The 288,358-nt window shown below is 44.3% G+C and overlaps 3 protein-coding genes and 1 long non-coding RNA gene across 4 annotated transcripts; 3 read left to right on the top strand and 1 right to left on the bottom strand.

The window, feature by feature from the left end:
- The first annotated feature begins 62,685 nt into the window (after positions 1–62,685).
- RLF (RLF zinc finger) lies at positions 62,686–149,020 on the top strand. Its single transcript, XM_068268951.1, has 8 exons — positions 62,686–62,937; positions 114,441–114,595; positions 123,726–123,807; positions 124,613–124,748; positions 125,280–125,482; positions 126,715–126,851; positions 139,213–139,354; positions 144,341–149,020. The coding sequence occupies exons 1-8, from the start codon at positions 62,767–62,769 to the stop codon at positions 148,418–148,420; spliced, it is 5,106 nt and encodes a 1,701-aa protein (XP_068125052.1). The 5' UTR covers positions 62,686–62,766; the 3' UTR covers positions 148,421–149,020.
- On the bottom strand, positions 139,935–184,281 carry LOC137546460 (uncharacterized). The gene is made up of 3 exons (XR_011026261.1): positions 183,806–184,281; positions 143,946–144,156; positions 139,935–140,160 (listed from the first exon to the last, which is right to left on the bottom strand). It is a non-coding gene; the product is annotated as an uncharacterized lncRNA (long non-coding RNA).
- MTFR1L (mitochondrial fission regulator 1 like) lies at positions 183,935–228,535 on the top strand. Its single transcript, XM_068268952.1, has 6 exons — positions 183,935–184,184; positions 212,988–213,092; positions 215,289–215,398; positions 216,575–216,780; positions 218,884–219,187; positions 224,451–228,535. The coding sequence occupies exons 1-6, from the start codon at positions 184,086–184,088 to the stop codon at positions 224,560–224,562; spliced, it is 936 nt and encodes a 311-aa protein (XP_068125053.1). The 5' UTR covers positions 183,935–184,085; the 3' UTR covers positions 224,563–228,535.
- Positions 228,536–262,818: 34,283 nt separating this feature from the next.
- LOC137544996 (piggyBac transposable element-derived protein 4-like) lies at positions 262,819–264,702 on the top strand. The gene has a single exon (XM_068266109.1). The coding sequence runs from the start codon at positions 262,819–262,821 to the stop codon at positions 264,700–264,702; it is 1,884 nt and encodes a 627-aa protein (XP_068122210.1).
- Positions 264,703–288,358: the final 23,656 nt, after the last annotated feature.

Genomic DNA, 288,358 nt, shown 5'->3' with positions numbered 1-288,358 from the left:
ATCAATTGGGCTACGGGTCAGCTAACGAGCTGGTCTGCCCATTGCTATCATCATTGTCTAGCGAAAGTAACCTTTGGTAAAACCAAGATTCACATGGAGGGATTGCCAGATCAGTATTCAGAATTTGCAGACGTGTTCTGTCCCAAGTCAGCAGATAAACTTCCTCCACACCGTCCCTTTGATTGCCCCATTGATCTTAGGTCGGGTTGTATGCCCCCTAGAGGTCATCTCTATAATTTATCTGGGCCAGAGAAGTTGGCCATGCAGGAGTACATCCGAGAAAACTTAGCTAAAGGTTTTATTCGCCCTTCTCGATCCCCGGCAGGGGCAGGGTTCTTTTTTGTGAAAAAGAAAGATGGAGGCCTACGGCCATGCATTGATTATCGGGGTCTAAATAAAATTACAGTAAAAAATCGCTATCCTTTGCCTTTAATAGACGATTTATTTACTCAAGTCACCAATGCTAAGATTTTCTCAAAACTGGATTTGAGGGGTGCTTACAACCTTGTGCGGATCAGGGACGGTGATGAATGGAAGACGGCCTTTAACACTCCCGACGGGCACTACGAGTACCTAGTGATGCCCTTCGGGTTGTGTAATGCCCCGGCCGTCTTTCAAGAGCTGATTAACGAAGTCTTTAGAGAGGTGTTGGGTAAATTCGTCTTAGTATACCTAGACGACATACTAATCTTTTCGTCCAACCTCTCAGAGCACAGAAATCATGTTAAGTTTGTGTTACGAAAGTTGAGACAAAACATGCTGTACGCTAAGTGACCTCTGATGCCTTTCTGGGGTACATAATTTCAACCTCTGGCCTCTCTATGGACCCAGGAAAGGTTTCAGCTGTTTTGGAGTGGCCTCAACCTGTGGGATTGAAGGCTCTCCAGAGGTTCCTGGAGTTCGCTAACTACTATAGGAGGTTCATAAAGGGGTACTCCACAGTGATTTCTCCTCTCACCAGTGTCACTAAGAAAGGGGCAGATGCTCACCACTGGTCCCCTGAGGCCCATGCTGCTTTCTCCACGCTAAAGAAATTGTTCTGTACTGCACCCAATTTGAGACATGTCAACACCACCTTCCCCTTTATCGTGGAGGTAGATGCCTCAGAAGTAGGGGTAGGGGCTGTGCTGTCTCAGCGTTCCGGGTTTCAAGGAAAGTTACACCCCTGTGCCTATTTTTCACGTAGGTTTTCACCCGCAGAGAAGAACTACGATATAGGCAATAGGGAACTTCTAGCCATTAAGTTGGCCTTTGAGGAATGGCGACATTGGCTAGAGGGTGCAGAACACACCATTACTGTCTATACTGATCACAAGAATTTGGAGTACATTGAGGGTGCTAAGAGACTTAGCCCCCGACAGGCCCGGTGGTCATTGTTTTTCTCAAGATTCAGATTTGTAATCACGTATACCCCTGGTAGTAAGAACATCAAAGCTGATGCTTTGTCCATTTGAATTATGTATAGACAGCGCTCCGCAGATAAAAAAATGACACTTCACTCCCATAGGAGTTGCACTCACCCCGCCTGTATGACCACTGCGAGATTGGTCAAAGATCGCTCAATGGTGTCCAATTCGCTCCTGCAGGGTGGCAGTATACCAAAATTTCTTCCTCCTGCGTTTTCCCAGACTCCGCTATTCCTAGATATAGTTGGCTCCAGTTTCTACCCAGATATTGCTCCTATATGCATTTGGCTCAAGAAGAGAGGAACAGACCTCACATAGCGTAATTCCGTAGGGTAAAAGAAATCTTTATTTTAAAATTGCACTTACAGACTGGTGCAGGATATCAGCGCTCAGAGTTTAACGGGCTCCCCCCCGTGCCTCTCTGGATAGGCCCGTCGGTTGAGCCAAATGCATATAGGAGCAATATCTGGGTAGAAACTGGAGCCAACTATATCTAGGAATAGCGGAGTCTGGGAAGAAATTCTGGTATACTGCCACCCTGCAGGAGCGAATTGGACACCATTGAGCGATCTTTGACCAATCTCGCAGTGGTCATACAGGCGGGGTGAGTGCAACTCCTATGGGAGTGAAGTGTTATTTTTTATCTGCGGAGCGCTGTCTATACATAATTCAAGTTTAAAGGGGACCCACCAAGGTCCATATAGAGCGCAGACGACATATAAGGCTGTGGCCTGATCTACATATGTTTCGTGTATGAACTGGTGGACTATATAAAATATTAAATATTAGGACCACATGTTATAGGGACTCATTGATACATCTTAGCGCTGGTCTTTATAATTGCATGATGCTTTGTCCAGATGCTTTGAACCCGAGACAGCACAGCCCTCAGACCCAGAAACCATTCTTCCTCAGAAAGTGGTTCTAGCCGCCTCTGAGACCTGGAGGGACTGGACAAAAACGTTGAGTCCGTTCCAACAGGATGTACCTGAGGGAAAGCCTGAAGGGGTCATGTTTGTACCATTACCTTTTCGTTTACAAATACTGCAGTTGTTCCATTCCCACAAGAATGCTGGGCATCCTGGGGCCACCAGAACTCAGGACCTCGTTGCGAGATGTGCCTGGTGGCCGTCATTGGCAACTGACTGCAAGGAATATGTAAGAGAATGTGCAGTGTGTGCTAGGAGCAAACCCTCCCGTCAGGCAGCTGTTGGGACATTGCAATCATTGCCAGTCCCGAGTGAACCATGAACCCATCTGTCCATGGATTTTGTGGGTGAACTCCCCAGGTCTGAGGGCATGACGGTCATTTGGGTGGTAGTCGATCGTTTTAGCAAGATGGTCCATTTTGTCCCCTTGAAAGGACTCCCCTCGGCTCAGGAATTGGCTGAGCTCTTCAACAACATATTTTCCGTCTGCATGGTATTCCGGAAAATATAGTGTCAGATCGGGGAGTCCAATTTGTTTCAAAATTTTGGAGGGCATTCTGCCATCAGTTAGACATGGAGCTATCTTTCTCATCAGGCTACCACCCACAGACCAATGGCCAGACCGAGAGAACCAATCAGTCTCTGGAACAGTTTCTGAGATGTTATGTGGCAGACGTTCAAACTGACTGGGTCAAATTCCTGCCATTTGCAGAATTTGCACACAACAACTTGAAGAGCTCCTCCTCAGGTTTTTCTCCATTCCAGGTGGTAACAGGAAGGTCACCTAAGTTCACCCCATTACCAGTGGCTGACACCCCGTTTCCAGCCCTGGAAGATTGGCAGAGGTCCTTGAAGCAGATTTGGGGAATGGTAGAACAAAATCTGAGGAGGGCTTTTCAGAGTCAGAAGAAATAAGCTGATAAGAGACGTTCCATAGAATGGGAATTCCTTCCAGGAGACTTGGTTTGGGTGTCCACACGACATTTGGCTCTGAAGCAACTGTCTCCCAAGTTAGGTCCCAGATTTGTGGGTCCGTTTCCTGTGATCAGGAAAATCAATGATGTCACTTGTGCCATCGATCTCCCTACCAGCATGCGAGGTGTGAGATCGTTCCATGTGTCCTTGCTCAAGCCGGCAGTGCACATGGATTCCGCTCCCCCCCCCCCCCCCTGTGTTGATTGATGACCAACCTGAATATGAAATTGAGAAGATTCTAGACTCCCGGCTTGTGCAGAACTCCGTGCAGTATTTAGTGCATTGGAAAGGGTATGGCATTGAGGAGAGAACTTACATCCTGAGAAGCCTGGCAGGAGATGTCCGGAGTCCACTCCTCGGGGGGGGTACTGTGAGAGATTGCGGAAAAGCCGCCACGAGTGCTACTGAGCAGGCAGCTGATTCCGTGTCCAGTGCGGCGGTTTGCACGCGGAAGCGTGTGTCTGGCGGCAGAGCGGGAGGCGGAAAAGCCGCCACATGCAACAACAGTCAGGCGGCTAATTCCGCGTTCAGCGCGGCGGTTTGCACGCAGCAGCGTGCAGCTGGTGTGGCTGAGCCTGTTAGTTCACACAGGTTTAGAGCTATGCACGGGCGCGCCAGAAGTCAGGACCTTTATGCCAGCAGGAGATGTGTCAGCTGATCAGGATGAGTGGTTCGGGCGGGGCGACAGAGTCCTGCAACTATATAAACTACTTGCTTGTCAGTTGTTGGTTGTCTGCCGTTGCGATCACTACGTGGAAGCACTCAGACCTTTAGTCAGATCCTACAGTGTGTTAGAACCAGGTGGACCTGGGAATTCACACTTAGCCAGTTTACTAGTACTGTTAATCTGTGTATTTATTCAGACTAGTTCCAGGGTGCTGAGACCAAGGACCTCGCACTCAGACTAGGCGTTGTTTGATATCTGTTATGACTTATTGCTTTTCTGACTACTCCTCTGTCTTCTGATTCGGTACCTCGCATATCTGATATACCGTTGCCAGACCCTGCTTGCCTTGGATACCGAATCAGCCTTCTGTCTTTGTACTTTATCTGTCAGTGTGTTACCGATCAGGCGTGCCCGACCTCGAGAGCTATCTCTCCCCTTAAGAGATAGTCTCTAGACCAGATAGTGACATCCACCATCGGGTGTCACTCACTCCCTGGTCCTTCCTACCTCCAGCCTGACTCCTTCCCTTGGAGAGCCTCAGGCTGCTGAAAGGTTCCTGTGCCTTCCCGAGCAGTATTCCAGCACTGTTGGTGCATTGCTCAAAGTATTACTGTTACACCAAACACTCACATACCTATAGGTGTCCAGAGGTTAGCAATATATCTGTATTATCGGTGATGCTGCAGATCATCAATAATCAGGTATATATCTGCATTTTTGGTGATACTGCAGATCACCAATAATCAGATTCTCTCTGCGTGCTGACACCAATTGTTACATCTACCACCCAAAGAAAGCCTAATTGTTGACGAAAAAAAAAACAAGATAAAGATCATTTTGTTGTGATAAGTAGTGATAACGTTATTGGTGAATGAATGGGTGGAGCCCTAAAATGTGAAAATTGCTAAGGTCCATAAGGGGAAAACCCCCTAAGGCTGCTTTCACAGTGGGACGTTACAGGCAGCCTGTAACGCACCCCCACCGCACAGCAATGAAAATCAATGGGCTGTTCACAGTGCCCACGTTGCGTTACACATTAACGCTTCACGTCAAGACAACGTACTGCATGCAGTACTTATACGTGGCTAAGCCGCATTAGACTGTTTGCACATGCTCAGTGCGGGTGTTTTTTTTTATTTTAGGGGCGGAGAGGAGGCGGGGAGAGGCCGCTACGTAGCCAGGCACATGGCTACTTGGCATTCACTGCACTTGCAGTGTTTACTCTTTGGAGCGGCCGCTGATTGGCTGGCGGGACCACGTGATGCGGAGAGCTCCGCTCACGTGGTCTCCGCAGCGCCTCCGACAGAGTAGGCGCACCAAGAGCTGCTTGTAACGCGGCTCTTGGTAGCGTCCTGCTCCAACACCACCAGGCGTTGCGTTAGGGGCACGTTATGTGCCCTATAACGTCCCCTAAACGCAACGTCCTGGTGTGTAAGTAGCCTTAGTGGTGAACTGGTTAAGACCAGCCAGCAGCTGCCAGTAACTGGCTAGCAGGCATGCTGTAAAATTGACAGGCAAAGTAGACAGACAATAGGTGGAGCAACCCCGTCCTTTGTACTCACTCTATTGAATGCGATATACTGCCGGCTGGGTGTGACATCACTGTAATCAGCAGTCCCATTAGCGTGCTTCTCTCTCCTATTCCCCACTCGTGTGCTCCCACTGTTCTCTCCTGCCCCTCCACATGTGTGCTCCCTGCCTCTCTCTTTACAGTCCCCTCCTATTGCTGGCTGTGCTGCACTGAGCTGACTGCAGCGGAGGGAGCCAGTGGCACATGGGGACAGGGAGAGGTGGAGAAGACGAGCATCCTGCATTCTGGGACTGCTCGGTAACTCATCGAAAGACTCTCACCTGCAGGAAAAAAATGGTGGGTTAAAAAAAAAGTCTATACTGCATGCTGTATTTCTTTGGCCAGAAACTGATTACAGACAAGTACTTTGTGAATGGAGCCCATTGCGTTGTAACGGACACTGTAACGTGGTGCAAATCAATGTCTATGAACAGATCACACTTCATCAGTTGTGATGTAACAAATTCCGTTATTATAACACATAACATGCAGTGTGTTGCTGGAATTGCATATGTTAGGCCTCTTGCACACTGCACGCGATTCCGATTCAGATTCCGCTTTTTAATCAGTTTTTACATCAGATTCAGATTCCGATTTGCAGTGTGCAGGGAGCAAACTGCAAATCTGAATCTGAATCGGATGTAAAAACTGATTAAAAAGCGGAATCTGAATCTGAATCTGAAACGCGTGCAGTGTGCAAGAGGCCTTAACACGATTAGTTAATAATGGTGCACATTGGTCAGTTCCTCCTTTGTGTGCTACCACCAATGTTGTTTTGGTTTCTTTATGTGCACGTTATACAACATAATGAAAAATACAACATGATGAAAAACCCCAGTGTGAAACTAGCCTTAATCATAACAGATTAGAGATAGTAACCGGAGGCAGAGCTGGGACGAGGTCCTCCAGCACCCAAGGCTGAGACACCAAAGTGCGCCCATCCATCCCTCCCACCCCAGCCATCACACACTGATTGCTATTAGACTAAGAGGGCCACAGGGCCCACAACCCCCCAACACCTTAGTCTCTAGTTATCTGGCTTGCAGTCACTGCCACGTATACCCTTTTCTTATTTCTCTTTGCTTCAAACACAATTAGGATTGACAGCTGAGTGAGTTGTGCGCCCCCTCCTACACAGCGCCCTGAGGCTGGAGCCTCTCTCGCCTCTGCTTCGGCCTGGTCCTGACTGGAGAGCCCAAGCTGAACCATGGCACAATCAGCTAGCAGCACATGTAAGGGCTCATTTTTATGGGCAGTTGGACTGTGTGCTCAGCTAGCAGTTAACAGGCAGCAGTGAGCAGTTACCATGCAGCAGTGAGCAGTTACCAGGCAGCAGCAAGCAGTTACCATGCAGCAGCAAGCAGTTACCATGCAGCAGTGAGCAGTTACCAGGCAGCAGCAAGCAGTTACCATGCAGCAGTGAGCAGTTGCTAGGCAGCAGCAAGCAGTTGTGAGAATTTGAGAGGCATTTCACTGCCTATCCACTGCTTATGGAAATGAGGCCTAGGGCCTCTTTTCCACGGACAGTTGATAGGCAGTGAAATGCCTCACAAACTCACAACTGCCTGCTGCTACCTGGAAACTGTTTGCTGCTGTCTGATAACTGCTCAATGCTGCCTGGTAACTTCTTGCTGAGCACACAGTTCAACTGTCCATGGAAAAGAGGCCTAAGTGATGTTATGCCGCTAGATAACACAACAACCAAACCCCAACTGGTCCCTATTGTTAACATTCAGGCAGGGGTCACACTTGAGGGAATCAAATGCAGTTTCCTTTGTGCAGAATTGTACCAGACGTGGCAGCCCATGTTAATCAATGTATGGTTCCTTCCTACATGCAGGATAAAACCACTTTTTTGCACACCCCATGCAATTTTTATTGCCGACAGTCAACTGCTGTCAGCTGACGCGTGCGGAAAAAGCATATTAGAAACAAAATATCAGTTTTCTGCAGACCCAAATGTGATCCCTCCCTCATCTTTTAGGCCTCTTTTCCACAGACTGTTGATAGGCAGTGAAATGCCTCTCAAACTCTCACAACTGCTTACTGCTGCCTGGTAACTGCTCACTGCTGCCTGGTATCTCCTCACTACTGCCTGGTAACTGGTAGAGATGGCACGAACCTCTGATTTTAGGTTCGTGAACCTGTAACGCAAACATCCGCAAAAGTTTGCGTTTGCGCGATCCATGCAAACCGCAATAGACTTCAATGGGCAGGCAAACTTTGAAAACTACAAACACAGTTTCTGGCCACAAAAGTAATGGAAAAGATGTTTCAAGGGGTCTAACACCTGGAGGGGGGCATGGTGGAGTGGGATACATGCCAAAAGTCCTGGGGAAAATTACGGATTTGACGCAGAGCAGGGTTTTAAGGGCAGAAATCACATTGCATTGCTAAATTGGAGGCATAAAGTGCTTTAAAACATCTTGCGTGTGAATACATCAATCGGGTAGTGTAATTAGTGTACTGCTTCACACTGACAGACCAAACTCACTGTATAACGCACCGCAAACAGCTGTTTGTGTAGTGATGGCCGTGCTGGACTGGTGCGTACCATGGCGAGAGTGCAGGTGATGGCAGTTTTCAAGCCCATATGGTCGCCAGGCTGAGGTAGCTCAATGATAGAACAACAGTGACTGTCCAGCTGATCGAATTTGGTCTGTCCACAATGAAGTAACGACCTTATTATCTTGGGTCAGGTGTACCCCCCAACACACTCATATAGCCGGTCATTGCTTCATTGTGATACGCAAGCCCCTTAACCACGGCAAGGTAACAATCACGTAGGGGAAATGACACATATACGTGCCTTTTGTTTTGTTGTTGCAGCTGCAGTGCAGCCAGAAAAATTAGGCAGGCATGTACACGCACCAGAAAAATGATTATTGTTGTTGTTAGCGGCTGCTGCTAGCTGCTTTGTACTCAGACCAGGCATCCGTGGTCAGATGGACCCTACACCCAATACTGTGTGCCAGAGATGACAGCACTTGCCTTTCAACATCACGGTAAAGTTTGGGTATCGCCTTTTTTAAGAAATAATTGCTTTTGTGTGCTGCTTTTCCTCAAGTGGTCATTCCATTGCAGTTTGTGCGTTTTCATCATGTGCCTTCGTAAGGCAGTTGTCCCTACGTGGGTCTTGGTCTTTCCACGACTCAATTTTCGGTGGCAGAGAGTACAGATGGCATCGCTCTCATCTGAGGCAGACACACAAAAACATTTCCACACCGCTAAGCCCTGGGATGATGGCACTTTGGTGGCTGCCGACTGAGTGTTAAGTGGGGTGCCAGAATAAGAGCAGGAGGAGGAAGATATGTCATGGTTCCGTGCGGAAGCTGAGGAAGATGAGGTGTTCTGTGTTAAATAGTCAACTACGTCCTGACAATCTTGGGGGTTGATGGCACGTTCCTTCTGAACACTGTACTTTGGTCCAGGGCCGCATGAAATCACGACAGCACAACCTCAAACAGACCTGCCAGGTGGCCTGCCTCTGCCTGTTGTTTTGTCCATATTGGGGGGATGAAGTGAAAAGTATGCACTGACTTGACAATGTGCAGTCACACAGATGCAGTGAAAGGTATGCACTGACTGGTATATAAAACAGAGTGCTGTCACACAGATGCAGTGAAAGGTATGCACTGACTGCTGTATAATGATGAGAAGAATAAACTTGAAATCCTATAACGAGAATCTGTTAAGGAGTGCAAGCCATCCATTCAAGTGAAAGGTATGCACTGACTGGTATAGTACAATGTGCAATCACACAGGTGCAGTGAAAAGGTATGCAGTGACTGCTGGTATAACAATGTGCAGTCACACAGGTGCAGTGAAAATGGATGCACTGACTGCTGGTATATAAAACAGCGTGCTGTCACACAGGTGCAGTGAAAGGTATGCAGTGACTGCTGGTATAACAATGTGCAGTCACAAAGGTGCAGTGAAAAGGTATGCAGTGACTGCTGGTATAACAATGTGCAGTCACACAGGTGCAGTGAAAAGGTATGCAGTGACTGCTGGTATAACAATGTGCAGTGAAAAGGTATGCAGTGACTTCTGGTATAACAATGTGCAGTCACACAGGTGCAGTGAAAAGGTATGCAGTGACTGGTATATAAAACAGCGTGCGGTCACACAGATGCAGTTGAAGGTATGCAGTGACTGGTATATAAAACAGTGTGCAGTCACACAGATGCAGTGAAAGGTATGCCGTGACTGGTATTATAATACAATGTGTAGCAGTCACACAGGTGCATTGAAAAGGTAGGCACTGGATGTGCTGGGCCTGGCACAGTATAGCAATTAGCAAGGGCCAGCTGCGACAGACAGGGCTGTATATGCAGTGTCAGTGGGCCACACGAAAAAAAACACATCACAAGAACATTAGCTCTCAAAAGAGTTTTTTTGGGGTGCTTTTTATCAACAAATATCAGCAAGGAGCAAGCTAACAGAACTCCTAACTAACGCTTTCCCTATCTCTCCAATGTCTCTCCCTTCTCTCACTAATATCAGCAACAGACAGAGTGAGAAATTGGCTGACGCTGCTGCCTTTTATAAGGGGGGAGGGGGGGTCCAGGAGCCTGATTGGCTGCCATGTGTCTGCTGACTGTGATGTAGAGGGTCAAAGTTTAGCCCAGTGATGTAGTAAAGGGGGCGGATCGAACTCGCATAAAGTTCACGTTTCGACGCAAACGATCCACCTTGTTCGTGCGAACAAGTTTGCATTCAAACCGTTCGGGCCATCTCTAGTAACTGGTTGCTTCAACAGTCCATGGAAAAGAGGCCTTAGCCTTGCTGAATACCAGGCATGAGCTTAAATTCGGCTAAGGATGATCCGGACAGTAGCTATCCGGATTCACCCAGTAATGCCGTGCGGAGGAGCGAGGGGGGTCAGTCTCACCTGTCTGACGTCTTCTGGTATGTCCCTCGGCGCCTCCCATGATGCGCTCCACTCGGCGGTCACGTGACTACAAACACTTCCTCCTTCAACCCGGAAGGAGTAAGTATTTGTAGTCACATGACCGCCGAGTGGAGCGCATCGTGGGAGGCGCCGAGGGACATACCAGAAGACGTCAGACAGGTGAGATTGACACCCCCTCTCCCCCTCGCACAGCATTACTGGGTGAATCCGGATAGCTACTATCCAGATCACCCATAGCCAAATTTAAGCTCATGCCTGCTGAATACATACCTGAGCTTGAGTGATTGAATAAATGATGGAGATGTGCAGTGCACGGCAGGAAAAAGTACAGTGGTTTTCACGTCAAACATTCAGTTGTGTTATGTATAGATGAGCTCCTATTATATTAACCACCTTAGCGGTATGGACGAGCTCAGCTCGTCCATTACCGCCAGAGGGTGCCGCTCAGGCCCTGCTGGGCCGATTTACATGAAATAAAGAGCAGCACACGCAGCCGGCACTTTGCCAGCCGCGTGTGCTGCCCGATCGCCGCCGCTCTGCGGCGATCCGCCGCGAGCAGCGGCGAAAGAGGGTCCCCCCAGCCGCCTGAGCCCTGCGCAGCCGGAACAAATAGTTCCGGCCAGCGCTAAGGGCTGGATCGGAGGCGGCAGACGTCAGGACGTCGGCTGACGTCCATGACGTCACTCCGCTCGTCGCTATGGCGACGATCTAAGCAAAACAAGGAAGGCCGCTCATTGCGGCCTTCCTTGTTTATTCCGGGCGCCGGAGGCGATCAGAAGAACGCCTCCGGAGCGCCATCTAGTGGGCTTTCATGCAGCCAACTTTCAGTTGGCTGCATGAAATATTTTTTTTTTTATTTAAAAAAAACCCTCATGCAGCTGCCCTGGCGATCTTAATAGAACGCCAGGGTGGTTAAAGGAAACCGGTAGTGAAAGAAATACATAGGCTGCAATGATGCTGTCCCCTTTTATTAAAGAGAACCGGAGGTGGGATTTAATTATGCTAGTGGGGCACAGAGGCTGGTTGTGCACACTAACACCAGCCTCTGTTCCCCCATGGTGTGCCTCCTGGACCCCCCTGCGCGCAGCTATACCCCCCGCAGTGCTAGCGACACACAGCGTGTCGCCAGCTCAATGTTTACCTTTGCGCTGTCTGTCAGCGCCGCTCCCCCGCCTCCTCCGTATCAGCGCTACCCGCCCGTGTCCCTTCCCTCCCGCTGATTGGAGGGAAGTGACGAGGGAGGGTAGCGCCGATATGGAGGAGGCGGGGGAGCGGCGCTGACAGACAGCGCATAGGTAAACATTGAGCTGGCGACACGCTGTGTGTCGCCAGCACTGCGGGGGGTATAGCGGTGCGCAGGGGGGTCCTGGAGGCCCATGGGGCAACAGAGGCTGGTGTTAGTGTGCACAACCAGCCTCTGTGCCCCACTAGCATAATTAAATCCCACCTCGGGTTCTCTTTAATGGCATGGCTGCATGTTTTGCATTTATTGGCTTCTGAGTTATAAGCTACTCAGAGTAGCAGTCACAGGGATTGATTCAACAATAAGCTGCTGTGCCCTGCACACATATTACCAGTGCCCATTAAAGGGAACCCAAGGTGAGAGGTATATGGTGGCTGCCATATTTAAAGCATACCCGAGGTGACATGTGACATGATGAGATAGACATGGGTATATACAGTGCCTAGCACACAATAACTATGCTATGTTCCTTTTTTTCTTTCTCTGCATAAAAGAGTTAAATATCAGGTATGTAAGTGGCTTACTCAGTCCTGACAGGAAGTAACTACAGTGTGATTCTCACTGATAAGAAATTCCAACTATTACACACTTTCCTAGCTGAAATGGCTAATGAGAGCAGGAAAGAGATAACCAGGGCCAATAATTCATAGATTTTAGCTCTGGCATACTTCAATGAATGTGTCATTGAGCAAAAACAATAAAACAGTTGAAACTTAAAAAGTAGATTTAAACATAAAACAAAACTGTGGAATATATTAAAAAGTCATTTTTAGGAGAAAGAAGATAGATACAATTGTTTATTTCATTAGTTTATTTTTGCCTTGGGTGTCCTTTAAACAATACCAGTTGTCTGGCATCAGTAGTTGTCTGAGTCACAAACCTAAAACATGCAAGTAGCTAATCCAGTCAGACTTGAGTCAGAGCACCTGATCTCATTCAGGGCCTATGGCTAAAAGCATTAGGGACACAGGATAAGGGGGACAGCCAGGCAACTTGCCTTGTTTAAAGAGGAGCTGTTAGGTATAGGGTCTCAGAGAAAAAAAACACATATATTAGTAGCTAAATATTGGCTGCACTTACATTACATATGCATTTCACTGTCCACGTTTGGATTTCACAGAATTTTTATATAGTATTTGCAGAGATTGATGCTCCTGACAGCTCATGGCAGGTTCCATGTTTGACTGTCTTGTATGAAGCCAATTGTGATGTAATATCCTCCCTTACCCTGCTTCCTGATGATTCGACTCACAAAAAAGATCCGGATCAAAGATCCGAATCATTTGTGATCCGGACAACACTACTGTGCAGTGAATATTAATTAGCCATGTGGCTAGGAACAATAGCGGACTCCTGCAGTATACTCTAACGCAACATGTGCACTGTGAACAGCACATTGATTTTTCAGTGCTGTGAGTTAGGCTGCAAGTTACAAGCTGCTGTAACATGAGCCTGTAACTTCCCACTGTGAAAGCAGCCTTAGGGTGGGATAGGGAAATGAAGGGGAGGACCAAGGGAGTGCAGTAGAGAGAAGAAGCAGCCCCAGAATGCTTTGCAGTATCTGTTATGCGGCCTGCCGTCCTCCTTAGGCGCTTGGGAATAAAGAGGATTGCTATTCAGCAAACATCAAAGTAAAGCTCAACACACACCATACAATCTTGGTTGTACAGATTTACCAAATCTATGTAGTATAAGGGCCAACAGTCAGATTGAAAATACCTTGAATGATTGATTGGATAAGCTCTTATACTACATGAAAGTGGTAAGATTGAACAACTAAGATTGTATGGTGTGTGTTGAGCCTAAGATAGATTTTTAACTTCAGTATTGCCTTTTTGGCTTCCTTCTCAACTGTTTAACACAGGAGAATAGAGGTTTAAATTAGCTTTTGCAGCCTGACAGTTACTCTTTAAAAGGAACTAAATATGGCAGCTTCCATATCACTCTCTCCTTGGGTCTCCTTTATGGTGCCCATACATGATAACATTTTTTCATTTTTTTCGATTAGATAATTTTGTTCGATTATTCCGTTAGATCGAATATAAAGATTTTTCCAACATGTCTGATTGGATTTTTATTGAAAAAAACGGGATAAACAATTCTATTTTTATGACCAAAAAAAGATTCTTTAAAATATTATTTGGAAATAAAGGTGTATTTTTTCTATGTTTTTTTTTCACTAACATGAGGGACTGCCCACATGCACACGCGGGAGCGCGAATGAGCACGTACACGCGCACAGCGGCAGCAGCACTGTTTGACTTATAAAAACGTCCTGGAGCCTTTAAGAGGCTCTAGCAGGACATTTCTATAAGTCTGCTTGTCATTAAGTGGTTAAATACACACCCCTAATAACTATTGAAAGGGTTTGTTATGTGGTTTCAGTTGGGTATATCTGGCCTGGTAATAATTTTTGCATCTTTGATTTATTTTGAGAAACCGCATCATTTCTGTATATAAACTATCAATTTGTAAGGGCTCATTTTCACGGGAAGTGTCTAGAAGAAAAACAGACTGGCACTAGATACCGGCCAAAGCCGTTGCTGGGTCACCAGATTGAGTATTTCATACCCAATTGTGCACTCAGAGGCAATCAGAGCATATACTTGAGAAAAGACAGATGAGGCACTAATAGTTGCAACAAGAAATACCTTTTAATCCACGGTTATGGGTCACAGCAGGGTACACAGTGGGGGCGAGGGAGGCCTGACAGCTGTTTCGCTTTGCACAAAAGCTTCCTCAGAGGTCAATAGAATGAACAACTTGACCCAAATAAAGTCCTGAAATAAATGGTTTCACTTACCAACTTGTACGCGGTCCGCAACGCCCACACAATGTAGCCGTGGCGTTCGGCGTGTAGGCTCCGCCCGTCGGAAGTGACGTACGCATTGCTCCAGCCAATCGGTAAGCAGCGAGTCTCCCCGCATCTAGCGTGTCGTCACTTCCTGGATTCGGCGTACCTGTCTACCCGTCCGACGGCTGTAGTTGGTAATAGGTTGCTATGGTGATCATAAACCAAGCACCGTAACTTTACAAGGGGACACAATCGTCTACAAGAAATGGACATTAATTGAGTACATTAAACTTGCTGGATAAGAAAAAAGGAAAATACATATATAACAAAAGGAAAAAGGGAGATTATGAGGCAAAGTGGACTAGTCTAATCAGTACTTTGTTAGAAAGCAATGGAGTTCACTCCTTTCGTTCAGCCCAAGAGGGCGACATGCTCCAGTTTCAGAAATCAATTTTGCTTCATATTGGAGCAGCATTTGTTCATGATTACCCCCTCTGTGAGGGGTAGGAATCTGCTTTAAACCCATGAATCGCAGAGAGTCTGCACCTCCATTGTGACAGTCACGCATATGCATAATAAATCTGCCTGCGCCAACCCCTGTCACAATGGAATTTACATGCTCTTGAAAACGAGTGCAGATCATGTGAGTTGTTTGCCCTATATAAAAGCGGTTACACGAGCAGATTATCGCATACACAGTGTTTTTAGATCGGCAATGCAAGAACTGTTTGAAATCGACGATTTTTGCACCCATTCTTGAGCTTTTTCCAGTCCTGAATTGGCCACAGTGGTTGCAATTTCCGCATCTAAAATTCCCAATCGGGAATATGCGTGACTGTCACAATGGAGGTGCAGACTCTCTGCGATTCATGGGTTTAAAGCAGATTCCTACCCCTCACAGAGGGGGTAATCATGAACAAATCGTGCTCCAATATGAAGCAAAATTGATTTCTGAAACTGGAGCATGTCGCCCTCTTGGGCTGAACGAAAGGAATGAACTCCATTGCTTTCTAACAAAGTACTGATTAGACTAGTCCACTTTGCCTCATAATCTCCCTTTTTCCTTTTGTTATTTCCTTTTTTATTATCCAGCAAGTTTAATGTACTCAACTAATTTCCATTTCTTGTAGACGGTTGTGTCCCCTTGTAAAGTTACGGTGCTTGGTTTATGATCACCATAGCAACCTATTACCAACTACAGCCGGCGGACGGGTAGACAGTGACGCTGAATCCAGGAAGTGACAACACACTAGATGCGGGGAGACTCGCTGTTCACCGATTGGATGGAGCAATGCGTGTGTCACTTCCGATGGGCGGAGCCTACACGCCAAACGCCGCGGCTACGTTGTGTGGGCGTTGCGGACCGCGTACAAGGCGGTAAGTGAAACCATTTATTTCCGAACTTTACTTAATGTAACTACGTAATTCTATTGGCCTCTGAGGAAGCTTTAGTGCAAAGCAAAACAGCTGTCAGGCCTCCCTCACCCTCACTGTGTACCCTGCTGTGACCTATCACCGTGGATTAAAAGGTATTTCTTATTGCAATAATTAGTGCCTGATCTGTCTTTTCTCAAGTATATGCTCATTTCCACGGGCAGTTGAACTGTGGGCTCTCAGGAATCAGTTAGCAGGTGGCAGTGAACAGATACCAGGCAACATTAAGCAGGTGTGAGAGTTTGAGAGGCATTTCACTGCCTATCAACTGCCCGTGGAAAAGGGGCTTTAGTGGTGCATGAAAAACTAATTACCATATTTTTCGGAATATAAGACACTTTTTCTTCCCAAAAATTTGGGGACCCCCAGCACGTGTGCCAGGGGTCATGGATGACTCCCGGCGCACCTGCGCGGCTAGTGCACAGGAACAGGGTGTATGGAGATGGCGGCCCAGTGAACCCTGGCGGCGTGTATGAAGGCAGCCCAGCGGACCCCCGCGGTTCTGCACAGCGGTAGGCGGCCAGTGCCTCTGCCTACCGCTGTCACTGAAGAGAGAAGCATGCTTTGGGACCCAGGAGGTAGTGAGGATGCAGAAGAGGATCGCTGACAGAGCCAGGGGGCGGGGATCTCGGCAGCAGGATCAAGTAATGTATGAAAGTTTATTGTAGTGTAGTGTAGTTAATTAGATTGTAGTTTAGTGCAGTGTAGTGTAGTTTAGTTTAAGTGTAGTGTAGTGTATTGCTGTGTAGCTTAGTTGGTGGGCAGCAGGGATCAGTGTAGTTTAGTGTAGTGTAATGTAACTGGTGGGGCAACAAGGCTAATGCTACGTACACACTTGCGATAACGATCGTTTACAAAGAACGATAGTTACCAGACGACGTTGGAATGCAACGATGGGATGCAACGGTCATCATACACATTTTAACGATCGTTCTCGCAGAAAAGAACTATCAGAGGGAAATGTTGCGTACATATTTATATAAAATTTAAAAAAAACAACAATCAAAATGGGTGCTAGAATAGATAAGAATGTATGATAGTTAACTTGAAAATAAAGTTTGTTTGAAATTTGTAATGTAACAATCTTTACGGGCCGCGCTACACAGGAAGTATGGAAGCTGGGCAGAATCCAACGCAGGCGCCTTGGCCCTTGTAACGATCGTTTGCGGCAGATAACTGTACACACTATAGTTTTGTAACGATTGTCGTTCAATATGCCGATATCGTTCGTTCGTCATCGTACTCAATGATCGTTTGGTAAAGTTCGTTCCCCGATTGTCGGCAGACCAATCGTTAAGCTGCTGTTTCAAACAACCATAGTCGCAAGTGTGTAAGTAGCATTAGTGTAGTGTAACTGGACAGTGTAGTGTAGATAGAGTTGCTTAGAAACAGTTTTGTTGGTTAAAGATCCATAAGATGCCCCTGCTGTATAGACACACCTAGGTTTAGTGCTCACCGCTGCCTGGCAACTGCTATGATCTTTCATTTCACAAGATTGGGGGGAGGGGAGGCATAAAAGTACATTGCCTGTGGCACCAAAATGGTCAGAAACTGCCCTGATTAATAGCACCAGAGATTTGCTGAATAAACCTGTTTGTTCCTCATTTTAAACACCTGGTCTAATCCACTGACTGGCAGCAAAGTTTGCCATCTCTATCTGACATTTTTTGTTAGAGAGACTGTGGAATCACTGTGTTTTATATGCACATAAGAACAAAGTAAACATGCAGAAGTAATTATTTTTATTTTCACAATATATAACCAATCTGAAAACAAGAGTGGAATTTACCTTTGAATTTAAGTCAGTATTATTTGGCATTTTTCATATTGCATTCATTCACTTTAGGAATTATTACAGGATACCCGAAGTGACATGATGAGATAGACATGTGTATGTGCAGTGCCTAGCAAACAAGTAACTATGCTGTGTTCCTTGTTTTCTTTCTCTGCCTGAAAGAGTTAAATATCATGTATATAAGTGGCTGACTCAGTCCTGACTCAGACAGGAAGTGACTACAGTGTGACCCTCACTAATAAGAAATTCCCCTTTTTACTTCTTTCTTGCTCTCAGAAGCCATTTTCTGCTAGGAAAGTGTTTTATAGTTGGAATTTCTTATAAGTCCCCAGTCTCCCTCCCCCCCCAGCGCTTACCTGCGTGCTTTGATTTTGTATCAATCGGTTTTGTACGCACTTTTGCAGAGCGATTCCGTTTATTCCCTTCCTGACGTCAGTTAGGAAGTGAACTCTTTCACCCGGAAATAAATAAATATAATGTATTTATTCATGAAAGCGCTGGGGAAATCGCTATACAAAGCACTTTTTCAAGCACTTTTGCGATTTCCCTATACCTTCCATTGAGCAAAAACGCTCAGAAAATGGTACAGGCACGCTTTTCTGAGCAGATCAGAAACTTACCGCTCAGATGTGAACAGTGAAATCTGTAGGCTGCCAATGCTGACTCCCTTGAAAACATTTAGGACGGTCAACAAGATGCAAGTAATTTTGGGTTGATGCAGGTGTTTGTATGTAAGTTCATGCAGCTTGAAGATGGACCAATCAAATTTGATTTGACCTTGTCTGGATTTTTTGTCTGGATTTTCCAGCTGCATAAATTTGCATACAAAATTGGCATAATCCTCCATCAATTATTTGTATTCCATTGAGGCAGGGGTCACACTTGTCGGCTTTTGTGCGCGTTTTCTGCACAGAAAAACTGTTTTCAACTGAGAACTCATGTTAATCAATGAGATAGGTCACACTTGAATGTAGTTTTCGCACGCAGAAAAAAAACTGACATCTTGCGCAATTTGTCAGTTTTCTCTATAAATTACATTAGCTGTTGTAAGGTAGAGGTCACACTTGTCTTTCAGTTTTCTGAAAAGTGTAGAAACTGAAAGACAAGTGTGACCCCTGCCTGACCCTCTAGTGAAAAATTTTTTTTGTCAGTTTGCCATGTTTACTTTTTGGCATTAACAGTTTCTCAGTGGCTGACCTGGAAAAAGCCTGCAGCCAGTATATTTCTGCTAGTGAATTGCTCCTCCCAGGCATAGCTCCTCCCCTTAGTAGCAGCTCTTGTAGTTTATACATTGATTATCACTCAAAGGCAGATTTGGTTTGTAGTGAATGATTCCTTGTATTCCAGTGGATGGAATGACATCAAACCTTTACCATAATTTGAGACAGCCTGCTGACATCTGGCAGCTGAAATCTTCTTTGTAAAATCCTTGCATTAGCTCTGGATGATGCCCCCCCTAAAATGAAGCATGTTAATTCAGTGCTGAAGGACTGGGCACTTGTACTTGGCTATACCAGCATATCTGCAGGGAAAGTAAAGCAATGTACACTCATGCAATAACATTTGTTGAAATGGCTGATAACGACTGTTCTAATCCCTGGCAACCGATTGAAGGTGGTCTGAAGATCGTTGTTCCTCCACCCCACCATAGCAAACAGAACACATCGCTAGCCTCAAGGCTAGGAATGTGTCCATACAACATTTCATAATTGTCGCTCGAGGGATCGTTTATCAATCTCCGACACGAGCAAAAATTCTAGCATGTGTGTACATAGCTTTTGGACTGGAGCCTAGTCTCTGAAGCCAAACTAGACAACAAAAGGTAAGCTTCAGTCAGTGTATTTGTGTGTAAACATTAGCCTGAAGGTACATACACACGTCGGATTTTCGCAAATGACCGTTTGAACGTCAAATCGTGTGTCAACATGTGTACGGTGTGTCGTTCAGCTGATAAGACTGAACTTGAGCGATCCGCTTGGTGGATCGTTTGCACAAATCCGACGTGTGTATGAGCCTTTAAATGTCTATATTGAATTGCTAAGGTTAATTTACACAAAAGATTTGTGTAACCCTGTAGTGAGAGCGATATGGAGACTGCAGTATTTGTTTTCTGAAAGTATCAAGACAGCCATGCAGTATATGTATTTTTTACCCGAGGTGAACCTTGGGTTAAAAAAGACATACTTACCTAAGAAGAGGGAAGCCTCTGGATCCTATAGAAGCTTCCCACACCATCCTCCAGTCTCCCTTTGTTGAGCAGGGACCCCCAGACGTATTCTAACAAAGGCTTGTTGGAATGAAGATTGGGGCCTCGCTCCTCTTCAGCCGCATCTGCGCACTAGTGCCTGACAAGGAGCGCTGCCTGGATCTTCTGGAGGGTCGCAGCAGCAGTGGTAAGGAGTACATGGGATACCTCTGCAGCATAGATCCCCAACCCTGTGCTCAAGGCCCACCAACAGTACATGGTTTGCAGGAAACCACAAACGTGCACAGGTGAGGTAATTAGTGTCTCAGCAGAGCTGATTGTCTACCTCTGTGGATTTCCACATAACATGCACTGTTGGTGGGCCTTGAGGACAGAGTTGGGGAACACTGCCTACAGTATCCAGTCTTCCCTTTTCTTTGGTAATTTTTTTTTTATTTGTGTGTTTTTTTACCTGAGGCTCACCTTGGGTTCCCTTTAAACAGAAATTAATATTGCCGCCATATCAGCCTAATTAGTCATTTTAATGTAAAAGGTCATAATTAGGCAAATAACTGGATATAAAAGCCTTTAGTACTGGCAAAATAATGTTTTGGGTAACAATCCCTTTTTCTCTCTCAGTTGCTCCTCTTTTAGGCCTGAAGTACAGATCCTCAAAGATGGTGCTGACCCCTGGATAACTTCCGGGTCAGTGTTCTGTGGCTAAAACTATATGGAGCTTGTGTATGAAGGATATAATGAACTGAGCATGTGCAGTTCGAGCACTCGCACATGCTTTGTAAAGTACTGCTTGTGCACAGAGCTGATGTGTGCCCAAGAGTGCAGCTGCCTGAGGCAGGTCATGGGTGGGAAAAGTGAGGAATGGGTGTAGAAGGACAAGGCAAACAGCCTCTTACTCGCAATCCATAGTCGACTCACATCCCATTGAACATTTGAGGAATGCATTGCGGGGACTAAGAAAGGACAATGCTTTGTGGTATGTGTCACTTAAGGTCACATGCCTATATGTTTAGTTGGCAAAGTACAAAAAGAGAAATAAATTATATCACATTGAAGATGTCTATGTTCCAGCCTGTGTGAGCTGTCTGATGCACCCCCTTATCCAGCCTCCACTGCCTGAGATTATACTAGATGTATAGCATTGTATATTGGGCAATGCAATACGTTGAGTCTTGATCAGGGGCGGCGCAGGGGGGTGCTATTGGGTGCTGAAGCACCCGCTAAATTTGTCCAAGCACCCTATTAGCACCCCCTAAAAAACAGGTGCTAATTTAATTTTTTTTTTTATTTTGTTGTTTTTTATTTTGTTGTAGCAGCAGCTGGCGCTGCTCTGTTGCTTTAATTTGAGCCGGCCCAGCCCTGCCTTTCAGTTACTATCCCCTGTATCCCTGTAGCCCAGCCCCATCTCCATGGCACTCACGCGCTGTCCTTGCTGTGTGCGGCCGACGTCAGACGTTCCGTGCGCAGAGCACCCTGACGTGACGTCACTCGGCCAGGCAGCATAAAACTGCGCACACCGCATGTGTTGGCGTGGTGAGTGTGGAGACGAGAGCTGAGACGAGAGCTGAGATGAGAGAAGCTGGTTGGAGGATTGTTGTTGTGAGTCACTCTGTCCCTCCCTGTTCAGCGCGGGCATCGGGCGGGAGGGGGGGGGTTGGGTCCCGCCCGGGGTCTGGGGACTGGACTGGGCCCTGGGGTCTTTGCCTGCCTGCCTGCCTGCCGCCCGGCTGCCGCTACATACTATATTTATATAGCAGTAACATCTTATCAAGAACTTTACAGAGTACATAGTGAGGTTCTCGAAAGAGCTCACAATCTAATCCGACCATACTCTTATATCCTACCATATCATTATGTATTTATATAGCACTGGAATATACTCCAGCACTTTACCACGCCCCTCTTTTGATGGCCACGCCCTATTTTGTTGGCCACGCCCCCCAAAAAAATCGGCGGCGCAAAACTTCGCCCCCCTGCAAAATTATCCAGCACCTGCAGCGCACCCCCCAAAAAAATTTCCTGGAGCCGCCACTGGGCTTGATGACTACATATAATTGGTGGGAACTTTTTACATATTTGCCTGGATTGGTGAATCAAGGAGCTTAGACAAGTTTCCTCACTAGACTCGTCCCAGCAAGCATGGCGTATTGCAAAATGTAGTAACATAGGCGGCAATTAGAAGGTCCGACCTAATGCAAAATAACTAGGCACACTTGATAAATGACAGCCTACTATATGGATATCAATGGTCATGAAAACATACATTCACATGCAATGTACAGTACATATAGAACATAAATGTATATTTAAAAGGTCAGTTAAAACATTAAGGCCCACCCCTGATCCAGGTCCTTATAGCAGCCCTGGATAAATTACTTCCTGTGTGTTATTGTTTTACACTATGGGCCTGATTTACTAAGCCTCTTCTGATTTACTAAGAAAGACCTCTCCATTTGGGCATCCACAGGAGGTGGCAAGGGGCGGTGCTTGCCTCGCCCTAAAAGATACGGCAGCTGGCAGAGTTTGCTGCTGTCTGAAGTGTGGTTTGAGATTGAAAGTCTAGCTGCCTGTCACCTCATTGTGCTCCTGCAGTGGCTGCTCTCTATTGCCTCTACCGCTGGAGTTGGAATAATGCTGTGTAAGGCAAAAGATGCCAATTGGATGACAGCTTTGTGTCACCTGCCCTGACTGCCCTGACTATGCGTAATCCTGAACTGCGCCATCACTGCCGCCATACTGAGTTACTGCCATTTCAGGACAGGAGAACAGACGATTCGAGGGGTCGTCTACCACCGCCTGCCTGGATCCGGAGGAGGACAACTACTTTAACACTGTTAGGGTTGGTGCACACCAAGAGCGGTTCTTAGTGTTTTTTTTAAAACTCTTGCGGAGGGAAAACCTCTTGGCTAATGAAAGTGAATGGGCTTGTGCACACCAGAGCGGTTCGTTTTTTTTCTCCAAATGCAAACTCGAGTCCTGCAGCATTTTTGTGATTATCTGAGGTGTTTCTGCCTCAATATAAGGAATAGGAAAGTGGAAAATCGCTCTGAAAAACACTAAATCAGAGCGATTTTCCAAGTGTTTTTGTTACAGAAGCTGTTCAGTAAAAGCTTTACTGTCACAAAATATAAAATCTGCTACACAAAAATGCTCCAAAAACGCTTGGCATGTTTTGAAAATCTCTCTAAACATGCCTAGAATCGCTCTGAAAAACATACCTAGGGCTTTATCCTTATCCAGAGTCTTCCTGGTCCTTCACAGTCATTCCATGCTGCTCGATTCCTCCACTGTCTCCCTCTAAATGCTGCATGTGTGGCCCAATGTTGCGCGCCTCCTGTAGTTGGGAGTATTCTCGTTTGCTCAGTAAGTGAAAATTGCCACTGCGCATGCGCAGAATGCTCCTGGTCATGGGAGCATGACTAAGGAGTGGCTCAAGACTCCTCTACTGTAGTTTACGGAGGGGAACACAGGGAAACAACGCAGTGCAGAATGATGGCCAGGGACCAGGAGGACTTCAGGGGGCTGGGAAAAGCCCCCTCAGGTAAGTAACTGGCTACTTTTACAGTTCACTTAACATTCCCTTTAATCCTACCTGATTATGGTTTATTGATACTAATCCATCTAATCTGAGTCCCTTTCAGTGTTGTGGACATGATTTAGGCCTCTTTTCCACAAACTGTTAATAAACAGTGAAATGCCTCTTGAGCTCTCACAACTGCTCACTGCTGCCTGGTAACTGCTTTCTGAGCACACAGCTCAACAGTTCATGGAAAAGAGTCCTTACTGATTTACCAAGACATCTTCACACGGCTCCAAGCATCTCCAGTGGGGATTGTCAGGAACCGGCACGCCTGCGTATACGGTTCCCGACTGCGGGTTTGACCAGATCAATCAGGGAGCAGCCTTATTTAAGCTACCAACAAGGCTGGGACCCCTCAAACGCTCCTTACTGCCACCACTAGCTGTTGCTAGACACGTCCCCTCAGCGTCGAGTGCTCAACACGCAATCTGCGTTTTCGTATTTGGGTCAGCTTTGCGCTTTAGGCCGAATACGAGAACGCCACGCACCCACACACAGTTGCAATCTTACAATGTAGTGAAGCAAAACCACTAACAATTGTTCCGAACGATACTGTTAGACTTCCCACTCGGCTGTCGAGCGCAGAAGTGCCCCATAAACACAATGCAATTACAATCTCATACGGTAGTGTCGCTCAATCATACAATCAGGCATGAAATTATACACGGTTACACTTCAGTCTCTTCTAGGCTATGAGTGTTAGTTTAGTACAGTAGAAGTCAAGCTTATTAAATAACGATTTAATAATACAATCAATATATATATGTGACAGCGTTCCTCTTCAAAACCTACAAACAGAACACAGATAAAAATTGCACATAGTGCATTACTGTTTTTCCAGATCATAAAATTCACATGCGCCCAGAAACGTGCAGAAGTGATAACAATGTGCTCCACTCGTGATGAATAGCAACCCTCTCACAGCAGCAGCTCACCAGATTGACACCACCTCACAATCCAGGTGGGTCTAGCGCTGAGCCTAGAGCGGCCAACTTCAAATACCAGCCTCCACAATGCGTATATCCACAGCAGGATCAAATCCTCTTTAATATGCAGATCCACTTGTAAAAATACATAAAAACATACATAGCGTGATACAGTACGAATAGTCAGCAAGGCCTGCGCAGTGTCAGCGCACTCACGTGATTATGAAGATATCAGGCATCTCGGGCCTCATAGCCCAACAGTATCTAGCTCCTGTTAGCGGTGCCGGCGTCCCGATCCTCCGCTCCCTGTAGCTGCTATTTCCTCGGTGTGCGCGCTTCTTCCCTGTTGCCCAGTGACGTCAGTGCTCCTGGTCACGCCCTACGCGTTTCGTCCAATGGACTCATCAGGGGCTGACGTCACAGGGGCACCAACGTCTCTTATACCATGGGCTCCTCCCCGTGCGGGCAACGTGACTTACGTCCTCTCTTGATTCTACGCGTTATAGTGCGCCTACGTCATCAGATCTATCCTGGAGCGCAGCCTTAATGGCGCATTATGATGCCCCAGTCTATTACTATGATCTCTATGCTGCCATCTTGTGGTCAAACCACTCACTTCATGATTTGTTTACTTATTTGGTCTCCTTGCTGCTTTTGTTTACTCCCATATTTAAACTTTATTGTGTAAAGGACTAATGGGTTAAAAAGTATAAAAATCTATAAAAATTATATAAAAATCAATATAAAAAATAAAATCAAAAATAGGAATAAACCTAAAAATATTATGGTCTGTCAATCAATTAGCTTCATCAAAATGACTTATCTCCATAGAGTTTGATTACTCAGGGGGGTGCTTAGTAATTGCCACTCCCCTGTCATAAGAAGATACTCTTGGGCTATGATCCCTTGCCAGATTTGTCTGCCCTTCAGAAAGACATTAAAGAGGATTTGATCCTGCTGTGGATATACGCATTGTGGAGGCTGGTATTTGAAGTTGGCCGCTCTAAGGCTCAGCGCTAGACCCACCTGGATTGTGAGGTGGTGTCAATCTGGTGAGCTGCTGGTGTGAGGGGGTTGCTGTTCATCACGAGTGGAGCACATTGTTATCACTTCTGCACGTTTCTGGGCGCATGTGAATTTTATGATCTGGAAAAACAGTAATGCACTATGTGCAATTTTTATCTGTGTTCTGTTTGTAGGTTTTGAAGAGGAGCGCTGTCACATATATATATATATATATATATATATATATATATATATATATATATATATATATATATACATATATATATTGATTGACATTGAGGCTTTGTGGTAGCGAACACTCAGAAAAAGACTGTCCATTCATTTATTTATTTATTTATTTATTGATTTACCCATGTATCTAATTAAGTGATCCAAAAAGCAAATATCACTGTGGTATATCTATTGTTTGCTAATTGTGGTTGGCGCAGTTTGCGTTTAAAGAGATTTAATATTCCAGGAAAAAAAATGGAAGACTGCAGAAAATAATATATACAGAAGATGTACAAAAAACAAAGTAAAAAAGTTACAAAGTAAAAGTTACAAGATAAAAGTTACAAGATACACACAAGGATATTAGCATGAAAATAAAAATGGGATCTAACGTTACCGCGTAGGTTAGAACGTGGTTTGACGGGAGAACGCCGTTCCGATTCGCTCGGGATCCCTCTAGCTATGCGCTACCTCCAAGAGAGGATCCTTTCTAGGCATCTGGCCCTGCTTTTTATACTGTGAGATACGCCCGGAGGCTGCAATTTCCTTGGGGAGGGGAGGAACTAGTTTTAAAAGTGTATTTCACAGCAGATCAAAGGTGGGGACTTGACTGTTCTTGGCATAATAAGCCATTTCCTGGCCAGAGGCTAACGCAATTTCCCCGTTTGTGACATCACGGTCTGCCGAGCCACTTGTCACATCTGGGCTAGCTTTGACATGCGAAATTCAAGGCTTTTCCTGTCACACCGGCAGAGTTCAAAGCAATTCAGACCCCAGGTAAAATTGTATCAAAAGGACTTCAAACCACTTCACCCACTTCCAGGTAGGCTGTCCTCTGACTTCAAACATTCCTGTGTTAGCTTCCACTGTCCAGTCTGGATGGTATTTTGGCTTGTTGACATATGCACAAAGTTCAAAGCATGGCAACAAAAGACAAGAGGGGCTCGTTATTTAATTACCTCTTTCCCAATTAGGAGCAGACAATGGCCATTGAATGCAGAGTCAATTTACATTATATAAGGAACTCCAGGAAGCTGCCAGCCTTCAAAGCCCGACTGGCTAGCAGACAATCCCATATGATACAGTAGTACACAGCAGACATAAAAATGGGAAAATGAAAATATATTACTGTGTTATCCTTAATATCATAACTAGCTGCTATATTCCTGACACGCCCCCTCTTCCAGATGGCGCTGGCAGATGATTCTAACGAATCGTCCTGCCAAAGCCTACACTGACGGCCTGGCCGGGTGGGGTAACCCTTTAGCATCCCCAGGAGGGTTCCCCACCTGTCAGTTAGCTCCAAGCTACACGACTGGAAAGCTAGGTCAGGTTGCTGCAATGTGTCGTTGCCCTTGGCAACCTGACATAACCAACCAGGGGAATGAGGGTCAGTGACGACCGTGAATTCGCGACCATAGAGACAGTGCTGCAGCTGGGGACGGGTTCTGACCGTCACTACCCGCACTTTCTCTATAGTGGCAGGAGCTATCTCTCAGTCCCTTTGGGGAACGATTATCTGCCGGTCTGCCTCCTCCACTTTGGACAGCTCAGAGGGAATAACTTCCCAGAACCCTCTCAGCCCGCCCCTCCCAGCTGGTGACCTGCTGGCCAGACCCCTGAGCTGTTCCAGGCTGCTGTCAAATCGAACAGCCCCAGACAGCTCAGTGCTGCCTGTCACACATTCCAGGAAGGCTGCAGACGGAGAGGCTCCTGGGCCCTCAGGGCCAGGTTCCGAAGTGGATGTTGCTGACCCAGCAACATTTGTCACTTCAGTGGATAGTCCCTGTGCTGTAGACTCGCTAGTGCTGTGGGTTACCACGGCAGCTGAGGGAGCGCCCACATTACATATATCATAAACCACATCACCTTTTGGTCTTAAAAACATCTGCAGGGGAAAGATCTGGCCTGGTGCCGTCTGCCCCTTCAGTGGGCAGTTCATTGGCTACAGGCCAGCGAACACTGCTGGTTACTCCTGCAGCCGACGGAGTGTCCACAGGACACACAGCATTATGTAGCACAACACATGCTACCACCACACAAACCGCAAACGTGCTTGCCTCCTCTGGGTGCTGGGTGAAACAGGTTTAGCAATCTGTTCTCCCCTCCAGCTGGATGGAGTAGTCCTCCGGGACTCGGGTGCTCTATGGGCCGTGTAGGAATCGTCCATTTCCGCAGCCTCATCCACTGTCTTTGGTTCTCGATCCAGCACAAACAGCCGGACATCAACAGGACAAGTGTGGAGGAACTGGTCCTTTATCATCAGTTCCTGCAGGGCATCCAAGGTTTCAACTGACAGTCCTTTTAGCCACTGTTGGAAGGTAGTGCGCAGGTTGCACGCATGATCCAGGTAACTGTCATTAGGACCTCGCTGCACTGTCCTGAAACGTTTGCGGTACACCTCTGGCGTGAGGTGGTATCGCGCAATGATGGCTTTCTTAATTGCCTCAAAGTCTGTTTCTTCCTCCTGGGGGAGACTCACAAACGCCTCCAGGGCCTTGCCTTTCAGCCCTGGTGTGAGGTATCTTGCCCACTGCTCACGGGGCACCCCATACTGCCGACAAGTCCTTTCAAACCCCTGTAGGAAAGTGTCTATGTCAGAGTCCTTGTCCATAGCACGGAACTTATCCAGGGGGCTTCTGTGGACTCGCTCACCTTCGCATTCTGCGGGTCCAGCAGACCGGTTCTGCTGCTGAAGTTTAGCCAGCTCCAGCTGGTGTTGCCGTTCAGCTCTCCCCTCCTCTGCCCGGAGTCTTTCACTCTCGGCCTGGTGTCTTTCACTCTCGGCCTGGCGTCGCCGTTCAGCTCTCCCCTCCTCTGCCTGTCGGTGCAGTAGGATCAGCTTTAGGTGCAGTTCAGGATCAGCCGAGTTCAGTAGCTGTAGATCAGCTTCCAGAGATGGCATCTCCCTGCTCGGTGGATCGTCCAGGACATCGTCTCCACTCGCATTCTGTGGCGGGAGTGATTCCTCCACTGGCGTGTTGTGAGCTGCATCCGCTGGCGTTGTAGCATGGGCTTGCTCTGCCTCATACTCCTCGAGGGCACGAACTAACTGCTCCTTAGTCTGGCCGCTCGCTGTCACAATGCCCTTGTGTTCACACAGGTTGAGTAGTATCTCTTTGCTTTGCCTTGCATAGCTGGATGCTTTCTGAGCCATCGTGTTGCAAAAGAAAAAGAAAAAAGGGGGAAGGGAAAGCAAAATACCAAGTGTGTATCTTTGAGAAAAAAAAAAGTATATAGATTCTGCACTGAGTAGACTTCTGTAGGCTAGTCGCTTCTAGCAAGCTTTCAGCATTTAGTACTCAGAATAGCGAGCTAAACTGTGTACTAATGTACTAAACAATCCCACCACTGCCACCAATTATGTCAGGAACTTGCCCGCGGCACGCCTGCGTATACAGTTCCCGACTGCGGGTTTGACCAGATCAATCGGGGAGCAGCCTTATTTAAGCTACCAACAAGGCTGGGACCCCTCAAACGCTCCTTACTGCCACCACTAGCCGTTGCTAGAAACGTCCACTCGGCGTTGAGTGCTCAACACGCAATCTGCGTTTTCGTATTTGGGTTAGCTTGGCGCTTTAGGCCGAATACGAGAACGCCACGCGCACACACACACAGTTGCAATCTTACACTGTAGTGAAGAAAAACCACTAACAGTCGTTCCGAATGATACTGTTAGACTTCCCACTCGGCTGTCGAGTGCAGAGTGCCCCATACACACAATGCAATTACAATCTCATACGGTAGTGTCGCTCAATCATACAATCAGGCATGAATTTATACACGGTTACACTTCAGTCTCTTCTAGGCTATGAGTGTTAGTTTAGTACAGCAAAAGTCAAGCTTATTAAATAACGATTTAATATTCCAGGGGAAAAAATGGAACAATGCAGAAAATAATATATACAGAAGATGTACAAAAAACAAAGTAAAAAGTTACAAAGTAAAAGTTACAAGATAAAAGTTACAAGATACACACAAGGATATTTGCATGAAAATAAAAATGGGATATAACGTTACCGCGGAGGTTAGAATGTGGTTTGGCGGGAGAACGCCATTCCGATTTGCTCGGGATCCCTCTAGCTATGCGCTACCTCCAAGAGAAGATCCTTTCTAGGCATCTAGCCCTGCTTTTTATACTGTGAGATACGCCCGGAGGCTGCAACTTCCTTGGGGAGGGGAGGAACTAGTTTTAAAAGTGTCTTTCACAGCAGATCAAAGGTGGGGACTTGACTGCTCAGTATCAGTATCAGTTTTTTTTATTTCGCCAAGTACGGCAAGAGCCATACTCGGAATTGTTTGTGGTACACATGGCATAGACAGAGTATAGACATACAACACATACAGTTGAAATACAGTAGTCAGATAGTCTGATAGAGATGCTGGTAATGGCCCCGAGTCACCAGCTGACCGACCTGGCAATTAGAACTGCAGGCCGGACTGGGGAAGGTCAGAGTTCAGTGACCGAACAGCTTGGGGGAAGAAGGTGTTCTTCCGCCTGGTGGTTTTGGATGGTATAGCCCTATTTCAGCGGCCCAACGGGAGGAGCTTGAAGTAGTGGCTGCCAGGGTGAGAGGGGTCACGGGAGATCATGGTGGCCCTCTTCCTCAACCTAGCAGAGTGGAGGAGATCAAGAGGAGGAAGAGGAGACCCGATGATTCTCTCTGCATCTGCTATAACCCTCTGCAGTTTGTGTTTATCACTGGCCGCTGCACCCGTGTACCAGACAATGACTGAGGAGCAGAGGATGGATTCTATGGTTGCAGTATAGAAGCTGGCCCGCAGCTCCCGTGGCATGCCAAATCTCTTCAGTTGGCGCAGGAAGAACAACCTCTGCTGGGATTTCTTTTGAATTTTGGTGGTGTTTTGCCCCCATTTCAGGTTGTTGGTGAGAGTAGTGTCGAGGAACCGAACCGATGTCATCGTAGAGACTTCTGTTCCCCCAATGAGGACAGGTGGGAAGGGGGGAGGGTTCCTACTGAAGTCTACGACTAGTTCAACAGTCTTTGCTGTGTTGAGAACTAGGTTGTTTTCCCTGCACCAGTTGCATATTCTCTCGACCTCGCTACGGTACTCATGCTCCCCGTTGCTACCAATTAGGCCAATAATAGTGGTGTCGTCTGCAAATTTGATGACCTTCACAGAGGCAGCGGATGAGATGCAGTTGTTGGTATAAAGGGAGAACAGTAGAGGTGACAGAACACAGCCTTGTGGAGCCCCAGTATTGGTGGTTTGAACGCTGGAGTAGTAGTTGCCAAACTTCACCTGTTGCGCTCTATTTGTCAGGAAGTCATAATAAGCCATTTCCTGGCCAGAGGCTAACGCAATTTCCCCGTTTGTGACATCACGGTCTGCCGAGCCACTTGTCACATCTGGGCTAGCTTTGACATGCGAAATTCAAGGCTTTTCCTGTCACACCTGGCAGACTTCAAAGCAATTCAGACCCCAGGTAAAATTGTATCAAAAGGACTTCAAACCACTTCACCCACTTCCAGGTAGGCTGTCCTCTGACTTCAAACATTCCTGTGTTAGCTTCCACTGTCCAGTCTGGATGGTATTTTGGCTTGTTGACATATGCACAAAGTTCAAAGCACGGCAACAAAAGACAAGAGGGGCTCGTTATTTAATTACCTCTTTCCCAATTAGGAGCAGACAATGGCCATTGAATGCAGAGTCAATTTACATTATATAAGGAACTCCAGGAAGTTGCCAGCCTTCAAAGCCAGACTGGCTAGCAGACAATCCCATATGATACAGTAGTACACAGCAGACATAAAAATGGGAAAATTAAAATATATTACTGTGTTATCCTTAATATCATAACTAGCTGCTATATGTAACGGCCGGTGGGGATGCCGCCGCGGCGGAGAGCGTAGGTGACGCCGTTTCCACGTGTCGCCCAGCGGAGGTCCCCGCCTCGCTCTCGCATGTGGGTCATTCGGCCGCAAACAGGGCACGCATTACGCGTGCGCGCGCCCGGCGGCGGGACCTTTTATGCAGCTAGACGGGGAGTCAGCTGACTTGCTGGTCAGCTGACTCCAACTAGCTGTTGGATTGGCTGGGCGGCTGGGTGGAGCTGCTGATGCGCTCCCAGCATATAAGGAGCTAGTGTTCAGTTGCTCCTTGGCTGCTGTCGTGAATACTTAGGTGTAAACGCTCAGACCTTAGCTCAGTCCCTAGGTGTTGATACCAAGGACGTCACACCTCAGTTAGGATTGTATTGTATATTTATCTGTGTTTTGACTCTGGCTATCCCTGACTACTCTCTTCTCTTACCGATCTTGTACCTCTGCCTATCTGATTCAAAGTTGCCGACCCTGCCTGTTTACCGACTCTGAATCAGCCTTCCGTTCCTGTACTGTTGCCGTCTCTCTGTTGCCGAACCTCTGCTTGTCTGACCTTTCTCCCTCCAGTGGAACGTCTCCCACTGGTGGGCTATCTCTGAGGCTTGCCTCTCCGAAACACCTGCCCTAGCAGACGATTACTGCCAGGGGCCGAGATTCCTCTCTCTGCCTGGCTTGAGGATCTCACACACGGCGTTCCCATTCAGAGGTAACCACACCTCTGAGGAATTACCGTGTGGTGGATATTTCCACATACGTGTGAATTATTACTGTCTCATTGTCAATTGCTGTATTAGGCGTCCAGAGGTTAGTTGCACTTGTATTACTGGTGATTCTGCAGATCATCAATAATCGGGTGACATCTGTATTGTTGGCGATACTGCAGATCACCAATAATCGGATTCTCTCTGGTTGCTGACACCGATCCTTACAGAGCAGCAGACCACCATTATGGATGCATTACGCAGTCAGGTCGAGACTCTAACCACCTTGGTTAATAAACTCATTGAGGTGGTTAATTCGCAACAGACCCAGATCACCCAACTTTCTGGATCTGTGCAAGTCTTGCAAACGACTGTTGCCACAATACAATCCCCTCCGGTCACAGATCTCCGTATATCAGTTCCCGAAAAGTTTTCAGGGCAAAGATCTGACTTTCAGAACTTCCGCAACCGGGTCTTGTCTTATTTTGAGTTAAGACCAAACTTATCAGGTTCCGAGCAGCAAAGGGTGACTTTTATTAAGACCTTACTATCCGGGGACTCGCAAACCTGGGCATACGGTCTTCCACCCGAAGATGCGGCTTTGACTTCAGTTGAGGAATTTTTCAAGGCAATGGCTATAATTTATGATGATCCGGATGCTTCGATCACTGCTGAGAGGAAGCTCAAAACTCTCAAGCAGGGTCGAGATACAGTTGAGGTTTATGCGGCAGAGTTTAGAAAATGGGCTGTGTCATCTAGGTGGGGGTCCTACGCCTTGCTAGACTGCTTTCTTTCAGGCCTATCAGACGCAGTTTCTGAGTTAATGTTAGGACATCCTGAACCGAAGTCCATCGAGGACGCTATTTCGTTGGCGGTGCGAGCGGACCGCCGGTTACGTTTTCAGCGTCAATCAAGAGGAAGGAATGCAGTAAGGGCACTCTCTTATGCGACCTCCTCGCTTACCCCACCTACTGATGAACCGATGTAAATCGGACATTCTCGGTTGACACGGGCCGAGAAGGAACGTAGAAGGGCGGAGAGACTTTGTTTATATTGCGCTGAGGATGGTCACATTGCTCAAAATTGCCCCAAGAAGTTGGGAAACGCTGCCGTCTAGGTGTAGTTAGAGGTAATACCCTAGACAAGCAGAGGATACCTCTAAATCAGAATAATCGGTTACTCCTCCCGTGTTCCATTTCTTGGGGGAATTTGACCACTTGCACCCAGGCCTTCATAGACTCAGGGTCCGCTGCCAACTTTATAGACTATGAGTTTGTGAAGGGCTTGGGAATTCCCATACATCCTTTGGATCGACAAATAGTGGTTACCGCAATTGATGATTCCCCATTACAGTACAAACAACCTCTCTCTCAGACTCCGATGTTGTCCTGCACTATAGGTATTTTACACAAAGAAAAGTTACAATTTCTTGTTCTGCGCTTGACAACCTCCACCATTGTCCTCGGAATGCCCTGGCTGCAACTCCACTCCCCGCAGATAGACTGGGCATCTGGCCAGTTGCTCAGTTGGTCACCTTTTTGTCATTGCCATTGTCTAGAGAAAATCGCTATCTGTGCCACCAAGTTAGAGGTAAAAGGGGTCCCGATACATTACGCTGAGTTCTCTGACGTATTCTGTCCTAAGTCAGCGGACAAACTCCCACCACATCAAAGTTTTGACTGTCCCATAGACTTAAGATCAGGTTGTATGCCCCCTAGAGGACATCTCTATAATTTGTCAGGACCAGAGAAACTAGCCATGCAGGAATACATTAAAGAAAATCTGGCAAAGGGTTTTATCCGTCCTTCCCGTTCCCCGGCTGGGGCCGGATTCTTTTTTGTACAAAAGAAAGACGGTGGTCTCAGACCGTGTATTGATTACAGAGGTCTAAACAAGATCACCGTAAAGAATCGCTACCCTTTGCCTCTGATAGATCTTTTCACTCAAATAACCAATGCCAGTATTTTTTCAAAATTAGACTTGCGTGGGGCATACAACCTGATCCGCATCAGGGACGGTGACGAGTGGAAGACGGCCTTCAACACGCCCGACGGGCATTATGAGTACCTAGTTATGCCCTTCGGGTTGTGTAATGCCCTGGCCGTCTTCCAGGAGTTAATAAACGAGGTCTTCAGGGAAGTACTGGGAAAGTTTGTCTTAGTTTATCTTGATGATATATTGATTTTCTATCCAAACCTGAAAGAGCACCGTAGGCATGTCAAGTTTGTTCTAGAGAAGTTAAGACAGAATTAATTGTATGCCAAAACAGAGAAGTGTCTCTTTGAGGTCACTCAAGTTCCTTTCCTGGGTTATATTATTTCGACTGCAGGTCTCTCTATGGACCCAGAAAAGGTCTCGGCTGTCTTGGAGTGGCCTCAACCGGTGGGCTTGAAGGCACTTCAGAGATTTTTCGGTTTTGCCAACTACTACCGGAGATTCATCAAAGGATTTTCTTCGGTAGTAGCCCCTCTTACCAGTCTTGCCAAGAAAGGGGCTGACCCATACTATTGGTCATTGGAGGCCCAGGCAGCCTTCAATACCCTGAAAAAATCATTTTGTTCTGCGCCCATACTGAGACATGTCGATGTCACTCTCCCCTTCATGGTAGAGGTAGATGCCTCAGAAATCGGGGTGGGGGCTATGTTGTCTAAGTGCTCGGGTCTGCAGGGCAAGACACATCCTTGTGCCTATTTCTCACGCAGGTTTTCCCCTGCTGAGAGAAACTACGATGTGGGCAACAGGGAACTCCTGGCCATCAAGCTAGCCTTCCAGGAATGGCGTCATTGGCTTGAAGGTGCAGAACACACCATTACTGTATATACCGACCATAAGAACTTGGAGTACATTGAGGGGGCCAAGAGGCTTACTCCTCGACAGGCCCGCTGGTCTTTATTCTTTTCACGTTTCAGATTTGTCATCACTTACACTCCAGGTTCTAAGAACGTCAAAGCAGACGCTCTCTCCAGATGTTTCGAGCCTGAGACAGCCCAGCCCGCACTTCCCGAGAGTATTTTACCTCATAAGGTGGTACTAGCGGCCATCGAAACCTGGGAGGATTGGGCAACCACATTAGCCACTCACCAGCTAGATATCCCGGAAGGGAAACCAGAAGGGGTCCTCTTTGTTCCACTGCCGTTCTGTTTACAGATCATGCAGCTGTTCCATGCCCATAAGAACGCAGGTCACCCTGGGGTCACCCGCACTCTGGATTTACTCACGAGGTGTGTGTGGTGGCCTTCGTTGGCCTCTGATTGTAAAGAGTTTGTCAGAGAATGTGTGGTGTGTGCCAGGAGCAAACCTTCTCGCCAGGCGTCAGTGGGTACCCTACAATCCTTCCCTATGCCAAGTGAACCATGGACCCACCTGTCCATGGATTTTGTCGGCGAGCTCCCCAGGTCCGAAGGTATGACTGTTATATGGGTGATCGTAGACAGGTTCAGCAAGATGGCCCATTTTGTTCCTCTTAAGGGACTTCCTTCAGCTCAAGAGTTAGCAGATCTATTCATACAACACATCTTCCGGTTACACGGAATTCTGGATGATGTGGTGTCGGATAGAGGAGTCCAATTTGTATCAAAGTTTTGGAGGGCCTTTTGCCGCAGTTTGGGTATGAACCTGTCCTTTTCATCTGGGTATCACCCACAGACAAACGGGCAGACCGAAAGGGTTAATCAGGAACTGGAACAATTCCTTAGATGCTATGTGGCAGATGCGCAAACTGAATGGGTTAAGTTTTTACCCTTTGCGGACATGGAAACACAAGAACCTGAAAAGCTCTTCAACGGGCTTGTCCCCTTTTCAGGTTGTGTCAGGAAGGTCTCCTAAAGTTTCCCCATTGCCGGTATGTTCCTCGCCCTTCCCAGCCCTGGAAGATTGGCAGAAGGTTTTGAGGGAACTTTGGGGACAAGTGAAGAAAAATTTAGGAGTAGCCTTTCAGAATCAGAAGAAACAGGCCGACAAGAGACGGTCTGTTGAGTGGCACTTTGCTCCGGGAGACATGGTGTGGGTGTCGACGAGACATTTGGCACTCAGACAACCGTCCACCAAGCTGGGTCCGAGATTCATAGGGCCTTATCCGGTGGCCAAGAAGATTAATGTCTCTTATGTGATCGGTATCCCAGCCAGCATGAGAAGTGGGAGATCATTCCATGTCTCTTTATTGAAGCCAGCAGTGTATGTGGATTCCTCTCCCCCCCCCCCCCCCCCCAGTGGTAGTAGAGGGCCAGACAGAGTATGAAGTTGGGAACATTTTGGACTCCCGGCTGGTACAGAACTCTGTGCAGTATCTGGTCCATTGGAAGGGGTATGGTGTGAAGAACAGATCTTGGGTGCCAGAGGATCGCATGCATGCGGAGAAATTAAGGAAGAAGTTTCATCAGTTACATCCTGAGAAACCATGTAGGAGGTGTCCGGAGTCCACTCCTCAAGGGGGGGGGGGGGGGGGGTACTGTAACGGCCGGCGGGGATGGCACCGCGGCGGTGACGCCGTCTCCACGTGTCGCCCGGCGGAGGTCCCCGCCTCGCTCTCGCATGTGGGTCATTCGGCCGCAAACAGGGCACGCATTACGCGTGCGCGCACCCGGCAGCAGGACCTTTATGCAGCTAGACGGGGAGTCAGCTGACTTGCTGGTCAGCTGACTCTAACTAGCTGTTGGATTGACTGGGTGGCTGGGTGGCGCTGCTGATTCGCTCCCAGCATATAAGGAGCTAGTGTTCAGTTGCTCCTTGTCTGCTGTCGTGAATACTTAGGTGTAAACGCTCAGACCTTAGCTCAGTCCCTGGGTGTTGACACCAAGGACGTCACACCTCAGTTAGGATTGTACTGTATATTTATCTGTGTTTTGACTCTGGCTATCCCTGACTACTCTCTTCTCTTACCGATTTTGTACCTCTGCCTATCTGATTCAAAGTTGCTGACCCTGCCTGTTTACCGACTCTGAATCAGCCTTCCGTTCCTGTACTGTTGCTGTCTCTCTGTTGCCGAACCTCTGCTTGTCTGACCTTTCTCCCTCCAGTGGAACGTCTCCCACTGGTGGGCTATCTCTGAGGCTTGCCTCTCCGAGACGCCTGCCCTAGCAGACGATTACTGCCAGGGGCCGAGATTCCTCTCTCTGCCTGGCTTGAGGATCTCACACACGGGGTTCCCATTCAGAGGTAACCACACCTCTGAGGAATTACCGTGTGGTGGATATTTCCACATACGTGTGAATTATTACTGTCTCATTGTCAATTGCTGTATTAGGCGTCCAGAGGTTAGTTGCACTTGTATTATTGGTGATTCTGCAGATCATCAATAATCGGGTGACATCTGTATTGTTGGCGATACTGCAGATCACCAATAATCGGATTCTCTCTGGTTGCTGACACCGATCCTTACACTATATTCCTGACAGGGATATCATGTGGGATTATGCAATCATGGAGTTGTCAATTACCAGGCTTATATTACATAATAATCAGGTAGCTGAGAGGTTTATAAATTGGTGATTGGGGTGGTTCATGAAATGCAAAGTTTTGAGATCATGCAGGGTTATGCAAATTCTATATACAAATTTATGGAACTTGAAATCGGACCAATCCGACTTCACCTAGGTGGGATATAACGCCAAACGATTGGCATCTCCTTGATCATCCATATTAGTGATGTGAGTGTAGCTACATGTTGCATCGAACGCAGAAGGCTCTCTCTTTTTTTTATTATTTCAGCAAATCCAATTCATCTCTTGTTTAAACTGTAGTATTATTGGATTGTTTTACAATATGAACGCTGGCAAGCCAGATTTAATGTGATCCTTTACTGGGTCAGTGTAACCCCATAAAGAAGACAAGCAGTAGTTAGTTAAACAAGGTGGCGGGAGGGGCAGGATCTGGTTTTGGTATTGTTTGTAACCTGGCTTTGAAGACCAGCCTGGGTTAAGGAAAACCTGGTTAATATTAGTGCTATTTGGTAACGCTTTGCCTATTCCTCTTAAATGTGAAATACTGAAATAGTATAATTTCACGTTTTCTAAAAAAAAAAAAAATCACTGTTAATATATATCAGTGCTGCAGAAGACTTTTTGCAATTTTATGTTTTAAATATTATTTTTATTTGGCATACAAACAGCTGTGCATTTTCACAACTGACCGTAGCTCAAAATTCACTTCTGTGGAGGCATGGAATGTTTACTTTTAGGAGCACTGACTGCCTAGAAACTCACTACTCCGTGAGTCATTAATAGTGCAGATCAGAGTCGTCCTGAGCAAAGCAGCTCAACTCGGTTCACACTATCGGCGTAGCTAAAGCTGACAAACTGCCAAGCTATAGCCCGTGGTAGCATACCAGTAATTCTGGTGCCGAAAATGGCCAGACACCAAATTGTGTGTGTGTGTTCGAGTTGCTATGACTAGGGTGGTGAGCTGTCATTCGGGTTGCCCTTTACCCAATGAAGTTATAATATGTACGTCCTCTAAGACAGTGTTGCACTTCTGCATCGATTTAATGATAGGAGGAAAAAATGGGTGCAATCTGAATCTGACTGTACCATTAATATTTGCAATATATGGAGTTGAACTGAAGAAACTGCTTATTTCTCGACTTTCTCGACAAAAGTTGTAAAGTCCTAGTAAGGCTCCTGTCAATCCAAATATCATTTTACAAAGAAAACAAAAACATTAATGGAGTAATAATGAAACATGGATGTGTCTCCCTCATAGTTAATAACTCCTAACCCTAGATGGTAGTGTAAAAGTTTCAAGCAATAATTTGTAAAATCAAGAGGCTGTCCTGTAATACTTTGAAGGGAAACCTAGAGTAAAAAAAAAAAAAAAAAAAAAAAAAAGACCCATTTACTTACCTGGGACTTCTTCCAGCCCCCCTGAAGTCTTCCTGGTTCCTTGGCATCATCCCGCACTCCACTGTTCTTCCCGGTGACCCCCTCCAATGCTGGATGCACGGCCCCGTGCCACGTTGCCGGGAACACTCTGCGCTTGCGCAAAAAGCAAAAACTGCTACAATGCATGTGCAAAATGCTCCTGGCTGTGGGAGTGGCCAGCCGACTCGTCAGTCAGCCGGATTATGAAGGGGGACAACAGAGGAATGGCTGAGCGCGGGATTACAGCAAGGGACCAGGAAGACTTTCTGGGGGCTGGAAGAAGCCCCAGGTAAGTAATTGGGCACATTATTTTTACTATAGGTTCACTTTTAGCCTTGTACACACATCCAATCTTGATCGGCCAAATGTACCACTACCATGTAGAGCTTAACCTCCAGAGCGGTATGCCCAACACTGTGTCGGGCATGCCGCTCAAGAGGTTCTGGTAGCCTCAGGAGTCCACCAGGAGAAATCCAGCTGATCCAGCTGCTTATAAATTACCCAGCCTGGTTCCAGCGATCGCCGCAGCCTCCCCACACAGCTCTGGTCTACTCTATGGGGAGGATCGGGACTGCGCATGGCGTCATGATAAACATGTATGATCCTCCCAATAGAGAATACCGGAGCTGTGCGGGGAGGCTGCAGAGATTGCTGGAGACAGACTGGGTAATGCATAAGCAGGGCAATCGGGGAATGGTGACCAACTATACTAGCTAGCCTAGTGCTAGCTAACATGTTTGCCAGACATTAAATATAATAGATTTCTCCTGGGGGATTCCAGAGGCTACCAAAACCTCTTGAGCGGCGTGACGCTCAGGAACTTGAGGGACACCTGAACTGAGAGACATATGAAGCATGCCATATTTATTTTATTAGAAACAATATCAGTTGCCTGGCAGTCCTGCTAGTCTCTTTGGCTGCAGTAATGTCTGAATCACATACTTGAAACAAGCATGCAGCTAATCCAGTCAGACTTCCATCAGAAACACTTAGGCATTGTTTACATCTAAAGTCGTAAAAGCAAGCGCAATCGTTTTGCGATTTTGTGCTGCGTTCTTTTTGTTCCCCTCCTGGCGCTCCACTGCGTGCTGCTTTTTTGGTAAAATCAATTTTCTAAGCACTTTTTTCCAGAGCGGTTTTTAAATTCACTCCCTGACGCAAGTCAGGAAGTGAACTCTTTGACCCGGAAAACAATAAATACACAAAGGGCTTGATTCACTAAAGGGTGCTTAGTGTTAGCACGCCAGTGAAAAGCCCCTTAGCAAGTGCAAAGTGCCTTTGCGTGGTTGCGTGCGCAAAGTTTAAGTGCTGTGCGGTGCGTGCAAAATGTCGCATCATCCGCGTGCAAAATAGCCTGAAGCGATTTTGCACGCAGACAGTGCAACGTTTTGGCTGCACCGGATAGCGCGCGATCAGTAAAAGCTTTGCCCGTGCAAACTACTTAGCACCCTAGTTTTCACGTGCAAAGCTTTTAGGCGTGCTAACTGTGTTTAGTGAATCAAGCTCAATATATTTATTCTTAAAAACGTAAACACAATCGCTGCACAAAGCAATTTTTGTGAGCGTTTGTGTTTTTCCTATACATTTCATTGAGGCAAAATCGCCTCAAAAATGGTACAGAGTGGATCAGAAACAAACCACTCAGATGTGAACTCTCTCATAGGGAGTCATTGCACAAGTGTTTTTAGGGCGATTTTGAAAATCGCCTGCGCTTGAAAAAAGGGCAAAAACACCCCTAGTGTGAACAAGCTCTTAGGGGTTGTTCACATTATCATGATTTTTTTTTAAGCATGATTTCCTAGCAGAGTGTTCACATGTGCGTGAGTGTTCACACAAATTGCAAACTCACTACATGTACCATTTCTGAGTGTTTTTCTCAGTGCAAGGTACAGGGAAATCGCAAAGCGCTTGAAAAAGCGCTTTGTATAGCGATTTCTTGAGCGCGTTTAAGAATACATTGTATTTATTATTTTCCGGTTTCAAGAGTTCACTTCCTGACTGACATCAGGAAGTGAAAATCACAATCGCTCAGCAAAAGCACTTAGAAAAGCAATTGTGATTGCGCTAGCGATTTGTAATATCAACAAGGCCTAATCTGCATGCTTGTTTATGGTCTATGGATGTCTATCCATAGACTCAGCAGGACATCCAGGTAATATGTATTGTTTAAATGGAAATACATTTGTCAGCCTCCATATCCCTCTCAGTTCAGGTGTACTTTAACTACACTAATCTGTCCAAATTATTTCAAATCTGTTGGACCTCATATTTCATGGAAATGGTAAACTAAAGGTTGGCTGTGTGTACCATTTTTGTTGCCATAAACCTTGAACAAGCATGCAGATCAGGTGCTCTGACTGATGTCTGACTAGATTAGCCACATGCTTGTTTCAGGTGTGGGATTCAGACACTACTGCAGCCAAAGAGATCAGCAGGACTGTCGGGCAACTGATATTGTTTAAAGAGACACTGTAACAAAAAAAACCCTCTGGAGGATACTTACCTCGGGAGGGGGAAGCCTCAGGGTCCCAATCAGGCTTCCCCATTCTCTACAGCTTGGGGGAATCCCCCCCTCCCTGAAACCCCCAAAAATCCTGGGGGTTTCAGGGAGGGGGGAAAGTGGTGCGCCTGTGCGGCCAATATTTACCTACCATGATCCAGCGCAGTCAGGCAGGTAAGCGGAAATAGCCAAGCCCAGTCGTATCCGCTTTACTGCGCAGCAGCGATATGAGCCTGGGCAGTAGTGTGGATACGATCGGGCTTGGCTATTCACGATAAGTAAATATCTACCTCGCCACTGTTCGGTGGGTCGCAGCGCTGGATTGCCAGGACAGAGGAGGATGGGGGAAGCCTCGTTAGGATCTAGAGGCTTCCCTCTCCCGAGGTAAGTATCCTCCAGAGGGATTTTTTTTAGATACAGGTTTTCCTTAAAGGGAACCCGAGGTGAGAGGGATATGGAGGCTGATATATTTATATCCTCGTGTTGCCTGGCATCTCTGTTCATGGCATAAGTAGTGTATGAGTCAAAACCCTGGAACAAGCATATGGCTAATCCAGTAAAACATGAGTCCTAGTACTGGATCTGCTGCATGCTTGTTTAGGGTCTATGGCTAAATGTATTAGAGACACAGGATCAGGAGGAGTGCCAGGCAACTGGTATTGTTTAAAAGAATATAAATATGGCAGCCACTCTATGCCTCTCATTTCAGGTACCCTTTTCTTTGTAAAACACATGAATCGAAAAAAGAGTTTTAAGGTGCGTACGCACGCCTGATTTTTTTCAACCAACGGGACGTCAGACCCGCCCGCAGGGCGCCGTTCTGACGACCGTTTCCCCGTGTGTACAGTCTGTTGGCAGGTTGATAAGGATAGTTTTGAACTTTTGACCGATCAGCCGAGCAGATCAGTCAAAACCAGCCTTAATAACTGTCGTCAGAACGTCCGCCCCGCAGGTGGGTCTGACGACCTGTCATTTGAAGAGATCAGGCGTGTGTACACGGCTTTAGTCTGAAGATGGTTCTAATTAGAGATAACACTGGAGTCATATTTTGCTCAACACAAAGCCGAATTAACCTGGGCTGACCAGTTAATTTGCATGGTCCTAATCAGATTGCCAAGTATGATGATTATTTGATGATACATTCATTAAGTTGATGGGTATTAATAACTTTGTGAATCTGATTAGCACAGTGCAAAGATCCAGTTCAGCTCAGGGAAGTTTTGGCTAATTGTAGAGAAAAGAAACCTTAAAAAGTCAGAATTCAGATAAAATCTCTAGTTCACGCTCTGAGATATTTTGTTGGTGAAGGTGAATAGAGGACAGCATTACTCATGCAGTTTCCATATCTGAGGCATCCACTGCAAATAAATTCTCTTTTGGAAATGTCAAATGACCCAGGGAAGCATTTAGAAAAAGCAGCTGCCAGGGTAGCTGGTGTTCCCCAGCTTGCTAACAATTCTCTTTCCAGCATAGAACCATCAGCTGATCCCATCTAACTCCTGCTAAGAGAGCAACTCAGCAAAGTCCCATCATCTTACTGCCCAGTTCCTCCTTGCTCATTGGGTAGCAATGCGCTCAACCCTTCTCAAAACCTTGACAGTCTGTCTATAAAAGCTATGTGTACTTCTCAGCACAAAACAAACCGCACGGAACTACCAAACAAATATATCTAGCAGTTGAACAGGATTGGTTGGATAGAAATACAGAGAAGAGAAAATAAGGAATATCTGAAAGGTTCAAAATAATGTCCAATAAGTGGTAATTTATAAGTATTGCGTTTTGGCCAGTGTCCTGCTAGCCTGTCGGTGGATGGAATTCGACAATAGATGATAGACAAAGAACCCAAGACTAATGCTGCAAATACACGGGTCGATCCGGCGGCCGATTAGCCGCTGGATCGACTCCCGCCGTGTCCCCGCGCGTCCTGCGGATCGATTACTGCTCGTCCCCGCCGGCGCTCCTTATCAGCTGCTCGATTTCCCCGCCATTGTCCGCCGGCGGGGATCGAGTGGGCGGGGGTCGAGCAGCGTGATCAGACCAGCTGAATATTATCAGCTGGCCGGATCAGCTGGTCGATACACGGTAAAGAAATGTACCGTGTATCCCCAGCATTAGTTGGTTAGCTGGATTCTACTCACTCTGCAGCTGGGATTGGCTATGAAAAGCAAAGTCCAGCCTCGCTACAATGGGAGTTGCGAGCAGCCCCCCATCCAGGAGGGAAATCTGGCAGAATAACTGGTACGCTGATTTCTCAATGCCCATAAGTCATCTCAATAAATAGATTGCATATTTACATTCAGTAAAGCAACATGAATCTACACAGATTAAACATGAGTAATTAGACTAAAAAGTCTGACTGAGAACCTGTAATCCTCAGTGTCTGGATGTCATATGTATCCATTTGGATACTTCCCAGAATGGGCGTCAGACTGGTCTTAAAGAGTAACTGTTAGGCATTATATATTAAATCAATTTTCTATTTTAGGATGTTACATAGATAAAAAGGATGCTAATAAGGCAATGCAAATAGTTAAAAACATTATTACTTTTTTTTTCCCTAAGAGGTTTTTCTCTCCCCATGCCCCTAGGCCGCACGGCCGCAGAACAGAAATGACAGGCAGGCTGAATCAGCCTGATTGGCTAAAGCCTCTGTCACTCACCTCTCTGCGCTACGATTGGCCGCCTGCTCTCCCCTTGTCTGCGGTGGTTGTAGCCGCTGTAAGAGCGCACAGAGGGGGGCCAGAGGCTATCTCCTGTCACTGTCCTCTGCCCCCCTCCTCCAGTGGCATCTCCGCTCCCCCCCTCTGCCCTTCTGCCGCCCGCCGCCGCCGCATTCTCCTTCTTCCCCGCACAGAACTCTGGGGAAGGATAGAGGCGGCGCACACAGACTCCAGGAACAACACCAGGAATAATGGTTCCAGGTGCTGCAGTTCCCCCCCTATACTCTCTGCGCTGCTGCCGGTGGTAGTGCAGAGAATAGATGGGAACAGCAGCGCTTGGATCCATTATTAGGTGAGTCTGTGCCAGCTGCATTTATCCTTCCCGCTGTGCTGAGAATAAGTGCGGGGAGGAGGGGGATGCGGGGGGGGGGGGGGGGGGTAAGAATCTACCCGGAGGAAGCAAGATGGCCCCTGCCATCAAGAGAATGCACTACAAAAAACAATTTAAAATTAAATGAAAGGAAAACGAGTACACAGCAAAACATCTGTTATGTAAGTAGAGGAAGTATTTATCTACTTACATATGTGTTTTCTTTGGGGCGCATATTATCACGCGGGCGCGGGTACAGACAGGACCTTTATGCTAGGAGGAGGCTCGTCAGCTGACCGGCTGGTCAGCTGACCTCAGAGGAGACTCACGGCGCCCCGGATTGGCTGTGAGCAGGGGGCGTGCCATTGAGGTCTCCTCTGCTTTTTAAGCCTACGGGCTTCAGTCTGGCGCTGTCTGCTGTCGTGAATACCTCGTGTGTTAGCGCTCAGACCTTAGACTAGATCCCAGGTGTTGAAACCAAGGACTTCACACCTAGTCTAGGATACTGTATATTGTATTGATTATCTGTATATGATTCTGGCTATACTCTGACCTTGCATCTGCTCACTGATTCTGTACTTCTGCCTATCTGACTTGTTGCTGAACCTCTGCCTGATTACCCATTATCCTCCTGCCTCATGATTCTGTACTGATACTGCTCTCTCTGTTGCCGAACTTTGCCTGTCTGACCACTCTGTCCTCACCAGTGGGCCTAGCCCTTGAGGGATTCTTAGTATAGGAACACCTGCTCCTCAGGTGTCCACTAGGCTGCAGTACAGTCTTAATCACCTGCTCCTCAGGTGATCATTAGTTGCAGTATTGTTTGTAACACCTGCTCCTCAGGTGTCCACTAGGCTGCAGTACAGTCTTAATCACCTGCTCCTCAGGTGATCATTAGTTGCAGTATTGTTTGTAACACCTGCTCCTCAGGTGTCCTCTAGGTTGCAGTACAGTCTTAATCACCTGCTCCTCAGGTGATCCCTAGGTTGCAGTACAGTCTGAATCACCCGCTCCTCGGGAGATTCTATCTCCACAGTATCTGCATCTCCAGCTTGCTGGAGCTTGTACTCTTGTACGTACTGATAGGACCTCACCAGCCCCTCTGGTGAGGTCTCGCCAAACTATTAGTTACTGTTCTCTATTACAGTTACAGTATCTGATAGTACGTAGCCATCCCCTCTGGAAGGTTTGACCATACTTATCAGTGCTCTCACAGCTAGTGCCCACCAGCACCTATGGAGAGGCCTAGCCTTATTGGTTCTGAGGCTCATCAGCTCCACTGATGAGCACTCGTTATTTATTCATTATTCCCACCAGCTCCACTGGTGAGGTGTTGCTTAGTGACTGATAGTACCTTCCTAGCTCCTCTGGAAGTTTTAGCCAAACTATTCGAGTCACTTGTATTACCTTTCCAGCTTCTCTGGAAAGGTCTAGCGTAGCTTCTCTCGCTACCTGTTTAACTAGTTCCTTGCCAGCTCCTCTGGTAAGGACTAGTCAGTCTATTTCTGTATTTCTCCTAGTTAGACCTTCCAGCCCCTCTGGAAAAGGTCTGTGTTATTCTCTGTCAGATTGCTACTGGTCTCTTGCCAGCTCCCCTGGCGGAGACCAGCAATACTATTTCCTGTACTCTCACTGTTCGTACCTTTCCGGTCCTCTCTGGAAAGGTCTAGCCAAACTATACAGTCAGTGTACTGATAGTACCTTACCAGCTCCTCTTGTAAGGTCTTGCAAAACTATTAAAGTTACGGTTGCACCAAGCACTACACTCATAGCATCCTGGTAGCTATACTGGTATTATTGGTGGTTCTGCAGATCACCATATAATCAGGTATAGCGTCTGCATTGTTGGTGATTCTGCAGATCACCATATGATCAGACATCTGAGTTGCTACACCCAACTATTATAGTCTGACATGCTAATAGAACAACTGTGTGGGGAAAGACAGATAAGGATCAGAGATGATCTGCTTTGAAACTCCTGGCAAGAGTTTTGACATGGAGAATTGTGAAGATATAGGAAGTCCTGGAGACAGTGTTCTTGGGACAAGGCCAGTTTTATTAAGCATTGTCAAAATTGATGGCTGGCCAGTCAGCAGGGTTGCTGGAAAGCCCAGGAAGCCTTTTTAATAAGAGCTAATTAACTCTGCCCTAGCTTACTCTTGTGGGTTTTTTTTTTTGTTTTTTGTTTTTTTAAGTTGGCCAATAAATGGTATCATCCTGACTCAAAACTCCTTGCTCTGGCTGCTGTCTGTGAAAAGGTTTAAAGAGAAGGATTGAACTTCATCCCAATCAGTAGCTGATACCCCCTTATCCGTCAGAAATCTTTTCCTAATCTCAAACGCATCATTAGGGGGCTCTGTATGGCTGATATTGTGGTGAAACCCTCCCACAGTGTGATGTCAGCACCAGGGTGCTGACATCACACTGTGAGAGCCTTGTTGCATTGTGGGAAACAGCTGTTTCCAACTGCAAAAAAATGCATAACATCTTTCCACAGACATCTCCGCCAGCAGTAAAGATGTTGCCATGTAATAAACATCATAATGTAAAAAAGCGAGAGGAAAGATTTTACAATAGGCAAACATTGACTAAATTATTGTAAAAATTAAGCACTTTTTTCATGGTTCTTTTAACTGCAGATCCTCTTTAACCCTTTGCCAGGCTGTGACATTGTTATTGAGGTACGAAAAATGTCAAATGCATCACAAACCTTTATTAGTTTGATTTTTTTTTTCTATATACTGTACATTTATCCACATGGGCACTTGAGGCATGTGTGCTGTTGTTACATTTATCAAATGAGTTAAAGCTTTTCTCCCTGTTTGAGGGTGAAGTATGTTTACACTTTACATATGGTTAGACTTTAAAAAAAAATGTTAACTATTGTGCAAGGCTTGATCAATTTTTGATTTGAGGCTGGTTTCACAGTGGGACGTTACAGGCGCACGTTAGAGCAGCCTGTAACGCACCCCCACCGCACAGCAATGATAAATCAATGGGCTGTTCACAGTGCCCACGTTGCGTTACACACTAACGCTTCACGTCAAGACAACGTACTGCATGCAGTACTTTATACGTGGCTAAGCCACGTTAGACTGTGTGCACATGCTCAGTACGGGTGTTTTTTTTTATTTTAGGGGCGGAGAGGAGGCGGGGAGAGGCCGCTACATATCCAGGCACATGGCTACTTATTATTCACTGCACTTGCAGTGTTTACATCCTGGAGCGGCCGCTGATTGGCTGGCGGGACCACATGATGTGGAGAGCTCCGCTCACGTGGTCTCTGCAACGCCTCCGACAGAGCAGGCACACCCAGAGCTGCTTGTAACGCGGCTCTTGGCAGCGTCCTGCTCCAACACCACCAGGCGTTGCGTTAGGGGCACGTTATGTGCCCTATAACGTCCCCTAAACGCAACGTCCTGGTGTGGAAGAGGCCTTAGTCTGCTTTAATGCAAGACACATTTGTAAAAAACTTTATGTGCCTAGAAGGCACCTAGTTCCCCCATAGTTCCTTTTCCCTGGATTCCATTCTATCCATTCTAGCTCTGAATATCCAAAGTACACAACAATAGATTCTCAGGGAGATCTTCAACCCATCTAAAAAGTATATTGTATCCCTCAGGTTAGTTTTCTGAATTTAGTGCATTTTTTTTTCGGTGCGTTTTTGTATGCATTTTCATTTTTTTTTCCCCAATATTTTCCCTTTATCAATAGAGAAAAATAGAGTATCGTATTTAAAAAAAAAAAAAAAGCATAAAATGCAGTCCTAAGCTATTCAATTGAGATACATTGTGTGCGTATTTACACGCATTTCTGAGAATTATGCAGCAGTTTGAAAAACACACATTTTTTAACCTGTGGCCCATAAACTTTCATTATGGGCAAAAACGATAGCAATTCTGCCTAGTGTGCCACAAGCCTCAGGCAAGTTGAGATCAGATGCTCCAGTTCTTGTAGAAATTAATCTATGTATTTAGCCGCAGGGTGAAATAACGATCCTACCCCTAATACTGTAGGCCCACCTAGCTGACTGGCCAGATATCATCTATCCAACTCTGAGAAAAAATATAAGTATGCAACATGAGGATGTGCTTTAGTTAAAAAGTCTGAAACCCTTTCACAAACTGTCTATGATCAGTGCTTCCAAGATTCGTTCTCAATTCTATTGTTGAATAACAATACCTCATAATATCCAGTCACACTCAATTGTCTATTGACCTCTTATATTGACTAAGCTCTTGTATAGCAGTGGCATTCCTTTTGTTCTCTCTGGATATCAATATAGACTTACTCAATGTCAGTAGTGCTAGTAGCTTGTGTTTTTAGATACATTATCCTGACACTAGTATTAATTGTAAATGCTTCTGGAAAATTACTACTATTGATAATTACTTTTTTGTTGTTGCACATTTTGAATAGGATATTCAGGGGAAAGGCTGCATAGGTTTTTAATCATGGTGGGTATGTTCAAAAAATGAATGTCTATTATAGTTAGTATGTTGCTCCTTTGCCCCTGATACCGTTTAGTTTCCTGTGTGCTATTCTGCTGGGTGTGATTATTTTGGATCGCCTTTGTGAACAATCTTAACCTGACCTTGTATTGATAGCAACCTGGACCAACACCTGCTCGTGTATCCTGATCTGCCCTTGTCTATTGTGAACTTGTGACCTGCCGTGTATGACTTTGGCCGGTAAAGGACTGTCTCCTGCTTAATGTTTGGTACCATCTTATTTACTAATATTACGGTTGCTGACTTAGACTGCCTGACCACTCTTCTGCCCGGCCTGGTGGTAACAGAGGATGACACACAGTCATCCCACAGCTGAGACGGAACACTGCACATAGGGAGAAGACTGGGGAGGAGATTGGGAGAAAGGGACTGAAGGAAGGCAAATCCGCTAGTCCACACAGTCGAGCTGCACTCAGCCAATATGATCCGGCAGGCTAAATCTCTATGCACTGGGGAGGGTCAGGGGCCACTAGACACAAGCTATATTTTCTAAAGAGGTGGCCCCAAACAGCTGTATTGAATAAGAACAATCTAATCCTGGGAATACACGTTACATTTTTTGCAGAGAATCGTTCCGATAGATGCCTTCGATGATAAAATTCCGATATGTCCGATTCTCAGCTCGATTCAGTTCCGCTCAATTTCTCATAGAAGTGTACGGAAAAAAGCTAAGAAAAATGAGCAGAAGATAAGAGAATTGAGCAGAGAATCGAATGGCTAATAGATCGTGCTCAGAATCGAACGCAAAAAAACGTAACGTGTATTCCCAGCATAAGGTGCATATGAGGCTTTAGATTACAGGTGAACTTATTCAGGGTAGATAGTCTATGTAATTCCTTGATATCTGTAATTAAAGTGGATCCGAGATGAACTTTTACTCCTTGCATAATTGTGTTCCTTACATATAGTTTATAGGGCATTCCTCAAGCCAAATACTTGTTTTGTTTCGTTTTAATACTCTAATTTCCTATAAACTAATCAAGCCACACCCACAGCTTCTCCAGAGTGCCTTGGCGCTTGCAAGGGATTGTGGGATTTCAGTCTGGGCAGGTGAAAAAGGTGTTACTAGCTATAGATTTCAGAGGCATAGTTTTCACAATCTGAGAGCTGCAGTGCAGATACAGATCAGTTGCCTGTGTAATGGAGGAGATAAGAGTGGAGTTTTCACAGAATATGCAGATTAGCATGCCTAGATACAGATAAGCTTGCCTGTGTGTGTAAAGGTGCCCATACACTCGTCAGATTGGCAGCAGATAGATAAGAAATGCATCTGATGATCTATCTGATGCGTTTTTAGAACATTTTTTACCAGGATAGAATTCCAATAGATTTCAGTTTGAAATCTATTGAAATTCGATCTGATGGCATTTTTTTGCCATCAGATTTCCATTAAGGCCAATGCAAACTGATAAGCAATCTCTTCAGATCGACCTAAATTTTCCACCCTGCAAGTTCGATGGAAATCCATCGAAATCGGCCATCGATCGGTCGATTGGCCAACCGATTTGCAAACGATCGATCGATCGATCGATTGGGATCGATCGGTCGGCCAGAAAATCGGCTGAGTGTATGGGCTGCTTAATTGTGTAATAGTGACAAGCAGAAAACATGTCTGCTCCCATTGTATCACAGGAAAAAATATTAATATACTGTTGAAGCGGTTTGAAGATTTGCTGTGTAAACTATCTAAACTTTAGATAAGATATATAGACAAGTCACTTGTTATATTTAGTTTTTCATCTCGGATCCGCTTTAAGAGGCTAATGTTCTGGAGTGGGTTCTCTAATACTGTAGGTGTGGCCACTTGTATATGTGCACACATGACTAATGCCTAGTACACCCCATACAATTTTCTGTTAGATTTTTCTGTTTAGATTTTCTATTTTCTGTAGAGACTGGTCATTATCTCTGGTGCATTGTCTTCTGGCTATCTCCTGCTAACAATGCCTAAATTGCTAGGCAGATAGAGGGTTAAATAGATAATTTTCAACATGTTGTAAATTATCTATCTGGCAGGTAAATTTTACAGAAAATCTTACAGAAAATTGTATGGTGTGTACCTAGCATAAGGATGATAGAGGTAGAGACAAAGGCATCGATTCACTATGATCCTGCTAGAGATAAAGCAAGAGAAAACTTAGCACCACACATTGATCTTGTCTTATTAAAGGGAACCTAAACTGAGATGGATATGGATTTTTCCTTTTAAAATATCAGTTGCCTGACTCTCCTGCTGATCCTGTGTCTCTAATACTTTTAGGGCTCGTTTCCACTATCGCGAATGCGCATGCGTCCAACGCATGCGGATTCGCACATGTAATGCAAGTGGATGGGCCTGTTTCCACTGTAGCGTTGTTGAGGTGCGTTTTTTTCAGCGTTAAAAAACCGCACAAAAGAGCCAACGAATTCGCCTGCGAGTGGAATGCATGCGAATCGCCGCTAATGTATTTAATAGGGAATTCGCATGCGGCTATGGTATGCGAATTTTCATGCGAATTCGCATAGGTATCAATGTAACTTCAAACAGGCAGTGACATGGTTAAATTCGCATATACCCTCACCTATGCGAATTCGCATGCGAATTCGCGGCAAAAAACGCGAAAAAAAACGCATCCGCATGCTATTTCATCAGCGGTGGAATCCAGGCGATTCTGCACCGCAATAGTGGAAACGAGCCCTTAGCCACAGCCCCTGAACGAGCATGCAGATCAGGTGCTCTGACTGAAGTCAGACTGGATTAGCTGCATGCTGATTCAAGCACTACTGTAATGAAAGAGATCAGCAGGACTGCCAGGCAACTAGTATGGTTTAAAAGGAAACATCCATATCCCTCTCAGTTTATGTTTCCTTTAAGGTGTAGAGATAAGTTTTCACAGTAAAGGTGGCCATACACTTAAAGATTTGCAGCAGATTCGACCATCAGATAGATTTCTGGCAGATGCCTGTCAAGTCCAATCTGACAGGAATCTATCTGATGTGTGCCACACTAGGAACAGATTTCCAATAGATTTCAGAATTAAATCTATTGGAAATCGATTGAAAATTAATCTAAATGCATTATTGCACCATTAGATCCAATGCAACTCTATGGGCCAGCAGCAGATCGACCTAGATTTTCCATCCTGGCAGATCAAATTGATCCAAATTGACCGAAATCGATCGAAAATCGATCGACTTGCTGATTTGAAAGAATCGATTTCTGATCGATCGATTCTATAGAATCGATTGATGGTTGAAATTGAGCAGTGTATGGGCCCCTTAAGAGTTATCTTATCACTTCAGTCCTCAAGTTACAGTCTCTGTAGTTACATGCAGTTAATTAACAGCCTGTATTTAACTTTATAATTCTGGAGTTATTTTAAGGATTGAAGAGTTAACTTTAGAGATCTCACCTTAACTTAAAGACAGAAGAGTTAACTTTAAGCCCAATCTACACGATACGATTATTTGTGTGATTCGATTACGATTCTACTTACGATCATATTAAATCCGACATATCCGATCGGGATTCGATTAAATTCGATTGCAAAACAATGGCAAATCGAATTGAATCGAATCCCGATCGGACTTGTTGGATTTAATCGGATCGAATAGAATCGCACAAAGAATCGTATCGTGTAGATGGGGCTTTAGGTTTGCCTGAGGTAAAATGTTTCCTGAATACTACATGCCTTATCACCATGGTGGTAACTCTAGAAACGTTATTAAAGACAGGAGATAAGCTTAGTGAATTGAGGCCATAATCCCGGCACCAGATGAGTTGCGAAACACACATCAATTTATTTCATCCCACCGCAAACAGATACAGGCAGAAAAATGTCAGTCCTATGCTGGGCATACACGGCTCGATTTTGCCGCTCGATCGATTCCACTCTTGATTCCACAGGCAATTCTCTTATCTTCCGCTCGTTTTTCTTATCTTTTTCCATTGTGTTCAATGCAGAATAAAGCGGGGAGATCGGACATGTTGGAAATTATCTATCGAGCCATCTAAATGGCTCAGAATCGAGCCGTGTATTCCCAGCATTAGACTGCCATTTTTCTGCCTGTTTTTGTTTGCGGGTGGATGAAATTATTTGATGTGTGTTTTGCAACTCATCTGGTGCCTGGATTTTGTCTCTACCTCTATGCTTAGATTATCTGTTTGGTCTGGAGGCACACTGAGTCACCCCTCAATAACCCCCCGGAGGTTGTCAGTTCAAAAGCATCTAGTGCCGATCTCCTTTTGAGCTCTATATATTCAATAAGTAAGGATGAGCAGGGGAACGTGAAATGCAGTTACTCCTGAGGCGAAACTGAACCTGACTGTTGGTGCACGTGAAGTATACAGGAAGAGGGGTTGATTTTCCTATGTCACCGAACTCCATCCACCCGAGACTTCCTCCTCTTTCGCTGTGAAGCAGGAAGTCTTCAGAGGATGGAGGAGGACAGTGTGGGTGATTTGTAACATCTAGTGCATGTGTATGATGGCTCTGGCACCTGATCTTTTGTCCCCGCAATGGAGCCTGGGGTACCAAGGAACAGGGATGAATTGTGGAGGGGCGCTGGATTTTCCAGCACCATGTGAGACATGTAGCTACTAGCTATGCTGGGTCATCACCAGCCATAGTCCAAGCTATGTCTCACCCGCAAATTAATCAGTCCTGCACAACACATACTAGATTCCATTGAGAATAGTTTGAACAACACATCCAAGCACTAAATGACTGAGAATGAGTGAGAAATGTGTTGTTTCTAACTCAATCAGAAGTGATTTCTTATGCCATCCAACAATTTTTGACCAATGACAGAGGGCCCAAAAATCCGGATTTGGGTGGGACAGTTCTGGATCCCGTCCCCTTGTCCCACCCCTCTTTACGAAGTCCAGTTTTTGAAAACTTATGTTGCAGCTGCTCTCTTAACTTGGTAGACACAGGCCTACTAACCACTCTGCGGGCTGCAGGAGAGTGGCAGAGCCAAGTCTGCCGCCACTGTCACTGTTGCCTGTTTTCCCGACTACCCGAAGCTCTGTACAGTGTAGTTTTCGAGCATTCAATCAGAGGCTGGATGGCTCTACAGTGTACACACAGCAGGTGGCAGCAGTGAGTATGGTTGTAGGATGCTCTGCACTTCTGCTGTTGCCCATAGATGTCGGTGGCTCTACAGTGGTGATCTGAGGTTGGAAGGAGGTCAGCCTTGTTGAGAGTGGGGGAAACACGAGAGAAGAGAGGCTGGATAAGAGAGGCTGCAGAAGAGGCAGTGAGAGTTAGATGGAAGTAGCACTAAGGGCCCACTTGGAAGCGCAAACCGCCGGCGCTTACCGCCGGCGTTTTGCGTGAGTGTTTTTTCAGGGGAAAAATCACTGAACACTGCGGCAATTTTCCCGCGATTGTGTTTAGCGCTTCTATAGGACTGAAACGCGATCACTGGCAAATCGCCTGAAAATGGCGCAGGCGACGCGTTTGCGTTTCGCGATTGTGGGCAATTTGCGGCGATTAGCGCAAATCGCCCAAGTAAGAAAGGGCCCATAGGGTTTTATTCCACTAGCGCTTTTAAAAAGAGCTAGCGTTTGAGTGTTTTTGCCGAAATCGCGGCAAAACACTTTTGTGTGAAGGGGCCCTAACTATACATTACCACCCACTGCAGCTAAGCAATCACTGTAATTATGCACCAACTGCAACCTGGCATCTACTACTTGTTGCCCACTATCTTCCACTTGTTAACACTATGTCTCACTACTTGTCACCCACTGCCAGCCTATCAATACCCACCTGCTGATAGAATCTACTGATTCCTATTACCCATCATTAGAGTCTAACTTTCATTACAGATCACTATCCACCCACCACAAGATTCTGAATATCACTATCTGCCTGCCACTAACGAATCTAACAACTTGCTACTAAAATCTACCAAAATCCACTCTCTCGTTCTGAGAAGGATAATGCCTTTTATGTAGGATTTGAGCCTTTGACCTGGGTTCGAAACCTGACTCAAGCCAGTACATAAAACTGTAAGTAGTCTTTAAAGTTTACCAGAGATCACATTATCTAAAGAATCGATACTTATCCAAGGCTTCCTCCAGCCCCATAAACACATGTGAGTCCCACGCCATCCTCCTACAGTTTGCTGTTCAGCCGCGATCAGCCCCTGTAACAGGCTCAATCGGGTCCAGTCTGGGTCTTCTGCGCATGCGCAGACCTCCCATGCATGCACAGTAGCCCCAGACTGCGAATGAATAAGTTACCGGGGCTGATCGCGGCTGAATGGCAGACTGTAGGAGGACGGCATGGGACTTGCATGTGTTTATGGGGCTTAAGGAAGCCTCAGGTCAGTATTGATTCTTTAGATAGTGTAATCTCTGGTTTCCTTTAAAGAGAAACTCCAACCAAGAATTGAACTTTATCCCAATCAGTAGCTGATACACCCTTTTACATGAGAAATAGAATGATTTTCACAAACAGACCATCAGGGGGCGCTGTGTGACTAATTTTGTGCTGAAACCCCTCCCACAAGAGGCTCTGAATACCGCGGTACTCTGGGCAAACTGCCACAATGTAACAATGTTCACAGACAGGAAATGGCTGTTTAAAGCTGTCTGTAACAGCCAGAGCAGCTAGAAACAGCTACATAACTTGCCCACAGTAACAATGTCACCATGTAATACATGTCAGAATGTGAGTCTGGGAGAGGAAAGATTTTGCAATGAGCAAACACTGACTAAATCATTTATATATAATTATGGTAAAAAATGAAGCACTTTTTTTACTACATTATTTTCACTGGAGTTCCTCTTTAAGCGAGGCTACCTAATGATCCTGGTCACCCGTGGAGCATGCCCTAAATGGCTGCAGCCTTGAAGTGCTTTGAGTCTGCCAGAAGAAAAGCGTGATATAAATGTTGTCTTGTCTGTTTTGGAACCGAATCCCTCTTTCAGGACTGATGCACAGATCTCTATAGGTATAAGTTTCGCTCTATTATAAAGTGCTTATGTGACTGATAGCTCAGTCTCATCAGAGACAGATACATGATAATTTAGCAGATCCCCGATCTGAAACCCAGTGGATTCAATCATCCATCTGCAACCCAGTGGATTCAATCATCAAGTACATGCCCAATCGACAAAGCAACCAATTTTGGCCCCAAAATTGGTCGCATAGTCGATCGCACATGTTGCAAGATGTTGCCTGATCGGGTGCGCGGCGGGAACGGCATGCAATTTTGCGACGATCGCAACAAAACCCCCGTCGCTGTGCTTTGTGCATGTAATACATTACCTTTCCAATGCCTCCGCTTGTCCCTGCAGGCTCCGGGTGTCTTGTGCTGTGCATACACACGCGCCCCATGTGGTTTCCAAGTAAGGGGCGCGCATATGACGTCCGACGTCATACATATGGCCACATTACTAGGCAACCACATGGCGTGTGTGTATGGCGAGTGGAGTGCGCTCGGAGCCTGCAGGGACTAGCGGAGGCAGCAGAAAGGTAATGTATACATAGCACCTGAGCACCGGGGGACATTTTCATTAGAGGGGACAGCGGTCGATTCCCAAGAGATTTCATGCTAAAATTAATTGGGAAGTGCCCTGCAGTGTAAGGGCGGCTGACTGATCTCTCTGTTATCAGATTTGATTAGAGAGAGATTTGTCTCTTGGTCAAATCTGCCCATACATCGCTAGATGTATGGCTACCTTAACACAATGGTGTACATTTTAGTATGTTTGGCTACCTCACTCTAGTTTGTCATTATATTTACATACAAAATAGCAAAGACCCATATAAACAATGCATTCTAGATTAAGGGGCCCATACACTTACCGATTTTCCCGCTAATATACAGCCGATTAGATCACTGAGATTTTGCTCGATCGCCGGCGGGTCGGGAGTGCGTCGATAGCGTTGTTTGAATGCCCGACGACCAACGCAATACAGCGGCAATACATTACCTGCTCCAGCCGGCGCGAGTCCCCGCTCTCTCTTCTCTGCTGAAATCCAGGTTCTGGCTGGCTACTTCCTGTCCCGGCAGGAAGTTTAAACAGTAGAGCGCCCTCTACTGTTTAAACTTCTCTGGACAGGAAGCAGCTAGCCGATCCGAAACCCGGAGCCGATCGCGGAGAATAAGACAGCGGTGACAGGGGATACGCGGCAGCCGGATCAGGTAATGTATAGCAGGCGGGGGGCAGCAGCAGCTTCACAGATTGTAATCGGTTTCATGCTGAAATCGATTACAATCTGTTTGCAGTAAAGGCAGCCATACGATCCCTCTCTGATCAGATTCGAGAGAGGGATCTATCTGTTGGTCTATCTGATGGCAAATCGACCAGTGTATGGCCTCCTTTACATAAGTTGTCACAAGATCAATACGTATCTTCTTTAACAGATAGCAAACATTTAACAGACTTGATCAACAATAGTGAATTACACTGGGGTGCTTTTCACAATGCACACTTGTTCTGTGAAGGACAAGAAATTACTATTGTCTCTTAAGGTGAAACATTTGTTCTTTAATTATATAGCAGGTAATATAAATAATAGAAAAAGACTGGTCCCTAATGAATCAATATTAAATAATAAAAATAATGTCTATTATTCACAGTGACTCTAAACTTTATTTCACTCATCTAAATTAATGTATAGCTTATTTTGTCTTTTACTTATAAATTATTCATGGTATTAATGACTAAAGACTAATACATTGCTCATAGTATTGAATTTATGTTGAACCTCCTACTACATGGAGGTGGTAAAATTGAAAGTCTGTACCAGGCTTAACCATCTCTGCCGCCCGGACGTGAAGCTCACGTCCGGGCTGCTGCTCTGCTGCGGTGGCGCGTTCCCGCACGCGATCGCTGGAGCGCCCCTGTGCTGTCCCCCGGTAGCCCTGGGATCAGTGAACAGGAACATGGTTCACGATCACCGATCCGTGTCCCCAGCAGAAAAACCGAAGCGCTCTTACAAGAGGCTTTAGTCTTTCTGAACGTAAAATCTTCCACGTTCCCCTTGTGCTTCCGGTTAGCGAGAAGAACAAGGAGGGGAAAAAACTCAAGGTGGCCATCTTGTGGCCAAATAGTAAAACTACATCTACATATTTTTTACATTACAATTTACACATATAATAAAATTAAAAATTAACTGTTTATTTCCCACACCAAAATATTACCCAAATAAAGTTTTTAATGGAAAAAAAAATTACAATAAAAAAAAAGACATAAATAGTTACCTAAGGGTCTAAACTTTTTAAATATGTATTTAAAGGGGGTATACTATGAACATTTTTTAAATTATAAGCTTGTAAATAGTGATGGACGCAAAACGGAAAAAAATGCACCTTTACTTCCATATAAAATATTGGCGCCATACATTGTGATAGGGACAAAATGTAAATGGTGTCATAACCGAGAGAAACGGGTAAATAAATACATAGGTTTTAATTATGGTTGCGTGGATTATTTTAAAGCTACTATGGCCGAAAACTGAGAAATAATAATTTTTTTCCAATTTTTTTCTTATTAATCCTGTTAAAATGCATTTATAAAAAAATAATTCTTAGCAAAATGTACCACCCAAAGAAAGCCTAATTAGTGGCGGAAAAAACAAGATATAGATCAATAAATTGCGATAAGTAGTGATAAAATTATTAGCGAATGAATGGGAGGTGAAAATTGCTCTGATGCATAAGGTGAAAAATCCCCGCGGGCTAAAAATGGTTAATGCCAGGTACATACAATAAGATTTTCTAGCAGATTTCCTGCCAGATCGATTATTTCCAACATGTCTGATCTTATTTATAATTCACTTCTATGGAAAATCCATTGGAAATCAGATTGGACGTGTTGGAAATAATTGATCTGGCAGGAAATCTACATGAATATTTCATCATGTGTACTAGGCATTTCAGGGTGTGTCGATAGCGTGGCTGAAGTTGTGTTCAGGGAGGTGTCCCTCTATCATATCTCAGAAAGTTGGGGGGTATGACCAATGGGCGTAAATGATGCATTGTGTGCAGAAGCCCTGAAGATGTGCTTGGGCAGTTAGAACTGGTTTACAATGGTGTAAGCAAATACGTAAGAGATAAAAAAGAGAGATGCCTATAAAACACACCCTTACCCATAACCCTTGCATACCATGGGAATTCATGAACTAAGTTTGCTTCACAATGCATAACATCTAGTCCATTCTAACATCTCTAGTTTTCTTTCATATTAACATATTAAAATTATATCATTATAAGGGATGGAGATAAACACGTTTAGTAGTAAATTTCATAACATATTTTTTCATGGACCTGTACATTAGTACTAAAAGATAGACAAATGAGAAAGAAAGAGAAATAAACAAAAGGATTCCTCCACAAACAGAGAGAGACATGCAAAAACTGCGCCAGGATATTTGGGCGCAGGGTGAAGTTGAAAAACTTCACCATGCTCCTGCAAAAGTCCAGGCCGGTGTTAATTACTATTCCCTCTCCAGGAAGCCAAGGACTCAGGGGGTAAGATAAAATTCAGCCGCCAGCTATATCCGAAGTAAGCTGGTTTTTAAAGGACAACTGTAGCAAGAGGGCTACAGAGGCTGTAGTATTTATTGCCTTTTAAACAATACCAGTTGCCTGGCAGCCTACCCGATCTATTTGGCAGCAGTAGTGTCTGAATAGAACCAGAAACAAGCATGCAGCTAATCTGACAATGATGTCAGAAACACCTGATCCTTTTTTTTTTTGTTTTTGTTTGAACAAGCCTGCCTGAGCTGCGGTATGCTTGATTCAGGGTCTAGGGCTTAAAATATTAGAAGCAGAAGATTGGCAGGATAACCAGGCAATTGGTATTGCTTAACCACTTTGTCCTCCTTGACGACATGCGCTCTCCCGCATTTTTTGCGAGCGTGCACGCGTGCTCCCGGCCGTGGATTTGTTAGCCCAGGAATCAATGAATCGGGCTATGGTGCCCGATCACTGATTCCTCTCCCCCGCAGAAAAAGCGACAGCTTCTCTCGGAGGCTTAGCTTTTTCTGACTCCTATGTCCCTCTAAGCGTACATTGTACGCTTAGAGTGACGTCATGTAAACAAACTCAAGGTTGTCATCTTGTGGCCAAAAAGTAAAACTACATCTAAAAGTAAAAAAAAATTAAAATGCACATATATTTCCCCAAATAAAACACTATTTACATCCCACCCTCCCAAAAATACCCACATAAAATGTTTAATAAAAAAAAAAAAATTCTAATAAAAAAAACCCACAAATATTTACCTAAGGGTTTAAACGTTTTAAATATATATGTAAAGATGAAATATTTCTATATATTTTTTTTTTTTATATAAGCTTGTAAATAGTAATTAATGCAAAACGGAAAAAATTATCTTTTATTTCCAAATAAAATATTGTCACCATACATTGTGATGGGGACATAATTTAAACAGTGAAATAACCGGGACAAATGGGCAAATACAATACGTGGGTTTTAATTATGGAGGCATGTATTATTTTAAAACTATAATGGCCGAAAACTGAGAAATAATATTTTTTTTCCGTTTTTTCTTATTCTTACTGTTAAAATGCATTTACAGTAAGGTAGCTCTTAGCAAAATGTACCACCCAAAGAAAGCCTAATTGGTGGCGGAAAAAACAAGCTATAGATCAGTTCATTGTGATAAAGTTATAGGCTAATGAATGGGAGGTGAACATTGCTCGGAGGCATAAAGTGAAAAAGACTGAGGGCTTAAGTGGTTAAAAGGAAATAAACATGGCAGCCTTCATAGCACTCTTGCTACAGTTGTCATTTAAAGCAGTTTGGGCTCCGTCTTTTGACGGTGCTCAAATTACTGCTGCACATTACGACCTAAAGTGGCGCATGGTGTGCTAACATTTTCCTTCAGTTTCGAGTTAAAGGGAACCTGAAGCAAGAAGTATATGGAGGCTACCATATTTATTTCCTTTTAGGCTGCATTTCCACTTGTGCGGTGCGAATCGCCGCTGTAAAAATTTGCATGCGGATGCGAATTTCGCATGCGGGTCTATATGAATTTCCATGCGAATTTGCATGGATGATGATGTATGCGAATTTAACCATGGCAGTGCTGGTGTGCTTTTCCATTGTTTCTATGCGAATTTGCATGAAAATTCGCATACCAAAACCTCATGCAAATTTCCTATTAAATACATTGTATGCGATTCGCATAACGGTATGCGAATTCTGATGGCTCTGCCATGCGAATTTTTTCTGCACAGAAAAACGCAAAGGAATCCTGACAAGTGGAAACAGTCCCATTCACTTGTATTGCTATGCGAATTTGCATGCAAAAAACGCATGCGAATTTGCGATATTGGAAATGGGCCCTTAATCAATACCAATTGCTTGCCAGCTCTGCTGATCTCTTTGGCTGTAGCAGAGTCTGAATTACACACCTAAAACAAACATGGAGCTAATCTTGTCAGACTTGACAAAACTGCCTGAAACGCCTGATCTGCTGCATACTTGTTCAGGGTCTATGGCAGTTTTAGAGACAGAGGCTCAGCAGGACAGCCAGGCAACTGGTATTGGAAATAAATATGGCAGCCTCCATACACTTCTTGCTTCTGGTAACCTGAAATAATTAAAAAAAAGAAAGTGTTTCACTTATCTGGGGCTTCTGCCAGCCCCCTGCACCCGTCCTGTGCCAGTGCTGTATTGGAACAATTCTCCAGTCCCGAAGATTCGTTACCAGTGGTGTAGCAATAGGGGTTGCAGAGGTAGCGACCGCATCGGGCCCTTGGGTCAGAGGGGCCCTGAGGGGCTCTCCCTCAAGCACAGTATTAGCTCTCTATTGGCCCTGTGTTGGTAATAATCACTTCTATAGATACTTTAAGTAGTAGTGATCATTAACAAACTGTTTCCCATCCCCTACTTCCACCTCTGACACTGTAATTGCCATTGGCAGGTTTTGGTGCGACATATCAATTGTTATGTATAGTGCTTTGGAGGCCCTGTGTACAACTTGCACCGGGGCCCATAGCTCCTTAGCTACGCCACTGTTCGTTACTGACAACTTGCAAGTCGATTGTCACCGCGTCTGCGCGGCCCTGGCTGCGTGCGTCTTCGTGTACGCTCCTGGGAGCGTCCTGCACAGGCGCAGTACGAGAACTGTGCCTGCGCAGGATGCTGCTGGGGAATGCGAACGAGGATGCGTGCGGCCAGGGCCGTGTAGGCGCAGTGGCCATCGACTTGCAAGTCAGCAGTAATAAAACTTAACCACGTGGAGGACTGGAGGGTAGTTCCAAGCTATCCACGCAAAAAGACAGTTTTAAGCTATACAAGTATGACTTTTATTTATTTTTTTTATACAAAGCAGGAAGGATAGCTATATCTCAAGCAATATTCATGCATGTTCTTCCTAAAAATCTAAGATTTCCTATAGCAGTAGAGGCTGGCTGATCTCCTAAAACGCTCCGCACAAGCACTGGTCTGAACACAGCTCATTCAGCATACTCAGCAGGATCTGCCGTAATCACATGCTCGCGGGAAGGGATGTCAACAAACAAAATGGCCACTATGGAAGGGGCAGGTCATGAGACGTGAGCCGAAGGGGCGGGTTTTACGTTGGTCTCCCTGGTGATGACGTTGCCCGACCGACGCCGTGTCACGTGACCGTAGAGTGAGTGTGCGAGAGAGTGTTGCCTACGCGCGGCAAAGGCGAGAGAAGATGGCGGACGGGAAGGGAGAGTCCCGAGCGGGGCTAGGCAACGGGGACGTCCTGCCTCCAGCTCCCTCTGCCCGCTGCCTGGCGGAGACTCTCCGGGCGCTGGAGGACAGCCTGAAGGAGGAAGAGGTGACGGTGGCTACCTCCTCCGCTTACTGCAGCCGTTTCTGTGAGGTGAGCGGGGACGGAGGCTGCAGGAGGGAGGGGGACCGTGCTCCGGTGTCTGAGGGGGGCGCTTGCATTGCTATTGTGCCGGGCGCTGCTCTTGTATTTGGATGTGTGACAGTGAGTGATGGGGGCGGGGTAGGTGGGAGGTTCACAGGCATCTCTCAGTCCCTTTGCCTCAATTCATTCACACCCGATGTAATCCGCTTCACGGGCCCGCTCTGTGCTCAGCGGAATGGCGGAGGGATGAGTGCTCCGTCCCGCAGCGCACAGCGGTCAGGCGCAGGGGACTGTGTCTGCAGTAAACAAGGAAATGGCCTTATCTATGGCTACAGCACTGTGTGTACGTGTGCTGCAGGCCTGGCTCTTCTCAGTCCCACCAGGGGGCTGTAGTGTGACGGCTGTCAGTAAGGGCTAGGGTATGGAGAGCAGGGACTGCAGCAAGGCTGCACATAGCAGGGCCTGGAACACTCTGTGTCACTGCACTGCTAGGATAGATGGCGAGCCTTCTCTGATTAATACTTGTTATGATTATATGCAATGTTTTATATTATGTAAACAAATACTCTATTGACCTAAATATTACGTTTTAATACCGCATAATTTTGACTAAAGTTGAACTGTTGTCCCTGCCCCTTCCTTATTAAGTTCTGAGGGGGGTTGGTTTCTATATCCTCTGAACACACTGACACGCTTCCAGTGTACACGGCTTTCTAGCATAGCAAAAGGTTAAACTTGCAGCATTGGCTATCTGGGCATAGGCCAGTTCATCATTGCAGACCTTTGATCATCTGTGTGGAAATGCAGGGAAGGTTTTTAGATTAGATATGTGCTCAGCTTGTGCCTAGCAGAAATGTCAGGACATCAAGGCCTTGATGCCAGATATTTTTTGTTTGTGACAGCAGAATGTAATGACTAATTTTATTATCATAGATGTTGTAAAAGGGATTACGTTTTCACAGCAGAACCCCCCCTCCCCCAAACCTTTAACATTTTATTCAGTGTTTTTATGTTTAATTACATTTGCTTAAACCTCTAGAAAGATTGTGATACTTAAACATTGTACTTAGGTCAAGTGTATTTGTTTACATTATATAAAATTGCAAAGAATCAGAACAAACTTTAATTAGACAAGTCCTATTGGAGAAAAGTGCTTTACGTGTGTTGGTGTAGTATTATATTGTATGATATTGTATTGAGGCAGGGCTTATAATTTTTTTTAAATCATATTGTGTGACTTATAATTTTGCAATGCACATATTACATTGCACTTGAATCAATTTAGATAATGGATATTTTTTAAATCCTCTGGCTTGCTGATTTTGTGAAACTTCTTTCTTGTGCCACTGTTACATGATGTCTGCAGGCTAATGAATTTTAAAGGGGTACTCCAGAACCGATTTTGTGCGCAATTGTCCTTTAGATTGTAAGCCTTTGGCCAGGGTCCTCCTCCTTTTGTGTCCAAGCTGATCATGCACCTCCGTTACTGTGAACCCATGCTTGGCCTCTTGAGTGAACCTAACTTGCTTAATCTCCTTGCTCCCCTCCAGTGACTGACTAAGCATTACCTTGTACTCATACTATGCTGCATGATCAGATTTTTCTTGTATTCAGGTATTGCCATTTTGCTGTATGTCACCCCTAAATATTGTATGTATCCCTATTTATTGTCCAGCGCTGCGTAATATGTTGGTGCTTTATAAATACAATAAATAATAATAATAAATGTCTGCCTGAGAGAACTTCAGTCTTTATTTCATCCAAACTCTCAGGGCTGTGGAGTCGGAGTCGGGCAATTTTGGGTGCCTGGAGTCGGGGAAAAAATGCACTGACTCCGACTCCTAATGAATTCGTAACTGTAATTAAAATAGAAAATATGATAAAATGTTCTACTTCTCAGATAATAGTCATTAAAAATAATGTATATATACAGTATATATACAGTAATAGCTGTGCTTAGTCCACAAAAATGAAATATACCAATCAAAATGAGTTACTTGTGCTGCTTCAATAAAGCAGTCCCCGTATTTTTAAGGTCAGATATACATATGATTGTGACTGTATATATGATATGTACACAGGAATCTTATATATACTAAATAACATCTATGCTGTAAGAATAAAGCCTGATGTGTAGCTGTGTCACTAATAGAGATGGTCAATGAGATGGAAATAATTCTGCATTGATGCTGATTTATGCAAATGTACGCACTCTCTTTGCTGATGAAATCAAATAATTTGATATGTTGTAAAAATTTGGTTTGGTGACTACAAATTAAAGGGTAACTGAGACGGATGAAAAGTAAAGTTTTATACATACCTGGGGCTTCCTCCAGCCCCCTTCAGTCCCTCGCTGTCCTCCACCACCCGGATCTTCTGCTATGAGTCCTGGTAATTCAGCCAGTCAGCGCTGTCCGGCCGCATGCCGCTCCCACAGCCAGGAACATTCTGCACCTGCGCAATAGTGCTGCACAGGTGTAGTATGCTCCTGTCGGCGGAGTGTGTGCATGCGCACTACGCCTGACTGGTTAAAGTACCTGGATTCATAGCAGAAGATCCAGGTGGTGGAGGAGGACAACGAAGGACTGATTATCCTGAAGGCGGCTGGAGGAAGCCCCAGGTATGTATAAAACTTTAATTTCATCTGTCTCAGGTTTACTTTGTTACACAGTAGTACTATACTTTACATATGCACTCCCCACAGAGCTGCAGGGAATCCACTGAGAATGCTGTGCACATTGAACACAGAGGTGTTGTCTGTTTACAATCTCCTCATTCCCCTGCACAGTACCTGCACATCATTCTTACATGTACCCACACTTCCATTGCCTAGGGCCTGATAGGTGTTCTTTGTACCTTTTTACAAGTACTCTTACCAAGGACTAGTTTTAGTCTAAAGGGAATAAATATAGTAGTCTACATATCCTTCTCACTTCAGTTGTCTTGTAAAATTCCTAAGCGTTGGCAGGTAAGAGACGAATTTCATGTTACATACTTTTAATCAACAAAATTGTAATATGCAAATTAGAGGAGTCGGAGTCGAGGAGTCAGAGTCGGTGGAATCCTAAACTGAGTCGGAGTCGGTGGATTTTTGCACCGACTCCACAGCCCTGCAAACTCTCACACCTATTCCATCAACTATGTGTGGTTTTTAAGAAGTAGCTGCAGGCGTTAATCATCTAGTCATTCACTAAGCAAAGTGTCATCATATTCCTACATTAGCGCAGACTGTCATAAATAGCCATGGTAACCTGGGAGGATTGCTGCTGCAAGATGACATAAAAAATGTATCTATAATCTTTAGACAGGTGCGAGGTAAAAAAGGATCTACTTACCTGGGTCTTCCTCCAGCACCTAGCATCCTTCCTGTCCCAAGTCGCAGCTGTGGTGTCTGGGAATCCCCTCTGTTGCAGATGCAGACCTCGCCAGGGCGACCTTTTCTGCTTCTCTGCGAGCGGCTGGTCACACTCACGTGGCCTTGAGTGCTCTGCAGAGGCGCAGAAGGCTCCAGGCCACGTGAGTGCAGATGCAGAAGATGGCGACCTGGCAATTGCATAGTCTTATTTTGGTTTTAGTTCTGGTTTGGTTTTAGTGCTGGGACATACAAGGGATATTTCAGATGCGCTTTTGGGTTCCAAAAGTGCTAGACTAATGAAAGGCAATTGGGGTGAATCCAGAGGAGCGATTGTGTTTCAATACAAAGTATAGGATTGCTACAAAATCGTTTTTCAGTCATAGTACAAGACGATTTTACTACTCAGAACACATTCTTTCTTTTTAAGTAATACCAGTTGCCAGGATATCCTGCTGATCCGCTGCCTCTAACACTTTTAGCCATAGACCCAGATGGCGAGAGACCGGATTCAAATCCTCCAATAGCCTATTAGCAGACTAGTTCCCCATCAGGTCCGCAACTCAGCGGAGAAACATGATAGGTGGGGGATTTGTAAACGCCACATTATTGGTCAGTCTGGGCTAATACTGGGGTATATAAGAAGATTAAGTTGTCTGTATTTTGTCATTCACACAGCAAAGCTTGATAAAGGGGCGGCTGCCATGAAACGTCGCATCTTATTGCTGTTATGCTGATTCATTAATAAAAGAGCTACGCTTAAATTAGATGGTGCCGGTTTCTGTGGACTTTACAATTGAGTCACTGGAGTGCAGCAGGTCACACCGAGGCACATCCACCTGGCTTTAAGAGGAGTGCTCCACTATCAATACTATAAAGGAAAAGCAGAAAATCCTATTCTAGGCAGTGGCCATCTTGCCAAGCTAATTCTGACATCATATCCTCCCTGACTATTGTTTACTCCCTCCCTTCTTTTGCTCATTGTGTATTCATTAGCTGCCCTCCTCCCAGAGTCTTCAGACACTCCCACTGAGGTGTATACTAACAACTGCACTGTCTTATCCACCAATCGCTGAGTCACCTCAGCCTTGCTTGTAAACACAAAAGATCAGAGGGTGTGTCTGATAAGCAGCTAGGTAGGGAAATAAATTGAAGAGGAGGAACATATAGATAAACAGAACTGTTTGGCCAGTGCTCCTAATGTATGTGATAACTCCAAATCATAACAGCGGAAAGAGTTTTGCAAGTTTTGAATGCAGGATTAGCATCTTTATCACTTAACCTCCCTGGCGGCAAGCCCGTGCTGAGCACCGCTTTTTTTTTTTTTTTTGCTGCACGCAGCTAGCACTTTGCTAGCTGCGTGCAGTGCCCGATCGCCGCCGATCCGCCGCTATCCGTCGCGCCGCAGCTGCCCCCCCCAGACCCCGTGCGCTGCCTGGCCAATCAGTGCCAGGCAGCGCTGTGGGGTGGATCGGTGTCCCCCTTGACGTCGATGACGTCATCCCGCCATGGCGACGGGGGAAGCCCTCCAGGAGATCCCGTTCTTTGAACGGGATATCCTGATCTCCGATCGCCGGAGGCGATCGGAGGGGCTGGGGGGATGCCGCTGAGCGGCGGCTATCATGTAGCGAGACTTTGTCTCGCTACATGAAAAAGAGAACATTTTTTTTTTAAAAAAGTATTTGCTGCCCCCTGGCGGATTTTTAGCAAACCGCCAGGAGGGTTAATACACTCAGACTAGTTGCTGTTGAAATTTAATTTTTATGGTGACAATACTGCTTTAAAGCCAGCTATGTTTGTTTTCTTGGATGCAGTGACAGAGACTATAAGATATTCATCTAAGACCCTAGCCCTAATAAATTCTTCTAGAAGAGCAGTTGGGGCGGGGGGTTCCCTAGAGGTGTAGGCCAGACCAGAAGGCGGACATATAACACAGGGAGATGGAGGTCGTTCTTTCTGTTCAACAACAGAACTCTGGCCCCTGCTCCCGAACTGGAAAATTACCTGCAGTTTTTGGCTTGGTGTAGGTTACATTACTTTGCTCCAATTGGAAGGAAACATCAGAAAGTGATAATATTCGAAAGCTAATCCAGTTTGGATGCAATATCCCCACCCCCCAGTCACCTAGTTACGGGACCTGGAAAAGACAGATGCTTTGAGGGACTCCGCCATTTCATATCAGAAGTAACTTAAAGGGGAACTTCAGCCTAAGCAAACATACTGTCATTAGGTTACATTAGTTATGTTAATTAAAATATATGGGTAATATCTCTTACCCACCCTGTCTTAAAAGAACAGGCAAATGTTTGTGATTTCATGGGGGCAGCCATCTTTTTGGTTGAAAGGAGGTGACGGAGCACGACACACAGTTCCAACCGTCCTGTGTCCTGATCACCCCTCCCAGCTGCACGCGCTAGGCTTCAAATCTAAAATTCAAAATGAAAAAAAAAAAAATTGCACCAAAACAGCAGAATGAGAACATCATCAGAAATCCCATCATGCTTTGCACAGCATCAGGGGAAAAATGCCCGGGCAGTTTTCTTCTGTGCAGCTAAAAATGAGGCTTGGGTAAGAAAAACAAAGTTCTGATGCTGTGAAACTTTTAAAAGAAACACCAAGCCTTTTCAGTGCTGCGGAGTAGATTTTTAGTACGGAGGTTCATTTTATGTTTGCAGTAGAGATTGTGGACAAAGTGTGCCATTACCAGTATCAAGCCCTCCCGTTCAGCATCTCGTTGCCACCAAAAATTTTGACGGAAATCAGAGCGTAGGTAGTTGCTTTACTGCACCTCCCATGATGAAAGGGTTCTACCAAACCTTGACAACTTTCTCTTCCTGGCAGACTCAGTCGTCCTTAACCGCTTAGTTCTATCTGGACGGATATATCCGTCGAGATAGACTGTGCAGCTCCTGCTGCCTAGCTCCCGCTGCCTGCCGTTAGCCCCCTTCCCCCCCCCCCCCCCCCCCCGATCAGTGAATGAGAATATAGTTCCCTTTCACCAATCTAAGTCCCCCGCAGAAAAAACGACTGTCTCTTATCAGAGACCGCAGATTTTCTGCAAAAAAAGTTCCTTGTCCTCTTTCTAATTTTTTGACTGCACCCACATACATTTTTTATTAAATAATTACATTACTTTACATTTAAAATTAGCTGTTTACCTCCTACACCAAAAATCACCCAAACACATTTTACAATTAACCACTTTACCCCCACGCGTACGAATTTCTCCGTCCCTTTTTCCATTCTTTCACCCCCAGGGACGGAGAAATCCGTACTCTCCGCGCTCCCGCCGCTGCCCGCGCTCCCGCTTGCTCTAGCGCGCACTCCGGCTCGTAAACATGCCGCCGGCCGCTCGCCCGGTGATCAATGAACGGGAAAATCCATTCCCGTTCGTTGATCTAAGCCCCACAATGATCCGCTGCTTCTCCGCTAAGCAGCGCGATCATTGTGAAAAAGAAAACTTTCTCAGCCTCCTAGTACTTCCTGCAAGCGTCCGGAAGGACGCTTGCAGGTTGCATTAAACAGAAAGTTACTGTTGCCATCTTGTGGCCAAATAGTAAAACTACACCCTAAAGCATTTTTTACATACAAATAAGTTTTACACAAAAAATTAACTCCTTACCTCCCACACTCCCCAATTTTTTTTATTTTTTTTTGTAATAAAAAAAATTTACAATAAAAAAAAATACATAAATAGTTACCTTAGGGACTGACCTTTTTTAAATATTTATGTCAAGAGGGTATAACACTGTTACTTTATAAACCATGGGCTTGTAATTAGGGATGGACGCAAAACTGAAAAGAATGCACCTTTATTTCCAATTAAAATATTGGCGCCAAACATTGTGATAGGGACATAATTTAAACGGTTTTATAGCCGGGACAAATGGGCAAATACATTTCATGGGTTTTAATTACAGTAGCATGCATTATTTGAAAACTATAAAGGCCGAAAACTGAAAAATAATAAAAAAAATTCCCACTTTTTTTTTCCTATTTTCCCATGAAAACACATTTAGAATAAAATAATTCTTGGCATAATGTCCCACCTAAAGAAAGCCTAATTGGTGGCGAAAAAACAAGATATAGTTCATTTCATTGTGATAAGTAATGATAAAGTTATAGGCGAATGAATGGAAGGAGCGCTGAAATGTGAAAATTGCTCTGGTGTTCAAGGGGTAAAAGCCCTCAGTTGGGAAGTGGTTAAAATAAAAAAAAAATATTTACCTAAGGGTCTAAACTTTTTAAATATACATGTTGAGAGTATATTATATATTTTTTTTAAATTATAAGCTTGTAAATCGTGATGGACACAAATTGAAAAAATGCACGTTTATTTCTAAATAAAATATCGGCGCCATAAATTGTGATAGGGACATCATTTAAACTGTGTAATAACCGGGACAAGTGGGCAAATAAAATACATGGGTTTTAATTACGGTAGCATTAAAACTATAATGGCCAAAATCTGAGAAATAATGAATTTTTTCCATTTCTTTCTTAATCTTTCTGTTAAAACGGATTTAGAAAAAAATAATTCTTAGCAAAATGTACCACCCAAAGAAAGCCTAATTAGTAGCAGAAAAAACAAGATCTAGATCAATTGTGATAAGTAGTGATAGTTATTGGCTAATGATGGGAGGTGAACGTTGCTCGGATGCATAAGGTGAACAACACTGTAGGCTGAAGTGGTGAAAGTGGGATAAAACTGACATAACATTCAATAAAATGTGTTTTCCTACTTATTACCCATACAGTTATCATAATTGCCTTTGTGCACAAGAAATATTGCCTGTTTACAAGTTCCCAAAGTGCCGTTTATCTGCTCTGAAAGCTGCCATTGCAAAAAAAACACACTCACACTCTCTCTCTCTCTCTCTCTCTCTCCTTGTAGTAAGTTTAAGGCCTCTTGCACACTGCAAGCGATTCAGATTCCACTTTTTAATCTGTTTTTACTTCCGATTCAGATTCAGATTTGCAGTTTTCTCCCTGCACACTGCAAATCGGAATCTGAATCTGATGTAAAAACAGATTAAAAATCGGAATCTGAATCTGAATCGCTTGCAGTGTGCAAGAGGCCTAAGGCTGTAAGTAATCTTTAAGGCAGGGGTCACACTTACCGGCTTTCGTACGCGTTTTCTGCACAGAAAAACTGACTTCAACTGAGAACTCATGTTAATCAATGAGCTAGGTCACACTTTAATGCAGATTTCTCATGCAGAAAAAAAAACTGACATCTTGCACAATTTGTCAGTTTTCTCTATAAATTACATTAGCTGTTGTAAGGTAGAGGTCACATTTGTCTTTCAGTTTTCTGAAAAGTGTAGAAACTGAAAGACAAGTGTGACCCCTGCCTTAGAGCAAGGAAGAAATGCTGAGTTTCAGACCACTTTAACCATTCCAGCCCCCGGGTATTTTTCACCTTATGCATCTGAGCAATTTTCACCTCCCATTCATTCGCCAATAACTTTATCACTAATTATCACAATTAATTGATCTATATCTTGTTTTTTTCCACTACCAATTAGGCTTTCTTTGGGTGGTACATTTTGCTAAGAATTATTTTTGTCTAATTTCATTTTAACAGGAATATTAAGAAACAAATTGAAATCATTCATAATTTCTCAGTTTTCGGCTATTATAGCTTTAAAATAACACATGCTACCATAATTAAAACCTATGTATTTTATTTGCCCATTTTTCCCGGTTATTACACCATTTAAATTTTGTCCCTATCACAATGTATGGCGCCAATATTTTATTTGGAAATGTGCATTTTTTCAGTTTTGCGTCCATCACTATTTACAAACATATAATTTAAAAAATGTCAGCAATATACCCTCTTCACATGCATATTAAAGCAGTAGGATTAGCCATACCATGCCAGGAAAAAAACTATAGGTAGATAAATACTTGATCTACTTACATAACACATGTATTGTACTGTCCACGTTTTGATTTCAGTGAATTTTATATAGTAAATGAGAATTCTGTTACTGATGGGAACCATGTCTTTTCCTCACAGTTTAGACTAAATCCTAATGTCATTTCTGCCCTTTACTTTTTTTTTTCTTTTTCTCCAATCGCTGAGTCACCTCAGCCTTGCTTGTAAACACAAGTGAGCAGAGGATCGTGTTTCAGCTAGGCAGGGAAATAAATGGAAGAGGAGGAATATATTATAGATAAAAAGAACCCACAGCATGCAACTGGTTGGCAATGACTACTAAAGGGCCATTTCTCCTTAAAGAGAACCAGAGATGAAGCAACCTCATGTATTTTACCTTATAAATCAGTGGGAACATGACAGTAAACACCTAATCTGCTCTTTGTTACATTGTTCTCTGTTTAATTTGCCTGTTATCACCTCTAAGATAAGAATCCCGACTAAGCAGTCGGTCTGGCTTTGCTACAGAATAATTATAGCTGAGACTGTGTTCTTTGCTGTCTTCAAGTCCAAGCCTGCCCCCTGCTGGCTTTGCTCAGGAATCATTATAGCTGAGTCATTATAGCAAAGCCAGAATCAATGCTCAGTCCGGGATTCTTATCTCAGCTAGATAACAGACACTTTTAGCAGTGAGGATGGAACAGAGAGCATGGTAAATGTTTTCTCTAATGTTCCCACTGATTTCTATGGTAAAATACACAAGGGTGCTTCGTCTCTGGTTCACTTTAAGTATGTGATACTTCCAAATCATAACCGCAGAAAAAGTTTTGAAAGTGTTTTTTCGAATGCAGGATTATCAGCTTTATCACTTAATACACTCAGACCAGTTACTGTTGAAATTTGATTTTTATGGTGACAATCCCTCTTTAAAAAAGTCCAGACCCTTAGGTAACTATTTGTTTGTTTTTTTAATTGTAATTTTTTTTCCATTAACCACTTCACAACTGAGGGGTTTTACCCCTTCAGCATCCGAGCAATTTTCTCCTTTCAGCGCTTCTTCCATTCAATCGCCTATAACTTTATCATTACTTATCACAATAAAATGATCTATATTTTTTTTTCCACCACCAATTAGGCTTTCTTTAGGTGGGACACTATGCCAAGAATTATTTTATTCGAAATGTGTTTTAATGGGAAAATAGGAAAACATTTGGAAAACAAACATTATTTTTCAGTTTTCCGCCATTATAGTTTTTAAATAATGCATGCTACTATAATTAAAATCCATGTAACTTATATGCCCATTTGTCCCAGTTATTACACCGTTTAAATTATGTCCCTACCACAATGTTTGGCGCCAATATTTTATTTACAAATAAAGGTGTATTTATTTCAGTTTTGCGTCTATCCCTAATTACAAGCCCATAATTTATAAAGTAACAGTGTTATACTCTCTTGATATAAATATTTAAAGATTTCAGTCCCTAAGGTAACTATTTATTTTTTTTTAATTTTTTGTAATTTATTTTAACCACTTAAGCCCTGAGTGTATTTTTACCTTATGGACCAGAGCAATTTTCACATTTCAGCGCTCCTCCCAATCATTTGCCAATAACATTACCACTACTTATCACAACAAAATGTGTATCTTGTTTTTTCTGCCACTAATTAGGCTTTCTTTGGGTGGTACCTTTTGCTAAGAATTATTTTTTTCTAATGCATTTTAATGGGAATATTAAGAAAAAAATTTAAAAAAATTATTTCTCAGTTTTCAGCCATTACAGTTTTAAAATACATGCTTCCATAATTAAAACCCACGTATTTTATTTGTCCTGGTTATTACACTATTTAAATTATCTTGCTATCACAATGTATGGCGACAATATTTTATTTGGAAATAAAGGTGCAGGTTTTCATTTTTGTGTCTGTCACTATTTACAAGCCCATAATTTAAAAAAATAACAGTAATATACCCTCCTGACATACATGTAAAAAAAAGTTCAGTCCCTAAGGTATTTGTCGTTTTTTTTTTTTTTTTTTACTTTATTTTTTAATTTTTTTTTTCTAAATGCAAAAGTTTTATTTGGGCATTTATGGGAGAGAGTGGGAGGTAAGGGGTTAATTTTAAATTATGTGCAGGTCTCTTTATTAAAGTAAATTATTGTAAGTGTAATTTTACTTTTTGGCCACAAGATGTCCTCAGTTATTAGCTTCCTGCGCATGCTTTTAGTACACAAACAGGAACTAATGCGTGTAAGTTACAGTGTTTACAAATGACCGCAGGCATCTAATTGATGTGCGATCATGGACACGGGGAACTAGAAAAATGAATGGGAACTGCATTCCCATTCATTGATCTCCGGGCTAACATGTAGCAGTAAGAACTAGTGCGTGAGCACGTGAGAGCACGCACAGCGGCGATTGTAGCAGAGTTGCGAATATCTACTCCCCTGAGGCTCAGATGAAGTGTTTTAGGGGAGTAGATATACTGTACTGTTAACATTAAGTGGTTAATATTACAATAAAAAATATTGGTAACAATTGGGGAGTGTGGGAGTTAATGAGTTAAAATTAATAGTAAAAATGTGTATGTGAAAAATGTTCTTGGGTGTAGTATTACTTTTTGGCCACAAGATGGCCACATTTTTATTGCAGGCGTCCTACAAGCGTCAGGACGCTTGCAGGAAGGGAGGCTGGGAAACTGAGTTTTTTTCACAATGGTCGCGCTGCTTCTCATAGAAGCATGCCGATCATTGCCGGGGCAGAGATCAACGAACGGGAATGGATTTTCCCGTTCATTGATCTCCGGGCGAGCGGGAGGCGGCGTGCATGATCGCGGGAGTGTGCGAGCGGGAGCGCGGACAGCGGCGGAAGGGGGGGGGGGGTGCGTATATCTACGCTCCGGGCGGGGAACTGAAGTCCAAAGGAGCGTAGATATACTGTACCCGGGCGGCGAAGTGGTTAAAAGTTTTATTTGGGTAATTTTTGGTGTGGGAGGTAAACAGTTAATTTTAAATTTAAAAATGGCTGTAGATGTAGTGTTACTATTTGGCCACGAGATGGCCACAGTGAGTTTTTTTTTTTTTTTTTTTTAGCCCTGGAAGCGAAGTGCTTAACCTGCTGAGCGGTCTGGACGAGCTCAGCTCGTCCAACACCGCCAGAGGCTGCCGCTCAGGCCCTGCTGGGCCGATTTTTGTCAAATAAAAAGCAGCACACGCAGCCGGCACTTTGCCAGCCGCGTGTGCTGCCTGATCGCCGCCACTCTGCGGCGATTCGCCGCGAGCAGCGGCGAAAGAGGGCCCCCCTAGCCGCCTGAGCCCTGCGCAGCCGGAACAAAAAGTTCCGGCCAGCGCTAAGGGCTGGATCGGAGGCGGCTGACGTCAGGACGTCGGCTGACGTCGATGACGTCACTCCGCTCGTCGCTATGGCGACGATATAAGCAAAACAAGGAAGGCCGCTCATTGCGGCCTTCCTTGTTTATTCTGGGCGCCGGAGGCGATCGGAAGATCGCCTCCGGAGCGCCCTCTAGTGGGCTTTCATGCAGCCAACTTTCAGTTGGCTGCATGAAATAGTTTTTTTTTATTTAAAAAAAACCCTCCCGCAGCCACCCTGGCGATTTAATCAGAACGCCAGGGTGGTTAACCACTTGCCGACCGCCTACTTCATATTGGCGGCGGCAAAGTGGCAGCCCCAGGACCACGTAACGCAGATTGGCGTCAGGTCCTGGGGCACTCTCTGGCCGGGGATCGCGCGCTGGGATGCGCGCGCATCCACCGGCAATAGGCTCCGCCCACCCGCGACGTCAACCCGCCGGCCAATCGGAAGCGCCGGCGGGTTGTTAACCCTGCGATCGCCGCTACAAAGTGTATAATACACTTTGTAATGTATACAAAGTGTATTATACAGGCTGCCTCCTGCCCTGGTGGTCCCAGTGTCCGAGGGACCACCAGGGCAGGCTGCAGCCACCCTAGTCTGCACCCAAACACACTGATCTGCCCCCCCCCTGATCGCCCACAGTACCCCTCAGACCCCCCCCTGCCCACCCCCCCAGACCACCATTTGCACACAATCACCCCCCTAATCACCAATCAATCACTCCCTGTCACTATCTGTCAACGCTATTTTTTTTTTTAGTCCCTAAACTGCCCCCTGCTCCCTCCTGATCACCCTCCCCCCCCTGTGTACTGTATGCATCTATCCCCCCTGATCACCTGTCAATCACCTGTCAATCACCCGTCAATCACCCCCTGTCGCTGCCACCCATCAATCAGCCCCTAACCTGCCCCTTGCGGGCAATCTGATCTGCAGCCACCCACACCAGTAGATCGCCCGCAGATCCGACATCAGATCACCTCCCAAATCCATCGTTTACATCTATTCTCTCCTCTAAACACCCACTAATTACCCATCAATCACCCCCTATCACCACCTGTCACTGTTACCCATCAGATTAGACCCTTGCGGGCACCCAATCGCCCGCCCACACGCTCAGATTGCCCTCAAACCCCCCCTTATCGATTCGCCAGTGCATTATTTACATCCGTTCTTCCCTGTAATAACCCACTGATCACCTGTCAATCACCCCCTGTCACTGCCACCCATCAATCACCCCCTGTCACTGCCACCCATCAATCAGCCCCTAACCTGCCCCTTGCGGGCAATCTGATCACCCACCCACACCAATAGATCGCCCGCAGATCCGACATCAGATCACCTCCCAAGCTCAGTGTTTACATCTATTCTCTCCTCTAAACACCCACTAATTACCCATCAATCACCCCCTATCACCACCTGTCACTGTTACCCATCAGATTAGACCCTAATCTGCCCCTTGCGGGCACCCAATCACCCGCCCACACGCTCAGATTGCCCTCAGACCCCCCCCCCCCCTTATCAATTCGCCAGTGCAATATCTGTTATTCCCTGTAATAACCCACTGATCACCTGTCAATCACCCATCAATCACCCCCTGTCACTGCCACCCATCAATCACCCCCTGTCACTGCCACCCATCAATCAGCCCCTAACCTGCCCCTTGCGGGCAATCTGATCACCCACCCACACCAATAGATCGCCCGCAGATCCGACATCAGATCACCTCCCAAGTGCAGTGTTACTGGATCTGATCATTTCTAATAGACCAGATAATGTATCAAATGTGCAGGTTCAAGAACATTTGGGAAATAGTGATCACAACATGATAACGTTTGAGCTGGTGACTGATAGGCCAAGGGGCAGCGGGACCACTAAAACTATGAACTTTAGAAAAGCAAAGTTCACTCAAATTAGGCAGGCACTAAGTTTGGTGAACTGGGATAATGTACTACAAGGGGAAGACACTGAAGGGAAATGGCAAGCTTTTAAACTTATACTCAATCAATACTGTAGTATGTATATCCCATATGGAAACAAAATGTCTAGGAATAAAAAAAGGCCTCTATGGATGAATAGAAAGGTTAAAGATAAAATGAAGAGGAAAAAGAATGCCTATAAGGTCTTAAAACAGGAGGGGACCGAGGCTGCACTAAGCAATTATAAGGAGTGCAATAAAAATTGTAAAAAAGAAATTAGGCAGGCAAAGATTGAAGCTGAAAAACAAATCGCTAAGGATATCAAATCTAACCCAAAAAAGTTTTACAAGTACATTAACTCTAAAAAAAGAAAGGTTGACTGTATAGGACTCCTAAAGGATGAGGATGGGAACTCAATGGTGGATGACCAAGGTAAGGCAGAGTTATTAAATGCTTTCTTTGCTTCTGTCTTCACAAAAGAAACAGCACTGTTGAAAACTACAGAGGCGGAAGAGTCTCAATCTTCTAACTGTAATATTAAATACTTAACGCAGGAAGAAGTGAAGGCAAGACTAAATAAATTAAAAATAGACAAGGCACCTGGCCCGGATGGCATGCATCCTCGGGTCCTAAGGGAATTAAGTTCAGTTATAGATAAACCCCTTTATCTTATCTTTTGTGACTCTCTTGCAACTGGCAGAGTCCCAGTGGATTGGCGTACAGCCCACGTTTTCCCATTATTTAAGAAGGGCAAAAAATCTGATCCAGGAAATTATAGACCTGTAAGTTTAACATCAGTTGTATGCAAACTATTTGAGGGGTTACTAAGAGATACTATACATGACTTCATAGTAGAAAATAATCTTATTTCTCAGCATCAACATGGGTTTACTAAAGACAGGTCCTGTTTGACTAACATGCTCAGCTTTTATGAGGTAGTGAATGCTAATATGGATATTGGGAATGCTGTAGATGTGATATACTTGGACTTTGCAAAGGCCTTCGACACTGTTCCCCACAAAAGTCTGGTGCAAAAGTTGAGGATGCAAGGACTGGGGAAGAGTCTGTGTTCATGGATAGGGAACTGGCTAATGGACAGAAAACAAAGAGTTGTGGTCAATGGATCATACTCAAAATGGGAGACTGTTAGCAGTGGGGTCCCACAGGGGTCTGTTCTGGGTCCAGTGCTCTTCAATTTATTTATTAATGACCTAGTAGATGCAGTAGTGAGCAATGTTGCTATTTTTGCAGATGATACAAAATTGTGCAGAATCATTAACTCTCAGGAAGATAGTGTCATATTGCAACAGGATCTGGATAGGATGGCTATATGGGCACATACATGGCAGATGAAATTCAATGTTGACAAATGTAAGGTCATGCATTTTGGACGTACTAATGGTCTAGCACCATACAAAATAAATGGGATACAGTTGGGGACATCAAACTTGGAGAAGGACTTAGGAGTACTCATTGACAACAAGTTAAATAATCGTACTCAATGCCAAGCAGCTGCAGCTAAAGCTAACAAAATTTTGGGATGCATTAAAAGGGAAATAAAAACTCGAGATGCTAGCATAATATTGCCCCTGTTTAACTCTCTAGTAAGGCCACATCTGGAATATGGAATTCAGTTCTGGGCACCACATTACAAAAAAGATATTGCAGTTTTAGAGCAGGTGCAGAGACGAGCAACAAAATTGATGCGTGGGATGGAAGGTCTCACTTATCAAGAAAGGTTAGATAAACTGGGTTTATTTAGTCTAGAGAAAAGACGCCTTAGAGGGGATCTAATTAACATGTATAAATACATCAGAGGGCAATATAATACCTTGGCGGATGAGCTTTTTGTCCCTAGGCCTTCTCAAAGGACTAGAGGACATGATCTGCGCATGGAGGAAAAACGTTTTAGCCATTTATTTAGGAAAGGGTTCTTTACAGTAAGAGTGATTAAGATGTGGAATGCATTGCCACAGGAAGTCGTTATGGCAAACTCTATACCTGCATTTAAAGGGGGCTTAGATGCTTTCCTTGCGTTGAAAGACATCCATGGCTACAATTACTAGGTAATGCCTAATGATGTTGATCCAGGGATTTTATCTGATTGCCATCTGGAGTCGGGAAGGAATTTTTCCCTTTAGGGGCTAATTGGACCATGCCTTGTAAGGGTTTTTTCGCCTTCCTCTGGATCAACAGGGATATGTGAGGGAGCAGGCTGGTGTTGTACTTTATACTGGTTGAACTCGATGGACGTATGTCTTTTTTCAACCAAAATAACTATGTAACTATGTAACATCTCTTCTCTCCTCTAAACACCCACTAATTACCCATCAATCACCCCCTATCACCACCTGTCACTGTTACCCATCAGATTAGACCCTAATCTGCCCCTTGCGGGCACCCAATCACCCGCCCACACCTCAGAACGCCCTCAGACCCCAGCCCTGATCACCTCGCTAGTGCATTGCTTGCATCTATTCCCCCCTCTAATCACACCTTGAGACACCCATCAATCACCTCCTGTCACCCCCTAACACACCTACCCATCAGATCAGGCCCTAATTTGCCCCGTGTGGGCTCCTGATCACTCGGCCAAACCCTCAGATCCCCCTCAGACCCCCTTCCGATCACCTCCCCAGTGCATTGATTGCATCTATTTTCCCCTCTAACCGCCCCCTGAGACACCCATCAATCACCTCCTGTCACCCCCCTAGCACTCCTATCCATCAGATCAGGCCCAATACATCCTGTCATCTAAGAGGCCACCCTGCTTATGACCGTTTCCACAAAATTTGCCCTCTCATAGACCACCTGTCATCAAAATTTGCAGATGCTTATACCCCTGAACAGTCATTTTGAGAAATTTGGTTTCCAGACTACTCACAGTTTTGGGCCCGTAAAATGCCAGGGCAGTATAGGAACCCCACAAGTGACCCCATTTTAGAAAGAAGACACCCCAAGGTATTCTGTTAGGTGTATGATGAGTTCATAGAAGATTTTATTTTTTGTCAAAAGTTAGCGGAAATTGGATTTTTATTGTTTTTTTCACAAAGTGTCATTTTTCACTAACTTGTGACAAAAAATAAAATCTTCTATGAACTCACCATACCCCTAACGGAATACCTTGGGGTGTCGTCTTTCTAAAATGGGGTCACTTGTGGGGTTCCTATACTGCCCTGGCATTTTAGGGGCCCTAAACCGTGGGGAGTAGTCTAGAAAACAAATGCCTCAAAATGACCTGTGAATAGGACGTTGGGCCCCTTAGCGCACCTAGGCTGCAAAAAAGTGTCACACATGTAGTATCGCCATACTCAGGAGAAGTAGTATAATGTGTTTTGTGGTGTATTTTTACACATACCCATGCTGGGTGGGAGAAATCTCTCTGTAAATGGACAATTGTGTGTAAAAAAAATCAAACAATTGTCATTTACAGAGATATTTCTCCCACCCAGCATGGTTATATGTAAAAATACACCACAAAACACATTATACTACTTCTTCTGAGTACGGCGATACCACATGTGTGACACTTTTTTGCAGCCTAACTGTGCTAAGGGGCCCAAAGTCCAATGAGTACCTTTAGGATTTCACAGGTCATTTTGAGACATTTGGGTTCAAGACGACTACTCACGGTTTAGGGCCCCTAAAATGCCAGGGCAGTATTGGAACCCCACAAATGACCCCATTCTAGAAAGAAGACACCCCAAGGTATTCCGTTAGGAGTATGGTGAGTTCATGGAAGATTTTATTTTTTGTCACAAGTTAGCGGAAATTGATATGTATTGGTTTTTTTTTCACAAAGTGTCATTTTCCGCTAACTTGTGACAAAAAAAAAAATCTTCTATGAACTCACCATACCCCTAACGGAATACCTTGGGGTGTCTTCATTCTAAATGACCCCATTTTAGAAAGAAGACACCCCAAGGTATTCCGTTAGGAGTATGGTGAGTTCATAGAAGATTTTATTTTTGTCACAAGTTAGCAGAAAATGACACTTTGTGAAAAAAAACAATTAAAATCAATTTCCGCTAACTTGTGACAAAAAAAAAAAATCTTCTATGAACTCACCATCCTCCTAATGGAATACCTTGGGGTGTCTTCTTTCTAAAATGGGGTAATTTGTGGGATTCCTATACTGTCCTGGCATTTTAGGGGCCCTAAACCGTGAGGAGCAGTCTTGAAACGAAATTTCTCAAAATGACCTGTGAAATCCTAAAGGTACTCATTGGACTTTGGGCCCCTTAGCGCAGTTAGGGTGCAAAAAAGTGCCACACATGTGGTATCGCCGTACTCAGGAGAAGTAGTATAATGTGTTTTGGGGTGTATTTTTCCACATACCCATGCTGAGTGGGAGAAATATCTCTATAAATTGACAATTGTGTGTTAAAAAAAGAAAACAATTGTCATTTATGGAGATATTTCTCCCACCCAGCATGGGTATGTGTAAAAATACACCCCAAAACACATTATACTACTTCTCCTGAGTACGGCAATACCACATGTGTGGTACTTTTTTGCAGCCTAACTGCGCTAAGGGGCCCAAAGTCCAATGAGCATCTTTAGGCTTTACAGGGGTGCTTACAATTAGGCACCCCCCAAAATGCCAGGACAGTGAACACACCCCACAAATGACCCCATTTTGGAAAGTAGACACTTCAAGGTATTCAGAGAGTAGCATAGTGAGTCCGTGGTAGATTTCATTTTTTTTTGTCGCAAGTTAGAAGAAATGGAAACTTTTTTTTGTTTGTTTTTTTTGTTACAAAGTGCCATTTTCTGCTAACTTGTGACAAAAAATAAAATTTTCTATGAACTCACCATGCCTCTCACTGAATACTTTGGGATGTCTTCTTTCCAAAATGGGGTCATTTGGGGGGGATTTGTACTATCCTGGAATTTTAGCCCCTCATGAAACCTGACAGGTGCGCAGAAAAGTCAGAGATGCTTGAAAATGGGAAAATTCACTTTTGGCACCATAGTTTGTAAACGCTATAACTTTTACCCAATCCAATAAATATACACTGAATGGGTTTTTTTTTATCAAAGACATGTAGCAGAATAACTTTCGCGCTCAAATGTATAGGAAATTTTACTTTTATTTGAAAAATGTCAGCACAGAAAGTTAAAAAAGTCATTTTTTTGACAAAATTCATGTCTTTTTTGATGAATATAATAAAAACTAAAACTCGCAGCAGCAATCAAATAGCACCGAAAGAAAGCTGTATTAGTGACAAGAAAAGGAGGTAGAATTCATTTAGGTGGTAGGTTGTATGACTGAGCAATAAACCGTGAAAGCTGCAGTGGTCCGAATGGAAAAAAAGGCTCTGGTCCTTAAGGGGTTTTATGACTGCAGTCCTTAAGTGGTTAAGGACAGCAATTTTTTTATTTTTATTTTTTTTTTGTCAGAAAGACCGTGGCCTCTGATAAGCAGTCGGTTTCCCTGTCGGGGACTTAGATCAATCCCATTCATTGATCTCTGGGCTACCGAGGATGGCACGGGGGGGCGTGCACGGGAGCACGCAGAAGCACAGCAGCAGCAGCCTTAACCACCTTAGCGGTATGGACGAGCTCAGCTCGTCCATTACCGCCAGAGGGTGCCGCTCAGGCCCTGCTGGGCCGATTTACATGAAATAAAGAGCAGCACACGCAGCCGGCACTTTGCCAGCCGCGTGTGCTGCCCGATCGCCGCCGCTCTGCGGCGATCCGCCGCGAGCAGCGGCGAAAGAGGGTCCCCCCAGCCGCCTGAGCCCTGCGCAGCCGGAACAAATAGTTCCGGCCAGCGCTAAGGGCTGGATCGGAGGCGGCAGACGTCAGGACGTCGGCTGACGTCCATGACGTCACTCCGCTCGTCGCTATGGCGACGATCTAAGCAAAACAAGGAAGGCCGCTCATTGCGGCCTTCCTTGTTTATTCCGGGCGCCGGAGGCGATCAGAAGAACGCCTCCGGAGCGCCATCTAGTGGGCTTTCATGCAGCCAACTGAAAGTTGGCTGCATGAAATATTTTTTTTTTTATTTAAAAAAAACCCTCATGCAGCTGCCCTGGCGATCTTAATAGAACGCCAGGGTGGTTAAATGTTTAAAGATTAACTGTCGGGCATAAAATCAAAAATCTTTTCTTTTTTTTTTATCTTAACAAGTAATACGGATGCTAACCAGGCAATCCAAAAGTTAAAAATAACTTTTCTTCTCTATAAAAGATCATTCTCTAGTTTCCCTGGCTATTATTTGGTACATTTTCCACACAAAGTAAGGTGCAGGGCATGCTGGGTTTTCTTTTTTACTTTCCCCTCAGACATAACTAATGCAGCCTGATTGGCTCTTTCCATTCTTCCCTCCCACACCTCTGTTCCTCTCTGATTGGCCAATATTTCTCAATGGATTTTTCCATTGCTCTGTTCCTCTTATTGGCCAATATTTCTCAATGCACTTTCTATTGCAGAGCTTGGTGGGAGTGTCTGGGAGAGTAAAGCTGGCCATACACTGGCCCGATTTGCGCCCGTTTCGACAGCAGATTCGATCACTGGGATCGAATCTGCTGCCAATCGTTCACGCTACACGCCGAATTTCGATCCATTTCATCCGATCGCGCCATGCGGAAAATAACCGTCGATCGCCCGCGGGTAAAGAGCGCATCGCTAGCGGCGTTCGAGTGCCCGACGACCGACGCAATAGAGCCCGCATACATTACCTGCTCCGCCGGCGCGACTCCAGTCTCCCGGTCACTGCTGCTCTGTCTGCGCTCTGGTCTCCAGGTCCGGCATGCCTCACTTCTTCTAGCCCGGCAGGAAGTTTAAACAGTAGAGCGCCCTCTACTGTTTAAACTTCCTGCCGGGCTAGAAGAAGTGAGGCATGCCGGACCTGGAGACCAGAGCGCAGACAGAGCAGCGGTGACCGGGGGACTGGAGTCGCGCCGGCGGAGCAGGTAATGTATGCGGGCGGGCGGGGGCAGCAGCACCACCACAACAGATTGTGAATGGTTTCAGGCTGAAATCGGTTCACAATCTGTTTGCTGTAAAGGTAGCCATACGATCCCTCTCTGATCAGATTCGATCAGAGAGGAATCTATCTGTTGGTCGAATCTGATGGCAAATCGACCAGTGTATGGCCACCTTAAGGGAGGAAATGTCAGGATTGGCTTCAAGATGACCACAGCCAAAATGGAAAATCCTAGGAAGGATTTTTCTCTTTACTATGGAAAAATCACAAAAAACAAAATGTGGACAGTGCAGTACATATGTAAGTAGAGCTAGTATTTATCTACTTATATATGTGTTTTTTTTCTGATAGTATGGCTGACAGCTCTACTTTTTTAGGCTGCTTACACAGTGGGACGTTACAGGCGCACGTTAGAGCAGCCTGTAACTCAGCCCAACTCACAGTAATGAAAAATCAGTGGGCTGTTCAGTGCCCACGTTGCGTTACAGTGTAACGCTGGACGTTCAATGAAAGTGCAGCATGCTGTGCGTTATGTGGTTTAGCCGCGTTAGACTGTTTGCACATGCTCAGTAAGGGGAGAGTCCGCTATTGTTCCTAGCCACATGGCTAATTAATATTCACTGCACTGTAGTGTTGTCCAGATCATGAACAATTTGGATTTTTGATCCGGATCTTTTTTGTGAGTCTAATCATCCGGATCATCACAATGAACGATTCGGTTCACAGTGGATGTCTGGAAGAAACAGGAACTGCAGCTTCTGTGCACAAGCACAATCTTCCTGCTGCATCTCTCTCTTCCCCATTAGCACCCTCAATGCTAATAAATTGTGCCTTCATTCTCCTGCACCTCTCACTCTGCTGCACCCCTGCTTCCTGCTTCCCTAGTAAAATTATTCAAAGATTTGGTTCAAAGATGCGGATCTTTTCATTGATCCGAATCACAGGGCTGTGGAGTCGGAGTCGTGGAGTCGGGCAATTTTGGGTGCCTGGAGTCAGTCGGGAAAAAATGCACCGACTCCGACTCCTAATGAATTTGTAACTGTAATTAAAATAGAAAATATGATAAAATGTTCTATTTCTCAGATAATAGTCATTAAAAATAATGTATATATACAGTAATAGCTGTGCTTAGTCCACAAAAATGAAATAAACCAATCAAAATTAGTTACTTGTGCTGCTTCAATAAAGCAGTCCCCGTATTTTTAAGGTCAGATATACAGATCTGATTGTGACTGTATATATGATGTGTACAGGAATCTCTTATATATACTAAATAACATCTATGCTGTAAGAATAAAGCCTGATGTGTAGCTGTGTCACTAATAGATGGTCAATGAGATGGAAATAATTCTGCATTGATGCTGATTTATGCAAATGTATGCACTCCCTTTGCTGATGAAATCAAATTTGATATGTTGTTAAAATTTGGTTTGGTGACTACAAATTAAAGGGTACCTGAGACGGATGAAAAATAAAGTTTTATACATACCTGGGGCTTCCTCCAGCCCCCTTCAGTCCCTCGCTGTCCTCCACCACCGGATCTTCTGCTATGAGTCCTGGTAATTCAGCCAGTCAGCGCTGTCCGGCCGCATGCCGCTCCCACAGCCAGGAACATTCTGCATCTGCGCAATAGTGCTGCATAGGTGTAGTATGCTCCTGGCGGCGGAGTGTGTGCATGCGCACTACGCCCGACTGGCTCAAGTACCTGGACTCATAGCAGAAGATCCAGGTGGTGGAGGACGACAACGAGGGACTGATTATCCTGAAGGCGGCTGGAGGAAGCCCCAGGTCTGTATAAAACTTTAATTTCATCTGTCTCAGGTTTACTTTGTTACACAGTAGTACTATACTCTACATATGCACTCCCCACAGAGCTGCAGGGAATCCACTGAGAATGCTGTGCACATTGAACACAGAGGTGTTGTCTGACACCCATAAACCTTGTTCAGATTGTGCATGAAGAATGTGTAATAGAGGAAGAATCTCCTCATTCCCCTGCACAGTACCTGCACATCATTCTTACATGTACCCACACTTACATTGCCTAGGGCCTGATAGATGTTCTTTGTTCCGGTTTGTACCTTTTACAAGTACTCTTACCAAGGACTAGTTTTAGTCTAAAGGGAATAAATATAGTAGTCTACATATCCTTCTCACTTCAGTTGTCTTGTAAAATTCCTAAGCGTTGGCAGTTAAGAGACGAATTTCATGTTACATACTTTTAATCAACAAAATTGTAATATGCAAATTAGAGGAGGAGGAGTCGAGGAGTCGGTGGAATCCTAAACTGAGGAGTCGGAGTCGGTGGATTTTTGGACCGACTCCACAGCCCTGCCGAAGCATCCGAATCATTAAAAAGATCCGGACTTCCCAGGATAGCACCAAGAGCCTCATAACGTGGCTCAATCTGACGTCCAACTTCAACACCACCATGCGTTGCGTTAGGGGTACGTTATGCGACCTTAACGTCCCCTAAAACGCAACGTCTTGGTGTGAAAGAGGCCTTAAAGTAACTGGGAATCGTAAAATTAAAAAAATAACCTAATACTTACTTAAGAAGAGGGAAGGCTCTGGGTCATATAGAGCCTTACCTCTCCTCTCCCAGTCCCCTCGTTGTAGCAGCAGCTCCTCTGTTTGAAACCCTAGCCGCGGTGGACTTCGCAAGTCTCCGGGAGCCGAGTCCTGCCGAAAACAGGCGCACGCGCAATATGGAGTAGCCTATCTTTGGGAGCACTCGGACTCCCATCAACTTCCGAAGCCTCCCTTCGGTGGTGGAGCGAGCAGTATTTGACCAAATTGGTCGAATACTGCTACGGGTGAGCCAGCGCCGGAACAGGGAGCGGCGCTGGCTCAGGGCAGCACGGTGGCGTAGTGGTTAGCTCTCTCGCCTTGCAGCGCTGGGTCCCTGGTTCGAGTCCCAGCCAGGGCACTATCTGCAAAGAGTTTGTATGTTCTCTCCGTGTCTGCGTGGGTTTCCTCCGGGCACTCCGGTTTCCTCCCACATTCCAAAAACATACGGATAAGTTAATTGGCTCCCCCTAAAAATTGGCCCTAGACTACAGTACTTACACTACATAATATAGACATATGGCAATGGTAGGGATTAGATTGTGAGCTCCTTTGAGGGACAGTTAGTGACAAGATAGATAGATAGATATATATATATATATATATATATATATATATATATATATATATATATATATATATATATATATATATATATATATATATATATATATATATATATATACACTGTACAGCGCTGCGTAATATGTCGGCGCTATATAAATACTAAATAATAATAATAGTAGAGGGAGGGCTCTGTAGGACCTAGAGTCTTTCCTCTCCTTAGGTAAGTATCTGTATTATTATTTTTGTTTTGTTTTTTACATCGATTCCCATTCACTTTAAGGAGGGACCTACATTTTTCACTTCAATCTGTCGATTAGGGTGGCTCATAACCAGAGAGCAGTCCCAACTAATTACACATTAGCGACAGGTGTTCTTGGGACTTTGGTATACACAATGAGAAAGGGTCATTTTGCTAAAGAAGAGAAACTAAACCACAAAATTCAAGGGGTATCAGGCAGCGCACATGGTTTCTCTGTGGAAGACAATGTGCTTGATTCACAAAGCGGTGCTAACTGTTAGCACGCCTGTGAAAACCCCTTTAGCACACCTAAAAGAGCTTTTTGCACGCTAATTTGCGTGCAAAACTTAACGCGCGCACTGCACAGAGCGCTCCACGCGAAGTGCACATTAAAGCCTATGGGACTTAGCGCGTGGTACTTAGCGCGCGATCTTATTGAGAAAACCGGTGCTAACCTACTTAGCACCCTGGTTAGCGCGCCTAAAGACTTTAGACGTGCTAAGTAGGTTAGCACCGGATAGTGAATCAAGCCCAATGTCTCTACTAGGGATGTCAATGAGATGCAAATAATTTTGAGTTTGATGCAGCATTATGCAAATTTATGCAGCTTGAAATGGACCAAATTCTACCTTAGCAAGATTTGGTTAATTTTAAAGCTGCATAAATTTGCATAATGCTGTATCAATCAAATCTTGCTAAGGTAGAATTTGGTCAATTTCAAGCAGCATACATTTGCATGCAGAATTAGCATAATCTGGCATCAACTCAAAACTATTTGCATATTATTGACCACCCCTAGTCTCTACAAATGCCCACTACCTTCCTGTCAGTAGAGTGTGCACAGGTGCACTTCCAGGAGCTGCAAGCTTGGTTCCTGTAAAATTGGGACATGAGGAAGTCCTCAGACACTAATCTATCCCGCAGTACAGGTTATTCAGTCATTTGTGATGGTTGATCCTCACCGGTTGGCTCTAGGTAGACCCTGGTAATAGAGCTTTTTAACCAAGGTCTATACGGATGCCTGGGGCGCTCATTACTTAAGTCAGGTTCAAGGCAGATTGCATCCAGTGATTAAGCAGAGGTCGTCAAATTTAAGAGAATTAATGGTGTTAAAGCTAGTTCTACAGGGACTCTGAGTATGTGGTTTCCGCAGAAGTTTTAATCTTCTCTAACATGGTCACAGTGTTTTTCTATATTAAAAAAAAACAGTGGGTATCAGAGTGCAGGATCTCAAAGATCTTGATTTGGAAATTATGTCCTGGGCTGAAATGATTTTGATATCTTTGACAGCAGTTCCACATCAGGAGGTCAGAAACGCATGGGCAGGCTGACTCCGCAGTGGCTCCATGATAGCAGTGGCAGCTCAACCGGGAGGTGTTTCAGAAGATCATAACTAATTTGGGGATAACTGATTATTAGATCTGTTTGCAACTCCCAACAATACAAAGCTGAAAGATTTCTGTTCCCTTCATCCTACCTCTTCAGTAGACCGGTTGGATGCCCTGACAGTGATGTGGCTGGAGGGACGTCTTTATGTGTTCCCACCATTCAACCTAATCCGTGTGTCCTGAAGAAGATGGGAGACCTCACAGGCAGAAGTAGTCTTTATGGTGGCTGAGGAGGGCCTGGTTTCCCTTCCTTCAGGTGCTAGTACTGAAGGGTCCTTGGCACCTGTGCAACAGATCAGACTTTTTACTTTAGGGAACCTTCACACACCCCAATCTTCACATGTTGAAGTTAAAGGAGCTATGAGGTGAGAATAATCTATTCAGAAGATAAAGAGCCTCATCCACAGCAACTACAAAAAAAATGTAAACTATCATTGAGAAAGCAAACTTGTATCGGAATGTGTAGTATGGATAATGAATAGAACATTAGTAGTAAAGAAGTCTTATATTTTTATTTTCAGTTATATAGCTTTTTTTTTGTTTTTCTTTTTTTATAACATTGCATCATACTGTCACAGCTGCAGTTTTAAAACCACACTGTCTTTAGGATCTTACCATTCACTGTTGAGATCATCCCCTGAAACTCAGTAGTTATCAGCCATCCAGTTCTTGGGACCTGAGCACACTTGTGTGTGTTTGTTCTGATTTCAGCAAAAGTGCCACATAATGGTACAGAAATGTGCAAGTGAGCTCCGGCCCATATATGTAGTTGTAAAGATCTGTACACCATAGGTGTCAGCGTGACATCTGAAGTCTGAGGTAAGCCCATGACAGCTGTAGTTTTGTTAAAGCGGTATTGTCACCATAAAAATCAAATTTCAACAGCAACTGGTCTGAGTGTATTAAGTGATAAAGATGCTAATCCTGCATTCAAAACTTTTTTTGCTGTTCTGGTTTGGAGCTATCACATACTTTAGGAGCACTGGCCCTAGTGCCAAACAGTGCCAAAAAGTTGAATGCTGGGAGTTCTTTTTATCTATAATATATTCCTCATCTTCCTATTATTTCCCTGCCTAGCTGATCACTTGTGTTTACAAGCAAGGCTGAGGTGACTCAGTGATTGGATGTGTAAATAAAAAAAAGGCTCTGGGAGGAGGGGAGCTAATTAATACACAATGAGCAAGAGAAAGGAGGGGGGGAAGAGTCAGGGAGGATATGATCTCAGCATTAGCTTGGCAAGATGGCCACTGCCTAGACTAGGATTTTCTGCTTTTCCTTTGTAAAATTCACAGGAATCATTACGTGGATAGCACAATACATCTGTTATGTAAATAGTAGTATTTATCTACTTATATATGTGTTTATTTCTAGGTTAGCATGGGTGTCGCTTGTTCTTTAAGTCACACCTGAACTGATCTCAAAAGCTGCAAATCACATACACTGTATTCTTAATTACAAACACGATTCCACCTAGGTCCCACACATGGCCAAGGATAAGTGCTCGTGCAAGAGCATTTGTCTGCAGTGACCATCAGAAAGGAGGACACGCTGGACCAAGGGAACAAACAAGCAAACAAGTATAAGTGGTTTGCCACTTTTTAAATAAGTTCACATATGCATTAAAGGTGCAATACGTTTATTTTTGTGAAACCAGGGAAGACAAAGAATTTGCGTGGTTATTTATTTTATTTTACGTCAACAAAACACTAGTGAAAGCTTATTTAAGACAATTACTGCACAGTTTGCAGCAGAAACTGAGCATTTTGTAGTTGGTCCTACTTCACCAATTTTGATGTGGTGCTTTTATTTTAGATTGGATTCACACCTAGATGAGTTGCATTGCGTTACCTTTGCATCCCATTGAAACTAGCTTCCGCAACAAAGTCTGGTGTGGTGCCTCGGATTTTGTGACTTTAGATGCTAACAACCTCAATCATATAGATTTTTTTTTTTTTATCATACCTTTATATACTTGAGTATAAGCCTAATTTTTCAACCTCCATATCCCTCTCATGTCAGGTTCTCTCTAGAGAAAAACATATAAGCCTGTTTCTGCTTTCCTAGTCTGGGGGGCTGTAGTTGGGGGACCAGCTGAATCTGGTAGCAGGCAAAAGTGTGACCAGGCTTATCCAAGTGTATAGGTCTACTGATCTTGGCTTCCAATGCTGCCACCAGTTCACTTGGCATGGAAGTAGTATGATGCTGTGCTCCTCAGTTGTGTGAAAACAGTGGTTGGAGAGGAAAGTTCCTCTTTGCTTAAAGGACATCTGAACTAAGCGGGAAATGGAGGCTGCCTCCCCCGTGTGCCCTGTGTGCTTTGCTTCCCTCACATGTTTAGCTCCCAAGCTCTAACATGCTCCTGCCCGCCTCCGTGTGTGTTGTTTCTGTACTGCTGCCCTCTCCCCCTGCGTGCCTGCGATGCCCCTCTTAATTGCCCTGAGTCGCACAAACACGTATACCAACCGCAACGCTGCAGTGGTAATACTTGCATTGGGTTACACTTAAACCGTGCGTTGCTGATCGCTGGTGAACATCCCAGAAAAAGCGATGCAGTGTAGTCTTCATCCCTTGGCTGTCTCGTGAGCATCCTATGGTCATTTCCCAAAGCAGACACTGCATTAATGTTGGGATTGAATACACAGCAATGTCATTACAGTGGTGTGTTTGACTGCTTTAGTGCTAGCATGATTAGGCTAAACGTTCTGTATCACAGAGCGTGGACAAGTTTTTGTGTGAGATATTTCATCACTGCTAAATGCTAACTGAACAAGAGAGGCAGCTAAGATTTTCTGTCCCTAATCTCTTCAGTTTAATCTCTGTCAGTGGGGAGAAGCTGAAGGGACCTGCTAGACAGCAAGCCCTGGTTTTTCATCAAGACACGAGCCACGTAAAGATGGTAGATTTCTGTTAACTGAGGCAATTGTTCTTGATCATATTTGTTGAAAATGTAGCATCAGTACAGGTGTTGTTCATATCAACTGTTTAGTGATCCAGAATAGTCCATATCTGAAGTATGTCAGACACTTGCTATACAGTAGTACAGTGGTTCCTTCTCATTTTTCTCTGTCAAAAAGAGGAACAAAGCTGCTTGGCTGTTTCTGACCAGCTGTTTCTAAAACTCTGAAGAAATGACTACCAACGGTTATTTAAATATCGTTAGAGACTTATATATCCTCAGCAACATTTAGGTGCTGCTTCCATACTCTAGTAGAGATCAGTTTATGGCATTGTGACATTTCTAGCACCAGGGATTGGCAGGCACCTACACTGTGTTTTTGTGTTTTGTTTTTTTTGTTTTTTTTTCCTGTAGTTTAGCTTGCTTGATTAAAAAGCCTATTTTGCTGCAGAGTTATAGTGGAGCAAGGACTGTATATTATTTTATTTTTTTATTTATGCATAAACGTTTGACCTGAGCCCAGCCAGTGGTTTTTGCTTTTTTTGTATAAAAAGTAATAAATGCCTGCTACTGTTATATGTAAAGTTAAGTTCCTGAATTGTGGTTCATTTTAAATTGGTCTGCACCTTTACTCAAACTGTTGTGTAAGGGTAGGTCCACACTGGTCCGCTTGCAAATCGGATCCATTTGAAACAGATCTGTTTTTCTAAACTTTTTTTTAATTCTCCCCGTTTTTTCTAAAAATGCATTTTTGCAGCATACGTTTCCAGTTTGTGGAAACGTATGCCCAGTCATTGTGGGGGGCATGCTGGAAGGGGTATAAGCCAGGACAGGGGTGACAGTGGGTGACGGGGAGGGGGTTTGTCCCCCTCCCTCACCTGGGCCCCCACTCCCCCTTCCAGCTACTTGCGCGAAAGTTGTTTTACTGTATGTAGGCAGCGAGCGCGGAAGCTTACCTTATCTCCTTGCGTTCCACTGCTCGCTGCTTGACTTCCTGCAATGCCACCCTCTATACTTCGGAGGGCGGCATTGCAGGAAATTCCGCGGCGAGCGGAGGAAGTAAAGAAGGTAAGCTACCCCGCTTGCTGCCTACATTACGTTTTAACAACTTTTTCGCAAATAACTGGAGGTGGAGCAGGGACGGGGACCCAGGTGAAGGCAGGGGGATGACCCCGCCGACCGCTGATTCTCCTCCCCCCCCCCCCCCCCCCCCCCTCATCCTGGCTGCCACCCCCTCCAGCATGGCGGCTGTGATGACCATTACGAAAGTCGTGCGTACTCGCCAACGACTTTCATAATGGTCCAGCCCCATTACTGTCAGTCCTGTGTAGATGTTCCACAGATGTCTCTCCCCTCTCTTCTGAATGAAAGCAAACCCCTCACCCACCTTCTCCCATGTCCTGCATTAGGTACAGAGAGGAATGTCACACGTGGCTGGACCTCCTGAGGAGACCATTTGCTGCCTACAGCTCATCCCCAAAAAGCAGGTAGAACCAGCATAGATTATGGATTTCCCTTCTGGTCTGAGTCTGGGGGCTGCGACCTTGCTGACCAGGAGGTAACTCCGCCTTAACCCCACCTAGTTTGGAGGTAATCCAGCCCCAATTCTAAGATTGTATAAATCTGGGGCCAGCATTGCCCGCCTCGTCTTTCACCATTCCATCTGCTAAAGAAGAGCTTCTAGCATGCGTTCCTACAGAAGAACCAACGCATGCATTGTTCCAAGGACTCTTACCGTTAATGCCTAATTTAAACCAGACTCCTTTCTTCACTTTCTAAATGGACTGCTCAGCCATAACTAAAGTAAGATCCTTCTAATTCAGCCTTTCTCAACCTTTCTACCCTGGAGGAACCCTGCAAATAACTTTTTGATCTCAAGGAACCCCTGCAAACAATGTTTTGATCTCGAGGAACCCCTGCATTTATTTTGCAGGAGGCATGGTCTTTAAAAGTATGTGTGGCTGTTTATTTCACTACCCCCTATTACACTGCCCCTCATTATACTGTCTTAGTGCTTATTGTTACAGTACCACCTATTATAGTGTGCTCTATATACTTACGCCACGATTGGGGAAAATGCCAAGGAACCCCTGCAGAGTACTCAGGGAACCCTGGTTGAGAAAGCCTGTTCTAATTTTATCCCTTTTTTTTTTAGCTATATGTCTGTGTTAATCTGTATAAATGTATGATGCAACTTTATTATTAAAACGTTTTAAAATCGTTATGGTTATGACCTGTTCTGAATATAAACAAACGTATCTATTCTCCTGAAACCGCTACCTTGTGTTTAATAGAAGTGTACATTTATAACCTGTATGCGCGGACATGGCTCAGATATTCAGATCTGACCCAGATTCCTGCATACTGCAAAGTGTTAACGGAGCGTTCTTGAAGTAGTAGCATAATTACTGTAGCGGGCTGTGTAACCCACTTGGTGGCAGATATTTGAATTGTATGTGTGTGGTGAATACCTCCGCTAGTCGGTTCATCAACCTGCGAAGTCGGTTACGCTTCGTGATGAGCAAAATGACAGTGTGAGAGGATTTCTGACTCCGATCGATTGACCCGATCGCAGACTGGTCCTTGTGCTTTGTGACAGCGGCCCCCTCCCCACCCACAGCTGGGACACAGAAAAGGGATCCGTTTCTGTGTCCAAAGCTGCCTGTGCAGAGGGGGATCCGTTTCTCCATGTGCGGTCCGTGAAAATCCTGCAAATCCGGACCATCCATTCAGGTTTTCAACACTGATCCCCCTGAATGCAGACGGATCTGTTTTTAATTTGAGTGAAGAGGGCTGCTATTTTTAACGTTGGTATCCTTGGCTACGTTTTGAAAAAACTGAGCCACGGATACATTTTTTAAAATAAGTGTGACCTTACTCTAACTGTGGACTGGAAGCAACATTTTGTGTACTGTTGTTGTACTTCATTCACAGGAAAGTGGACACATAGAAGACCGGGAGGAAAGTAAGGTGGCATGATTTATTCATGTGCTGGGGTTCTACTTGCTGTAAAGTAACATTTTAGTAGTTGGAGAATAATAATGAAGCGCATATGCAAGGATAACAAGGAAAATTGGAGGACCGTTCACTACTCTTACCCATTGATTGGTGCCAACAAAAAAGGAAGTGTATGGAAATATCACCACATTGTAGCAAATTTTAGTTTCTTATTCTGCCCTATTTTAAAACTACAAAAATCATTTTGGGTTTAGTTGGGCTTTGAACTTCCATTTATGTTGGTCACTTTAAAGGACACATCTCAGGACTTTTAAAATAAAAAAATTCCATTTACCTGGGGCTTCCTCCAGCCCCTGCCAGCCGTCCTGTGCCCTCGCTGCAACTCCGCTCCATGCTGGTGGTCTGGAGTCCCCTCTGGCGCAAGATGCCGACTGACTCTTGATGGAATTCTTTTTTTCAGCCATCTAAATTGCCAAAAGCTTACGTTCATGGTGTCACCTGGTATAATGTGATCATTTATGTCTGTAACAATCTTTTTCTTAGCAATTGATCTTTAACCTCATTAACAGTAGCATGGGCCACATATGTGGCTACATTTTTATGATCTACATTGGGATGCGAAAGTTTGGGCAACCTTGTTAAGCGTCATGATTTTCCTGTGTAAATCGTTGGTTGTTAGGATCAAAAATGTCAGTTAAATAGATCATATAGGAGACGCACACAGTGATATTTGAGAAGTGAAATGAAGTTTATTGGATTTACAGAAAGTGCGCAATAATTGTTTAAACAAAATCAGGCAGGTGCATAAATTTGGGCACCACAAAAAAGAAATGAAATCAACATTTAGTAGGTCCTCCTTTTGCAGAAATTGCCGCCTCTAAACGCTTCCTGTAGGTTCCAATGAGTCTGGATTCTGGTTAAAGGTATTTTGGACCATTTTTCTTTACAAAACATCTCTAGTTCATTCAGGTTTGATAGCTTCCGAGCATGGACAGCTCTCTTTAAAGGGGCACTAAGGTTAAATAACTGATTATAATCTAATTTAATATAAAATATGTGCAAGTGTAGCAATGTTTAACACCTATATTGTGGCAGAATAAAAGTCTATTTCAATATTACATTACCCTTAAGGGGCCCATACACCACGATTTCCCTGCCGAAATACGTCCGTTTCGATCACAGTGATCGAAACGGCCGTGAAATCGCAGCGCACACCGCTGACAGAATGATGGATTTCCGTCCAAAATCCATCGTTCCCATCGATCCATCCGTGCGGAAGATTTTTCTCGGGTTGAGAGCGGGTCGGGAGTGCGTCGATAGCGGCGTTCGAACGACCGACGCAATACAGCGGAGATACATTACCTGCTCCGCCGGAGCGAGTCCCGCTGTCACCTCCCGGCTCCCAGCTGGCATCTTCTCCACATCACTGCATCCGGCATAACTTCCTGTGTCACTGCAGTGACAGCGGAAGTACAAATAGAGGGCGCTGTATTTGAACTTCCGCTGTCACTGGAGTGACAAAGTTATACGCGGATGCCGATAGGAGAAGATGCCAGCCGGGAGCTGATGCGAAGAAGATGCTGGGACCAGGGGGAGAAGAAGACAGCTGGGACCAGGGGACTCGCGCCGGCCGGAACAGGTAATGTATGCAAAGGGGGGGGGGGCGGCGGCAGCTCCACAGATTGTGATCGGTTTCAGGCTGAAATCGATTCACAATCTGTTTGCAGTAAGGTGGCCATACGACCCCTCTCTGATCAGATTTGATCAGAGAGGGATCTATCTTTTGGTCGAATCTGATGGCAAATCGACCAGTGTATGGCCACCTTTAGTTAGAGATAATTCACGTCGGCAGAGGAAATTATCTGACTCCAAATCAGAACAAACCATTGTGCAGTAGGAGGCAGCTTATCAGCTGTTTGAGCTGCTGTTTTAATCCCCCCTTTGATATTTTGTGAGAGGATTCCTCAAACTCCTACAACGGCTCACTCGAGCAGTTTTACTACTCCTCTCAGCCGCCGTATGTCTCAGGACATTGACGTACGGCTCTGATGAAAAGAATGCAGGCAGAGAGCTGGTCTCCACAGCAACGGACAACAATATGTGTCCGTTCCTGAGCCAGCTGGGATGCCTCAGCCAGGAGCATTTTTTCATCAGAGCCGTACGTCAATGTCCTGAGACGTACGGCGTCTTAGAGGAGTAGTAAACCTGCACGAGTGAGCCGTTATACGAGTTGGAGGAATCCTCTCACAAAATATCAAAGGGGCATTAAAACAGCAGCTCAAACAGCTGATAAACTGCCTCCTACTGCACAATGATTTGGCGTCAGATCATTTCCTCTGCCGACGCAACTCATCTCTAACTAAGGGTAATGTAATATTTAAATAGACTTTTATTCTGCCACAATATCTGTGTTAAACATTGCTACACTTGCACATATTTTATATTAAATGATAATATAACCAGTTATTTAACCATAGTGCCCCTTTAACTCACACCAAAGATTTTCAATGATATTCAGGTCTGGGGACTGATATGGCCATTCCACAACGTTGTACTTGTTCCTTTGCATGAATGCCTTAGTGGATTTTGAGCAGTGTTTAGGGTCGTTGTCTTGTTGAAAGATTCAGCCCTGGCGCATTCTCAGCTTTGTCACTGATTCCTGGACATTGGTCTCCAGAATCATGTACTCAATTTTGACACCATTGTGTGTACATTATTCCTGACTATGGTGTACCATTGTATCTGATTAGACTTATGCTGTACTATTGTTGCATAAGAGCTTGTGATTTGTTTGATACATAGTTTAATATAAACATCTTGCATTTATTCAATTGCTGGTGTGCGAGTCATTCAGTTTTTCTAGTAGCGTGTAGGCTGTTTAGCCTGATTTACAGACTGCGCACCCACTAGATGAGGATTGTTCTATACATTTGCTGTAGGTGTGCAGACCTTTTTATTTAGAGGACCTTCTAGGCTCTCATTGGCCTCTCTACAGTTACTTGTCGTGCTGAAACTCTCAGAATGAACCCTCTTTCAGACGAGAGGCAGAACTGTGCGCTTGCCAAGTACAGTGGGATGCGGACGTTTGGGCAATCTTGTTAAATGTCATGATTTTCCTGTATAAATCTCTGGTTGTTACGATAAAAAATATCAGTTAAATATATCATATAGGAGACACACACACACACAGTGATTATTTGAGAAGTGAAATGAAGTTTATTGGACTTACAGAAAGTGTGCAATCATTGTTTAAATACAATTAAGGTAGCCATACCATGGTCGATTTGCCATTAGATCGACCAGCTGACAGATCCCTATCTGATCGAATCTGATCAGAGAGGGATCGTATGGCTGCCTTTACTGCAAACAGATTGTGAATCGGTTTCAGGCTGAAACCGATCACAATCTGTTGAGCTGCTCCTGCCGCCTGTCCCCTCCCCCCCGTATACATTACCTGAAGCTGGGTCCTCTTCTCCGCTCTGCACCGCATCCCTGCGTATACTGTGTCACTCCGTGACCAGGAAGTTCAAATAGAGCGCCTTCTATATGAACTTCCTGGTCACTGGAGTGACACAGGAAGTTCATGTACGCTGGGATGGAAGCAGGAACAGAGCGGTGCAGCGCGGAGAAGATGCCCGGGAGCCAGCGTCAGGTAATGTATATGTATACTTGATCGGATAGGCCTCCACTAACGACGCGCTCCCTACCCGCGGGCGATCGAGGGTAATTTCCCGCACAGCGCGATCGACGGACCGATCCGGTTTCGGGAGGAAATCGGATCGGCGGGTGCGTTTAGCGCTAACGATTGGCAGCAGATTCGATCCCAGTGATCGAATCTGCTGTCGAAACGGGCGCAAATCGGGCCAGTGTATGGCCAGCTTTAGGCAGGTGCATACATTTGGGCACCACAAAAAAATGAAACAAATATTTAGTAGAGCCTCCTTTTGCAGAAATTACAGCCTTTAAATGCTTCCTGTAGGTTTCAATGAGAGTCTGGATTCTGGTTGAAGGTATTTTGGACCATTCCTCTTTACAAAACATCTCTAGTTCAGGTTTGATGACTTCCGAGCATGGACAACTCTCTTTAACTCAAACCACAGATTTTCAATTATATTCAGGTCTGAGGACTGAGATCGGAACAGTGCTTTTCAGCGCTGCTAGATTTGGGCGCAGCCGGCGCCTCCATAGACTACAATAGGAATCACTCCTATTGCAGCGCTCAGTGAGTAACGTCAGAGCCGTCAGCAGACGGAGCCGAGGTTGCTTAAAAACATAATAATTCGGCCTCCAGCAATCGCTGGAAGCCGAATTATTTCATCCCCCCACTATCCATGTCGGCCTGGAGAGGGAATAGTAATTAAATCGGCCCGGACTTGTGCAGAAGCAGGATCAGCCGTATAACAGCTGGATCCTGCGCCCAAGTCTACCGGCGCCGATGTCAAATGTACTCACTGAGATGGCCATTCCAGAACGTTGTACTTGTTCCTCTGCATGAATGCCTTAGTGGATTTTGAGCAGTGTTTAGGGTCTTTGTCTATTTGAAAGATCCAGCCCCAGCGCAGCTTCAGCTTTGTCACTGATTCTTCAACATTAGTCTGGTCTCCAGAATCTGCTGATACTGAGTGGAATCCATGCGTCCCTCAACTTTGACAAGATTCCCAGTCCCTGCACTGGCCACACAGCCTCACAGCATGATGGAACCACCACATTTTACTATAAGTAGCAGGTGTTTTCTTGAAGTGCTGTGTTCTTTTTCCTCCATGCATAACACCCCTTGTTATAACCAAATAACTCAATTTTAGTTTCATCGGTCCACAGCACCTTATTATTCCAAAATGAAGCTGGCTTGTCTAAATGTGCTTTAGCATACCTCAAGCAGCTCTGTTTTTGATATGGGCTGAGAAAAGGCTTCCTCTACATCTCTCGCATACAGTATATCCTTGTGTAAAGTGCGCCCAATGGTTGCACAGTGCCTCCATCTGCAGTAAGATGATGTTGTTGGTCTTTGGTGCTGGTCTGTGGGTTGACTTTGACTGTTCTCACCATTTGTTGCTTCTGTCTGTCCGAGATTTTTCTTGGTCCGCCACTTCGAGCCTTAACTTGGACTAAGCCTGTGATCTTCCATTTCCTCAATATGTTCCTAACTGTGGAAACAGACAGCTGAAATCTCTAAGACAGCTTTCTGTATCCTTCCCTTATACCATGATGGTGAACAATCTTTGTCTTCAGGTCATTTGAGAGTTGTTTTGAGACCCCATGTTGCTACTCTTCAGAGAAAATTAAGAGGAGGGAAACTTACAATTGGCCCCCTTAAAGGGAAGGTTCAGGGACTATGAAAAAAAAAAAAAAAAATGTCAAAGCTATAGACCAATATCACTGCTAAATGTGGACCTCAAGCTTTATGCGAAAATGTTAGCCAACCGTCTGGCCCCGCTTTTAAACGGAATTGTCCACCCTGATCAGGTGGGATTTATCCCGGGGAGAGAGGCAAGGGATAACACCATCCGCACCATAGACATCCTTCAATGGGTAAGGTCCCGATCCACCCCAACACTGCTACTATCCACGGACGCTGAGAAAGCGTTTGATAGGGTGGATTGAGACTTCATTGAATCTACGCTGGGTCATCTGGGTCTCGGGACTAAAATGCTTAAAGAGAAACTCCAACCAAGAATTGAACTTTATCCCAATCAGTAGCTGATACCCCCTTTTACATACGAAATAGAATGATTTTCACAAACAGACCATCAGGGGGCGCTGTGTGACTGATTTTGTGCTGAAACCACTCCCACTAGAGGCTCTGAATACCGCGGTACTCCTGGCAAACTGCCACAATGTAACAATGTTCACAGACAGGAAATGGCTGTTTAGAGCTGTCTAACAGCCAGAACAGCTAGAAACAGCTACATAACATGCCCACAGTAACAATGTCACCATGCAATACATGTCAGAATGTGAATCTGGGAGAGGAAAGATTTTACAATGAGCAAACACTGACTAAATCATTTATACATAATTATGGTAAAAATGAAGCACTTTTTTTATTACATTATTTTCAGTGGAGTTCCTCTTTAAGAGGGTGTTGGCCCTCTACTCTTGCCCATATGCTAGAGTGAAAGCAAATGGGGTGCTGTCAGAGACGTTCACTATCTATAACGGAACTAGACAGGGTTGCCCGCTATCCCCTTTGATTTTCGCCCTTTCATTGGAACCATTCCTCTGCATGATCCGCAATAATCCTGATATTAAAGGCGTCTTTTTCCTATCCTCAACACATAAAGTAGCTGCTTACGCAGATGACCTCCTATTTTATCTCACTAACCCACATATCTCCCTACCAAATCTATTAGCTGAGTTCAAACGATATGGACTACTATCTAACATGTCCATTAATTACGATAAAAGTGAAGCTCTGGGGGTCTTAATACCCAAAGATCTGAAGTCGACACTGCAGTCCAATTTCCCTTTTAAATGGCCTATCAAAGCATTGAAATATCTAGGCGTTCAGATTACCCCAAACCCAGGAGATCTGTTCTCAGCCAACTTTAAACCCCTCCCATGAACGCATTAAACAAGACCTCCTCCTATGCAACAAACCACAATTCTCCTGGTTCGGCAGATCCAATATTATTAAAATGACAATCATGCCCCGCCTATTATATTTATTTCAGACACTCCCAATATTCATTCCTGTCCATTATTTCAAAGCAGTCACACAAACATTCTCTAAATTCATATGGAATGGCCGTAAACCCAGACTTAAATACTCCCTACAGACAGCCCCTAAGGATCTAGGGGGTATGGCGGTCCCAAACCCACGCCTTTATCATGCAGCTGCTATCATGATCAGAATTATAGACTGGCACAGACACTCTAGCTTTAAAAGATGGGTAGACATGGAAAACGAGATAATGAACGGACGTCTCTTGCACACTCCCTGGTTTGCCCCTTCATTTAAGGTGGGGAAACCAGAAGCATCACTGATCTCCCATACTCTCAAAACACTGAAATTCAGGCAGGACTCTATTTCGCCCTGGCCCTCGCCTCTACTCCCCATTCTTGATAACCCGGGTTTCCCCCTGGCCTCCCTTCCGCTAGTTACCCCCTCTGGCGCACACGCCCCAATCTACGAGCTCAGAACTTTTTTACTGAGGGAGAATGGACCTCCTTACAACAGCTTAAACAAGACCTTAGCTCCCCAAATCTGGATCACTGGTCCTGGCTCCAATTCAGACACTACATTCTATCTCAGGGCCCCAAAGCTAAATATATTAGACCTTTGACGGTTTTTGAACAAACTTGTCAAGGGGAAGGCCAAATGCGAGGCATGGTAACATTTATGTATTCACTTTTAAATAATCCTGAAGCACCCGCTTCGCCACTCAGGGAGAAATGGGAGCAGGACCTGGGCATGGTTTTCTCTGACAAACAATGGGGAAAAATCTTAGCCTTCTCTCACAAATCTTCCATCTCCTCTAAATCTCAAGAATCAGGGTATAAAATTTTCACAAGGTGGTACCTCACTCCTTCTAGATTACACCTCATGTTCCCAGGGACTTCCCCTCTCTGTTGGAGATGTGAACAAGAAACAGGGACTATGCTCCATATATTCTGGTCCTGCAGCAGGATCACGGGGTACTGGTCTGGCGTAAGGGACTTGATGCATGCAATGACAGACTTTCATCCACCTGACTCACCAGCTTTCTTCTTGTTACACCAGAACACCTGGTCTATCCGTAAATATAAAAAAACCCTTACAAGACACTTAATCAACGCTGCTAGAGCTTTGATAGCCAGAAAATGGAAATCTCCTGAACCACCCACAGTATTGGAGTGGTTGAAAGAAATAGATCAGATAAGCTATATGGAAGACCTTACCGCCACCATTCATGGAAAACATGAACAATTCTGGAAAACTTGGTTTGGCTGGTTTGAATTCAAGGAGTCTGATCGTTACCGGTCCCTTACGCAGGACCGGAATTAGCCTTGATACACGTGGAGGCTGGGTGGGGTGGCTTGGGAGCGGGATGGAGCGGGCTGGGAGCCCACCTCTGGCCTTGCAACACAATCTTGTTGCCTTGACTCCCTACCTCCTTGGCGTTCTGGGGATGAGGGCTCGCACTCGGGGTGGTCCCCTGACACATCTCACTCTTCTTCTATATCTTCTTTTCTAATTTCTCTAATACTTACCTTCTTTTCCTCCCTTTATCTTTATTCTCTTTCTACTCAAGATGCATAGGCCACAGGCTACCTATGTAAACCAAGGGATTATTTGGATCACCCTACACAATACTAGCAACTTTAGTTATTCTGAGAAAAGGCATTAGGTGCGGGATGTGCTCCCCCCCCCCCACCCCCCTCTGTGTTTCTAATATAGCGCGGCAGCTCCTGGTGTATGTTCCCACTGGGCCCAGGGCTGACGTTCGTAGGACATATCTGGGAGGAGCGCACTCACACCTGCACCTAACTGTTTACCCACTACATATATAAGTTAAAACGTACAGCTTGCCTGTATTTTCATTAGCCGCACTGGCTTGCGGCCCAAATATGTAAAATCTTCATGTTTTATTACAGTCAGGTCCTCTATAGTGCATGAGCCGGTGGTACTTCATAACCCTTTATCTATAACGTGACAGCTGATATGTTCTTATTTCCTATGTGATATTTTGTACATTGGTATTGTCATACACCTGTATTGGCTATACATGTTTATTTGTCTGTTTTGAAAACTAAATAAAAATCTTTAAATCTGAAAAAAAAAAAAAAAATCCTTATCCACTTACCTGGGGCTTCCTCCAGCCGTGGCAGGCAGGAGGTGTCCTCGGCGCCGCTCCCGGTGGCCGACCCGACCTGGCCAGGCCGGGCCTCTTCTGCGCTCCATTGTGCGTTCCACGCCGGCGCGCTGACGTCATGGGACGTCCTCCGTGGCTGTACTGCGCAGGCTGAGCCCGGAGGACGTCCCATGACGCCATAAGAAATTAGGCATTTTTTCCATTTTTTTTTCTTAATATTCCTGTGAAAATGCATTTAGAAAAAAATTATTCTTAGCAAAATGTACCACCCAAAGAAAGCCTAATTGGTGGCGGAAAACACAAGATATAGATATAATTCATTGCGATAAGTAGTGATAAAGTAATTGGCGAATGAATGGGTGGTGAAAATTGCTCTGTTGCAAAAGGTGTAAAATCCCAGCAGGCTGAAATGGTTAAAAGGAAACATCCATATCCCTCTGTTAAGGTTCCCTTTAAAGGACACCCGAGGCGAAAATAAACTAATGAAATAAACAATTTTATCTATCTTCCTTCTCCTAAAAATGACTTTTTTAAGATATTACACTTTTATTTTATGTTTAACCACTTAAGCCCACAGGGTTGAAATTTTTTTTGCATCTGAGCAACTATCACCTCCCATTCATTTGCCAATAACTTTATCACTACTACTTTATCACTACTCATCACAATGAATTGATCTATATCTTGTTTTTTCCGCCACCAATTAGGCTTTCTGTGGGTGATACATTTTGCTGAGAATTAATTTATTCTAAATCCATTTTAACAGGAATATTAAGAAAGAAATGGAAAAAAATCATTTCTCAGCTTTTGGCCATTATAGTTTAAAATTAATACATGCTACCATAATTAAAACCCATGTACTTTATTTGCCAATTTGTTCCGCTTATTACACCATTTAAATTATGTCCCTAACACAATGTATGGTACCGATATTTTATTTGGAAATAAAGGTGTATTTTTTCAATTTGCGTCCATCACTATTTAAAAGCCCATAATTTAATAAATTATATTGATAAACTCCTTTGACATGCATATTTAAAAAGTTCAGACCCTTGGGTAACTTTTTTTTTAATTTTTTTAATTGTGTTTTTTTTTTTTTTAAATTAGCTTTTATTTGGGTATTTTTTATGTGGGAGGTAAACAGCTAATTTGAAATGTTAAAACATGTATTTGTTTAATGTAAAGTGCTTTTGTGTGTAGTTTTACTATTTGGCCACAAGATGGCCACAGTCAAAAAGTCCTGGGAGCGATCGATCTCGCTCCCAGGAAGAAGAATGAAGACCAGGAACTTTTTGAGCTCAGAAAAGCCACAGCGTCTAAAGAGACGCTGTCAGCTTTTCTCGGGGGGAGGGGGGGGGGGGGGTCCGGTCAGTGAAAGGGATCTATAATCCCTTTCATTGATCGCTTGGCTAACGGCCGGCAGCGGGAGTGTGCACGGTGGGCCCTGCGGGAGCGTGCGCGACCCACGGGAGTGCGCGCAGCCTAACTGGACGAGAATTTTCGTCCAGTTAGGCCTATGCCCGGGCATACACGGCTGCAATTATCTAAGTCCTAAACGCTTGTTCAGTACCTTCAACTCTGTTCTCCATCCCCCTCCTCCTTCATCTTGCTTATCAGCTGAAGAATTTGCAACATACTTCACTGATAAAATTGACAAAATCAGAAGTGAATTCTCCCTGCAGCCCTCAAATCCCACCTCTATACCTCTCATTGACTGTTCTCTAACTGCCTTCTCTCCACTCTCTGAACACTCTTTCCTCTATAATTGCCAAAGCTAATCTAACCACCTGTTCTTTGGATCCTATTCCCTACCATTTCATTCCGCAGCTATCCTCATCTCTCTTGCCTGCACTAACAACGCTATTTAACCTGTCCCTCTCTACTGGCATCTTTCCGTCCCCACTCAAAAAAGCTGTTGTGACACCACTACTTAAAAAAACCTTCTCTAGATCCTACCACACTTGCCAACTACCGCCCAGTGTCACTTCTCCCATTTGCATCCAAACTACTTGAACGCCATGTACATGCATAATTAAGCCATTATTTATCTGCTAACTCCCCTACTTGATCAGTTCCAGTCTGGCTTTCGCTCTAACCACTCCACGGAAACAGCCCTTACCAAAGTGGCCAATGACCTTCTTACAGCCAAATTCAAAGGTCAATTTTCCATACTCCTCCTTCTTGACCTGTCATCAACATTTGATACTGTCGACCACACTTTACTCCTACAAATACTTTCAAATGTCGGAATAAAGGGCCTTGCTCTTACATGGTTATCTTCCTACCTCTCCTGGAAGGTCCTTCACAGTCTCCTACTCAGATCAGATCTCTTCTCCTTATGCTTTGTCTGTCGGGGTTCCCCAAGGCTCTGTCCTTGGTCCCCTCCTCTTTTCCATCTATATGCATGGTCTTGGTGATTTAATCAACTCATTTGGGTTTCAATACCACCTCTATGCAGACGATACACAACTGTACCTCTCTGCCCCAGACCTTAACTCCCTCCTTAAACGTGTTCCTGACTGCTTGTCTGCTATATCCTCCATGTCCTCTCGCTTCCTAAAACTTAATATGAGTAAAACAGAACTAATAATTTTTCCACCGTCTCTGTCCACCTCCCTGCCTGAAGTAACAATAAATGTTAATAACACTCCCATAACTTCAGTTCCCAAAGCTCGGTGCTTGGGGGTGATATTCGACTCATCTCTCTTTTATTCCTCATGTTCACTCCATAATCAGCTCCTGCCATCTCCAACTCAAAAACCTATCTCGCATCCGTCCCTTTCTCACTCAAGACACAACTAAAATGTTAATACATGCTCTCATAATTTCTCGTCTGGACTACTGCAACGCACTACTTTGTGGACTACCGTCTAACAAACTGGCCCCGCTCCAGTCGGTACTGAACTCAGCTGCTCGTCTCATTTATCTTTCTTCTCGATCTTCCTCTGCCGACCCTCTTTGTCAAGCTTTTCACTGGCTGCAAATTAACCAGAGGATTCAGTTCAAACTCCTAACCCTAACCTACAAAGCTCTCCACCATCTCTCTCCCCGGTACATATCCTCACTAATCTCAAGATACAAACCCAATCGCAATCTCAGATCGGCACATGATCTTCTGTTGTCCTCCTCTAGAATCAACTCCTCACATTCACGTTTACAAGACTTAGCACACGCTTCACCCCTCCTCTGGAATGCCCTCCCACAACACATCCGTCACTCGCCAACCTTTGTTACCTTTTAAACGCTCTCTAAAAACACACTTGTTCCGACAAGCATATGCGCTACCTTAGGCCACTTCCCTTTGTACTAAGACCAAATTGCACTCCTACTAGGTATCCTAAAACACAAAGCCTCTATATATTTGCTGCATACTACCCCTCCTCCTGTCCCCCCCTCCTCCCCCATTCCCTTTAGATTGTAAGCTCGCAAGGGCAGGGCTCTCTCCCCCTTTTGTGTCTTGGTAACCATTATACCTTTTTTTCATCATGTTAATTTTATCACTCATTACCAATTCTATAATTTGTATTTTGTATCATTCTTTGTATTTTGTCACTAATTATGTATCTTGTATATTGGTGTACACCATTGTCTGTATTATTATGTACCCCATGTTTGTTTCTTACTTTGTACAGCGCCACGGAATATGTTGGCGCTTTATAAATCAATAATAATAATAATTATGCGCCGGATCGAGCTGCTGGCTCAATGCCGGCGCATCCCCGCTCGTCCACGCGGATCGATCCCCGCTTGTCCCTGTGGGCGGCTGCTAATCAGCCGCTCGTTTATTCTATTGTTCTCCCCGCCGGTATCGAGCAAAGTGTCGATCCGGCGGGGTATTAGACACGTCGGATCTTATCAATCGAGCCATCAGGCTCGATTGATAATCCTCCCCAGCAGCCGTGTATGCCCAGCATTAAGGCCCGGTGCACACCAAAACCCGTTAGCAGATCCGCAAAATGCTAGCAGATTTTGAAACGCTTTTTCTTATTCCGTAGCGTTTCACCTAGCATTTTGTGGTTTTAGGAAGCGTTTTTGGTGTAGTAGATTTCATACATTGTTACAGTAAAGCTGTTACTGAACCGCTTCTGTAACAAAAATGCCTGCAAAACCGCTCTGAACTGCCGTTTTTCAGAGTGGTTTGCGTTTTTCCTATACTTTACATTGGAGGCAGAAACTCCTCCGCAATCCAAAAAATGCCTCACCCCGGGAGTATGCGTTTCAGCAAAACGCCTCCCACTCTGGTGTGAACCACCCCATTGAGATACATTGACCAAGCTGCAAAAACGCCAGCCCTAAGTGGTTAAATCTACTTTTTAAGTTTTAACTGTTTTATTGTTTTTGCTCAATGACAAATTCATTGAAGTATGCCAGAGCTAAAATCTAAGAACTATTGCACCTTTTTATCTCTTTCCTGCTCTCAGAAGCCATTTTTTGCTAGGAAAGTGGTTTATAGTTGGAATTTCTTATCAGTGAGGGTCACACTGTAGTCACTTCCTGTCTGAGTCAGGACTGAGTCAGCCACTTACATACCTGATATTTAACTCTTTCAGGTAGAGAAATAAAAAAAAGCAACACAGCATAGTTATTTGTGTGCTTGACACTGTACATACCCATGTCTATCATCAATGTCACATGTCACCTCAGGTATCCTTTAAATAGTTTGTCAGGGACGTCTGTGTGCCTGATATTGAGGTGAAACCACTTCCACAGTGTGATTTCATTGCAACAATTTCCTGTTGCATTGTAGGAGATAACTGTTGTTTCCAACTGCTAAGCAAGCAGTATTTCCCACTGTGTATGAAATAATTATATAAATATTGTTATAGTAAACACTGATATAGTAAAATCGGTCCCCAGGTCCCAACCATGCATATGTATCAATATACAATATGACTAATTCTAAAACAGGGCAAACAGGATTTAAGCCCGACGAAGGCTGCAAAGCCGAAAGCTCGCTTATTCTTATTCTTTTTTAGTTAGCCAATAAATGGTATCATCCTGATTTAAAACTTCGTACATTTTGTATGTAAATGTATGCGGCTAGAAAATGACCAATCCATTTAATCCTTGGTGGGACTTGATTGGTCCATTTTCAAACTGTATAAATTTGCATACAACACTTACATAATCTTGAATGAACATGGAACTATTTGCATCTCATTGAGCATCCCTACATCAGATGCGCTCGTATGAGGTGGGAGCACGGTTAAAAGAAACACATTCGACAAGCTCTTGTCTAATAGGTTTAGAGGGATCCAGCAGAACAGTGGCTTTAAACCTGAAGTGAGAGGGATATGGTGACTGACATATTTACTTTTAAACAATACCAGTTCCCTGGCATACTGCTGATCTTTCATGCGTAAGTAGTGTCTGAATCAGAACACCTGAAACAAGCATGCCGCAAATTCAGTCCAACTTCTGTCAAATAATCTGATCTGCTTGCTTGTTCAGGGTCTAGGGATACATTTTTTAGAGGCAGAGAATCAGCAGGCAATTCATATTGTTTTTCAACCACTTGACCTCTACAGGTGGTGGTCCCCTTGTGGACCAGAGCAATTTTCACATTTCATTGCTCCTCCCATTCATTTGCTAATGACTTTATTACTAATCTCACCAAAATGATCTATATTTTGTTTTTTTCATCACCAATTAGCTTGCCTTTTTGCTAAGAATTATTCTAAGTGCATTTTAACGGGAATACTAAGAAAAAAATTGAAACAATTCATTATTTCTCAGTTTTCAGCCATTATAGTTTTAAAATAAAACGTGCTACTGTGATAAATCCCCACACATTTTATTAGCCCATTACAATGTTTTACAACGTTTAAATTATGTCCCTAGTACAATGTATGGTGACAATATTTTATTTGGAATTTTTTTTTCCAGTTTTGGTTTTGTTCGTTTACACTATATCACTAATTTACAAGCCCCTATTTGCAAAAATAACAGCAATATACCCTTATGGCATACATATTAAAATGTTTAACCACTTCCGGATTCTCGGAGCGTATATACACGCCCCTGAATCCAGAAGTGTATACCATACGAGCGGCCGTTCCATGTCAGTTCCCGGAGGGTGTCTCCGTGAACACCCTGCGAGCCGATCGGCGGCTCGCAGGGTAAATGTAAACACACGGGGAAGATCTTCCCCGGTGTTTACATGTATACGGCGCTGCTGCGCAGCAGCGCCGTAGAGGAGATCGGCGATCCCCGGCCTCTGATTGGCCGGGGATCACCGGCATCTGATAGGCTAAAGCCTATCCCATCAGGCGCAGGACGGATTTCCGTCCTGCGCCGCTCACAGGGGGAGGGAGAGGGAGGGAAGGGGAAGGAGGCCAGGAAGCGCTGCGGAGGGGGGCTTTGAAGAGCCCCCCCCCGCAAGCGCAAGCAGCCGGCGGCGATCAGACCCCCCCAGCAGGACATCCCCCTAGTGGGGAAAAAAGGGGGGAAGTCTGATCGCCCTGGCTGCTATCTGATCTGTGCTGTGGGCTGGAGAGCCCACGCTGCACAGATCAGCATAAAAGTTCATGGTGTGGAAGTGGTTAAATGCCACTTTGTTTTTCTTTTTTTACACGAGTGTTATATTTTTTTAATGGGGGAATTATGTATTTTTATTTAATGTTTATAGGTACCTGTATGCTAACCCTGGCTTACCTACATGGGAAGGGGCACAGATCAGGTGTATTGGAAGGGAATGCTGCTAGACCATGTCTTTTGACGTTTTATCTCATCGTTAGTACTTCGGAAACTACATTTGTTAGTCGGCCCTCCCAGGGCGGTGCACTAACAACGCTGTACTGACTTGTCATCAGCCTTTGCACATGACTCTTCTTTTGCTATGAGGGGGGAGGGGGGGCGGTGACACGACAAGCACGTGTAACAGAGCAGCTTCAGGTGGTGGGAGCAGCGAGAACAATGCCATTGTGTTGTGCTTGGGCATTGCTAAAAATCCAACATGATAGCTCTTCATGCTATCGTTGGGCGGCGGATGTTGACACGCTGGTCTGACCATAACGACTCCCCCCGACATGGCAGTCGTTATGGTCTGCCATTCAGAGTTCAGACCAGTGTGTGTATGGACCTTCAGATGGATGTCTGAACCACCTGCCTAGTGTCTCGTCCAAATGTTTTTCTGCAAGTGCGCAGAAAAGCATTTTTCGACTTTCAGCGGCGATTTCCATCATCTTTCATCCCGCAGGGGGGGGGGGGCGCAGGATTGTGGTGCTAATGGATCCTGACACTACCGGACCCTGCTGCTTCCGGACAGTGGAAAAATATAGTGATCAAAATGCTGTTTGCATAAACGGCGGTACATGATGTGCAAATGGGCGTGTGAACTTGCCCTTACTTGTTGTACCACACGAGATCTTTTAGGTAAATACTGTACAGGTTTTATTTCTACATTAGTAGATATATTCATCCATATTTGAGGAGCATTTTCCTATTTGTGGTTAATGTGTTTATTTTGGAAATCTTTATTTAATGTTTTGACATAATTTTTTATTTGCAACTTTTATTGTACTCAAAATGGATACTAGACCTTTGCTTGAAAGGATTTTAGGAAGTTGCAGGCAATAATGTCATGAAAATTAATTGAACCACTTTTTGCACAGACATCCTGCAGAAATTGAACGCCAGGGAGGTTAAAGTCAAACCGAGGTGAAAATAAACTGATGAGAAAAACAATTATATTTAGCCTCCGCCTCCTCCTAAAAATGACTTTTAAAAGTATCCCATGGTGTTCTCTTATATTCAAACAATTACAAAGTAGGTTGAATGTTTTACTGTCTCTAATCAGTGACAGCATTTTTAGTGTCCCAGGCTTAAAATACGTGAACTATCGACCTTTTTATCTCTCCCCTGAGGTCAGAAGTTGGATACTGCCAGAAAAACTTTTATGACTGTAATTTGCTTATCAGTGATGCTTACTATATTCCCCAAGACAGAAGCTGTCACTTCTATGACCAGAAAATAACTATTTCAGTCAGCAAAATAAAACAAGGAAAACAGCCTGGTTATTAATATTTTGTACTGTACATTCACATGTTTATCTCATCATGTCACACGTTGACTCGGGTGCACTTTATAGGATTTATAGGATCTACAAAGCCTCTGGTGTATCCAGAAGCTTCCCACTATAAAGCTAAGTATATAATTTTATGTTTTCCACTTCAGGTACACTTTTTTTTTTAAAAAATAAGGATTAGGATATACAAACCTTTTTTGGATTGTATAACAGTGAATCCATCTGTGCCTGGAGATTTGCTAACTTGTGATTACCATGGCAATTTCATTAGATTTTCCTTTTAATCTATTGTTTGGAAGGGAGTAGAGCAAAGCAACTATTAAACAGTATTGTCCTTTTCTTATAAGGGCACTGTCTAGGTATTTTACATTCAGCTGTCCATTCAGGGTCGAGCTTGACTTTATATGCCAGATCAATGAATCCTTATCGTACTTAATGGTGATCAATTCCTTCCCTACACGGAATACTCAATAGAATTGCTTTCTATTTTTTTTTTTCCTGAATGAGTCCTTGACACTCTCGTTAGACTACTGAATGAATGCATTTAGTGTCTTTTTCTTGTTTTGTTTTCCTCTGTTGTGGTTACTTTTTTTTCCCCAAATGATGCAGCATTCTCATACAGCCTAATTAAATATTTCTCTGATCGCATAACATGATGCAATTTCCAACATGAGCACACTGAGCGTTTTTCTTTTGGGGGTAATTAACTATAGCACTGCGTTTTCGCTGCACAATGGGAGCTGCGGCCAAATTGGAAAAAAGTAAAGCTAAGCACACATTTTCCTCAGCTAAACTGTCATTTGTAACTAGAAGTCTAGTGTATATAGGTGTCTTCCAACATCGTGGCCTCTCTGTAGCAATCCACTAGAATGGACTGCTGTCTCCCAGGGTTATTTGTTCCCTCACTTCACTAGAATTTCCTGTTTTATGATGCACAGACCATATAAAGGCGCAGCGATTAAAAATAGGTGCAAGGTATTGCAGTTAGTAGAATATCTGTAATTTTCTACCATCTTCTGCTATGTATGTATAGTAGAATATCGTTAGTATTACTGATATTCTACTATTGTGTATTCCAACCTGTTCCCACACTAACTTTCTAACCTACCCCACTACTTACACCTAACACTAATTTATTTTCCCCTACCTGCCAAACGCTGTAATAACAGCGTAGGAGATGGGGCCAGTACCACCATAGGTCGTAATAGGAATTACGGCTATAGCCGCGCTCAATGAGTAATTTGGCCGCCGTCAAAAATTCCTACAAAATCACTAATTCGGCTGCCAGCAATACCTGGAAGACTAATTGCATGTTTCCCCTACTATCAATGGCGGTCTGGAGGAGGAATAGTAACTAATGTCACCGGGGCTTGTGCAGGAGCAGGGTAAGCCATTTATCGGCTTTACCCTACCCCTAAATCTCCCAATGGCAGATTCATAGGCACACCTACCTGCACCTAACTACAAGCTGCTATAAAGTGGATAAAATAGCCACTATGCCACTATTTTATTTAAGAGTTCTGTTCTTTAGTGCTTTCTTTGCTTTTTCTACAACGTTCCGCTACAGTTAGCGGAAGTTCCCTATTGCTATCTTCTTGAGCGCCCATTTTTTTGTGGCCATGATTGCATCCAAATTACTGCGTAGCATGTGGTTCTGCTCATGCATCCCTCCTCTGTCCAGTTCCCGCTCAGAAGTTTGTCTATACAGAGCTTCTTCCAAAACTGCCAAGTGAAAAAGTCCCTAAGCATGGTTTAGGTTGACAATTGCAAATGTGTATATTTTTAGTGTGTTATGACCTCAGTTTAATGACCTGCCAGAAGGTGTTTCTGTACTTGCTGTGTTCTCAAAGCTAAGCAGTTTCTTCAGGCAGTGTCTCCTATTCCTCAAGATGACTGCCATTGGGTCTGTCTGAAAAACTGTACGTTTATTTCTGTATAATAATAATAATAATAATAATAATAATAATAAAAAGCTTCATGTGCATGCTAAACAAAACTCTGTGATGTAGCCAATAACAGCCTCTGCCGAGAATCTAGCATGTGTACATCGTCCCCGATACCTCGGCCAGCAATTAGCTGAGCAGATCAATAGCTGGATGAAAGCTTTGTTCCCCCCATCTCACCTTGCCCCCCTGTAATCTCACATCCGCGCCACTACATTGGCTCTCTGCCCCACGGTTCATACACACCCTAGAATTTTAGTGTTCCGGATTACTGTGCTCATCCCAGGTGGCAATATGGCGACAGCTGTCCCACAGTGTCAAGTTTTAAAAGCAAAAAGTTGTATATAACCTCTTCTTGTTTTATTCACAGTGAGTCCATTGACACTTCATGTCAAATTCTCCATCAAAATGTTAATACCTAAGTTCAAAACCACATATGTGTAAAATGCATTATAGGTTCATGCAGGGCTGAGAAAATACCAAACACCTGACCTCTTGAGGTCTACTCTGATTGTTGTCAGTGGATATCAATTTGTCCACACCAATGTAAAGATTATTGGTGATAAGCCTGCATGCATTTTAGAACAGTCCATAATAGAAGTATGTTTTTTTTTTTTTTGCCAGTCTCGGTGGAATTAATACTATTGATGTTTTGAAATGTCATCTGCCTTTTAGGCTTTACTGCAGCACACTGAAGATAGTACTGTATCAGAAGACTTCATGCTTTGTGCAGATGTTTACGAGACAGCACTTCGATGCTTTGCAAACGCAAGAGGCAACCTTACCACTGAGTGTGAAGATGTGGTGTTACTCCTGGAAAGACTTGTATTGTAAGTAAACAAGGTTCCACAAATGTAAATTCTAGCAATATTGTAGTGCTATTTTAGATGTACTTGCTTCACTCTTTGTATTTTTTTTGTCATACGCCTCTACTTCTTCAATCTCCTTCTTCAAAATATGTATTTTAAATTGTACAATTTTTTTGTGATAGTGATCCTTTAACCACCCTGGCGTTCAATTTCCCCAGGATTTCCGTGCAAAAAGTTTCAATTAATTTCCAATAAATTTCAACCATTTTTTTTTTGCAACCAATTTTTTTTTTATATTGAATTCAATACAGGTTATTGTATTGAATTCAATAAAAAAAAGTGTTTTCTGCAAGATGTTGATGACGCTGTAACCCTGGTGTCATCAACGCCGATCAACGGGGGACATTTGATCGACGGAGAAGCAAAATCCGCCAAGGGACACGGAAGAAGACACTGGGAAAGCTATCAGAGGTACGCGACGAGGGATCACCACGCCAATGGTGAGTATAAGATCCAGATGTATAGTTAGCCAGATGTGCAGCCAGGTATAGTTAGCCAGATGTGCAGCCAGGTATAGTTAGCCAGATGTGCAGCCAGGTATAGTTAGCCAGATGTTTAGCCAGGTATATAGTGAGCCAGGTATATAGTGAGCCAGGTGTTTAGCCAGTTATATAGTGATCCAGGTGTTTAGCCAGGTTTATAGGTAGCTAGATGTTGTTCCCCCCCCCCCCCCCTCCTAGCATGCTGTGGGTAGCGATCTGTGCTACCCACAGCGTGCAGAACAAGCATCCAGCCACCCTAGGGAATCCCTAGGCAGCCAGCGGGGCAGAGAATGTGCGGAGGCTGTGCTGGTGGGCAGGGGATCCCCCTCTGTGCAGGTGGGGGGATCCCCCTTCTATTGTGACTGTGGTAGATGGGGGACCCCCCATTTCATCACCTGTCACACCTAATGTACGTGTGAGTGACCCTCCGGTCACTTACACGCACCGCCGGTCCCTGGAAAAATTTCCTGATGTCGAAGCGGTCCTTGGGCCAAAAAAGGTTGGGGACCACTGCTTTGACCTCCCTGGCGGTTCATTTCTGTCTGGAATTATGAGTCAAAAGCGGTACATTTTTTTAAAGAATTTTAGGCATCCAATTATTAAGTCTTAACTCACCAAAATATATCAGAATAAAGGCCTGGAAGACATCCTGCATATAAAAGACTGTAACACAAATTTGCTGAAAAAATTAAATTTATAAATAAACTGAAATAATAGCAAAACTGTACAAATAAGCAGCAGATTATATATACAGTATGTACATGCGGTACAGTGTATAACTAATACACCTCCTGTGTGTGGTAGATCTTAAAACATGGAACAGCACACAGGGCGACATTACAGTCCGGGCAGTAGAAACGGGTTTCTTTGCGGACTTTCTTACCCTTGCTATCCGTCTTGCTGCAGCAAACAACGCACATCCTAGTTGGTGCAGCTTTTTTTTGAGTGGGTGGAATATAGTCTGAAAAGTGGCGGCCAGTGAGGCGCTCAGGATTGACAACATATGATGCACAGCGCTCAACTTGCACATCTGCTGATGAAGTCTGGTACTTCAGACATATGCTTTTGCACATTTTCCATATAAAGTCAGAATGTGTTCCTGGTCTGTCACTGCGTTGCTTATACAAAATGAACGCATTCCACAGAGATTGTTCCAGCAGATGACGAAAACATTTTTTTGTAATATTTTTTGTTGTTTGTGGACTGCGGGGTAATACGTCATCGCCTGGTCAGCTCGGTCCACCCCACCCATTGTATGGTTGTAGTCCAGGATGACTTGCGGCTTGTCCAGAACTTTCCCTCCTCGCATTGTGGTGGTGGCAGATGATGCATCATGGACAGTGAGCGCACACACATCCTTCTTGTCACGCCAGCGGGGTGCCAACATTTTCCTTTCTGCCAAGCCACAATGTCCCCAGATTTTAGCTTTTGCTTGGCGAAGGTAGTTGGCATTTCTCGCCGGTTAGGACGAACGATGCCGTAGGCATCAGTTTTGTTCCTGATGAGTATTTCAAAAAGTTCAGGTGAACTGTAAAAATTATCTGTGATCACACAGTACCCCTTATTCAACAAGGGCTCCACCAAAGACAGCACGGATGAAATCGCCCGCCCGTAGCTGCTGAAAGGAGGGTTACATTGTGTCCCTTTCCCCGGTGTACAGTATGCTGTTCCAGATGTAGCCTCGCATAACATGTAGGACTTCACTCCAAGCCGGGCCTTCTTGGACGCGATGTACTGTATCCAGGACAGTCGGCCTTTGTACGCCATCAAGCTTTCATCCACACTTCTGTCCCTCTGGGGCACATAAGTGTTGCGGAAGTTTTCCACCACCAGCTGAAAAACCTCCCAGATCTTTTTCAGCTTTGGCGATGGGTGGGTTGACTCATCGAAGGCGGTGTTGTCTGCAAAGTGCAGGAACTTCATAATGAGTCCAAAACGGTACTCCATTACCGTGCCAAAGAAGGGGGTAGCGATTATTTTGTTTGTCGACCAGTACCTTTTCTGCAGGGGCTTCCCACCACCCACCTGCAGAATAATTAGTCCAAGGAACAGCCACAAGTCCTCCTTGGTGATAGGCTCCCACATCCTGCTCCTGGAAAAGGGCCCTCGTGGAGCAGCCATTCCTCCCTACGTCCTCCAGGACGGCCCTCCTGAGATTGTGTAGTCTCCCCTCCCAAATCGGAAACACCTGACAAGAATTAGAATAATAATTAGTATAAATCCCACCCCTCCACAATCTCCCCTCAGTTTTTTGTATGTTTCCTACACTCACCACGGAAGCACCTACGGAGTCCTGGTGGTAGGGGAGCCTGATGGCACCTACTTTGTCTAAGGATGGCCAGGCAGGAGGATTGAAAGGATGTCGTTGGAAAGCGGTACGAGTCAGCGCTGGGCGCGACCCGTCTGGTGGTTTTTTAGGCAGCCAGACCTTTTCTCCACTTGGGGGTGGGGGAGGTTGTAGGATTTCTCCCATCCCACTGCTCTCCTAGACGGCATGGCGGCTGGGTGATGCCGTCTCCTCTTCCGCATTGAAGTTCCGGAAGTTGGAGGCGGAAGTGACGCGGAGGCACGCCGCATGGCGCAGAGGCGGCGGCGTGCGCGTACATTAAAGGGGCGGTTCCGGCGTGCCAGCGGGGGTCATTTGCACGCAGTCTGGCCACGCGTTACAGCTCTATCTCCGCACAGCACAGCCGCAAGCAGGAACGCCAGATCACCCAGCACGCCAGCAAGTTTGCACTGAGTGCAGCAACACTCTGCAGGGGCCATGCAGCAGCCAACAGAGCCCTCTCCAGAGACGAAGCAGACGCCTCCGGCTGGCACTGAGGAGTCAGGTCAGCAGCCGGTAAGGTTTCTTGCATTCCTGTTTTATTATGCTACAGTGTGCTAGTCTGTTACTAGCTAAAACATTCCCTGGATTTGTTTATGTTTTCTTACAGAAGCCAGTCAAGAGCTCAGGAAAATCTAATAAGTGTACTAAATGTGGGGGCAGGCTACCTGAGGGAACTTCTAAATCTTTATGTACTGATTGTTACAATAAATCAAAGTCTCATTCTCCGAGACCCGAGAGCACTACTGTAGCATTGTTAGATTTAATGAAATCAATGAAACAGGGATTAGCTACTACATTTTCTGCATTTAGAGCAGCTCTACCTCCTTGTCCAGTCCAGATGGTCCCTCTTCCACAGGTTCCGGCAGCTTTACCAGCATCATCTACTGCCCAGCCTGTTGTAATAACTTCCCAATTACAGGTTCCACAGACTGGTTCTGTCCCTATCGATCAGAGTGTATCCTTGCCTGTACTCCCTAGTACCCAGAGGGTGGATACGGAGGTTCCCCAGAACGTTGGTATTGAGAATCCCTCACCGTTTTCGGACGTTTCTGAGGCATCAGATGAGGGAGAGCTGGCTGAGTCTGACGCTTCAGGTAATACATCAGCTACAGTTCCTAGGTATTTGTTCAATGCTGAGGACACGTCTGAGCTGCTGAAAGCAGTTTATGATTCGGAACAAATTGAACAACCCAGGCCATCCTCTACTCCACAAGATGATATTTATAGGGGACTAGAGGATCGCGGAGGTCGGGTTTTTCCTGTCCATAGAGCTGTCAGGAGTATTATTTCCGCTCAGTGGAAGGATCCGGAGGGAAGGCTTTTTATCCCTAGATCTTTTAAACGGCGTTTTCCCTTTAACATGGAGGAACATGAATCATTGTTCAAGTGTCCTCGATTAGATGCTCCTCTTTCTCAGTGTTCCAAGGATACTGATTTATCCTTTGAAGATATGGGGACCTTGAAGGACCCGATGGATAGGAAGGCAGAGGCCCTGCTTAAAAGAGCGTGGGATTCAACGTCCTTCTCTTTTAAACCGGCCATTTCCTCGGTTTGTGTAGCCCGGAACTTGGATAAGTGGGTTCGTGGGCTCCAGGAACGTCTGGAGGAGGGCACTCCACATGCTAGAATCCTAGAGAGCCTTCCGGTTATCATCAAATCTATTGCCTTCCTGGCGGACGCAGCAACTGAATCCCTCAGAGCTGCCGCCAAGACAGCGGCCTTAATTAACTCAGCACGAAGGGCCGTTTGGTTAAATACGTGGCAGGGAGATGTTACCTCCAAGCAGAAGCTATGTGGAATGGCGTTTCAGGGGGATCTTTTGTTCGGACGAGATTTGGACTCGGTTTTGGAAAGATCTTCCAATAGAGCCAGGAAATTCCCGGATAAGAATAAGAGCGGGAAGCGGTCCTTTCAGAGCAGGAAGCCCTTTCTTAGGCAGGACCAGCCGAATAGAGGGCAAAGACAAAATAAGAAATGGACCTATAATGCAGGCAGAGGCAGGCCATTCCTGTTCAATAAACCCCAGCCAGCCCCGTCCACTGCAAAGTCCGCCAAGTGACAGCCAGATCCCGGTGGGGGGGAGACTTCTCCACTTCTTTCCGGAGTGGCAGAAGATAACAAAGAACGACTTTATTCTATCTCTGATCCAGCTGGGTTACAAGATAGAATTTGTATCTCCTCCTCCCTCCCGGGTGATAGTCACTTCTATCCCCAGGGACCAGATCAAGGCAGAGGCCCTTATGGACTCGGTTTCCTCTCTTCTGCAGAAGAACGTGATTCGACCGGTTCCAGCTCAGGAACAGGGGAAGGGGTTCTATTCGCGGGTATTTTTAATCCAGAAGAAGTCAGGGAAGTTTCGAATGATATTGAATTTGAAACCCTTGAATCCCTACATTGTAGTGAAGAGGTTCAGAATGGAGAGCATTGCCTCAGTTCGCAACCTCATATCTCCAGGGGATTTTCTGGCATCAGTGGATCTGGAGGATGCTTACCTCCACGTCCCGATACACCCGCTGTTTCAGAAATATCTGAGATTTGCAGTCCGGACGGGGGAGTCGATATGCCATTTTCAATATCAGGCTCTCCCGTTCGGAATTTCGTCGGCCCCAAGAATCTTTACGAAGATTATGGCAGAGGTGATGTCCTTTTTACATCTCCACAATATAAGGGTCCTGCCTTACTTGGACGACTTCCTTTTTATGGCAGGGACCCAAGAAGCCTTGCAGAGGGAGCTAAATTTTTCACTCCAGCTCTTGAGCAGTCTGGGTTGGATAGTGAGCATGGAAAAGTCTCAATTGCACCCGGTTCAGAGCTTAATTTTTTTGGGGCTAAGTTGGGACACGACGGTCAGACGTGTCTTTCTACCCAAGCAGAAGATAGACAAGCTGAGGTCAGAGATTCAGGGAATCAGATTGGATTCTCAGGTTCCTCTTCGAAGGTTAGTATCAATCCTGGGTCTAATGTCGTCTGCCATTCCAGCAGTAGAATGGGCCCAGGCCCACTCTCGGGGCCTACAGACTTGGGTCCTAGCGAATTGGGACAGAGATCACCGGTCTTTAGACAGGAGAGTGATGTTACCCGACCAGGTTATACAGTCACTTCTCTGGTGGGATCATTTGATCAATCTAGACCAGGGTCGCAGATGGAACCAGGAGATCCCATTAAAGTTGTATACGGACGCGAGCGCCTGGGGTTGGGGTGCCCACTGTTTGGGTCACCAGGCTCAGGGACGATGGGACGAACAAATGTCTCACAAATCATCCAATTACAGAGAACTCAGGGCGATCCTTCTGGGATTACAGGCCTTGCATCCGGTAATCTCCGGCTCGGAAGTCCTTGTGTTCTCGGACAACTTTGTGTCGGTCTGTTATGTCAGGAAGCAGGGGGGCACTCGTGTTCCGGACCTGCAGGGCCTGACAGAACAGATCATGTCATGGTCAGAAGCCAACCTGGAGTCGATATCAGCGGTCCATGTTCGGGGGATCCACAACAAACAGGCAGACTCTCTGAGCAGGGGCGTAGTACAGGAGTCAGAATGGGAGCTCAATCCCGATGTTTTTCAGGAGATCACAGAAAGTTGGGGATCTCCGGTTCTCGACCTGTTTGCCAATCCAGAGAAGGCAAAAGTCAAAGATTTTTGTACCCTGGATCCTTCTGTTTCAATAAACAGAATAGATGGCCTGTCGATTCCGTGGCCAGAGGGACTGCTTTACGCTTTTCCACCGTTCAAGTTGATTCCAAGGGTTCTCAGGAAGATCCTGACAGAACATGCGGAGGTCTTACTGATCGCGCCTTGGTGGCCGAGGAGAGCTTGGTATCCTCTCCTTCAGTCCCTTGTGATCAGGGGCCCTTGGCATCTACCATGCAGACCGGACCTGCTGTTACAGAAGGGCCAGGTCCATCCGAGCCCAGAGGTCTTACATCTGACCGCATGGATCCTGAGGAGCAGATTTTGAGGCATCACGGATTTTCCAGTGATGTGGTTAAAACATTACTGGCCTGTAGGAAGCCAGCGACTAGGAGAAAGTACAACAAAGTTTGGTACACCTTCTCCGCTTGGAAACAGAGGGATGTTTCCAGGTCAGATAACATTATCTCAGTTTTGGAATTTTTACAGCACGGGGTGCAGTTAGGCTTATCTGTTAGTACTCTAAGGGCCCAGGTGTCGGCCCTTTCGGTTTTTCTTTCTAGGCGACTATCAGCCGATGTTTATGTTAAAAATTTTCTGAAGTCAGTAGAGCGTTCTCAACCGATCCCTCAGAAACTGGTTCCTCCATGGGATTTGTCATTAGTATTGGATTTTTTAACCTCAGACAGGTTTGAACCCTTGGATTCGGTCCCGTTAAAGCTCCTTACACTTAAGGTTGTTTTTTTGGTGGCCATCACTTCGGCTCGTAGAGTCGGTGATATTCAGGCATTGTCTATTAAAGATCCGTACATGGTGGTCCATACTGACAGGATTATCTTTAAGCTAGATCCGTCATACTTACCCAAGGTATCTACGTCCTTTCATAGGACTCAGGATATTGTACTGCCATCCTTTGTGGCTAATCCACAGAATGACAAGGAGAGGAGGTTGAGCTCTTTGGATGTTAGAAGGGCAGTTTTGATTTATCTGGATAGAACCAGAGAGTGGAGAACTTCCACTAGCCTTTTTGTATCATTTGGTGGTTCTAAGAGGGGAAGCCAGGTTTCCAAGATAACAGTGTCTAGATGGATTAAGCAGCTAATATCCCTAGCATACTCAGAGGCTCAGTTAAAGGTACCTGACCACATTACGGCACACTCAACAAGATCCTTATCAACGTCTTGGGCGGAGAGATCAGGAGCTTCTCTGGAGCAGATATGTCGGCCGCGACCTGGTCCAGCCACTCGACCTTTGTCAAGCACTACAGAGTGGAGCTTCTTTCAAGCCAGGATCAGGCCTTTGGCCGCAAGGTTCTTCAAGCCGTTATCCCACCCTAGAGGTAAAATTTCTCGCTAAATCTCAGGAGGGCCGTCCTGGAGGACGTAGGGAGGAAGTGCCGGCTGCTTACCTGGTAGCAGTGTTCCGGCGAGTCCTCCAGGACGGCCGCCTAAGTTCCCGACCCTATTATATCTATTAATGGTATGGTAGTGGTTGGTGGACTAGTTGTTTCTCTTCATTAAACTGAGGGGAGATTGTGGAGGGGTGGGATTTATACTAATTATTATTCTAATTCTTGTCAGGTGTTTCCGATTTGGGAGGGGAGACTACACAATCTCAGGAGGGCCGTCCTGGAGGACTCGCCGGAACACTGCTACCAGGTAAGCAGCCGGCACTTTCTTGCGCGGCGTAGCGGTTCGTCTCCACCACGATTTTAGCAATAACAGCGTCACTGAAGAACAGCTGCAGGTAGGCCAGGGGGGCAGTGATCACATTCAACCTTCAGGCCGGGCTCCCCAGTAAAAGTTAAGCGGGGGGGCGGTGGTGGGGCCTGAGTGGTGTTGACTGGGCACCAAACACATGCGTCACTAACCTCCTCCGTGTCGCTGGTGATGGAGTCGCTGTCAGAATCAGACCACAGGTTGCCAGGCGCATCACTGTCACTGGAGTCCTCCAGCGACTGCAAATCTGGATCGCTGTCCTCGAACTGCATCAGCGCTTCCGCTGTGAGACGCTTCGAGGATGACGCCATAGCAGGTGACAGGAAAAGAGCGTAGTCAAAATCCAGGCAGAGGTCGGTACACAGAAATCCAATAACAGGCAGAATCCGAAGGCAAAAAGGTAGTCAAAAAGCTGCCACCACCGCTGCTGCTCCGATCACATGGCCGCGGGGTCCCCGCAAGATTACCGGGGGTATGGGGATCCGGGCGGCCGCACAATTGTGCCAAACTTTGGGGGACAGATGCCGGAGTCCCGCTGAGCAGCGCGATCGGCGCTCGGGACTCAAGCACGCAGGGGCAGCAGTTTTTTCACTGCCCCGACCTGAGCTCGGGCTTACCTATAACATCTGATTTTTCCTACCCTGAGCTCAGGTCGGGGTTACCGCCAGGGGGGTTAAGCAACCAGAAACTACACTTATCTGGCATCAGCCAATTCCTGCTGGTGCCTGGTAATGTGGTTTTATAGTTTTCTTTTTAGATGGTGAAAAGGAGGGTTAAGCACTATTGAGCAATTTTTTTTTTCTCGTTTAACTTATTTCTTAAAATATGTTTATAAGTACTTGCCTTTTTTATGACTATTGTCCTATTAAAGCTTGTTTTTGTTGATAAATTTTCCTGACTGTTGCCATTCAGGTTTCTACCTTTTGCTTTGCAGGAGCTGTTTTGAAGTAGTACTTTCAGTGTCTGAAGATGATCTTTCAAGTGACCATGGATTGAGACTAAAAAAGTCAATAATGGTGGGTGATGTATGGGTCTCTATCTTCATACACTTAATAATTTATACTTACAAAAGAATATGGGGCAGATTTAAAAAAACATTGGTAAAATGTACATGCACAAGTTGAAGTGAGCCTCCGGACTAAAAATCTACTCAGCAGAACTGAAAAGGCTTGGTGTTTAACAGTTTCACAGCATCAGAACCTTGTTTTTCTTATTAAAGCATCATTTTTAGCTGCATTTTTAGCTGCATTTTTAGCTAAGCTCCACCCATCAAAGAAAACTGCCTGGGCTTTTTTCCCTGATGCTGTGCAAAGCATGATGGGATTTCCTATGTTCACGTTGCCTAGCAACTGGGAGGGGTGATCAGCACACTGGACAGTTGGAACTGTCTCTCATGCTCCCTGTCACCTCCTTTCAACCAAAAAGATGGCTGCCCTCATGAAATCAAACATTTGCCTGTTCTTTTAAAACAGGGTGGGTAAGAGATATTACCTATCTATTTTAATTAACATAACTAATGTAACTTAATGACAGTATGTTTGTGTAGGCTGAAGTTCCTCTTTACGTTTACCGGCAATAACACAAACTACTCAACAATCGTTGCGCACATATAAACTCGTATTATGTACACAACTTGCACGCGGCTTGTATAACGCACATTATACAAGTAACATGCTTGTTGTGTACATAGTGCCAGGAAGTCTGGGGTAAACGTATTGGCTTTCTATTTTTTATAACTTTATTCTTGGTTTCATTGTAGCATTTGGCTGCAAGATTTCAGGTACGAAATCCTTTAACACTGTGTTGTACCTTTAATTCCAGGAATCCCATGAAAAGTTGATGGGGTTTGGAAACAGCAACTTGCAGTTATTGATTGACAACCTTAATCATGGTGGAGTATGGAGAAGTCCGGTGCTTGTCAAAATCTTGTCTAAGCAGTCTGTCGAGCCTGAAGAAGGTAAAGGGGGGGAAAATGGTTAAAATGTGTAATCTGTTTTTAGTGGCATGATTGAAATTGTTAAAGTAACAAAATATGCAGGGTCTGTTTATTTTGAAATCCCCTTTACCTGGAATGGACTCCGGCGCAGCAGTGCCAGCTTCTGTTTCTGACTCATGTCTTGAAGAGCTGCTTGTAATTGCTGCAGTGGATGGCTGTGTTTGAGTGGTAAGTATGTTTTTAGGCTTGTGGAAGGAAAAGCATACATGGGAAGAGCCTATAAACTGGATAGAGGGTGTGTCTAGTCCAAGCATTCTAAGATTTTTAAGACTTAAAGTGACACTCTAATTAGAGGGATGTGGAGGCTGCCATATGAACTGCGGCAAGGAGGATTTTTTTTTTCTTTCTATAATGCCAGAGAATTTGCCCATCGAAAATGGAGATGCAGTACTCCGCTACAAAACCACAGAAAAGTGTAAATTGACTTTGATTTATTGCTGTTGTAATTTTCTGTAGTTCTTATCAGTGTCGTTTACTTTTTACCATTTGCAGTTCATAACTGGATTTTACAAGAGAGCACAAACTTTCTTCAGATGCGAATCAAATATCTAATGAAGACAAACTGCATCCAGCAAGCAATGCTGCTTTCGAAAGCCTGTTCAGAGTGTGAGGAGACTTCTAGTGATTTCTTTTTCCGACAGTCGCTTATTACATGCTTGTGCACAATGTTACCAGACGATGAAGCTTTTAAAGAGGTACTTGTGAGTTTTCTCAAGTTTTTGACATGCTTAGTTTGCATGTGGATGACCCATGCACCGCCATCTCTCACATTATCCTTATCCTTGTGAAACCTACTGATCCCAGTTACGAGTACTCCAATTTTCATCTTGCACGTGTCCGGATATTAGGAGGATAGTAACAGGTCCCGATTTGAGCAGTTGGCGAATAGATCAGATGGATCATGAAATAAAAAAAAATCACCCAAATGAGGTTGAATAGAAGCAAACCACTCTTGGGTCCTAGGATGCCTTTCATATACATGTGTAACACATGCAGTTATAAGATTGGTGACCACATAAGAAACCATTGGCGTCTACTGTAGAGAACTTTTCCGCACGTTGGCAAGTTTAGGTGTCCACCTTCTACGTCCTTTAACCACTTGAGGACCGCAGTGTTAAACCCCCCTACCGACCAGACTGTTTTTTTTTTTTTTTTTTTTTGCACTGGGCTGTGCAGGCTTTTCAGCCTCCTGCACAGCCCAGCTATGGGAACTCGACATGCCCGCCTGAGGTGTCCGATCGCTGTGGCAGCAGTTTATTTTTTTTTTTTTTCTTCAGCCTATATAGGCGGTTTCTCCCTCCTCCCCTTCCCTCCCTTCCCTCCCTTCCCTCCTCTCCTCCGTGCACTGGAATTGAACAGGACGGCGATCCATCCTGTTCCGCCTTTCATAGGCAACAGCTTATGAGAGGGCAGCAATTCCCTGTCAATCAGAGGCTGGGGTTCGCTGAACTCGTACAGCGCTGCTGCAGACTGCAGCACTGTACGCATGTAAACAAAGGGGATATCTTTCCCCTTTCGTTTACAAACAGCCTGCTAGCCGCGGTCACATGTGTGATTTGATTACAGTTAACTTTCCAATCGCTTTTCCGTAGAAGTGAACGGAAAATCATTCACAAATCAATCGAACATGTTGGAAATAATCAATTGGACAGGAAATCTGCAAGAAAATCTCATTGTGTGTACCAGACATGAGACTACTATATACCAAATTGTGAAGAAGTCTGAATACTTTCCAAATTTGCATAGATAGGAAAACTTTAAGTGGGCAAATACTGGTAAATGGTGTGAAACTATTATTTCTATTTCTCACTTTTGTTTTCATGTAGAAATCACTATTTTTTTTTAGATCTATTGAAGATGCATCCATGTTAGTTCTTTGGTTTTGAGTCTTTAAAACAAAATTTGAAATCTTTTGGTATTTCCACAGATTTCTAAGATGAGCGGACAAGATGTATTGGATGCAATATGTAACTTGGAATCTGAAGGACAAATCAACACTGCTTTTATCCTGTGTACTACATACCTTACCCAACAACTGCAGAATGAAGTAACATCCTGCTCATGGTAAGCAGTCATGATGCATGTGAATAAGTTTTGTAAATAACACTTTGCTAGGATTTGCTTTTTAAAGCTGAAGATCAAATGTTTTACACTACAACAAAGATTTACTATCTATAGGTAGACAGTAAAAAAAAAAAAAAAACGTTTTTTTTTAAATTATAGTTCCATAAATATTTGGACAGAGATTACTTTTTTCTAATTTGGTTCTATACATTACAACAATGAATTTCAATTGAAACAACTCTGATGCAGTTGGAGTGCAGACTTTTAACTATAAATCAGTGGGGTGAACAAAACGATTGCATAAAAATGTGAGGCTAATAAAGAATTTTTTTAACACAATCCCTTCATTTCGGGGGCTCAAAAGTATTTGTGGAAATTAAATAACTGGAAATAAAATCATAATTTCAAATACTTGGTTGAAAACCCTTTGCTGGCAATGACAGCCTGAAGTCTTGAAATCAAAGACCTCACCAGATGCTGGGTTTGCTTCAATGAGTTCTGGGTCACCATGAGCTTGCTGGTTAGTCTGTGCCTCTCAGTGTTACAAGCCCTACTGCATAGAGCCAAATTAATCCATGCCATGCACTGATGAGGATCAAACAATCCGAAACCGTCTGTATGCATGTTGGATTATTATGGCGCTGTACAAATTAACAAGCTGACACAACATTGCATTCCAGCGATTCTGGAGGTGTGTTTAGCTTCTAAGGGTACAATGGTTAATTTGCATATATTCAGCAGTGTTGCACTGGGAGACATCTCAAGCTCACTCCAACCTGAATTATCGCAAACATTGTGATAGGGACATAATTTAAACTGTTTTATAACCAGGACAAATTGGCAAATTTCATGGGTTTTAATTACAGTAGCATGCATTATTTAAAAACAAAGGTCGGAAAATGAAAAATATTTTTTTCCCACGTTTTTCCCTATTTTTCCATTAAAACACATTTAGAATAAAATAATTCTTGGCATAATGTCCCACCTAAAGAAAGCCTAATTGGTGGCGAAAAAAACAAGATATAGTTAATTTCATTGTGATAAGTAATGATCAAGTTATAGATGAATGAATGGAAGGAGCGCTGAAAGGTGAAAATTGCTCTGGTGCTCAAGGGGTAAAACCCCTCAGTGGTGAAGTGGTTAAAAATAGCATGGGATGGTCACCCCGTCACAACCACCAATCTCACTCGCCACAAAACCACACATACAACGGCCGTGGACTGCAGCACATTAGCAGGGACACTGCAATAGATCAAGGAAGGCTTTACTGGCAAAGTTCAAATGGCATTTAGACTTTCAATGCTCCCAAGGGGAACAATTTCGCCTCAGCAGCAGACCACATTCAAAGGTAGAGAGTTTGGTTAGTACCCTTAAGCAGTTTTAAGTCTTCATACAAGCCAAGCAATGTTAGTAGCAGCAGCACATGCTGTGAAAGTGGGCGACCTTCGCCACATCAACATCAATATATACAGGCAGAACAGACCTATACAGGCAAAAAGTGGGCATAATTGAACTGTTCGTTTAGACCCGGGTCAGAGCATGCCTTTAAATTATAAATCCATCTGGAGTCACAGCGCAGCAGGAGATTTTTCCAATTACCCCCTCTGATCGTGGGATGGATATGATCCAAGCCAACAAATTTAATCATTCTCACATTACCATTATGGTGGGATGTGATGTGTCTGGCGACAGGGGACTGTATGTCACCCTTTTCAATGGTAGATATATGTTCAGACATCCGTTCATAGTGCCCGTTTTTGTCTTGCCAATATAAAAAGCACCACATTGACATAGCAATAGGTAAACTACCAATTTGGTTTTGCAATTGACAAAGTGTGACAAGGTTAGTCCCCTGTCACTGGACAACTCAACATATTTGCCTACTTGTATAAAGCGGCAGAAGTCACACCCTCCGCATGCAAATGTCCCCACCACCGGGCAGTGTTTCTTGGGGGTTAATCCTGTAAAATGGATGCGCACCAGAGCGTCACGCAAGGACCTAGCCTTGCGAAATGTCAAACTGGGTCTTGACGGTATGTGCGGGTCGATTATTGGGTCATTCTTGAGCAGATACCAATGTCTGCTCAGAATGATTTTTAGTGCAGGACGCTGCGCACAGTAACGCGTGCAAAAACAGGATGACACGCTGATATTATCACGGCGATAATACCGTTGTTGCAGCAGGTTGCGTCTTATTACTCCGGGCACTGTTAAAGGCCCTTCGTAGATATTTATCCTTATAGCAATTTATCCTTGACAATTACGTAATTCCTGTGCCTCCTGTAAGAAGGTCTCCTCATCAGAGCAATTTCGACGTACTCTTAACTCACAGTTGAAACAAACGAGTTGTGCGCAGCATCCTGCACACCCAGTTTGCAAAGAAAATCCGCCACCGCCTTGACACCGGGGCTGTGGGCAATGCTCAAGTAGAGCGACTTGACATCAAGGGAAACCAATAAAGTCCCCGCGACTTGTATGCCATCCAAGACCCGTAGATGATGTGTAGTATCATTAATGTAAGATTGGAGACCCTGCAGGTGTTTGTCAATGTATATACTTACACATTCTGTCAATGAGCCTTTGCCCGACACGATCGGGTGGCCAGGTGGGTTCGTGAGGCATTTGTGCACTTTTGGAAGTGCATAAAAGGTTGGTAGTACAGGGTCCCCCACCTTAAGATACAGTGCCACAGTTTCATCGATTATATTTTTTCTCAGTGCTTTGTCTATGATGAAAAAGAGTTCAGGTTTGCATCGGTCAGCCCTCGATGCGGAGACCCTCGCGTAGCACTCCCCTCGGTCCAAGATGTTCAGGCACATGGCCCTATAATCCATAGTAGAAATAATGACGACATTGCCCCCTTTGTCGGAGGGCTTAATCGTCCAATCATGTCGTTTAGAAATAATGTCTAAGGCCTCACATTCATCTGTTCCCAGATTTGACATCCCCTCATCAGCCACTCTTGAGGGTGGCAATGCCCCTCTCCACGGCTCTAACAAAGCAGCGTAGGCCCATATTACTTGAAATAGGAGGAAATCGGTTCGAATGGCTAAAGAATTGTTTATTGATCATTGTATACATAGGGGCCAGTGCAAAAAGGGGCGCATCCACACTTGTAACAGCATCTTCCTCGGAATAAACATAATTATTTTCAAATATTAAAGGGAATATCCAAGCAAAATAAAAAAATGAGTTTCACTTACCTGGGGTTTCTACCAGCCCCATGCAGCCATCCTGTGCCCCCGTAGTAACTGACTGCTGCTCCAGTCCCCCGCTGGCAGCTTGCTGACCTCGGAGGTCGGAGGGACACATTGCGTACATTTTTACGCATTCCCGTTAGTGCAGAAACATTAACACATACATTTTTACACATTACTGTTTCAATGCGTAAAAATATTAAGATCTTCCAGAACGTCACGATCACTTGGTCAGAATTGACTTTATTCGCCAAGTACGACAGTTGTCGTGCCCGGAATTGGTTGTGGTACACATGGCATAGGCATTTCTTTACATGACAGACAGAACAGGAACAGACAGGTATATACAATGGGATGGGTATAGCAGCATGCATTTTAGAAACTGGGGAACAGTTCATTGAGGGCACTAGTAGCTAGAGTGTGGGGCAGTACTGCCCAGAGTGGTGAGAGATCAGGGATCAGAGCATTGGCTAGGGACTAGGCGCTGCGGACAGTTATGGAGGGAGGATGTGGAGTTCAGGTGGAGGACAGCTTGAGGGAAGAATGTGTTCCTGCGCCTGGTAGTTCTGGAATAGATGGTGTCAAAGTAAGTGATCGTGACGATGGGGCGGACACTGTACGACCACGTATGGTTGATTGAAAAAACAATTTTCTGCAGAACAAATGCAGATCAACAACAAATTCAAATCGGTTGAGTTGTTGTGGTGGGCAGAAGCCCAAACCCCGTCCCAACAGTTTCTTAACCGCCTCGGGGATGATTTCATCTGTTAGTTTAATCACCTGTAATTCATCGGTTTGATGTTGGCTGTAGGCCTCCAATGTTTCCAAAATAACAGGAGCAATGTAGCCCCGGTGGGGCGGCATTACTCTAAAAAAAAAAAAAAAAAAAAAAAAAACGCAGCAGAGGACGATGACTGTTGTGTAGGCGCACACCCAATTGCCTCCGCACCCTCCTCCATTGGCTGGGTACATTTTGATTTATTTTTCACACCTTTAGGTGCTTTCTTAGGGTATTCTTTGTCCCTGTCCTAAGAACGGGTAGGGTACCTACATCTAAATACGTTGGAATTGTTACTACTTGAGCCCGAAGTGGTCGAGATACCACTTGCTGCTGAGGAATCTGATTCCTCTGCCGTGTCCACAGGTCGTGGATTTTGTTTAGGTTGTGGTCCCTTCGGTCTTGCTGGAAAATTTGGCCGGGATTCCCACCTATAAGCCTGACCTGATTTGTAAGCTAATCATTAAATATATTTTTTTTATCTCTCAGGATGACTAGGTCTTTATTGTATTTTCTAATATGGCTGTTCAAAAACTCATTTCTGTTCTTATATAGTGTTTCTTCAGAAAAAGGGTTCAATTCCGCAGTGATTTTAACAATATCCTCCTCTATTGTGACCAGTTCGGCCTCATCAAGATCGTTCATCAAACCCAGACAGACATGGTCTAGGGCTAGCTACATGATTCCCCCCTCCCTGCGGCATCCCTCCCACCCCTCCGATCGCAGCCGGCATTCATACCCAACAGGAAATCCCGCTCTGAACGGGATTTCCTGTTAGGGCTTCCCTCGTCGCCATGGCAACGATCGGAATGACATCAGGGGGATTCCCGATCCACTCCAGAGCGCAGCCTGGCGGTGATTGGCCAGTTTGCGCTGGGGGGCCCTCTTTTGCGGCGCGTAGCGGCGGATCAGCTGCAGCAATTGAACTAAACACGCAGCTAGCAAAGTGCCAGCTGCATGTTTTAAAAAAAATTGTACAAAAAAGACCCACCGGGGGCTGAGCAATCCACCGCGGCGGTAATGGACGAGCTGAGCTCATCCATACCGCTAAGGTTGTGGGATGTGGGTGTGGGGGCACCCTCTAGGAAAAAGGCACAGGAGAAAAAAGTGGGAGCCCAATGGTGTAGTATGTCAAAACAATTGGCAATGGTAAAAAGTGAAATACTACTCACAAAGATGGGTTGCAGGAGGGCACCCGACCACAGGAAGCAGGTGGAGACAATAAACCTGACTCCACTCGGGGTGGTCACTAGGGACCTGGCTGCGGTCGCTCTCCTTGGTGAAAGAAAGGGGACAGATAACCACCGTGGTCGAGGCCATGTGTATTCTGTCTCCACCCCTCAAAAGAGTGAGGTATGGGGGTATAATTGCACAATACATATATTCAAGGCGCCCTGGTGTGGTATAAAAGCATCTAAAAGCAGTTTAAATGAGAAAATGATTTTGAGGTAGTCTACCTCAATGACGAAAAACTCTGTTAGCAAAGGTTTTCATTAATAGCACAGGCAACGCGTTTCGCGGGTCTGAGCCCGCTTCCTCAGGCCAATAAAAGTGCCAAACTATATGAAAAATCTAGCACAGGGAGCCTCTCTTTGCTAGATCTTTCATATACTTTGGCACTTTTATTGGCCTGAGGAAGCGGCTTCAGACCAGTGAAACGTGTTGCATGTGTTCAGCCCCATTTCTATGTGCGTGCGATACGTGCAATCGCCCGGGGTGCTGGATTGTTGCGGCAGGAGCTGGGCGCAAAGGTAGTGGGAGCGGGTATAATAATAACTCGCCTTCGTTCAGCCGATCCCACGCTGCTTCAATGTACTTCCTTTCCCGGCATCTGTCTCAGTAACAGCGCCCCCCTGTGATGATGTTCCGCATGTCAACACAGGGGGCGCTGTTACTGAGACAGATGCCGGGAAAGGAAGTACATTGAAGCAGCGTGAGATCAGCTATTCTGCTGAAGAAAGGTGAGTGATTATGATTATGCCGCTCCCACCACCACTGCAGCACCTACCTATCTAAGCTATACTGCACCACATACCTACCTACCTAAGCTATACTGCAGCACATACCTACCTACCTACCTAAACTATACTGCAGCACATACCTACCTACCTACCTAAACTATACTGCAGCACATACCTACCTACCTAATCTATACTGCAGCACCTACCTACCTAATCTATACTGCAGCACCTACCTACCTAATCTATACTGCAGCACCTACCTATCTAATCTATACTGCAGCACCTACCTAATCTATACTGCAGCACCTACCTACCTAACTAACCCATACTGCAGCACCTACCTATCTAATGTATACTGCAGCAGCACCTACCTACCTAATGTATACTGCAGCAGCACCTACCTACCTACCTAATGTATACTGCAGCACCTACCTACCTAATGTATACTGCAGGCACCTACCTATCTAATGTATACTGCAGGCACCTACCTATCTAACCTATACTGCAGGCACCTACCTATCTAACCTATACTGGCACCTACCTATCTAAGCTAGACTGCAGTCACCTTCCTAATAAGTTATACTGCAATCACTTACCTACCTAACCTATACAGCAGTCACTTACCTACCTAACCTATGCAGCAGACACCTACCTATCTAACCTATACTGGGGGCATCTACCTATCTAACCTATACTGCAGGCACCTAGCTAATTAACACATACTGGTGGCACCTACGTAGCTAACCTATACTGTGGGCATCTATACCTGGCTACTAATAAAAACTTTTGCTAACAGAGTTTTTCGTCATTGAGGTAAGCTACCTCAAAATCATTTTCTCATTTAAACTGCTTTTAGATGCTTTTATACCACACCAGGGCGCCTCTAATATCTGTATTATACCGCTAAGATGGTTAATAAACTCCTGGGTTGTTTGGCTGTATGTTTTGGTTCACTGTCCATCTGTATCATGACACACTGCCCAATCTATTTGACTGCATTTAGCTGTATTTGAGCGGACAGTATGTCTCTGAACCAGGGCTGTGGAGTCGGGCAATTTTGGGTGCCTGGAGTCGGGAAAAAATACTCCGACTCCTAATGAATTTGTAACTGTAATTAAAATAGAAAATATGATAAAATGTTCTATTTCTCAGATAATGGTCATTAAAATAATGTGTATATATACAGTAATAGCTGTGCTTAGTCCACAAAAATGAAATAAACCAGTCAAAATTAGTTACTTGTGCTGCTTCAATAAAGCAGTCCCCGTATTTTTAAGGTCAGATATACATATCTGATTGTGACTGTATATATGATGTGTACACAGGAATCTCTTATATATACTAAATAACATCTATGCTGTAAGAATAAAGCCTGATGTGTAGCTGTGTCACTAATAGAGATGGTCAATGAGATGGAAATAAATCTGCATTGATGCTGATTTATGCAAATGTATGCACTCCCTTTGCTGATGAAATCAAATAATGTGATATGTTATTAAAATTTGGTTTGGTGACTACAAATAAAAGGGTAACTGAGACGGATGAAAAGTAAAGTTTTATACATACCTGGGGCTTCCTCCAGCCCCCTTCAGGCTAATCAGTCCCTCACTGTCCTCCACCACCCGGATCTTCTGCTATGAGTCCTGGTAATTCAGCCAGTCAGCGCTGTCCGGCCGCATGCCGCTCCCACAGCCAGGAACATTCTGCACCTGCGCAATAGTGCTGCACAGGTGTAGTATGCTCCTGGCGGCGGAGTGTGTGCATGCGCACTACGCCTGACTGGCTCAAGTACCTGGACTCATAGCAGAAGATCCAGGTGGTGGAGGAGGACATCGAGGGACTGATTATCCTGAAGGCGGCTGGAGGAAGCCCCAGGTATGTATAAAACTTTAATTTCATCTGTCTCAGGTTTACTTTGTTACACAGTAGTACTATACTCTACATATGCACTCCCCACAGAGCTGCAGGGAATCCACTGAGAATGCTGTGCACATTGAACACAGAGGTGTTGTCTGTTTACAATCTCCTTATTCCCCTGCAGAGTACCTGCACATCATTCTTACATGTACCCACAGTTACATTGCCTAGGGCCTGATAGATGTTCTTTGTTCCGGTTTGTACCTTTTACAAGTACTCTTACCAAGGACTAGTTTTAGTCTAAAGGGAATAAATATAGTAGTCTACATATCCTTCTCACTTCAGTTGTCTTGTAAAATTCCTAAGCGTTGGCAGTTAAGAGACGAATTTCGTGTTGCATACTTTTAATCAACAAAATTGTAATATGCAAATTAGAGGAGTCGGAGTCGTGGAGTCGGAGTCATCCTAAACTGAGGAGTCTGAGTCGGTGGATTTTTGGACCGACTCCACAGCCCTGCTCTGAACGCCTCAATTCATTTGGCTGCTTCTGTCACATCCTCAAATGGTAGTGTCCCAGTGCAACTGGCGGTCATACATGTCCAAGCCATCGGCAAAACTGAACCTGAAGCATTTGCCCAGATCACTACTACTTTTTTTTTATTATTTTTTATTTAACTGGTTCCCCGCCGCCGTACAGTATATCTACGCTCCTTTGGACTTAACTTCCCCGCCCGGAGCGTAGATATATGCACCCCCCGCCGCTACCGCCGCTACCGCCGATGTCCGCTCTCCCGCTCGCACTCCCGCGATCGTGCACGCCGCTGCCCGCTCGCCCGGAGATCAATGAACGGGAAAATACATTCCCGTTCGTTGATCTCTGCCCCCGCAATGATCTGCTGCTTTCGCTAAGCAGCTCGATCATTGTAAAAAAAAAAAAAAAAATACCAGCCTCTTTGTACTTCCTCCAAGCTTCCGGAAGGAAGCTTGGAGGTCGCATTAAACTGTTGCCATCTTGTGGCCAAATAGTAAACTACACCCTAAACTATTTTTCACACACACATACATTACTTATACAAAAAAATTAACTCATTACCTCCCACACTCCCCATTTTTTTTTTTTTTGTAATTAAAAAAAAAATAAAAAATGTACAATTAAAAGAAATACATAAATAGTTACCTTAGGGACTGAACTTTTTAAATATTTATATCAGGGGGGTACAACACTGTTACTTTATAAACTATGGGCTTGTAATTAGGGATGGACGCAAAACTGAAAAAAATGCACCTTTATTTCCAAATAAAATATTGGCGCCAAACATTGTGATAGGGACATAATTTAAATGGTTTTATAACCGGGACAAAAGGGCAAATACATTTCATGGGTTTTAATTACAGTAGCATGCATTATTTAAAAACTATAATGGCCGAAAACTGAAAAATAATGTTTTTTTTCCCATATGTTTTCCTATTTTCCCATTAAAACACATTTAGAAAAAAATAATTCTTGGCATAATGTCCCACCTAAAGAAAGCCTAATTGGTGGCGAAAAAAACAAGATATAGTTAATTTCATTGCGATAAGTAATGATAAAGTTATAGGCGAATGAATGTAAGGAGCGCTGAAAGGAGAAAATTGCTCGGATGCTGAAGGGGTAAAACCCCTCAGTTGGGAAGTGGTTAAATCCAATCAGAACTTTGTAAAAAATATTAAATCCATAAGTGGCCTTTTCATCTTATATTTCTTGTGGGTTTTTTTTTTTTTTTTTTTTGTGTGTATCCAATCCTGAGTGTAGAGAAGATTGTCATTATTATTCTGTGACTGATCCTTATCCCTATTTTATATTTATGAACACTTTTTTGCGCATATGCTTCACGCATGCAATGCTTTTTGATAGTGTTTAGTACTAGTAAGTATTGCTGTAGTCTCTACTTAATGCTGCCTACACACCAGGAAATTTGATATAAGATTCCAAAAGTACAGGTGGTTTACTGAAGCAAATGTGAATTGAAAGGACACCTGAAATGAGAAGGACATGGAGGCTGCTATATCTATTTCCTTTTAAACAATGCCTGGCAGCCCTGGTGATCTCTTTGGCTGCAGTAGTGTCCGAATCACAAACCTAAAACAAGCATTTGGTAAATCCAGTCTGACTTAAAGAGGAACTGTCACGAAAATCTTAATTTAAAACGCATACAAATAAGTAGTACATTTCTTCCAGAGAAAATGAGCCATAACTTACTTTTTCTCCTATGTTGCTGTCACTTACAGTAAGTAGTAGAAATATAACATTACGGACAGGGTTTGGGTTAGTCCATCTCTTCATGGGGGATTCTCAGCATGGCCTTTATTTTTTATAAAGACATTTCCTGAAAAATATTTATACAATGATGCTGGCCAGCCTCCCTGCTCGCTGCGCACTTATTTGGCAGTTGGCTGGAGCAACTGCCATTCACTGTGCTTTTAAGCATAAAGAAAACTCAGAGAACCCCCCATGAGAAGATGGGTTAGTCCAGAACCTGTTGGTTCTGTCAGATTTCTACTACTTGCTGTAAGTGACAGCAGTATAAAAGAAAAGTAATTTATGACTCATTTTACTCTGGAAGAAACGTACTTCTTATTTGCATATTTTTACATGTATTTTACATGTTAAGACTTTTGTGACCGAGGTCCTTTAATGAGAAACCCCCGGCCAAGAACCCAATCAGTAGCTGATACCCCCTTTTACATGAGAAATCTTTTCCTTTTCACAAACAGACCATCAGGGGGTGCTGTATGACTGAGCATCTGATCTGCTTATGCTTGTTCAGAGTCTATGGCTAAAAGTATTAGAGGCACAGGGTCAGCAGGACAGCCAGGCAATCTGCAGTGTTTAAAAGGAAATAAATGTAGCCGCCTCCATATCCCTCTCAGTTTAGGTGTTCTTTAAAGGACAAACTAGGTGAGGCATTAAAACTATCTTCACTTACCTGGGTCTTTTCCCAGTCCCTACGAGTCACTCTGTCCTTCGCCGCTGCTCCGGTCCTCTCCCGTCTCCCGCTGTCAGCCTGTGAAGATCGGCGACCCCAGTGAGGTTCGGGTCTTCTCCGCATTCACGGTTGTGCGCCTGCGCTACTTGCGAACTCGCCTGCATCACCTAAAGAGTACTGCGTCTGCGCAGGCACAGTACACTTGAGGTGATGCGGGTGTGATCGCGATCAGCGCGGGCACAGAAGACCTGACCCATCCTGATGTCGCCGATCCTGGGAGATGGTAGAAGACCGGAGCTGTGGCGAGGGACAGAATGACTTGTAGGGGCTGGATGAAGCCCCAGGTAAGTAAAGATAGTTTCACCTCGTATGTCCTTTAACCACTTGAGGACCCCCCCTTTCCTCCCCCCCCCTTAAGGACCAGCGTTATTTTTTGTGATCTGTGCTGGGTGGGCTCTGCAGCCCCCAGCACAGATCAGGTTTCATGCAGAGCGATCAGATCGCCCCCCTTTTTTCCACCCTATGGGGATGGTGTGCAGGGGGGGTCTGATCGCTCTGGTGGGCAGGCTAGTTGCGGGGGGGCACCTCAAAGCCCCCCTCTGCGGCGACATTCACCCCCCTCCCTCTCCTACCTGTCCCCCCGGTGATCGGGGCTGCACAGGACGCTATCCGTCCTGTGCAGCCAGTGACGAGACGTCCCCTGTCACATGGCGGCGATCCCCGGCCGCTGATTGGCCGGGGATCGGTGATCTGCCTTACGGCGCTGCTGCGCAGCAGCGCCGTACAATGTAAACAAAGCGGATATTTTCCGCTTGTGTTTACATTTAGGAGCCCCCCGCCGTGAATTGACAGGAAGCAGCCGCTTCCTGATTAATCAGCCTGCAGCTGGCGATGCAGTACTGCGTCGCTGGTCCTGCAGCTGCCACTTTGCCGACGCACGGTATAAGCGTGCGGTCGGCAAGTGGTTAAAGCTAATGGAAACCTGTAAAAAAAACAAATACGTACCTAAGGAGAGGGAAGGCTCTGTATCTTATAGAGCCCTTCCAGTTTCTCTCACAGTACTCTCATTGCAGCACAGTCTTCAGAAGCTGATTGTCAATTACAGTATGTTCAAACTTATCACACTTGTAGATGACTGCTCTTCAGTACAGATGGGCAATGAGATGCAAATTTGTGTAAGCTGTATGTAACTTGAAATTTAATCAAATGAACTTCCTGTCAATTTTGATTGGCCAAACTCCTAGCTGTATGAGATTTGGGCGAACTATATCAGTGACCACATTTGCTTTTCACTGCAAAATGTATTTAGTAACCACCTGCACTTATTTGATATGACAATTCTCTCAGCTCAAATCGGCTTATGTATGTCCAGCAATAAGGACTGTCTGGCACTAAAAGTGTTATCAGCAACAGCAGCTAGAGATTTTGCAGCTGTTATCACATGCAGCTGCTGGTAGGTGTGCAACAGTTGTGGCTACATATAGCTGAATAGACATGAATTGTACCCAGCTACAAACTGGCTATAAATGTGATCAAACAACAAATACTTTATCTATTTAGACATTTAATTTAAATAAGTGCTACATGGGCTTTCTTTTGCAGGGAGCTGACTTTGTTTTGGAGTAAACTTCAGCGAAGAATTGATCCTTGTTTAAATACTTTTCTCGAAAGATGTAGACAATTTGGTTTGATTGCGAAGACTCGTCAGCACCTCTTCTTTCTCATTAAAGTTGTGCATACAGAGGTAAATGGAAAGTCATATTTTTCTATACAATTTGCCATTAACATAGAATATTACTGCAAAAGTTTTTTTGTTTTGTTTTTTTTTGGGGTTTTTTGGGGGGTGATCCTGTCATTAAAAATTTCCTGAAAACTGACAATATGCTTACATTTCCATTGACCCCCAATCCCCAGGATTTTTTTAAAATTAAAAATGTTTGGATAACATAGCTTTGTCTGTATACAACTTTTTCAATAAGACAGAGACTACTAAATAGCTCCTCTATGATCTGAGAAGTGTAGTACCATAAAGTCAGCTTAAAGGACAACCGAGGTGACATGAGATAGACTTTTGTATGTACAGTGCCAAGCACACAAATGAATATGCTGTGTTCCTTTTTTTTTTTTTTTTTTTTTTTTTTCCTTTCTCTACCTGAAAGCGTTAAACTTCAGGAATGCAAGTGACAGTTTCTGTACGGGTTGGGACGGGGTTGGACTATAGTGTAACCCTCACTGATGAGGCATTTCAGCCATAAAACACTTTCCTGTCAGTCAAACAACAAAAGGAGGATAAAGCCGGGCACCAATTGCTGATAAGTCACCTATTTAATTACTCCCAACACCTTCAACGATACATGCAAAATCTAGCCTTACAGCTGTTTCACGGGAGTACCCGCTTCTTCAGAGGCAGCAGATTTGATCATTACGTCTCGCTGGAGGCACAACTGCATCCTGCACCTGCATCTCCCGACCTGCCAGATCCTCATCTTGTGCCGATTTTCTTCTTTTTTACTTTTTTCTCAACAATACTCTCCTGTCAGTAAATAGCTTCTGCGAGCAGGAAAGAGATAGATAGATATATATATATATTTATATATATATATAAAAGTCAGTTGTTCATAAATTTGAGCTCTGGCATACTTCAATGTCATTGAGCAGAGACAAGGAAACAGTAAAAAATAGATTTCAATATAAAATAATACTGCAGGATATCTAAAGAACAGAGGCGCTCACTTCTGCATCTAGACCCATTGAGTTATACTCCTGTTTGCCTGATGAAGCAGGACCACACCTGCGAAACGCGTTGCACTAAGTGGAGTTGAATAAAACGTTTTTTGTATTGATATATTGTGACATAATTGAGTTCTATATTTTTGAGGGAGGTAAGTCCACCTGAACATCCCCCTCTTTTAGACGGTTTTTAAACGTTTTTATTCTACTCTGGCGCCTCTGTACACCAAGCCTTGCTGATATCTAAAGAAAAGTCATTTTTAAGCCCAATCTACTCGATATACGATTCTTTGTGCGATTCGATTAAGATTCTATTTACGATCCGATTAAATCTGACATGTCCGATCGGTATTCAATTCGAATCAGTTCAATTTGCCATTGCAAAACAATGGCGAATTGAATCGGATCCAGATCGAACATGTCGCATTTAATCGGATCGTAAATAGAATCGTAATCGAATCGCACAAAGAATCGTATCATTTAGATGGGGCGTTAGGAGGATAGATACAATTGTGTATATTATCAGTTTATTTTCACCTCGGATGTCCTTTAAGAAAAAAAAGAATACAATCAAACATGTCTATAACCAAACCAACAATGCAAATAATCAAAGGTTAAGGTGAAGGTTAGCCATGAGGGGGTGCTTAAGGTTAGCAGTGGGGGTTGGTGTTTAAAGGACACTGAAGTGAAAAGAATATGGAGGCCACCATATTTACAGTAGAATCTTGTTCTAGTAAACTGTGATATAGTAAACCTCTGGATATAGTAAACTCAGTCCTCGGGTCCCAGCAACTGCATCTGTATAAATATACAATGTGTGACCAATTCTGATATAGTAAACTTCTGATATAGTAAATCTTTCCTGGTCCCTTGGAGTTTACTATAAAGGGATTCTACTGTATTTCCTTTTAAATATTACCAGTTGCCTGGCACCTCTGCTGATCTATGTGTTTGCAGTCGTGTCTGAATAACACTAGAAACATGCATGCAGCTAATCTTGTCAAATCTGACAATATCTGATCTGCATATACTTGTTCAGGGTCAATGGCTAAAAGTCTAATGCTGGGATTACACGGTACGGTTTTTGCTTTTGATTCGGTGCACAATTTATTAGCCATTCTGCCATTTATTAGCCATTATTCTGCTTGATTCTCTTATCTTCCACTCGTTTTTTCTTATCTTTTTCCCATTGACTTCTATAAGAAATTGAGCGGAAACAAATCGAGCGAAACATCAGACATGTTGGAATTTTATCATCTAAGGCATCTTTCGGACCGATTCTTAGCAAAAAACGTACCGTGTAATCCCAGCATTAGAGGCAGAGGATCAGCAGGACAACCACTGGTATTGCTTAAAAGGAAATAAATATGGCAGCCTCCATATCCTTCTCGTTTTAGTTGTCCTTTATGGTTAGCCGTGGGATGGGGGTGGTTTAGTTTAGGCATCAGCAGAGGGAGGGAACAGTGTGAGAATAGGCAAATAGAACCAAAGAGTTCTCGCACTCCTAACGATCTGCTGGATACACGTACTTCAAAGTTCTTCACAAGAGAGGGGCGTTGGCACCAGTATACTTAAAGGGAACCTGAAGTGAGTAAAATGTATTTAAAATAAACACCTGACGTAGCTGCAAATGAATATTACATACTAACCTCAGTGTTAGCTCCGCTCAGAAGCTCACCATTTTCTTCTTACAGTGATCCCTTCCAGTTCTGACAATATTTTGTCAGAACTGAAATATACCAGTTGCTGTCAGTTATATCTCAACAGCTGTCAGTTACAACTGAATGTGCAAGGTAATGTCAATGGTTCCCTATGGCTCAAGTGGGCGATATTACAGTTTAACTGTGCTGACCAGGAAGCTGTTATGGGGTAATGGCCACTTTTAAAATGGAGGACGGAGAATTCCAGTGATCACAATGGACAAATGGGACGCAGGAGAGGAGAAAGAGATTGAGGAGTAGATTACAAAGGAGGTAAGTATGACCTGTGTATGGTTATTTTGATTTTTTTTATTTTCAGTTCAGGTTCTCTTCAAAGGGAACCTAAACCGAGGAGATGGATTTTTCTTTTTAAAATAATACCAGTTGCCGGACTCTCTTGCTGATCCTGTGCTTCTAATACTTTCAGCCCCTGAACAAGCATGCAGATCAGGTTCTCTGACTAAAGGCAGACTGGATTAGCTGCATGCTTGTTTCAGGTCTGTGATTTAGCCAGCATTGCAGCCAGAGAGATCAGCAGGACTGCCAGGCAACTGGTATTGTTTAAAAGGAAACATCCATATCCTTCTCAGTTTAGGTTCCCTTTAAAGCAGCATTTATTGCAGGTCACGTGTAAAAACAGTGATAGCAGCGTAACACATCGGTGAAACCAACAGTTTACATCACTCGTCCAGATGGCACCACACACACAGCCCTTCCTCTGACTATTGTTTTTCACCAGGCGGTGCTTGATCACGGAAGGCTCAACTCTATGGCATCCAGAAGTGTAACAATGCCGCGGAGGGGAGGGTGTGAACAAGTGGCGTCAATCCTACACGCCCCTATGTTTGCCTACTCCAATGAAGTGCTGGCTCCTCTGACCGACACAGAGTGCGTTCTAAGTGTACGCACTTCCATTTCCGGGTCATTCCAGTCGGCCAATCCCGGCTGCTTCTGACGCTCACGTCATGTGCGTGTCTGCATCGCCATGGAAACATACCCAAAGACTGTATGTGGCCTCTTCCTCCTTACAATTCAGGAGGTTAGCGTCCCTCAAACAGCCCTGGCAGTAGCTGTGTGGAGATACACATACACAGGATAGGCATACAGGCGCACAAGAACATAGCTCTATCCCGGACAATTAAACATGCATCATAAATATTAAACATTACTACAAAGTAAGTTTTTGGGAAACACTAAGCATAAGGCCATAGAGTTGAGCCTTCCGTGATCAAGCACCGCCCGGTGCGAAACAATTGTCGGAGGACGGGCTCGGTGTGTGGTGCCATCTGGACGGATGATGTAAACTGTTGGCTTCACCGATGTGTTCCGCTGCTATCACTGGTTTTACACGTGTCCTGCAATAAATGCTTCTTTAAGTATACTGGTGCCCACGCCCCTCTCTTGTGAATAACTTTGAAGTGTAAGAATAAGGTTGGCTCTCATTGCCGAAAAACTTTTTTTTTTTTTTTCAACTTCACCAGATTCCCTTCTTTCCTCAGAACCCTTTTTTGCATAGACACTGGTGACATTGAGGGGCAGTTCCAGAGGGTGTGTAGGAGCATACTGTATAAAGAGCAATTCCTCCAACATAGTAGGGTATGTTATGAAGAAATATTGTCTAGAAGTCTTGGGGTTAAATACCATTTGTAGAGAATCTTTTTTTTTTTTTTTTGTAGTTTTTACTAATACTTTTGGAAAAGGTTTTGGTTATGAGAAAGAGAAAGCTTTCTCTATCATTTTTGTAGTAAGTGAAGCTTGCAGGTCAAACTCCCAGATTTTGGTAAATTTCGGTAGGTGAGAAGGTGGTGTATTAATTAGATGTTTGTACTTGTTTTAACCATGGCAACATTACTCTGAATATGGACTGCCAAGAAACTATGAAAAATATCTCAGATATAAATGTACCTCTTGGTTTTGGGGAGGATAAACACTTTCCTCTCCTTGAGGAGTTCTATAAGCTCTTCTCTTGTGGCTGGACCACCAGACTCTGCCATGCGTTCCTGGGGAACATGACAGTCGGGACCAATGCTGCCTTCTATTCAGTCTTTCAGGGAGGAGGGTCTACATAGGTACGCTTATTGACTGGCTTGGGTTGCAGTGCTAGTTGGAGTTGTGGCTGCTAAGTGAAAGATAAAGAATTTGAGATACTTATAATGAAGAGTGAATTGCAGCGCTAAATTAATGAAGGGGAGCTAGTTATATTGCATGATGAAATCAGTGTAATAGGAAGCAGTTGCATAAAAATGTTAACTTTTTAGTTATAACTGTTTAATAGTGACCATTTTTATTTTCTCTTTTAGGCTAATGATGAAGGTGTTCCAGTGTCAATAATGCTTTGTATACGGGCACTCCAGATCACATCAAATGAAACTGAGGCAACAAAGACTTCCGTTTGTAAAACAATAGCTTGTCTTTTACCTCAAGACTTGGAGGTTAGAAGGGCTTGTCAGCTCACAGAATTCTTATTTGAGCCAACAGCTGAAGCACTGAATACATTGGAAGAACTTTATCTTCAGCCTGATCAAAAGAATGTTGAAGAATCTAGTGTTATTTCAAACTCTCTGCGTTGTGAACTACTGCTAGCCTTGAAAAGTCACTGGTTATTTGATCCTGAATTCTGGGATTGGAAGACATTGAAACGACACTGTCAAAAAATCCTTGGGATAGAAGTCTCAGACACAGAGGAGGACAACTATGGTGAGCCCTCAGGCACTGAACCTGACCTCTTAGATTCATCTTTGTCCTTCTACGATGATCACACTGACAAGGCAGAGGACTCCCAAGAATATGCTTCCAATGAGACCGAAAATGTGAAAGTGAAAAAACCTGTTGGGTCATCTGAAAGGTATAAGCGATGGCTGCAGTATAAATTCTACTGTGTAATCTGCAACAGAGAAGTAATTGAGGCAAGGATTCTCCATCATGCTAAAATGCATTGTGATGATGGAGTTTATACTTGTCCGGTATGTGTAAAAAAGTTCAGAAAGAAAGAGGTGTTTGTTCCTCATGTAATGGATCACATGAAAATGCCCATGAGACATCGACCCAAAAAGAAAGGTGAAATTCTGGAACCTCAAGAAAATATTGTAAATATTAGTGAGCCCCTTGAAGATGAAAATAATCCCAATGGCTACATCTCATTCAGAACAATAAGGGATAAACATTTACAGGATCGAGATGTTTATCCCTGTCCAGGAACAAACTGCTCAAGAGTTTTCAAACAGTTTAAATACTTAAGTATACATCTGAAAGCCGAACACCAAAACAATGATGAAAATGCAAAGCATTATTTAGACTTGAAAAACATGAGAGAGAAATGTGCTTTTTGTCGTCGGCATTTTATAACAAATTTTCACCTAAAGCAGCACATGAAAATTCATATGGGTTCTCACCCATTTATGTGTGTTTCAATAGACTGCAATGGAAAGTTTAAATCTATTAATGAACTGCTTCATCACAAACACACACACCTGGACCTTCAATACAAGTGTGAGTTAGAAGGATGCCACTTGGTTTTCAGTGACTTGGGATTACTTTATCATCATGAAGCTCAGCATTTTCGAGATGCAGCTTACTTATGCACTTTTCCACGGTGCAAAAAGTTTTATTATTGCAGGACTGAGCTGGAGGACCACATTGCCACGCATTTAGCTCATACTGGGAATACCTTTGGAAATGGGACAGAGTTGCTTAAAAACCTTAAAAGTGAGGAGAGTGGGCTGAATGATTCTTTGTTTAATTACATGCCTTCGTTTACTGATAAAACAGAGACTGCAACTGGAGATTTTTATGACGAGCAATTTAAAACCGAATCCTGTCTGTATCATGCCTCCGGTCTAGATCAAAGTGACGTTAACCTTCATATGTGCACATGCAGCAAGAGTGATTCAAGCAGTGTCATAAAGCAGGAGTACTCACAGAATTCGTGTGCTCATCAACAGGATGAAATGCCATGCAAGACATTGGAAAGTGTTTGTAGTATTGCAAATCCAGAAAAAGCTGATATAAAAATAGAAAATGATATTCCTTCTTCCAAGGCCCTTAAAGTGCCACCTAGTTTAGAAGATCCTATGCTTGAAATTTTAACTCGTTTAAAACAGCTGGATTTAAAGAACTCTGACACATGTGTTCAAGAAACAGTAGCTGGCTCTTCTAACAGCTCTGCCTCAACAGTATCACAAAATGGCAGCACCCAGAAGTCCAAGGTCCTCAGCCAGTTTCTCTCTCAGTTATCTTCCAAACCATTTTTCTGTGAGCTTAAGGGTTGCAAGTCTGCTTTTGTTACAAAAGCTGCTCTTTTATTGCATTATTGTAAAAAGCATGGATATACAAAAGATAAGGCTCTTAAACTGCACATGTTCCAAAGAAGGTATTCACCTTTTGAGTGCCATCTCTGCCAAAGACGTTTTACAAGGAGAACTCTCCTTCGCATTCATTATAAGAATGATCACCACATCGCGAAGGAGAAAGGAAGGACAAGTGTTAGGAAATTTGAAAAGAAAATAAAACCACGCCTCATACGTCCTAGACGCAAAGGTTGCTGGGAAAAACTCCTAGCGAATGAGGCCAGCGACTTTAATGACTTAACATCTCCAAGTCAGGAAGGTTTTAATTCTGAAACCTATGGAGATTCCTTGTCGTCTGAGACAGACAGTAGTAATGCTCTTGGTGCATTAATATCTGATGACTTTCAGTCTGGAGAAGGGAGAGGAAGTAGGCGCGTTGTAGAAAAAGAGAAGTTGTGCTATGTTTTAAATAAGTATCACAAGCCATTTCACTGCATTCATAAAACATGCAACGTCTCCTTTGCAAACCAGCGAGGCTTAGTTCGTCACTACCAGCTTGTACACCAATATAACAAGGAATCATTGTGCTTGGAAAAAGACAAGGAACAGAATCAAAAAGAAACTACCAAATGTAGAAAGATATTTACCTGCAAGTTTGAAGAATGTGGGAAAAGCTTCATTTGTGGTAGAGCACTGACAAAACATTACAAAGAGTTTCATGATCAGAGTGAAATTGAAGAGAAGGAATTTGATAGTTTTGAGAATGAAAACTACTTGCAGTCTGAAACTGAAGAAGACGATGAAAAATTTAGTGAAGAAAGTGAAACTGATGAGTCTGAAATTTACTGTGATGTAGAAGGTTGTCATGCTGTGTTCAGAGACCATACAAATTACTCGCGACATATTATGTTGCGTCACCGAAAATATGACTTGTATGACACACAGAGAAAGCGCAAGAAAAAAGCGGCAGAAGTAGATGAAAATTACATTGCACCTAAACGCAAAAAGGGTCTTCTCCATAAAAGGAAGGTAGCAAAGATTAAAAATAGCGATGGAAACGAAGTAGTTGGCTTTAAAACCAGGGAAGAAGCATTGCAGATGTGTGTCCAAAATGTTAGCACAACACAATTTCCCTGTATGGTTCGTGGCTGTGCATCAGTAGTTAAGTTAGAAAGTAGCATCATTCGGCATTACAAGCTAACTCATCGTCTGAATCCTATTTACGTGACTGAAAATCTTCCTGTATTAGTTTACTGTGTAAAGAACTTACAAAAGAGTAGGTTGGTATCCAGCTCACCTGAGAGAAGACTGAGAGGTGATAAAATATCAAGGTTAAGTTTACGTAGTGTCAATAATAGCACATCAAATGAGAGAGGTGACTCTTACAAGACTCCAAAAAGTGACCACAGAAGAAATGGCTCTGTGGAGAGAGACTGTTTTGTCACATCTCCACATCACAATAAAATCTCAAAAGGTAGCTTTAAGGAAACTGTTGTGAGGTCCTCTTTCTGCAGAAATGAAGAACAAACTGCTAAACCTAGTGGAAAAGAGAATGTCTCCAGTTTCAGCACTGAAGACAAAGCAGAGATTTATAAAGAAAGCCATCCACAATCCCCAGCACATTCAGATGATCGTTCTTCTACAAAAGGCAGTCAAGTAGAACAGGTAGAGACAGCAATTGAACTAACGAACTTTAAGCCAATGGGCTTTGAATCTTCTTTTCTAAAATTTCTCCAGGAAAGTAGAGTAACAGATGAAGAGGATTCAGATTCTGATGATCTTGAATGGAATTACAAACAAAAGAGCAAACAATTCCAAAATTCAGTACAGAATCGAAAGCCATTGTGTAAAGATAGAAATGTGCATGGAGTATGTTTGTCTCTGGGTAAAACTGCGTCATCAGAACCCACATTTGAAAATTTAAGGACAATGTTGGACAAAGCATTGACAGACTGTGGTGACCTTGCTTTAAAACAACTTCACCAACTTTATCAAAGGCCTGTTGTTGTTCTGGAGCGATCAGACTTTACAGCACCTCTAATAGAGTTGTTCTCTAGCAAAAAGACTGATGAACTCTGTGTGGGCATTTCATGATATAGGCCAACTCCTAGATTTTTGCCAGTATTAATTTGAAAGACTTTGATTAACACAGAAGGATTGTTCATAAGTCAAATGGGTACCATGTACAGATTTTGTGTAACTAGATGTAACAATTCATGAATGTACTTATGTGTTCACAATATCTTTTGGTTTATCTTCCCAGCAGAAAACTAAACTTGGTGCTAGGACATCAATATAACGGGGCTTCCTTTGACAAAAAGTGTGCATGATTGTCTGGGATTGTGGGATTAAAAAGATTTTCATACTTGAATGAATATGCACTTAACAGTGCGTTATGTAATATATTGTACACTACGACGTCTTATATTTTTTGAGTTCTGTTTCAATAAATGAAATACTTTCACCCATTCTGATGGAGCATTCCAACTTTTTAAAATATATTTTTTTACTGTGACTTGAGGCTTTTATTTGTCCCCTCCCCCAAAGACTTCACAATTTTTTTAAAATCCTTTCTTAAATGTAAAGTGCTTTAGAAAGGCCTACGTTTTCTGCACTAAGTGTAGGTATAGTGTCATTTTTATTTTTATATTATGTTTAAGTAGAACATTGAATTCATTTGACTTTTCTTTTGATGCACTGCAGACATTTAATAAATGTTTTCCAGATAATTCAGTTTTAAAATGTGATTATTATTTTCCCTCCCACATTTATGTGAATTTTTTTTCTTTAGTGTAAATATTTCTTGAACTGTTGTAAATTACATTTTTTTTATCCTTTTGGGATAGCTAGGCAATGTTCCTTATATATGGACACATAAATTTGCAGGACTTTTTAAATATACTAATAAAATAAAAATGGTAACAGGTTTGTTAGTTCTACCTTATGCTTGTTTGTGATAACACTGGAGAAATATGCAAATGTGTATTTTTGACTTGGTCAATGTGCTTAATGCAGTTTTGTCAGTGGCACAGAGTAGCACTAAAACTGGGATATTGAGCACAGTATGCTGCGATTTGTTAAAGCGGGATTGTCCGCCACAAAATCAAATTCTATTTACCCACTGTTCTGTGTTTATTATGCAGCCTGCAATCTGACCCAGCATTGCAAGCATTCCAATCTAATCATAAATGCTTCTGCTCTAATAAATCTTATCTCAGTCAGCCTGGCTCTATTTGGTACATTGCCAATGAGAGGGAAGCTTTCATCTCCCCTCCCACATTCCTGCTCCTCCTTGATTAGCTGAGGGCAGTTCGGTGTGATACAAGGATGAGAAGGGAAAAGCTGCTGAAATATGATCTATGTTGTGCTTGCATGTATTTACAAAGCAAGCTAGATATAACACTGCAGTTTCTAGGAGAGGGAAAAAGGAGGGGGGGGGGGTGGATGTCATTACTAGTTCAGTCAGAAGTAAACATTGAAATTACCAGGAAGAGTTTTCTCTTTATATACATATACAAGTCACTGAAATCAAAATGTGGACAGTACAACACATTTGTTATGTAAGTAGAACAAGTATTTACAGTATCTACTCAAGTGTGTGTTTGTTTTTTCTCCCTGGGATAGTATGGCTGTCGCTGCTGCTTTAAGGGCTGATTCATACTACGAGAGCTTTTTAAGTGCCAGAGATTTTAAAAGGTCTTGCTAATGCAATTCTATGGGGGATTTTACAAAAACACGTCGCTCCAGTGTGAACATACACATAGGATAACATTAGCAAGAGCTTTTAAAGTCACAAGTGCTCAAACCTCTTGTAGTGTGAACCAGCCTTAACCATTATACCTATATATTCATATAACATGCAACTTTGCTTTTACTTGGTTGCACCTTTAGTATATTTAAGGGATATGGCATCTGCCATGTTTATTTCCTCTGAAACATTACCAGTGTCCTGGCAGCCTGCTGATTATTCATACATTAATAGTGTCTGAATCACCCATCTGAAACAAGCATGTGGAACATTTAAACATCTGATCTACATGTTTGTTCAGGTCTATGATTAAAGCGGTATTGTCACCATAAAAATCAAATTTCAACAGAAACTGGTCTGAGTATATTAAGTGATAAAGATGCTAATCCTGTATTCCAAACTTCAAAAAAAATGTCTGCAGGTATGGTTTGGAGTCATCACATTAATTTTTGGTACTGGCTCTTTAAATCGCCGTCGCCAAAAAGTTCCACGCTGGGGGCTCTTTATAATGTATTCCTCCTCTCCCCCTCCTTCTAACGCCCTCCTTGTGCTGGATTGGTTGCGCTGCCTGCCTGTGAATAATAGGCACTCCGCACAGTGGAGTAAACATCACGCTCCAGATCACCCTTCTGCTTGTGGCAAGGCTGGGTGACTGGGTATGGTGCGAGCAGGGAAGAGGTGAACTGTCTGCATACAGCGACAGTGCGGGCTCATCTTGCAGCGGCCCCCCTCCTTCCAGTCTTGTGTGTGTGTGTGTGTGTGCGCTTGTGTGTGTGTGTGTGTGTGTGTGTGCTTGTGTGTGTGTGTGCGCTTGTGTGTGTGTGCGTGCGTGCGTGTGTGTGGTGCGTGCGTGCGTGCGTGTGTGTGTGTGTGTGTGTGCGTGTGCGTGTGTGTAAGGCTGCTGCAGCGAGGCCAGTCACCTTCAGAGCTCTCCTCTTATTTCCTCCTCGGGCGGGCGGCAGACAGCGCTCCTCTGCATTCCGGGAGCATCTGTCACTGGTCAGCAGCGTACTAATGGCCCATGCTCACGGGCTAGAATTGTCGCCCGTGAGTATGCGCCGTCGCACGGGCGCGCACCCCGAACTGTCGCCCGTCACTGATGTCGCCAGGCGATTGGCGCGGTCAATCGCCTGGCGGCAACTGTCGCTAGCCCGCGTGAGTACGCGGACTAGCGACAGCAACCTCCATTGAGGTATGCGGAGCTTCCGGCGGGGGGAGGAGGAACGTCGGCGACAGCTTCCGTCGCGCCGCTGGTCCCTCTTCCATCTGTGTACGCGGAGGGACCTGGCGAGGAGCTGTCGCCCACACGCTCACGTGTGCTGGTGACAGGCCGCTTTAAAGCTACATACACACGAGGCACGGATGTCTGCAGTTTCATGGAGACAAGCAACAGTTGAAAGTCTCCAGCAACGACAGTTGTATACAAGCAACGATTGTATACACGCGGCAACAACCTGTGTGCAACATAGCGGAAACTGTTGCTCCTGTCGCAGGTTCAATGAACTGTCGGACTCACAAGAGTTGCTAGAGACTAGCATACACACGACCGCACCGACTTGAGAATAGGGACGGTTGCTGCAACAGCTGTTGCCGGCGATTGAACAAGTCAATCGCCTGGAGACAGCTCTGATTAGCAACAGTTCCTTGCGCGCGCCTCATACACATGGAGGACCTGTTGCCGCAACATGCGCGCGCCATGTGTTTCCAGCAACAGTTGTAGTCCGTGTGTATACACTCAGAGCAGAGGTGGTGTGAGGAGGAGGGGGGGCTCTGGGCTCACATTCATGACTGTCTGCTAGCCAGGGGGGACTTTGCTTTCAATGGGAGGAGGAGGTGGAATACGAGTGGTGTGTGTGTGTATAATTTGGTGCCTTCCCAGGATTTATATATGCTGAGCTAAACTCTCTTATGGCCCATACTCACGGGCAGCAAAAGTTGCCTGTCGCCAGCACACGTGAGCGTGTGGGCGACTGGCCGGCGACAGCTCCTCGCCAGGTCCCTCCGCGTACACACGCGGAAGAGGGACCAGCGGCGCGACGGAAGCTGTCGCCGACGTTCCTCCTCCCCCCGCCGGAAGCTCCGCATTCTCAATGGAGGTTGCTGTCGCTAGTCCGCGTACTCACGCGGACTAGCGACAGTTGCGGCGGAGGTGCGGCGGCGACTGTCGCTAGGTGATTGAAACTTTCAATCGCCTGGCAACATCAGCGGCGGGCGACAGTTCGGGGTGCGCGCTCGTGCGACGGCCCATACTCACGGGCGACCTGTCGACAATTGGAGCCCGTGAGTATGGGCCATAACTCTAATATAAATATACTGTGGTTGCCTGAAAATACTCTCTCTCTCTATGTTGCACTTTCTAGTATAGACCTCAGTGGGAGTGTCTGAAGACTCTGGAAGGCGGTAATGAATACACAATGAGCGAGCGAGGGATAGCAAGAGTGGGGGCGGAAATGTCAGGATCAGCTTCATTCAAAGCTAAACAAGATGGCCACTGCCTAGAATAGGATTCTCTGCTTTTCCTTTATAAAATTCACAGGAATCATAACGTGGACAGTGCAATACATATGTTATGTAAGTAGAAGTAGTATGTATCTACTTATACATGTGTTTTTTATATCTAGGTTAGCATGGGTGTCACTTCTTCTTTAAAGGCAAAGGATCAGCAGGAGAGCCAGGAAATTTGCAATGTTTAAAGGGAACCTAAACTGAGAAGGATATGTTTTTTTCCTTTTAAAATACCAGTTGCCTGAATCTACTGCTGATCCTTTGCCTCTAATACTTTTAGCCACAGCCCCTGAACAAGCATGCGGATCAGGTGCTCTGACTGAAGTCAGACTGGATTAGCTGCATGCTTGTTTCAGGTGTGTGATTCAGCCACCACTGTAGGCAAAGAGATCAGGGCTGCCAGGCAACTGGTATTGTTTAAAAGGAAACATCCATACCCCTCTCAGTTTAGGTTCTCTTTAAGGGCCCATTTACACTAGAAGTGCTTTTCTGAGCGTTTTGCGATTGATTAGCATTTTTTAAAATGGCTCCCATTCACTTTCCTTAAATTCGTGGTAAAATCGCTGCGGTTATCACGTACACGATCGCGAAATCGCAATCTTTACCTGGATTTTAATGAACGTGAATTGGAGCGATTTTAAAAAAACACTCAGAAAAGAGCTTCTAGTGTGAATGGGCCTTTGGAAGTGTAAGTTATTCATTTTATTAATATAGTGTATGTACTGTATATGTGCCTGTATGTGTAATTTTACTTTTTGGCCACAAGATGGCGTTAGTGAACACAATCCCATTATAGGAAGTGTTCACAGTTTTGTTTTTTTTACATTTAACTACACTTTGGCGGCTTCCTGTTTTATGGATGGACATGGCCGCTGATCGCGGTCACGTCCATTAATTCCAGGCATTGCGATTCGGTCCTCTTCCCCAATCGCTGAACCCGGAATCCCGACGGAAACTGCGGCGGGAGCTGCACGCACACGTGTGGAGCGGCTGCGGGAACGAGCAACGTATTAAAACGTCATGTTGCTGTTAACAGGCTAAAACATGACGTTTTAATATGTCATTAAGTGGTTAAATTAACCCCTGACCTCCCTCACTCCCCAATAGTTACCAAATTAAAAAAGAAAAAATTACAAATAAAAAAACAATACTTATTAAAAAAGTTAAGTCCCTAAGGTAACTTTTTATATGTTTGTAAAGAGGGTATATTACTATTACTTTATAAATTATGGGCTTTTAATTAGGAATGGATGCAAAACTGAAAAAAATGTACCCTTATTTCCAAATAAAATATTTGTGTCATACATTGTACTAGGGAAAAATTTTAAACGTTGCAATAACCGGGTCAAATCTGCAAATAAAATGTGTGGGTTTTAATTAAGTTAGCATGTATTATTGTAAAACTATAATGGCCAAAAACTGAGAAATAATGCATTTTTTCGATTTTTTTTTTTTTTCCTTGTTAAAACACTTTTAGAAAAAAATTATTCTTAGCAAAAAGTACCCCCCAAAGAAAGCCTAATTGGTGGCGAAAAAAAACAAGCTATAGATTGTTTCGTTGTGATAAGTAGTAATTAAGTTATAGGCCAATGAATGGAAGGAGCGCTGGCCGGTGAAAATTGGTCTGGTTCTTTTTAAGGGAAAAACCCCTTTGAGGTAAAGTGGTTAAAGAGTCTGAAGCCCCCAAAAAAACTCTTTTGACTGGCCAGTCCTCTTCAGCTATAAGATCATAGTTGACAAGCCGCATCCCAGCGGCAGAACAATCTACTTATACACCCCCCCCCCCCCCCCCCCCGAATTCCCCGGGGCACAATTCAGGGCTACTTCCAGGTAGAGGCAGAGCTTTGTGCAGTAGCTCTGCCTCTGCTAGCGTCAATTCTGCCTCTCCCCGCCCTTTCAGTCTTTTCACTGAGAGGGGCGGGGAGAGGCAGAGATTGATGCGACCAGAGGCAGAGGAGCTACTGCACAAAGCTCTGCCAACCCCCGTCAGCAAAATCCACAACCTGGGAAGTTGTGGAATTTAGCCCTGGGGATTTTGGGGATATAAATATCTCGTTCTGCCGCAGGGATGTGGCATTTCAGCCATGATCTTATTGCTGAAGAGGGCTGTCCAGGCAAAAGAGGTATTTTATTTTGGCTTCAGACTCTTTAACTGTGCTGACGCAATAGTTTTGTGGTTGGCTCCATAGAGGGCATTCTAAAAGGACAACTGTAGTGAGAAGAACATGGAGGCTGCAAAATGTAGTTCCTTTTAAATAATACCAGTTGCCTGGCAGCCCTGCTGATCTATTTGAGAAGAGAACACCACCAAGAGCCCAATATAGTGTAGTATGTACTGGTAATGGAAGATTTATAGAGTAATTCAAAATGTAATACTCACAAACCAGGATTACCATTAGGCAACCACTGTCAAGGCGGTTGGGGAGATTGTCCTGACCCCACTCAGGATTAAGAAGTCGCTCTCTGTAGAAGAAGGAAGTGGGTACAACCCTCCACCTAGGGTGGACTCAATGTAGCAATAAGATAACAGAGGCGCTAAAAGGATAATATGGACTAAATGAGCTTAAAAACCAATTTGGTAATAGAGGAGGCAGTGGTGGACTTACCCCCTCCAAGCAGAACACACGACTGTAGATTTTCTGTCAAAAAAAACGTTTATTTGGTACTCCAAAATAAAATGCAATGTGTTTCGCAGGTTAAACCTGCTTCCTCAGGCAATACAGATAGGAGTATCTGTAGTATCTGCTAGTAACATCAAAGCTGAGCGCCTCTGTCAGCGCCAGAGCTGCAGCCACTACGACGCGCTCTATAGGCAGTAGCAGTGTTATGGAGACTTGCCTAAGGTCTCCTTCTGAATAGGTGCTGGCTTACTGAAGAGGCAGAGCCAAGATTCGAACCCTGGTCTCCTGTGTCAGAGGTAAAGCCCTTAACCATTACACCATCCAGCCACTGCTGGATATATACATACATACACATACACACATATACACACACATATATATATAGTCACACATGTGCCAGCTCATCACAGGATACAGGCTCTCCAATGCCAATGAAGAGGAGGGAATGCAGCAGTGATACTCTGCACTGCCTGGGGTAGCACATAAAGGACTGAGTGGGTGGGTGGTAAGGGGAGTAGAAGAAAAATGCCCTTGGCCAATACTTAGCTGAGGCAGATCACCTGCTGAGGATGCTCTGGGGCTGCTATACACACAGTATATTCTCGCTCAGCGTGGCTCTGACTGGCTGCCTCCTTAGCGTGCGGACGAAGCTTTAAACTAAAAAGCCTAGCATTACAAAAGTGCAGTCTGCCAACCTATAATTGGGCTCTATTCTCACTTGCTGAAGAAAAAATGAGGCCTTTCTTACAGACTGCAAAATGAAGCTTGCATATACCAGTAAACCCATTGCCAGTTAAACCAACAGTTGGAGTTTTAAGTAAATATGACACTTTTTTTTTTATTTGCGATATTTTTTGTTTAAAAAAAAAAAAAACTTTAAAAAAACTCAGTAATTGTGATTGATACAACTTAAATTAATCCCTATATGTTTCCAGTTAAGATAGCGTAAACCCTCATCAACCCATTTTCCATATTCTGGGGCAAGAATATGGACCTGTAAATAATCTTGGGAGAGCTCTTCACCACTGAACAGCAGCCAGTTTTCTGTTTGTTGGATCACATACTTTATGCTGCTCCATCCTAGTAAAAATCTTAGTAATGAAAAGGGGACTCTAGGCAGCAAGAAACTAGCTCCAGTTAGTCAAATACTCAGTATACATCCATGCATATAAGTGCCAGTACTCCTGCCAGATCAGTCCCATGTGATACATGCTTTTCTGCCCTGTCCTGTCCCCTTCACCTGACCTGTGCTTTGCTAATAATAATAATAATAATTCCAGTATTTGTATATCGCTTTTCTCGTGTTGGACGCAAAGCGATTGCGTGGCAGCCGATAGAGCACACTCAGTAGGAAGTAGCAGTGTTGGGGAGTCTCACCCAAGAACATTTTACTGAATAGGTGCTGGCTTACTGGGAGCTAAGATTTGAACCTGGGTCAAAACCAGAGCCCTTCACCATTACACTATTTAGCCACTTATGATGCATTTGGTGGGATGGTAGATGTTGACAGCTTGGTTGTCCTGGACCTGTCCTCGTGTATTCAATGAAGTCCAAAGATGTTTTTGCTTTTTTCATGTTTTGAATATCTCAAATGAAAATGTGATTTATTTAGAACTATGCCTGTTGGTGCAATTTTCAAGATTACTAGGTACAATAAGGACTTTAGGAAGTGTTAATGTGAAAAGCAAAGAGTGGAAGTCTCAATACCAAAAATATAGGGAAGTTTATATAAGGTATTAGGAAGTCTCAATATGAAAATCACATAGTGGAGACCTTCGGCTGCCCAAATTCCCTGGAAAGCTGCCTATTGTGGCTTTATTCTGCCTTTATTACATGTACATGATTTTACATAGTGTGTGGCCTGTTTCCCTCACTGCCTGCTTGTGACTTTGGAGCTGCAACAACCAGGTGTGTGTGTGTGTGTGTGTGTGTGTGTGTGTGTGTGTGTGTGTGTGTGTGTGTGTGTGTGCGCACACCTGCCACTTAGGCTCGGTCCACACTGCGGTGCATAATGTAAGCGTTATACATGAACGTTCCATATTTTCTGAGACCATCTTTTTCTACTAGCTTTAGAAGTAAATGCCCATCACCTGCCAGTACTAAGGGTGTTGCCATCTGTGATAAATTTCAGAAAGTAAACCTGGGAGTGGTCAGATTTTGCAATGGGCAAACACCAGCTAATTTATTAAAAAGAAATACAAAGTAATATTCATTGTTATTTTGAATATAGTTCTTTAAAGGGACACTTAAGTCAAACAAAAAAAATGAGTTTTACTCACCTGGGGCTTCCAATAGCCCCCTGCAGCTGTCCGGTGCCCTCGCCGTCTCCCTCCGATCCTCCTGGCCCCGCCGGCAGCCACTTCCTGTTTCGGTCACAGGAGCTGACAGGCTGGGGATGCGAGTGATTCTTCGCGTTCCTGGCCACAATAGCGCCATCTATGCTACTATAACATATATCATATAGCAGTATAGAGGGTGCTAATGTGTCTGCGAACGCGAAGAATCACTCGTGTCCCCAGCCTGTCAGCTCCTGTCACCGAAACAGGAAGTGGCGGCCGGCGGGGCCAGGAGGATCGGAGGGAGACGGCGAGGGCACCGGACAGCTGCAGGGGGCTATTGGAAGCCCTAGGTGAGTAAAACTCATTTTTTTTGTTTGACTTAAGTGTCCCTTTAAGGCCACAAACCGGTGACAGAAGAGGTTAATAGGCTAAGTAGAAGTTAAAACTTCACTACAGGGGAAAAAAACACGCTTTATTCTTTGCTTTGACACTTTTTTCCTATTTTTTCAACTTTTAATGAATAACTGCTGCTATTTGCAATAGCAGCAAGCATTCACGTTTTAATGGGTGCACGCACAAGTGTTGGCGGTGTAAACTTGCATATATCTATGTCCAGGAACGGTAACTTGTTAAAGGAGTACTATCGATTGAAACGACTTTTTTTTTAATACTCTATATTAGTGTACACATTACCACTAGTGCTAGGGGCACTTTATTTATTCACCCAGGTCTCTCTCTCGCTATCCCTGCTTAAAAATTCATTTCTCACACAGCTCATAGTAGTTTGGGTCACCCTGAGCTGCTTGGTTACTCTGTCACACAGCTCACAAATATATTTCACTGTGTCACTCACAGCATGCAGCAGACATGAGGAGAAACAGGCTGATCTGAGGTGGTAACAGGTAACTAAATGAGCTGGAATATTGCTGGAATATAACTAGCTATACCAGGAGTCTGTGTTTACACTCAGACTGGCTGCCTGCTTGAGGCGATTCGCTCCAGGCTGCATCCACTTTACAAGCTGCTGAGAGGGGCAGACCACTGTCTACAATTAGCATTATTAGTATCTTTATCAGTAAAGAGAAGCAAAGATAATAAACACACATTGCTAGAATCTTTAACCCCTTACCACCATATCAACAAGATTCTTTCAGCAAGGTGATAATTAAACTATAAACTGAGGAGTTGATAGCAACTCCCCTGTGCAGAGACATGGTCTAGCCCTCTGGGAGCCCTCAGTATTAGATACATTTTGTATCCAACACTGACGCCAAAACTGACGGAGGATTTTACAGCTGAGAGGAACAGCTGTGTGAGGAATCAAATTGCTCCTAGTACTTGCCCTAATGTGTGCTACAACATACAGCATTTAAAAATAAATGCATACATCGATAGTATTCCTTTAAAGTAAACCTGCTGCTTCACCAAAATAAAGAAAACCCCCAAAACTCCATACAGACTATACAAACTATATTCTATACAGTACGTATATATCCCTATGTTGTCAGGTATTTGTAAATGAGTAGCTATCATGTAATTTTAAACATTTCTCTCAAATCAAATGCTGCAATCGAAAGGCTCATACAGTCGAGCCAACAATCTGCCCAACTATATTCTAAACTTGGTCTGTTGGAAGATAGTTGGGCTTTTGTACGGCTGGCAAACAACCAGATGACCAACTGATAACAGGTTGTTTGCCAGATCCAACCGGTGGATCAACCTGCATAACTATAATGCAGGTTGAAACGTGTACAAGTCTTTTGAACAACTTTGTTGTTTTTGAATGCAGGCATGTTGAGCAATTTGTTAAAGAGGAACTGTAACGACAAAACGGCCCCTGGGGGGTACTCACCTCGGGTGGGGGAAGCCTCAGGATCCTAATGAGGCTTCCCACGCCGTCCTGCGTCCCTCGGGGGTCTCGCTGTAGCCCTCCGTACAGCGGTGAAGCAATATTTACCTTCCTGGCTCCTGCGCAGGCCCTCTGATGGCTGTCGGCGCCGAAGTAGGCGGAAATACCCGATCGCCGTCGGGTCTGCTCTACTGCGCAGGCGCAAGTTTCCGGCGCCTGCGCAGTAGAGCGGACCCGACGGAGATCGGGTATTTCCGTCTATTTCCGTGCCGAAAGTCGCCACAGCGCCCCCGCTGGAGCCAGCAAAGGTAAATATTGAACTGACAGTCGCCGGCTGTTCGGAGGGCTGCGGCGAGACCCCCGTGGGACAGAGGACGGCGTGGGAAGCCTCATTAGGATCCCGAGGCTTCCCCCACCCGAGGTGAGTACCCCCCAGGGGATGTTTTTCATGTTACAGAGTCTCTTTAAGCTTGCACGCATAGTATTTAAGTGAGTAGGTTCGTACGTACTCTTCTTGCAAACAACTTGTTGTGCGATTGGTCATTTTTACGGTTGGTTGTGCATTATGTTGGACGTGTGTATGAGCCTAAAAGTGGCCATACAGTGATATATTTGCTGCAAATCGACTATCAGATAGATTTCTGTCAGATTCCTGTCAGGTCGAATCTGACATGAATCTATCTGATATGTGCCACATACTAGGAACAGATTTCCAATAGATTTCAGAATGAAATCTATTGAAAATCGATCTAAATGCGTTATTGGACCATTAGGTCCAATGCAACTCTATGGGCCATCAGCAGATTGACCTAGATTTTCATCCTGTCCGATTTGCGACCGATTTTGATCACTTTGATCTATCGATTGGCCGTTTGATCATGCATTGATTTGCGGCAGATCAATTTGATTGAATCGATCACTGAAATCGACCACTGTATGGGCCCCTTTAAGGTAAAGGTGTTATCTTGCCCATTGTTTTATCACACTTCTTGCAGAGGTTTCAAACCTGAGTAAAGAATTAAAGACCTGTCATGCTTCAGTATTAACATGAAGGTAGCCTGAGATTGGGCACCTCATAAAATTTGCTTGTTTGCTGTCTGCTCCAATAGACCCAAGAGCTGAACTTCAGGCCTCAGTACATGTAAGTTTCCTGTCTGCAATACATGCAATTGTAAAGAACCTGCAGGAACCCTCAAGACCTTAAAAGGAACTCGAGGTGAGGGACTTATGGAGGCTGCCATATTTCCTTTTAAACAATACCAGTTGCCTGCCAGTCATGCTGATCTTTGACTGTGATAGTGTCTGAACCACACACCTAAAGCTGGCCACTAATGGTCCAATTTCTAGCGAAAAATCGTTCGAGCGATCAAATTCTGATCGGAAGTAAAATATTGTAATACATCGTTCACTACACCATCAATGAACCAATCTTTGCTTTCTATCTATCACAACCAACAAGAAAATTCAAATTTTGTTTCGACGAAAATTCATTCGGACGACATTTTTTTCACTCTGTGTCCACCAATGGAGATTTACAACCAATCCGATCAGAATTTCTGATCGCTCAAACGATTTTTCGCTAGAAATTGGACCGTTAGTGGCCACCTTCAGACAAGCATGCAGCTAATCTTGTCAAATGTATGTCAAAGATCCTGGTCTGCATGCTTGTACAGGGTCTATGGCTAAAATTATTAGAGACGGTGGATCTGGAGGACAGCCAGGCAATTTACATTGTTTAAAAGGAAAAACATATGTCTGCCTCCATTTGTCTCTCACCCCAGGTTTTCCATTAAAATGGACCTGAACTCTTGCACAGGCCAGAAGGAAAACAGAGAGAAATGCACCATGTATATTAAAGTTTAGCCTGGCTAATCCCCCCCCTCATCTGTGACGAATATCAAATTGTGACTTTTCACCTGTGTCAGATGACTGCCACGGAAGAGAAGCTAATTGGTAAACACAAGATGTTAACAATATGTCTGCTTCCTTGAAAGTAAACAAACGGCAGATTTATTGCAGGATTTGCATCAGCTGTTACAAAGAAATGTTTTTCTTCAAAGGTTATTATGCTGCTGTGTATCGTTTAGAGCAGTGAGCAAGTTCTAAGTTCAGGTCAACTTTTAGTAAGCATCTTTCTGTTCAAGGTTTTTGAGATAAGAAAGAGGAACACTTTAGGTCCCGTTTCCACTAGCACGGAAACTGGGCTGAATCTGTAGTTTCCCCGCAAGCAAACTCTGCCATAGGACACAATGGCGATTCGGCACACATTGCCATCAGTTTCCCTGCGGGAGGCTGCGAATCCCATAGCCGTGCATGGCACGGCTTATGGGATTCGTCAGCGTTCCCGCAGACCAGGAAGTGCCGCAGCTCGTCTTGCAGCCGCGCGCGGCACTAGTGGAATCGGGCTCTTAAGGTTGGGCACACACACATGCACGAAACAATTCAGAAGCAAAAGATGCAGTGTTATTATTCAGACCAATCTGGTCCTGTCTATCATCATTAAAGGGGAACTTCAGCCTAAACAAACATACTGTCATTAAGTTACATTAGTTATGTTAATTAGAATAGATAGGTAATATAATCTCTTACCCACCCTGTTTTAAAAGAACAGGGAAATGTTTGTGATTCATGGGGGCAGCCATCTTTTTGGTTGAACGGAGGTGACAGGGAGCAGGAGACACAGTTCCAACTATCCTGTGTCCTGATTACCCCTCCCAGCTGCACAGGCTAGGCTTCAAATGTCAAATTCAAAATGTAAAAAAAAAAAAAAAATTGCACCAAAACAGCAGAACGAGAGCAACAACATCAGAAATCCCATAATGCTTTGCACAGCATCAGGGGGAAAAAGCCAGGGCAGTTTTCTTCTGTGCAGCTAAAAATGAGGCTTGGATAAGAGAAACAAAGTTCTGATGCTGTGAAACTGTTAAAGAAACACCAAGCCTTTTCAGTGCTGCTGAGTCGATTTTTAGTCCGGAGGTTCACTTTAAGGCTCATACTCACCCCTCTTTATTCCTCTTTTGTGCCTCTTTCAGGATTGATGTACAGATCTAAGTAAATATTTGTATTTTTCTACTGAAAAATGTGTTAATAGACTAAATGTTATTTCTATCATTTTAATTTACCATCTAATGTTTTTCATTTTTAAATGTTAAAATGAAGGCAAACTAAAGGTGCATACACACATCAGACTATAGTCTTTGGAAACTGAAAGATCACAGACCAATCTTACCACCCTTCATGTAGTATGAGAGCCATACTCTACACAGTCTATTCTATGGAGCTGAACTCCACATCAGAAAAAAATCTTTGCAAGATGCTGCACACACAGATGCTGTACAGACACAAAAGATCAGTATCTGCAAAAGATCTGTTCCTGCCAAAAATCCATTCCTGCAAATTGCAATGATAGTCTATGAGATCTGCAGATCATCATACACACATGATTTAACTGACATTCATCTGCAGATCAGATCCACCAGGATGGATTTTCAGATCTGCGGAGGATTGCTTGATCTGCAGATGAATGTCAGTTAAATCATGTGTGTATGATGATCTGCAGATCTCATAGACTATCATTGCAATTTGCAGGAATGGATTTTTGGCAGGAACAGATCTTTTGCAGATACTGATCTTTTGTGTCTGTACAGCATCTGTGTGTGCAGCATCTTGCAAAGATTTTTTTCTGATGTGGAGTTCAGCAACATAGAAAAGACTGTGTAGAGTATGTCTCTAATACTACATGAAGGGTGGTAAGATTGGTCTGTGATCTTTCATTTTCCAGACTATAGTCTGATGTGTGTATGCACCTTTAGTTTGCCTTCATTTTAACATTTAAAATGAAAAACATTAGATGGTAAATTAAAATGATAGAAATAACATTTAGTCTATTAACACATTTTTCAGTAGAAAAATACAAATATTTACTTAGATCTGTACATCAATCCTGAAAGAGGCACAAAAAAGGAATAAAGAGGGGTGTAGGGTATTTATATCCCAAAGGAGGGACTGTCCCTCCTCAAGAGACAGTTGGGAGCTATGCATTCCTGAGACTTTTTGTAGGTAGTTTGAAAATTAAATGGCTGCATTACTTTGCTTTGGCAGCACAGACTGGCCTTGCAAAAAAAAACACTGGGAGGAGTATAGATAGGATTTGTGGAGGACAGAAGGTTGGGGGGGAAAACTGGACTTTTTGTTTTTCTTGCAGTAATCCTTTTCATGAGCTATGGAAATGTTAATTTCTGGTGTTCTGTGTTAAAAATAAACCTGCTTAGTGGACTTTTATTGCTTTGTTTCCCACAGTTCTGTAACAGGTGCCAAACAGTGATATCCAGGCACAAAACTGAAACCACACTGAACAAGCCAGTAAAGACATTAGTGCAGGAAAGAGTTTGCAGTTGCACCATTTTTTTTTTAGGCTGCTTTCACAGTAGTCCGTTAAAGTCCCACGTTACAGCAGCCTGTAACGCAGCCCAACTCGGCAATAATAAATCAATGGGCTGTTCAGTGCCCACGTTGCGTTGGAGTATAACGCAGCACGGTAAATTAAAGTGCAGCATGCTGTGCGTTATACTCGCATTTGGCTGCATTAGACTGTTTGCACATGCTCAGTAATGTTTTTTTTTTTTTTAAATGTCCCGCATGCGCAGTTTTCGTTCGATCCGCATGCGTCAAAAAGTATGCATCAAGAGACACATAACGCAGATCAATTTAACATCCAACTTCAAAGCTAACATGCGTTGCGTTAGGGGCACGTTATGCGACCATAACGTCGCATCTAATGAAACGTCTTGGTGTGAAAGAGCCCTTACTGTTAAATTCCTTGCAGATTCAGAGTGAAATCTATTGCCCCAACATATGCAATCAATTAAATGATTTTGACTTAAAACTCAGATCAGACAAAAGAGAAAATCTCAGTGGATTGGGGGCAGAGCAGGAGTGGTGGTTAATCAATAGGCCATAGTGTTGCATGATTACATCTTAACAGTGCAGTGCGATGGTTCCATTGCTTTTCAATATGTTTCTTGCTGAAATCTATTGAAAATCAAGGTGCTGTTTGTGGTAGGAGTAGATACCTCCTTGCCCGTCGGCAATGGAGAAAAGACACAGGTAAAACATGCCAGTAGACAGGTGATCTTATGCTCTGTTGCAACACTCAACACAGGCCCAGGTGTAAACAAATTAGACCTGCAGAGGTGGCTCCACAAATTTCAATAGATTTCATGCTGAAGTCTATTGGAAATCTATGTACAGTAGTGATGAGCAACGATTGAATTCGAATAGGATTTATTTGAAATTCATCCAGGTAATTGGCACACCTGAGTGGGGGAGGGTTAAACTTACCCAGGGTTGCACATTTTATATGTGCGGGGGGGGGGGGGGGGGGGGGGGCAGCGGGCTCAGGCGATTTCCTCAAGATTTCATGCTGAAATTGTGAAATCGGACGGGAATTGGCCTGTAGTGTATGGGCAGAATTGACAAGAGACAAATTTATCTCTAATCCGATATGATTAAGAGATAAATTTGTCATTGTCGAATCTGTCCATAATCTTTAGCTCTATGGGCTCCTTAACCGTCCCGCGCACCTCCCACCCCCTCAGCTGTGCTAATTACCTGGATGAATTCCGAATAAAACCTATTGAGAATTCATCTCTTGCTCATCACTAGTATACAGTACATTTGCAGTAATAGATCCTTCTCTGATTAGAGAGGGATCTATCATGGTGGCTATTGGCCAGTGTATGGGCTTACGACCGCCTACTACCTATGGGCGTTGGCAAAGTGGCACCCCCAGGACCACTTAACGCCGATCGGCGGCACCTGGGGGACTGAACAGCTGGGGATCATGCGCATCTGCCGGCATTAGGCTCTGCCCACCCGTGAGGGACCACCAGGGCAGGAGGCAGCCCCCGAGTAAACACACTGATTCTGCCCCCTGATCGCCCACAGCACCCCTCAGACCCCCCCGATCACCCCCTCACCACTGTTTGCACCCAATCACCCCCTGTCACTATCTGTCAACGCTATATTTTAGATTAGGTCCTAAACTGCCCCTGGGGGCTCCTGATCACCCCCCACACACACACACACTCAGATCCTCCCCAGACCCCCCCCCCCCCCCTCGTGTACTGTATACATCTATTCTCCCATGTAATCACCCATCAATCACCCCCTGTCACTGCTACACATCAGACCCTAACCTGCCCCTTGCGGGCACCTGATCACCCGCCCACACCCTCAGATTGCCCACAGATCCCCCCTCAGATCACCTCCCAAGTGCACTGTTTACATCTGTTTTCCCCTCTAATCACCCACTGATCACCCATCGATCACCCATCAATCACCCCCTGTCACTGCTACCCATCAGACCAGACCCTAATCTGCCCCTTGCAGGCACCCAATTACCTGCCCACACCCTCAGATTGCCCTCAGACCCCCCTGATCACCTCCCCAGTGCATTGCTTGCATCTATTCCACCCTCTAATCACACCCTGAGACACCCATCAATCACCTCCTGTCACCCCCTAGCACACCTACCCATCAGATCAGGCCCTAATTTGCCCCGTGTGGGCTCCTGATGACTCGGCCAAACCCTCAGATCCCCCTCAAACCACCTTCCGATCACCTCCCCAGTGCATTGCTTGCATCTATTCCCCCCTCTAATCACCCCCTGAGACACCCATCAATCTCCTCCTGTCACCCCCTAGCACTCCTATCCATCAGATCAGGCCCTAATCTGCCCCCTGCTGGGTTCTGATCACCCGGCCAAACCCTCACCCGCCCCACCGCAGTAACAATTTATTTTTTTCTGATCACTGCTGGTCTCTACGACTTAATTGTGGCTGAGACCAACCGTTATGCCACACAATACGCAACCGCCAATCCAAGAAGCTACCATGCCCAGCCTTTTCGGTGGAAACCACTCCACGTTTCCGAACGTAACATTCTTTGGGCCCTTCTCCTTAACATGGGTCTAGTCAAAAAGAATGTAATGCGGTCTTATTGGTCTACGCACCCAATACATCACATGCCCATGTTCTCTGCTGCCATGTCCAGGTCACTATTTGAGAACATCCTGCGCTTCCTGCACTTCAGTGCCAATACAACCTGTAATCTAAGGGGCTACCCTGCTTATGACCGGTTCCACAAAATTCGGCTCCTCATAGACAAGCTGTCATGAAAATTTGCAGATGCTTATACCCCTGAACAGTCATTTTGAGGCATTTGGTTTCCAGACTACTCCTCACGGTTTTAGGCCCCTAAAATGCCAGGGCAGTATAGGAACTCCACAAGTGACCCCATTTTAGAAAGACACCCCAAGGTATTCCGTTAGGTGTGTGGTGAGTTCATAGATTTTTTTTTTTTTTGTCGCAAGTTAGTGGAAAATGACACTTTGTGGAAAAAAAAAATCAATTTCCGCTAACTTGTGACAAAAAATAAAATCTTCTATGAACTCATCATACCCCCAACGGAATACCTTGGGGTGTTAGCTTTCTAAAATGGGGTCACTTGTGGGGTTCCTATACTGCCCTGGCATTTTAGAGGCCCTAAACCGTGAAGATGACACTGTGATAAAAAAAATTCCATTTCTGCTAACTTGTGACAAAAAAAAAAAAATTAAATCTGCCACAGACTCACCATGCCCCTCTCTGAATACTTTGGGGTGTCTACTTTCCAAAATGGGGTATTTTGTGGGGTGTGTTTACTGTCCTGGCATTTTGGGGGTTGCTAAATTGTAAGCACCTCTGTAAAGCCTAAAGGTGCTCATAGGACTTTGGGCCCCTTAGAGCACACCTAGGCTGCAAAAAAGTGTCACACGTGGTATTGCCATACTCAGGAGAAATAGTATAATGTGTTTTGAGGTGTATTTTTACACATACCCATGCTGGGTGGGAGAAATATCTCTGTAAATGGACAATTGTATGTAAAAAAAAAAAAAAATCAAAACATTGTACTTTACAGAGATATTTCTGCCACCCAGCATGGGTATATGTAAAAAATACACCTCAAAACACATTATACTATTTCTCCTGAGTATGGCAATACCACGTGTGACACTTTTTTGCAGCCTAGGTGTGCTCTAAGGGGCCCAAAGTCCTATGAGCACCTTTAGGCTTTACAGAGGTGCTTACAATTTAGCACCCCCCAAAATGCCAGGACAGTAAACACACCCCACAAATTACCCCATTTTGGAAAGTGGACACCCCAAAGTATTCAGAGAGGGGCATGGTGAGTCTGTGGCAGATTTAATTTTTTTTTTTGTCACAAGTTAGCAGAAATGGAATTTTTTTTTTATCACAGTGTCATTTTCTGCTAACTTGTGACACATAAAATCTTCTATGAACTCACCATGCCTCTTAGTGAATACTTAGGGATGTCTTCTTTCCAAAATGGGTTCATTTGGGGGGTATTTATACTTTCCTGGAATTGTAGCACCTTATGAAACATGATAGGTGCTCAGAAAGAATAATTTTTTTTTCCACAAAATTCATGTCTTTTTTGATGAATATAATAAAAACTAAAAATCACAGCAGCAATCAAATAGCACCAAAAGAAAGCTGCATTAGTGACAAGAAAAGGAGTGAAAAATCATTTAGATGGTAGGTTGTATGACCGAGCAATAAACCGTTAAAGCTGCAGTGGTCTGAATGGAAAAAAGTCAGTTTACGAAAATGAAAAACTCCTCTGTTTAAGAAACCTCAGACTCCAGGTACCTGAAATTGCTCCGACTCTTTGACTCAGACTTCACAACCCTGCTTTAAAGCTACATACACACACTAGTTTTTAGCTTGGCTGAAGCACCCGATAAAGACCACCTTTGAAAAGAACCTAGTGTGTGTGTGCGCGCATAGTGGCCTGTACTCCGTTGGCCCTCCTCACCTCGCTATACAAACAGAAGCGGTAGCAATGGTTTTGTATAGCCCTGGAACAGCACTGTTCCCCTAGGGATTGGGTCCTTATCCCTTCTGGGCAACCTTGTACTTGTGTAGACACTGCTTACAGCCTACTTATTAAAATTAAACAGACATAAAAACAAAAAGCTTTAAAAAATGTTTGAAAACTGGTCTGGTGCATCAAACTCTCCAGTGTTGGATGGTCTTACTGAAGTTTCGTACAAGTGCAAAACTTAACTTGCCAAAGGTGGACATTTGGGACCAGCATAGACAGCTGCCCTTATACATCCTTTGAAGACCCGGAATCTGGTTCAAATATTTAGCTCTAACCAAGGACTGGTGTGGTCTGAATAGCAGCTATCGTGATAATCTGTTTATTTTGAGAATTCAATAAATATGTTTTTAGGTAATGTGCAGATTTTTTCTTTTTCTCTGCATAGATGCAGTTTTGGCTTCATGGACCAGTTTCCCAGTAACACTGGAGCTATAAAATTCTAGGATTTGGGAGGCGCTCACAGAAAACAAACAGGAAGGTGGTGTAAGTGGGTGAATTCAGTAGAGAAATACTTACCACCGGAATAATACATGAGCATTAAATAGGACTTTTATTGATAGCACCAAACCATGCATTTTGTGAGTATGGGCCACTTCCTCAGGAAGGTGGAAAAATGAGCATGTGTAAGCACTTTGGCTGATAGCTGCTTACTAGAGATGATCAACAATATGCAAATTTGTCTGTTTATGCAAATTTGTATGCAAATATGTTGCTTGAGAATAGACCAATAAATTTGAACCTGGGTTTAAATTGATTGGTCCATTTTCAAACTGCATATATTTGCATAAAATTAATACATTTGCATAAACTCATAAAACATTGCATATCATTGATCACCCCTAGTGCTCGCACATGCCAAGTGTATGGTTTATAAGAAAAAGGTGAAAGTCCAAATGGTAGAGAAATGTAACTTTCACTTCATTTTTATCTTAATTTTCCCAGAACATAGCTCAGCCACCATCTTTAGTTTTATATGGAAATTGCAGAGCATTAAATTTATAAAATTTTAACCTGACTTCACAATGGATGACTGGATAGTTGGTTGATGAGGGGGTAAATTAAAGGGGCTTAGTATAGTATGATAAACATTTATAAAGCACTAATGGTCCAACTGGACCACCCATATAGGTACAGGGTAAAAGAACAATATCTCTATTATAAAAACAAACGTTAAGAACGAGATTGTCTGTGTGGGGACCCCTCAATGTATAAGGTAGGTCTATTTGAAATAATGCTCACTCCAAATTGTGATATGTGTGAGGAGGTCCTGGCTGATCCCCCACCACTCCTATATTTCACATGGAGTGGTATCAACAAATGTTCCTTACGATTTTACAGGACAAGAAACAATATGCAGCCCTCAAAAACAACCCCTTAGTTGATAATCAAAAAATCCTCCAGAGGATTCTAAAGCAGGCATTTGAATAGGGGGTTCTAGATTCCACAGATCACACACGGTTAAAACAGTCCACGGAATTCCTCATTCTCGGTCTTCTACGCACTCCCTAAAATATACAAAATGGTTACACCACCCCCAGGAAGATCTATTGTGTTGGGTCGTGGCAATCTAACTGATGCAGTAAGTCAGTATGTCGACAGTTTTGAGACCCTTCGTGGAGGCTCCCTCCTCTTAAGATGTCCTTACATGATTATAGAACGTGTAAGTGTCCTCAACCACACATCTCGCAAGTTTGGATGTTGAGTCTCTATATAGTAGCATTGACCATAAATTGGGTATCAATGCAGTGAGACATTTCCTTAAAGAGAACCAGAGATGAAGCACCCTCTTGTATTTTACCTTATAAATCAGTGGGAACATGACAGTAAACACCTAATCTGCCCTTTGTTTCATTGTTCTCTGTGTAATCTGACTGTTATCACGTCTGATAAGAATCCCCGACTGAGAAGTCAGGCTGCTCCGTCTAGCTTTGCTACAGAAAGATTATAGCTAAGTCTGTCTTCTGTGGTGTTATTTCAAGCCCAAGCCTGCCCCCTTGTGGCTATGCTATAATGACTCAGCTGTAATTATTCCCAGCAAAGCCAGATTTAATTGCTCAGTCTGGGATTCTTGTGACTGCTGTTAACAGACACTTTTAGCAGTGAGGAGGAAACAGAGAGCATGGTAAGTGTTTTCTCTAATGTTCTTACTGATATACATGGTAAAATACACAAGGGTGCTTCCTCTCTGGTTCCCTTTAACCACCCTGGCGTTCTATTAAGATCGCCAGGGCGGCTGCGGGAGGGTTTTTTTTTTATAAAAAAAAATCTGTAACATGCAGCCAACTGAAAGTTGGCTGCATGAAAGCCCACTAGAGGGCGCTCCTGACGCATACTTCTGATCGCCTCCGGCGATCAGAAGTAACAAGAAGGGCCGCGATGAGCGGCCCCCCTTGTTTTGCTTTCCTCGTCGCCATGGCGACGAGCGGAGTGACGTCAGCCGCCTCCGATCCAGCCCTTAGCGCTGGCCGGAACTGATTGGTCCGGCTGCGCAGGGCTCGGGCGGCTGGGGGGACCCTCTTTCGCCGCTGATCGCGGCGGATCGCCGCAGTGCGGCGGCGATCAGGTAGCACACGTGGCTGGCAAAGTGCCGGCTGCGTGTGCACCTTTTTATTTTAAGAAAATCGGCCCAGCAGGGCCTGAGCGGCACCCTCCGGCGCTAATGGACGAGCTGAGCTCGTCCATACCGCTAAATCAAGGAGAAAGCATACGGAAGGGCTTAATGACTTACTGGTCCAACTTCTTGAATTTATTCTGACACACAATGTCTTTCTGTTTAACAAATGCATATACCACTAGCTCAGGGGCAGCGCGATGGGGGCGGCGTGTGCCCCATCCTATGCCAACATGTTCACATATGAATCCATTCCATTACCCACATGGATCCCTCAAAGACCTAATGGTTCCTTTAAATGTGGGAAGTGCAAAGCTTGCAAGTATATGCACACGGTAAAACTTGCACAGCACCCACCAATGGGAGGAAATTTGATATCCTCTCATTTATCAACTGTGATACACCTGGTACGGTATATGTGGCATCATGGAATTGCAATCTCTGGTATATAGGCAAAACTACACGTCGTCTAAAACGTAGAATCCTGGAGCACATTGGGGACATTAAACATAAGAGAGAAACCTCAATTGCAAAACATGAATTCAGTACATGCTCATCAACGTTTTGAGATTCGCTTTTGGGGCTTACAACCTAGAAAAAATGGCATACGTGGGGGTGATCTGGATAAGAAATTTACTCTGATTGAGTCACAGTGGATTTTTAGATTGGAGACGTTGGCCCCCAAGGGCCTTACTGAGGCCTTTAATCTTGCATGTTTTCTCTAGTCAATGACAGAGTTCTTTTACTCTGTACCTATAGTGGTGGTCCAGTCGGACCGTTAGTGCATATAATTCCGTTTCCCTGGGACCTATTCAGAAAGTTCTTTGTTGATTGAACATTTATAAAGCACATTAAAAGCACTAATTTTTAGATTTCAAGGTCCACACAGTACAACTAAAGTAATCCTAAAAATGAGTCCTAATGCTAGGCTGACTGAAAAACATGGGTGTCTTCCAACAGGCACAAGCAGCCTGTTTAAACTTGTTCAGTGGTACTCAAACCAAGCATAGGAGGGGACGTAAGGGCACAGCCAATACGATTTCTTATAGTTTCTATTTTCTAGTCTAAATCCTTTAAAGGACAACTGAAATGAAAGGGATGTGGAGGTTGCCATATTTGTTTCCTTTTAAACAATACCAGTTGCCTGGCAGCCCTTTTGATATATTTCGCTGCAGTAGTGTCTAAATAACCCCAGAAACAAGCATGCAGCTAATCTTGTCGGATCTGAAAATAATGTCACAAACACCAGATCTGCTGCATGCTTGTTCAGATTTTATGGCTAAAAGTATGATGATCAGCACGGCTTCCAGGCAACTGGTATTGCTTAAAAGGAGATAAATATGGCAGCCTCCACATACCTCTCGCTTCAATTGTCCTTTAATCCCTAGTTAATTTTTAACCCTAGTCTAACCTACTAACCCATTACTAACCCCTGCAATAACTATACCTGTTTATAAACTATTAGTCAGATGCGATCGCTAGGGCGAAAATTTGGGGCCCTAATGCTCTACAGATGTATCGCTTTGCCATTGTCTAGCGATGTATCTATACAGCACTATGGCCCCAGAACTGTCACCCTAGTGAATGCATCCAATCGCCACAAATGCGCAAGCTGGGGTCTGGAACATGCTCAGCTAGTAATAAAATATGGCATATGGGATATCATTTTAACAGGGAAGGGCCAAACAATTCATTTTTTTATGTGTTTTTAAAACTATGGTATTTGTCAAGTTAAAATTAGGAAGGGTGAAGAATGAAAAAATGGGATTTCTCTGCATTTATGCTTAATTTTTCCCCATAAAATGACTATAAAAATAGTTTTGGGAGAAAAATATTACCCAAAGAAAGCTTAGATTGTACTGAAAAAAAAACAAGATATATATCACTAAGATGGCATAAGTAGTTCAAAAGTTACTGCTGCATAAATACAACACAGCTAAAGTGTCAAAAATGACAGGAATCTTAAAGGACTTACGAGGCCTGTTTGCTCAAAAAAAAAATAAAAAAAGTTAGTTACCTGTGTCAGTTTGTGAGGCACGGAGGATGCCGTCCGCGCCCTCCGTGCCGTTCCGCCGGGTCCCCGCCGCTCAGTATCCCCTCGAACGTCCCCCGACCGCACAGCCCGGGTCGGGCTCTCCAGCCTTCACAAAGATGGCCGCCAGAGCTGGCTGCGCAGTCCGCATAGCCGCGAGTGCGGCTATGCAGCTCTAAGGCCAACCCCCCGATCCACGCTACAGAAAACAGCCTGTTACGTGGATCGGGGGGTTGGCCTTAGAGCTGCGCAGCCGCACTCGCGGCTATGCGGACTGCGCAGCCGCGGCCAGCTCCGGCGGCCATCTTTGTGAAGGTTGGAGAGCCCGACCCGGGTTGTGCGGTCGGGGGACGTTCGGGGGGATACCGAGCGGCGGGGACCCGGTGGAACGGCACGGAGGGCGCGGACGGCGTCCTCCGTGCCTCACAAACTGACACAGGTATCTAACTTTTATTTTTATTTTTTTAGCAAACAGGCCTTGTAAGTCTTTTAACCTGCCTGGCGTTCTATTAAGATCGCCAGGCAGGCTGCGGGAGGGTTTTTTTTGAATAAAAAAAAAACTATTTCATGCAGCCAACTGAAAGTTGGCTGCATGAAAGCCCACTAGAGGGCGCTCCGGAGGCGTTCTTCCGATCGCCTCCGGCGCCCAGAATAAACAAGGAAGGCCGCAATGAGCGGCCTTCCTTGTTTTGCTTATATCGTCGCCATAGCGACGAGCGGAGTGACGTCATCGACGTCAGCCGACGTCCTGACGTCAGCCGCCTCCGATCCAGCCCTTAGCGCTGGCCGGAACTTTTTGTTCCGGCTACGCTGGGCTCAGGCGGCTGGGGGGACCCTCTTTCGCCGCTGCTCGCGGCGGATCGCCGCAGAGCGGCGGCGATCAGGCAGCACACGCGGCTGGCAAAGTGCCGGCTGCGTGTGCTGCACTTTATTTGAGCCAAATCGGCCCAGCAGGGCCTGAGCGGCAGGCTCCGGCGGTACTGGACGAGCTGAGCTCGTCCAGACCGCCCAGCAGGTTAAAGAAGAACTTCAGCCTAAACAAACCTACTGTCATTAAGTTACATTAGTTATGTTAATTAAAATAGATAGGTAATATAATCTCTTACCCACCCTGTTTTAAAAGAACAGGCAAATGTTTGTGATTTCATGAGGGCAGCCATCTTTTTGGATGAAAGGAGGTGACAGGGAGCTGGAGACACCGTTTCAACTGTCCTGTGTCCTAATCACCCCTCCTAGTTGTTAAGCAACGAGAACAACACCAGAAATTCCATCATGCTTTGCACAGCATCAGGGGAAAAATGCCTGGGCAGTTTTCTTTGATGGGGCGGAGCTTAGCTTCTGTGCAGCTAAAAAATTAGGCTTTGGTAAGAAAAACAAAGTTCTGAAAATGTTAAACACCAAGGGCCATATGCAATTCACGTTTTCACCTGAGTTTTCTCCTAAGAGATAATTTTTCATCTTCAATTTAAAATAACTTTCCAACACTTTCCGACTAAAAAAGTACCAGAAAGTAGATGAAAAGGTAATATCAAAATTATTTTGAGTATTTTCTTGCTTTCTGGTGGCTCAAAAGGCATTTTTATGACAGGTTTAAAAATTTCACCTAGGAGAAAACTCAGGAGAAAAAGTTAATTGCATATGGGCACAAGCCTCAAGCCTTTTCAGTGCGGCCGAGTAGATTTTTAGTCTGGAGGTTCACTTTAAGGGGTAAAAACCATGGAATGCGAGCTGGTTAACTGTGTAAGGGCACTAGATACAGCTAGTGCATCTAATACATAAAATCTGAGAGGTCAAGGCAGATTTTCATACAAAACTGTGTTGATTTGACATGGAATGACGCCTTTGCAGTTCTTGACAACATCAATATACTTAAAGGACCTTTGTCGCAAAAATTTGAAATATATGTAAACATACACAATTAAGAAGTACGTTTCTTCCAGAGTAAAATGAGCCATAAATTACTTTTCTCCTATGTTGCTGTCACTTACAGTAAGTAGTAGAAATCTGACAGAACCGACAGGTTTTGGACTAGCCCATCTCCTCATGGGAAGTTCATAGGGATCTCTTTATTTTCAAAATGCACTTAGTGAATGGCAGTTGCTCCGTCTCCAACTGCCAAAAACGTGTACGGTGAGCAGGGAGGCTGGTCAGCATCTTTGTATAAATCTTTTTCAGGGAGTGTCTTTATAAAGAATAAATGCCATGCTGAGCATCCTCTATGGATAGATGGACTAGCCCAAAACCTGTCGGTAATGTCAGATTACTACTACTTACTGTAAATGCCAGCAACATAGGAGAGAAGTAATTTATAACTCATTTTACTCAGGAAGAAATGTACTTCTTATTTGTATGTGATTTTTAATTTTAAGATTTTCACGACAGTTCCTCTTCAAGTAAAACTATACTCAGAACTTCCTCCCTGCCATAAAAAAATAGCCACAGCATGATAACCTTTAGGCCGGCTTCACACTGTAAATTGGCGTTAGCAAGATGCAGGCCCAGGATGCTATCCAGACCACAACCAGTGTATACTCTGTGGTGTTAACCAGCTGAGACTAGTAGTTTACCCCTTTACCCTCCTTCCTGAACTTGCACTTGCTAAGACTTGTGGTCCTTGTTTTGTTGTTGGAGGTGACCAGCAGGGATCATTGTCATGTCTTCAGTTGTTCCCATCACCCATACATTTTTCCTGTTTCTCTCACCGACATGAGGGTATTGAGTGGTGTGCCCTTCATTTCCTTCCGTGAACTAACAAATATAGCACTGACAAGGCAGATTGCCTGTTGATTCCAAGATAATTTTTGCTATTAACTGTTTGGGCAAATACTTTAAAGAAAGGGCACAAAACTTTAAATATCTCTGTGAGAACTGAGTGAAATCTGAAAACATGCTAGGATACATTAGAAAATGGAGGCACATGAAAGCACTGCAGAATACTCATACAGAGGAACCGTGACAGTATTTTCAGGTGAATGATATAAATCAAGGAAAACATCGAGGGAGGGGGGGAATCATAAGCCCCATGCATATTCAAACAACACCAGAAAAAAACATTTTCTACAACATTTACATTTAGTAAGAATTGTGCAAGAACACTTCAATCATAGCATAAAGATTTAAACTCCACAAAGGAAACCAGCAAGAGAATGAGACTTTTATAGAGTTCTGGAAACTAGCAGAGCACTGAGATTTCACAAAGGGACTGAATGATTTGCTAATGAGCAGATTTGGCTGTGGGTTATACAATGAGAGCATAGAAAAAAAGGTCACTGACAGATCATAACATTACTGGAACCATTGAAATTACACTAGAAAGTGAGACTGCTTTTATAAATCGCCTTTAACTACAGAACAAATGTGAATAATCAGAAATGGACGAGAAATTGGCTTTAGGCGTCCTCTATAGGAGCCACAGGAAACAGCACAAATCAGAATTCTGCTATAGAAGTACAGTTGTGCTTTAGTGTGCTGATTTTAAAGTGTACCCAAGGCAAACCCTGGGTGTGAAAACAAATACTAACCTAAGAAGAGGGAAGCTGCTGGACCCTTTAGGCTTCTCACGCTGTTATTTGGTCCCTCGTTGCCAAGTGCAGAATCCCCAAAGAACTCCAACAAGGGCTTGTTGGAGTTAAGATTGGGGGACAGTGCTCCTCTTCAGGCATGAGCGTGGCCAAACCACGCCTGGGTAAGTGCGGACGCGCCTGTGCAGTAAGCACGAGTGGCTCCTGTGCATTAAAGGACAACTGTAGTGAGAGGGATATGGAGGCTGCCTTATTTATTTTCTTTTAAGCAATACCAGTTGCCTGGCTATCCTGCTGACCTTCTGCCTCTAATACTTTTAACCATAGCCCTGAACAAGCATGCAGCAGATCAGGTGTTTCTGACATTATTGTCAGATCTGACAAGATTATCTGCATGCTTGTTTCTTGTGTTATTCCGACACTACTGGAGGCAAATAGATCAGTAAGGCTGCCAGGCAACTGGTATTGTTTAACTGTAAATAAATATGGGAGCCTCCATATCCCTCTCACTACAGTTGTCCTTTAAGCATGAGCGGTTCTGTGCTACACCACAGGTGTGGCCGTGCTCATGCGCTCGTGCCAGAAGAGGAGTGTGGCTCCAATGTTCCAGATGGTCCAGGCGAGCAGTGGCGAGGAGGACACGGGAAGGATCCAGAGGCTTCCCTCTTCATTGGTAAGTACAGTGGGATGCAAAAGTTTGGGCAACTTTGTTAATCGTCATGATTTTCCTGTATAAATCGTTGGTTGTTACGATAAAAAAATGTCAGTTAAATATATCATATAGGAGACATACACAGTGATATTTGAGAAGTGAAATGAGGTTTATTGCATTTACAGAAAGTGCACAATAATTGTTTAAATAAAATTAGGCAGGTGTATAAATGTGGGCACTGTTGGAATTTTATTGATTCCAAAACCATTAGAACTAATTATTGGAACTCAAATTGGCTTGGTAAGCTCAGTGACCCCTGACCTACATACACAGGTGAAAACAATTATGAGAACAAGTATTTAAGGGGGTCAATTGTAAGTTTCCCTCCTCCTTAAAATGTCTCTGAAGAGTAGCAACATGGGGTCTCAAAACAACTCTGAAATTACCTGAAGACAAAGATTGTTCACCATCATGGTTTAGGGGAAGGATACAGAAAGCTGTCTCAGAGATTGCAGCTGTCTGTTTCTACAGTTAGGAACATATTAAGGAAATGGAAGTCCACAGGCTCAGTTAAGTTAAGGCTCGAAGTGGCAGACTAAGAAAAATCTTGGATAAACAGAAGCAACGAATGGTGAGAACAGTCAGAGTCAACCCACAGACCAGCACCAAAGACCTACAACATCATCTTGCTGCAGATAGAGTCACTGTGCATCATTCAACCATTCGGCGCACTTTACACAAGGAGATGCTGTATGCAGAGGAAGCCTTTTCTCCGCCCACAGCACAAACAGAGCTGCTTGAGGTATGCTAAAGCACATTTGGACAAGCCAGCTTCATTTTGGAATAAGGTGCTGTGGATTGCTGAAACTAAAATTGAGTTATTATGGCATAACAAGAGGGGGTTATGCATGGAGGAAAAACAACACAGCATTTCAAGAAAAACACCTGCTACCTACAGTAAATTATAGTGTTGGTTCCATCATGCTGTGGGGCTGTGTAGCCAGTGCAGTGACTGGGAATCTTGTCAAAGTTGAGGGACGCATGGATTCCACTCAGTATCAGCAGATTCTGGAGACCAATGTCCAAGAATCAGGGACAAAGCTGAAGATGCGGCGGGGCTCGATCTTTCAACAAGACAACAACCCTAAACGCTGCTCAAAATCCACTTTGGCATTCATGCAGAGGAACAAGTACAATGTTCTGGAATAGCCATCTCTGTTCTCAGACCTGAATATAATTGAAAATATGTGGTGTGAGTTAACCTCCTTGGCGGTTATCCCGAGCTAGGGTCAGGGTGGAAAACCGCAGCTAAGAGCGGTAATCCCGAACTCTGCTCGGGGTAGCCGACTGAGGCTGTATGCAGAGCAATGCACACAGCGGGAGCATTTCTACATACCTCCCGGGGATCCCAACGTCGGCCGGCATTCTTCTTCCTCTCCTCCGGGGCTCTGCTTCCTGCTGGTGAGATCGCCGGCTGTCGTCATGACGACAGCAGGCAATTTCACTTTAGAGTTGCAGCGCCACCCGGAGGATGGAGGCCTAACTGCAGCGCTGGAGCCAGGGGGGTGAGTGAATGAAAAACTCCTGCAGATCTCCCTGGCGTTATGATTTTTTCCAAGTTTTAGGGTCTGAAAGGGTGCAAAAAAATTGCACCGCTTTTAGACCCTAAAATCCGGAAAGAATCATAACGCCAAGGGGGTTAAAGCTGAGCTGTCCATGCTCGGAAGCCATCAAACCTGAATGAACTAGAGACGTTTCGTAAAGAGGAATGGTCCAAAATACCTTCAACCAGAATCCAGGCTCTCATTGGAACCTACAGGAAGTGTTTAGAGCCTGTAATTTCTGCAAAAGGTGGATCTACTAAATACTGATTTCATTTCTTTTTTGTGGTGCCCAAATTTATGCACCTGCCTTATTTTGTTTAAACAATTATTGCACACTTTCTGTAAATCCAATAAACGCCATTTCACTTCTCAAATATCACTGTGTGTGTCTCCTATATGATATATTTAACCAACATTTTTTATCGTAACAACCAACGATTTATACAGGAAAATCATGACGATTAACAACGTTGCCCAAACTTTTGCATCCCACTGTAGGTGTTTCTGAACCTTAACTTCAGCTTGAATCCTCTTTTAAGAGAATCTCTAATAAAAAAAAAAAAGTGCCCCTGGGTGGTACTTACCTAAGTGTCTTTTTATTCCCTCACATCTTGGATTATACTCATTTATTTCCACTATCTACCTGTAATTCAACTTTATTGTGAAGAGAGGGTTAAGAAGGAAGGGAGCATCACGTGACAGCAGGGGTGAGTAGGGAGAACAATGCCCTCTGCCAGCGCTAGGTAAAATCCATCTGCCAGGCTGATTGGGGTCTGCTGTACTCACGCTAGATTCTCAGCAGAAAATTATTAGGGCCCGTTTCTACTAGTGCTGCGCGGCAGCACTTCCTGGTCTGCGGGAACGCTGACGAATCCCGTAAGACGTGCCATGCACGGCTATGGGATTCGCAGCCTCCCTCACGGAAACTGATGGCAATGTCGGCCGAATCGCTAAGGTAAGCGATTCGGCCGGCGGTACCGTTGTTTCCTATGGCAGAGTTTCCCCGCGCGATTTGCCTGCGGGTAAACTCTGCCGCTTTCCGCGCTAGCGTTACCGGTTATTACCTGCTGCCTTGGCCCATTTTAATCTTCTCCAGTGAGGTAATGGCAACCCCCCCCCCCCCCCCAACTCACACACAGCCATAGCTCCCAACTGTCCCTCTTTGGGAGCCCTGTCCCTCCTTCTTCCTCATTTATCAATGTGTTTCATTTACTAAACTTTACTCCCATCCTTTAAATAGTTATATTTCTTATTTGCAAATGTTAATATGAAGGAAAACGAACCAGGATAGAAAACACCAATGTGGTTTGAATTATAAAACAAAATATTTCTCTTATTAATTCTAAAGCGCCGCATCCCCACCACAAAACGAGCGCTTTAGACCCCCCAAATCCCGGGGCAAACATTTACGACTTGGTTGTGGATTTTGCTGCCCTGAGAGGCAGAGCTTTCTCCTGTAGCTCTGCCTCTCCTGCCGTCAATCGCCGCGTGGATCTCTGCCTCTCCCCGCGAATGACATCAGAAGAGGCAGAGCTGCAGCTGAAAGCTCTGCTCTTTCCAGGAAGCGGATTGCCCCCCGGGGATTTGGGGGTCTAAAGTGCTTGTTTTGCGGCGGGGATGCGGTGCTTTACATCTAGTGAGAGTACTAAAGCGAATTACAAGGTAATAATAGCAAATTTTATTCGCCTCAGTCTCTCTAAGTACGGTGACAAGATGTCCCGCATTAGCTGGGACGTGTCCCGCTTTTGGGGTCCCCTGTCCCAGGCAGCATTGTGTCCCGGGAAACGTCCCGCTTTTTGCTGCGGGACATCCCGGCTGCAGGACTTTGGCCACAATCGGACGAATTCTGGTAGGCGCAGCCACTAAGTTGCCTCAGTCTCGCCCCCAGCTTGCTCCACGCCCACCCTCCAATCGGCGCTGACATACGGCCGCATCAGCCTTGTCCCTTAGCGTGCTGCCGTCCACCCTGCCTGCCTGTCAGCTAGAGGAGGGTGACACTGGGTGAGGAGGGTGACAAGGACCCTAGAGTGCTGCCCTGACCACCTCGTATTCGGAGCGGCCGTCTGGCCGCATCTTGCACGCCCCCAGCCTGCTACACACCAGACGGCCACCCTCCCCCATCCAGTCCTTGTCACCCTCCTCACCTAGTGTCACCCTCCCCCACCCAGTCTTCATCACCCTCCTCACCTAGTGTCACCCTCCCCCACCCAGTCCTTGTCACCCTCCTCACCTAGTGTCACCCTCCCCCACCCAGTCCTTGTCACCCTCCTCACCTAGTGTCACCCTCCCCCACCCAGTCCTTGTTAACCTCCTCACCCAGTGTCACCCTCCCCCACCCAGTCCTTGTCACCCTCCTCACCTAGTGCCACCCTCCCCCACCCAGTCCTTGTCACCCTCCTCACCCAGTGTCACCCTCCCCCACCCAGTCCTTGTCACCCTCCTCACCCAGTCCTTGTCAACCTCCTCACCTAGTGTCACCCTCCCCCACCCAGTCCTAGTCACCCTCCCCTACCCAGTCCTTGTCACCCTCCTCACCTAGTGTCACCCTCCCCCACCCAGTCCTTGTCATCCTCCTCACCCAGTGTCACTCTCCCCCACCCAATCCTTGTCACTCTCCTACCTAGTGTCACCCTCCCCAACCCAGTCCTTGTCACCCTCCTCACCCAGTGTCACCCTCCCCCACCCAGTCTTTCTCAACCTCCTCACCCAGTGTCACCCTCCCACACCCAGTCCTTGTCACCCTCCTCACCTAGTGTCACCCTCCCCCACCCAGTCCTTGTCACCCTCCCCCACCCAGTCCTTGTCAAACTCCTCACCCAGTCCTTGTCAACCTCCTCACCCAGTGTCACCCTCCCCCACCCAGTCCTTGTCACCCTCCTCACCCAGTGTCACCCTCCCCCACCCAGTCCTTGTCACCCTCCTCACCTAGTGTCACCCTCCCTCACCCAGTCCTTGTCATCCTCCTCACCCAGTGTCACCCTCCCCCACCCAGTCCTTGTCACCCTCCTCACCCAGTCCTTGTCACCCTCCTCACCCAGTGTCACCCTCCCCGCCCAGTCCTTGTCACCCTCCTTACCTAGTGTCACCCTGACCCACCCAGTCCTTGTCACCTTCCTCACCTAGTGTCACCCTCCCCTCCCTAGTCCTTGTCACCCTCCTCACCCAGTGTCACCCTCCCCCACCCAGTCCTTGTCACCCTCCTCACCGAGTGTCACCCTCCCCCACCCAGTCCTTGTCACCCTCCCCACCCACTCCTTGTCACACTCCTCACCAAGTGTCACTCTCCCCCACACAGTCAGTGTTACCGTCCTCCCCACCCAGTGTCACCTTCCTTCTCACCGAGTGTTACCCTCCACCTCATCTAGTGTTACCCCCCCCCCCCCTTCCATCCAGTGTCATCATCCTCCCCACCCAGTGTCACCCTCTCACCCGCACCCAGGGTTACCCTCCCACTCCATTCAGCATTCATTGATGTCTGAGGTAACATTTTCTGCACTGCCTATATGTGGGGTAATTGTATGTGCATTTCACATGTGTGTGTGTGTGTGTGCGCGTGTGGGGGGAGCTTAACATTTACAGTATTTTAAAATGTGGGAGGTAATGTTTGCCTCATTTCCCCGTTTGCTGCATTTCATTTGTTGGAGGTAATGGTTGTTGCATATAATGTGTTGGAGATAATGGTTCTTGTAGTTCATTTGTGGGAGTTAATTGTTTTTGCATTTCATGTGTGAGAGGTAATGGTTGTTGCATTTCATGTGCTGGAGGTAATGATTGTTGCATTTAATGTGTCGGAGGTAATGGTTTCTACAATTACTTGATGGTCATAGTTAGCTGCATTTGCTACTTTGGGGTTTTTGCTGCAGCATTTGGCATTTTGGGGGGGGGGGGGGGGGGGGGGGGGTCACGATTACTAAATGGTATGCTAATAAATAGCATCAAAAAGTTTCTGCAGCTTTATCGTCTGCACATCCATGATTCAAATCTCCTGTTTTACCACATGATTACGGAAACTCTGCTTTCCTATGTGTTTGGGAAACGGTGTCTAATTACCGTTAGGGTCACTTTGCCTAACTGATTTGGGAAGAAATTCCGGCCCGCTGCCTTACTATTACGCCGTTACATTACAGTTTGCTCCGCCCATGTGATGTTTTGCCCGCGGCTCGCGAGGTTGGGCTCGAAAAATCTGGTCACTGTACTTTAAAGAGACTCTGAAGCGAGAATAAATCTCGCTTCAGAGCTCATAGTTAGCAGGGGCATGTTTGCCCCTGCTAAAACGCTGCTATCCCGCGGCTAAACGGGGGTCCCTTCACCCCCAAACCCACCCCCGCAAGACTTGGTCACAAAGTTGGTCGTGAAAAATCTCTACTGGAGGCAGGGCTAATGGCTGCAGCCCTGCCTCTAGTCGCGTCTATCACACGCGCATCGCCGCCTCTCCCCCGCCCCTCTCAGTGAAGGAAGACTGAGAGGGACGGGGGAGAGGCGGAGATACGCGTCTGACAGACGCGCGTGGAGCAGGGCTGCGGCGGTTAGCCCTGCCCCAATGCGGAAGCGCTCCCCCGCTGTACGGAGGGGATTTGGGGGTGAAGGGACCCCCATTAAGCCGCGGGATAGCGGCGTTTTAGCAGGGGCACACATGCCCCTGCTATCTATGAGGTCTGAAGCGAGATTTATTCTCGCTTCAGACTCTCTTTAAGTGTCCCTCTTTCTAATCTCAAAAAGTTTGGAGTTATGCACATGGCCACAGACTGTCCATGACCGCTGCCCAAAGTCCACTCGCGTGCCGCGCATGCAGGCCAGACACATCCGATGCATGGACACAGGAACTAAAATTATTATATAGGCTAATGTACTGGCAAAATAGCTTTGCGCATCCTGCAAGGCCAGAATTTTTTTTTTTTTTTTTGCCAGAGACTTCTGGATAACTGAGGCTACTACTGTAGTACTATCTAAACTAAAAGGCTGGGAACATACCTACAAGCTCAAAATTACACTGTTTATGGAATCAACAGCTATATAGAAAAGCATTAATACACTAAACATCACGTGGATGCACTGCTCGCAGTGAAAGAACACAGCAGTAAGTTCATAGCAATAACAATTTTTGGTTGGACCTGGTGTTCTTTGTGGAACGCCTCTCTGCTATTGGTTGAAACGCCGCACTCCCATCAGCTGACTATTGGTGACTAAGTGAAGAGCACTCCGCTATCTCCTTATCCTCCTCTCCTCTCATTGGCTAGGAAATACGTAGCCTCCAATTGGATGTAACGCTGTCTGTCCTTCCTGCTAGCCTCTCACTATTGTTTCCGAGCAGCCGGTGTAACTGCGCCGCTGGGAGGAGCTATACTGTCCTCCGCTGTGCTCGCATAGACGCTGTGTCCCCGTTATTCCGCTATGGCCTCCTTGGATTTAAGCGGTGATGGGACTGAGGCCTGTGGAACTCCTGGTGAGAGCTGCGAGGGGCGGAGAAACGGCAGGAGGAAGCGCTGCAAGGTGAGGAGGGGGCAGTAGCTATGCTTGTATGTAACATCGCCTTCGCCGCTTTCCATTATGTCACACTGGTCCTATGTGCTCACTGCTACCGGTACTGTTATCCCTGTCAGTCGGCCCGGTGTTGTCACGTGACGTAGATAAGAGCAGTACAGTATATGTTTCCCCATGTTTGACCAATGGGGACGCGAGGCTTTCACCCCTTGTGTCTCTGCTGGCCACTAAGGATACAATCTTTTTCATCCAAACTTACCATTTCTATGTACTATATGGTAACTGCTTAAATTATCCATTCAGTGTATTTACTCAGTGCTTTTCTAAGCGCTTTGTGATTTTAAAAGCTCTTGCTAATGTTACCCTATCTGTGTGTTCTCACTGGAGCGGTGTGATTTTGTAAAAATCCCCCATAGCATTAGCAAGAACTTTTCAAAATCACTAGCGCTAAAAAAGCTCTTGTAGTGTGAACAAGCCCTTATACTACATAGATTTGGTAAAATTGGATGGAAACGAGTGTATCCTTAGTGGTTTCTAGGCCACACACACCATACAATGTTTTTAATTATACTATTTGAGCATTTTGATCCAATCTTCCGATTTGATCGGAAGTTTTGATCACAATCTTCAAAGTACCACATACTTATTTTTGAGATTGCTGCTATTTTGGGAAAAAAGATTGTAAACATTGAAAAAAACTGGTTGGTGAGAAAAAAAGTGAATACATTTTGTTGTGTACTGAGTAGTTACATACATTTTTATTTTATTTTTTTGTGGTTGAATGCAGTTTCACAATCCATCACATACCATACAAATCTTGATAAAATTGGACTGAATTTTTCAACATGTCTATTCTCTAAAAATCGGGGAAAAAAATGGGAAATTCAATCGTATTGATATGGTGCTAAATTGGATCTTTTATTTGTATGGTGTGTGTGTGTGGCCACCTTTACATCGACCAAGTCCACAGCCTGCTGTTTACACAGATCTCCTTCACTATCTGGTCTTTGGTGGATGAAGTGATGATCCTCTTTTATTATTATTATTATTATTATTATTATTATTTTTCATTTTTATTATACACAGAGCCTTCATTTTTTTGGAGTATAAAATATGCAATAGTAGATACTTAGGGCGCAGTGAAGGAGAGTGAGCAGTGGCCACACTGGGACTCAGCTGTGGGGAGGGGGACACTGCTCCTCCCTCTCCTCGAGCCCCCCTACGGTGCTTTCTTACTCCATTGCAGAGACTTATGGCCCATACTCACGGGCTACAATTGTCGCCGCAACCACGTGGCGAGCGCGTGTTGCGGCGACAGGTCGCCCGTGAGTATGGTGCGCGCACCCTGAACCGTCGCCCGTTGTTGCTGTCGCCAGGCGATTGGCGCGGTCAATTGCCTGCCGACAGATGTCGCCGCAACTGTCGCTAGTCCGCGTGTGTATGCGGACTAACGACAGAAACCTCTATGCAGAACACGGAGCTTCCGGCGGGGGGGAGGAACGTCGGCGCCAGCTTCCGTCGCACCGCTGATCCCTCTTCCGCAGTTTGTATGCAGAGGGACCCGGCAACGAGCTGTTGCCGGTCTGTCGCGCACACGCTCCCGTGTGCTAGCGACTAGCAACAATTGTGGCCCGTTCTCCATGCAAGGTTCAAGTGCTACCGGGCTGCTCTGTCTCCTAGTTAGTGGAAGTAGTGAGCGGTGCTGGAGACAGGGAGCCCCCCTCCCCATGGCTAAGTCTCAGTTTGCTTGCTGCTCCCCCCCTCCAACACTGTGCCCCAGGCGCCCCCCCCCCCCCCCGTATCGCCTGCTCTTAGAAACGGTGCTGGTTATGCCCACACTATTCAGTCAATCACAACGTTTTTTGCTGTAAGAGAGTGCTATGATTGGAGAACTGCTTCATATGAGGTTTTCAGACTTGAGGACTGCAGTATTGAACCCCCTAAAGACCAGGCTATTTTTTGAGAAATTGGCCACTGCAGCTTTAAGGCCAAGCTGCAGGGCCACAGGACACAGTACACTAGTGATTTTTCTCCCCACCAACAGAGCTCTCTGTTGGTTGGGTTTGATCGCTCCCCAGATGATTGTTTGTTTTTGTGTATTTTGTAATAAAAGTGTTTTGTGTTTTTTATTACCAATGTATTCCCCCCTTCCCCCGCCAGCCAATCCCCGTGATCAGCTGTCATAGGCTTCAGCCTATGTATATCTCATCATGTCACCTTGGTTATCCTTTAACCACTTCCCTACCACATGTTTTTACCACTTCAAGACCAGAGCAATTTTCACATAATGCACCTCCCATTCATTCGCCAATAACTTTATGACTACTTAACACACTGAAACGATCTATATATTATTTTTTGTGGGACAAACTAGGCTTTCTTTGGGCAATACTTTTTGCTAAGAATTATTTTATTATATATGCATTTTACAGGGAAGAAGAAGAGAAAAATTGCAAAAATTTATCATTTCTTAGTTTTCAGCCATTGTAGTTTAAAAAAAAAAAAGTGCTATTGTAGGTAAAACAGTCAAATTTTTTTTGCCCATTTGTCCCGTTTATTACAACACTTAAATTGCGTCCCTAGTACAATGTATGGCGATAATATTTTATTTGGAAACAAAGGTGTATTTTTTCAGTTTAGTGGTTTTTTTTTATACTATAAACATAATTATAGGCTTTTATTTACAAAAGCAACATTAATATATCGACATAACATACATATTTAAAAAGTCCCTAAGGTAACTATGTAGGTTTTTTTTTTATGTTGTAATTTTTTTTATTTACAAGTTTTAGTTTGGTAACTATGGGTTAGGGGTGGAAGGGGTTTAACAATAGTAAATATTTAAATAGCACGGTGGCGTAGTGGGGCAGCACGGTGGCGTAGTGGTTAGCTCTCTCGCCTTGCAGCGCTGGGTCCCCGGTTCGAATCCCAGCCAGGGCACTATCTGCAAAGAGTTTGTATGTTCTCTCCGTGTCTGCGTGGGTTTCCTCCGGGCACTCCGGTTTCCTCCCACATTCCAAAAAACATACGAATAAGTTAATTGGCTCCCTCTAAAAATTGGCCCTAGACTACAGTACTTACACTACATAATATAGACATATGGCAATGGTAGGGATTAGATTGTGAGCTCCTTTGAGGGACAGTTAGTGACAAGATATATATATATATACACTGTACAGCGCTGCGTAATATGTCGGCGCTATATAAATACTAAATAATAATAATAATAATAATAAATAAATGTCTGAATGTAAGAGTGTATTATGGTATATTGGGGTGTATATGGATGTATTTTACTTTTTGGCCACAAGATGGCACTACACTTAGCTCACTGTCTGCTGTTTACAGCAGATAGGAACGAAACTGTATCAGTTTCCTTGGTGTTATGAATGAGAGATGCTCTCTCTCCCATTCATATCGGCACGGGGATCAGGGCTGAGAATGGATTATTCTCATGCCCTGAACACAGAAGAACGGGGATGCGGCGGAAACGGCGCTGGAATCGCGATTGGCGGCGGTGAGTAAACAGTGCGTATATATACGCCCCTGATCTGCTAGAGGTAAACACAGGGGCGTATATATACGTAGCAGAAATCTGGAACTGGTTAAAGGTTATTATAGCATTGCGTATGTTTTAAAACTGAGAGGAAGTTCTAGGTTCAGGTCCACTTTAAGGTGATCGGGCGGTGACACTTCATGTTGTAAGATGCTTGTGTAGGGATCAGCACTACACATGATTATATCCACCCAATAACCTTGGTTTCTGCAGTGTGTGGCACTATAGGGATTCCTTCTGGGTCCCCTAAAGTAGACTAGCTCCAAAAACAGACCCGGAATATGACCCTTTTGAAAACGAGGCTACTAAAATGCTTGGGTATGCCCTTATTATACCTTTTTTCTCTAGCTTCTTTGTTACGTTACCTGGTGTCTCCACTTACTCCCCACTAGACTGTAATCTGGCAAGGGCAGAGTCCCTCTGGCAGGACAGCCCGGTAACTGGTATTGCTTAAAAGTAAATAAATATGGCAGCCTCCATATTCCTCTCACTTCAGTTGTCTAGTAATAATAATAATTAATAATTTGGTCCAATGTAGAAGGGTGCCTGAGCTCATATTGACTGCTAAGCCTTCCCTGCCTCATTAGCGCAGTTGTGTAATCTCCTCTGTTCAAGTCCAGGAAAACCAGATTGTCAGAGCAATCGACTAGTGATTGTTCCAGAGTCTCTTCTTCAATCCACAGTGCAATGTACATCTCCACCCACCTACCACTTAGCACACATAGCTGTATGGGCTGGTGAAAAAAAAAAGTGGAGGAAGCTTTATGCCATTGCTGGCTCCTGGTGACTGCAGGCACAGTCGTTTGCCCAGAGTTTTGACATGGCAGATATATACTCTGTACAGCGCTGTGTAATATGTCAGCGCTATATAAATACTTAAAATAAATGGCAGATCACACCACTACACTAATTAAAGAGGAACATCGGTAAGGCTCTGTTCCCACTGGAGTGGATGCAAAATGGACACGGCTCCATCCATTTTGCATCCGCTCTGCGTCCGTCCACCGTCCGAAGTGGTCAACGCTCACCTGCGTCGGTCGCCACCGCTCAGTCCCGCTCTGAAAACAGCCTGGTGGCCAACAGAAGCATGGAGCTCTCCATAGGCTGTGATAGGCCAATTCTCACCAGCAACTGGGAGAATTTTCAATGGTTCACTATAAACCAATGAGAATTCTCACTGCTGTGCAGGATTCCCATTGGTCTTTTGCAGCCCAATGGGTATTCCCCTGCATCTTCCCTGCACAGAGGGAACGAGCAGCGGCGAGTGCATAACCCGGGGCAGATACAGATGCATCTGCCTGTCTGGGATTATCGCGGACTGTGGTACGCTTACTGCAACGAATCCCATGAATCCATTGCAGAGTGACAAGTGTGAACAGCTCCTATGTATAACATAGGAGCCGTTCACTGTCTGGTTAGTAATGAGCAGAGACTGGACAAAAAAATAAGTCCTTCTCCACTCTGGTGGGAACACAGCCATCTTGTTTGGGCTGTACTTTAGACATAATTTCATGAACAAGCATTGCATTTGAAAGACAGCAGAGATTCCTGGTTTTCTGTCCTTGAAGGGGCACTATTTGAGAACCTTTACAAAGACCATTTGTGATTAAAAAACAAAAGAAAACACTGTTTACAAAAAGGTGATTGAAAAAAAAAATCAAATACTGTATAAACAAAATCAAACTAGTATTTTAGCTATTTAAATGGCATAGTAAACCCTTTGAAATTGTTTAGAAACTATTTACTAAATATATCTGTCAAGGGGTACTTGAGATAATATTTACCATACCAGTGGGTACCTGGTGACCACATGCTTTCAAAAGGAGTACATAACAATAAAATATTGAGAAACTCTGTGCTAAATGTCTGTAGATGTATTACCCACTCCTTTCAGGGTTTGTCTGCATGAATGTCAGAGATGAGATCAGTGCAAGCTTTATGGCGAGCATTGGTTCTGTATGCAGCCGTGAAATGATCCTCACATCAGCAGAACAGAAACAGATATGCGGAGAAAAGTAGGACAAGATATTTTTTCTCTTCAGTGACATGTTCCCAGCACAATGTCCTTGAGGATACTGTGTGCTACTCCATAAGCACTACATGTTCTCACTAAATGACCTGATTCCAGTAATGTTGTTGTTCACTTGTAGGGCAAAACAGAGATAGCTGTATCATAGCATTGTGCTCTATTGGAGCAAACTACAGATGACATGGCATAGGATGCAATGCTGTGCTCTTTGGCTTCCACTACAGATGAGCATGCTGCTTGCTAGGATAGTTATTGTGAAGTCATCAAAGGAATTATTATACATTTACCTGACGGAAGACAGCTGGAAGGCCCAGTGCAGAGTTCATAAACCATGCTGACAGAATTGTGCCTGATTATTTTAGCTACGGTAAGGATGCTAGCTACTAGTAAGATCAGTAAGGATTCTAGCGACTGCAGAGGATGGGAAATACCATTACAAGACTGTTGATTGAAGCTAGTGTACAATCATTTTGGTCATCTAATGTCTGTATGGTGTTTTAGGCCCCCGTTCCCCAACCCTGTCCTCAAGGCCCACCAACAGTACATGTTTTGCAGAAAACCAGAAACATGCTGTCAGGATTCCCTGCCACTGCAGTGATCAGCAAGCAATGGAGCTCATCCAATTTGCATATGCATGTGTCAGGACTCTCTGTAAGGCCTGGTGCACACAGAGCGGTTTTTGAGCGTTTCGCAAACCGCTTCCGTCTTTGAAAAACGCTTGGCTAATGTATCTCAATGGGCTGGCGCACACCAGCGGTTTGAGGTTTTAGCAAACCACAAACGTGTGTCCTGCAGCACTTTGGCGGTTTGCAGAAGCGTTTGTGACTCGATGTAAAGTACAGGAAAAGCGCAAACCGCTCTGAAAAACACTAGATCAGAGCGGTTTTCCAGGCGTTTGTGTTACAGTAGCTGTTCAGTAACAGCTTTACTGTAACAATATATGAAATCTGCTACACAAAAACGCTCCAGAAAACGCTAGGCATGTTTAGAGAACTTTTCTAAACATGCCTAGAATCGCTCTGAAAATCTGCTTAAGCCTCTAGCGTTTTGAGGATCTAGCGGTTTTGGTGTGCACTGGGCCTCACTGCAGCGATGAGCTGGCAGTGAATGCGATCCAATTTGCATATGCATGGGAGTGTTCTATCACCTGCAGGGTAATTGCTCCATTAGTGGAAGCATTTAGAATCCTGAGTTCCCAACAGGCTTTGCTGTTGCATTGTATTGTCTAGCCTAGCTTTAGTGCAGCTAGACCTCAGCTTCCCTGATTGCTGACTCGTGTATCTAGTGTTCATGTCCTGAGTTCCTGTATCCTGTTTATGCCCAGAGTATCTGGATTCCTTGCTTGTATGCATGTTCCTGGTTAAACCTGTATACCTATTCCTGGATAACCTGCATGTCTTCTTCCTGATTCAACCTGCATATCTGTTCCTGGACTTGTATCCGTTTGCCAGTCACTGGGTCCTGCATCAGGGGTGAGCTTGGGGTGCCTGGCACCTGGGTGCAAGATTTTCTCTGGCGCCTATGGGAGTGGTTAAATTAACCGCGCCCAACCACATAACCACACCCATGTCCTGCCTAATCCCACCCACACCTTCCACCTCTTTACGCATGCATGTGATACCCCATTCCTACCCCTCTTCCATGGGCTTGCTCCTGGCTGGCTTTGGCTGCCTGCGAGTCTGCTAGTCTCTGGACTGACTCTGGCTGAGAGGCTCTGCCAGTGCGATGCAGTCACACACTACGTATTTATGGCTGCCTGCGGCCACCCTACTCTCGCTCGCTGTCGTCGCCTCCTCCCCCAGCCAAGTCCAAGCGTGAGGTGGGCTGCCTGTATCTTTCCCGTTGCGCCGCGCAGCCTGCCAGTGTTGCCAACCTTTCACGTTATTTTTTACTGACAAATGCCTAAAAATTTACTGACAAAAGATTATTTTTACTGACAATTTCCCCACTAAATGCACATAAGAGACAGGGTTTCACCAGTAAATGCACATAAGAGACCACTTTTCACCAGCAAATGCACATAAGAGACAGCTTTACACCAGCAAATGCACATAAGAGACAGCTTTTCACCAGTAAATATGTATATGTAGCCAGCCTTGACCCCGTTTAGGTAGTGAGTGACAGGGACCCCGTTTAGGTAGTGAGTGACAGGGACCCCCCTTCCCTCTCCCCCCTCACCTTGTAGTGTCAGACCTCAGGATCAGCGGCGACCCGACCAGTAAGAGCGGGCGCCGGATGCACCCGCTCTATATGCAGAAGTGATGTCACTTCCGCATATCAGTGCGGTGTGCTAGGTCCTAGCGCCCGCACTATTGGTCGCCGCCTGATCGAGGTCTGACGTGGCTAGAGGGAGGGAGCGAAGGCCAGAGGGGGTGGGCGGCGCCTGGGGGCAATGCACCCGCCCAGGGGTCCCATGTCCTGCATATTGATCTTGAACTTGTGTTGCAACCTGTTCCTGCATCATGTTTTGAAAACCCTGCTTTGAACATTGCATGTTCCTTTCACTGTAAGTAAACATCACTTGCATCAAATCCTGGACGTCTGCATATATTTGGGAGTAACCAACTGCACAGAGCATGGCCAAGCCTGACACATGCACAGGTAAGGTAATTTAGTGTCTCAGCAGAGCTGCTTAACCACCTCTGTGGATTTCCACAAAACATGAACTGTTGGTGGGCCTTGAGGATGGGGTTGGGGAACACTGTTTTAGGCAACAGAAGGCAGTGATTAGTTTAGTTTATTTGCCAGGCGCTTGCAGCTGGGGTAGCGCTTGTCACAGGCATGCATAATTGAGCAAGAAGCAGCCGTTTGCTAAATGTGAAAGGCACCTTTTTGCCATCTATGCCAAAAATCTACATGGGTTCTCTTCCTAATTTAGTTGATCAATTTGACCTTTTTGGTGCAGCCATTTCAATGAATTACAGTAGCAATAAAAAGTATGTGAACCCTTTTGGAATTAGTGGTGTGAAAAACTATTTGCCCCCTTCCTGATTTCTTATTCTTTTGCATGTTTGTCACACTTAAATGTTTCTGCTCATCAAAAACCGTTAACTATTAGTCAAAGATAACACAATTGAACACAAAATGCAGTTTTAAATGATGGTTTTTATTATTTACCGGTAGTGAGAAAAAACCCTCAAAACCTACATGGCCCTGTGTGCAAAAGAAATTGCCCCCTGAACCTAATAACTGGTTGGGCCACCCTTAGCAGCAATAACTGCAATTAAGCGTTTGCGGTAACTTGCAACGAGTCTTTTACAGCGCTCTGGAGGAATTTTGGCCCACTCATCTTTGCAGAATTGTTGTAATTCAGCTTTATTTGAGGGTTTTCTAGCATGAACTGCCTTCTTAAGGTCATGCCACAACATCTCAATAGGATTCAGGTCAGGACTTTGACTAGGCCACTCCAAAGTCTTCATTTTGTTTTTCTTCAGCATTCAGAGGTGGATTTGCTGGTGTGTTTTGGGTCATTGTCCTGCTGCAGCACCCAAGATCGCATCAGCTTGAGTTGACGAACAGATGGCCGGACATTCTCCTTCAGGATTTTTTGGTAGACAGTAGAATTCATGGTTTCATCTATCACAGCAAGCCTTCCAGGTCCTGAAGCAGCAAAACAACCCCAGACCATAACACTACCACCACCATATTTTACTGTTGGTATTATGTTCTTTTGCTGAAATGCTGTGTTACTTCTACGCCAGATGTAACGGGACACGCACCTTCCAAAAAGTTCAACTTGTGTCTCGTCGGTCCACAAAGTATTTTCCCAAAAGTCTTGGCAATCATTGAGATGTTTTTTAGCAAAACTGAGACGAGCCTTAGGCCCGGTTCACATTAGCGTTCCAGGTCCGGCTTCCCTGGACCCGGAACGCTCTGTACACAGCAGATGGTGAATGGATACATTGTTAATCAATGTATCCATTCACACTCGTGCGCCGTCCGGATCCGATCCGGGAACGCAGCTCCGGGACGGTCCGGCTTTTTCTCCAACATGCGCTATTTTTCAGTCCGTCACGGTGCGGCTGCGTATCCGGGCCGGATCCTGACCCGAACATGCGGCCCATGCTGTGCAATGAGAAACTGATGTTTCTCATCACACTGGCAATAGGACCGGATGCTTCCAGCCAGGGCTGTGGAGTCGGTCCAAAAATCCTCCGACTCCTCAGTTTAGGATTCCACCGACTCCGACTCCTCTAATTTGCATATTACAATTTTGTTGATTAAGGCTACTTGCACACCAAGACGTTGCGTTAGGTGCTACGTTAAGGTCGCATAACGTGCACCTAACACAACGTATGGTGCTGCAAGTGAGGACGGTAGAGTGAGCCGCGTTAGGCGGCTCGATTCCTATAATGTCTCCTAGAGTGGCGCTGATTGGCCAGCGGGACCACGTGATGCGGAGCGAGACACTCCGCATCACGTGGTCCCGCCGGCCAATCAGCGGCCGCCAGTGCAGTGAATATTAAGTAGCCATGTGCGCGGCTACTGTAGCTGGCTCTCCCCGCCTCCTCTCCGCCCCCCCACTGCGCATGTGCAAACAGTCTAACGCGGCTATAGCCGCTGTAACGCCGTAGCATGCTGCACTTTCCGGAGAACGTGCAGCGTTACATGTAACGCAACGTGGGCTGTGTGAACAGCCCACTTGTTACATTGCTGTGCGTTGGGGGAGCGTTACAGGCGCACTGATGTGCGCCTGTAACGTCTTAGTGTGTAAGCAGCCTAAAAGTATGTAACATGAAATTCGTCTCTTAACTGCCAACGCTTAGGAATTTTACAAGACAACTGAAGTGAGAAGGATATGTAGACTACTATATTTATTCCCTTTAGACTAAAACTAGTCCTTGGTAAGAGTACTTGTAAAAGGTACAAACCGGAACAAAGAACATCTGTCAGGCCCTAGGCAATGTAACTGTGGGTACATGTAAGAATGATGTGCAAGTACTCTGCAGGGGAATGAGGAGATTCTTCCTCTAGTACACATTCTTCATGCACAATCTGAACAAGGTTTATGGGTGACAGACAACACCTCTGTGTTCAATGTGCACAGCATTCTCAGTGGATTCCCTGCAGCTCTGTGGGGAGTGCATATGTAGAGATATGCACTCCCCACAGAGTATTACTGTGTAACAAAGTAAACCTGAGACAGATGAAATTAAAGTTTTATACATACCTGGGGCTTCCTCCAGCCGCCTTCAGGATAATCAGTCCCTCGTTGTCCTCCTCCACCACCTGGATCTTCTGCTATGAGTCCAGGTACTTGAGCCAGTCGGACGTAGTGCGCATGCACACACTCCGCCGCTAGGAGCATACTACACCTGTGCAGCACTATTGCGCAGGTGCAGAATGTTCCTGCCTGTGGGAGCGGCATGCGGCCGGACGTCGCTGACTGGCTGAATTACCAGGACTCATAGCAGAAGATCCGGGTGATGGAGGACAGCGAGGGACTGATTAGCCTGAAGGGGGCTGGAGGAAGCCCCAGGTATGTATAAAACTTTACTTTTCATTAGTCTCAGGTACCCTTTAATTTGTAGTCACCAAACCAAATTTTAACAACCTATCAAATTATTTTATTTCATGAGCAAAGGGAGTGCATACATTTGCATAAATCAGCATCAATGCGGAATTATTTCCATCTCGTTGACCATCTCTATTAGTGACACAGCTACATATCAGGCTTTATTCTTACAGCATAGATGTTATTTAGTATATATAAGAGATTCCTGTGTACACATCATATATACAGTCACAATCAGATATGTATATCTGACCTTAAAAATACGGGGACTGCTTTATTGAAGCAGCACAAGTAACTAATTTTGATTGGTTTATTTCATTTTTGTGGACTGGGCACAGCTATTACTGTATATATACTGTGTGTGTGTGTGTGTGTGTGTGTGTGTGTGTGTGTATATATATATATATATATATATATATATATATATATATATATATATATATATATATATATATATATATATATATATATATATATATATATATATATATATATATATATATATATATATATATATATATATATATATATATATATAAAATTTGTAATGACTATTATCTGAGAAATAGAACATTTTATCATATTTTCGATTTTAATTACAGTTACAAATTCATTAGGAGTCGGTGCATTTTTTCCCGACTCCGACTCCAGGCACCCAAAATTGCCCGACTCTGACTCCACAGCCCTGCTTCCAGCACCGGTCCTATGCCACTTGGGGGGCCCAGACTACACACCGGTATCCCCCCATGCTTGCGGTGCCTTTCTGGCACTGCAAAGTATCTAGTTCCGGCTACTTTATTGTAGCCGGAACTGATACATTCCGGATCCTCAACTTGTGCCGCCTTGTGGCCACCGCAGAGACCTGTGCGGTCTCTTTGCGGCCACCGGACCCCCGGACACTTGCGGACTCAAACCGCAAGTGTGAATGGGGCCTTAATGTTCTTTTTGCTTAAAAGTGGTTTGCGCCTTGGATATCTGCCATGCAGGCCGTTTTTGCCCAGTCTCTTTCTTATGGTGGAGTCGTGAACACTGACCTTAATTGAGGCAAGTGAGGTCTGCAGTTCTTTAGATGTTGTCCTGGGGTCTTTTGTGGCCTCTTGGATGAGTTTTCTCTGCGCTCTTGGGGTAATTTTGGTCGGCCGGCCAATCCTGGGAAGGTTCATCACTGTTCCATGTTTTTGCCATTTGTGGATAATTGCTCTCACTATGGTTTGCTGGAGTCCCAAAGCTTTAGAAATAGCTTTATAACCTTTACCAGACTGATAGATTTCAATTACAGTACTTTTGTTCTCATTTGTTCCTGAATTTCTTTGGATCTTGGCATGATGTCTAGCTTTTGAGGTGCTTTTGGTCTACTTCTCTGTGACAGCTCCTATTTAAAGTGGATCCTAGATGAACTTTTACTCCTTGAATAATTGTGTTCCTTACATATAGTTTATAGGGCATTCCTCAAGCCAAATACTTGTTTTGTTTTAATACCCTAATTTCCTATAAACTAAACAAGCCACACCCACAGCTTCTCCAGAGTGCCTTGGCTCTTGCAAGGGATTGTGGGATTTCAGTCTGGGCAGGTGAAAAAGGTGTTACTAGCTATAGATTTCAGAGGCAGAGTTTTCACAATCTGAGAGCTGCAGTGCAGATACAGATCAGTTGCCTGTGTTAAGCTAAGTACCCACGGGGGTACAATTGTAGCTGTCGCCGCACACGGGAGCGTGTGCGCGACAGTTCGGCGGCAGTTAGGCGACAGCTCGTCGCCAAATCCCTCTGCATCCACACGGCAGCAGAGGGATTAGCGATGCGGCGGAAGCTGTCGCCGAGTTTCCTCCCCCCCGCCGGAAGCTCCGTGTGGTGTGTGTGGGTAGCTGTCGCTAGCCCGCATACACATGCGGGGCTAGCAACAGTTCCGGCGAGGTTGCGGCGACGACTGTAGCCGGCGATTGAACAGGTCAATCGCCTGGCGACAGCTCCGACGGGCGACGGTTCGGGGCGCGCGCATCATACACACGGGGGAACTGTCGCCGCAACACGCGCGTGCCACGCGGTTGCGGCGACGGCCGTCCCCCGTGAGTATGGGCCTTAATGGAGGAGATAAGAGTGGAGTTTTCACAGAATATGCAGATTAGCATGCCTAGATACAGATAAGCTTGCCTGTGTGTGTAATTGTGTAATAGTGACAAGCAGAAAACATGTCTGCTCCCATTGTATCACAGGGAAAAATATTAATATACTGTTGAAGCTGTTTGAAGATAGATTTGCTGTGTAAACTATCTAAACTTTAGATAAGATATATAGACAAGTCACTTGTTATATTTAGTTTTTCATCTCGGATCCGCTTTAAGTGATTTCTTGATTGAAACAGGTGTGGCAGTAATCAGGCCTGGGGGTGACTACAGAAAGTGAACTCAGGTGTGATAAACCTCAGTTAAAAAATAACTTAAGGGGGGCAATCACTTTTTCACACAGGGCCATGTAGATTTGGAGTTTTTTTTTCTCACTAAATAATAAAAACCATCATTTAACCACTTCTGTGCCAGGGCTTTTTTTGCTGATCGGCTGTTTCCGGGGGGGGGCTCTTCAAAGCCCCCCTCCGCAGCGCTTTCTGGCCTCCTTCCCCTTCTCTCCCTCCCCCTGTGAGCAGCGCAGGACGGATTTCCGTCCTGCGCCTGATGGGATAGGCTTCAGCCTATCAGATGCCGGCGATCCCCGGCCAATCAGAGGCCGGGGATCGCCGATCTCCTCTACGGCGCTGCTGCGGCTCGCTCATACGAGCGGCCGTTTCCATGGAATCCACTTCAGGATTCAGGGGCGTACTTAAGCGTACGCAGAATCCTGAAGTGGTTAAAACTGTATTTTGTGTTCAATTATGTTACCTTTGACTAATAGTTAACGGTTTTTGATGAGCAGAAACATTTAAGTGTGACAAACATGCAAAAGAATAAGAAATCAGGAAGGGGGCAAATAGTTTCTCACACCACTGTGTATATGGATTTCTGCACAAATTGGTCATAAAATGTGATCTGATCTTCATCTACAACAGACAATTAGTCTGCTTAACCACTAAAGGACTGCAGTCTTAAAACCCCTTAAAGGATAACCGAGGTGACATTTGGCATGATGAGATTGACATGTGTATGTACAGTGCCAAGCACACAAATAACTCGGCTGTGTTCCTTTTTTTCTTTCGCTGTCTGAAAAAGTTAAAAATCAGGTATGCAAGTGACCGTTTCTGTTTGGGTCCGACTATAGACTAACCCTCACTGATAAGTAATTACAGCCATAAAATACTTTCTTGTCAGTAAATGGCTTCTGAGAGCAGGAAAGAGGATAAAAAGGGTCAATAATTCATAGATTTGAGCTCTAGCATACTTCAATGAAGGCGACATTGAGCAGAGACAATGAAACAGTAAAAACTTAAACACTAGATTTAAATATAAAATAAAACTGTGGAATATCTAAAAAAAAATCATTTTAAGGAGGAGGAGGATGGATACAATTGTTTTTTTCATCAGTTTATTTTCACCTTGGATGTCCTTTAACCACTTGAGGACTCAGCCTTTACCCCCACCTAACGGGTGGGCTCTGCAGCCCCCAGCACAGATCAGGTTGCAGGCAGAGCGATCAGATGACCCCCCTTTTTTTCCCCCCTATGGGGATGATGTGCAGGGGGGTCTGATCGCTCCTGCCTGCCTGGGTGTTGCGGGGGGGGGGCACCTCAAAGCCCCCCGCCGCGGCAAAATTCCCCCCCTCCCTCTCACCCCTGGTGATCGGGGCTGCACAGGATGCTATCAGTCCTGTTCAGCCTGTGACAGGCTGTGTTCTGTCACATGGCGGCGATCCCCGGCCGCTGAATATCCCCATTTTGAAGCATCAGACTTTTCTGAGCACCTGTCATGTTTCATGAGGTGCTAGAATTCCAGGATAGTATAAATACCCCCCAAATGACCCCATTTTGGAAAGAAGACATCCCAAAGTATTCACTAAGAGGCATGGTGAGTTCATAGATTTTATTTTTTAAGTTAGCGGAAAATGACACTTTGTGACAAAAAAAAACCCTAAAAAAAAGTTTCTATTTCTGCTAACTTGTGACAAAAAAAATAAAAATGAAATCTGCCATGGACTCACCATGCCCCTCTTTGAAAACTTTGGGGTGTCTACTTTCCAAAATGGGGTCATTTGTGGGGTGTGTTTACTGTCCTGGCATTTTGGGGGGTGCTAAATTGTAAGCACCCCTGTAAAGCCTAAAGGTGCTCATAGGACTTTGGGCCCCTTAGCGCACCTAGGCTGCAAAAAAGTGTCACACGTGGTATTGCCGTACTCAGGAGAAATTGTATAATGGTTTTTGGGGTGTATTTTTACGCATACCCATGGTATGGGATAAATATCTCTAAATGAGATTTTTTTTTTTTCACACACATTTGTCCATTTACAGATATTTCTCCCACCCAGCATGGGTATGTGTAAAAATACACCCAAAAGCACATTATACTACTTCTCCTGAGTACGGCAATGCCACATGTGACACTTTTTTGCAGCCCAGGTGCGCTAAGGGGCCCAAAGTCCAATGAGTACCTTTAGGATTTCACAGGTTATTTTGAGGCATTTGATTTCCAGACTACTCTTCACGGTTTAGGGCCCATAAAATGCCAGGGCAGTATAGGAACCCCACAAGTGACCCCATTTTTGAAAGACGACACTTCAAGGTATTCCATTAGGAGTATGATGAGTTCATAGAAGATTTTTTTTTGTCACAAGTTAGCGGAAATTGTTTTTTTTTTTTTTTTCACAGTGTCATTTTCCACTAACTTGTGACAGTAAAATCTTCTATGAACTCATCATACACCTAACGGAATACCTTGGGGTGTCTTCTCTCTAAAATGGGGTCACTTGTGGGGTTCCTATACTGCCCTGGCATTTTAGGGGCCTCAAAATGACTGTTCAGGGGTATAAGCATCTGCAAATTTTGATGACAGGTGGTCTGAGGGGTCAAATTTTGTGGAACTGGTCATAAGCAGGGTGGCCTCTTAGATGACAGGTTGTATTGGCACTGAAGTGCAGGAAGCGCAGGATGTTCTCAAATCGTGACATGGCACAAGAGAACATGGGCATGTGATGTATTGGGTGCGCAGACCAATAAGACCGCAATACATTCTTTTTGACTAGACTTGGATTGGTTTCCACTGAAAAGGCTGGGCATAGTAGCTTGTTGGATTGGTGGTTGCGTATTGTGTGGCATAACGGTTGGTCTCAGCCACAATTAAGTCATAGAGACCAGCAGTGATCAGATAAAAAAAATTCTGTCACTGCGGTGGGGTGGGTGAGGGTTTGGCCGGGTGACAGGAGGTGATTGATGGGTGTCTCGGGGTGATTAGAAGGGAGAATAGATGCAATCAATGCACTGGGTAGGTGATCGGAAGGGGATCTGAGGGTTTGGCCGAGGGGCCAGGATCAGTGGCTGCCTCCTCCCCTGGTGGTCCCTCGATCACTGGGACCACCAGGGGAGGAGGCAGCCGGTATAATACACTTTCTATACATTACAAAGTGTATTATACACTTTGTATGCGGCGATCGCAGGGTTAACAATTTGCCGGCGCTGCTAATTGGCCGGCGGGTGGGCGGAGCCTAAAGCCGGCCGCTGCGCGTGCATCTATGCACGCGATCCCCGGCTAATCAATCCCCCAGGTGCCGCCAATCGGTGTTACGCGATCCTGGGGGTGTCGGCAAGTGGTTAACTAATACCACACACAGAATTAAATGTTTCCATGTTGAACACACCATGTAAACATTCACAGTGCAGGTGGAAAAGGTATGTGGATCCCTAGACTAATGACATCTCCAAGAGCTAATTGGAGTGAGGTGTCAGCCAGCTGGGGTCCAATCCTTAAAGGGAACCTTAACTGTAAAAAAAAAAAAAAAAAGTTTTACTTACCTGGGGCATCTACCAGCCCCCTGCAGCCATCCTGTGCCCTCGCAGTCACTCATGGCTCCTCTGGTCCCCCGCTGCCAGCTAGTTACGTTTTTGCCGACTGGGAGTCGGCCGGCCGCTGTGCGTACGTTTTTACGCATTCCTGCTGGTGCAGGAAGCTATTGCAGACATCAACAAGTACATTTTTACGCGTTATGGTTGTAATGCGTAAAATTTCACGCATTACACCCGTAATGCGTAAAATTATACTTGTTAATGTCTTCAATAGCTTCCTGCATCAGCAGGGATGCATAAAAACGTACGCATGGCGGCCGGGTAAGTAATTTTTTTTTTTTTTTTTTTTTTTTTTTTACAGTTAAGGTTCCATTTAAAGGGAAACTAAACCGAGAAGGATATGGATTTTTCCTTTTAAAATAATACCAGTTGCCTGACTCTCCTGCTGATCCTGTGTCTCTAATACTTTAAGCCACAGCCCCTCAACAAGTATATGTTGATCAGGTGCTCTGACTGAAGTCAGACTGGATTAGCTGCATGCTTGTTTCAAGTCTGTGATTCAGCCACTATTGCAGCAAAAGAAATCAGCAGGACTGCCATGCAACTGGTATTGTTTAAAGGGAATCATCTGTATCTCTCTCAGTTTAGGTTCCCTTTTAAGTAAGGGCTGCCGTGGCTAGATGCTTCTGTGACAGCCAGATTATCTTGACTAGCCCTGATGAATGCTGCCCAGGAGTCGGGACCAACCACAGAAATTAAAAATACTACACCTTCACCTCCCTTAACCCCCCACCACCACCACCTTTCATGTCTCCTTAAAGGAGTTAGGCCTGGAACCCACTGAAAACCGCAAACGCAAAACGCAACCGCTAGCGTTTTGCCTGAGCGGTTTGCAAGCGGATTCATGCGCGTTTTTGGTCGTGTTTTGCAACATTGTATTTTTTTCCCCAGCGGGTGCCTAGCGTTTTGCGTTTTGCGTTTTTATCCTGATTGGTCCTGTGAATTATTTTTCATTTTGTTACAGTGTGCTGAACCGCAAAACGCTAGCAAAACCGCTCAGTTTAGGTTTTGCTGAGCGTTTCCGCTAGCGGTTCAATACTTTACATTGAAGCGCTAACGCTCCCAAAATGCTGCATGTCCTGCGTTTGCGTTTCTGAGAAACGCAAACGCTCCTGTGGAAGTTGCCCCATCCATTAACATTAGCCCAGCGTTTTGGCAAACTGCTAGCGTATCGCAGTGCTGCCAAAACGCTGCCAAAAGCGCTCCTGTGGGTTCCAGCCCTAACAGATGATTGCCAAGTGCGACTGGTGGCGCCACAGTATGGCAGCTTCGGTTCTTGGCTTCCAGACATTTTCTCCCCTTTCTCTAACCATCCACCCCCTTCCTTTCCAGAACCTGTTTACGCCTTATTTTAAAAATTGCTATTGATAGACATATCCTATTTTTTCCCAATTCCATTTGGTGAAAGTCTGTGTGTGTGTGTGTGTCTTTACTTCACTCTTGAGCAACTTGGGCTGAACTGAATCTTTGCACAGGACTAATCAGATGTAGTATTTTGCTGATTCGTGCCTGGATTGATTTATCAGAACTGCCCATCTTTGTTTGGTCATAGTTTCAAAATCTGATACAGTAGTTTCCACATTGATTCTGCTTCTTGTGGCACAAAAAAAGTTGCCTTAACCTCCTTGGCGGTAAGCCCGAGCTGAGCACGGGGTAAACCGCCGCGGAGGATTTCTCAGGCCCTAGTGGGGCGATTTGCATAATTTTTTTTTTTTTTTTTTTTATACACAGCTAGCACTTTGCTAGCTGCGTGTACAAACTGATCACCGCCACTCCGCGCCGATTTGCCACTACCCACTACCCTAAAAATAAGTGCTGCACCGCCCCCCCTGGCAATTTTTATTGTAACCGCCCCCCCTGGCGATTTTATTGTAACGCCAGGGGGGTTAAAGGACATTCCAGACTAAAAAAAAAGAAATGAAATGTAGTGCCTGCTTTTGTTAGTAATGTCCTCCGTTCTCGGGCTGTGCCCTCCGTTTGCCCCCATTCCCCGCTGGTCCGCTGCCATGCTGTCTTTCAGAGTCTCCTCCTGCCTGGGGCTCGCTAGCACTCTGAGCAGTGGACAGCGCCATCTGCCATAAGTTTCAGATCAAAGGTCATGATAAATATTTGTCAAGGCCTGAAAATACAGCATAGCAGCAGAACTGCGGCAAATGGAACGCACAGCCATGGCTAAAAGTATTAGAGGGGGATGATCAGCGGGATAGCCAGGCAACTGGTGTAGCTTGAAAGGAAATACTGTATTTTTTGGACTATAACATACACTTTCTTCCCCAAAACTTGGGGTGGAGGTGGTGGTTTGGTTTGGTGCGTCTTATGGGCCGAAGATACGGTAAAATGGATGTAGTGTGCACGGGGAGCACTTACCCATCCAGTGCTGTGCTCCTTTCCTGGGACACTGGTCGCCTCAGCTCCTTTGGGTCATCCATGTCCTCTGTACTTCCTGCCGCTGCGCTCCTCTCGCTCTGGTCATCTTCATGGAAATGGGCTCATCTTCTCCTCTTCCTGCAGCGATTGGGACACTGTGGTTGCCTCAGCTCCTCTGGGTCTTCCATGTCCTCTGTAGTTCCTGCCACCACACTCCTCTGCCCCTTGCTCCTGTCACCTTCATGGAAACAGGCTCCTCTTCCTGCAGCAATCGGGACACTGGTTGTCTCTGCTCCTTTGTGTCCTTCATGTCCTCTGTACTTCCTGCCGCCGTGCTCCTCTCCCCCTCGCTCTGGTCATCTTCATAGAAGCTGGCTCCTCTTCTCCTCTTCCTGCAGCGATCAGGACACTGGACGCCTCGGATCCTCCGATTCCATTATACTTCCAGCTTTCGTACTGCCGCATAGTGGTTTTTACTGTAACCACTGCGGCGCACGTGGTCACGCATGACATGCAGTGCAGAGGACCTAGAGGAGCTGAGGTGGCCGCAGAGTCCCGCTCGCCGCAGAAAGAGAAGAGGTGCCTGCTTACATGAAGGGGAAAGGATTGTGGTGGCAGGATCAGGTGCAGTATGGTAGTGTAGTGTAATGTTCATTGTTTGTGTAGTGTTGTGTAGCTTAGCTGGTGGGCAGCAGAGGTTAGTGTAATGTAATTTGTGGGGCCAGGAGGGATTAGTGTAGTGCAGCTGGGCAGAGTAACTTAGAGACAGTTTAGGGGAAATAGGTCGACGCACCAGGTTTACTATTTTCTTTTTCTCCGATTTTTGGCTTCTAAACCTAGGTGCATCTGGTAGTCCTGAGCATCTTCTGTTACCAAAAATACGGTAAACATGGCAGCCTTCTTACCCCTCTCGTATAGTTAGGTCACATTGTGGATCTTTTGGCTTACGTGCTTAAAGGACAACTGTAGTGAGAAGAATATGGAGGCTGCAATTTTTATTTCCTCTTAAACAATAATAGTTGCCTGGCAGCCCTGCTGATCTATTTGGCTGTAGTAGTGTCTGAATAATGCCAGAAACGAGCATGAAGCTAATCTAGTCAGATCTGACAATAATGTCAGAAACAGCTGATCTACTGCATGCTTGTTCAGGGTCTATTGCTAAAAGATAAATGCTGCATACACACATCAGACTATAGTCTTTGGAAAATGAAAGATCACAGACCAATCTTACCACCCTTCATGTAGTATGAGAGCCATACTCTACACAGTCTTTTCTATGGAGCTGAACTCCACATCAGAAAAAACTCTTTGCAAGATGCTGCACACACAGATGCTGTACAGACACAAAAGATCAGTATCTGCAAAAGATCTGTTCCTGCCAAAAATCCATTCCTGCAAATTGCAATGATAGTCTATGAGATCTGCAGATCATCATACACACATGATTTAACTGACATTCATCTGCAGATCAGATCCACCAGGATGGATTTTCAGATCTGCAGATGATTGCTTGATCTGCAGATGAATGTCAGTTAAATCATGTGTGTATGATGATCTGCAGACCTCATAGACTATCATTGCAATTTGCAGGAACGGATCTTTGGCAGGAACAGATCTTTTGCAGATACTGATCTTTTGTGTCTGTACAGCATCTGTGTGTGCAGCATCTTGCAAAGATTTCTATCTGATGTGGAGTTCAGCTCCATAGAAAAGACTGTGTAGAGTATGGCTCTTATACTACAGGAAGGGTGGTAAGATTGGTCTGTGATCTTTCAGTTTCCAAAGACTATAGTCTGATGTGTGTATGAGCCTTTAGAGAGGACAGGAAGCAACTTGTACTAAAATTTGCAAGCAGATCTGGCCCATGAAGAAGTTAATCTGTACAGCACTTTGGTTCTATCTATTGTTGATATTAACATATCATACTGGTTGTATTAAAGGAACACTATTGCGAAAATCATAACATTTTTAATACATGTAAACATATACAAATACAAAGTAAATTTCTTGCAGAGTAACATGAGACTTAAATTCCTTTTCTCATTTATTGCTGTCAATTACAATAGGTAATAGAAATCTGACAGAACCGACAGATTTTGTACTAGCCTATCTCCTCATGGGGGGGTTCTCAGGGTTTTTGTTATCTTCAAAAGCACTTAGTGAATGGCAGTTGCTCCGCCCAACTGCCCAAAAAAAAATGGGTACAGTGAGCAGGGAGGCTGGCAAGCATCTTTGTATAAATCTTTTTCCAGGGCTGTGGAGTCGGTCCAAAAATCCACCCACTCCGACTCCTCAGTTTAGGATTCCACCGACTCAGACTCCTATAATTTGCATATTACAATTTTGTTGATTAAAAGTATGTAACGTGAAATTCGTCTCTTAACTGCCAACGCTTAGGAATTTTACAAGACAACTGAAGTGAGAAGGATATGTAGACTACTATATTTATTCCCTTTAGACTAAAACTAGTCCTTGGTAAGAGTACTTGTAAAAGGTACAAACCGGAACAAAGAACATCTATCAGGCCCTAGGCAATGTAACTGTGGGTACATGTAAGAGTGATGTGCAGGTACTCTGCAGGGGAAGAAGGAGGTTCTTTATTACACATTCTTCATGCACAATCTGAACATGGATCAGGCCCTAGGCAATGTAACTGTGGGTACATGTAAGAGTGATGTGCAGGTACTCTGCAGGAGAATGAGGAGATTCTTCCTCTATTACACATTCTTCATGCACAATCTGAACAAGGTTTATGGGTGACAGACAACACCTGTGTGTTCAATGTGCACAACATTCTCAGTGGATTCCCTGCAGCTCTTTGGGGAGTGCATATGTAGAGTATAGTACTACTGTGTAACAAAGTAAACCTGAGACAGATGAAATTAAAAAAAATTTTATACATACCTGGGGCTTCCTCCAGCCCCCTTCAGGCTAATCAGTCCCTCGCTGTCCTCCTCCATCTGGATCTTCTGTTATGATACCAGGTACTTGAGCCAGTCTGGCATAGTGCGCATGCACACACCCCTCCGCCGCCGGGAGCGTACTACACCTGTGCAGCACTATTGCGCAGGTGCAGAATGTTCCTGGTTATGGGAGCGGCATGTTCCTGGACTGCGCTGACTGGCTGAATTACCAGGACTCATAGCAGAAGATTCAGATGGTGGACAGCGAGGGACTGATTGGTCTGAAGGGGGCTGGAGGAAGCCAGGTATGTATAAAACTTTTATTTTCATCCTTCTCAGGTACCCTTTAACCACTTCCCGACCGCCGTATAGACAATTGGCGGCCGGGAAGTGGACCCCGCAAGGACCGCTGTATTGACAAATGGCGGCGGTCCTTGTAGGGGCATGGGCGGCGCGATCGCGTCATTCGTGACGCGATCGGCCGCCGGGACTGGCTCCGCCCACCTCGCGCTGTAACCCGCTGGCCGGTCGGAAGCGCCGGCGGCTTACTAGCACCCGGATCGCCGCATACAAAGTGTATAATACACTTTGTAATGTTTACAAAGTGTATTATACAGGCTGCCTCCTGCCCTGGTGGTCCCAATGTCCGAGGGACCACCAGGGCAGGCTGCGGCCACCCTATGTCGCACCCAAGCACACTGATTTTACCCCCCCCCCCCTGCCCCAGATTGCCCACAGCACCCCTCAGCCCCCCCCCTGCCCACCCCCCAGACCCCTGTTTGCACCCAATCACCCCCCTAATCACCCATCAATCACTCCCTGTCACTACCTGTCAACGCTATTTTTTTTATCCCCCTGCCTCCTCCTGATCACCCCCCCCCCCACCCCTCAGATTCTCCACAGACCCCCCCCCCCCCCCCCCCCTGTGTACTGTATGCATCTATTCCCCTGATCACCTGTTTACATCTGTTCTCTACCCTAAACACCCACTAATTACCCATCAATCACCCCCTGTCACTGCTACCTATCAGATTAGACCCCTATCTGCCCCTAGGGCACTCAATCACCCGCCCACACCCTCAGAACGCCCTCAGACCCCAGCCCTGATCACCTCGCCAGTGCATTGCTTGCATCTATTCCCCCCTCCAATCACACCTTGAGACACCCATCAATCACCTCCTGTCACTCCCTAGCACACCTACCCATCAGATCAGGCCCTAATTTGCCCTGTGTGGGCTCCTGATCACTCGGCCAAACCCTCAGATCTTCTTCCGATCACCTCCCCAGTGCATCTTTTTTCCCCTCTAACCACCCCCTGAGACACCCATCAGTCACCTCCTGTCACCCCCCTAGCACTCCTATCCATCAGATCAGGCCCAATACAACCTGTCATCTAAAAGGCCACCCTGCTTATGACCGGTTCCACAAAATTCGCCCCCTCATAGACCACCTGTCATCAAAATTTGCAGATGCTTATACCCCTGAACAGTCATTTTGAGACATTTGGTTTCCAGACTACTCACGGTTTTGGGCCCGTAAAATGCCAGGGCGGTATAGGAACCTCACAAAGTGACCCCATTTTAGAAAAGACACCCCAATGTATTCTGTTAGGTGTATGACGAGTTCATAGAAGATTTTATTTTTTGTCAAAAGTTAGCGGAAATTGATTTTTATTGTTTTTTTTTTTTCACAAAGTGTCATTTTTCACTAACTTGTGACAAAAAATAAAATTTCTATGAACTCGCCATACACCTAACGGAATACCTTGGGGTGTCTTCTTTCTAAAATGGGGTCACTTGTGGGGTTCCTATACTGCCCTGGCATTTTAGGGGCCCTAAACCGTGAGGAGTAGTCTAGAAAACAAATGCCTCAAAATGACCTGTGAATAGGACGTTGGGCCCCTTAGCGCACCTAGGCTGCAAAAAAGTGTCACACGTGGTACCGCCGTACTCAGGAAAAGTAGTATAATGTGTTTTGGGGTGTATTTTTACACATACCCATGCTGGGTGGGAGAAAACTCTCTGTAAATGGACAATTGTGTGTAAAAAAAAAAAAAAAAATCAAACAATTGATGTGTGGCACTTTTTTACACCCTAAGTACGCTAAGGGGCCCAAAGTCCAATGAGTACCTTTTAGGATTTCACAGGTCATTTTTGTTTCAAGACTACTCCTCACAGTTTAGGGCCCCTAAAATGCCAAGGCAGTATAGGAACACCACTAATGACCCCATTTTTGAAAGAAGACACCCCAAGGTATTCCGTTAGGAGTATGGTGAGTTCATAGAAGATTTTATTTTTTGTCACAAGTTAGCGGAAAATGACACTTTGTGAAAAAAAACAATTAAAATCAATTTCCGCTAACTTGTGACAAAAAAAATAAAATCTTCTATGAACTCGCCATACTCCTAACGGAATACCTTGGGGTGTCTTCTTTCTAAAATGGGGTCATTAGTGGGGTTTCTATACTGCCCTGGCATTTTAGGGGCCCTAAACCTAGAGGAGTAGTCTTGAAACAAAAATGACCTGTGAAATCCTAAAGGTACTCATTGGACTTTGGGCCCCTTAGCGCAGTTAGTGTGCAAAAAAGTACCACACATGTGGTATCACCGTACTCAGGAGAAGTAGTATAATGTGTTTTGGGGTGTATTTTTACACATACCCATGCTGAGTGGGAGAAATCTCTCTGATTTTTTTTTTTTTTTTTTTTTTTTTTTTTACACACAATTGTCCATTTACAGAGAGATTTCTCCCACCCAGCATGGGTATGTGTAAAAATACACCCCAAAACACATTATACTACTTCTCCTGAGTACGGCAATACCACGTGTGGCACTTTTTTGCAGCCTAACTGCGCTAAGGGGCCCAAAGTCCAATGAGCACCTTTAGGCTTTACAGGGGTGCTTACAATTTAGCACCCCCCAAAATGTCAGGACAGTAAACAGACCCCACAAATGACCCCATTTTGGAAAGTAGACACTTAAAGGTATTCAGAGAGGAGCATAGTGAGTCCGTGGCTGATATCATTTTTTTTTTTTGTCGCAAGTTAGAAGAAATGGAAACTTTTTTTTTTTTTTTTTGTCACAAGGTGTCATTTTCCGCTTACTTGTGACAAAAAATAATATCTTCTATGAACTCACTATGCCTCTCCGTGAATACTTTGGGATGTCTTCTTTCCAAAATGGGGTCATTTGGGGGGTATTTATACTATCCTGGAATTCTAGCCCCTCATGAAACATGTCAGGTGGTCAGAAAAGGCAGAGATGCTGGAAAATGGGAAAATTCACTTTTTGCACCATAGTTTGTAAACGCTATAACTTTTACCCAAACCAATAAATATAGGCTGAATGGGTTTTTTTTTTAATCAAAAACATGTTTGTCCACATTTTTCGCGCTGCATGTATACAGAAATTTTACTTTATTTGAAAAATGTCAGCACAGAAAGTTAAACATTTTTTTGACAAAATTCATGTCTTTTTTGATGAATATAATAAAAAGTAAAAATCGCAGCAGCAATCAAATAGCACCAAAAGAAAGCTTTATTAGTGACAAGAAAAGGAGCCAAAATTCATTTAGGTGGTAGGTTGTATGAGCGAGCAATAAACCGTGAAAGCTGCAGTGGTCTGAATGGAAAAAAAGTGCCTGGTCCTTAAGGGGGGTAAAGCCCACGGTCCTCAAGTGGTTAATTCGTAGTCACCAAACCAAATTTAACAACCTATCAAATTATTTGATTTCATGAGCTAAGGGAGTGCATACATTTGCATAAACAAGCATCGGCGCAGAATTATTTCCATCTCATTGACCATCTCTATTAGTGACACGGCTACACATCAGGCTTTATTCTTACAGCATAGATGTTATTTAGTATATACAGGGAGTGCAGAATTATTAGGCAAGTGGTATTTTTGAGGAATAAATTTATTATTGAACAACCATGTTCTCAATGAACCCAAAAAACTAATATCAAAGCTGAATATTTTTGAAAGTAGTTTTTAGTTTGTTTTTAGTTTTAGCTATTTTAGGAGGATATCTGTGTGTGCAGGTGACTATTACTCTGCATAATTATTAGGCAACTTAACAAAAAACAAATCTATATCCATTTCAATTATTTATTTTTACCAGTGAAACCAATATAACATCTCAACATTCACAAATATACATTTCTGACAATCAAAAACAAAACAAAAACAAATCAGTGACCAATATAGCCACCTTTCTTTGCAAGGACACTCAAAAGCCTGCCATCCATGGATTCTGTCAGTGTTTTGATCTGTTCACCATCAACATTGCGTGCAGCAGCAACCACAGCCTCCCAGACACTGTTCAGAGAGGTGTACTGTTTTCCCTCCTTGTAAATCTCACATTTTATGATGGACCACAGGTTCTCAATGGGGTTCAGATCAGGTGAACAAGGAGGCCATGTCATTAGTTTTTCTTCTTTTATACCCTTTCTTGCCAGCCACGTTGTGGAGTACTTGGACGCGTGTGATGGAGCATTGTCCTGCATGAAAGTCATGTTTTTCTTGAAGGATGCAGACTTCTTCCTGTACCACTGCTTGAAAGTGTCTTCCAGAAACTGGCAGTAGGACTGGGAGTTGAGCTTGACTCCATCCTCAACCTGAAAAGGCCCCACAAGCTCATCTTTGATGATACCAGCCCAAACCTGTACTCCACCTCCACCTTGCTGTCATCTGAGTCGAACTGGAGCTCTCTGCCCTTTACCAATCCAGCCACAGGCCCATCCATCTGGCCCATCAAGACTCACTCTCATTTCATCAGTCCATAAAACCTTAGAAAAATCAGTCTTGAGATATTTCTTGGCCCAGTCTTGACATTTCAGCTTGTGTGTCTTGTTCAGTGGTGGTCGTCTTTCAGCCTTTCTTACCTTGGCCATGTCTTTGAGTATTGCACACCTTGTGCTTTTGGGCACTCCAGTGATGTTGCAGCTCTGAAATATGGCCAAACTGGTGGCAAGCGGCATCATGGCAGCTGCACGCTTGACTTTTCTCAGTTCATGGGCAGTTATTTTGCGCCTTGGTTTTTCCACACGCTTCTTGCGACCCTGTTGACTATTTTGAATGAAACGCTTGATTGTTCGATGATCACGCTTCAGAAGCTTTGCAATTTTAAGAGTGCTGCATCCCTTTGCAAGATATCTCACTATGTTTGACTTTTCTGAGCCTGTCAAGTCCTTCTTTTGACCCATTTTGCCAAAGGAAAGGAAGTTGCCTAATAATTATGCACACCTGATATAGGGTGTTGTCATTAGACCACACCCCTTCTCATTACAAAGATGTACATCACCTAATATGCTTAATTGGTAGTAGGCTTTCGAGCCTATACAGCTTGGAGTAAGACAACATGCATAAAGAGGATGATGTGGTCAAAATACTCATTTGCCTAATAATTCTGCACTCCCTGTATGAGATTCCTGGGTACTTATCCGTTAGCCGGGCACATCCGGCAGGTGGCGCTAATTACTATTCCCCCTCCAGGCCGACATGGATAGTTGGGAAAGCTGTAACTCTGGTGGAGTTTTGTCGCAACCTAGAGGATACGCCCGGCTAACGGATAAGTACCGATTCCTGTGTACACATCATATATACAGTCACAATCAGATGTATATACCTGACTTTAAAAATACGGGGACTGCTGTATTGAAGCAGCACAAGTAACTAATTTTGATTGGTTTATTTCATTTTTGTGGACTGAGCACAGCTATTACTGTATATATACATTATTTTTAATGACTATTATCTGAGAAATAGAACATTTTATCATATTTTCTATTTTAATTACAGTTACAAATTCATTAGGAGTCGGTGCATTTTTTCCCGACTCCGACTCCAGGCACCCAAAATTACTCCGACTCCACAGCCCTGTCTTTTTCAGAGTGTCTTTATAAAGAATAAAGGCCATACTGAGAACCCCCTATGGAGATAGGCTAGTCTAAAACCTGTCAGTTCTGTCAGATTTCTACTACCTGCTGTAAGTGACAGCAACATAGGAGAAAGGTAGTTTATTGTTAATTTTACTCTGGGAGAAATGTACTTCTAATTTTATTTGTATGTGTTTAAATGCATTTTACATTTTTTTACGATAGTGGTCCTTTAAATGTGCCTAGTTCAATTGTGGTTTATTTTGGCTTCAAGGGCCTCGTTCACACTATTCATATTGTGGTACATGCATGTTACACAGTTCATATGTAATGCTTAAAGCCCTTTTGTGCCTGACATCATGTATGCGGTTTTCCATCCAGAGTGATGCTATAGACAGTTTGTTAGAATAACACAATCCGTACCAATTCAGAGATAAGTAACCTTTCAGTTGTATGGACAGTGCAACAATGTGTTTGTGGACACTGGTATATGTTTTTTAGAATTGTTTGTGAGGAAAATTACAGAATAACATTTGAGTGTATCGATCAATATTATGTTCTTCATATGTGCCTTTTCATTATGCATTTCAGACCATTCCAGTGTGGGAGAACAAGCCGTGCGGTTCCTCTCGGAGTCTGATAAGGAAAATTGGGTCACATCTGCCTTTGAAGCCCTGTCCCAGAGCTTGCTTTGAGGTAAGTATAGATCTTCCCTCGAAATCTATTTTTTCACACCGAATGTTGCATCTACAGTAATTTGTATTAGCACAGACACTTCAACTTATGCTATATCCTTTTAAGCTGAGGTCAGTAACCTGGCAGCCCGCTGATCTAATTGGCTGCACCAGAAACAAGGATGCAGATTATCCAGTCAGATTTGACAATGTCAAACATCTGATCTGCTGCATGTTTGTTCAGGGTCTAAGGCTGCAAGTATTAGAGGCAGAAGATTAGCAGGACAGCCAGACAACTTATATTGCTTACACTTGAAATGTGGGTATGCGATGCCCCAGCAAAGCACAACACACAAAACCACTATCGTATGACTCTGCGGCAGAGTGCGCGGACAGGGTCATATACATAGCGTTGCACGCCCCTCATCCAGCAATGTACTGTGCTGTGCAGGAAGTACTTCACTGGGATTCCCGGGTTTCCCCATTGTTCTGCGAATGCTGCACCGCCGCCAACATTTTATTAAATGTATGCGTCGCCCAGTGAATATCATTACTTCTGCTGCTGCGAACATAGGCCGGTAATGCGCTGTTGACTTTGCAGCGGCTCGGCGGTGGATTGGAGTTAGTGTGCTAGGCCCCATTGCCTTGCATTGTCGTTACATTACCCTGTGGTAAAATGGTAACACAGGTTTACAATGCAACTGTAAAAGAGGTCTCAAAAGAAATATGGCAGCCTATTACTCATGCAGGAGAAGGAAATACCTGGACTGTCTGTACAGTACAGCTTCTAGGCTAGAAAATGAACTGCAGTTTGTGCTAATAGCTGGTTTTGGAAATTGATATCTGGCTGCTTATTGCAATGGAAAAATATTTTTTTATTGCATTTCATATTTTTTTTTAATGTGATAGTAGAAAGTTCACGTCAAACTAACCCTGTAGTGTGAGGCAGGTGAAAGGTTCCCTTTTTTCCCCTTTAAAACTATGCCAATTTCTTGGTGGTCCTGCTGAGCCTCTGTCGCTAATACTTTTAGCCACAGTCTCAGAATAAGTATGACAATCAGGTGCTCTGATAAGTCTGGCCATATTTGCCACATGCTTGTTTCATTTTTATGTGTAATCCAGGCACTACTGCAAACAGATCAGCAGGATGACTAGACTGGTATTCTTTAAAAGGGAATACATATGGCAGCCTCCATATTCCTCTTACGACAGTATCCCTTTAAGATAAACTTTTCTGGAGTTCGAGTTCATGTTCGGGTAGATTTGCACATGATTAATATGGAAAATTTATATATAAACTTTGCTAATGGAATATGTGTGGGTCTTTTAAATCAGAAAATGAATGTTATTAATATCTTATATAGCCTTGGCAGCATTCTTTATCAGTGAACAGATACATTCATGTGTGTATGTTGTGTTGCCCTTGAAATGCTTTGCTGATCTCATGTGTCCTTGTGGGGCTGCTGGTAAACAGAGCTACATTCTTTTATTTCAGCATTACTGACTCTTGCAAAAGTGGGGGAAACGCTTGTTGCATCTTCTGCCAGAGCTAATGTGTGTTCTAAAGACCATCATACCCTATTCAGTTTTGTCACTAGATTTGATTAAAACATACCCGAGGGGTACATGGGCCTGTGGTCAGCAGAAATATGCTTTTGATGGTTTCTTACTACATAGAGTAGCACAAAGCTGGTGGCTAATAAAGGCAGATCAGTCCTCATCTGAGTTGTGATCTAAAATTAAATAGGAACTCCAGTGAAAATAATGTAATAAAAAAGTGCTTCATTTTTACAATAATTATGTATAAATGATTTAGTTAGTGTTTGCCCATTGTAAAATCTTTTCTCTCCCTGATTTACAGTCTGACATTTATCACAAGGTAACATTTTTTACTGCTGGCAGGTGATGTCAGTGGAAGGAGATGCTGCTTGCTTTTTTGGCAGTTGGAAAAAGCTGTAAACGGCTATTTCCCACAATGCAACAAGGCTCCCACAGTGTGATGTCAGAACCATGGTCCTGACATCACACTGGGAGGGGTCTCACCACAATATCCGCCATACAGAGCCCCCTGATGATCCGTTTGTGAAAAGGAAGAGTCATTTGCGATCTACACAATGGGAATTCCTGATTTACAACATTCAATGCAATCTGCTAAAGTATGATGGTCTTTCTGCAGCATTTTATATTAATCTCATCTGTAACTTTTGCCTTTCTCTAGGCTCTTCCAAGTACTTCTGATCTATATTTCGGTGATGCACCAATGGTACCCACATTAGCTGATATTAAGTGGATTGCCTCAGATGAGGATGAAACCTATGCAAGAGTCAGGTATTTTTCCCTAGTCAATTGCATGTATGTTTGTTAATCCATATCAGTATTATAATCTAGGCTTTGCAGACTGTAGGTTGGTATGGTAGTGGGCTGAGATGAAACAATGATGGAGATGGCAAAATTTGCATACCTTATTTAATAGCTAAGGAGATAGATAGATTTTAGGCTTCACTTTACAAACAGATTTAAGTAGGGGCAGAGGCACACTCTGTATTGTAGTGCAGATATGTTGAGGGACAGGAGTCCTTCCTTCCTGTTGATTCAGGAAGGAGAAGAGCTAATAGTTATTCTTCAGTTGAATGCTTTTACAAAATTTAAATATTACCTGTATGTAAAAAACTAGAGAAGTAGGAATTATTTTTAGTTACTTATTTGGTATTTTATCTTCCACAGTGCATCATAGAGTATATGGTGTTTTTTTCCAGCTGTCACTAAGAGGGGCTCACAATCTAATCCCTACCATGGTCATATGTCCACCACAGTCTGACCAATTTTTAGGAAGCTAATTTTTATCTATCTATGTTTTGGGGATGTGTGAGGAAACTGGAGTGCCTGGGGAGCATACAAACTCCATGCAAATGGTGTCCTGGCCCAGATTCAGACTGGGGACCAAGTGCTGCAGAACAAGAGTACTATCCACTACACCGCTGTGGTGTGAGATCAGTTGTAATTACTGCAAAAATGGAAGTAGACTTAAAAAGTGAAAAAGATGAATGTGTCAATTTTGTCCAACTTCAGTTTAAGAAAGCAAGAGGATGTGGTGGGTATGTGGCTTTAAGTCGTGTATATGGACAGGCTTTTTGTTTATAGACAGGATTTAACTTCTTGCTTCACTGACTGTATTCAAGCTGGTAAGAAAAACCTTGCAGCCCCACCCCTTCTGTTTTGATAGAGAACAGGTAAAAGTGTCTTATAAAGCAATGGCCATTTACTCCCTCACTGTTGCACCTGTTGTTTCCCACCCTCTGTGGTTGTGGCTGCTACTGTTTGTTTTGCATTGTCACAGGCTGTATCTCTCAGAAAAAAATTGCAACCAATAGAACAGACAGCCAGCTACTGCCAGTTCTCATTACACAGGCTGCTGTCATGTGCAGATTGGAATCATTTTGTATAAAATGGTCTTGATGTATGATGATTACCTGGTGCATACCTGTTTTGAACTCTTTGTTTTAGGAGTGACGCTAGGCCATTAAAACACAAATGGAGGCCAAGCCCACTTTTGGTTATGCAACGGAATTCATCAGTCCCCAATCTTAAACTAAAAGAGGAGAAAATGTTTTCTTTGAAGAAGCCAGGCATGTCAAACAAATCTACAGACCTGCAAGACGAGCTAAGCGTCCTAAGAAGTCAGATTGCTAAAATAGTTGCTGGAAACACAGGTATTGTATGGTTGGTGTGATCATTTGACTTAGAAATGTAGCTTTATACACATATCAGAATGTTTATTAAGGGGGGGGGGGGGGCTATGGCGAAAAATGTAAAATATGTGGAAACATGCAAATAAGGAGTACGTTTTTTTCAGAGTAAAATGAGCCATAAATTACTCTTCTCCTAGCAGGGCTGCCAGGCAACTGGTATTTTTTAAAAGGAATTACATTTGGCAGCCTCCATATTCTTCTCACTACAGTTGTCCTTTAAGCAAGTAAAGTGCAAACACATACAAATAAGAAGTACGTTTTTTTTCCAGAGTAAAATGAGCCATAAATTACTTTTCTCCTATGTTTCTGTCACTTACAGTAGGAAGTAGAAATCTGACAGAAGCGACAGGTTTTGGACTAGTCCATCTCTTCATAGGGGATTCCCAGGGATTTATTTATTTTAAAAAGCACTTAGGGCTGGGACCCACAAGAGCGTTTTTTGAGCATTTTGGCAGCGCTGCGATACGCTAGCGTTTTGCCAAAACGCTCAGCTGATGTTAATGGATGGGGCAACTTCCACAGGAGCGTTTGCGTTTCCCAGAAACGCAAACGCAGGACCTGCAGCATTTTGGGAGCGTTAGCGCTTCAATGTAAAGTATTGAAACGCTAGCAGAAACGCTCAGCAAAACCTAAACTGAGCGGTTTTGCTAGCGTTTTGCGGTTCAGCACACTGTAACAAAATTAAAAATAATTCACAGGACCAATCAGGATAAAAACGCGAAACGCAAAACGCTACACAACCGCTGAGGAAAAAAATACACTGTTGCAAACCGCGACCGAAAACTCGCATGAATCCGCTTGCAAACCGCTCATGCAAAACGCTAGCGGTTGCGTTTTGCGTTTGCGGATTTCAGTGGGTTCCAGGCCTCAGTGAATGGCAGTTGCTCTGTCCAACTGCCAAAAAACTGTGTAGCGAGCAGGGAAGCTGGCCAGCATCATTGTTTAAATCCTTTTTAGGGAATATCTTTATAAAGAATAAAAGCCTTGCTGAAACTCCACTATGAAGAGATGGACTAGTCCAAAACCTGTGGCTACTGTCAGATTTATACTGCCTATTGTAAGTGACAGCAATGTAGGAGAAAAGTAATTTATGGCTCATTTTACTCTGGAAAAATGTACTTCTTATTTGTATATGTTTGCACATGTTTTTGTGGGAATATTACTTGCTTAAAGGACAACTGTAGTGAGAAGAATATGAAGACTTCCAAATGTATTTCCTTTTAAATAATTCCAGTTGCCTGGCAGCCCTACTGGTCTGCTTGGCCGAAGTAGTGTCTGAATCGCACCAGAAACAAGCATGCAGCTGATCTTGACAGATCTGACAATGTCAAACACCTGATCTGCTGCATGCTTGATCAGGGTCTAGAGGTGCGTACACACATGCGACTATAGTCGTTTGTAACGATCGTTCCCCGATCTTTACCAACGACGATCGTTACAAAAAACGAACCAACGACTATTAAGGCAAACGACGAACGAGTCAAATCGCTACAAAACAAAGTTCTGTCTTGGCGGATTTTTACCACCGACGATCGTTAGCAAAAGTGGTACATCGTTGGAAACGATCGTTCGTACCAGGCTGGACATGCGCATTTCACTTTTTCTCCAAGGAACTTTACAATTTTATGCGCAGGCGCAATAAGTGCTTTTACGTGGTGTAACGTTCGTTCTAACGATGTGATCGTTACACACTTTTTACAACTAACTTTACTTCGGTCGTTCTTTCGTCAATTAAAAGATCGTTCGTCGTTGACAACGAACGATCGTTGTCGCATGTGTGTACGTAGCATCGGGCTAACAGTTTTGGAGGCAGAGGAAAAGCAGGACTGCCAGGCAAATGGTATTGCTTAAAAGATAATAAATATAGACATTGACTGGGGTATTAAGGCTACCCATTCTGGTAAAAGCAGCAGATTTCTGGCAGCACTACAGGACAATAGCAGTCTCAGCAGTCTCCATATTCATCACACAAGAGTTGTCATTTATTGGTAAGTAACAAGTTACAGTGGCTACCAAAAGTTCCTCCTATCTGCATGTTATTTCTTTCTCTTCTTTGTCTTACAGGAACTTCATGTTCAACAGAATCTTTGCCAGGAAACGTAGATATAAATACGTCTTTTGCAGACTTTGCTCCCACTTTCCAATCCACCACATCGTTTGTAATTAGTGACATTACTGAAGAGGATGAGCTGGATGTGTCAGAATATTCCACTTCTTCCATAATGGAGTCTTCCTTTACTCACCAGCGGCAAATAGAGGCTAATGTATCTGATGACGAAGACTCTGTCTGTCTTTCAAAGTCCAACAGTTTTGCAGACATGATGGGAATCTTGAAGGATATTCATAAAATGAAAGCAAGCAGAGATTGGTAATTTTTTTTTTTTTGGCCATTTCCTTATTAGGGAATCGGTTAGTCTTGCATTGAGTCTGGTAATCCGCAGGATGCATAAAATCTGCAACTTGTCAATATTGGACCAAACATTTTGTAGAGTAAGGGCCTGTACACACTGCTGCATTTGCGCTGCGCTTTTAAAATCGTATGCACTATTTAATCGCAAGGTCTTTTTAAAAATCATGAAAATCGCGAAGACCTGTACACACTGGTGCGATGCTGATTTTTCTATTTTCATGAAGGCTTTGCGATTTAAAAATCGCATGCACTTTTAACAATGCAGCTCAAGCGCAGCAGTGTGTACAGGCCCTGACCTGAATTCTTGAAATGAGGTTGCAGGATTAGTTCAGGGAGCTCTTGTCTTTCTCTCATCAGAGGTGTCCAACAATAATGCTCTGTCTTTTTGGGGAGGGTTCAGGTTGTGGGATAGCCCAACCACCAGGATAGAATATATGAGTGTGTGTGGGTTTTTTTTTTTTGGGGGGGGGGGGGGGAAGGGATATGTTGCATCGGATGGGATAATCTAATTTGGTAGGCTAAAACATCTGCTTTGGAAGACGGACTCTTCCACCACTGTGCAGTGATGACACCATCCTCTGGGTGGGTATGACCTGTGATTGGGAACCAGCAGGAGATGTCAGCATTACAGCAGTTGCTCAGTGAGGGAGAAGATAGTTGATCCACTGTCCGGAACAGGTAAATATGAATGGAACAGGATTGGGCCCACTACAACCACACACACTCATACCAAAGGGAGCCAGGAATCCATAGAACTCGTGAGAACATGCAGTAGAAAAAGGGGTTCCGCTACACCAGAGGTCGGGTGAAAAAAGGTCGGCTTTTATTATTATTCCATCAGTGCATACAAAAGATAAAAAGCTCACGCGTATCGGAGCTCACGGCTCCTTAATCATAGCTTTTGTATGCACTGATGGAATAATAATAAAAGCCGACCTTTTTTTACCCGACCTCTGGTGTAGCGGAACCCCTTTTTCTACTGGAGGTAAACATGAAACCACTCCGTGCATCCACTTTGCATTGGCTGCCAGGCTAGTGGAGACCCAGGGAAGGGGCAGAAAAAAAATGTGGCTGCTAGAGGGTTAAGCAATTCGTTACCTGGCAGTCCTGCTGATCTCTTATGCTACGTACACACATGCGACAACGATCGAACTTTTAATTGATGAAAGAACGACCTACGTAAAGTTAGTTTTAAAAGGTGTGTAACGATCTGATCGTTAGAACGAACGTTACATCACGTAAAGCAACTATTGCGCCTGCGCATAAAAATGAGAAGTTTCACGGAGAAATAGTGAAATGCGCATGTCAAGCCTGGTACGAACGACCGTTTCCAACAATGTACTACTTTTGCAAACGATCGTCGTTGGTTAAAATCCGCCGAGACAGAACTTTCTTTTGTAGCGATTTGGCTCGTTCGTCGTTTGCCGTAATAGTCGGTGGTTCGGTTTTTGTAACGATCGTCGTTGGTAAAGATCGGGGAACGATCGTTACAAACGACTATAGTCGCATGTGTTTACGCACCTTTAGGCTGCAGAAGTATCTGGATCCCAAACCTGAAACAAGCATGCTGCTAATCTAGTCAGACTTTAGTCATTAACACCTGATCTGCATGCTTGTTCAAGGCATGTGGTTAAATGTACTCCATTCACCAGATGCAACTGCACCAACAGCGAATTGACGTGCTGGGATCACCCCTGGAGTCACAGGGAAATATCCATATACTGTACTTCACAAGATCTGCACTGTCTAAAACTCCCACTGATAACTCAAATCACCCTGCAGTATGTTCCTGTGATGATTTGACAAAGAACCACAGTGTTCGTCATCATACAAACCCGGCACATGCTGTTTTCAAAGCTTTTAATGTTTGCCCGGTTTTAAAGAGCTATAAATAAAGAAGATTTTAGACAGTTCGGATCTTGTGAAGTATATAGCTAAAAGTATTTAGCAGCAGAGGATCAGCAGGACAGTCAGGCAGTGTGCATTGCTTTAAAGACTATAAACAGGTCAGCCTCCAATCCCTCTCACTTCAGGTGTGCTTTAAGAATTGTCACTCTTCCATGCAAGAATTTTATCTGTAATTAGTTATCAGTGGGAGTTGCTACCTTCTGACTGAAGTTGACTGTAGAGAAACTGTCAGAGCCCTAGAATTGTAACCCTTACATTGAGAAAGGAACACAGTTTAGCAATGTGTGTGCTTGGCGCTGTACATACATGTTTATCTCCTCATGTCACATGACAATTCAGGTACTGACAATTCAGGTACCCTTTTAAGTCATTTAATTCAAGTTATGGAAGCAAGGTCTCTGGTGCTTTGTGCGATGACTGGGGTATAACAGGCTTGTTTCAGATAAGCGACTACTCCTCTACAAATTAAGGTAGACCCACTAGCCAAGCCATTTCATTGTCTTTTGTCGGTCTGTAGAATTAGACATGTTCAGATCTCCATAGTGTTGCCATACTGAAACTGCTGAGCTTGGTGACTGTATTACCCTCCTTCTGACTGGGGTTAATTTGCTAATTTTGAAGAACAATAAATGATCCAAGCAAACTGGAACTGCATTGAAAGAAAAAAAATGTTTTCTAATAGGTTAATAAGTTTGATTCCCAGTGTGATCCAGTACCGTTTTATGGTTGTAATTGAATGAATACCTTACTTCTTACTGTAAAAATCAGTATGCATGTAACTAAAGCAAGCTGGAAATGAGAATAGCAGGCCTGATCAACATCTTTTTGTGAGCAAAATGAAGAACTTGTCCTCTAAGAGGGTTTTAGAAATTAAAAGGCACTTACCCTGTTGTTATATCCCTTTGGTCTAAACAGATACTTAGTAGGGATACTCTGTTTCTGAAGCCAAGACTATGCCAACCATTTAATTGACTTAGGCCTCGTTCAGACTATGAGCGTTTTAGCAGTTTTTAGAGAACGCATACGGGCCGAGTTTCCGCATAGAAAGTGCTAGTAATGTTTTTCAATGGGCTGGTTCACATGTATGCGTATGAGACGCATACGTTTCTCGTCCGCATTGCTGCATGCAGTTCTGTGCGGTACGCACAGAAACGTACACAATGATAGTCTATGGACGTGTATCAAAAACTCGTAGTATTACGTTTGCGTACGTTTTCCTCTGCTTTTCCCATAATTCTTTTCTGTTTCCTGTGTGAAAAACGCAATAGAAAACGCATTCGAACGCAAGAAAAACGTTTTTCAACTTCAGTTTTCTTTGCATCTCTATGCGTTCTGCAAATGTGCATAGTCTGAACAGGGCCTTAAGCAAACACCCAATCTTTGCCTGTGTTTTGATGGACCCAGCACCATGGGTAGATATGAGTGCTGTATAATACAGTTTATGCATATGCACCCAACAGTTACCATTGCTGCATCCAGGATAATGAAATTATGGTTTCCTGGCCATTGGGTGCTTTCTCGCTGTACTTTCGGTTTGCGGCTTCCTTTTGGGAATCTAATGCATCTTTTGGATATCAGCAGGAAGCCACAAACCAGAATTGTAGTGGGAGCGTGCCCTACAGCCATTCATTTAATATGAAAGGCAGGCAGACTATTACAACCCCCTCATACATCAGTGGTGCCTGGCAATCCTTCCACAGGACGACGACACAGGAACAGCACAAAAGCCCTTCAGCACACAGTAACGAGGGTAAAATACAGATACATTTTATTGTTACATCCAAGAAGACAGCTGATGCATTTGAGACACAATGGCCCATATGCAAATAATTTTTCTCCTGAGTTATCTCCTAGGAGATAATTTTCATATTCTTTTCAGCATTTTACAGTTGGAAATGTACCTAAAAGTTGGTAAAAAGTATTATCAAAATTATTTTGAGCATTTTCTTGCTTGCTAGTGGTTTAAAATGCATTTTATGACTAGGTATGCAATTAGCTTTTCTCCTGAGCTTTCTCCTAGGGGATACTTTTCAACGTATTTTTAGAATAACTTTTCAGCACTCTGCAATTGTAAAAATGCCAAAAATATAGGTGAAAAAAATGCTATCAAAATAATTTTGAGTATTTTCTTGCTTGCTGGTGGTTTAAAATACATTCTATTGATAATATGTGAAACGCATCTGCTGCCATACCTATCTTCTTGGATCTGGATTTTACCTCATCACAGTGTGCTGCGAACTTGAGCTATTTCTGCATCATATCAATAACTTGAATACAAAGACTGATGACTTTTTAATGAATGTGGAGAGCATACCTGGATTTATCTCCATCCAATGTGCCAGGTGGCTCTTTAAATTCCAAAATAGTTCGAACAGCTGCATGCTAGACTAAAGCTTCCTAAGTAAAAAAATGCCTTAATTTTTGCATTGAAAATAGCAGTTGCATGACTTAAGTGTCTTGGTTCCATTTCACTGATGGATTCATTCTTAGATTCCCTAGGAGCCTGCCTATCTGCCCCCAATCCTCCTCAAGCCCATTGGCCTTGACCTTCACCCATTGGTCATAGTGGTAGGATGGTCACATAACCATCAGTGAAAGAAAGTCTTTTTATCTTGTGATGGGCTTTAAAAGCAAATGCATGTGAAAGGTAGTCCCATAAAAAGTGGGACAGGATCCTCTTGTTCCTGGTCCTGAGGGAAGACCTTTGCGTAACATGCCCGTGACGTGACAGCGTGACAACTGTGATCTGGCCCTTATTAAAGAGACACTGAAGTGAAAAAAAATTATGATGATATGATTTGTATGTGTAGTACAGCTAAGAAATAAAACATTAAGATATCAGTCTAATTGTTTCCAGTACAGGAAGAATTAAGAAACTCCAGTTGTTATCTCTATACAAAAAAGCCATTAAGCTCTACGACTTTCAAAGTCGTGGAGAGGGCTGTTTTCTGACTTTTATTATCTCAACTGTTAGTTCATTTTTTACTTTTTCTCTGCCAGAGGAGAGGTCATTAGTTCACAGACTGCTCTGAAAATCATTTTGAATGCTGAGTGTTGTGTAATCTGCACATATTAGAGAATGATGCAATGTTAGAAAAACACTATATACCTGAAAATAAAAATGAGAATATTTTCTTTGCTGCTAATCTTCTAGTAATTATTCATAGTACACAACCAATTCATTATTTATCTTTTTTCGCTTCAGTGTCTCTTTAAATGGCTTTGTGTTCAGAGTTATGTTTGCGTTTATTAGATTAATATTATATATAATATATCATATAATATATTTGCTGATTTATCCATATTTTTCCAGGTCCAGTAGAAACCAGTGTTTGCACAAAGAAGAAGATCCTATCAATCTCATTTCAGAGGTGTTAAAGCAAAAGTTTGCACTTTGTGATCAAGATGAAAGAACATTTAATTGAACTAACTTTTTCCATGTAGTAAAATTCAGTAAAGGTCACTTATTTTGATATGAAAAAGACAAAGGGTCATATAATATTTCGTTTGAATAGTGCACAAGTGTCACTTCTTTATACGTGTGAGGGAATAATTTTAATTGGATCAGCTGAGTTACTGCTATACAGTCAAAGAGGCTTTTATTTAGGTTGCCACTGGAAACCAGAGGATACAATATTATATATTTCAAACCAGTTGAATTAAAATGGATGAATGGATCTTGTGCTGTGAAAATATTGTAAATACAATTTTACATGCAGAATGTCAGGTCTTGGATTGTTACACTGCTTTCAGTTGAAGCCTTTAAAGTGTACATGAGATGAGATGATAGACAAAAATGTATACATGCCTGTGGCTTCCTCCAGCCCCCTTCGGTCGGCTCGTTCCCTCGCCGCTTCTGGATCCTCCACCAGTCGGCGCATGCGCAGTGCGACTGTGTGCGCTCAGTTGTTGCGTGCCATTGTCTGGGAGCGTTCTGCGCCTGTGTAGTAGTACTGTGCAGGCACAGAACACTCCCAGCCACCAGAGTGTGACAGTGGATGCGCGCATGGCTGGGCTACGCAGTAAACTCCGACTGGCCAACCTTACAGAGGATACAGAAGACTGAGTTGAGGGACGGATCAGGCTGAACTTTAAGCTCTGCGTAAAACGCAAAATGTTTCTGTGTATTGGATACCGGAGGAATAAAATCCTGATCCTCCCTAGAGACTGAAAGGCAACTTCATGTTGTAAATACCAGACTGTTGGGAGGTCTGCATATGATGTATACAATGCACTGGAGTATGATCAGTGAAATGCTTTTTGTTGCAAATTGAATGCATCTTGGAATATGGTCAGTCTGTTTTGTCAGCATCTGCATTTGATAAGCCCAGTTCCAATCTGACATATTTTTTTGCTGATTTCATTAACCTTAAAAAAACTAGCATCTCAGTGATAATGTCTGCATTGCAGTCTGAATCTTGATTCACAAGTCAGGTGCAGTTGTGGGTGTGCAGGCCAAGTTCAGAGCAATTGAAACCAGCTGCATTAGCCACATCAAGGGCCCTTACACACGGAGCCAGTTGTGTTGTGATCAAACCTCAAGGTAGCCGAAATGATGCACAGCGCATTGCCACTGCAGTGCGACCATACAGTGAGGCATGCAGTTCAATGAAAGTATGCCTAAAGTGTTACCCAGTTTACATGCATCATGCTGTATGTTAATACGTCAAAACGCACCACACCGTACTTTATGTGTAAATCCCCATAGGAATATCGTTGCATCGTGTTGCTGTGATATTGTCTGTTGCAATGCAATGGATTCTGTGTGGAAGAGCCATAATGATCTTCCTTTAGCTACTCATTTGAACCTTTTCTACTAAACCTCTGAGCAATAGAATAAAGTGGCCCAATTAACTGTGTAAGGGCTGGTTTACACTGAATCAGTGACTGTCAGCTATAATGACTCGGACAACTGCAGAGCATGAGAAGAAATGTTCCCCCATGGGTCATTTTTCATCTATGCATTACAACTGAAAGTTTTTTCACAAGGCGCTGCCTACAGCATTTGTGGACCCAGTACATAGAAACACAGATGGAAATGCTCAGCAACTGAAAGAGAGGGCACAGAACAACTGATCAGTCAAAGCGTATCATTTGCCAGTGTAAACCAAGCCAAACTGTGGGATCTGCTGAAAAACGTCTGGCTTAGGCTGTGCGCACACTAATCGCCAGTGTTTTGCCAGTACCGTTGATCACAGAGCATCACACTTGCAATGTCTTTCTTTGGCTTCTACAAGATTCTGCAATTGTTTTTGTTTGTGGGTTTTTGTTTTTTTTTGTCTGCTTTGCGTGAAACTGACCGCAAGCATCTACTTTCCCTATGCTAAAAACCTGTATTTACAATCTTTTGCCACAAATTATAAAATCGCATAAAAAACACATTTCAAAAAACAAAAAATTGTGTTCAGAGAAGGTGAACATAAATGTGATTGCAGCGCACCCCGCAAAAAAAGAAAAAAAAAAAACCTTTGATTTTGCACATTCAAGAGGGACGTGCACAACATTAGGCAGGTGGTTTCAATGTTTTGGCTGCAGTGTTTGTGTCTAATATGTACATGTGATGACAGAGCATTAGGAATATAGCCTTAACAACAAGCCTTTATAATAAACTGAGTAAGGAGAAAGTGTACAAGCATACAACTGGGAGTTCACTGATGTGGAAGGAACACCACTGGCTGATTGATCTTTAAGCGTGCAACTAACATAGTACATATGATGGGTTGAAACCTTTCATCAGACATCTAATGAAAGGTTTGGACTGGCAACATGTAGTGGTGCTTGCTTACATGCTTCACACAGCTTGCTTGAACATTCAGCCAGTGTTGTGCCTCTCTTTCTACAGCAGGTAATGTCCTGTATTGGATAAAGCTAAAAAGTGTGTGTGTGTGTGTGTGTGTGTGTGTGTGTGTGTTTTTACTGCACCATCTCAGCTTTTCTTTGTATGCGCAAACTGTATTTAAAGTAAATGTAAAGTAAAATTAAATAAAAAAAAAAAAAAAAAAGCCTTTATATATGGAGAGGGAAGGATTTTAATCCTATAGAGCCTGCCCTGTCCCCTCTGGGTGTCCTCGTTCCAGGTGGAATATGCCTTCAGGGATCGTCGGGAGGCTTCTGAAGCACTTGTATCCATAAATGTTTCCAAAGATGGGCGGCTCCATACTGCGCATGCGTGAGCATGTACTCATTTGCAGTATGAAGCAGCTTGTCTTCTGAAGCACTTGTATCCCTGAATGCTTCCAAATATGGGCGGCTCCATACCGCGCATGCATGAGCATGTACTCATGTGCAGTATGAAGCAGCTTGTCTTATGAAGCACTTGGGGACACGATTGCTTCTGAAGCCTTCCAAGTACTCCTGAAGGTTGCAAATTTGAACAGGGAACAGCACTGGAAGGAGGACACTGTGAGAGGCCTGGGAGGGCTCTATAGGATCCAAAGCCTTACCTCCCCGTAGGTAAATAGCAGACTTTTTTTTTTTTTTATCGCTTCAAATTTGCTTTAAGTGCAACCTAACTTATTTATTACCATAGGTTTCCTATGCAAAAAACACACATGAAAACAGACAGGTGTGAATCCTGCCTGGTTGGTTGACAAAATGCACTTGGGTAACTGTGTGTTTTTTCCTTTAATATTTCCTGGCTCCTCATTTTAGGCAGCAAGTTGCAAGGTGTCAGTTTGTTTCTTTTTTCTGCCATGAGCTTTAAATGTTACGTACTGTACACACTTTAGAATTTTTGGGCTGAAACAGTTATTCTTGATCTTTTTGGTCTTGACATTGTGGTGTCCTTTGACCTCTTCAGCGATCCGCCAGGACATGTTACTTTGCCTGATTCCAACAGTTACATGTGCTCTCACCTTCCCATAAAGCGGTACACACTGCTCAGCCAGGAGGCAACAGTGTGTCTCTACTATATGATCATAAACTATTTGTACTTTGTAGATAGTTTTGTTGTGGCAAATTTGTATTGTTACAGATACTGAATTGATTGCCACATTGTATAGGTCTGAAAAGTGGAGCTTTTGTTACAAAACAGGTTCAGTGTTCATAATTGCTACATTTTCTCAGGAGTGCAGAATTTAGTGCTGCTGGAGACTGATTTTCCCCAAGACTGCCAGGTGCTCCTAGACTTTCTCCTTGTATGACTGTGGAGCTGACTTTCTTGAAATGCTATCTCCTTCATATGCACTGTCATGCAAAGATATAGCACATTTGAGGTTTGCTTTTCCCATATTAACACAGCTCATATGTAAACCCTAGTTTTTTGTTTACCTAATGTATGTATTTGTTTCCTGAGGTTTGCCTCCAGTATTACCTAAAGCAGTGGTCCCCAACCTTTTTTGACCCAAGGACCGCTTCAGCATCAGGCAATTTTTCCAAGGACCGGGTGGATGCCGGGGATGGGGGTGGTAATGCGTGGGGGGGGGGGGGGAGGGAGTGTGCAGGCTTATTCTACAGGCAGAGTCATTACATAAAGAGGTCCTGGGAACACCAGCCCTACCTAACCACTATCTGCATCACCCTCAGTATTTTGTAAAAATACATTTGGTGTGTCAGGTGGTGTGAAGGGGGCCTGGGCTTCCTTATCTACTAGCAGTCATTTCCTATCCTCATCTGCCTCCCCTCACTTTTACCCTTCCCTCCACCTCACAGCCCCTTTACCCTCCTACCCACACTCAGTTCACCCATTTCTCCTCTCTACACCCACTTCACACTTCCCTCCTCCCCACACTCACGTTTACCCTTCCATTCTTCTTCCCACACTAAGCTTCCAGCATCAGCTGCTCACCTTGGTCCAGACTGAACTCTGTGGCTGGCAAAAGACTAGAGTGTCCCAGTCATCCTCACTGCTGCCACCTGGTGTCCATACAAACGGAAAGCATGATGCATTACAAATAACAGACACTAGGTGGCAGCAGTAACAATGGCTGCAAACGGCTCTTCTCCATAGCTTCCGGAAAACTTCAGTGACACTTCTCTCTGCACTGTGATGAGTCATGACAGACTGCATGGCCCAGCTGAGAGCAGCCTGCAGCCCACCAGTGGGCCTCGGCCCAGTTCAGGTCCTAAAGTACACATTGCCCTAAAAAGTATTCAAATAAGATTGCAGACTGAATACACAGAAATCCAGTTTTACAATAGTAGCCAGTTCTTTTATTGCAAGTTCCTGTTTATGCAGATTTTATACATGGGAGACTTAAATCCATGCTGACAAACAACTGATAAACTATTTCTAATTTATTTTTTTTTAATTTTAAGCTGACAGGCTAAAATGATACACAGGAGAGCAGCCTAAAAATGTTGTGAACTATTCCTGTTCTATGTATGATGCTGACCTAACCGGCAAAATCAGCTGTGGTAAAGAAGCAATAGGGAAAACCTTTTACAATATGTGTGTTGTTACTTCAAGGTGCAGATAATGTCACATTTATTTGAAGTATGCATCCATATCAAGGCACACATCTTAATACATGGTCTAGTTATTGCTAACTAATCTAAATCCCCAATCTAAGAAAACTGCAGCCCACAGCACAGACAGTCAGTGGTGCAGGATGTGAACAGTGGACTCCTGACCATGTACTATACAAGTGATGTTATTTGCCATCCCCTAATCAAGGAACTCCTATGCAGACCAAAAATAGAAAACACATTCTAGCCTGCTAAGATATAAGTAAACATTTCAGCCTGACCTGTAGCTTTTAAGTAAAGGCTTGCAACTCCTCAGTATGACATGCAGAATACTTTTCCTTAAAGCGGAATATAACCCTGCATTTCAACTTTGCTCTAAAACATTATTTACAGTATATTATATGCAACCAGCATTTTTTTTTTTACTAGACCAGCATTGGAAGGGTTACACAGGGCTTTAAAGTTCCTGGAGATTTCTGCAGACGCATCTGAAGCTGAAATAGATACATTTTGTTTACATAAATGTATCTAAGTGTTGAATGTGACTCACTCTCTCTGACTGAGAAGGAGCTTGGAGGACAGCCAAAGAGTGTGTAACATTTATCAATAGATACATATAACTAAATAGAATGTAACAATCTGAACTTCTGCATATCTCTCCACAGAACTTTAAACCACTGTGTGTAACCCTTCCAATGCTGGTCTAGTAAAAAAAAAAAATGCTTTTTGCATATAATATGCTGTAAATAATATTTTAGAGCAAAGTTGAAATGCAGGGTTATATTCCGCTTTAATATCGTAAAATGTATGGCCTGTCAAATTAGTTGTTACTATGTCTTTGTGTTCAGAAGGAATAATATACGTTTGCACAATTTATTAGCTTTCTCTGTACATATCCTATCAGTTTCTTGGCATTTTCCATCTTTGCTGTACTGTCATCTGTCACTGTTTCCCATTCTACTGTCCTGTTCATGCTACTAAATGAATGCCTGGAAGCTCTCACTGAACAGTCAGGAGATGCTGGCTTTTTTTTCCTTTCTTTATTTGTTTGATACGTTAACAAAGAGGAAGTACTTATTATATTATGTTTATTACAGATTGTAGTGCTATTACAATATTTCAGGTTACAGGATAAATAATATATTTGCTATGTGCACACAGTGAAAATGAATGGGTAAAGCCATTGCCTGCTTTCAAATCTGGAAGGTGGACATTTCTTGTGTTGCTTAGATACTGGTAGGTCAGCAGCAGGGGTGATAAGTGAGATGCAGGTAATTCAGAGCTGATGCAGACTTTATCGTATGCAGATTTTCTGCAGCTTGAAAATGGACCGATTGAATTTAGCCGAATGATCCATTTTTAAGCTGCATAAACGTTCATTAAAATGAACATAATTCTGAATTAAGTAGAATTTACCGTATTTTCAGACTATAAGACACTTTTGACCATAAGACGCACCTAGGTTTAGAGGACAAAAACCAGGGGAAAAAATCTATACCAAACATGATGCATCCATGGTGAAGGGGCATTTTGTGGATTATGCCCCCTTTCTACCTCATGTGTCTTCCTGTGTCCGGCTCTGTCCTCCTTGTGTCCTCCTCTATGGCCCTTTGTGTCTCAATGTTTCCTTTGTTTGATCCCCTGTATCCTCCTCGTCATGGGCACAGCACAGGGAGTCCCCGACATTGTGGCACAAGTTTGTTTGTATTGGCAGGCGTTCACAAGTCAGGAACTACCTGCATTTGAACGATAAGGTGCAGTTACTTTTTTCCCTACAGAGGACTTGTTTAACCCTTGAGTGTACTTGCACAGGCTGATTGGAGGGTGTGTTTGACCACCCAGTTCACTGATGATACTACTACACTTCTTTTGAAGAAAAAAAACATCAGTCTTCATTACATTTTTAGTATAAGTGCAGTTCTTGCCTTTTATCTACAGAGTATTTTTGTTTAGAATGTGTGATGCTGCGTGGTTTGTTTTATATACTGCATAGGTAAGATTATGTATGTCTTACCAGACTCTGGCCATATATAAATATGTCAGTGAGAGGATCCTGTTGGTCTTGAATGCTTATTCAGTAAGGCAAGGTGCAGTAAGTTATGTCAATCACAAGTGAATATTCACTGATCTGAAATGTGTCTGTTTGCTAAATGTTGTAGCACATCCCCATTACTGTTAGTACTGCTTTATTGTATAAGCCTGGAGACAGCATGGGTTACGAGCACACAAGGTGCTATACTGCTCTAGCATGGCTTGTATGAAAGCATTTTACATGTTACTGTTGCATAAATAGGTGCTCTACAGATTACATTTCAAATAAAGAACATTTTCAAAGAAAACTGTGTTAGTTAACTTTTTGAGTGTGTGTTTACCTGATCATCACATGGCGCAATGGCTGATATAGGGGAAAAGTAAAACGGTTATAGCAACTGCTGGGGTTGCCTTTTATTTAAAAAAAAACTGAAGCAATGTTTACAGTTGTTGCGTTCCCTGTAACTGCAGGAATGCTATGGTACAAGAACACAGCGCTGCATGATATCTGTGCGTTGCGCCACATACAGTGAAGGAACAGTATGCTTCACCGTTACTTTTAACGTGTTTTGCAGTAGTGCGTTATGATGCTGAATGCTGTTACACCAAACTCGCCACACTGTAAACCATGCAAAGGTGCTGCAGTGCGGCAAGCCGCATTGCAATGCGACTGTTACGCCTCACTACTGTGAACTGTGCCTTAGGCTGGATTCACACTGTGCATGTTGCATAATGCACACCTTAGTGTGTGTGTGTGTGTGTGTGTGTGTGTGTGTGTGTGTGTGTGTGTGTGTGTGTGTGTGTGTGTGTGTGTGTGTGTGTGTGTGTGTGTGTACTGCAGTGGAGACTAGATATAGGTTAAAGGGGAACTGAAGTGAGAGGTATATGGAGGCTGCCATGTTTGTTTCCTTTTAATCAATACCAGTTGCCTGGCAGCCCTTCTGGTCTATTTCTCTGCAGTAGTATCTGAATAACACCAGAAACAAGCATGCAGAAGGGTCTTGTCAGATCTGACTTTAAAGTCAGAAACACCTGATCTGCTGCATGCTTGTTCAGGGGCTATGGCTAATAGTATTAGAGGCAGAGGATCAGCAAGGCTGCCAGGAAACTGGTATTGGTTAAAATGAAATAAACATGGCTGCCTCCATATACCTCTCTCTTCAGTTCCCCTTTAAGTCAAAGCTTGCATGCAGCAAGTTGCAATAACGTAATCCGTCACAACATAGGGATGTGAACTGGCTCATAGAATTGCATGGGTAGAGAGTTGACTTGCAGAATTATTATGCAACACAGTGGATATAGGGCTTGATTCACTAAGCCGCTAAGAACCTTTAGCTCAACAATATAATTATATGCAAGTCTATTTCAATGGGCCGATCACACTGGTATGTTTGCGGGTGATGGTATGTAACGGAATAACGTATAGCATGCACTGCGTTACTGGCCGATGTACATGGTGAAGGCATAAAGTCTATGGACTGCATGCTGCACTGCTTGGGTTGCATCAAGGCTGTGATTCGACATTACATGACCTGTTTTTCAGGATGCGCAACGCAATATATATAGCGTGAAAGGAGCCTTAGGCCTCTTCTCGACAGATTGTTGATAAAATGCCTTTCACAACTGCTCACTGCTGCCTGGTAACTGCTTGCTGAGCACACTGTTTACCTGTCCATGGATAAGAGGCATGCCTCTTTTCCACGGGCAGTTGAACTGTGTGCTCAGTAAGCAGTTGCCAGGCAGCAGTTTTGAGAGACATTTCACTGCCTATCATCTGCCCGTGGAGAAGAGGCCTAAAAGTTGCCTCGTCAGAAATCATATGGACATTTAAAAAAAAAAAAAAAGTGTATGATTTTTTTAAATGTGCATACCACAGTTGAGGTCAAAATTTTTAGCCCCCAGGAACTATGGAACATTTTCCTAATCTTCTTCCCAATGTTTGCAGCATTGATGTAACTTGATATTATCAATTACCAATGCTATTTAATAGCTTGTATTCTACAACTCATCACGGTTAAAATGGTACCACACGTGCCTCATTTAGTGACAAACTGGTGGTGCACTATCCACAACTACACTGGCAGTAAATATAAGTCCTGTGTGTATTAAGTGCTATTCCTGCACCATGCACTTATATAATTTACTACTTCGGTACTACTACTAGCGGCTGTTATCAGAGGAACCACCTCCAAAAAAGGCCTGGGGCCCTTCTAAACCACTTAAATTACAATATGTCCTGTATGGCACTGATATAGTGACATTTTTTAATAAAGGTAGAACGTCACTTTTAAAATGCCATGAAGTTCGGTAAATAGCTGGCAGTTTGTTATACAATACCTTCAGTTGCCCAATTTTCTACATCCACCCCTCGCAGTGTGCAAGGAGCGTGATGCTCTGACATATAGCAGTGCAAATCTTTTGGCTGGGAGCAGACTTGTTTAAATTGCGTGCGTAAATAGCACTTAAAGTCTATGGGCCACACTATTTTAAAATCACGCAGAATGTTGGTTCTTCCTGCATAAAGTACGCAAATGCAAAACATACTCACAAAAGCAATTCCAAAGACAGAAAAATACAGAAAGGTGCGTGGCAGAAAATGCACAGCCAGAAGGAGCACAAAGGGGGTGACCCCCCTTCTCCCCCAATCCTTTCCGCCACGTTAGTTAAGATTCCAGTTCTGTTCTGAATCATTTGGAACAGAATTCCGAATCAGAATTCTCATCCCTAACTCTGAGTTTGCAGAGAAAAAGCACCATCTAGTGGCTCAAACATATACAGTATAGCTGAAATGCTAGCGTCTTCCACAACATTATACAGTTGGAGCGTAAAGAGTAAGCTGTTCCTCAAACAGGCCTTGGCTGCAGTGGTTTATAAAAGTGATGGGCAAACATATTCACCAGCGGACACTTTGTGGTGAACAATGATCGTTCGCCGTTTGCTTTTAATGTGAACTTCACATAAAGTTTGCCATAGGGCCCTTTTCCATTAGCAATCGCAAGCGTTCGTGCTAAAGGCTTGCGACTGTGATTCAGCAAAGCGAACAAATTTTCCCGATGTTTGCGATCACTATTTTGCTATGCAATGCTCTGCATAGCAAAATTGCGGCAAAAATCGATCCGCGCGCGATCGCATTAGAGTAAAAAAACGAATCGCGGTAGTGGAAAGTACCTACCGCAGTTCCTATGTTAAAAAGCAAAAAGTTTTAAATCAAGATGATGTCATTTATTGGCTAACTAAAAAGAATAAGCTTTCGGCCTTGCAGCTTTGTCGGGTTTACAATCCTGTATGCTTGCAGGCTGATGGTACAGACAGCTTTATACATACAAAATCAAAAGGGAAAACAGATTTTTTTTTTCAAGCATAAATACATGTCATTAAGATGCCTTAACCACTTGAGGACCCACCCTTTACCCCCCCTTAAGGACCAGCGTTATTTTTTGTGATCTGTGCTGGGTGGGCTCTGCAGCCCCCAGCACAGATCAGCTGGCACACAGAGCGATCAGATCGCCCCCCTTTTTCCCCCCTTTGGGGATGATGTGCAGGGGGGGTCTGATCGCTCCTCCTGTCTGGCATGTTGCGGGGGGGGGCACCTCAAAGCCCCCCTCCGCGGCGACATTCCCTCCCCCTCCCTCTCCTACCTGCTCCCCCCCTGGTGATCGGGGCTGCACAGGACGCTATCCGTCCTGTGCAGCCAGTGACAGGGCGTCCCCTGTCACATGGCGGCGATCCCCGGCCGCTGATTGGCCGGGGATCGCCGATCTGCCTTACGGCGCTGCTGCGCAGCAGCGCCGTACAATGTAAACAAAGCGGATTATTTCTGCTGGTGTTTACATTTAGCCTGCGAGCCGCGATCGGCGGCCTGCAGGCTATTCAGGGAGCCCCCCGCCGTGAATTGACAGGAAGCAGCCGCTCGCGTGAGCGGCTGCTTCCTGATTGATCAGCCTGCAGCTGGCGACGCAATACTGCGTCGCTGGTCCTGCAGCTGCCACTTTGCCGACGCGCGGTATGAGTGCGCGGTCGGCAAGTGGTTAAAGTGAACCTCCAGACTAAAAATCGACTCAGCAGCACTGAAAAGTCCTGGTGTTTCTTTAAGTTTCACAGCATCAGAACTTTGTTTCTCTTATACAAGTCTCATTTTTAGCTGCACAGAAGAAAACTGCCCGGGCATTTTTCCCCTGATGCTGTGCAAAGCATGATGGGATTTCTGATTTTGTTCTCGTTCTGCTGTTTTGGTGCATTTTTTTTTTTTTTTTTACATTTTGAATTTGACATTGGAAGCCTAGTGTGTGCAACTGGGAGGGGTTATCAGGACACAGGACAGTTGGAACTGTGTCTCCTGCTCCCTGTCACCTCCTTTCAACCAAAAAGATGGGCTCATGACAAAGATGGCAGCCACCATGATTTACAAACATTTGCCTGTTCTTTTAAAACGGGGTGGGTAAGAGATTATATTACCTATCTATTCTAATTAACATAACTAATGTAACTTAATGACAGTATGTTTGTTTAGGCTGAAGTTCCCCTTTAAGTGAAACCGAACATCTAAATTGAGTGGGAGGTTGTTAGCTGAGATAAGACTCTTGTTTGCACCATACTCACAGACCTGGGAGTTGGACTGACACAGAGATATCGTAAATTCTGAGTTCACAAGTTTAGCTATATAGGCTGAGAAAGAGTTTAAATATCAGCCTCGTACCAATATAAAAAGTTTTTGTCCTTATTCAAGCTCTTGTCCACTGCTTTGAACCAATTTATACATTTTGTTTCTGCTATTAATCGATCATTTGACGTTTTGAAGCCACCCTTCAGGGCACTGACACAAAGATCATAAATGCTGTGTCCGTTGGAACGAAAGTGTGTAGCAACTGGGAGTTCAGATTTGGTATCGTCAATAGTGTGCCTGTGTCCATTCATATGCTTGCGCAGAGTTTGTCCAGTTTCTTCCACGTACATAACATTGGGGCATTTAGCACCCATGATCAGATATATCAGATTGGTGGTACCACAGGAAAATGTGCCTTGTACTCTGTACTCCTGTTGTGAACCTGGTATCATTAACCTGTCAGTGGAGTAAATGTGTCTGCAGGGTCATGTTCCGTTTTGTTGAGGCCTATTCAAATAACTCCTGATAATCATCTGTTTTAGATTGTGGCCTTAATTCACTAAGCTTTATCAAACACTTTATCAAACGTTTGATAATTTACCTCATGGGTAAAATCTAATTTTGAATTCACTAAGATGTTATATATTTATCGATTATGTTCTCGATAAAACGTTCAATAAACCTATAACACCTTAGTGAATTTAAAATTAGATTTTACCCATGAGGTAAATTATCAGTTTGATAAAGTGTTTGATAAAGCTTAGTGAATTGAGGCCTGTGTGGTTGCCGATATGACAAGAGGGGGAAGGTTTAGGGAATATCTTTCTCGGTCTGTGATCCTTGTGTAAAATGGGATGAAGTTCCTTAGCAATCCTCCTTAAGATTTCCAGGTGTGGGTTGTAGGTGACAATGTTGTCAGTGGTGTCAGGAGACCCCTGTACTCACACTAGAACCGTGAACAGTTTTTCCACATACAAGTGTTCTGGTCTGAAAATGGGCAACAAAAATTTAGTGTGTGTGCATGTAGCGTTACATTTCTTCTATGGTTTATCTTTGAAAGTGGACCTGAACTGAACTTAGAACTCCTCTCTGCTCTAAAAGATACACAACATCATAATAACCTTTAACCACTTCACCTAGAAGGGTTTTTCCCCTTAAAAAAAAAAACAGAGCAATTTTCACCTGTCAGCACTCCTTCCATTCATTCATCTAAAAGGGCTTGTTTCCACTTGTGCGGTGCGAATTAGTCACGGAAAACACAAAAATGAACCGCTTCATGGGCGTTTTCGCATATGTTAATGAGTATGCAAATGTAACCATGTCAGTGCCTGTGGGCTTTTACATTGCTTTCATACAAAAACTCATGCGACTTTCCTATTAAATACATTGTATGCAAATCTGAGAGCTCTGCCGTGCAGATTTTTTTTCTGCACAGAAAAACGCTCAAATCCTGACGAGTGGAAACAGTCCCATCCACTTGTATTGTCTATGCGAATCTGCATGCAGGAAACGCATGCAGATTCGCACACAAGTGGAAACGGGCCCTAACTGTATTACTACTTATCGCAACAAAACAATCTATATTTAGGTTTTTTTTGCCAATTAGGCTTTTTTTGAGGGGTATCTTTTGCCAAGAATGATTTTTTTTCTAAAAGTGTTTTAACAGGAAAAATAAGGGGGAAAAAAATCATTTCTCCATTTTCGGCCATTATAGTCTTAAAATAATACATGCTAACATAATTAAAACCCACACATTTTATTCGCCTATTTGTCCCGGTTATTGCAACGTTTAAAATTTTTTAATGGTAGTATACTCTATTTACATACATATTAAAAAAAAGTCCAGTCCAAGGTTTTTTGTTTTTTTTTTTATTTGTAATTTTTTTTTTTTTACATTTGGTAACTTTAGGGGAGTGTAGGAGGTCAGGGGTTAATTTAAAATGTAAAAATAAGGTAACAAGGGATCCTTTATTAAAAAAAAAAAAGTAGATGTAATTTTACAATTTGGCCACAAGATGTCTTCGGTGGTGACTTCAGTATGCGTACTATTAGTATGCAAACCGGAAGGACTGCATCGATGGTCTTTACAGCCGATCAGCTGTAACGAGCGCAAAGGGGGGGGGGGGGGGGGGGGTGGCAAGTGGGAACGCGCGGTGGGGAAAGACGTCATAGCTACGCCCCTGCAAGAAGTTATGGCAATTTGCAGGGACGTAGTTACTTGTCCAGGGGGAGGGGAAGTGGTTAAACAAAAAAACATGTTGTTTATTACAGCTGATGCAAATCCTAAACTAAATATGCTCAGTTTCTACTTCCTGATTCATGGAAGCAGACATATTGTTTACAGCCTGTACTTTCAAATGGGCTTATCTGCCATAGGCAGTCATGTGACACGGGGAGATCAAATTACAACTAGTGATTCGACACAAATGAGTGGGAATTACACAGGCTAAACTCTTTAAATACAGTACATATAGGGTGCATTTCTGTTGTATTTTCCTTGTATCCTGTGCAAGAGTTCAGGTCCACTTTAAAGAAAACCTGAAAGGGGGGTAAAAAGTGGAGTTTTACTTACTTGGGGCTTTTTCCAGCGGTTCACGGTCTGTCAGGCCCCGCTGTCTCTTTCCGAAAGATCGCTGCCTGTGCATGCGTGGCCCTGGTTTTCACACTCCCAGTTTGTCTTTACAAACTGTGCATGGGCAGTTGATGCGTGCGGCTGGAGCTGTGCATGCACAGTAGCCCACAACCAATGATGGATTAACCCTCCTGGCGGTTTGTCAAAATCCGCCAGGGGGCAGCAAATACGTTTAAAAAAAAAAAAAAAATTTCATGTAGCGAGACGAGGTCTCGCTACATGATAGCCGCTGCTCAGCGGCATCCCCCCAGCCCCCTCCGATCGCCGCTGGCGATCGGAGATCAGGAGATCCCGTTCAAAGAACGGGATCTCCTGGAGGGCTTCCCCCGTCGCCATGGCGACGGGGCGGGATGACGTCATCGACGTCGTGACGTCAAAGGGGACTCCGATCCACCCCACGGCGCTACCTGGCACTGATTGGCCAGGCAGCGCACGGGGTCTGGGGGGGCGGCTGCGGCGACGCGTATAGCGGCGGATCGGCGGGTAGCGGCGGCGATCGGGCACTGCACGCAGCTAGCAAAGTGCTAGCTGCGTGCAGCAAAAAAAAAATTATGCAAATCGGCCCAGCGGGGCCTGAGCGGTGCCTCCCGGCGGCATAGCCCGTGCTCAGCACGGGATTACCGCCAGGGAGGTTAAGATGAAATGAGGCCCTAGGCAAGGTAGTTGCTGTGGCTCATGTTCATTTTAGCAATCTGATGTGGGAGTGAGGACAGATGGTAAACATTATATTGAGAGGACAGAGAAAGTGTCCGTTGGGCCCGACACCCACTAGGCTCAAGGCACCTGCCTAGGTTGCCTTGTGAATGATCCTGCTCTGCTTGCAACCATTCTAGCCTGAGATCTTTTGGAAGGGGACCGCAGCACAATGGAGGGGACTGAAAGAAAGCAAGGGACCTGATAGACTGCAGGCGGCTGGAAATAGCCCCAGGTAAGTAAAATTCCATGTATTTTTTCCCCTAATCTCTGGTATCCTTTTGCAATTGCTGTGTTGTATATGAATTTGGCAGGCTCTAGACCAGGGGTGCCCATAGATCTACCACCATTAGTCCCTCCCCCCCCCCCCCCCCCCCAACCAACCAGTGCCAAAAATCTGTTCCCACATTAACCACTTGCTGACCGCCCCCAGCCGATGGGCGGCGGCAAAGACTGGGCCTAAACGACTGCAATACGCCCATCGGCGGAGGCGTGGTTATGCGGCGATCGCGTCATTCGTGATGCGATCAGCCGCCGGCGACTGGCTCCGCCCCCCCTCACGCTGTAACCAGCCGGCCGTTCGGAAGCGCCCGCGGGCTACTAGCACCCGGTTCGCCGCATGTAAAGTGTATAATAGGCTTTGTAATGTATACAAAGCCTATTATACAGGCTGCCTCCTGCCCTGGTGGGTCCCAGTGTCCGAAGGGACCACCAGGGCAGGCTGCAGCCACCCTAGTCTGCACCCAAGCACACTGATTTCCCCCCCCCCCCCCCCCTGATCGCCCACAGCACCCCTCAGACCACCCTCTGCCCACCCCCCAGACCACTGTTTGCACCCAGTCAACCCCCTAATCACCCATCAATCGCTCCCTGACACTATCTGTCAACGCTATTTTTTTTTTTTTAACCCTAAACTGTCCCCTGCTCCCTCCTGATCACCCCTCACCCCTCAGATTCTCTCCCGACCCCCCCCCCCCTTCCCCCGTGTACTGTATGCCTCTATCCCCCCTGTAATAACCCACTGATCACCAGTCAATCCCCCGTCAATCACCCCCTGTCACTGCCACCCATAAATCAGCCCCTAACCCGCCCCTTGCAGGCAATCTGATCACCCACCCACACCAGTAGATCGCCCGCAAATCCGACGTCAGATCTCTACCCTAAACACCCACTACCCATCAATCACCCCCTATCACCACCTGTCACTGTTACCCATCAGATTAAACCCTAATCTGCCCCTAGGGCACCCAATCACCCGCCACACCCTCAGAACGCCCTCAGACCCCAGCCCTGATCACCTAGCCAGTGCATTCCTTGCATCTATTTCCCCCCTCTAATCACACCTTGAGACACCCATCAATCACCTCCTGTCACCCCCTAGCACACCTACCCATCAAATCAGGCCCTAATTTGCCCCGATCACTAAGCCAGACCCTCAGATTCCCCTCGGACCCCCTTCCGATCACCTCCCTAGTGCATTGATTGCATCTATTTTCCCCTCTAACCAACCCCATCAATCACCTCCTGTCACCCCCCTAGCACTCCTATCCATCAGATCAGGCCCAATACAACCTGTCACCTAAGAGGCCACCCTGCTTATGACCGGTTCCACAAAATTTGTCCCCTCATAGACCACCTGTCATCAAAATTTGCAGATGCTTATACCCCTGAACAGTCATTTTGAGAAATTTGGTTTCCAGACTACTTACGGTTTTGGGCCCGTAAAATGCCAGGGCAGTATAGGAACCCCACAAGTGACCCCATTTTAGAAAAAAAGACACCCCAAGGTATTCTGTTAGGTGTATGACGAGTTCATAGAAGATTTTTTTTTTTTTTTTGTCAAAAGTTAGCGGAAATTGAATTTTATTGTTTTTTTCAATTAGTGTCATTTTCCGCTAACTTGTGACAAAGAAAAAATCTTCTATGAACTCACCATACTCCTAACAGAATACCTTGGGGTGTCTTCTTTCTAAAATGGGGTCATTTGTGGGGTTCCTATACTGACTGTAAACAAGAAGCAGATTCGGGCACCATCCGTCATTCAGCTCATTTATTATAGACAACTTGTGCAATATGAGATGTCAAATGGATATCACCTGATTCTCATGACGATACTGTGCGGGATAGGGTGGAGGTGGGTGCTCAGGGTTGCAGAAGGGTCGGCGACGGCCGTTTCGCGTCCACAAGGACGCTTGGTCACGCTGCGTTCCACAAAATGGCCGCCGAAGCACTTCCGGTATATGACGGGGATAAGCCCCGCCCCTTCCGGTTGCGTGTCGGCGCCAATGCTTGGAGGTGATTGGTCGGCGGGTAGAGGGAGCCCGGATCACAGTACGCATGCGGGGCCTAGTGACGCGAAAAGGGTGCAACCTGCAGGTCGCACGGCTGACCAACAATAAACATTTATATTGAAATTCAGCCGGCGTAGGCATAGCAAAATGAGCCACGCCGCCCTATTAACGCGTAATAGAGGTCAAGTGACCTCAGAGCATGCCCAACAGGTACATGCCACCAAGCTACAAAAATACACATGCACACCCACGATCCAGGCGCCATCTTGTGGCCGATATAATTAGTGCACTACGTGTACTACATAAACACAAAATTTATATAGTGACTAAAACCAAAAACGTCGGGGCGTATATAGGTATGCAGGAGGCCATAAAATTGTACACTTTCTGGGAGCACCTATCCCCACATAGCCTAAACTCACAAATAGAGTGCTATAGGCTATAGTAGAGGGATACGGGAGATACATCACAGTACCGTCATAATTAGAAGGGGAGGGGGAAAGGCAGCACGGAGCACAGGACAGTAATGCAATTCACATATACAACACAGAAGATTACATAATATCTCAAAGGGTTAACATTAAAAGATCTACTGGGCAAGATTTACTCCAAAGAGCATATCAGGGGTCTAACATGCATGAGAGCTCTATTTTGTCATTTAAGCCAAGGGGGCCCATAGCGTTAGTTTGTAGGATTAGCCAGGTTTCTCTCCTCAGCAACATTTTCTCTCTATCACCCCCTCATCTCTGGGGCTCCACCCTTTCCAATACTGCAAATTTTAAACCTCTACCATTCCCCCCATGTTCCTTATTCATATGTGTTACGAGCCTTGTCCCACTCTTTCCGGATTTTACCGAACTTAAGTGCTCTCCCATCCTAACCTTCAATGGGCGTGTTGTTTGGCCTATGTAATAGCGGCCACATGGGCAGAACATCACATACACAACAAAATCTGTGGTGCAGGAAAAGAAAGCCCTAGTATGGCGAGTTCATAGAAGATTTTATTTTTTGTCGCAAGTTAGCGGAAATTGATTTTATTGTCTTTTTTCACAAAGTGTCATTTTCCGCTAATTTGTGACAAAAAATAAAATCTTCTATGAACTCACCATACTCCTAACGGAATACCTTTGGGTGTCTTCTTTCTAGAATGGGGTCATTTGTGGGGTTCCTATACTGCCCTGGCATTTTAGGGGTCCTAAACCGTGAGGAGTAGTCTTGAAACCAAATGTCGCAAAATGACCTGTGAAATCCTAAAGGTACTCATTGGACTAACGCAGTTAGGGTGCAAAAAAGTGCCACACATGTGGTATCGCCGTACTCAGGAGAAGTAGTATAATGTGTTTTGGGGTGTATTTTTTCACATACCCATGCTGAGTGGGAGAAATCTCTCCGTAAATGGACAATTGTGTGTAAAAAAAATCAAAATTGTCATTTACGGAGATATTTCTCCCACCCAGCATGGGTATATCTTTAGGCTTTACAGGGGTGCTTACAATTAGGCACCCCCCCAAAATGCCAGGACAGTGAACACACCACACAAATGACCCCATTTTGGAAAGTAGACACTTCAAGGTATTCAGAGAGGAGCATAGTGAGTCTGTGGCAATTTCATTTTTTTTTTTTGTCGCAAGTTAGAAGAAATGGAAACTTTTTTTTTTTTGTCACAAAGTGTCATTTTCCGCTAACCTGTGACAAAAAAATAAAATCTTCTATGAACTCACCATGAATCTTAGTGAATACTTTGGGATGTCTTCTTTCCAAAATGGGGTCATTTGGGGGGTATTTATACTATCCTGGAATTTTAGCACCTCAAGAAACATGAAAGGATGTCAGAAAAGTCAGAGATGCTTCCAAATGGGAAAATTCACTTTTGGCACCATAGTTTGTAAACGCTATAACTTTTACCCAATCCAATAAATATACACTGAATGGGTTTTTTTTTTAATCAAAGACATGTAGCAGAATAATTTTTGCGCTCAAATGTATAAAGTCATTTTTTTTTTGACAAAATTCATGTCTTTTTTGATGAATATAATAAAAACTAAAACTTGCAGCAGCAATCAAATAGCACCAAAAGAAAGCTGTATTAGTGACAAGAAAAGGAGGTAAAATTAATTTAGGTGGTAGGTTGTATGACTGAGCAATAAACCGTGAAAGATGCAGTGGTCTGAATGGAGAAAAAGGCTCTGGTCCTTAAAGGAATACTTAAGTCACTTAAAAAAAATGACTTTTACTCACCTGGGGCTCCCCTCAGCCCCCTGCAGCTGAACGGTGGCCTCGCCGTGTCCCTCCGGTGCGGCTGGTCTCGCCGGCGGCCACTTCCAGTTTTGCCGTCACCGGCCGACAGGCTGTGAACGCGGCTGATTATCCGCGTCCCCGGACGCAATAGCATTGTAGAAGGCGCTATTGCGTCCGGGGACGCGGATAATCAGCCGCGTTCACAGCCTGTTGGCCGGTGACAGCCAAACCGGAAGTGCCCGCCGGCGAGACCAGCTGCATCGGAGGGACACGGCGAGGGCACCGTTCAGCTGCAGGGGGCTGAGGGGAGCCCCAGGTGAGTAAAAGTCATTTTTTTAAGTGACTTAAGTATTCCTTTAAGGGGCGAAAAGACTGTGGTCCTCAAGTGGTTAAAACAAAGCCTCCGTTCAGCCACCGCTCCTCAAGTGTGTCGCTGAAGAAGCATGTGACTTGGGGGGTGGGGCGGCGTGGCTGTGCAAGTGTGCAGTCACAGAGCCTGGAGATGCTCACCATTTGCTCCTCTCCCTTTCAGCCGCACCTCTCCCATCAAATTCAGATAGACGCGGCTGCTAAGTAGCTAATTTTGACTGCCGCGGTCACATGGCAGTAGCAAATTTAGACAGACACGGCCGCGTGGCTACAAAATTTGACAGGCTGCGGCCACGCAGTCTACTGGTAGATCTTGATCGACCTATTGCTAGACTCTGCAGACCAGGCATGGTCCTCTCTCATGGGACTTGTTACCGGTGCTCAAAGGCAGATGGCGCTATAAGCATGGAAAGAAAACAAGTGAACAAGACAGCCAGGTGGTGAGGCCTGTTAAGCCCTGTGATGTAAGCGTCCTGATTAGTACTTGATTAATTCTGTATTATAAAGAAGAGGAGACTTTTGACAAACATTTTGTCACCTGCTTTGCCCATATTAAGCACATACAGAGCAAGATGTAGAATGGAAAGCTCAGCTTCACCCTGTATCTTCAGCAGAGATTACGCATCACTATGACATATATTGTTTACCATTTCTGTATATAGAGTATCAATGTCTGTACCCATGTTTGCTTTTTACTCTGTACAGCGCTACAGAAGAGCTATATAAATTAGTAATAATAATAAATCGTAAATGCAGACGTAAGATGCTTTCCCCTCTAACTAATCCTTTATGTTCAGATCAGGCATCTAATGTCTGTACAGTCATTACCCATTCTACATCGCTGGTTCTGCCCTAGGCATTAAGCTAAGTACACACTATATGCATTGGGCAAACAATGCAACACATACGCTGCATCTTAAAATGCATGAATTATTTTCATAATATGAACAATTGCTATGTAGCGGGCATTTTTACATACATTATCCAGAAATGCACTGTAGAAAGTGCATCAGGATAACATGATCTTTTGCAACTCAAAAATATGATCATGCCCATACACTTGTATGGGGAGTGATTTCACATGCAGCAACACAGCACAATGCAATGTGCACAGTGTGAATACACCCAAAGGCCTTGTTCACACGATGCGTGTAGTGTGCGATAAGTAAAGACATCAGAAGTGCTTAGCTTGCACTTGTGCTGCACAGTAGTGCATTTTGATTATGTGCTGCACAGTAGTGCATTTTGATAATGCACTGCTGCATGCATTTTTGTCAAAATGCTGTACGGACCCAATCATTGTCAGTGAATGAAATCTGCACCATAATGGACAGGTATGGACAGCAACCCAGATGCTGTGTTCTATGCTGTATAATGTGATTAGAGCCTAATGCTAAGTTCAAGTGGTCAGTTGCATAACGCATGAGTTATCAGTGGGTACTGCAATGGAGGCTGGACATAGATTTTATTTTAAGTCTGCATGCAGTCAGTTAGAATAACGCACTCTTACAACGCAATATTGTTAACAGGACCATAGAATTGTATGAGCATTGAGTTGACATGCAGAATTATTCTGCAATGCAACTGAGCACTGTGAACTAGCACTAACTCTGAAGTGAGAAACCAGTTGACTACAATTCCCATACACTTTTTTTTTTTTAACCTATATTTTCAAGGTGATGTTTTCACACCTTATCAATAAAATGCCTCTTAAAGGGACCCTGAGCAGTGAAAATAAACAAAATCGGTACTTACCTGGGGCTTTCTCCAGCCCACCGTAGGTCGGGAGGTCCTCCTGGCTCCTCTCCCGGTCTCGCTGCACAATCCATCACCGGCGACACCCGGGCCGAGTGTCGGGCTGACACTTCCTTATCGGTGACGTTTGTCATCATCACGCCAGCCACTATGCGTCTTCACGGCGGCCGGCGTGACAGTACTGCACATGCGCGGTTTACAGTTGGAAAACCCCACATGAGCAGTACTGAGCAGTTAAAGGGACTGCTCTGGGTCCCTTTAAGCCAGGGATGTCAAACCGGTCCTTCGAGGGCCGAGGGCCGAGGTCCTCACACATTTTTGACACAGATCAAATGAATTGATGGGACTGAATCAGGAAAGGTGTGGTCCATCAGTTAGAACACATTCCTCTCTTTCTCAGTCCATCTTAAACACTGGCATGGGATCTGGCCCTCCAGGCCTGGAGTTCAACACCTGTGCTTTAAGCCATCTGCAAGCAAGAAAATACTCAAAATAATTTTAACAGTACTTTTCAACCTACTTTTTGGAACTTTTTCAATTGCAGAGTGCTGAAAAGTTATTTTAAACTTAAGATGAAAATTGGGCCTGATCTAATTCCCTTTTTCTCCTAAGATTTTTGCTAGCAGATCATTTTTAATCTGCTGTTTAAAATAATGTTTGCACTATGCAATTGAAAAAGTACCAAAGAGTAGGTGAAAAAAAGTGCTTTCAAAATTGTTCTGAGCTTTGAAAAGAGCCCGAGAGTACTCTTAAAGAGAATCCGAGCCAGCATCAAAATTTAGAAGAAAAACATACTACCTGATCCGGGGGACGAGCCGTGTCAGGTAGAGCCCATTTTCGTGCTCCTCGACGCTCCTGCATTGGTTTTGCATGACGGTGCAGCTCCGCTCTGTGCTTCTCATTGCAGAGCACAGAGAGGAGGAGATTCTCTGAGGAGAGGCGGAGAAGGGCACATGGGGGAAGGGGCATTCTGAACGCCTAAGAGGGCGTTCTGCAGAAGTCCATTACTGAAAAAACACACCTTCCCTTTTCAACCAGCTCCTTATTGGCAATTTCGGGGAGGGGGGGGGGGGGGGGCATGTATGTGACGAGATCACTAACAAGCCTCTGTCACTGTGTCCAAATCATTAATCACACAAGGATTTGGACAAGCACCATCCAATGAACTTCAGTATAAGGCTAATGTTATTTAATTTGATAAAACCAATAGTGTGCAGAAAGGCCACCAAACATGCACGCCCTCTCCTCTCTCTCCACACCCGGTAAGTTGTTGTTAGCGCACTTTCTCCTGGCATCGACTCCAGGCTCACACTGCTCCCTTCACGGATGCCTCAGTGCACTTTTACATTGGTCGACACACGGACCCCCTTGCAATCTGGTATATTTTACACCCTGACGGTGTCCGTACAGGGTAACCTTACACATGGCAATTCTGCCCCTTCCTTGTGCACATTCATTTTCACTCATCACCTACTCACCTATACTACTGTCTGCGGATTGAGACTGTTACATTTTGATGACATTCACTCTGTGTCTGGATTCTCACAGATCATTGTGAGGGCTTTACTGGCTATATATATATATACAATGTTATTGTGCCATTGTTTTTAGTTCATGGTTTTTTTTAAACTTTTGATATGGATAAATAAAGGCTTAATTATAATTCTTTAAACCTTTGTGGTGCGGTTCTTGTAGGGCCATACTTTGCTTTTTTGCGTACAAATCATTAATCACATTCTGCCTTGGGTACACTTTAAATATAAGTACACTACAGTGGCGTAGCTAGAGATCATGGCGCTTTCTGATGGAGGCACTTTTAAGCAATGCCATCTACCTATACATCTGACTATACACATACATATACATATCTCCCTATACATATGAGTTCATTGGGCAATTTACATTATGCAGTCTAAACATTATCATGCAATCAAAACTGCATACAGTTCATGGGCACTGAAACAAAGTCAGAGGGTGGAGAAACACCAAAAAAGTTAACGGTGAATACATTAAGTACATACTGGGCCCCCTCTGCTTCAAGGCCCCTTGGCAGCTGCTATGGTTGCTATGGCTATTTCTTTACCCCTGAGTAACCAATTTAAAGTTTCTTTTGTAAATGTACAGTTGCAATTTGAATGAATTGAAACTTTCAGTGCAGCGAATGCAAGAAAAATATAATTACAGGTAACAAGATTATATCAATTGTATTTTTCTAGTTTAGACTGAAATACATATATGTTCTTTCAGATTTTTTTTTTATAGAGCTATTTAAAAATACAAAATATCCTGATTCCATTTTTTTAAGGTCTCCTTTAGACAGAAGTACAACATTTTTATGTCACTTCATAAATATAAAATCTACTACTACTACTGATAATGTTAACTATAAAAGGGCTCAGTGTCAAAATCCTCTGTTTTCTACAAACAAAAAGACATTTTAATGTAACAATTTCCAAGCATGACTTGCCTAGAACGTACACAGCCTGTTTATTACATGTAATGAATGATGCACAGTGAACTTTGACAAAAGAATCCTGTAGATGCCAGCATGTAAATGGCAGACAATATACCAGGAAATACCTAAGTGCGAGATTACCTCCCACAATGCTTTGTTTCTGTTGGGTGCTCCTGAGCAAAGGCAGAGCAGTGACATCACCAGGCTGGAATGTACACTTTATCCGGTTGTGTCTGGGGAAGCTATTTCTCTTTGGGACTTTTCTTTACTGAGGAAGGGCCAGCAAGAATGTGGGGATAAACTTACGGGAGATAAAATGATTGCGTGTGTCAGTAGTTTCAGTCTTGTCTTCTAGACGCTGTATTAGTCACATCTCAGATTATTATCTCATTTAAAATACAGATGAGTCCTTTAAATAACTAATCAGCAGTTTAACAGGTTAGATATCTGGGCTGTTTTGATTGCTGTTGTTTGACATACAGAGTACGCTGGCAGATGGCTGCCAGACGTGCCCAAAAGATAAATCCCTCTCTGATCTGCCAGTGTATGGCCTCATCTGATACTTTATTGCTGCCAAACACTGCAAATAGATTTTTTAGGAGATTTCATCTTGAAATCGATTAAAAATAAACCACAGCAGGGCTGGGTGATGCACCCCCCAGGTATCCCCCTCAAATAATAGTGGGGTACATTTATCAGGAGTGTCAGAGACAAAATATTGGTAGGTTTTTAGAAATCCATGCAGAACTGTCTCAGACATCCCAAGAAATCATTAGAATAGTGCAGATTCCTTCTAAAACTGTTGTAAAATAGGAGGAGCTAGAAAGGTCTCCCAGACAGTGCAGGGTGTGAGGGGAATTGCTGTTGCTGAGGTGACCAACACACCTGCTGTATTGATAGCATCAGGCTCTGAGGAGGAATTCATCAGGGGGGAGGAGCACCTCACAAATCTTGTCTAGCCTGCACTCTGCAATCATGTCTAGCCTGCAGTTCTACATCTGTAGAACTGCTATCAAGCACTTCTTAACCACTTCGCACCCAGACCTTGTTTTCCCCTTTTGGACCAGAGCAGTTTTGACATTGTAGCTATGTCCCTATATAAACAGCCATAACTTTATCCCTTCTCACGACACTTAAATGATCTGGATATCGGTTTTTTTTCAGGATAAACTAGACTTTCATTGGGGGATATTTTGTCCCCAGAATTTTTTTTTCTGCGCATTTTAGCGGGGAAAAAAGAGGGAAAACCGTTAAAATTATATTATTTCTCAGGTTTTTTTCAATTCTAGTAAAAAATAAAAAGTGCTACAGTAGGTAAAAGACATGCCATCAGTATTATGTCCCCCAAGGATAGATAGCCAGATGTGTGCCCAGTATCAGACGCCCCCAGTATAGCCAGATGTGCCCCCCAATATCAGCCTCCATTATAGCCAGATGTGTCCTCGCATTTGCTACCCCTGCGTACCCCAATAAAGCACCCCTCATTATAGCCAGATGTGTCCCTAGGATCAGTGTTCCCCATTATAGCCAGATGTGCCCCCAGGATTAGCACCCCCGCCCCATTATAGCCATATGTGCCCCCAGTATTAAGTTATGTCCCTCAGGACCATCAGATGTGCCCTCCATTATGAAATCCCCCACCCCCGTTACCCTGATAGGCCCCAATAATCATTTCAACCCCCCCTTCAGATTTAGAACCCCCACCCTTTGTTATGGATAGCCAGATGTCCCCCCCCCCCCTTTAACACTTAGCCCCCCCCCCTTCCCCGCGGCCAGATTGTAAAAAAAAAATGCCCCTGCAAGGAGAATATCTCACCTTACCTGGTTCCTGCGATCATCCTGCAACTCCAGCCTCCATTGACCGAACACCTGGGTCCCGGCTTGATGACGTCATCAAGCTGGGACCTGGATATTCAGCGTCACAGGGCTGAGTGAAGAGCGGTGAATGGAGGCTGGAGCTGCAGCATGATCGCAGGAACCAGGTAAGGTGAGATATTCAACTTGCAGGGGAATTTTTTTTAACAATGTGACCAAGGAGGGGGAGAGATGAAGGATCACTGCTGTTGGCTACAGCGGGGTTCGTTCATCCGTGGGGGGGCCCACTAATTGGCTACAAGGGAACATATTCCCTTTCACCAATTACTAAGGCAGCTGACAGTGTGGGGGGTGCACTCTGAAGCGCACCCGATCGTGCACAGCAGGGCTGAAAGCAAGTCAGTATATCTACATTATTGTGGCTTGGAGGGTGCCACAGCTGATGTAGTGATACTGTAGCAGGGGAAAAAGTGGTTTATCTGCGCCAGTTTAGGGATTGATTTGCACTTTTCTTAACTGTAGTGCAGCTCTAGAAATTCATGCTAAACTGCCACTATTACCTAGGATTTAACCTCTTGCCGACCGCGTCACGCCGATGGGCGTGGCCGCGGCGGCAGCCCCAGGACCGCCTAACGCCGATTGGCGTAAAGTCCTGGGGCTCTGTTTTGCAGGAGATCGCGCGCAGGCTGCGCGCGCATCTCCTGCTTGGGGGGCGGAGGTCCGCCCTGCCTTCAGTCTCCGAGCAGCTATCGCTGTCTATTTACACGTACAGCGCTGCGATCGGCAGCACCGCTGTACTGGGGACAGCCGTGTGACACGGCTGTCCCCCTGGGGGACAAGAGAGTGATCGGCTCTCATAGGCAGAAGCCTATGACAGCCGATCGCCGTAATTGGCTGGCTGTGGGGAGGGAGGGAGGGAAGGGAATTAAAGAAACAGTTTTTTTTTTTAAAAAACACCATCAATAATATTTATTTTAAAAAAATAAACATGGGGGGAGCGATCAGACCCCACCAACAGAGAGCTCTGTTGGTGGGGAGAAAAGGGGGGGGGGGAAATCACTTGTGTGCTGTGTTGTGCGGCCCTGCAGCTTGGCCTTAAAGAGAATCTGTATTGTTAAAATCGTACAAAAGTAAACATACCAGTGCGTTAGGGGACATCTCCTATTACCCTCTGTCACAATTTCACCGCTCCTCGCCGCATTAAAAGTGGTTAAAAACAGTTTTAAAAAGTTTGTTTATAAACAAACAAAATGGCCACCAAAACAGGAAGTAGGTTGATGTACTGTATGTCCACACATAGAAAATACATCCATACACAAGAAGGCTGTATACAGCCTTCCTTTTGAATCTCAAGAGATCATTTGTGTGTTTCTTTCTCCCTGCAGTTCTCATGCACTGAAGTTTCAGGCAGCTCTTTTTTCTCCTGCAAACAGCTTTGCCCTTGTCTGTAATTCTTCAGTATGTGAAAGCCCAGCCAGCTCAGAGGACGATTTATCCAGCTTGTAAAAGATAAGAGAGAAGAGAGAAGCTGCTCTAATCTAAATAATACACAGGCAGTGTGCATAGAGGGGCCTGGAAGGGGGAGTGTATAGCAGAACCACAACACTGAAGAACTTGGCAGCCTTCCAGACACAGGCTGACAAGTCTGACAAGAGAGAGATAAATTGATTTATTACAGAGATGGTGATAGTAGAACGTGCTGCAGTAAGCCAGAACACATTAGAATAGCTTTTGGAACTTGTAGGATGATAAAAAACAGGATGCAATTTTTGTTACGGAGTCTCTTTAAAGCTGCAGTGGCCAATTTTACTAAAAATGGCCTGGTCACTAGGGGGGTTTAGCCCTGCAGTCCTCAAGAGGCTAAGAAGGTTCTTACTATCATGCAGAACTGTTCTACCTGGTGGTTAGAACAGATTAAGAAGAAAAAACTGTCGGTAATGGGTTGATAAATCCACCCCTGTGAGTATGTAGCATAAATGTACTCGTGTAACATGCCGCTGGGTCACAGAGACAGAGATGCTGAGAGGGTGGAGACAGAAGTACAAAGGAGGGACCTTTCATCTGGCCATCGAGATACCGCCATGCCCCCGCCCTCTTTTGGGCAATCAGATGTCCAGACTGGTCAATAATTTCATTTAGGCTGGTAATTGATCGAAATTACAATCGGGCAGCCATGTTGGGGCATGAGTCTCTGGCAGATTCAAGGTGATTGAATCTACCTGGGAAAATCATTTAGTGTATGGGCACATTAAATCCACATCATGAATTCATATTAATGTTATCATTAACAAGACAATAATAACATTTATACTGAGCTTTTCTCCTGGCAGACTCAAAGCACTCAAGCTGCAGCCCCTAGGGGCGCGCTCTATAGGCGGTAGCAGTGTTAAGGAATCTAGCCTAAGTACTCCATGCTAAATAGGTGCTGAACAGGAAAGTTTGAACCCAGGTCTTCTGTGTCTGAGCCCTTAAAAAAAAAAGTGCCCCCAGGAGGGTACTTACCTCAGGAGGGGAAAACCTCTGGATCCTAATGAGGCTTTCCCATTCCTACTGTGCAGCACCAATCCAGCACTGGCTACCTCGAACAGCTGCAGATGATAATATTTACCTCTGAGATTCAGCGCAGGCGCAGTACCAGCTTCCCCATCGGGCAAATATCCAATCCCGATTGGGCCCGTCTCACATTTGCGCAGTAGGGCGGACCTGATTGGGCTCGGCTATTTTCTCCGGGGGCCTGAGGGGGAAGCTGGAATTGCGCCTGCACAGGATACTAGAGGTAAATATAGCTGTGTGTTGCATGCGCTATTTCGCCTGCCTGCATCAGCCGACAAGCTTGTTGGCACATTTATGGGGGATGTCAGCGCTGGATTGGGGCTACACAGGAGGAAGGGGCAAGCCTCATTAGGATCCAGAGGTTTCCTCTTCCCGAGGTAAGTACCCCATAGCGGCACTTTTTTCCTTACAGGTTCTCTTCAACCATTACACTATCCAGCCCTCCTTCAGCCTCCTAGATTTTTTCATAGTTAGTGAAACTGAAGAGGGGATTATGCCATTACTGATACAGCCATTCCAGAAAAATTCCCTTATAAAAAAAAATCGGCTGTGTTTTGGCGCAATGTAAAATTGCACGTGAAAACCCAAGAAATGCTTTTTCAGGAGCCATTTGTAATTCAGTATAGCGTTAAAAAAAAAACAAAAAAAAAAAACAACCTACGCTACTTTTTCGAACAATGCATGTGATTTCTTATGAATTCACTGGCTACTGTAAAAAATATGCTGCATTCAATCACAGACATATGCACATATCGTGCTGGAAAAGGACTGCAAGGTATCGTCTGTGGTTCTCGCAGACACAAGTAAGAGACCTCCCTTTGGAAACCTTAGGCATGAGACTCAGATCTCTCTACAAAGCTGGCAGCAGAAATGGTATCCACTGCTAGTGAACAGCTCTCACTGTCCAACTATACAGCATATTCTTATCATGAGGATGAAAAGTAGCTTCACTGCTGCTGACCAGAAATAGTTAAAGCGGACCTGAACTCAGAACTTCCTCTCTGCTCTAAAAGATGAGCAACTGCATAATAACTTAAAACATTTCTTTGTTACAAGTGATGCAAATCCTGCAATAAATCTGCAGTGTTTCTACTTTCTGCTTCCTTGGAAGCAGACATATTGTTAACATCCTGCATTTACCAATTAGCTCTTTTCCATGGCAGTCAGCTGACACAGCTGAGGTATCAAATTACAACTTATGCTACAGATAAGGGGAATTATACAGGCTAAACTGTAAATAGATACAGGCTGCATTTCTATATGTTTTCCTTCTGTCCTGTGCAAGAGTTCAGGTCCACTTTAATCCTCCTGTAGAAGGAGGGGATAAAAAAAGCATGTGATCCGAGCTCAAAGAGAGCAACTGGCTGCGGTTTCCTCCTAATTCCTCTGACTACTTTATGGCCCAGTGCACACCGAGCGGTTTTTGGAGCGATCCGCCGGCCGCATCCGCCTGGAAAAATGCTTGGCTAATGTATTGCAATGGGATGGTGCACACCGGCGGTTTGAGCTTTTTGCCAAGCCGCAAACGCGCCTCCTGCTGCGCGTTTGCGGTTTGCTAAAAAACCTCAAACTGCCGGTGTGCACCACACATTGAAATACAATAGCCAAGCGTTTTCACTGGCTGATGCGGCTGGTGGATCGCATACAAAATCCGCTTGGTGTGCACCCGGCCAAATATCTGCTCTCTGCTCCCAAAACTGCTAGCGTTTTGACGATCTGCTAGCGGTTTTGGTGTGCACTGGGCCTATGTGTGGGTGATGATGTGATAAGCGGAGGAGTTTGGACAGCTATTTCTTCAGTGAAACTCATGTCAACAGGAAATGAAGTTACAGGACTTATTAGTCATCTAGGTATTAACTGAATTATTGCCAAAAATACAAATGTGCAAAGCACAAAAGATTGTACATTGTTTATGATATAAATATCCCATTAGAGTGAAGCCTCTGGATGGTGCACGCTTCTCCAATCATCCTGTGGCCCTGTTTTGGTGCAGGGTACCTCAACCTCTGGTGCCGCTGTACTGCGTATGCGCAAGTATGGCCTGTGACTGGCCAATAGCACAAAGCTGCCCGTGCGTGGCTTTAGTGGTACTGTGCATGCACAGACTGCACTCACTCATGTGTAGTATGGCCGCACTCGTACACGAATCGTAGCATGGCCATGAAGAGGGTTCCCGGGCTGGAGTTCATTAAGTAAAGACGCCAGGAAATGTGGGCACTAGGATATAGTAGATAGCAGAATATCAGTAACATTTACCGATATTTGATTATTTTAGAGTGTTCATTTTCATTAGTAAAATATCAGTATAATATTACCAATATTTTACTACAGCTAAACCTAACACCACTCTCATACAGAAACTTCCCCCTTCAACGCCCAACCTTATAAAACCTTCCTTCCTGATGCCTAATCTTAACCACCCCCCAACCCCCCTCCTGATGCCTAATCTTAACCAGCTGTCTGCCACAATCCCCCTTCCTAAAGCCTAACCTTAACTCCCCCCAGCGCAAACCCTCTTCCTGACCCTAATTTTTCCTACCCCTCCACCACAAACCCCCTTCCTGAAGCCTAACCTTAACTGCCCACCCTCCACCGCTGCAAGTCCGTAAATCTGCTGCAAAAAAATGAAAAATACAGGCGTTAATATATAATATTACCAATGAACTTAAGTAATAACAACACGTTTTACCAGGCATCCAAAATTCTGCTTGGGCACCCGGTTGCCACTAATTAACATTAGTGCCAATGGTGTTGCCCATATTGTCAATTTATCACAGGCGCCCAAATTTCCTGTTTCCCTCAGGCAGAGGTCAGGCATCCAGAGGCTTCCCATTACTTTGGTAAGTATATACAGTGGCTTGTAAAAGTATTCGGCCCCCTTGAAGTTTTCCACATTTTGTCACATTACTGCCACAAACATGAATCAATGTTATTGGAATTCCACGTGAAAGACCAATACAAAGTGGTGTACACGTGAGAAGTGGAACAAAAATCATACATGATTCCAAACATTTAAAAAAAAAAATAACTGCAAAGTGGGGTGTGCATAATTATTCAGCCCCCTGAGTCAATACTTTGTACAACCACCTTTTACTGCAATTACAGCTGCCAGTCTTTTAGGGTATGTCTCTACCAGCTTTGCACATCTAGAGACTGAAATCCTTGCCCATTCTTCTTTGCAAAACAGCTCCAGCTCAGTCAGATTAGATGGATAGCGTTTGTGAACAGCAGTTTTCAAATCTTGCCACAGATTCTCGATTGGATTTAGATCTGAACTTTGACTGGGCCATTCTAACACATAGATATGTTTTGTTTTAAACCATTCCATTGTTGCCCTGGCTTTATGTTTAGGGTTGTTGTCCTGCTGGAAGGTGAACCTCCGCCCCAGTCTCAAGTCTTTTGCAGTCTCCAAGAGGTTTTCTTCCAAGTTTGCGCTGTATTTGGCTCCATCCATCTTCTCATCAACTCTGACCAGCTTCCCTGTCCCTGCTGAAGAGAAGCACCCCCAGAGCATGATGCTGCCACCACCATATTTGGCAGTGGCCATGGTGTGTTCAGAGTGATGTGCAGTGTTAGTTTTCCGCCACACATAGCGTTTTGCATTTTGGCCAAAAAGTTCCACTTTGGTCTCATCTGACCAGAGCATATTCTTCCACATGTTTGCTGTGTCCCCCACATAGCTTGTGGCAAACTGCAAACGGGATTTCTTATGCTTTTCTGTTAACAATTGCTTTCTTTTTGCCACTCTCTTCCATATAGGCCAACTTTGTGCAGTGCACGACTAATAGTTGTCCTATGGACAGATTCCCCCACCTGAGCTGTAGATCTCTGCAGCTCGTCCAGAGTCACCATGGGCCTCTTGACTGCATTTCTGATCAGCACTCTCCTTGTTCGGCCTGTGAGTTTAGGTGGATGGCCTTGTCTTAGTAGGTTTACAGCTGTGCCATACTCCTTCCATTTCTGAATGATCTCTTGAACAGTGCTCCTTGGGATGTTCAAGGCTTTGGACATCTTTTTGTAGCCTAAGCCTGCTTTAAATTTCTCAATAACTTTATCCCCGACCTGTCTGGTGTGTTCTTTGGACTTCATGGTGTTGTTGCTCCCAAGATTCTCTTAGACAACCTCTGAGGTCGTCACAGAGCAGCTGTATTTGTACTGACATTAGATTACACACATGTGCACTCTATTTAGTCATTAGCACTCATCAGGCAATGTCTATGGGCAACTGACTGCACTCAGACCAAAGGGGGCTCAATAATTACGCACACCCCACTTTGCAGTTATTGATTTGTAAAACCTGTTTGGAATCATGTATGATTTTCGTTCCACTTCTCACGTGTACACCACTTTGTGTTGGTCTATCACGTGGAATTCCAATAGAATTGATTCATGTTTGTGGCAGTAATGTGACAAAATGTGGAAAACTTCAAGGGGGCCGAATACTTCTGCAAGCCACTGTAGCTTTTGTATTTTTTGAAGTCACAGGTTTGCCTTACGAATCATCTGTACAGATGGTAAGTGGGTCAAAGATTTCCAGAGCTGCCATTAAAAAACATATGCTGTTGAACAAAAGGTAAGCAGGGCCGGTTCTTCCATGAAGCTAGGTGAAACATTTGCATCAGGTACAGAGATTACAGCGGCAGCATGTTGGTACTGTGTGTTTACACTTACAGCATGCAGTCAGAGTAGGAGGAGAAGCGAGAAGAGAGCGAGGTGAAGAGGTCATCATTGGGGAAAAGCAGCTTGTTGTGCTGTGTGAGGAGTCTGACAGTGAGTGAGGGGGAGGCAAGAGAGCAGCAGTGTTTCATTTGACTTGCACAGCAGAAGGGAGGAGGTGGCACTGCTGTCCTAACTGAGGAGGAATGGAATGGCTGAGCAGTTTGTTTGTCCCAGATTTACAGCCAGCCAGTGTGCTATTGTGTTGAGCTGCAGCTTGTCATGTGAAAACATTAAATGAAGCAGAGTAAATTGTTGGGTGCCGTGCGATCATTCCAAATCGGGGGGCACATCTTTACAAGTTTGCCTCAGGCAGCAAAATGTCTAGAACCGGCCCTAACGGTAAGGCTGCTTTCTAAGCACCATAATGTAAAGTGTCATACTAAACCAAAATTACAAATATTAGAGGGTAAAGTGCATATTATCACAAGGCAAAGATCCCAACAGAGCAGTAGTTTCACAAATAAGTTGGTAAAATAACCATCCAAGTGTGTTAGTATTATCAATACTTGAAGGAAGCAGACCTGATATAGGCACCATAGTTGGATATGAGCAATCCATATCTGCTGTCTTTATGGCTCATCTTTGTCTTTCCTTCCATAGTCCAGAGCAGGGTTTACTCAAGTGGATGAAGCATGCTGGAATGTTTTATATTACATAACTCAGTGGTTCTCTCTCATGCTGTCTTCCTGCACGCTTCTTTGACCCCTGTGGTCACGTGATTGTTGCATCATCTGATGTGGCATGACCACTGGAGTCAGATGGGGTGCAGCATGGGACATACTTCATTGGAAATAGCTGCTGATCAGTGGCGGCTCTAGGATTATTATTTTTTTTTGGGGGGGGGGTGCTATGCAGGTGCTGGACCAACATCTGCAGTAGCTGTTGACCCACGGCACACGATGGGTGTGGCTATAGCTTGCCGCAGCAAAAAATGGACGTGGCCATGACCGGATGAGGTCAGAGCTAACTGTAATTTAAAGTGAACCCGAGGTGAGAGTGATATGGAGGCTGCCATATTTATTTCCTTTAAAACAATACTAGTTGCCTGGCAGCCCTGCTGATCTATTTGGCTGCAGTAGTGAACTAAATTACACCAGAAACAAGCATGCAGCTAATCTTGTCAGTTCTGCCAATATTGTCAGAAACCCCTGACCTGCTGCATGCTTGTTCAGGGTCTGTGGTTGAAAGAATTAGAGGCAGAGGACCAGCACGGCAGCCAGGCAACTAGTATTGCTTAAAAGGAGATAAATATGGCAGCCTCAATATTATTCTCACCTCGGGTTCCCTTTAAAAGTGCAACACAAAGACAATGGGCACAAGGTTTGGTGACCCTTTCCCCAGAAAATAATTGTGCAGGTTTTCTCAAGAAAATACACGTAATGTGAGCAGTTTTGCCCAGAAAATACGTTCAATCAAGTGGCAGATTTGACCAGAAAACACGTTCAATCATGTCGGCAGATTTGACCAAAAAACATGTTAAAATCATGTGGCAGATGTGACCAGAAAACAGTTCAATCATGTGGCAGACTTGACCAGGCAACACTTCAATCATGTGGCAGACTTGACCAGAAAACACTTCAATCGTGGCAGACTTGACCAGAAAAAAACTTAAATTATGTGGCAGACTTGATCAGAAAATACACCTGCTAATAAAAAAAAATATATATTTACTCACCTGCTGAGGAACTCCGTCCGGTGCGCAGCTTTCACGATCCTCTGCTAGGCCCAGCCAGCAAATGAAACTCCCGCACCGAGAGCAGGGCTACGGGAAAATTGCACTGCAGACTCGAAGTCTCTAAAAGAGGGCTTCGGACGCCATTTTACCATAGTCCTGCTCTGCCGCTGCCAGAGCTGCGGGTTGCTGCTGCCAGTGAACTGACACCGAAAGTCAGTTCATGCTGGGGGGTGCTTTAGGGATGCATGGAGAATTTTAGAGGGTGCTTCAGCACCCCCCCTGGCGCCGCCACTGCTGCTGATATAAAATAAACCCCACTTCTTGTTTCTTCCCTATTCCTGTAGACATAGCTCCCAACTGGAGGGACAGTCCCTCTCTGAGAACCAAATCCCTCTGTTCCCCTTTCTTTTTAATTTGTCCCTCTTCAGGGCTTACAGATCAATGTAAAAAATACATATTTATCTACTGAAAAATATGTTTAGCAGTAAACTGTATTTCTGTACTTTCAATTATTATTATTATTGATTTATAAAGCACCAACATATTCTGTGGCGCTGTACATAGAAGGAAAAAAACAAGAGGTACATAATGATACAATGATATACATCAGATATGGAAATTGGTACAAAATACAGAACTGGTGATTATAATGACAGCTGTAACATGATGAGTAAAATGCATAACAGTGCAAGCTATGAAATGAACAACAAAATCCAAGACACATAAGGGTGAGAGAGCCCTGCCCTTGTGAGCTTACAATCTAAATGTATATATTCCTTGTTTTTCATCTTTTTTTCCACCCTTCCCTCCTCCTGTTATGCATCTATGCACATGTATGCGTACATATGCATATATGTATGTATGTATGTATGTATGTATGTATGTATGTATATATATATATATATATATATATATATATATATATATATACACACATACATATACATATACACATACACATGGGACGCAGGAGCACAGCTGTGAAGTCTGTTTTTACTTTGTCCTAGCAATATAAAAAAAAATCTTGTTTTTAAAGAGAACCCAAGTTGGGTTCTAAGAATGTTATCAGCACACAGACGCTAGGTCTGCATATACTGCCCAGCCTCTGTTGCTATACCGATCCCCCCCCCCCCCCCCAGACGCCCTCTGCGCTCTGCTTGCCCCCCATAAATCACCCAGCCGTGCTATCGACACACAGCGTGTCACAGCCGGCTGTTTACCTTCCCCAGTGTCAGTCTCTCCGCTCCCCCGCCTCCTCCATAGCTCCGGTCCCCGTCTGCATCCCTTCCCTCCCCGCCGATTAGAGGGAAGGGACGCGGGCGGCGACCAGAGCTATGGAGGAGGCGGGGGAGCGGAGAGACTGACACTGGAGAAGGTAAACAGCCGGCTGTGACACGCTGTGTGTCGATAGCACGGCTGGGTGATTTATTGGGGACAAGCAGAGCGCAGAGGGGGCCTGGTGGGGAGGGGCGGTATAGCAACAGAGGCTGGGCAGTATAGACCCAGCCTCTGTGTGCTGATAACATTCTTAGAACCCACCCCGTTTTCTCTTTAAATGTTAATATGAAGGAAAACTAATGATATCAGAAAGAACAGCGTGGTTTGAATAATAAAGCTATGTTTTTTATGTATTCTTTGTGCTATGCATGGCAAGGGGGGAGTGGCTGGGCATGATAAGAGGTGTGGTGGGGTGTGTCTTAAAGGTGTCCCTTTTTCTCTTCTCAAAAAATTGGTCGGTATGCTGTAGATTGTAAACTCACAAGGGGAGGGCTCTCTCATCCTTTTGTGTCTTGGAATTTACTATATATTTTGTTTATCATGTTACATTTGTAGCAACAATAACAATAACATTTCTTCCATAGGACTCGTAATGCTTAACCACTTTACCTCTGCAGTGCTAAATTTCTCCGTCCCTCTGCGCACTGCTTCTCCCCCAGGGACGGAGAAAGGCGTATGTTCCTGTTTACATGCTGGGAGAGGGCGGGGCAACACGCTCGCACACTGCAGCCAGAACGCACAGCTGTTGACTAATTGGACATTAGGAACGAGTGTTCCTAAATCCAATTAGTGTCCCCGATTGATGAATAAAGGCTGCTTCAAACAGGAGCAGTCTTCATTCATAACAAAACAGCAGGCACATTGTTTTTGTTGCCGTGTGCGAGCGATCGCGCGATCGCGCGTGCACGCACCCACCCGCACAGCCCTTGCAGTCCATTGATTGGTTATTGGGGACTGAGGTCCCCAAAACCAATCAAACCACATGCCAAATAAATGAATGGAGACTGCCTCTGCTTGAGGCAGCCTTCATTCATAAGTTGTAAACAAAGGTGCAGCGCGCGCACGTGCACACCAGCTCCGCAGAGCTATGATTGGTTTTGGGGACCCCAGTCCCCAATAACCAATCATGCTGCCTGACAAATAAATGAATGGAGACTGCCTCTGCTTGAGGCAGCCTTCATTCATAAGTTGTAAACAAAGGTGCAGCGCGCGATCGCGCGCCCCCGCGCCGTGCGCGCGCACGTGCACACCAGCTCCTCAGTGCAATGATTGGTTTTGGGGACCCCAGTCCCCAATAACCAATCATGTTGCCTGATAAATAAATGAATGAAGACTGCCTCTGCTTGAGGCAGCCTTCATTCATAAACATGTCCCCCATGGGTATGCGGCGATCGTGCACAGGCATGTGACCCTATGACCCTCTAGAGCACCTGGATTGGTTTTGGGGACCCCAGTCCCCATTATCCAATCACAGTGCTTTGTCAATGATTGACAGCTGCCCTTTCATTACTGTATTACATGCACACATCCCCCTAAGTTACAGATCACTGATTGGAGACTGGGAAAAGATTTTTCCCAAATCCAATCAGAGTTTCTGATGAATGATTGACGGTTGCCACAGCCAGTGGCAGCCTTCATTCATTGTGATGTATATAAACATATATACACACACACTAACTCCCCCTAAGTTACAGATCACTGATTGGATACTGGGAAAAGAGTTTCCCAAATCCAATCAGAGTTTATAATAAATGATTGACGGCTGCTACAGCCAGTGGCAGTCTTCATTCATTCTAAAGTTTACAAATAGAGACACAGTGTAGATAAAAGTAAAAAAAAAATCAGATCACTCTGCTCCTGTGATCTGAGGTATTTGTTACTTTTATCACATTGCTGAGGGGAAATCTATTTTGACAGCTTTTCAGTACCAGCTTTTCAGTAGCTGATTAAGCTGATTAACCCTTCCCTTGCCACACCACTTAACCTCTCCTTTCCTCCCTTTTTTGTTAGGCATTTCAGGCCCATACATTCCTTTTTTCATACACTACTATATAGTGTATACTATACTATATCCTATACCTTTTTTACCCTACTCCTTACTAGCTAACTTCCCTTTTTATATAAAAAAAATATACCTACCTACCTGCCTGCCTAACTTAGTCATTAAGATGGCAAAGAGGCTATATACGGCAGAAGAGGCCTGCGCCATTCTGCAGTATAGCGACAGCAGTGAAGAAGACCTATCTGATTCAGATGAAGAGTGGTGTCCCCAAGAAGATTCGGATTCGCTGTCAGAAAGCGACACAGATTCTGACTCCGCTGGGCCACCACCAGCTCAGCCAGCTAGGACAGAAGTGCAGGCGAGGGGCACTGATCCTGATCCAATGAACAGTGACACCGATTCTGCTGCTGAAGGGGGATCACCTCACCCAGATGAGATGACAGCACCCAGCGCAGCTACTACCAGCAATGCCAGTCAGAGAGGTCAGAGGGCTGCCAGGCCAAGTCAGAGGCAAGAGCTACCTTATAAGCTTCGCCACCCACAGTGGGCACCCTCTAATTTGGAGGCCCCTAGCATCCATCCCTTCACAGCCAGTAGTGGTATACAAGTGGCCACTGAGAACATGCAGCCACTAGATTTTTTGAGTCTGTTCATAACAGACACATTTCTGCAGTTTGTCTGTGAACAGACAAATCTTTATGCCCAGCAAAAAATAGCGGCTAATCCCACCTCACCATTTGTGGGAAAGTGGAACCCCACAAATGTTCCTGAACTGAAAATTTTTTTAGGTTTGACCCTCAATATGGGCATTACAAAAAAACCAGAGCAAAACAGGTACTGGAGCAAGGATTCAATTCACTACATGCCCATTTATTCTGCAGCAATGCCCAGACACCGTTACGAATTGATTATGAGTTGCTTGCATTTTAATGACAATGCCAATAATCTTTCCCATGATGACCCTGACCGTGACCGCCTTTTCAAAATACGGCCCCTCATTGACCACCTGAATCAAAAATTTGGAGAGCTTTACATCCCAAATCAAAAAATTGCAATTGACGAGTCCCTTGTACCTTTTCACGGAAGACTGGGAATAAAGCAGTATATCCCCTCCAAACGATCCAGATACGGGGTCAAATTATATAAATTATGCGAAAGCGGGACGGGCTTTACCTATACTTTCAGGGTATACGAAGGAAAGGACAGTGTGATTGAACCTCCTGGATGCCCTCCTTACATGGGTGCTAGTGAGCGAATTGTCCTGGATCTCATTAACCCATTACTCCACCAAGGGTATCAGCTGTATGTGGACAACTTTTATTCTAGTGTCCCACTGTTCAAATTTTTGCATACAGCTCAGACTGGGGCCTGCGGAACTGTTAGAGCTAACAGAAAGGGTCTGCCACCACAGGTCTTGAATAAAAAACTGAAAAGAGGGGAGTGTTACAGCAACCGAAACGATGAACTGCTTGCCCTAAAATACAGGGATAAAAGGGATGTTTTGCTTCTGACCAACATACATTCTGAGGCGACTACATCAGTGACGTCCCGAAGACAAGAAGTGACAAAACCTGTGGCCATTGCTGAGTACAATAAGCACATGGGGGGTGTGGACTTGGCAGATCAGATGCTTGCTCCTTACCGCATCGATAGAAAACGCAGGGCTTGGTACAAAAAAGTATCAATTTATCTAATGCAGGTGGCCCTTCACAACTCTTTTGTCATCTATAAGAGATCATCATCATGCAACAAGGCCAGGTTTTTAAAATTTCAGGAGCAAGTCATCAGAACACTCATTCACCGATCTGTACAACCTGAAAAGAACCCAGTGCAACTTGTTTCGGAGGATGTCACCAGACTCCATGAAAGGCATTTTCCTGCAGTACTCCCCCCTACTTCATCGAGGCTATATCCCCAAAAGAGATGTAAGGTTTGCCGCAAAAATGCAATTCGATCGGAAACCCGATATTACTGTGCAAAATGCCCTTCAAAACCAGCACTATGCGTTATCGGGTGTTTCGAGAGCTACCACACAGACCTGCAGTATTAGAGGTTTTTTTTTTTTTTTTTTTCTTAATTAAGCTGGTTCACACTGCAAGAGCTTTTTTTTAACACTAGTGACTTGAAAAGCACTTGCTAATGCATTGCTATGGGTGATTTTTTTTAAATCACATTGCTCACGTGAGAACACACACACAGGATTACATTAGCTAGAGCTCTTAAAATCACAAGCAGTTTGAAAAAGCTCTTGCAGTGTGAACTAGCCTTAGGGCTGGTATACACTGTAAGAGCTTTTTCTAAGCACTTGCGAATTTAAAAACTCTCACTTATGCAATGCTATGAGTTTGTTCTCACTTGAGCGATGTGATTTTATAAAAATCCCCCATAGCAACGCATTAGCAAGAGCTTTTCAAACCACTAGCGTTAAACTCTTGCAGTGTGAACCAGCCTTTAGGGATTTTCTTTTTCACTTTTTCAGTTCACAATTTTTTACTTAAACTTTGGCCTATACTTGGACTTCCCGGATAGCAGACAACCACAATCTGGAATCTGACCACTGGCATGGCTATCAACCACCCTCTGACGTGGCTGCTAAAGACCCTCTGACCTCTGACATGGCTGCCAAACAAACTCTGACCTCCGACATATCTGTCGAACACCCTCTGACTTCTACCATGGATGCTGTACACCCTCCGACCTCTGGTATGGATTCTAAACACACTCTGGCTTCCACATTTCTACAGCTTCTACAATGGTGAGTTTTTATTTTTATAGTCTTTGCTGTGCTCCCATGTACACTATCTGTTCATAATATTGAATATGTGTTGACTCTCATACTACATGGAGGTAGAAAAATGTGTCAGTGATTGGTCAATAATAATTGAAAGTGTGTACCAGGATTAAAAAATAGAATTACACTTTGGTGAGAAAAATAGCCCTTGCAAAAGCTGTTGGTACTACTTGTGGTTAACAGTCTGCTGTGTGCCTAAAACGTTATCTGATTTGGTATGTAGCGTATAATGTTAACCATGACAAGCGAGAGAATATAATTTAGAGTGTTTGAGGGCTGAGGCCTATGTCATGGGATATGTTTTTTTTGTGCCAAAGTGAAAAAAACGGTAAAAAAATACCATTTTCAAAGTTGTGGTGCAATTTCAGCAAAACCTCATAAATCCAAATGTTACACAATAGGTATATCTGAGTAGGCCCGGGTCTCTAGTTTTCAGAATGGTGACATTTATGACCTGTATCGAATGTTCTGAGACTCCAGGGGCTTTGCTAAGAATCAATGACTGCATGACTTTTGCTGCAAAAATTGGCCTTGAAAAATCCATTGGCGCTGCTCATGGTTAACGGTGTATTGCGAGGCCAAAAAGCTATGGGATTATGTGTAGAGGGTGTCATTTTAACCGTGACAAGCGAGAGAATATAATTTGGGGTGTTTGAGGGCTGAGGCCTATGTCATGGGATATGTTTTTTTGTGCCAAACTGAAAAAAACGGTAAAAAAATACCATTTTCAAAGTTGTGGTGCAATTTCAGCAAAACCTCATAAATCCAAATGTTACACAATAGGTATATCTGAGTAGGCCCGGGTCTCTAGTTTTCAGAATGGTGACATTTATGACCTGTATCGAATGTTCTGAGACTCCAGGGGCTTTGCTAAGAATCAATGACTGCATGACTTTTGCTGCAAAAATTGGCCTTGAAAAATCCATTGGCGCTGCTCATGGTTAACGGTGTATTGCGAGGCCAAAAAGCTATGGGATTATGTGTAGAGGGTGTCATTTTAACCGTGACAAGCGAGAGAATATAATTTGGGGTGTTTGAGGGCTGAGGCCTATGTCATGGGATATGTTTTTTTGTGCAAAAATGAAAAAAAACGGTAAAAAAATACCATTTTCAAAGTTGTGGTGCAATTTCAGCAAAACCTCATAAATCCAAATGTTACACAATAGGTATATCTGAGTAGGCCCGGGTCTCTAGTTTTCAGAATGGTGACATTTATGACCTGTATCGAATGTTCTGAGACTCCAGGGGCTTTGCTAAGAATCAATGACTGCATGACTTTTGCTGCAAAAATTGGCCTTGAAAAATCCATTGGCGCTGCTCATGGTTAACGGTGTATTGCAAGGCCAAAAAGCTATGGGATTATGTGTAGAGGGTGTCATTTTAACCGTGACAAGCAAGAGAATATAATTTGGAGTGTTTGAGGGCTGAGGCCTATGTCATGGAATATTTTTTTTTTGTGCCAAAGTGAAAAAAACCGTAAAAAAATACCATTTTCAAAGTTGTAGTGCAATTTCAGCAAAACTGCATAAATCCAAATGTTACACAATAGGTATATCTGAGTAGGCCCGGGTCTCTAGTTTTCAGAATGGTGACATTTATGACCTGTATCGAATGTTTTGATACTCCAGAGGCATTGCTAAGAATGAATGACTGTTTTACTTTTGCTGCAAAAAATGGCCATGAAAAATCCATTGGCGCTGATCATGGTTAACGGTGTATTGTGAGGCCAAAAAGCTATGTGATTATGTATATAGGGTATCATTTTAACCGCGACAAGTGGGAGAATAGAATTTGGGATGTTTGAGAGCTAAGGCCTATGTCATGTGAATTTTGTTTAGCCCCAAACTGAATGAAAAGCAATAACATTTTTATTTTACTATACTGTGTACCAAAATAAAACATTTGTAAAAAAAAAAAAAAGGGACAGAATTGAAAAAATAATGCAAAAATAGTTACCTTAGAGACTCTGCTTTATAAATAGGTATGCCATGAGGGTGTATTACTGTTACGTTTGCATATAAGGGCTTGTAACTACCAATAGAGTACAATGAGAAAACAAATAACACAGAATTGAAAAAATACACCTTTATTTCAAAATAATATATTGTCGCCATACATTGTACTAGGAACATCATTTAAATGTTGGAATAACCAGGACAAAATAGCAAATAAAATGTGTGGGTTTTATCTATGGTAGCATTGTTTATTCTAAAACTATAGTGCTTTAAAATAGAGTACTATAGTTTTAGAATAAACAATGCTACCATAGATAAAACCCACACATTTTATTTGCTATTTTGTCCTGGTTATTCCAACATTTAAATGATGTTCCCAGTACAATGTATGGCGACAATATATTATTTTGAAATAAAGGTGTATTTTTTCAATTCTGTGTTATTTGTTTTCTCATTGTACTCTATTGGTAGTTACAAGCCCTTATATGCAAACGTAACAGTAATACACCCTCATGGCATACCTATTTATAAAGCAGAGAATTTGTGTATTTTTCATTTTTTTTTCTTTTTTTCACTTTAAAATTCATAGAGAACAACATAATTACTCAAATAAAGTATTACCCCTGAAAAGCCTACTTTGTGGCGAAAAAAACAAGATATAGATAATTTACTTGTGTGAAGTAGTGTTATAGTTATTGGCAAATGAATGGGAGGAGTGCAAAATGTGAAAAATGCTCTGGTTTTTAAGGGGAAAACCCCTCAGTTGTGAAGTGGTTAAAGAGAATCTGTATTGTTAAAATCGCACAAAAGTAAACATACCAGTGCGTTAGGGGACATCTCCTATTACCCTCTGACACAATTTCGCCGCTCCTCGCTGCATTAAAAGTGGTTAAAAACAGTTTTAAAAAGTTTGTTTATAAACAAACAAAATGGCCACCAAAACAGGAAGTAGGTTGATGTACAGTATGTCCACACATAGAAAATACATCCATACACAAGCAGGCTGTATACAGCCTTCCTTTTGAATCTCAAGAGATCATTTGTGTGTTTCTTTCCCCCTGTTCTCATGCACTGAAGTTTCAGGCTGCTCGTTTCTTCCTGCAAACAGCTTCGCCCTTGTCTGTAATTCTTCAGTATGTGAAAGCCCAGCCAGCTCAGAGGACGATTTATCCAGCTTGTAAAAGATAAGAGAGAAGCTGCTCTAATCCTAAATAACACACAGGCAGTGTGCATAGAGGGGCCTGGAAGGGGGAGTTCATAGCAGAACCACAACACTGAAGAACTTGGCAGCCTTCCAGACACAGGCCGACAAGTCTGACAGGGGAAAGATACATTGATTTATTACAGAGACAGTGATAGTATAAAGTGCTGCAGTAAGCCAGAACACATTAGAATAGCTTTTTGAACTTGTAGGATGATAAAAAACAGGATGCAATTTTTGTTACGGAGTCTCTTTAAAGAAAAACTTAAGTCTGAAAAAAAAAATGACATTTACTCACCCGGGGCATCCCTCAGCCCACCGAAGCTGGATGGTGCCCTCGCAGCCCCGCTCCGATCATCCTGTCCCCGCCGGCGGCTACTTCCGGGTTCGGCGACAGCCGCCGACAGACTGGGAATGCGGCTGATTTTCCGCGTTTCCAGCCGCTATATCACCCCTCTATGCTGCTATAGCGTATATATATACGCTATAGCAGCATAGAGGGTGATATAGCGGCTGGGAACGCGGAAAATCAGCCGCGTTCCCAGCCTGTCGGCGGCTGTCGCCGAACCCGGAAGTAGCCGCCGGCGGGGACAGGACGATCGGAGCGGGGCTGCGAGGGCACCATCCAGCTTCGGTGGGCTGAGGGATGCCCCGGGTGAGTAAATGTCATTTTTTTTTCTGACTTAAGTTTTCCTTTAAGGTGGCCACTAACTGTCCAATTTCTAGCGAAAAATCGTTTGAGCAATCAGAAATTCTGATCGGATTGGTTGAAAATAATCTCAGTTGATGGGCACAATTCATTATGAACGTCGTCCGATTGGATTTTTATCAAACCAAAATTTGGATTTTCTTGATTGGTTGTGATAGATAGTAAGCAAAGATTGGTTCAATGATGGTGTAGTGGACCATTAGTGGTCAACTTTAGGCTCTCTCAGATTCAGTAATTAGTAGTTGGATGAAGTATTCACACAACAAAAATTATATTTCTGCAAATGCCTGACTGAACAGGTGGGCTTATCGTCTGGATTTAACCCATGCAGAGATGGAGCTGTCCTGATCTGCTGAGGCAAGGAGTTCCATAATGTAGGAGCTGCATGACAAAAGGCTCTGGGACCAAAAGTTTTCAGGTGGACTGTGACTGTAATTAATATGTCTACCAATCTGTATTATGTATTATTGTCTATATTTTGTGTATACCACTGTCTATAATTATGTACCCCATATTATGTTTCTTACTCTATACAGCACCAAGGAATATGTTGGCCCTTTATAAATTAATAATAATACATACCATTCCAGCACAGTTCCTCTATTTGTGATCTGTGCACTGGGAGTCACTGTGATACTGAGGGTATACAGACGCATTCCTAAGGTATGGCCAATGTGAAAGAGCGAGCTGCAGCATGTCTTCCAAAACGTTGGACTGCCACTCTGTATACTACCACTTGCTGCTACCATGGTTGGGGTTGGTTGACATAATCATTTTTCAACAGTAGTCTTCAACCAAACCTCTTGGCTGTGTGGCATCTCCTGGTTTTCACTCCCTCCATTTTCCAGTCCCAGAGGACATGAATGGGGGATTGGATACTGGGAGATGGCAAGTGGCACAAATTAATGCTGGCTGGGCTGAAGAGTACCAGACATGTGTGTATGAGTGCAGTCACCCTAGTCATGGGCGTCCGCAGCGGGGGGCAAAAAGACGGGGAAGAAGTGGTACGCTGCGCCAAAAAATGGGTGTGGCCATGGACCAGAATGTGGGTGTGGCCACGGGAACATGAACTTAGCAATGGTGGGACATTAGATTAGGACAGTGGAGGCGAACCTTTTAAAGGCCGAGTGCCCAAACTGCAACCCAAAAGTCACTTATCTATCGCAAAGTGGCAACAGCAATTTAAACTAAATACAAACGTTTTAACTCATACATGTACATTATGGAAAATCCAAGTTGAAAATAAACTGTGAAGATGAACAATTTCATCCATCCTACTCCTGAAAAATGTATTCTTTTTTTTTAGAACCTCCCAGTTTTATTTTACTGTTTTTAAAAGCAAAACAAAGTAGGTTAAATGCTATTGTCTCATATGATGAGGATTCAGCTTTTCCCATAGTCTCACAGTTAGCAATCATGTGACCCCCATCAAGACAAATTCAGCAATCATGAGGCCCCCATCAAGACAAATTCAGCAATCATGAGGCCCCCAACAAGACACATTTAGCAATCATGATGCCCCCAACAAGACACATTTAGCAATCATGATGCCCCCAACAAGACAAATTCAGCAATCATGAGGCCCCCAACAAATCATGAGGATCCTAACAAGACACATTCAGCAATCTTGAGGCTCCCAACAAATCATGAGGCCCCCAACAAGACAAATTCAGCAATCATGAGGCCCCCAACAAGACAAATACAGTAGTCATGAGGCACATAAATAGACAGCATTTCACATAAATAGGCAGAATTCCCTCTTAATATGGTAGATACCTCTCACCTGGCTTCTCAATTCTCCTCTACTGGCTGCTGTGCCTGTGCTGGGTTGGCTGGGGGTGATGTTGTGACCTGGCTGGCGGTGATGCTAGGCTGTGCTTGGCTGGTTGAAGTAAATGCTGGCCTGACTGGTGGTGATGCTATGGCCTTTTTGACAGCGATTCTGGGCTGGTTGGCTGGTGGTGATGCTGGGCTGGCTGGCCTGGATAGTTTAGGTAGTGAAAGGTGCCCCCCAGGTTAGGAAGTGACAGGGATCCCCAGTAAGGTAGTGACAGAGACCCCCAGTTAGGTAGTGACAGGCGCCCCCCAGGTTAGGTAGTGACAGGGACCCCAAGTCCAGTTAGGTAGTGACAGGGACCCCCAGGTTAGGTAGTGACAGGGATCCCCAGGTTAGGTAGTGACAGGTGCCCCCCAGGTTAGGAAGTGACAGGGACCCCCCGGGTTAGGAAGTGACAGGTGCCCCTCAGGTAAGGTAGTGACAGGGACCCCCCCCAGTTAGGTAGTGACAGGGACCCCCAGTTTAGGTAGTGACAGGGACCCCCATTTAGGTAGTGACAGGGACCCCCAGTTAGGTAGTGACAGGCACCCCCCAGGTTAGGAAGTGACAGGTGCGCCCCAGGTTAGGTAGTGACAGGGACCCTCAGTTAGGTAGTGACAGGCGCCCCCCAGGTTAGGTAGTGACAGGGACCCCAAGTCCAGTTAGGTAGTGACAGGGACCCCCAGTTCAGTTAGGTAGTGACAGGGACCCCCCAGGTTAGGAAGTGACAGGGACCCCCGTTTTGGTAGTGACAGGCGTCTCCCCCCCCCTCACCTTGCAGCATCAGACCTCGATCGGCGGGCGACCCGACCGGTTAGAGCGGGCGCACGGACGCACCACTCTCTATATGCGGAAGTGATGTCACTTCCGCATATCAGTACGGTGTGCTAGGTCCTAGCGCCTGCACCATTGGTCGCCGCCTGATCGAGGTCTGATGCTGGGAAAGGAACGGTGGCTCGAGGGTGGGAGCGGCGGCCGGGGGGGGGGGGGGGGGGGGGCAGCGGGCATCCAGGGCAGGACAGATGCCCCAATTTTCCCAATGTGTGGACGCCCGGAGTTGTAGTGTGCAGAACAGGAGGTCTGATGGGGGGTCAGTCATGGGCTGCTGTCTGATACTGAGGGTGAATCATGGGTTGCCGTCTTTAAGTGGGGATGTATCTTTGGTTTCCTGTCTGTTACTGGGATCTGTCATGGAGTGTTGTCTGTTACTTTGGTGTCAAACAAAAAAGCAATTGATACAATAGTAGATTCGTTCTTTTTGCAGTTTTCTAATACAGAAATCATTGCTTTACACATAAGGCTAGGTGCCCAATAGAGTGCTTTCAGTAGCGTTTATGCTTTCTAGGCATCTAGAAAACACTTTGCTACTATAAGGCTATGGGAGTGAGCCCACAGCAGCACTGCGATCTGCAAAGCTGCACTGCAGCATTTTTTAGATTGATCTGTGTAACGGTCTTGTCGTAGCTCAGATGTCTGATTATATGGTGATCTGCAGAATCACCAATAATACAGACGCTATACCTGATTATGGGTGATCTGCAGAATCACCAATAATACTAGTATAGCAGACAAAGAGCTGAGTGTGTAGTGATTTGGTGCAACCGTAACTTTAATAGTTGAATGAGACCTCACCAAAGGGGCTGGTGTGGTACTATCAGTACACTGAGCGTGCACTAAAGTACAGGCTCCAGCAAGCTGGAGAAAACAATATCGAGGAGGCCGAATCTCCCGTGGAGCGGGTGATTCAGGAAGTACTGCAGCCAAATATACTGCCTAAACACTGCCGCAAATGGCACTCAACCGGACAGTTAGGAAAATGTGGTAACATCGTTTTTTCAGCATTGCATTTAATGCACGTTAAACATCATTTTAACCACTTCCCGACCGCCCACTACACAGGGGCGGCGGGGAAGTGGAGCCCTGCAGAACGGCCTCACCCACAGAGGCGGCGGTCCATTTAAGGGCATGGGCGGAGCGATCGCGTCATCCGTGACGCGATCCTCCGCCGGCGCCTGTCACCGCTCGCTCGCCGCAACATCCCGCCGGCTATACGGAAGCGCCGGCGGGATGTTAACCCCGCGATCGCCGCATACAAAGTGTATAATACACTTTGTAATGTTTACAAAGTGTATTATACAGGCTGCCTCCTGCCCTGGTGGTCCCAGTGTCCGAGGGACCACCAGGGCAGGCTGCAGCCACCCTAGTCTGCACCCAAGCACACTGATTTCTCCCCCCCCTGCCCCAGATCGCCCACAGCACCCATCAGACCCCCCCCCTGCCCACCCCCCAGACCCCTGTTTGCACCCAATCACCCCCCTAATCACCCATCAATCACTCCCTGTCACTATCTGTCAACGCTATTTTTTTTTTTATCCCCCCCCCCTGCTCCCTGCCCCCTCCTGATCACCCCCCACCCCTCAGATTCTCCCCAGACCCCCCCCCCAGACCACCCCCCCCTGTTTACTGTATGCATCTATCCCCCTGATCACCTGTCAATCACCTGTCAATCACCCGTCAATCACCCATCAATCACCCATCAATCACCCCCTGTCACTGCCACCCATCAATCAGCCCCTAACCTGCCCCTTGCGGGCAATCTGATCACCCCCCCACACCAATAGATCGCCCACAGATCCGACATCAGATCACCTCCCAAATCCATTGTTTACATCTATTCTCTCCTCTAAACACCCACTAATTACCCATCAATCACCCATCAATCACCCCCTATCACCACTTGTCACTTTTACCTATCAGATCAGACCCTAATCTGCCCCTTGCGGGCACCCAATCACCCGCCCACACGCTCAGATTGCCCTCTGACCCCCCCTTATCAATTCACCAGTGCATTAATTACATCTGTTCTTCCCTGTAATAACCCACTGATCACCTGTCAATCACCTGCCAATCACCTATCACCCATCAATCACCCCCTGTCACTGCCACCCATCAATCAGCCCCTAACCTGCCCCTTGCGGGCAATCTGATCACCCACCCACACCATTAGATCGCCCGCAAACCCGCCGTCAGATTACCTCCCAAATGTATCGTTTACATCTTTTATCTTCTCTAAACACCCACTAATTACCCATCAATCACCCCCTATCACCACCTGTCACTGTTACCTATCAGATCAGACCCTAATCTGCCCCTTGCGGGCACCCAATCACCCGCCCACACGCTCAGATTGCCCTCTGACCCCCCCTTATCAATTCACCAGTGCATTAATTACATCTGTTCTTCCCTGTAATAACCCACTGATCACCTGTCAATCACCTGCCAATCACCTATCACCCATCAATCACCCCCTGTCACTGCCACCCATCAATCAGCCCCTAACCTGCCCCTTGCGGGCAATCTGATCACCCACCCACACCATTAGATCGCCCGCAAACCCGCCGTCAGATTACCTCCCAAATGTATCGTTTACATCTGTTATCTTCTCTAAACACCCACTAATTACCCATCAATCACCCCCTATCACCACCTGTCACTGTTACCTATCAGATCAGACCCTAATCTGCCCCTTGCGGGCACCCAATCACCCGCCCACACGCTCAGATTGCCCTCAGACCCCCCCCCCCCCCCTTATCAATTCGCCAGTGCATTAATTACATCTGTCCTTCCCTGTAATAACCCGCTGATCACCTGTCAATCACCTGCCAATCACCTATCACCCATCAATCACCCCCTGTCACTGCCACCCAACAATCAGCCCCTAACCTGCCCCTTGCGGGCAATCTGATCACCCACCCACACCAATAGATCGCCCGCAGATCCGACATCAGATCACCACCCAAGCGCAGTGTTTCCATCTATTCTCTCCTCTAAACACCCACTAATTACCCATCAATCACTCCCTATCACCACCTGTCACTGTTACCTATCAGATCAGACCCTAATCTGCCCCTTGCGGGCACCCAATCGACCGCCTACACGCTCAGATTGCCCTCAGACCCCCCCTTATCAATTCGCCAGTGCAATATTTACATCTGTTCTCCCCTGTAATAACCCACTGATTACCTGTCAATCACCTATCAATCACCCATCAATCACCCCCTGTCACTGCCACCCATCAATCACCCCCTGTCACTGCCACCCATCAATCACCCGCTGTCACTGCCACCCATCAATCAGCCCCTAACCTGCCCCTTGCGGGCAAACTGATCACCCACCCACACCAATAGATCGCCCGCAGATCCGACATCAGATCACCACCCAAGCGCAGGGTTTCCATCTATTCTCTACCCTAAACACCCACTAATTACCCATCAATCACCCCCTGTCACTGCTACCTATCAGATTAGACCCCTATCTGCCCCTAGGGCACTCAATCACCCGCCCACACCCTCAGAATGCCCTCAGACCCCAGCCCTGATCACCTCGCCAGTGCATTGCTTGCATCCATTCCCCCCTCTAATCACACCTTAAGACACCCATCAATCACCTCCTGTCACCCCCTAGCACACCTACCCATCAGATCAGGCCCCAATTTGCCCCGTGTGGGCTCCTGATCACTCGGCCAAACCCTCAGACCCCCTTCCGATCACCTCCCCAGTGCATGGATTGCATCTATTTTCCCCTCTAACCACCCCCTGAGACACCCATCAATCACCTCCTGTCACCCCCCTAGCACTCCTATCCATCAGATCAGGCCCAATACAACCTGTCATCTAAAAGGCCACCCTGCTTATGACCGGTTCCACAAAATTCGCCCCCTCATAGACCACCTGTCATCAAAATTTGCAGATGCTTATACCCCTGAACAGTCATTTTGAGACATTTGGTTTCCAGACTACTCCCGGTTTTGGGCCTGTAAAATGCCAGGGCGGTATAGGAACCCCACAAGTGACCCCATTTTAGAAAAAAAAGACACCCCAAGGTATTATGTTAGGTGTATGACGAGTTCATAGAAGATTTAATTTTTTGTCAAAAGTTAGCGGAAATTAATTTTTATTGGTTTTTTTTCACAAAGTGTCATTTTTCACTAACTTGTGACAAAAAATAAAATCTTCTATGAACTCGCCATACACCTAACGGAATACCTTGGGGTGTCTTCTTTCTAAAATGGGGTCACTTGTGGGGTTCCTATACTGCCCTGGCATTTTAGGGGCCCTAAACCGCGAAGAGTAGTCTAGAAAACAAATGCTTCAAAATGACCTGTGAATAGGACGTTGGGCCCCTTAGCGCACCTAGGCTGCAAAAAAGTGTCACACATGTGGTACCGCCGTACTCAGGAAAAGTAGTATAATGTGTTTTGGGGTGTATTTTTACACATACCCATGCTGGGTGGGAGAAATTTCTATGTAAATGGACAATTGTGTGTAAAAAAATCAAACAATTGTCATTTACAGAGATATTTCTCCCACTTAGCATGGGTATGTGTAAAAATACACCCCAAAACGCATTATACTACTTCTCCTGAGTACAGCGGTACCACATGTGTGGCACTTTTTTACACCCTAAGTACGCTAAGGGGCCCAAAGTCCAATGAGTACCTTTAGGATTTCACAGGTCATTTTGCGACATTTGGTTTCAAGACTACTCCTCACGGTTTAGGGCCCCTAAAATGCCAGGGCAGTATAGGAGCCACACAAATGACCCCATTCTAGAAAGAAGACACCCAAAGGTATTCCGTACGGAGTATGGTGAGTTCATAGAAGATTTTATTTTTTGTCACAAGTTAGCGGAAAATGACACTTTGTGAAAAAAAACTATTAAAATCAATTTCCGCTAACTTGTGACAAAAAAATAAAAACTTCTATGAACTCACCATACTCCTAACGGAATACCTTGGGGTGTCTTCTTTCTAAAATGGGGTCATTAGTGGGGTTCCTATACTGCCCTGGCATTTTAGGGGCCCTAAACCGTGAGGAGTAGTCTTGAAACAAAAATGACCTGTGAAATCCTAAAGGTACTCATTGGACTTTGGGCCCCTTAGTGCAGTTAGGGTGCAAAAAAGTGCCACACATGTGGTATCGCCGTACTCGGGAGAAGTAGTACAATGTGTTTTGGGGTGTATTTTTACACATACCCATGCTGGGTGGGAGAAATACCTCTGTAAATGACAATCTTTTGATTTTTTTACACACAATTGTCCATTTACAGAGGTATTTCTCCCACCCAGCATGGGTATGTGTAAAAATACACCCCAAAACACATTGTACTACTTCTCCCGAGTATGGCGATACCACATGTGTGGCACTTTTTTGCACCCTAACTGCGCTAAAGGGCCCAAAGTCCAATGAGTACCTTTAGGATTTCACAGGTCATTTTGAGAAATTTCGTTTCAAGACTACTCCTCACGGTTTAGGGCCCCTAAAATGCCAGGGCAGTATAGGAACCCCACAAATGACCCCATTTTAGAAAGAAGACACCCCAAGGTATTCCGTTAGGAGTATGGTGAGTTCATAGAAGATTTTATTTTTTGTCAAAAGTTAGCGGAAATTGATTTTAATTGTGTTTTTTCACAAAGTGTCATTTTCCGCTAACTTGTGACAAAAAATAAAATCTTCTATGAACTCGCCATACTACTAACGGAATACCTTGGGGTGTCTTCTTTCTAAAATGGGGTCATTTGTGGGGTTCCTATACTGCCCTGGCATTTTAGGGGCCCTAAACCGTGAGGAGTAGTCTTGAAACGAAATTTCTCAAAATGACCTGTGAAATCCTAAAGGTACTCATTGGACTTTGGGCCCTTTAGCGCAGTTAGGGTGCAAAAAAGTGCCACACATGTGGTATCGCCGTACTCAGGAGAAGTAGTATAATGTGTTTTGTGGTGTATTTTTACACATACCCATGCTGAGTGGGAGAAATATCTCTGTAAATGGACAATTGTGTGTAAAAAAAATTAACAAATTGTCATTTACAGAGATATTTCTCCCACCCAGCATGGGTATGTGTAAAAATACACCCCAAAACACATTATACTACTTCTCCTGAGTACGGCAATACCACATGTGTGGCACTTTTTTGCAGCCTAACTGCGCTAAGGGGTCCAAAGTCCAATGAGCACCTTTAGGCTTTACAGGGGTGCTTACAATTTAGCACCCCCCAAAATGTCAGGACAGTAAACACACCCCACAAATGATCCCATTTTGGAAAGTAGACCCTTCAAGGTATTCAGAGAGGGGCATGGTGAGTCCGTGGCAGATTTCATTTTTTTTTGTCGCAATTTAGAAGAAATGGAAACTTTTTTTTTTTTTTTTTTTCTCACAAAGTGTCATTTTCCGCTTACTTGTGACAAAAAATAATATCTTCTATGAACTCACTATGCCTCTCAGTGAATACTTTGGGATGTCTTCTTTCCAAAATGGGGTCATTTGGGGGGTATTTATACTATCCTGGAATTCTAGCCCCTCATGAAACATGACAGGGGGTCAGAAAAGTCAGAGATGCTTGAAAATGGGAAAATTCACTTTTGGCACCATAGTTTGTAAACGCTATAACTTTTACCCAAACCAATAAATATACACTGAATGGGTTTTTTTTTATCAAAAACATGTTTGTCCACATTTTTCGCGCTGCATGTATACAGAAATTTTACTTTATTTGAAAAATGTCAGCACAGAAAGTTAAAAAAATCATTTTTTTGCCAAAATTCATGTCTTTTTTGATGAATATAATAAAAAGTAAAAATCGCAGGAGCAATCAAATAGCATCAAAAGAAAGCTTTATTAGTGACAAGAAAAGGAGCCAAAATTCATTTAGGTGGTAGGTTGTATGAGCGAGCAATAAACCGTGAAAGCTGCAGTGGTCTGAATGGAAAAAAAGTGGCCGGTCCTTAAGGGGTAGAAAGCCCTAGGTCCTCAAGTGGTTAACATTTCCGGTATTGCAAATGCTTTCTAAACATGCTGGAATGTATTTGACATTAGTTTGGTGGATTTCTAGCATTCACTATTATGTTAATTCCTGCACAGGCTTCCTCTTTCTGACCCCCAGGTAAATAGTGTGTGAGAGTGGTGACTAACCATGAGCAATGGTTCAAGTGCCCTAACAGTGGTCATGGAAGACCATCAATGTGAATCAGCCTGTAGAGGTCAGAAAGGTTTTTGTTTATTAGTTCTTTGATAGTACAAAGAGTTTTAATTCTCTTATGGTGGATTTTGTGTCAGTAATAAGTGGCCACAAAATCGAAATACCTATTCCATTTCTGGGTACATAAGCAATTAACTTTTTCTTCTAGGTTTTAATACCTTGTCAATCAAATGCATTTTAAATCACCAGCAAACAAGAAAATAATGATACTTTAAAAAAAAAAATCTGAAACCTTATTTGAGAATATTAAAAACGATCTCCTGGGGAAAACTCAAGAGAAAAAGTTAATTACATGTGGGCCATGGACTAACAAATCTGGACTTGTGTGTATTCCCTCTGCTGACTTATTTCAATACTTTTTCAAGACCAAAGAGTACTTTTAAATAAACCTAGAGGCAGTTACAATACCATCAAACAGTAGTTCCTATAGAAGCATAAGCTTCCTGGTAGTAGTTTAGCCATGTCTCCATTGGCAAGGTTATCTCCTCCATGGGTTTTAACTATCATCTGTATGCAGATGACACCCAGATCTACCTCCACACCCCTGACATATCCACCACGACCATGGACAAGGTCTCCTCCTGTCTATCAGCCATCTCCTCCTGGATGTCCGCTAGGTTCCTGAAACTAAATCTAGACAAAACGGAATTTATGATCTTCCCACCCCGGCTATCCACGAACCTCCCAGATGTGCATGTCACTGTTAACCACACTACCATTCGCCCTACCTCTCAAGCCCGCTGTCTGGGTGTCACCCTGGACTCTGCACTCTCCTTCACTTCCCACATCCAAAACCTCACTAAGTCCTGCAACTTCCACCTTCGTAACATCTGTAAGATTCGCCCTTTCCTGACCTCTGCCACCACCAAACTCCTCATCCATGCCCTCATAATCTCCCGCCTTGACTACTGCAATGCCCTGCTGTCTGGTCTCCCTATGACCCGAACAGCCCCACTGCAGTCCATCATGAATGCGGCAGCCAGAATTATCCACTGCTCCCATCGCTCCACCACGGCACATCCCCTCCTAGAATCCCTCCACTGGCTTCCTATCCAGTCCAGAATCAGATTCAAGATACTGTGTCTGACCTACAAATCTGTCCACAAAACCTGTCCAACCTACATTTCCGATCTTACTCAGAGGTACACACCTAGCCGCTCACTCCGCTCTTCCAATGAACTTCGCCTAACCGCCCCCCGCATCACCCAGACCCATGCACGCCTCCAGGACTTCTCAAGAGCTGCTCCAACACTATGGAACTCCCTACCTCCACCCATTAGGGCAGCCCCTCCTTCAACATCTTCAAGAAAGCCCTCAAAACTCACCTTTTCACTCTGGCCTACTACCCCTCACAAGTGCTCTAAACCTACAGCTGAACTCTGGTCCCGTACCATTCATGTCCTTACCTCTCCCTCTAGATTGTAAGCCCTTGGGCAGGGTCCTCCTCCTTTTGTGTCCTACCTGATCTTGCACCTCCATTACTGTGAACCCATGCTATGCATCTGAGTGAACCTAACTTGCCTAATCTCCATGCTCCATCCAGTGACTGACTAAGCATTACCTGGTACTCATACTATGGCGTGTGATCTGGTTTTCTTGTATTCCTGTATTGTCATATTGCTGTATGTCACCCCTAAATATTGTCTGTAACCTAAATTAATGTTCAGCGCTGCGTAATATGTTGGCGCTTTATAAATACAATAAATAAATAAAATAAATGTCTCACACAGACTTAATGTCTTTGCTGTAGCACTGTTGTTTGGTCACTCCTACTGAATAAAAGCTGTTTTCGATAAAGAAGCCTGTCAGCTATGCACTACTCCTGACAGGTTTATGGCAGTACCATGGTTGGACACTAAGAACCAGTAAGAGGTGGTAGTTCTGGTACTAGAAGCGAGGGCTTCCTCTTCTAGGCTATATATAGAAGAAAAAGTGCATTCAAGCTCTGTGTGCACCTTCACCCTACGCTGAGAAAATCCCTGATGCCTTTTCCTGCACACATTAACTGTTCACAGAGTCAGCAGTGAAAACTGCTAGATGTGCTATTATACAGCTTTTTGTGGTTGAGCCTGATTTAGTCTGGTGGAGACGTTAACAGCAGATGTATGTAAGCACAGTGATGACTTGGACTTTTCCATGAAAAAATTTGAGTAAGATTATCCCACGTCTCCATCGTCCTGTAACGGAAGGAAACATGTTTACCAGTGACCATTTTATAGAAAAAAATTGTAGAAATGGACTGTTAGGCCTATGTACAAACATTTAACTTTCGACGACTGAAATTATAGATTATGATTATGTTGACAGTCATATTGAGGTCTATATATAGGTATCCCCATCTTCTGTAACCTTCAAGACAGACAACAAGTAATAGGCAACAGTGGATTTTTTTCAGCTGGTTGCTGTTCCCCCAGGCAATGCAGGGAGTGTCCTGCTTCTTCTTTCCAATGCAGTCCTGCCTGTTACTTTGAAAGGTGTGGGAGGGTGAATACACTCTTCATTTAATTTCACTTCATAATCGTTTTCAATTCTTTTGAGATAAATTGGGCCCCATTTTTTCAATGAAACCATCTCTGCAATGCCATGTCTGGCAAACAAAGTTCTGAGTCTTTCAATTGTGGATGATATGTCAGTAGAGTTCATGCAGAAAACCTCTGGCCATTTTGAATATGTGTCCAGGACAACTAGGAATATCAGCTCCAGACATGGCCCATAAAGTCAAGGTGTAGTTACTTCCATGGGTAGGATGGTGGCAAAGATGGCATGTCTGTACCTGCTGACACCTGTTTGACAGTTGTTCAATATACTGATCAATTCAAGACCATCGTACCTAACTTTGAGCCAATGATTTAACTTTTCTCCAATCATAGATGGAGTTTAAGCATTGCAATGTCTTGGGAATAATAAAGGCACCTTTCACACTTTTCTAATTCCATTGCTGTGCGATTATTTCATACCTCCATCACCCATCGCCGATCCAGGCCAACCCTCCACCGGGCAGAAATACAGATATGTACAAGAGCCCAAAACATGCTGTAGGTAGATAAAATCCAGAAACTGTATTAGCATATCCAAAAAGACAGAGTAGTGTATGTCTTTTTGTATGTGCCAATAAAGTATCTGGATTTTATCTGCCTATGGAGTGTTGCATTCTCTTGTACATATCAGTACATATCAGTATGACTCAAACACCTTAACTTTGCTGAAAGGTTGCATCGCACCTTGATGGTGCAGCCATACAGTACCACTTAATAATGCCTCACTTCCCATATAAACACACACATCGTACTGTTATTAAACTGCATGCAGTGCATTGTTGTGTCCGTACTAGCTGCGCAAAACCCCTCCGCGATCAATGTGATAGCCCCATAGGGGCTTTTTGTGTGCCCCTAACACAAATTTGCAACATTAGATGTTGTATCATATATATTGTAGCTCATGTCTGTGAAAGCAGTTTGGGACCAAGGTGTGATCATTTTTGTACTTCCAGCCTTTAAAGGGTACTACTAAACTAGAGCTTCCCCCCATCCCTCTCCACCAGCCTGTTTCAGCGCTGTCCCCTGGGTGGGTCCTTGTTACTGCACAGGTGCAGTGCAGCCGTGAGCCTGCAAGCTATAGTACTCTCAACACTGGACCGATCTGTTGAAGGAGGACCAGGTTAAGCCTCTGGAGGATCCAGAGGCTTCTCATTCCCAAGGTAAGTATCAAAAATGTTCTTTTACAAACCTCACAGGTTTGTTTTAAAAGCTGCTTCATGAACATTTGCATCAGCACGTGTTGAAGGTTGCTTAAAGAGACTCTGTAACATTCAAAAGATCCCCTGGGGGGTACTCACCTCGGGTGGGGGAAGCCTCCGGATCCTAATGAGGCTTCCCACGCCGTCCTCTGTCCCACGGGGGTCTCTCCGCAGCCCTCCGAACAGCCGGCGACTGTGCCGACTGTCATTTCAATATTTACCTTTGCTGGCTCCAGCGGGGGCGCTGTGGCGGCTTTCCATTCCGAACTACACGGAAATACCCGATCTCATTCGGGTCCGCTCTACTGCGCAGGCGCAGGAAACTTGCGCCTGCGCAGTAGAGCGGACCCGACGGCGATCGGGTATTTCCGTGTAGTTCGGAGCCGACAGCCGTCAGAGCGCCTGCGCAGGAGCCAGGAAGGTAAATAATGACGTCACCGCTGCCCGGACTCCACGGAGGGCTGCAGCGAGACCCCTGACGGATGGAGGACGGCGTGGGAAGCCTCATTAGGATCCGGAGGCTTCCCCCACCCGAGGTGAGTACCCCCCAGGGGATCTTTTTATGTTACAGTTCCTCTTTAAACTCAGCGTTATAATCATAGCCAGTAAAGAATAAAGCCCAGCATTGTATCTATGCAGCAACTGTTAGAGACAATCCTTTTTCATGATGCAGGATTGCAACCAATGGCTGACCAGTCACAAAAATAAACTTTCTTCAGTAAAGACATTAATTAAATCTTTTCACATCCAACACAAGACCTAAAGGAGAACTCCAGTGGCATATAGTAGAATATAGTAAATTATTCAGGTTACCCACTTTTACAGTAATTTTCCTAGTTTCAGTATCAGACACTATAAAATATATATCTATATATTGCTGTATATTGGTTTGTAACCCCACTCTTCCAGTGTTGTTTAGCCTTAACTTTTTTTTAATGCAGAATCGTCCTCCCAGAGCATTCTTGGAGACCGGGGACCATATGCAATTCACTTTTTCACCTGAGTTTTCACCAAGTTGATAATTTTAAATTTGCCAATAAAATTTCTTTTAAAGCACCAGCAAGCAAGAAAATACTCAAAATAATTTTAATAAACTTTCTTGCCTACTTTTTGGTACTTTTTAAGTTGAAAAGTGCTGGAAAGTTATTTTAAATTGAAAATGAAAAATTATCTCCTAGGAGAAAACTCAGGTGAAAAAGGGAATTGCATATGGCCCCAGGTGTTGTTTCTGCTGGCTTCAGAACACACACATGTATGGTTTTTTTTAAAGTAAATAAATAGGGCATCTCTCACAGTTCAGGTGTCCTTTAACAACTACAAAAGCAGTTGGTATTCTGCAGTGTAACATTTGTTACTGTTTTGGAAGGGAGCATTTCTCCATAGATGGAGTGCAGCTGAGATGTAGGTTAGAGTCTATAAAAGCCCCAGCGCTTCTATAGGTAGTCAGATAGCCAAATATCCAAAACAACACAGGCAAATCTTCACAAAATCAAGGCAATGATCTTTCCATATATAGTTGGTTCTGCTGCTTTTTGTGAAGCCTGCAGTGCCAACAAAACTTCACAGTGGCCACCACCACACATGGAGTAAAAAAAAAAGCATAAAGCTTAAAGTGTACCTGAGATAAAAGGATATAAAAGTTTATACATACCTGGGGCTTCCTCCAGCCCCCCTCCGTACTGATCGCTCCCACGCCGTCTTCCTTCGCCTCCTCGTTTGGCTGGTAGAAGCCCCATTAGCTTGCATAAAAACACAACTATTCCCCGATAGAGACTAAAACATAACTTTTAATCAAGAAGATAAAATCATATATGTAGTGCTGGCATAGATCTGGTTAAAGGAACTGACCAATGATGTGGGCATATAGGTAAATGGTATAACAGAGAATAATCCTCATTCCCCATTCATCATTGTATAACATAAATTACACAAACCCCCAGCAAAAACCTGACATGTTTCAGTTCCTAAAGGAAGCTTTTTCAAGGGAAAAGTGCTAAGTGCAAGAGTGCAAAAGTGCTAAGGTGCAAAAATACATTATATATAGAACAGTCAGAGCAATAACATAGCATCTAGGCTATTAGCAGAAGCCCCAGGTATGTATAAAACTTTTATAACCTTTTATCTCAGGTTTCCTTTAAGTAGTATAAGAAATCCAGCTCTGGTGTTTATTTAAACAATACATGCATATGATAAAAAGGTAAAAGACACTCAAATCACTGATCCCAGCACACAGGAGGACTTGTCACAATCAAAGCACTTTTTCAAATACAGATGTGTATCTCCATGTCCACTCTCCAAACCTAGAGTCTAGGGTTCCCATAATGAATGGTTGATTTTTGCATACATATGAAGTGTGTGGGAACAACAAAGTGTGTGCTTTCCCTGCTTTCACAGCAATACAGCGTTCTGAACTCTCTCTCCCTGATACAACCCCTTGGGGGAGAGGTGCGGGACTGAACACAAACATGAAATGTCACCTACTTTGGCTGCTTCAGAAGAGTATGTAGAGCCTCTGACGTTAATGACATGTTCTGCAACCCTTTATTCCTATCTGTGTGTCAGAATATGACCTATATGTGGTAAGTGCCGGTCGCAAAAAGCCAACAGTCCCAGGTGTGATGGATATTATGACCTTTCTGTATTTGGTGCATTTGCATTAAAGAACATCCCAAACAAAACATTTTCTGTACTAATTAAAGGCATATCTGTTTAAATATGTAAAATTCTTAGTAGCAATTTAATTTTTTTATGCTGGCAGTGCCATTAATCTACTCTCTTTACTTTAAAGTAGAACCACACCTAAACTCAAATACCTGTTTATTATGTCTTATTGTATCAAAACGTGCCAACATTTCAGTACCACAAAGGGTCCATTCCTCAGGGTATGCAGACAAACAAGACGGCAGTGTCTGTTTGTATGCCCTGAGAAAAGGTCCCTCTGCAGTCCTGAAAACTTGCTATGTCTGTACCATAAAGGACTGGAGTGCCGGCTGTTGTTTGAGTTTGCTGTGGACGTTAGCAGTCCCATCCACCACTATGCAGCAGATAAGTACCCTTATTTCATATTGAAGTCTTCTCTTCATGGTGTGTGGTATACTTCTTGTATTAATACGGAGTCTCTTGCTGATCTTTTAGTTTCTGTAGTGTCTGAGTCACATATCACACACCTACAATTATGATGCAGCCATGAAGTCAGTGCTGTCAGAAAACTTGATCTACATACACTTTCTAGGTCAGTGACTTGGAAGGTAATACATACAGAAAAACAGTACAAACGCCAAGAAAGCAGCATTAAAAAAACAACAAAACCATAAGGAATGACTCTTCTCATAACTTTCGCTTTATATTTCCTTGAAAGTGTTATGCTAAGTGTTATTACAGTATTACTATTTATTGGATTTATATAGCGCCAACATATTATACACAAGACGGCAGTAATGTACACACGATGCAATTTCCCATCCGATTGATGGGATTGATGGGATTGACCGATTATTACAATGTTATCATTGGAAGATTGATCCCGTTATCGATCGGGAGCAGTTAAGACATGTCCACACCATTCAACTTCCCATCAGATTACACGTCGATCTGACAGGAAATTGAATGGTGTGAAACCAGCATGTGTTTTTAAAATTATTAGATTGTGGCTCAGATTAATAAAGCAATATAAACTTATATTTCTCATTTTAACTTTGTTTTAAGCTAATGGCATTTTACTCCAGTTGATTACAAGACATATTTGCCGGAAAGTACAGAGGGAACATTAGAAACATGAAGGTGGTTACCTAATGCTGATTTTTTTTATTGGGCCTACGTGAAAAACGTTTTTTGGGGTGATACACCTTACCCAAGAGTTTGGTGCATAACCTAAGCCATGTCACCCAAACAAGTCAATAGAAAAGCTCAAAAGTAGGTTAGCACACCTTGCTTTAGATGCAATGTTCGTGTAAAACAATTTGTTTGTTTTGGGGCCACGGAGGGTCCCCTTCTTTAGAAAAGTGCAGATAAATTGCTTCTCTTTTTATTGTGCCTAGGTTGGTGCATATTGCTAAGTAAACATGATTTATAATGTAAATATATTAGTTAGGACCCCAATTCATCAGAAAAGGCCCCAAAATAGAGAAGGTAGGAACTTTGAGGGACCATAAATAGGTATGGATATATAAAAGAGCTTTATTAAATATCCTCTCAAACATGTATAAAGTAAACCCGTGAGGGGAGGACTATGGAGCCCGGCGCCATATTTATTTACTTTTAAGCAATACCAGCAGTGATGAGCTACGGATGAAATCCGAACGGGTTTCATTTGGATTTCATCCTCCTAATTAGGGCAGCTGAGCGGGTGTGTGCGGGGGGTCCCACGCTGTGTTCCAAGCCACGTCACTACTACACTTCCTCCTTCAACCCGGAAGGAGGAAGTGTTTGTAGTCACGTGACCGCAGCTTGAAACACGCCATGGGATGGGTTAAAGAAGAAGGCTGCTGGGTAAGGCCTGGTTCACATTAGCGTTCCCTGTCCGGATCCGCCTGATCGGATCCGGACCGTATACTGTACAAACGGAACGTACGTTCCGCATAGCAATGCAAAGTCTATGCGGACGTTCACATGCGTACGTTCCGTACAGAACGGAGCCGGATCGGATCCGGACTCCAGACACTTTTCCAACATGCGCTATTTTTCGGGTCCGGATCATCCGGCCCACGCACCCGGACCGGAGCCTGACTGCACCATCCGAAAATAGAAACCTATGGGGAACGGAAAGCACAGAACACACAGGATACAAACACCTGACGTTCTACCCCACTTCCTATGCGTATTCTAGCGACCATTTCGGATGGGGACACAAGGGCAGCAGTGGAGCAGCAGTGACTAACGTGCTGGAGCTGTTTTACAGTATGTCGAAGGTGGAGGTGAGGCCTAAACAGCGGAGGACCTGATTCTACAGGTGCACCAGGTGCACCTTCTGCTGACCCCAACAATTTAATTAGTAATTTCGCTGCTTTTACCACACGGATCCGGATGGCAGCCTGATGCAAACGGACCGGATCCGGTCCGTTTGCATGCCAAAACGCAAGTGTGAATGGGGCCTAAGTTTAACCTCCCCCCCCCCCCCCCCCCCCGCACACAACCGCTCACGCTCAGCTGCCTGCACTAATTAGGAGGATGGAATCCAAATGACTCATTCGGATTTCATCCGAATATGATCCAGAGCTCATCCCTGAATACCAGTTGCCTGGCTGTCCTGCTGATCCTCTGCCTGTATTAATTGCATGCTGGAGGCTTAGCTCTGCTCATAGTTACATAGTTATTTAGGTTGAAAAAAGACATACGTCCATCGAGTTCGACCAGTACAAAGTACAACTCCAGCCTGCTCCCTCACATATCCCTGTTGATCCAGAGGAAGGCGAAAAAACCTTACAAGGCATGGTCCAATTAGCCCCAAAAGGGAAAAATTCCT

The sequence above is a fragment of the Hyperolius riggenbachi genome, chromosome 2, assembly GCF_040937935.1.
Source record: "Hyperolius riggenbachi isolate aHypRig1 chromosome 2, aHypRig1.pri, whole genome shotgun sequence".
NCBI lineage: Eukaryota > Metazoa > Chordata > Amphibia > Anura > Hyperoliidae > Hyperolius > Hyperolius riggenbachi.
This window is presented reverse-complemented; position numbering and strand designations above follow the sequence as displayed.

Bases quoted from the DNA above. Each gene is read 5' to 3' on its own strand.
- RLF (XM_068268951.1), top strand. From the start codon at position 62,767: ATGGCGGACGGGAAGGGAGAGTCCCGAGCGGGGCTAGGCAACGGGGAC. The intron at 62,938-114,440 runs GTGAGCGGGGAC...TCTGCCTTTTAG, and splicing joins ACTGCAGCCGTTTCTGTGAG to GCTTTACTGCAGCACACTGA. The intron at 123,808-124,612 runs GTGGGTGATGTA...CTTTAATTCCAG, and splicing joins GACTAAAAAAGTCAATAATG to GAATCCCATGAAAAGTTGAT.
- MTFR1L (XM_068268952.1), top strand. From the start codon at position 184,086: ATGGCCTCCTTGGATTTAAGCGGTGATGGGACTGAGGCCTGTGGAACT. The intron at 184,185-212,987 runs GTGAGGAGGGGG...TATGCATTTCAG, and splicing joins GCAGGAGGAAGCGCTGCAAG to ACCATTCCAGTGTGGGAGAA. The intron at 215,399-216,574 runs GTATTTTTCCCT...TCTTTGTTTTAG, and splicing joins GAAACCTATGCAAGAGTCAG to GAGTGACGCTAGGCCATTAA.
- LOC137544996 (XM_068266109.1), top strand. From the start codon at position 262,819: ATGGCAAAGAGGCTATATACGGCAGAAGAGGCCTGCGCCATTCTGCAG.